Here is a 247,813-nt window from a genome sequence, read left to right as displayed (position 1 = left end):
CGAAACCTAGAATGCAATGCCTGCGCAGCCTGTACCCAAAGAAGATCATCCACAGATTGGGTTAATTGAGTCACCAGCAAGCAGCAATACTCACAGGACTCAGGGTTGAAAGTGTCACCAACCCAACAGGCTGCGTGTGACGGAGGCAAAAACGATGAGGGTCGCCCTGAGACAAGGGGGACCGAACAACCCTCAAACTCGCATGAAGTGAGGGGCGACCCCGGGGTCACATCCATCGGACACATGTGTCCCCTAGGGGATTCCCAGGGTCCTGAGCGTTTACTTGAAGAGTACTCGCACCCAGGTAAACCCAAGCAGAGTATTGCTAATCGGTGCCCAAAACTACCAAACAAACTGTCTAACGCTGAACCCCAGGGACGTGTACACTCACAGGGACCAAGCAGGGGGCACCACCAAGTATCAGGGTGAGGCCAAACACCAGTGGCAAATAGGGCAGAACTCCCCCACCAAGGCAAAAAGAAAAAGAAAACCTTGCAAGAGGACTACGTACCCCAAGGAACAGAGCCGGCCGCTGTGATAGGTGGCAACAAGCTGCGCAGCACCCTGCGCCCCTACCAGTGCAAAAACTGCCTCTTACCCTAAGGTAAACTAGGGAGACAAAACACCAAAGTACCCAAAGGACAGCCGAAAAACCGAGCAGTTAAACGGACCCACAGAGGCAAACCCCGAGGAACTTGGGGAAGGTAACCCCAAGCTCCAAGGGCAGTACTTATAAGGCACCTAGGGAAGGGAATCCTAGGTGCATGCAGACTGAGTACTGAGGAATAACTCCTGGCTCTCGCACCCCTGGAGAACAGCAGCCACACTCAAAGCATAGCACTGCAAAAAGACTGGAGCCAGAGCACACAACCGAGCCGATAGCATCAGCATCAAGAACTGGGGTGTGGATCGCCGGCGTGGTAGGTCTGGGACTACCCCTTCCCCCTTCCGGGGAAGGAGGGTGCTGCGCAGACAGCAGCGCGACAACGGGTGACATCATACTAGTTTGCTCGTTTTTGTTTGGGGAGTTCTATCCAATCGTTCGGCTTTCGGTTGCAATTTTCACCAGAATATGGGGCTTGTTTTGGGACGCCTACCTTTCTGGGTGCCTAACCTGATCGATGGCAGACATAGAATGCTTCCAATCACACGGAGGTTTCTATAGGCCATTGCTCCCCTGCCTCTCTAGAGGGGGCCAGGCTCTGGCTCGTGGTCCCCAGTAAGTAAGTAATTATCAAAAGAAGGCACCAAACCGGGAAGGCTATGTAGCACCATCAAATACGCAAAATAATCAGAGGGCGCTAAATATCACCAAGGATGCCAATACGAGAACAAAAACGCATAAGGCGAACGATATCAAAAGTATCCAAGTCACCAAGAATTCTATCGAGGGACAGGTGACCGCGAGGGGCGGTCGGAAAGCAAGACACACGCTCGTCCTGGAAGTCAGGACATTCAAGAAGGACATGCACGACCGTAAGAGGGACAATGCAACTAGGACAATAAGGAGCAGGGCGGCGCTCCATCAAGTGACCATGGGTTAAGCGAGTATGGCCAATACGCAACCTCGCCAGAGCCGTTTCCCACCGCCGGTTACGGTGGAAGGAGGACGGCCACGAGGAAACACAACATTTAAGAGTACGTAGCTTGTTACCAGTAACAGACAACCAAGAAGCCTGCCAACGGGTAAGGACTGAGGAATGGATAACCGGGTAAAAGTCGGAATACGGAATGCCTTTACGAAAGATGGGACAAGAGCGGACAGCTTCCTTGGCGTCAGCATCCGCACGCTCATTTAAAGACACACCAATATGGCTGGGAACCCAACAAAACTCAACCGACTTAAATTTACTGTGAACGAGAAACAGCCAATGCTGGATCTCGACAACTACTGGATGAACCGGATTAAAGGACCCGAGAGCCATGAGGGCACTACGAGAATCAACAACAGACACAAAGGAAGACTGACAACGAGAAAGCAGGAGACGAAGAGCATAGAGAATAGCATAAAGTTCTGCTGTAAAGATGCTAGTCTCCGGAGGCAAGCGACACATATAAGTGCGATCAGGAAAAACAACAGAGTAGCCAACACCGTCCGCTGACTTAGACCCATCGGTGAAGACAGAAACGGAGCGGGAGTGAGAAGAAAAGTGCTCGAGGAAAAGGCGTTTCAGAACCGTAGGAGGGGTAAAAGCTTTAGTGATACGGGTCAAGGATGTACAAAACCGCGGAAGAGGGACCCTCCACGGGGGCAAAGAAGGAACAACACGAGGAGAAACATCAGAAATACGAACGGAAAGAGAATCCTGTAGGCGAGATAACCGGACAGAAAGAGGGAGGTGGTGAAGAGGAACAGGAACCGCAGGAGGGGTAAAAGTTAAAGCACGACAGAGGCGAGAGGAAGGATGTTGCAAGGACCGCGCAAGATAGCGAAGACAGTAGCGATCACGACGGTCCTGGAGAGACAGGAAGCCAGTGTCAACATACAAGCTAAGGATGGGAGTCGAACGAAAGGCACCAGAACTGAGGCGCAGCCCAGTATGGTGCAAAGCATCAAGACGGCGAAGAGTAGAAGGAGAAGCAGACGAGTAAGCAGGGCAACCATAATCGAGCTTAGACAGGACGAGAGAGGAATGTAAAGCAAGGAGAGTGCGCCTATCTGCCCCCCAAGAAGTATGGGACAAGACCCGAAGGAGGGTAAGGGCCTTAGAGCACTCAACACGGAGGTAAGAGATATGGGGAGACCGAGACAAACGAGTGTCAAGGAATAACCCCAAAAGCTTCGTGGAATCTTTGTATTCAAGGGGATGACCATAAAGTGACAAAGAGGGACGAAGAACAACCCGTTTCCGCGTAAAAGTCATGGCACAAGTCTTAGAAGTAGAGAACTTGAAGCCATGACCTGTGGCCCAAGACGACACGGCATCAATTGCAAGTTGAAGCCGGCGTTGAAGGAGAGGCGAATCATCACCCTGACAACAAAGGGTAAGATCATCGACATAGAGAGCGGAGAAGACACCAGAAGGAAGAGAGGAAAGAAGACCATTGAGGGCAACCAGAAAAAGAGTAGTGCTCAGAACACTACCCTGGGGCACACCTTCGTATTGCTGAAAAGAGGGAGAGAGAGCAGTACCAAGGCACACCCGAAAGGAACGACGAGAGAGGAAGCTGCGGAGAAAGAGAGGGAGATGACCACGAAGGCCAAAAGAATGAAGTTGAGATAGGATATGATAACGCTAAGTGGTGTCGTAAGCCTTTTCTAGGTCAAAAAGGACGGCAACAACGGAGGTCTTCGCAGCAAAAGCAGTACGAATATAGACCTCCGAGTTCACCAGGACATCTGTCGTGCTGCGGCACTTGCGGAAACCAAATTGAGAAGGGGAGAGGAGGTGATGGTGTTCCAGGAACCACATCAGACGAACGTTAACCATACGTTCAAAGAGTTTGCAGACACAACTTGTGAGAGCAATAGGGCGAAAGTCCTTAGGGGAAGTACCCAGAGCCCCCGGTTTGCGAACAGGGAGGACAACGGCATCGAGCCAGTCCTCAGGGACTGACGACGACTCCCAGATCCGATTATACAGACTCAGTAAATACCGAGGCGTGCTCGGAGGGAGATGGCGAAGCATCTCATAATGAATACCATGGAAAGATTGGGGAAGATGAAGACCAGAGCTAACAGAAGAAAAGTGGGAACCCAGTTCGGAAGCGACCTGCAACAGGTCCGCCACAAGAGTATCATGGAGGTGAAGGACCGGTGAAACATCGGGAACGAACTTACCCGCTATCTTGCGGATACGCTTCCAGATCTGGGCCAGAGGGGTTTCGGACGTAATTGTTGAGACATAAGATGCCCAACATTCACGTTTAGCCGTACGGATGGCCCTACGGGCCACCGCACTCGCTTTCCGAAAGAAAAGAAAAGAATCGGTCGTCTGCCTACGGCGGTGCCTCTTCCAGGCTGCACGCTTACAGCGGACAGCCCGAGCACAGTCCGCATTCCACCAGGGAACGCACTTCCGTGGACCCCGAGAGGAAGAGCGAGGAATAGAGCGGAGGACAGCGTTGAAGACAGTGTCATGAAAAAGAAGGAGAGCGCGAGAGAGAGGCAGAAGGGAGAGGTCAGAGAGAGCAGCACTGAGGGTAAATAGGGTCCAGTCTGCCTTAGCAAACTGCCACCTAGGGAAAGAGAGGGAAGGGCAAAAAGAGAAAAAGGAAACAAGGATGGGGAAATGATCACTTCCATGGAGGTCATCAAGAACCTGCCACGTGAAATCTGAGTAAAGAGAAGAAGAGCAGAGAGAAAGATCAAGACAAGAAAGGGTGCGAGTCCGAGAGTCCAAATGAGTGGGCTCACCAGAATTCAGAAGAGACAGGGAAGAAGAGAGGAGAAACGGCTCAAGGAGGCGACCCCGGGTATTCGTCAGAACGTCACCCCAAAGAGAATGACGACAATTGAAGTCACCCAGCAGGAGCACAGGCTCCGGCAAGGAGTCTAGGAGGTGTTTCAAATCAGGAAGAGAGAGCGGGACACTCGGGGGGAGATAAATGGAACAAACTGTGTACCATTTCCCCACAAAGATACGAGCAGCAGAACAATGGAGAGGCGAAGGAAAAAGTAAAGGAACAAAGGGAACATCAGCCCGAATCAAGAGAGCAGAAGAATTAGAAGCCCCAGCAATGGCTGGGGGGGGGGGGAGAGAAAGGAATAGCCACGAAAACGACCAGGACGAGCACCAAGCATTGCCTCCTGGAGACAGACACAAAGGGGCGAAAACCGCGAAATCAGAAGTTGGAGTTCGAGGAAATTGGCGTAATAACCTCGAACGTTCCATTGAAGAATGGACAACGACGAGAAGAGAAAGGACAAAAACAGAGAACAAGGAAGAAACAAAGGCGAAAGAGCAACAGAGCACGTTAAAGAATATCAGGGTCGGGATCAGGGTCAGCAAAGTCAGGGTTAGGGGGCATGGGTAAACTGAGCAAAGACGGAGGGAAGGAAACGGGAGAACAGATCAGAGGTGGGCGGGCAGGGTCCGGAGGAGGAGGAGGAGGAGGAGGAGGAGGAGGAGGAGGAGGAAGAGGAGGAGACAACGGAGAGGAGCAGTCAAGGACAGCAGCAGGAAGAGGGGGAGTAGAAAGAGGGGAGCGCACCCCAGCAAGAGCAGCAACCGAAAGGGAAGCAGGGGCCAAAGAAACCTCCATAGCAGGAACAGGGGGCGCAAGCACTGAAACGGGAGGGGAAGGAGCAACAGAGCCAGAAAGAGGAGCTGAGGAAGAAAGCGAAGCCTTCTTACCCGCCGGGGAAGAGGAAGGAGAGGAGCCAGGCTTACGCTTCTGACTTAAAGAGACCGGTGTCCCAGCAACTACGTACCGGGCAACGGATTCCAGTGTCTCAACAGGAGAAGCCGAACGAGAGCACACACGACGGCCGTTAGGAGAGCGATGGACATCCGCCCGCACCGACAGGCGGTGGGGAGAGCCGATAGATGGAGGAAGAGGATGGGAAGGAGGATCGGAGGGGGACGAGGAAGAAGACACAGAAGACACGACAGACCGGGTAGAAGGAAGGGGAACCCCAGACAGAGGACCAGGAGGAGGATCCTTCGGGAGAGAACCCAAAGGAACAGAGGAGGGGGCAGTGGGCGCATCAGGGTCCAAGGCCCGGAAACGGTTGTGAGTCTGAGGAAGGCGGGAAGGACGAGGAGAGGAAGAGCGCAACACGCGAGCATAAGAGATATTAGCATAAGGCGGGAGCCGGTGAACCTGGCGCCTCGCCTCAGGAAAAGATAAACGCTCCCGGTACTTCAAGTTGAGGACGGCTGCCTCAAGCTTGTAATGGACACACGCACGGGAGAAGGTAGGATGGGCCTCACCGCAGTTGAGGCAACGAGCCTGGGGAGAAGTGCACTCCGACTTAGAGTGACCTTCGCCACCACACAAAGGACAGAGAGAGACAGTCCCGGAGCAGCGGAGGGCACCATGCCCAAACCTCCAGCACTTGTTGCAGAGCCGAGGAGAAGGAATGTACTCCTGGACAGAGCACCTGGCACCAGCAAGAATAACAGAGGGTGGAAGGGTCCTACCATCAAAGGTAATCTTCACAACCCGGAGGGGTTGACGGCGACTACCACGAGGGGGACGAGTAAACGTGTCCACCTGGAGAATAGAATGGCCCTGGGCAGCGAGGATATGACGAATATCATCGTGGCAGTCGCGCAGGTCCCGAACACCGGTCGCAGCATGGGGCGGGAGCAAAATAGTGCCAACACTGGCATTCAACTGAGCGTTCTTCGAGACCCGAACGGGGGTCTCGACAAGGCAGGATAAGGCAGCCAAGCGGGAAGCAGCATCCTGAGGAGCAGCAGCAACGACACGTGTACCGAGACGAGAGGGGTTGAAAGTAATGGAGGCATCCACGGAATCAATGAGATGTCGATGGAGGGAGAAATCGTCAGGAGGCGCAGAATCAAGAGGGAGGAGATCAAAATATTTGGCCCACGAAGCGGGACCAAACAAGGCTTGATAGGTAGCAGAACTGGAAGGAATCGAGCGAGGGCGGCCGTGACGAGGACGGCGGTGAGAACCCCCAGAGAGAGAGGGGTGAAAAGGCGCAGTAGTTACAACTAGAGAAGGAGCCGCGCCAGGGGACGAGGTAGTCACCACTGGGGGCTTGGGGCTCGACCCAACCACAGAGGAGGGAGGGGAGCCAGGGAAAGGAGTCAGAGAGGCTAAAGGAGGAGCAAGGTCGGGGCCCAATGCAGCGGAGGCTACAGAGCCCGGTCTTCCAATACGGACCGACTCGGGGGCTTGGTCGCCCACCCCACGAGCCTGAGAAGGTAAACCAGAAGAAGCCGAAACAGGGGTTTTCATCTTGACGAAAAGAAGAATTCATTCACGAATGTGCCCCCACACCCACCATGGAGCCACAATTAGAGGCAGGACACCCAACAAGAAGCTATCGCCGATCTTGTCGGGGCCTCCTAGGGGTGCGTCGTGAGTATACACCCCACAAACGCCACCTTAAGAAACCGACAGTCCGTCGAGATCGGGTTCAGTGACGAAAGGGAGATTGACAATAAAAGGTTCCCCTCGCTCTCGACGTTGGGTACTACAGTTCTACGGGTGCAAGAGTATGCCTCCTCAAGCACCCGGGCGTCAAAATAGAAGAAGTCCAAGGGAAGAACCAGAACGAGCAAAAGGTCGGCAGGAAACGGCAAGCAGATAGGAGAAGAGGGGGGAGAAAAACGAAACAGAAGGAAAAGGAAAAGATGCCCAGCAGAATTGGAGAGGACGGCAGCAGGAGCACAAGGCTAGAAAAGGACAGAAGACTGTCCCAAGGAGCATCACACTCCGGCAGCCGCCCACTAAGCCCCCACACGGCGACAACGAGCTGAGCGGGGAGGGGGGGTCCCCAGTAGGCCCATAAGAACTCCATACACATGACTGATGCCAAAGTCTGACATTAGCATATCAGCCTAGTAAGCTCCGGGGAGCAATAGGGGCTCCCCCAGAAAAATTATTAGGACAAATAGGAATAAATGAACATTATTGATAGCTTGCAAAATATGTAAAACTTTAATTTTAACATTTAAAAATATCAATGCACTTAATTTGTAAACCTTTTATCAATTGTTTACACTTATTTTCCTACCCACTTAAAGAAGTTGCACCGAGCATTTGGATCACCTTCCTTGCCTACACCTTTGGCACAAGCATAAAACTGCCGATTTATATTTGGTCCCTTCTTTTTAACTGTAAGCCTAACAGCTGGTTCATTGTGCCCTGGACAGAGTGGAGGCAGTTTTGGTCCTTTCATTAGGAAGTTCCATCCTAAATTTTCAGTTTTACTTTGGCTTGACTTTAAATTGGTTCCTGGGCAACTTCTAATACTTTCTGCTGATGAAGCCAAGTCATCTGAAAAAACATCTTTGCAGTCAAGGCTTGCACTTTCATCATTTTCTATCTGCCTTGAATTACTGAGTAATGTGTGTGTACTTTTTGCATCATTCAACTTTTGACTTGAACTCTGACTTCCGAATTCAGTATCTTCTATGTCTGGTGACACAATGGGGGTGCCTTGATCCCTTACTTTTGAAGTGAAGAACGAACTCAGTTTCCTTTGTTTTTCTATACAATTTTTTTTATTTGAAGACTTAGTTTTAGTGTTGTAATTTTTTCTTTTTACGCTACAGTGTGAATTTTCAAGATTTAAAACTCCTTCCTTCGAAGGCTTAGGAAGATTCTGACAATTCTGACTTCTTCTCATTTGACCATCAAGCAAGGGCACCTGTGACTGAAAATATGACAATAACTTTTGTTGCTGCCCTCGAAATTCTGGAAAGAATTTAGCACAATTGCAGGGAAGTCTATCTGAAGGAATTAATTTCCCTATAACCAATATAGCCACGGGACAATGATCACTTCCCATTATGTCTTGAAGAATTAAACTGTCTTTCACAAATGGAAGAAATTCTTCATTACAGAACACATAATCAATTCTTGTTCCATAATTTGTTGATCTGGAATTGGTAAGTGTATTCCAGCAAGTAAATGCATCTTTCTTGTCAGGGTAGAAGTAACGATATGTATCAACCACTTGAAAGTCTGTGTTTGACACAAGTAAATGGTTCTCAGATAGCTCATCATCTTCAAATTCATCCCTGATTACTGGCTTTCCTTTCTGTTTTGTACATCTGTCCTTTCCTTCTTTGATGTATTCTTTATCTAAGCTCATTTTAGTATTTATATGTATACAAATTTGTTCACTAACATTTTGGCTGGCAAGTTCCTGCTCTACATTACTAATGTTTCTTAGTTTATTTTCTGGTAATGAGAGAGATGAACCACTGCCAGTCACTTGATCATATGCATTAAGCTTATTTTTGTATACAGTATTATTACAGGTCTTATTAACTTTACAGTCTTCATATAAATTTCTTCCAGCATTTTCAATATCTTTCCTGCACAGTGGAACGAGAAAATTGCTCAGGTACAGTCTATCCAGTCGTTTCTCAAATATCTGTCGTAAGAGATAGCAAATTTTAGATCAGCCTCTGTATTCAAAATGAAATGTCTTTATATTCAATACAAGATAAACCATTCAGAATCAATTCAATACAAAATCAAGCTAAAATATGTACACTGGTATTCTCACACCATCCTTCTAATTGAACATGTATCCTCACGAATATTAAAAAAAAAAAAAACAGCGTTGAATGTAATGAAATGCCATTTTTTGGGTGAGTCCCGGAGGTTCCCTGGAGCTATCCAGGCTGGATGGAAATGTATATCTGTCTGGCATCAGTCAATGCATGGAGTTCTGCCTACCAGGGACCACGAGCTAGAACCTGGCCCCCCCCCCCTTTTGAGAGGCATGAGGAGCAATGACCTACAGAGACCCACCTGTGGTTGGGAGCATTCTATGTCTGCCATCGACCGGGACAGGCACCCAGAAAGGTAGGCACCCCAAAACAAACCCCCTATTCTTTTAAAATTATTGTGACCGAAAGCCGAACAGGTGGACAGAACTCCCCAAACGAAAATTAGCAAACTAGCATGACGTAATCATGTTGCTGCACTGTTGTCTGCGCAACCCCCCCCCCCTCCCCGGGAGGAGGGAAGGGGGAGCCCCAGACCCCATCCGTCAGCAACCCAACCTACAGTTCTTAGGCTGGATGTCAAAAGGCACGAAAAACACCACCGGCCGGAGGGAGGGCGAGATGCCGGGGAGGTTATCTTGAGATGATTTCGGGGCTTTTTTTTAGTGTCCTCGCGGCCCGGTCCTCGACCAGGCCTCCACCCCCAGGAAGCAGCCCGTGACAGCTGACTAACACCCAGGAACCTATTTTACTGCTAGGTAACAGGGGCATAGGATGAAAAAAACTCTGCCCATTGTTTCTCGCCGGTGCCTGGGATCGAACCCAGGACCACAGGATCACAAGTCCAGCGTGCTGTCCGCTCGGCCGGCTCCCAAGGCACCGGAGCCTCCAGGACTCGCCCAGAAAATGGCGTTTCATTTCATTTAACGCTGGTTTTCTGGGGGGAGCCCCGTCGGCTCCCCGGAGCTAGCTACCTAAAGATAAGGAAAAACAGGGACTTACCCGGGAGGCTCTTCACTCACTCCTTAATGCGAAGTTGAGACAACTGGCTGCAACCGCCGACCCAAAGCAACTCAGGCCCTACCTGGCCCTGGAACATTTACCAGATAGCGAGCAGCCAGGACCCTGTTGGACCTCCAAAAACCCCGCACCTGAATGTCAACCCAAGACATGTTGCCAAAAACGGCAGCCAAAGTCGCAAACGTACGAACGTTGTAGACACGGGAATAAACCATAGGCTGGCTAGACTTAACCCTTAGACCTCCTCGCAATACATATATAGATGATTTGAGAAACAAAACCGGAACTGTGCAATACATTAATAGCTGTTTTAGTGTCTAGCGCCTCAATTTAAACGTCCCGCGTGGGATAGGGGCAGCTATAGTGCAGCCACGACCGATAGTTGACAGACGCCACCTCGAAAAAAAATAGTGGCCAACATTCCTGGGTGTGACAGCTTCAGTATTGAGCGAGCCATCAAGGCTGATGCATGCACCATGAGCACACAGCACTGTTGTTCAGCTTGTGACCACAGCATCGCCTAAAAATGTCAAAATATATATATGTTCATGCTATTATTTAGTGATGATAGTATTACAGAAGACCCCCCTGACTGATAAAACTGACCAGGATTCTGATAATAGCAGAATTGTGGTGATATTTAGCGCTGTGCTCTATTGAAGGAGGAGTAATGCTGTGGGAGGGAGGGTGGTGGCATTGTCTTCTGACTGTGTGTGGCCACCTTTTATTGACTGCACTCACCATACCAGCTTAGTGGTTCACTATAGTGTACACAAATGTAGATACTTATATATAACGTGTGTATAGATTGTAATAACAGCAATAGGAGAAGGTTGGGAGCTGCCTTTTTGGTGAGGGAGGTGCGTCGTCTGCACGACTTGTCACGTTGTTTACTGGTGGTCACTATGGTCTTTGGGCACCATACCAGCTTATTTGTACAGGAATGGTGAAAAAAGAAGGTAGATACTTATATATAATGTATGTGTATATAGCGTAATAACACCACAAACAATATTGTTGGAGGAGAAATATTAGTGTGCCTGGCCTTGAGGGCGGCCGCCACCAGCTGACTGTGTGAGTAGTTACGTCTTATTGCCTTTACTCACCATACAAGCTTAGATGCACAGTTATGATGAATAAAACATGTAAATACTTATATATAACATCTGTGTATAGTGAATAAGTGCAAAAACAGTATCATGGAAGGAGAATGAAGGCGAGTGAGGTGTAGTTGAGGGAGTGGCAGCAAGTGGCTGGCAGGTGTGTGGCGTTCACTCCTCGTTGCATTTTGACTCACAATACGAACTTAGTGGTTCGTTATGGTGAGAAAACATGCAGATACTTATATATAACCTGTATATATAGTGTAATAACAGCAAAACTATTTGTTTATTGTATTGTCTCTGCCACCTGAAGCAGAGACAAGGAAGCGGTGCGAGCGTCCCAAACCAGACCCAGCCAAGACCGAACCTGAGAAGGAACCAGATGGGACTTCCTCCAGTTCACCAAGAACCCAAACCCGGCGAGCTGGGAAAGAACTAAATCCCTGGTGAGCAGACACGCGGACTGGCTGGGAGCCGAAACCAGTCAATTGTCGAGGTAGGCCAGAACCTGAACACCTAACAGACACAGGCGGGACACCACGACCCGAGTAAGGTGTGTGAAAACATGAGGCGCCTGATTCAACCCGAAGGAAAAACAACGAAACCGGTAAGCTTGATGCCCCACAACAAAACCGAGCCAGTCCCTGAACCTCGGGTGAACGAGGACATGCCAATACGCATCCTTGAGGTCCAGGGACACCATCAAAGCGCCTGGCTCCAACAGAAGACAGACCTGGGATAGAGTAGTCATCCTGTAGTTGGGGCAATAAACCCACGAGTTCAGACGGGACAAGTCCAGAATGAACCGGAGGTCCGCGCAATCTAGTTTCGGGACCAGAAACAGGCGGGAAACCTACCTGAGGGACGCTGTCATTTCGACCATACACAAGTGAACCCACTCCGAGATGACCTGACAGAGTGCAGAAAAAGAGGCCTGCCCCGCCAGCCCCGAACCCCCCAAGGCAGAAGGAGCCACCCAACACCACCACAGGCTGCACGAAACGACCCGAAAAGCCCACGAATCGTGGAACCAGGCGCGAGCAAACAGGGCGAGCCACCCCCCATCAATGGGACAAACCGCGAAAGGACCGATGCGCCTTGCGGGAACCCAAACGGCGAAGAGGGCGATCCCCGCGCCGACCAGAGGCTGCACCTGCCCCGAATCTGGCACCAATGGCCTACCACGATGAAAAGATCCCCGAGCCCTGGCACGACCCTTCCGGAAAGGCTCCCCACGAACCCCCGGGGGCAACAACAACAACTCAGAAAAAAGAAACCAAGGGCCGAAGCAAGCAGGCCACGAGTACGCAAATACTCCGCAATCAAGGCAGCCGAAAGGAAAGGAACCTGCACGTGAAGCTGCACGACACCAACATCCCACGGAAGGGCAGGGGCGAACAAACAAGCATTGAGATGCTCGAAGTCGCCCGCCAAGAAAACCTGAAAAGCCGAAAGAGTCTCTCGCCACTCAAGCGCGCGGGACCGAGAGAATGTGTGCCAAGCCTCCAACGAGAAAAGAGATGTCTGCCAACCAGGACGACTCCGGAACTTCATAATGAACCCAGTACGAACTAGAAGAGCTGTACACGAAGGAATGCAGATCCATCATGAAAGCATACTCCGGGTCGCGCAGGAGGTAAGCCGCCAAGGTCTCCCGCACCTCAGAAGACGAGACGCGGGAAGCCGGAAACCTCTGGAAAGACAGAACCGAAGAACCCGCAGGATCATGGAACCGAACCCGGGGAGGGCTGGACACCGAATCCAACTCGTATGCGGAGGGAGCGAAAGAGAACCCCTCTCCTTGGAACACCAAGCCCCGCTCAGAGGGCAGAAAAACCCAGGCGGGGTCCAACAGGGCCTAAGGCCCTCAAGCCAACCCCTCCCCAACTCCGGGACCCTCACCCTGAGGACCCGGGGCCAAGCCTGCCTCCAAACCCCCTACTTCCAAAGAAAAAGCAGGAACTGCCGAAAAAGAAGGAATGAAGGGGGCCTACTGGCTAGACCCAGAAGCTCCGGCAGAAGGACCAGGCTCGAATGCCTCCACCGCAACCTGAGAAGGGGACATCCCCAAGACCACCAGAGTCTCAACACCAACTAGACCCTGCCCCGACTCCGAAACCCTCAGACGCTTCGGAGCCGAAGCAAGGGGTGGGGGATGGGGGGATCGAATGAACGACAGACGGGGAAGGACTAGGAGGGGCGGACGGAACCAGAGCCGAAGCGACTCCCACCCCCCAGTCCGGGTCCCTATAACCAAAACGGGGCAGTCTTGGTGCATCCGGGGCCGCAACCAACCGAGCGCATTGCAGCAACCTAAATCTAGCATGCAACGCCTTAGCTGCCTGCACCCACATATCATCATCAGTAGCTTGGGTGAACTGGAGTACGAACAGACAACACATGTCTGTTCGTCTGACATTCGTCACCCCTGCAAGCACAATTAGGTAAGTACATGTTGCACGACTCCGGGTCAAAACAATCACCAACCCAATAGGCAGCATGATGGAGGCAAAACCAGTGAGTGTCACCCAGAGACAAGGGGAGCAGAGTAACCTTCAAACTCGCAAGACGCGAGAGGGGACTCGGTGGTCACAGCCATTGGACCACGTAGCCCCCGTAGGTGTTTCCCTGGGCCCTTAGCCTTGGTAACACGCTAAGTGAAGCCCAAGCAAGGTACTGCAAACTGGCAGCTAAGTCTACCAACAAAACTCCTAAAGCTGAACCCCCGGGACGTGTCCACTCACGTGGACATTCGGCGCGGCAGCAAAGTGTGATGTTTGCTTGTTTTCTTGTTTCCTTGGGATTGTAGGGAGTTTCTACCTCTCTGTTCGGTTTTTTGTTTTATTTTTTTACTATGTGGGGTTTGTTTTGTTATGCCTACCTTTTTGGGTGCCTAACCCCGGTTGATGGCAGATAAGGAAAACCCCAACCACAAGGGGTTTTCCAGGGCTATTGCTCCCTGAAACCTCTCTGAAGGGGCCAGGTTCTGGCACTGGTCTCTGGTTGGTCTGAACTCCTTAACTAATGTCCCGGTCTAATATACATTAGCCCGATAAGCTCCAGGGAGCCGTAGGGGCTCCCCACAGAAAAATCATTAAAAAAATAGAATTTCTTATAAGCATGATCATCACTAAGCGGGCGGCTCTAGTAAACTGAAGCAGGTTGGCTAGTGTGACCGTGAACAATGAGCTCGGTCAACCGGAACATGTATCAACGAATATCTTTTTAGTCGATGACACTATCATAAGTCAAGTCGCATTTTCCGATCAAATTTATATCGTAACTCGAAATTATCGTAAGTTGGGGCAATCGTAAGTCGAGGTGCCACTGTATTAGACTTTGGCATCAGTCAATGTGAATGGAGTTTTAGGCCTTCCAGGGACCACGAGCCAGAACCTGGCCCCCTCAGAGAGACACGAGGAGCAATAGCCAATAGAAATTGCACATGTGGTTACGGAGCATTCTGTCTGCCATCGACCGGGTCAGGCACCCAGAAAGGTAAGCATCCCAAAACAAACCCCTATCCTAGTTGAAAATACTACTGAAAGTCAAACGAGTGGACAGAACTCCTCAATTAAAATGAGCAAATGAGCATGACGTCACCACATACCGCGCCGCCGTCTGCTCAGCTTTCCCCTACCTGGGAGGGGGGAAAGGCGAGCCCCAGAACCCTCGTGCCAGCATCCTGCACTTCAGTTCTGAGGCTAGATGACAAAAATGCAAAAAAAATGCCAACTGGAGGAAAGGATGCCAGGGACCCTCTGGGTCTCACCCAGAAAATGGCGTTTCATTACATTCAACACAGATTTTCTGGGGGAAGCCCCTTTGGCTCCCCAGAGCTACTTACCCAAAGACAAAAAGAAAAAGAAAAAGGACTTACCCGGGAGGCGGTCAGCACTCGCTCCTCAACGCAAAGTCGAGACAACTGGCTGCAACCATGACCCAAAGCGACACAGGCCTTATGAGGCCCAGGAACACTGACCAGGTAGTGCGTAGCCAGAACCCTGTTCAACCGCCAGAAATCCCGCACCCGAATGTCAGCCCAAGACATGTTAACAAGGACAGCAGCAAGAGCAGCAAACTTACGAACGTCGTAGGCACAGGTATTCTCACACTTCCAGGAATTACGACAGACTGCAGGCTGGCTGGACAGAATAACCCCGCGGACGACCTGGGAGACCTGAACCCTAGAAAAGGGAATAAGGGAAACTGGGTCAACCCAAAGCACGTCCCCGGTCACTGAAGCCTGGTGAGCACTGGTCACAAAGCCCCAGCCAAGAGACGATGCATCCGTGGACACATCAAGCAAGGGCTTGGGTAGGTGTCAAGGCAATGAACCCCAAAAAACCTGAAGAGGAAGCTGGCGACGCAGCAGTTGATGCAAGACCCCTGGAAGACGAACCCAGCGATTGTGAGAGAGGCGAAAGGGACGGCCCCCGAAGGAACCAGAACAGCCAACGAAGACAAACCCGAAGCCAAACCCGACCCGGCGGGTAGACCAGCACAGCAAAGTTCAGGCTCCCGTACAAACCCTCGAGCAATCACAGAGTGAACAAATCCACAAGGGCCATGACGAGGATTCGAACTTGCATCCAAGAGCATCCCAGATGCTGCCTTAATCGACTGAGCTACAACATGGTCAAAAGAGTTGAAAACTGAAGTTCTACTGAACTTACTTACTATGTAATGAAGTAAGGGCGGAGAGGGAGACCGGCCTATTGACATAGCTCGAGTGCATGGGGGAGTTGTGTAAAACTCTGGTTTGTGTCTCGGAGAGACTGCAGGATCCAGTAAGTTCAGGATCCAGAATTCAGACGCGTTAGTCACTCGCCTTCCCGGAAGGGTCGTGCCAGGGCTTGGGTTCTTCCAGTTATGGTAGGCTTGTGGTGTCATATTCAAGGCAGGCGCAGCCTTCGGTTCCATCTTTTCTGGTTGGCGCGGGGATCACCCTGTGTATCGCTTAGGTGCACAGGTTTCGCGGTTCGTCCCATTGATGGGGCAATGGGGGGAGGGAATCTTGCTCTGTTTGCTCGTGCTTGGTCCCATGATTTGTGGGCCTTTTGGGTCATTTTGTGCAGCATGTGGTGGCATTAGGGGGGCCCCCTCCTCCTACGGGGGGTTCTGGGCTGATGGGGCAGGCCTCTTCTCCTGCGCTGTCAGGTCATCTCGGAGTGGATTTGCTTGGACGTGGTCAAAACGACTTCGTCCCTCGGGTGGGTTTCCCGCCTGTTTCCAGTCCCTGCTTGATACCTGCTTGATGGGGTTCTGGGAGTTCTTCTACTCCCCAAGCCTGGCCCAAGGCCAGGCTTGACTTGTAAGAGTTTCGTCCACTAGCCTGTTGCTTGCAGCAGCCCGCAGGCCCACATACCCACCACAGCCCGGTTGGTCCGGCACTCCTTGGAGAAAACTATCTAGTTTTCTCTTGAAGATGTTTACGGTTGTTCCGGCAATATTTCTTATGCTCGCTGGGAGGATGTTGAACAACCGTGGACCTCCGATGTTTATACAGTTCTCTCTGTGCCTATGGCACCCCTGCTCTTCACTGGTTCTATTCTGCATTTTCTTCCATATCGTTCACTCCAGTATGTTGTTATTTTACTGTGTAGATTTGGGACCTGGACCTCCAGTATTTACCACGTAAATATTATTTGGTATTTCTCCCGTCGTCTTTCTAGCGAGTACATTTGGAGAGCTTTGAGATGATCCCAATAATTTAGATACTTTATCGCGTCTATGTATGTATACATAGTTCAGTCCCGAAACCGGACTATGCGGACCTGCGGTTCATTCTGGACTTATCCCATCTGAACCCGTAGATTTATTGCCCCTCTTTTTGGATAACTACTTTTCCCAGGTTCGTCTTCTGTTGGAGTCAGGCGCTTGGATGGTATCCCTGAACCTCAAGGACACTTATTGGCACGTCCGAGGTTCAGGGACTGGCTATGTTTTGTTGTGGAGCACCAAGGTTACCACATTTGTTGCCTTCCATTCGGCTTGAATCTGGCGCCTCATGATTTCACACGCCTTACTCAAGTCGTGGTGATCCGCCAGCATTTGTTAGGTATTCGAGTTCTGGCCTACCTCGGCGACTGGCTGGTTTGGGCTCCCAGTCAGTCCGCATGCCTGCTCGCCAGGGATTTGGTTGTTTTCCAGCTCGCCGGGTTTGGGTTCCTGGTGAACTGGCAGAAGTCCCATTTGGTTCACTTTCAGGTTCAGTCTTGACTGGGTCTTGTGTGGGACACTAGGACCGTTTCCTAGTCTCTTCTTCTGGCGTCTCTACTTTGACTGTGTTCTTGCCTTCGTCTGCTCCAGAGAGGCTCCTGGGTCATGCGGCGGTTGCTCGAGAATTTGTGCAGGAGCCTGAACACTGCCATGATAGTCTACCCCCCGGGTCGGGTGTGGCTTCGTTGGCTGTTCTGATCCCTTCGGGGACGTCCCTTCCGCCTCTCTTGCGACCACTGGGTTCGGTCAGCGGGGGCTTTGCGTTGGTTGCTGCATCGCTGGCTTCCTCTTTCGGGTTTTTCAGGGTTCAGTGCCTTGGCGCCTACCCGAACCCTTGCCGATGTGTTCACGTACGCGTCATCTCTTGCCTGGGGCTTTGTGACCAGTGCTCACCAGGCCGGTAAAGGACGGTGGGGTCCGTCCTTCCGTCAGGCTCACAGCACAGTGCAGGAGTTCGCAGCTGTGTGGATGTCGCTTTGGAGGGTTCAGGTCGCTCACGGATCGACAATCCGGCTCCATTTGGACTGCTCCCTGGTGGGTCATTGCCTGTACTGAGGAGGTTCCATGCGGTACTTGGCTCTTTGGGGCTGGTCGCTTCGGGTGGCTCATCTGCTGAGTTCTCGGGGTTTGGCTCTCCTGGCGGTTCATATTCGGGGGGGTGTCCAGTGTCATGGCGGACAGCCTGTCCTAGTTCATTCCCCTGTCCACGGAATGAACGATCGTCGCCAACTCGTTCAGTTGACTCTGCCGTACGTTCAAGCCTCCAGAAGTGGATCTCTTCGTGTCGGAGTGGTCAAGGCATCTCCCGGTATATGTGGCGCCCTTCCCCAAATGCAATGCCTTCAGGAAGGACTGGGCGAGGTGGGGTTACTTGTAACCCTCTTTCCCCCGGTTCAGCCATTACTTCAGGTCGTAGCTCGCTTGGAGACTTACCAGGGAAGAGTTGTCCTTCTGGCTCCTTGGTGGCCGGCCCAGCCTTGGTTTCAGGCACTGCTTGCTCGGTGTCCAAACCCAAGGGGTTTCCCTGCGGCTCCGCCTCTTTCAGCAGATCGGTCCAGCCAGAAACAAGGCTGGTTTCTTCTTCTCCTCCAGTCTTCATGTCTGGAATTTCTGACTCAAGTCTATCATCACTTATATGGGGCACAGTTGGCTTCATTGTTGGTCTCCCACCTGCGAGCTTCGTCTCGGCGGCAGTATGAAGTTTCCTGGTGGTCCTTCTGGTTTTTCCTATCACTGTGTAGGTGTACTTTGTTCTCTGATAGGATTCGTTTGTCCTTCCTTTCATGGTTGTTCCAGGACTGTTATCTTACGCCGAATACTGTCGCCTCATATCATGCGGCGCTGGCAAAGCAGCTGCAGCTTCAGTATTGATGTTACTTCTGCAACCAATATTATATGTATATATTTATATTTATATGCTCAAACCTTATGTACAGGTACTTACTGTGATCTACCATAGAGGGAGGATACAAAAAATTATCCCCCTGCAACATGAGACTCTCCAAGAAGACCAAGAACCACGAAGGATTGAAAGGCTCCCAGGGCCACTCCTCGGGCTCCCCTCAGTCCCAAGGCAGAGCTAAATTCCTCATCCAACACCTGAGAAAGGAATGTGTCCTCCCCAAGAAGGCTTGGAGCAAGAGGGCAGTTGTGAAGGCAAATGCCCTGAGAGCTACAAATGCAGAGTTACATTCCAACCCAACTCCGTCTACCCTCAGACGCTTCAGAGCCGGAACCAGGATGGGGGATTACCAGAAGCAAGGTGCACCACACCAGCAGGGGAAGGAAGAGAGGGGGTGGACAGATTCTAAGTGGAGGTCACCAACACCTCCAATTCTGAGTCCCTTGCAGCACAGGGGCCAACTCTGGGGCATCCAGCTGATCAATATGCAGCGAATGCTTAACACGGAAAAACCAAGCCCATAAAGGCTGCCTGGAAAGTCTCCAACTCGGAAGCAAAATCCATTAAAGCAGAGACCCAGTGAGAACATACCTCAAAGGACTCGAGTCATAAACATCAGCAACCCATTAGGCAGCATGGCAGGGGCAGAAAGAATGATCATCCTCAGGTAGCAAAACATGATGAACACCCCCAAAACTCACAAACAGTGAGGTCAGGCTTGACTAGCTGCACCATATAGACGGTGACAATCCAGCAGGGAATTCCCAGGACTTGAAGGACACTAACCAAGGAGATAACCCAGGCACTGGGGCACTTCACCTAAACCACCAGGCTACAATAAGCAACCACAGCATGCATACAAGCCCTAGTGCACCCCAACACAACTAAAGAATGCTCCCAACCAAGAGTTCAAACAGAGAAACCCACAATTCCTGAATAGCCCAAGGTGAGGCCTCTCAGGGGTGAACCATTGAACCTTCTTTTCTCAAACACACCAGAGAAGGAAAGCTCTGGCTGTGGAAGGGCAGTATTAGTAGACACACAGGGAAAAGAACCATGAGTGCAAGAAGCCCAAACATCAAAGGAGCCACTCAAGCCCAGCAACAAGCTGAAATCAAAACATGTACATGATGTCTACAATGAAACTAGAAACATTACACAAAGCAAATAACCCCCAAAGGACAAGCAAAAGTCCAGGGATGACAGGAACTTAGCTTGATGCTTAGGAGCATGACAGTGAACTATCGTAACCGGAAGCACTACTATCGGGTGTGAAGACACCAGTATCAGAAACAGGACTGACTTGGCGAGCCAGCTGGAAACCTGGGCCAAGCTGTCTGGTGGAGGTAATCAGTACTAATGATTTTCTAGCTCATTTGACTGAATCCCTTTTGTGTGAATCATTTGCAAGGTTGTTTGGTAGGTTCGAGGCTTCATTTCCTGTGAACCACCAGTTATCTGTGAAGCTGCACCAACTTTTTGGAGGCTTTTTCTGGTGTGGTGATGGAGTGTCACCCACTCCCTGCACCAATGTGAGGGGGGGCCCCTGTTCTGGCTCTGGTGCCTAATAGGCAAACCAAACTTCAGCAACTAACGTAATCTCAGGAAGACAGTTTCAGGGAGTCACCGGGGCGCTCCCTTCAGAAACAAATTCATTCACAACACTGAATGATTAATAAAACATTATATCAACCTATTAGTCATATTCCATATTCATCACAATTATTGTCAGATTTCACACTTAAAAACCAGTAATAACTAACTTAATTCATATTCAACAATCAAATACAATCAAATAAGGAGACATACAATAGATTCTAGAGGAAATGGAAGAGGACAATAAACAAGAAAAAAATTAATCCTTAATAATTGATAATTAATGAGCAAAAATCCTCAACTCAACATTTATACCTCAGCTTTATCAGGATCACAATGATCAATTTGCTTATGTGATGTATTAATGTCTCCCACAATTACAACATGGCAGCCAGTTGATCGAATGACAGCAGCTCTTTGTCTCAGAAGCTCATAAAACCGTAATTTGAAAGCACGACGTTCAGGCTTCTCAGGATCCACACGAGGACAATACACATTAATAACAGCTAATTCCACTTCAGAACCATTCTTATCCTGGAAGTAATACATTTATTAGATAAAGTAAAAAGTAATCTTTGGTTATACAAATTTTCTCAAACAAAACAAAAATATTGAGTATTATTCTTTTAAAAATTTAATGTCATGACAGGTTTCTGAAAAGTGATATGGTAGCTGCCAGTAGCTAACTAGCTTAGATACCTCCAAACCTGAAGAAACTTCACTAACAGCTCAAATAGAGGTGATTGATAAAGGATTATCGTTTCACAGTGCAGTATTTTACGTTTCACGACCAAAGATCACATTCACTCCGAAAAATCTACCACTTATGGGCTATTCATGCCGGTGCCACCTCTTGGGTGGCTTAATCTTCATCAATCCATCAAAGGACTGGAAAAGTGCAAAGAAGAAAGAAAAGAAAAGGAAACATATGTGCAAGTTGTAAAAGAGAAAGAAACGATCAACGAAATATATTTAAAATTCAAAAACAGAAATGAGCAACAAGATGTAGACATTGGACAAGCATTTAGAAAAGAACTGGTTACCAACAGTAAATAGTACAAAACACTGCAGATAAAAGTAAGTCCATAATAATTTTTGGAGGTTTACATAAGGAAATACACCATCCAAGATAGACAAAGCAACATCAAAGTTAAAACTCATTGAGAAAATAGTAAGCTTAGGAGAAGAAGGCCTCACCTTAATCACAGCACTGCACACTGATTTTGGCAAAAACTTCATAGTGCAATTGTCAAGGATATATATTTTTATTTTTTATAAATGTTCAGGTAGAGTTAATGTCAAAATGTTTCCAAACTTTTCATTTCAAACCACAAAGAGTGATGAAAATGTTCAAAAACCAGCGTTGAATGTAATGAAACGCCATTTTCTGTGAGAGTCCCGGAGGCTCCCTGGAGCTATCCAGGCTAATATAGATATCCCTAACTTTGGCATCAGTCGATGTGGGTGGAGTTCTAGGCCTATTGGGGACCACGAGCCAGAACCTGGCCCCCTCACAGAGGCACGAGGAGCAATGGCCTATAGAAATGCATGTGACTTTGGAGCATTCTATATCTGCCATCGACCGGGACAGGCACCCAGCAAGGCGCCTCAAAACAAACCCCTATTCTGGTTAAAACAACAAAAATAGACAAACGAGTAGACAGAACTCCCCAAATGAAGACAACCAAAGGAATATGATGTCACACGAGCCATGCAGCATGTCTGCGCAGCTCCCTCCTCCCCCCCTCCCCCGGGAGGGGGGAGGGGAAGCTCCTGACCCCCCCGCACCAGCGATCCACACCCCAGTTCTGAGGCCGAATATCAAAATACAGGCATACCTCAGTTTAAGAGTTTAATTGGTTCCTGGAGACGCCTCGTATTCCGAAAACTCGCATTCCGAAGCTAATTTCCCCATAAGAAATAAAGGGAAATGAATTAATCCGTTCCTGACTACCCCAAAAAACCCACATCAAACTAAATTTTTATACCTAATTCATCTAAATAAACCTACAAAATTATGTTCAAGTTATTACTTACCTAATAAGATGGAAGATGGCGTATGGAAGATGGTGAGGAGGTGGGAGGAAGAGAGGAGTTACTGTTTGGAAGGGGAGTCCCCTTCCATTATCACATCAGGCAGTGAGGACTTCACTGGTATGCACACTCTGCCACATTTTGCCTGCATACCACTAGGACTTGCTTGTTTTACTAAGAATTTGTCTAATGACACTTGTTTTTCCCTACATTTTAACACTTGTCTGTAGTAAGACATCACATTATCATTTAAAAGGTCAATGCAACGGCCTGATATAGCTTTATCTGGGTGAGTTTTTTCAACAAAACTTTGCAGTTCTTCCCATACTTCTCACATTTTCTTAATCAAGAAGGGACATCCTCTACTGCCTCTACTCACAGCTATTTTCTTAGGTTGAACCTTATCAATGACTTTCTTGAGACCCATGGCAAGATATATAATGACAACTTTTATGCTCAAATGGCCAAAAAACCGATAAAAAACTGTAAATCCTTGTGAAGAATTCAGGTGGGATAGTCACTGGACACGAGACACTGGTAAACTGAGGCGCGATCGCCATGCCACCACGCGCCAGTCGGCCTGTACACGTATCAACAAACTCGCGTCCTGAGGTAACCCTCGCCTTCCGAGACATATTTTTGGAGTAAATCCTGCTCGTCTTCCGAAAAACTCGCATACAGGGACACTCGCATTCCGAGGTACCACTGTATGTGAAAACTGCCGACTGGAGGGAGGGAGGGTTGCTGGGTAGCCTCCAGGACTCTCCCATAAAATGGTGTTTCATTACATTCAACGCTGGTTTTCTGGGGGGAGCCCCTATGGCTCTCTGCAGATACTTCACTAAAGACGAAAACAGAGGGACTTATCCGGGAGGTGGTCGGTGTTCACATCCCAACACGAAGTTGAGACAACAGGCTGCAACCGCCAACCCAAAGCGATACAAGCCCGACTAGGCCCAGGCCCAGGAAAATCACAAGGTAGCATGCAGCCAGGACCCCTGTTCGACTGCCAAAAACCCCGTGCCCGAATGTCAGCCCAATACATGTTGCCAAAGACAGCAGCAAGCTCAGCAAACTTATGAACGTCATGGGCACGGGAATAGACTGCAGGCTGGCTAGACCGAATGACCCTGCGAACGACTGAAGAGACACTCAAACCAGAGAACAGGGGAAGAAGGAAAACCGGATCAACCCAAAGTGCATCCCTGGCCACAGAGGCTGTAGTGTGCAAATAACAGCAGAGAGCTGCAACCGGACACAAGAAGATGCACCCCCGGCCAACCAACCAAGCAGCAACAACACCCAGGGACCCCTCTGGAAAATAGCCGTCCCAACCCTACCAGAAAGAAAGAGATGCCACAAATAAACAAACTGATCACCAGAACTCAAGGAAGTAGAAACCGAGAAACAAACCTGAACTGAAGGGGCCACAACAACCCAAGAGGAATAGAGAAAAGAGCACCCTGTCCAAGAGCAGGATGGCAGGAGGCACATGAGTTGGCTGGAGGTGAACAATGCCCGAGACAGCCTGCGAACGGTGCAGAAGGAACAACAAAACCAGAGCAATCCGAAGTGGCTCTGCCAGTGACGCACGAGACAAGGCAACAGTATGCATCAAAATGACGGTCCTGATCCTCCACGAGAGAAGGACAAGACCACGTCAACAAAAAGCGCAGTACACCAATGAAGAGACAAAAAGAAAAGGAAGGACTGCCAGAAAACCCCATACCGCTGCCGAGACGAATCACGCAGGCGAGACACCATCAAAGAAGCCACCTGATCACCAAAATAGATGGTGAGAGACTCAAGTTAAAAAACACCTGACTTGAAGACCCGAGGAGAAGACCGAATCACCCCCCCGTCATGGATCGGACCGATCATTGAAAACAGGCGTAGCCGTGAGAAAAAACCCCTGGGTGCGGACATTGAGCAAGCAGCACCGGAACCAAGGCTTTCAAGGAACCAAAGGGAACATCTGCCAAGGAACCAGGAACCCAAACCCGGCGAGCTGGGAAAGAACCAACCCGGGCAAGCAGGCATGCCCTGTCCGGCACTCCCAGAGGACCCCTCTGAAGGAACAATAAGTCCGACAACGGATGACGAGAAAAAGCTGCTTGCAGAAACTGCTGAACCGCAAACTCCGCAAACAGCAAGAACAAAGTGGCAACGAAAACCCCAAGAACCAGGGGCCCAGACAAAGGCCAACAAGTGAGCACCACGTGCCAAAACATGAAGCAAAAAACAGTGACACTGCAACCCGCAGTAGCGGTACCACCAGCCCCAGCAGGGCAGAACGATGCACACATCATAGAGGAAGGAATGAGGAGAATTATGTAGGACATGTACTGCATTAAAACAAAAATGTACTGTCTGGAAAAGGAACACAAAGAAAAGGCTATAGCCAGGGCCAAAATCTTAGCTTCCCCCTGTCCCAACAAAAAAGGAACTGTAGGGTCAGGAGTGGGTGATCAGAAAGCTACCAAAAACTACTACAGAGCACCACTTGGTTCCCGAACCCCTCGGGGACGAGACCCGTCGCTTAACATGTAAGTTCGTAAACGAGAAATAAAGGGAAAAAATAAACTAGAAATGTAAAAAAATAAAAATATTACGAAAAAGTTATGAAAAAACTCTAGGGGAAAAAAGCGACAGGTTCATAGCATAAATGCGACCGTATTTTGTTTGTACTCACCAATAAGTGAAGTCCTGATCCGCTTTATAAAAGTCCTTAATTGTTCCTAGCTGATTATTATGATGTCTGGCAAACATCCTCTGGATGTTTCCGGCCAGCCTGCAGGAACATCTTGCCAGTCTGCCAGCCTGCCTGCCTGCATGCCAGCCAGTTTGCCAGTCAGCCTGCCAGCCAGTCTGCCAGCTAGCCTGCCAGCCTGCATGCCAGCCAGCCTGCATGCCAGCCAGTCTGCCAGTCAGCCTGCCAGCCAGTTTGCCAGCCAGTCTGCCAGCCAGTCTGCCAGCCAGCCAGCCTGCCTGCCTGCCTCCCTCCCTGCCATCCTGCTAACGGGTCGAGTGTGTTAGGCTTAAAATTCGGGAGTGAGCCGGTCTCTCCCCCATCACCCCCACCACCGACAACCCCCCCCCCTACATCCCACACTCTCTCTTAAAGGTCACACGGTTCAACCATGTGACTATCCCTGCCTCCCTGCTTGCCAGCCAGCCTGCCTGCCAGCCTGCCTGCCTGCCTCCCTCCCTGCCATCCTGCTAACGGGTCGAGTGTGTTAGGCTTAAAATTCGGGAGTGAGCCGGTCTCTCCCCCATCACCCCCACCACCGACAACCCCCCCCCCTACATCCCACACTCTCTCTTAAAGGTCACACGGTTCAACCATGTGACTATCCCTGCCTCCCTGCTTGCCAGCCAGCCTGCCTGCCTGCCTGCCTGCCTGCCTGCCTGCCTGCCTGCCTGCCTGCCTGCCTGCCTGCCTGCATGCCTGCCTGCCTGCATGCCTGCCTGCCTGCCAACCAGCCAGTCAGCCAGCCAGCCAGCCAGCTAGCCAGCCAGCCAGCCAGCCTGCCTGCCTACCAGCCAGCCAGCCAGCCTGCCTGCCTGCCTGCCAGCCTGCCAACCTGCCAGTCTGCCTGCCTGCCTGCCAGCCTGCCTGCCAGCCTGCCTGCCAGCCAGTCAGTCAGCCAGCCAGCCTGCCTGCCTGCCTGCCTGCCTGCCTGCCTGCCTGCCTGCCTTCCTTTCCCTCCCCTCCCTAATTCTCACTACTTCCCTCCCTTCCTGCCTACCTCCTAACATCTCTCCCTACCTCCCCCTCCCTCCTAGCATCTCTCCCTCCCTTTCTGACCAATTCTTTCCCTCTCTAACTGATTTTCCCCCCTCTCTCATAGTGCCTCCCACCTAAGCTCTCCCATCCATCCACCCCCAGTCAGCCATCACTGACGCAGTGCGTGCATTTGGAGCCGAAATGGTACAAAGAAGTTTCTTAATTGTGCAGATAAGTAAAACAAAAGCACAGAATGAACATTCCAACCTTATGACAATTCAAAATAATAGGAATAATAGGCTGTGAATCTGTGAAGTCAGTAGGCCAACTGAACCATCTCCCACCCACCACCACAGGCCGGCGCGACGCTTGGCAGACCCCTTCCTACCCGAACTTTGTTCGGGTAGCATGACTCCCCAACCCCAATCGGGAAACTGGAATTTTCGGATAACTAAAGTTCGAAAACCAAGTGGTGCTCTGTACCAAAGCCCACCAGAAGTGAAACACAATGTGGGAAATCATTCATATTTGCAAACATACAAGGCTTGAAATTAAAATCAAGAAATAAAGTTAAGTTCATAAATGGCCTCCTAATAGAATCGAACTCAATATTTGGGGCATTTACAGAAACCCACACAAAAGACCACATGGATAATGAAATCTGGATTCCGAATTATAATCTATATAGATGTGACAGAGTAATTTGGTCAAGTGGAGAAGGTCAGTATATTAAAGAGGAGCTGGCATGCAGAGAGCTCCTGAACTCATCCAATGAGGTGGTAGAGGTACTTGGAATCAAGGTAGAAAATATTAATCTACTTATTATTTAAATATACAAACCGCCAGATGCAACAGTTGAGGAATTCACTGAACAGATCCACAAAATAGAGAATATCCTTGATAACCTAACAAACCCAGTACCAGATATTATCTTCCTTGGAGACTTCAATCTACCCAGTTTAACCCTTAAACAGCGCAAATCATACATATATGATTTGAGTAACTATCACAAAACGGCGCAAATCGTATATATATGATTTGTGTAATTAAAATAGTTAAAATAGTCCTGCACATACATAGAGCTCACATCTGTTCCTCAGACCACCAGTAACCATCCCCCACCTTGAAAAAAAATCCAGAGTCCCTCACTTTCCTTCTACAGCCTTTGTAAGAAAATGATGACCATTGCTTGGCAACATCACCATCCAGTATCTGAATGTTTAGGGCAGCCATAGAGGAGACACTAAACTTTTAGTAACAGCAAATGAGTGATTACCATGTATATATTTGAGGCAAAATATGTTTTGTGTGCTATATGCAATTTTAAGATTTAGGCTTAAAATATATTTATACATGTATTATTATGAATAAGTATGTGGGTGTCTTTATATCTTTACTTGTATATCCATACATACTTATATTTTCAAAGTTTTACATAAGAGACAGTAACTTTGACTCACAAATACAACCTGTTAGCATGAAAAGACTAAATTAATAAATTGAGAAACAATGAAAATTAATCAACAAAGTTATTCCTATGCGGCACCTCAACTAAAAATATGCAACTTCTCCAAGCCACTACAGCTAAACCACAAGAGCTAGAGACTTTTTATTTGGATTTTTGTTCTTCCTGAAGGCTAATTAACAATGTCATAAGAAAAAATAATTTTTTCATAACAATTTTTTTCTTGAGCGCCCTGGGGATGTTTGCTATTTAACAGTTAGCGGTTTAAGGGTTAAAATGGAGAATAGTAAACAATAACATTATAGCAGGAAATCAACCTGGAAATAACCAACCACAGGTCAGAAAACTACTGAGATTCTGTGACAAATTCTCGCTCAGTCAACAGATTACAGAACCAACTAGGAACGAAAACACGCTGGACCTGATATTCACGAACAATAATGAGCTAATCAGAGACATTACTGTCTCAGACACTACATACTCAGACCACAAGCTCACTGAAGTGCAAACTAACATTAATAACGGTAGTAGGCCCAAGAGAAACAATTCAATAAATTGTTATTCAATAAATTATTCAATAAATTAAATTTTAATAATAAAGGATAGACTTGGAGAAAATAAACAGGGAACTTACAAACATTCAATGGGAAAATGTTCTAAGAAATAAAAATCCTACACAAGGAATAGAAAAACTGACTTCAGAAGCATATGAAGTCTGTCTGAAACATGTTCCTTTGAGGAAAGCCAGAAAGAGGTCAAATGTAGAAAGAGAACGCAGACGACATTACAAAAGAAGGAAGAAATTAACGAAAATGCTTAAGCAGACACGACTCTCCCTACAAAGAAGAAATAATTTAAACAGGGAGATTGAAGAAATTGAACAGAAACTGAAGCATTCCTATGAGATTGAAGAAAGGCAACTAGAACAGAAAGCACTTCAAGAAATAAAGAAAAACCCAAAATATTTCTTCACATATGCTAAATCAAAAGCAAAAACACTGCCATTAATGGACCTATTCGTATTGGTGAAGGTTCATACACTGAGGATGACAAAGAAATTAGTGAAATCCTTAAAAACCAGCGTTGAATGTAATGAAATGCCATTATCTGGGACGAGCCCCGGAGGCTCCCTGGAGCTTATCAGGCTAATGTATGTTATATTAGACCAGAACATTAGCTAAGGAGTTCAGACCTGCAATAGCCCTGGAAAACCCCCTTGTGGTTGGGGTTTTCCTTATCTGCCATCGACCGGGGTTAGGCACCCAGAAAGGTAGGCATACCAAAACAAACCCCACATGGTAAAAAACTAAAACAAAAAAAATGAACAGAGAGGTAGAAACTCCCTACAATCCCAAGGAAACAGGCAAATAATCAAACATCACACTTTACTGCCGCGCTGATCGTCCGCGCAGCCCTCCCCGCCCCGAGAGGGGGAGGGGGGGAGCCCGGACCTTCCACACCGACTGCCTAGCATTAGTTCGGAAGCTAAGCTTCAACCAACGGGAAAAAACTGCCGACCGGTGAGAGGGAGGGTTGCCAGGGAGCCTCCGGGGCTCACCCAAAAAATGGCATGGAGAACAGGTGAATTTGTGTGGGAGGACTGATATTTTTGTACCACACAAACCTCAATTTGATGATAGTGATGTCAGGGTTGCACCTATGTTCCTGTACACAAGGTGAAGACATGATGGAAATGGAATATTTTCTTGCATATTTTGATGAACAGTTCATGCAACATCTTGTTGCCGAAACCAACAGATATGCAGGGCAACTTATTGAAGGTGGCATATTACAGGCTTCACGTATGATACGTTGGAAGGACACCACCATGGCTGAGCTGTATGTGTTCTTTGCTCTATGTATGCTCCAGAAACATTCGGTGAAGCATGTCATACTTTGTTATTGGAACAAAGAAGCTGCTGTTCCATCACCTTTATTCAACAAATACATGTCACAAGACAGGTTCCTGATACTACTACGGTGCCTACACTTTGAAAACCTTGAAATTTTTTATAGAAATGATCGACTTTGGAGAGTGCAAAAAGTGTTCAATGATATCAGAGGTAAATTTCGTGATTATTTTGTACCTGGACAGAATGTTGTCACTGATGAATCCCTAGTTCAAGGGACTTCTCTTCAAACAGTACTATCTCATCGAAACGGCACCATTTTGGCCTCAAATTTTTTGTACTGTGCAACTGTGAAACCGGAATGGTGATCGATATGTTACATTCTGCTACAGACGTAGACATACCCGCAGAGGATCCTCACGGGTTTTCTGGCAGTGTAGTGAAGACGTTAATGAAACCACTGTTGAACAAGGGGCACATTCTGTACACTGACAATTATTATACGAGCCCCTTGCTAACAAAGTTCTTGCCTGAACATAACACAGGAGTGTTTGGCACTGTAAAGACTTTTTCTGTAAAGGCACAGAAAAGAAATGCCAGTTTTTGAAAATATTATTGGTGTAGGTGATTGTGAACTCAGAAAATGTGACAAAATATTAGCAGTGCGTTGGAAAGACAACGTGAAGTCAATATGTTGTCAACTATTCACACTGGTGACACGCTTGACAGTGGCAAAGTGAGGTATCGAGGTGATGGATCATTGTACAAGCCAGATTGTATCATTGACTACAATATAAATATGAGACTTGTAGATAAATGTGACATGATGGTTGGTGTCACCGTGTGTCCACAAAAGTGTAAAGTGGACAAGGAAATTCTTCTTTCATCTTGTGGACATGACAGTGCTCAACTATTTCAACATGTTTTTGATGAAAACGGGCAAAAAACCATCAATTCGAGTGTTTGGTCATGATCTGCTGTCGCAATTGCTTGTCAAGTATGGCCAGGAAGATAGGGTAAGGACAGTTTATCATGCCCCAACCAGAGCACATTTAGTTTCCAACAGACTGGTTGGTAAAGAGGCCTTTGCAATTCACAAGCCTGCCTACTTACCACCTACAGGAACTAAGGCCAAAGGCATACGTGAGTGCATTGTTTGCACGAACTCAGAACGAAAACCGAGAAGCGAAAATCTGTGTGTACCATATGCGTCGAGTGCAAAGTCCCGTTGTGTCTCATGGACTGCTTCTTTGAATATCACTCGCTTGCTAAGTACTAAGAGTGTAATACAGTGTGTTACTTTGTAAATAGTGTGTGAAGCTGTATATAATGTATTATTAGTGAATGTAGAACAAGTAATATTGCAACAATAAACATTTATTGAGGAAACATTTGTGGCACATGTATCACAGTTCCACGGAACATTATGAACGTTAAACTTTATATACATTGTCTGGACACATATATATACATCTGATACGATATGAAAAAAATATTACAAAGCATTGAAAACACATAGATATAATATTTGTAAATATAATTGTGGCAACTGACGGGTCTTGAATGGCTTGCGCGACCGTGTCTCGGCGAGTCCCGCATGGGCGACCAGCCCTTGATGACGTCATAGCGCACCTTGTCCCAGTCCTCACAGCCAAAATAATGGAATTTGACATTTATTTTTATATAAACTTGTTCGGGGAAGGGAATTCATTATTTTAATAAGATATTTTTTTTGGGGGGGGGGGGGGAACACTTGATTTCATGCGCATGGGGGAAATTTTTCAATAAACTCGGTGCAGCACGGTGGTTAAACATGCCAAAACTTTAAGATAAAAGAGAGGTAATATGAACACATACAAAATTCTAATAGGACTCTACCAAATTGACAAGGAGTAATTCCTTAAACCTGCAACATCACAAACAAGAAGACAAAGATTCAAGGAAACATTAGAGTTTTCTTTTGCAAACAGAGTGGTAGACGGTTGGAACAAGCTAAGTGAGAAAGTGATGGAAGCCAAAACCATCAGTAGATTTGAAGTGTTATATGACAAAGAGTACTGGGAAGACGGGACACCATAAGCATAGCTCTCATCCTGTAACTACATTCAGGTAATTGCATCAGCCTAAGGAGTACTCAATGGCCTATCAGAGACCAAATCCAGAACCTGGTCCCTTCACAGATTCTCAGGGAGGAGAGGTTTGTTATGATCACTCTCACCAAAGAAACATCCAGAAAGTAAGAAAAGCAAAAAAGACAGAGCAAGGTTAACACAGCAGAAATGAGCAGCAAACACAACTACAAACAATCCACTCAGAATTTAGGTTGAATCCCCAACCCGTTCTCGCACTTTCGTATAGTCAATATTGACTTATTAAATACGTGCATGCGAGACATACTAATTTATTGTGACTATTTTCGTTTACCTCGAAAAGCTTCATAGAAAACACTGACCTTACCTAATCTTCTTAGTATGTTAAGATAAGCATCTTATTGCTTTGTAATTACAATTATTACTTAACCTATTATAGGTATAGGTTAAGTAATAATTGTAATTACGAAGCAATAAGATGCTTATCTTAACATACTAAGAAGGTTAGGTAAGGTCGGTGTTTTCTATGAAGCTTTTCAAGGTAAACTAAAATATTCACAATAAATTAGTATGTCACATATGCACTTATTTAATAAGTCAATATTGACTGTAAGAAAGTGCGAGAATGGGTTGTAAATCCCATAGTTCCAGCTAGCCACAGCCAAGTAATAGAACCACCAGGAGCTCTGGTTTCCCAAGTCAACAGGGTTCAGTCCTATCACTGATGTTCCCAAGTGTGGACTACTCCTTGAGTCACTGGCTCTAGCAGACCCCAGTTTTTTCCAGATTATTGAGGTGCCATTTACTCAGTATCCACTCAATTTAACAGCCTCTTTTATACCGATCTGCCGGTAATAACGACCGGTATTTAGAGCCTTATATAATGGTCTGGCGGTCGACATTACCGAAGGTCGGTAATGAGTTTGTCTAGGCATCAGAGGGTCCTCACATGGCAAGCAGGCCGCCTACCCCTTTCATCCCCTCCCTCACCCTCACTGAATCTCTCCCCCTACACCCTCATTTTCTGCCTCCCCCTCCACCCAAGACCCTTCTGGGAAATGGCTCAGTAGATTGCCAGCCAGCCAGAAACAGCCTGGAGAATCTCCATCTAATACAATAAAGCATTCATGAAACAAGTATTTTATAACTTTTTATTATCCTAATAATATTACTAAACAAAATATGTAAGCAAAAATATATATGATGTACATCCAGAATTTAATTAAGAAACATCTGGTCAACTGGGTCAACTACTGTATGTTAGGCTTATCAGTGAGCCAGTCCCTTCCACACCACAGACACACCCCTCCTCCCCACCCCATACTTCCCATACACACGCTCTGTCTCTGCTTCACCTCAACAGCCATAGCTCCATCCCTCTCTCCCTCACTTCTTCCCTCCCTCCCTCCCGCCCTCTCCTCTTCCCTCCATCCAACCATCCCTCCCTCCTTCCCAGCTCCCTCCCTCCCTCTCTCCCTCCCTCCATCCCTCCTTCCCTTCCTCCATCCCTCCCTCCCTCCCTCCCTCCTTCCCTCCATCCCCCCCTCCTCCCTCCTTCCCTCCCTCCCTCCATCTCTTCTTCCTTCCCTCCCCTCCATCCCTTCCCCCCTCCATCCCTTCCTCCCTCCTTCCCTCCCTCCCTCCTTCCTTCCATCCATCCCTCCCTCCTTCCTTTCATCCCTCCCTCCCTCCTCAGCTCCCTCCCTCCATTCAACCATCCCTCCCTCCATCTCTCCCTCCCCCTCCATCCCTCCTTCCCTTCCTCCCTCCTTCCTCTCTTCTTCCCTTTCTCCCTCCCTCCCTCCTTCCTTCCATCCAAACATCTGGTTAACTGCGTCAAGTGTGTTAGGCGTATCAGCGAGCCGGTCCCTTCCCCACCACCGACACCCCCCTCCCCTCCATACTTCCCATACACATGCTCTCTCTGCTTCACCTCAAACCCAAAGCTCCATCCCTCTCTCCCTCCCTCCATCCATCCATCCCTCCATCCATCTCCATCCTACCATCCATCTCCATCCCTCCGTGCCTACCACCCAGCCTCTGCCTGCCTGCCTACCACCCAGCCTCTGCCTGCCTGCCTACCACCCAGCCTCTGCCTCCCTGTCTACCACCCAGCCTCTGCCTGCCTGCCTCCCTCCCTGCCTACCACCCAGCTTCTGCCTGCCTGCCTCCCTCCCTGCCTACCACCCAGCCTCTGCCTGCCTCCCTCCCTGCCTATCACCCAGCCTCTGCCTGCCTGCCTCCCTGCCTACCACCCAGCCTCTGCCTGCCTGCCTCCTTCCCTGCCTACCACCCAGCCTCTGCCTGCCTGCCTGCCTGCCTCCCTCCCAAGCTCTGCCTGCCTCCCTCCCTGCCTACCACCCAGCCTCTGCCTGCCTGTCTCCCTCACAAGCTCTGCCTGCCTCCCTCCCTGCCTACCACCCAGCCTCTGCCTGCCTGCCTCCCTCCCTCCCAAGCTCTGCCTGCCTGCCTCCCTCCCTTCCTCCTTGCCTCTCCCTTCCTGCCTACCTCCCAGCCTCTCCCTGCCTGCCTGTCTACATTTCAGCCTTGAGAATGGTCCAGGACGGACCGAAACGTTGTCGTCCCTTCACCTTCTAGTGTGTGGTCTGGTCAACATACTTTAGCCACGTTATTGTGACTCATCGCCTGCATCAGCCTCTCCATCCCTGCCTGCTTAGCCATCCACCCACCAGTCAGCAATCACTGACACAACGAGTGCATTTGGAGCCAACATGGTGCTCGGATGTTCCTTGATTGTGCAGATATGTCCAACAAAGTCACTGAATGAATACTCCAGCCTCGTGACAAAACAATGTGCCGTGAATCTGTGACGTCACAGGGTAGAAGGCACTAGAGTGGTGGACCCAGTGGCTGTCTGTATAAAATATATCTTACCTGAATGTTACTTGAAAAATTACCAACACTTAACTTCGAAAATGCCGGAGCTCCGGAAATAACGACCAGGGTACAGCCCTGTATGGGCCGTTAAATCGAGTGGATACTATATTGTTTCAAAGTTTAATTTTAACCCCTGCACTGCACACCTATTTATGGAAAAAACTTCAGAGTGCAATTGTTAAGGTCATATTTTTGCTGGTTTTTATAAATGTTCTGGTAAAATTAATGTCAAAATGTTTCCAAACTAAACTGTTTTCGTTTCAAAACACAAAGAGCAATGAAAACATTAAAAAACATTAAAATATAGCCTAATTAAAAAAAACAGACTATTCTCAACATGACATTTGTTGGCTGGTGCAGTTCAGGCATTAATGTCTGCTTTGCATGCATGCACTGTAATGCCATACTTGGTGTGCAAGCAAGACACAGAGGCCCAACCAAAAAGAAGCATTTCAATTGCATTCAATGCTGGGTTTTTTAGATGCATAGTACCTTAATGAGATGTTGTGTGATAACAGCACGGCCTTCGCTATCAAGATCCTTCAATTCCTCCCGTTCCCATTCAGCTGGCAGAGCCTCAACTGTTCCACTTCCATCACGTAGCTCACCATCATAAATGCCTGAAAAAATAATACAAAACAAATTAACCCTTAAACTGCACAATACACACGTATATGATGGGAGTATCTTTCCTGAAACCACTCAATACATACATACATACATACAGTGTATCCTGACATGAACGAACTATATGGGGCGAGGCCGATTCGTTTCAAAGTGGAATTCGTTCTACCCATCAGCCCCAGGCTGTCCCTCCCCTCCATGTGAAAATAACAGAGGTCCTACATCCACTATCAACAAAACAAAAATCACAGAAAATCTATTTAATATGTATTTCTGTGGAGAGCCCCTTCAGCTCCCCAGAGCTATACCAGGCTGATGTGTATATATTAGATCGTGGCAACAGTCAATCGAAGGAGTTCTAGGCCTACCAGGGACCAGAGCCAGAACCTGGCCCCCTCAAGAGAAGCACGAGGAGCAATGGCCTAAAGACACCCCCCGTGTAATTGGAAGCAGTCTTTGTCTGCCATCTACCAGGTCAGGCACCCTGAAAGGTAGGAATTCCAAAACAAACTACTGCTGGTCAAAAATTGCAAATCAAAAGCCGAACTAGCAAACAGAACTCCTCAATTAAAAACAAGGAAACAAACATGATGTCACCACAACCGCCGCGCATCCGTCTTCGCAACCCCCCCTCCTCGGGAGGGGGACGGGGGGGTCCCAGACCTCCATGCCGGCAACTCTCCTCAGTTCAAGAGACTGTTGTGTTGGTGACCGTCGATCGCACTGGCTCCACTATTTGTGCAGTGCTGCTTAGCGGTGTTATTACCATGTTGGTGGTGTGCAAGCCAGGAGTAACACAGGAGTACTGGGGCTGCATGGGCACCTAGGGCTACCTTCCCTAGGTGCCCAGTAAGTACAGTGGTACCTCGAATAACGAATTTAATCCATTCCGTGTTCGTCATGTGAAACGGACGTCATACAAAATGAATGTCCCCATTTAACCACTGTGATGCACTGTGTTTATTGTGAAATTCCCCTAGTGTGCATGACATCAAATGTACCCAAAAAAATCATTTTTCTTTGTAAAATGATAAATTACCTTCCTTGAACATGTCTATGTAAAAATAATTACCAAATTCCACTTACTTTGACTGTAAGGACGTGGACAAGGTGCCCTGTGACGTCATGAGGAGCTGGTCGCCCATGTGTGAGGCTCCCAGACACGGTCGTGCAGGCCATTCAAGCACTGCGTGTTGCCACACATATATTTTCAAATATTTTTTCTATGTATTTCCAATGCGGTTTTATTTGTTTCTTTTATCGTATATGATGCACATTTAAGACCTTTACAATATGTATACGGTAGAATGTTCAAAATTTTCCATGGAACTGTGATAGATGTGTCAGTAATGTGTCCACAATAAATGTTTATTGTCACAATATTAAGTGGTAAAAATTCACTAAAATTACAATATGTACAGATTCACATACTATTTACACAGTAACACACTCGGTATTTTGGAGGTGCGTAATAATCAACGAAGTAGTCCACGGTACACAGCACGACTTTGCTCGCGTTGCACCAGCTACAGATAAATTTTTGCTTCCTGTTTCATTGTTCTGCGTGCTTGCAAATAACACACTCGCGTGCACCCTTGGCTTTAGTATTTGTAGGTGGTATGTAGCCAAGCTTGTAAAGCATAAGGTAGTATTGAAAAGATTATAGGAAAATATCAATTTGTAAGGTAGTCTTGTAAAGATCACTTTGTAAGGTCCCACACAGGAAGAGATTTTGCTAACCTCAAAGAGTGTCCGTCAGTCAGGAAGAGATTCAGGTATTCTTGAAAATATCTGGAAAACACCACCATGGTAGCCGCTAACACTGTTCATCTATGCTACTTGTATCAGATGCATCATCACTGAACGCAGAAAACGATTCATCTATGTATCATCTATATAAATTGGAGATGGCATAGGTGGGGCTCAGAGCTACAACTGGATACGCTCGTTGTATCATGCTCATAGGTGCTGTATCACTTGCATCCGACCATTGTGTTACGTCCTTATTGCGCCTAACTTCACCAATATTATGACTCTTATGTTCTTCAAATAATAAGGTCTGAATTTCACCGACTGAGCGCAATCTTTCAACACCGTGTCGGACACGTGTTTGGGAGCCAGAGGTATGTGTGCCACAAATGGTTGCTCACGCAGTTCTAACCCAGCCAGCAGCCCTTGGCTTTCATATTAAAAGGTCCGTTAAGTGTTTGTCGGGTAGGCTGCTCCATTATGACAATCATTCATTGTTTCAAATGTGTTCCATTTGTTTTGTATTTGTCACTTACGTCTCAATAATGGAGCAGCCTACCCGACAAACACTGAACGAACCTTTATGGCATTTGTTCATTTTTCAAATTGTTTCAACAGTTCTTTTATTTTTCGTTTTTTTTTTTATTTAAGAAACATGGAGCAGCATACCTGTAGACCACCAAGCGAACCTTTTTGACATTTGTTCTGGTTTTCAAAATTCTTCATTTTTTTTATTATTTATGTTTTTTTTATGTAAGAAACATGGAGCAGCCTACCTGCCGACCACCGAATGAACCTTTTGCTATAAGACAAATGAAAAATAAATATTGAACACATTTGAAGAAAGGAAAATGTCATAAGGGTTTGTTCAGTGTATGTAAGGTAGGCTGCTCGATTATTGAGACGTAAATGACAAATGCAAAACAAATGGAACACATTTGAAACAAAGAAAAATTGTTATAATGGAGCAGCCTACCTGCCTAATGAACCTTTTTGACATTTGTTAATATAACATTTGTTAATATAACATATAACATAATTTATGTGCTTAGTCGGAGGCGTCTCAGAATGTAATTACCTAAGTGTAGTTACAGGATGAGAGCTATGCTCATGGTGTCACGTCTTCCCAGCACTCTTTGTCATATAACGCTTTGAAACTACTGACAGTCTTGGCCTCCACCACCTTCTCCCCTAACTTGTTCCAACCGTCAACTACTCTGTTTGCGAAAGTGAATTTTCTTATATTTCTTCGGCATCTGTATTTAGCTAGTTTATATCTATGACCTCTTGTTCTTAAAGTTCCAGGTCTCAGGAAATCTTCCCTATCGATTTTATCAATTCCTGTTACTATTTTGTATGTAGTGATCATATCACCTCTTTTTCTTCTGTCTTCTAGTTTTGGCATATTTAATGCCTCTAACCTCTCCTCGTAGCTCTTGCCCTTCAGTTCTGGGAGCCACTTAGTAGCATGTCTTTGAACCTTTTCCAGTTTGTTGATGTGTTTCTCAAGATATGGGCACCACACAACTGCTGCGTATTCTAGCTTTGGCCTGACAAAAGTCGTGAACAAATTTCTTTAGTATATCGCCATCCATGTATTTAAAAGCAATTCTGAAGTTAGAAAGCATGGCATAGGCTCCTCGCACAATATTCTTTATGTGGTCCTCAGGTGATAATTTTTTATCTAGAACTACCCCTAGATCTCTTTCTTTATCAGAATTCTTTAAAGATTTCTCACATAATATATAGGTTGTGTGGGGTCTATGTTCTCCTATTCCACATTCCATAGCATGGCATTTATTAACATTAAATTCCATTTGCCAAGTGGCGCTCCATGTACTTATTTTGTCCAGGTCTTCTTGAAGGGCATGACAATCATCTAAGTTTCTTATCCTTCCTATTATCTTAGCATCATCAGCAAACATGTTCATATAATTCTGTATACGAACATGTTTGCTGATGATGCTAAGATAATAGGAAGGATAAGAAACTTAAGATGATTGTCATGCCCTTCAAGATGACCTGGACAAAATAAGTATATGGAGCACCACTTGGCAAATGGAATCTAATGTTAATAAATGCCATGTTATGGAATGTGGAATAGGAGAACATAGACCCCACACAACCTATATATTATGTGAGAAATCTTTAAGGAATTCTGATAAAGAAAGAAATCTAGGAGTGGTTCTAGATAGAAAACTATCACCTGAGGACCACAAAGAATATTGTGTGAGGAGCCTATGCCATGCTTTCTAACTTCAGAATTGCTTTTAAATACATGGATGGCGATATATTAAAGAAATTGTTCACGACTTTTGTTAGGCCAAAGCTAGAATATGCAGCGGTTGTGTGGTGCAACCACACAACCGCTGCATCTTAAGAAGCACATTTTTTAAAGAGTAGCTACGTCTTTGTACCTTTACTCACCATACAAGCTTAGATGTACAGTTATGGTGAACAAAACATGTAAATATTTATATATAATGTCTGTTTATAGTGAATAAATACAAAAACAGTATTGTGGGAGGAGAATGAGGGCGAGTGAGGTGTTGTGGGAAGGAGTGGCAGCGAGTGGCTGGCTGGTGTGTGGCGGTCACTCCTCGTTGCATTTTGACTCACAAGACCAACCTAGTGGTTCGTTATGGTGAACAAAATATGCAAATACTTATATATAATTTGTGTATATAGTGTAATAACAGCAAAACTATTTGTTTATTGTTTTATGAACATAATTGAACACTTATATGCACACCATAATTTTGAGTACAGCGATAGTTCACACATTTTATTATATAAATATATCACAATTCACTGTATTGAATAATATTACTGCAAAAAACTAAGAAAAAATCAGCGACATTGAAATAATTAGGAAATAATATATTTGTGGCAACTGCTGCCTGGCAGCTCGAGCGGAGTAGACCTCGTCTGGCGAAGGCTCTGTCAATGCCCCTTTTTTGCCAGACTTCCCTACCATATTGCAGCTAAAATGTGCCACCTACGTTTTTTGTTATTTTTTCTGTGATCAGGGAACAAAAATTAACACTTTTATAAGACGAGAGATTTTTTTTTGCGTCTGTGGGTGTTAAAGCCATTTGGACCCGTAGCGGTTTGAGGGTTAAGGTGACAAAGTTGAAAAGAGTATACACTTCTCAGTATTACCGCGCGCTCTCTAATGGACAGCCCGGTGCTCCTCCCTGCTCTCATCACCTGCATTCATCACATCGGCAGGTGGAGCGCACCACGGTTTTTAAGAACATATGCATATACTCCTGTTAGGAATTTTATTGCGAACACAATGATACCAAAATGAAAGACCTAGGACGAAAATTGAGGTGACCAACGTGAAAGGAGAGAACTCATTTTATCGCTCTAGTGCGCTCCTGGGTAACTTTCTCTGCTTGCTGTGGGTGGTAAGCCGGGCTTTTTGAGTTTATTTGCATCGAGTTCTGTCGAGCATTCTATTGCGAACACATTGATATAAAATTGAAAAACCTAGGACGAGAATTAAGGTGACAAAGTTGAAAAAGAGTCCACACCTTTCACTATTACCGCACGCTCCCGCAAGCTCCCGCGGAATGTCCAAAACCACTAGATTAGGAGAAATGCTTGCTCGCCCAAAACGCAAAAGTGTTTTGTAGAGTCCTAAACCATCATGTGTGGTCCCTTATGCCAGTGGTCTTCTGAGGTGTGTGTTGGTGGGAAGGAACCTTCCCCCCCCCCCCCTTTATCTGTATCAATCCTGTTGTGGATCCAAGTACACCCCCTCTCCGGCTCTAATCAGTATGAGGAAATCTGGTATGTTTTAAATAAAAACTCTTTTGTAAAATTGTACCCAAGGTGTATTACTTGTCCCCTGTAGTTAGAACTGGTGATTATTGCTATATAGATCCCTGCACTTCCATTATTTATAAGAAAGTAAGAGCGGGTGTTGTTAGCGATACTCTAGGGTACGGCTTTTAATTCTGTACCTTACACAGCAGTTTACGGAATCCCATCTGGGTAAACCCATGCGAGCTTTGGCCGGTTGGGTCACATTACCACAAAATTTTTTACAGTTTAAAACTTACCTTAATAGTTTATAAGACATTGTTTATGACATTTCCTTACCTAACTCCCAGGCCCTTTTTGTGTTAGTGAACAACCTTAAGTACCTTTATAACAACTGCTGTTGATAATGTCAACTGGGAGTCTGAGTTAGGCAACATAAGGGACATCAACCTAGCAGTGCAATCTTTTCTTCAAAAAACTCTTAGCCTTTATAACACCCACTGTCCTATGCTTACAAAATAAGTCACAACCAAAAGGCTTAACAATCCTTGGCTTACAAAGGGAATACTTAAATCCATTAATAAAAAACATGACCTTGAGAAGAAGTATAGGTTAGGAACCGTCTCCAAAGAATTCTCAAAGAATTACTCGTTATTGCTATCTAAGATAATTAGACGAGCCAAAACTAAATACTACGAAGATAAATTTACCCAAATAAAGAGCAACATTAAAAAAACTTGGAGCATAATTTCACAAATATTGGCAAACCAACACTCCTGTCCAATAACGATGGTCAGCTTTCAGCCTCTGATTCTGCTATTGAGTTCAATAGGTTCTTCTCTTCCATTGGGTCATCCCTTGCAAATGATATTCCATCTTCCAGTACTGATGTTAAGGACTATCTTACAGGTAACTATCCACAGTATCTGTACCTAAAGCCTATTAATTCCACTGACGTCAATGAGATAATCCTTTCCCTTAAAACCAAGTCTAATGCCCTTGAGGAGATACCAATTTTATTTTACAAAAAAGCCTCCAGATCTTAAGCCCCTGCTATTGCATTGCTCTTCAACAAGTCACTTGAACTCCAAACCTTTCCAGATATTCTAAAAAAAGCGAGAGTAACCCCTGTCCACAAATGTGGTGATCTCACAGATGTTAACAACTACAGACCTCTATCAATCCTGCCTAACTTGTCAAAAAATTTTGAAAAACTAATCTACAAGCAGCTTTACTCTTATCTAGCCAAACACAATATACTTAGCTTTTGTCAATATGGCTTTAGACCCCCCAAAAAAGCACTAACGATGCACTTATTAGTATGATTAACTTGATTCATGCAGCTCTTGACAAAAATGAGTTCCCTGTTGGGTTATTTGTGGACCTGCGTAAGGCTTTTGACACTGTCATCCACCAAAACCTTCTTCTTAAATTACATCATTATGGGGTCAGAGGACACTCCATGCAATACCTCAAATCTTACCTTACTGACAGGCTCTAGTATGTTTCTGTGAATAATTCAATTTCTCCCACACTACCCATCAACATCGGTGTTCCTCAGGGCAGCATACTTGGCCCTCTCCTCTTTCTCATCTACATTAATGACCTTCCAAATGCCTCCCAACACCTCAAACCAATTCTATTTGCTGACGACACAACCTTCATTTACTCCAGTCCTGACCCCCATGCTCTAAATGCCACAGTAAATACTGAACTAAATAAAGTCCATCTTTGGCTAAGTGCCAACAAACTCACCCTTAACATTGACAAAAATTTTTATATTCTGTTTGGCAATAAATCCTCTAATCAAATAAATCTCAGAATAAACAATACCCAAATTTGTAACAAATTAGATGGCAAATTCCTTGGCGTTCTCATTGACCACAAGTGGAATTTCCAGGGACACATTCTAAATATATCAAAAAAAGTTTCAAAAACTGTTGGAATTCTTTCTAAGATCAGATATTATATACCCCACCCTGCCCTGGTGACTCTCTATTACTCCCTCATCTATCCATATCTCAACTATGGTATTTGTGCTTGGGGTTCTACTACCCAAAATCATTTACGTCCTCTAGTTACTCAACACAAAGCTGCTATTAGGACAATATCCAACTCTGGCCCCAGACATCACTCGGTACCCCTACTCAAATCTCTGAATATGTTAGATATTAAGTCATTGCACATTCTCTCATGTGTATTATACATATATAAAACGCTGAACTGTAATTCCAATCCTGACCTCAAAAGCTTCATGGAAGGTTGTAACTGAACCCATGAGCACAAGAAATAAATACAGTTTTGATATTCCAAGAGTACGACTTAATCAAACTAGAAATGCTCTACAAATCAAGGGACTCAGAATGTGGAATGACCTTCCCAACCATGTTAAAGACTGTACCTCTCTCAACCAGTTTAAGATAACAACGAAGCACTACCTAATAAATTCCCTGTAACCTACCATACCGCTCTATTGTCAACCCATGTCTGTTTTTTTTAACCCTCAAACCGCTAGGGGCCCAAATGGAATTCACACCCACAGGCGCAACAAAAAAAAAAAAATCCAAAAAATTCTTTCGTCTTATAGAAGTGTTCATTTTTGTTCCCTGATCACGGAAAAAATAACAAAAAAATTGTAGGTAGCATATTTTAGCCGCAATAGGGTAGGGAAGTGTGGCAAAAAGGGACGTTGGCAGAGCCTTCGCCAGACAAGGTCTACTCCACCCGAGCTGTCAAACGGCAGTTGCCACAAATACATTATTACCTAATTATTTCAATGTCTCTGATTGATTTTTCTTAGTTTTTTTTTGCAGTAATATTATTCCATACAGTGAATTGTGGTATATTTATATAATAAAATGTGTGAACCATCGCTGTACTCAAAATTATGGTGTGCATATTAGTGATTCAATTATTATGTTCATAAAACAATAAACAAATAGTTTTGCTGTTGTTACACTATATACACAGGTTATATATAAGTATCTGCATGTTTTGTTCACCATAACGAACTACTAAGTTGGTCTTGTGAGTCAAAAAGCAACGAGGAGTAACCGCCAAACACCAGCGAGCCACCCGCTGCCACTCCCTCCCTCAACACCACCTCACTCACCCTCATTCTCCTCCCACAATACTGTTTTTGCATTTATTCACTATACACAGATGTTATATATACGCATTTACATGTTTTGTTCACCATAACTGTACATCTAAGCTTGTATGGTGAGTAAAGGCACAAAAACGTAGCTACTCACACAGTCAGCTGATCGGCAGCCGCCCTCAAGGCCAGACGCACTAATATTTCTCCTCCAACAATATTTTTTGTGGTGTTATTACGCTATATACACACATTATATATAAGTATCTACTTGTTTTATTCACCATACCTGTACAAATAAGCTGGTATGGTGCCCAAAGACCATAGTGGCAATCAGTAAACAACATGCCAAGTCATGCAGACGACGCTCCTCCCTCACCAAAATGGCGGCTCCCAACCTACTCCTCTCGCTGTTATCTCACACTATACACACGTTATATATAAGTATCTACATTTGTGTTCACCATAGCGAACCACTAAGCTGGTATGGTGAGTGCAGTCAATAAATGGTGGCCACACACAGTCAGAAGACAATGCCACAACCCATCCTCCACAGCCTTACTCCTCCCTCCATGTAGCACAGCACTAAATATCACCACAATCCTGCTATTATCAGAATCTTGGTCAGTTTTATCATAGTCAGGGGGCTTCAGTAATACTATCACTGCAAAATAATAGCATGAACAAGTATATTATGGCATTTGTAAGTGATGCTGTGGTCACAAGCTGAACAGCGGTGCTGTGAGCTCGTGCTGGGTGCGCCAGCCTTGGTGGCTTGCTCAATACTGATGCTGTAACACCCAAGAATGTTGACCTGGATTTTTTTTCTAGGTGGCATCTGGCAACTATCGGTCATGGCTATACTATAGCTGCCCCTATCCCAGGCGGGGCGTTTAAATTATAGTGCTAGACACGAAATCATATATAAATGATGTGCGCGGTTTCGGTTTTGTCACTGATATCATTTATATATGATATTCGCGGTTTGAGGGTTAAACAACGCTGTTTGCCGACCTAATTGTATTTGTGCTGCTTTTTCAGCCGTGTTCCCCCCTTTTTTATCTCTATTTTTACTTGTTCTCAACACATTTTATTCTTTATACTCAATTAGTATTAAGCTTTAGTCATTTAAGTTTTTCATGCCCGAAACGCTTTGCGTAATAGTGGCTTTAGGCATTGTATGTACTAGCTCTATCTCTAAATCCATCATTCTTTGTAAAATCTCTTGTATGTATGTACCTTATCTAAATAAACATTTATTTATTTATTTATAAGTTTGAAGTTATAAGTTCATTGCCCAACTGAAGTTCAGGTATTCCACCATTTTGTCAGTTGGGAGTTAAACAAGATTATTTGTGTGCATAGGCACCTATCCCTATACTGGTAGCAGCTCATGTAGTGTCTAGCTTTACCATATATATATTCAGTCTAGGGAGTATTTTACCTATGCTACAACTGTGGCCAATTGCACTGTCTATTTTCAGGTTATTTTACTAGTATACGTCTCTAATTCTCGGGCCCTTATGTTGTTTTTAGAATTTAATTTATTTATATACATTGTGTGACCACTGTGAAGTGGTGACCAAATTTACTTATCTCAGGTGCCTTGTGATAACCACGTGCTTATATTTTAATGTGTGACATTCTTAAAGTTTATGTGTAGCCAAGGGGAATGAAAAGTTGTATTGAATGCTAGGATATCTACAGGTTTATTGTTGACAGCCACCTGCAAGGTAAAGTTTTGGTTTCGTGCTCTTTTGTTCATCCGGCAAGTGCAAGTTAAGGAAAAGTCAGTGTGTGGTTCTCACTTGTGTTTGGTTTCAAAGGTCTAAGCGCCCGTCCCCTATCCTCCCCCTTATCCTCTCTTTGTTTACCATGGCTACCCATGCTACCTCGATTGACATGAGTGAAGACACGTCGGGTACTCCCCTGGAGTATACTGGTGATGAGAGCGATTTGTCAGTGATAGCCCTTAGCCTGAGTGATTGGGATGAAAGACATAGTGTAACACGGGTTTGGGTCCTCTCTCTTATCTTCTCTACCTTCTACTCCCTCTACCCGTATTCTTACTTTTTATTCTCTACCAAGGGACTCCAAAACTTTTACCAAAGCCACCTCCACGCCACGTGGTCCTAAGACGATTGACCGACTTAGGATTCTACACCCAGTATGACGTGACCTAGGCTCTGAACAAAACTCTAGAGTCGCCTCTACGCTGCCACCACCAGACCAGTAAAAAGAAGAGCAATGATCGAGGTCTGGATCGATCACGCTAATTAATCAACCTAGGGGCTTGATCCCCACTATATACGATGACCTTGAGTGTGGAATAAATTACACGGTAATGATAATTCTGATTCGATGTTAGAATCGGCGCCCAATACAACTCTGCCTCGTGTGGACCACGTGACCAGGACAAGTATACACATAACCCAATGGAGACAATAAAAATGCAAATTATTAACTTAATTTATTAAAAGAAAACTAAAACAAAATCTAAATATGTTCACTCCCTGTCACTTTAACACTCCCTACTTGACCTGAATGGCAAATGAGACTATTTCTATACATAACCATAGCAACTATACCTCTATATTTTCCAGCTAAGATGTTGGGCTGGTCTCGGGGAGAGGTAAGATGTTTGACCTCTCCCAGCTGCTTCCGTGACCACACTGATCTCTTCCTTGTCTGGTCTACCCCAGACAAGAACATTGTAACCTTCCGCCTAGTCAAAGTTTCACCAAGTTACTAGCAAGGTTTAAGTTATAACAATTAAACTCTGTTGTACTTAATTGATCCAGACTGGTTGAATTATTTTACTGAAATAAATTACAAACATCTAACGGCAGAGCTGTTCCCGATCCCCAAAATGGTTAATTGAACTTTGAGAAATACTAGACATGTCAACCCTGCTGACCTATGACCGCCGGTCACTCCGCCTTAAAAGTTAGATCTGATTCGTGACGTCACTGATGGTGACTTAAACTCAATAATTAGAATACTCTTGATATTGTATCCAGTACTATTATACAATACAATTTTAATGCAAAATGAATAAAGGCTAATTTTCTCTAAATTACTGAATACTATAGGATGGTTCATTATACGCAGCTATGAACAAAGATGCCCGCCATTTGTGACTCAGACCTGCTAATTCCCAGGGGACTGGGCGTTGTTGAGAGGTCAGGTCCCTACTCGAACTTCTGGAACCTTCTGGAATAATTCTTACAACAGCCTAGTTTGTTACAACCCCCCCGCACAAGCACTTAGTAAACCTTGTTAATTTGTTAAAATTCACGAGGTTTAGTATCCAAACCCACAATTCAACTCATGCCACAAACAAAAGCTAACCTAACTAATAAAATTTGACAAATAATAGTCCAACATCATAATGAACATGTTCATATTTCATAAATTTCTCAGCTGTCAACTGACAGCAATCCTCCAATATCAGGAAACATACATCCTACCCTTACTGACATAGCTAAATAACATGTCCCTACTCTACCATCAAAAACTAGCTATTAAACTCTCTTGGCTCTTCACTAGCCAAGTCCATGTGTCCTCTAGAGCCGACCACACCGTGCTCAAACAAACATTAAAGTTATAAGTTCAGACTGAACTTTGTCATCCGGGAGCGTACTACGGAACTATCAAGTTCACGTCCGTGTACTAACCACTCCCCATCAATGTCAACCTTGACATGTTAAGGAACACACCTAATGTTTATTACATGTATCTAAAAATATAAAAAAAAATTCTATACTATATCACAGGTTTCAGCTGACTGTACAGCCAAGTGTTCTCACTCACTAGAAGTGTCAATGTTTATATTGGTCCGCCTCTCCTGTGTTCAAACATTCTGAAAAAAAATAGCACAACATAATTTTCCATAACCGTTTGTTCTGGGCTGAGACAATTACACAGGGGCTTCGATTTTGATTACTGACCAATTTATAGAGTAAAATTTTCATATATTATACCAGGATTATTTTAAATCTGTTTTTCAACATTTATAAAGAATTGATTCTAACTCTGTTTTTCAACATTTAAACAAAAGTGTCCAGATGTTCTTTACACAGATGTTCAGAGCCAACTTTGTTGTTTGTATCAATTGTTCATATTGAGTAATCGAGAAAAAAAATCGATGCTGCTGGATGCTGAATGTAGTCGCTGACGATGACGGTGTCGATCTTGCTTCTTCATGTGTAGACATCAATACCTGGTCCTCTTGTACTCCCATCCGGTACTCCTGAATGACGACAGAGTGTAGTAGAGCTGAGTGCCAAGTGACAGCTGTAGAATACTGTTACTTCGGCCATTAATCTTGCTCTCGACAGTCCACACGCCTTCATATCAATCACAGTTCACACGGCAGTCTTGATGTTAAACTTGACGTCGCAGATGACCACAGCAGAGCAGGACTGGATGTACCAACGGTGTCTCTTAGCAGGAGTGGTGTCAGAAGGTCGTAGAGGCGGGTTGCTTGTTTGCAGAACAGGTGAATCTCGTCTTCCATCATTGCTCACGTCATCTCAGGCGTTTCTTGATATCACCAGGTTACTAGGCCGTAAACACCAACTGTGTATACCCTCGTACCGCCGACTTTAGGCCAAAGGAAACAATTTTGCGACCTTCTATTGGCGAGTCCCGGTACTCTGTAGGGAAACCGTGCCTTCCACCTGTGACCGCCTTACTTCCGCTTTCTTGTTACTTCAGATGACGTAATCATTAATCTTCCGGCGAAATTCTTGAGTACTGCTACGTGCTTCCATTTCTTGACCTCTCCTCCAACACTGCTGGAATGGCTGCAGTCTTGATGACGCAGCAGGTGGGTAGTGGTGATCTCGAGACAGCTACCCCGGCGTTGTATGGCACCTCCGGTGACTGCTATAATGTGGACAGCTCGCTGGCCCTGACAACCTCGTTAGTGACGTGAGGCGTCGGCCGGGTGACTCTTGGACAGTCACTCATCCCCAAAGTAACTGATGTATGGGTTACTGGGTCTGGTGGGGGGAGGGCTTGTGTAACGTGCCTTCCCCCTCGGTCTTTACAGACAAGGGTTCACGTGTGGCTGGAACAACTGGGTCGGTGTACCAATCAGACCTGGGAACAGACAGACACAACACAGCGGAAGCATAGATATACTCTGGGTTTGGTGGAGGTGGAACCCCAGAGCACGGTAAAAGCTGCTACCTGAGTTAAGTATAGACATAGTACATCTCATTGCCTTTACAGGAAAATCTAATGAATACTAAATTATACTAACTAGGGAAGTTACTTTACTGTATAGCGCGAGATCTCGTCACCATAGGGTGGCGAGACTGCACCTGACTACTGATGAGCGATGACAGAGGGTCATCCTCATCTTCTGACTCGTCGGTGAAGCCATGAGTCAGCACTGCTGAGTCAGGAACTAGACCCGCTGAAGGCAGTTCTAATTCCTCTCTAGCATGATATTGTTTCAATTTATTTACGTGAATTGTCCTTTCCACCTGGTCCTCGAACACTCCTTTTATAACAAGATTAACCGGCCCCGCCCTTTTAATTACTCTATATGGTCCTCGCCACCTCGGAGCTAGTTTCCTGCTCTGATTGGCGGGCGCAGCCTCATTCACTCTCAATACGAGGCTTCCTTCCGTCAACTCAAGAGGGCGCACTTTCTTGTCATAAAAATGAGCATACCGAGTCCGTGCCTTCTTGGACGCTTCAGCTGCAATATTCCATGCATTTCTCATTTTTCCAAGGACCTCTGAAGGATAGTCCTCCCCGTATGCAACATTATGTCTGTTAAGCAGACCTGATGGGAAATTGCATGAATTACCAGTAAACAAATGAAGTGGTTGGGTGTTAATTGATTGGTGGATGGCAGTATTCAAGGCGAACTGAACATAGGGTAGGTGTTCATCCCAGGTGTTTGCATCATGTTCAGCAAGGATTGCAAGCATATCCTTGACTGAACGATTAGTCCGTTCCGTCATTCCGTTTGCTTGTGGGTGGTAGGCTGTTGTAAAAGCCGAAGTTGTCTCTAAAATCTTACAAACTTCTCTAAATATATTCCCATTGAATTCTTGACCCCGGTCAGAGACTAAGACTTTAGGAGGTCCGAATACAGTAACGAACCTACGCAAGAACGCATCTGCAACCGTACGAGAATCCTTCTGAGGTAATGCAACTAGTGTAGTGTATCTAGACAGATGGTCAACTAGCACCAACACGTATCTGTTACCCGCATGACTGTGGTGTAAATCAATCAGATCGGCCCCCACACGATCTAACGGTTCACGAATTTCAGGAAATTCCTGAAGTGGGGCTTGTACCTTAAGGGTACCTTTCCTCCTCTGGCAACGAGGGCACGACTTCACGAAATTGATTACCTCAGAAAGTAATCCTGGAAAGTAAAATAGAGACTTTGCTTTAAAGTGCGTTTTAAAGATCCCCGGATGCCCTGCAATTTTTGAAGCATGCGCAAGCTTTAACGCTGATGACCGCAACGCGTCCGGAATAACTAGCTGAAATACTGCCCTATCATTCTGGCTATTAACATAATACAAGACGCCCTGTTTCATCTCAAAATCATGTATAGGTACGTTCTTTTTCTTTTTCGGGTATTTTCCTCCTTCTAAATACTCAATAATCTCTTTCCATCTCGGCTCGTTCATCTGGTATTCTCTCATTTTATCCGATGGAATGGTTTCAATATTTTCATTAATCTGCATTGCCGCTATATTTCTACTTAGCGTATCTGGCACAACATGTGCTGGACCAGGCTTGTACAAGATCTGGAATGAGTGGGCCGAAAGTTCGTGAGACCAGCGTGACATTCGTGGGCATTTCGTTCGCTTTTTAAATATGTGTGTTAACGCTCGATGGTCTGTGTAGATTACAAAATGCCGCTGAAATAGGTAAGGCTCGAAATACCTAACTGATTCTACTACTGCCAGTGCCTCCCGATCCGTAGCTGAATAGCGAACTTCAGGTCCTTTGACCTTCCTACTGAAATAGGCTACTGGATGGGGTAAATTATCTGCGTCTCGCTGAATTAAGCACCCGCCAATAGCAATACCGCTGGCGTCAGTGTGCACTTCCCACTCTTTCTCAAAATCAGGAATAGCCAATACCGGTGTCGTGATTAGTTGGTCTTTCAGTTTGCGATAGGCCTCGTCATGTTCTGATTTCCACACAAACTTCGCATTTTTCTTTGTCAGATCAGTCAGGGGCGCTGAAATGCCAGCGAAACCTTCAATATGACGACGAAAATATCCGGCCGCCCCCAAAAACCTACGCACGTCCTTTGCTGTCCTTGGAGTAGGCATGTCAGCAATGGCGCGGCAAGAATCTGGGTCAGGTCGGATACCGTCTGGGCACACCTGGAACCCCAGAAATTTGAATTTCTGAGCCGCCAAGGTGCACTTCTGAACATTCAGCCTGAAACCTGCCTGATCTAACAACTTCAAAGTCTCAGTCAAGTCCTGCAGGTGTTCCTCAAACGTCCTGGAATATATCACAACATCATCCAGGTACGCTAAAGAATGCCTACCCAGTACCGGACTAAGGATAAAGTTGATGGCCCTCTGAAACGACGAAGGCGCTGTCTTCAAACCAAACGGCATCCTACGGAATTGATAAGTGTGCCTACCATCCGAGAATGCTGTTTTTTCCCTATCCTGTTCTGCCACCGGAATCGCCCAATACGCCGATTTTGCGTCAAGAGTTGAGAAATACTTAGCAGCACCAAATTGATCTATTATCTCCTGTATTCGGGGCAACGGATACACATCACCCTTAGTTAGTTCGTTCACCTTCCGGTAGTCAACACAGAAACGATAACTACCGTCCGGTTTCCGAACAAGCACAACAGGAGAGAGCCACGGTGACGTACTAGGCTCTATCACGCCCTGTCTCAACATTTTCTGGCACTCCTCCCTGATAATGTTCTTTGCCTGTTCCGGCAACCTCCACTGTCTTGTGTACACAGGCAAATGGTCACCAGTTGGAATGGTGTGCTCGATCTTATCAAGGAGACCAATCTGGTCATCCTCTGTCGCAAACAATTTCGGGAATTTTCGTAAAACTCCTCTCAGTGCCTTCCTATCCGCCTGTGCAACATGTTGCAAATCAAGTGCTGAAATTAATTTTTCCACTTCCTCTACATTCTGTGCAACATTTCTCGTCTGGTATTGTACTTTGGATGGTGTTTTAGTGTTCAACATATTCAGTGCACTACATTGTGCAGTGACGGCTGGCGTCTCAGCTGACTCATGGTGAAAGATTTCTGTGTCCTCCACCATGGTTCCCTGAGATACCCTATCACCTGCCCTGAAGCGAAAAGTCTTATGTGAAAGATTGACAACTGGAATGAGTGCACCTTTATCGAGCACTACAACTAAGTGATGAGGAATTAATAAACTATCACATCTCCCAGCCATCTGAAGGGTGGTACCTGGTTGTATGTGACGTCCCACGGCTACTTTAATAAATTTAACAGAATGTGGTGGGCAACTCTGTTTAGTCAATGCATGCAATGCGCATGACCTCTTAACTGTGTCTGGAAGAGACTTAAAAATCAATTTTGGATAGTGCGCATTATATTTCAGCTTCCTCTTAATTGAAGCTACAACTGGGGGATGGTCGATCATCTCCACTGGGTAGGAAGTCTGTCCCAACTGCAACCTGCAGTTCCTAGCCCCTTTTTGAGCAGACAAGGAATAATTAAATCGTGACAGAAAATCAGTTCCCATTAAGATGTGACCAGGAAAATCAAGGTTCTCTACGATCGTACATGTGTGAGGCTGCAATTCCCCATCAATCTCAAAATTAACTGTACCTTGACCTACGATCTCAATCTTTTCCCCATTGACTGCTGTTAATGTCTTTGCGCAACGTTGAAGACGTGCATACTTAAAATTGCTGAAGGCTGACTTTTTAATTACCGTCGCCTGGCTTCCTGTATCAACAAAAGCTGTCAATCTCACACCTTCCACTTTCACCTCAAAAGTAGGCCTACCATCACTAGGAGCCTGCTTTCATGCTTTCGTAGGAGTGACTTCGCAATCCCTCTGTATATGCCCGCGCTTCCAGCAGGAGTAACACCTCCGCGGATCTCTGTTGGTACCCCGCGCAGGGTGGCTCGAACTTGCAGCTGTGGGCTGCTTCCCGCCTGATGAACCCGCGCCACAGTTCCTCGGCTTGGCTCCCTCGCCTTTACTTAACGCCTCTACGTATGGCGACAACTGAGTGCCCGGCGTCTCCGTGCACATCTGCCTGTCTAAGGCTGTGGCGGCCTGGGGTTGGGGTTGAGGTATGGTGTGGGTGGCCTGGGGTTGGGGTGCGGATTGGGGTTGGGGTCGAGGTATGGTGTGGGTGGCCTCGGGTTGGGGTGTGGATGGAGGTTGGGGTTGAGGTATGGTGTGGGTGGCCTGGGGTTGGGGTGCGGATTGGGGTTGGGGTCGAGGTATGGTGTGGGTGGCCTCGGGTTGGGGTGTGGATTGAGGTTGGGGTTGAGGTATGGTGTGGGTGACCTCAGGCTGGGGTGTGGATTGAGGTTGGGGTGGGTATGGGGTGGCCTGGGGTTGGAATGGGTATGGGTATGGGGTGGCCTGGGGTTGGAATGGGTATGGAGTGGCCTGGGGTTGGGGGAAGGGTTGGTATGGGAACTGAGGATGGGGTTGGTATGGGAATTGAGGATGGGGTTGGTATGGGAATTGAGGATGGGGTTGGGGTTGTTGTAGTGACGGATGAGGTGTACCTAGGTGGTCCCCAGTGGTGTCGGAAGAGGTGCTGTCCTCTACATTTCCACTTCCACTCCCACTGGTCCCCACTGACTGGTAATTATCTGGGTTAAACATTTTCTGTGATTCCTGGTGTGCCACGTCTCTTCTAAACTACCCTATAGTACACCCTCGACCCGGACTCACTACAACCGTGATCTTACACAAATAAAAAAAAATCACAACTCTCTTCTAAGAGAAAACCACTAAATTCCCAAAATAGGAATTACACCGATTTATCGAGAGAATCGCTGAAGTGAATCCAATGAATGAGTGTCTGCCCCGCACTCGTGTCTGACCGTGAAATATCCCGCAGTTCTATTGCTGAAACCTAAGTCCTTTACGTTAAAAAAATTAAAGAATCTAATTTATATAAAACAATTTAAATGATAACGCAACTAACGCGCAGCACTCGTGATGGATTAATAAAGAATATTTACTGTACTTGAATACTAAACGCACTTGAAGTGAGCAGCGTGGCCACTGATGACTGATGGAGCGGGACCAGCTGCGCTGAAAAAAAAAACTAAGTCCCGCGCTTTTTCGCTTAAACGCTGAAAAATCAAAATTTTTGTTCTGAAGGAAAATAACTAGTTTTACGTTAATAAACCGCTCTAGCGATTAATATAGACACCCAGGACCTATAAATGCTTACTAAAAATTGAATTTTTATCAAAAATTGCGTTTTTACTCAATTGCTGGACTCTGCCAATTTTTCTGACTCCGAGGGAAAAAAATTTCTATCACCCCAAATATCACAAAACTCCTTTAATTCACAAAAATTTGGGTTTCTCGTTCCCAGATATAAATACGTTATTATTTACTACTGACGTTGTATGCAGAACAATACTAACACTTCGGGCGGTTTCAACACTCACTAATTCGAATTTTCGTCAAAATCAGAGATTTTCACCTCAAATGGACTCTTGACAAAATTACAACACGATTTTCTCGAAAAATAACTAAATTCGGCAAAAATGTAATTATCACTGTTTAATGCTTTACGAACAGAATTACGTCCCTTGCGCGCACTAGAGAGTAATACTGACCCCAGAATATACACGAAACATGAAAATTCGAATTTTCGTCAAAAAGTCAGATTCTAGCCCAAGCTGGACTTAGAAAATTTTCCACCTACGTGTCTACTGAAAACAGAATTCTAAGTCTATAAACACAATCCTACCGTCTTACTGGTAAAAACTAGAAAATATCACTCGCATCGACTGGGGAATCCTAATGACGCCCAGAACATACACGTGACCCACGAATACAAATTAATTACAGTTAACGACTTTCCGACATTGACTTAGCCGAAAACTTATCCCAAAATACTTAGAAATATTCCACGGACAAATAACATTTACACGCAACTTACTATCCCTTAAACTCCTTCACTTATCTATCGTGACCAACATATAGCCCTAAGTCCAGAGGATTAACTACACTCTAGCAACAACGCCTCTGACTTAGACTAATACAACAGGGAATAGCCAAACTTAATGTACGCACTTAGCCTAATATGCAAGAAAATGCTAAACACTTTGATAAAAAAAAATTTAACCGGGGATTGAATGTAAGGGAAAAAAAATTAATCTCTAGAACAATGAAAATAAACGGAAATTACTTTATAAATTGAAGTATACTTAATTCAAAAATGCACTCGACTTAATCTTATAATTGTTCCTACCGGCTCGCCGTACCACACCTAGCCTAGAGGCCACACCATCTAGGTTCCAACAGAGCGACACGCAGCTTTCAGCAACAATTATGACTAGGGACGACTCAACCTCCACTAAGTGTGCGATCACTTAGTTGTTGAATCGCTGCTAGGTAGGTTACTAGTCCGTCCCTCGGAGGCCACAACGCCCTTCACGGATTACGTTTTTCCTAGCGTTTTGGGTCGTCTAATAACGCCCTCGGACTATCTACTGGCGTCCCACAGATATATCCGCCCCCGACAGCCCTCAAGGAACTGCTGTTGAGAGTATGGCGGCTCCCAACACCTCTGAATTAATTGCAATGGGTCGAGTATGGTACCCAGTCCAATCAACTCGGAGCGGTCTCCTTTTCAATAAATCTAATTTTAACAGCCTAATCTTACTAACTAACCTTAATCATATCAGCCCGCATGACCCAAGATTCGCCAATCCCCACTCAAACGCACTTGTGGGGCGCACTGCTAATCCTGGCCCGCGGCTGTCTCCTTAGCATCCGCGCACGTGTTCGAACGGCTAGACGCGTGAGCCTTTCAACAATTTCAAACAAAATTGTTGAAACCACCGCTGTGCACCATTGTAACACGGGTTTGGGTCCTCTCTCTTATCTTCTCTACCTTCTACTCCCTCTACCCGTATTCTTACTTTTTATTCTCTACCAAGGGACTCCAAAACTTTTACCAAAGCCACCTCCACGCCACGTGGTCCTAAGACGATTGACCGACTTAGGATTCTACACCCAGTATGACGTGACCTAGGCTCTGAACAAAACTCTAGAGTCGCCTCTACGCTGCCACCACCAGACCAGTAAAAAGAAGAGCAATGATCGAGGTCTGGATCGATCACGCTAATTAATCAACCTAGGGGCTTGATCCCCACTATATACGATGACCTTGAGTGTGGAATAAATTACACGGTAATGATAATTCCGATTCGATGTTAGAATCGGCGCCCAATACAACTCTGCCTCGTGTGGACCACGTGACCAGGACAAGTATACACATAACCCAATGGAGACAATAAAAATGCAAATTATTAACTTAATTTATTAAAAGAAAACTAAAACAAAATCTAAATATGTTCACTCCCTGTCACTTTAACACTCCCTACTTGACCTGAATGGCAAATGAGACTATTTCTATACATAACCATAGCAACTATACCTCTATATTTTCCAGCTAAGATGTTGGGCTGGTCTCGGGGAGAGGTAAGATGTTTGACCTCTCCCAGCTGCTTCCGTGACCACACTGATCTCTTCCTTGTCTGGTCTACCCCAGACAAGAACATTGTAACCTTCCGCCTAGTCAAAGTTTCACCAAGTTACTAGCAAGGTTTAAGTTATAACAATTAAACTCTGTTGTACTTAATTGATCCAGACTGGTTGAATTATTTTACTGAAATAAATTACAAACATCTAACGGCAGAGCTGTTCCCGATCCCCAAAATGGTTAATTGAACTTTGAGAAATACTAGACATGTCAACCCTGCTGACCTATGACCGCCGGTCACTCCGCCTTAAAAGTTAGATCTGATTCGTGACGTCACTGATGGTGACTTAAACTCAATAATTAGAATACTCTTGATATTGTATCCAGTACTATTATACAATACAATTTTAATGCAAAATGAATAAAGGCTAATTTTCTCTAAATTACTGAATACTATAGGATGGTTCATTATACGCAGCTATGAACAAAGATGCCCGCCATTTGTGACTCAGACCTGCTAATTCCCAGGGGACTGGGCGTTGTTGAGAGGTCAGGTCCCTACTCGAACTTCTGGAACCTTCTGGAATAATTCTTACAACAGCCTAGTTTGTTACAATAGGTCATCTTCCCCTAGGGAGGTTAGCCATGTAGGGCAAAGCAGTGTAGGACCTGCACACAAGAGGGCCACCATGAAGATGTCAACTGGGAATCAAGCCAAGACAAGTGTCCGAACACCGGGGACCTTACCCACTAAGGAGGATAAGAGTACCCTGCCATCACTGCAAGGCAAGTAGTATACCAGCAAAAGTCCCTTGTAATATGAATCCTTCCATGGTACCGTGTGGTAACCATTATGGGCTACAGTTCGTAACCCACCCAGATGTTCCTAGGTTAAACACAGAAGAACTACCCAGAAACCCACTAGCACAAAAGAGAGATATATTGAAGACTGGATAATTGATGCACAAATTGCTCTCAGTATAGTAACAAGTGAGGAACTAAAAGTTAAATTTGCCCAAAAAGGCTCTCCTTGACCAAACAAAATCCATTAATTCCATGAGTAGTTTTCGGAATGACTTTACGTGGGAAGATTTTGAGAATGCAGCCAGAGGCCGGTTTAAGGTGGAAGTAATACTCTCAGAAGTTCATGAATATGTATTCAGTATGAAATTAAAACCAGCAAGCAGGAATTAAGGTATACCCCAGATAGGTTAGAATTGTTCAAAAAACAAACATTTTGTGATGGGTGATACGGAACTCAGTATTCCACTTCAACTGATTTTTCAGGCATCCCCAGCATACAGGAGTTGTAGCTAATGTATGGAAAAAGGCTAACATAGTTCCAATCAACAAAAATGGCAGCAGGGAAGACCCCCTCAATTATAGACCTGTATCATTGACAAGTGTAATAGTCAAAATATTGAAAAAAAATAATTAAAACTAAATGGGTAAAACACCTGGAGAAAAATGATATAATATCAGACAGTATGGTTTTCGATCTGAAAGATCCTGTGCAACGAATTTACTCATTTCTATGATTGAGCCACAGAGATTTTACAGGAAAAAGATGGTAGGGTTGACTGCATCTATCTGGACCTAAATAAAGCTTTTGACAGAGTTCGACATAAGAGGTTGTTTTGGAAACTGGAATATATTGGAGGGGTGACAGGTAAGCTTCTAAGATGGATGAAAAATTTCCTAAATTCGTAGAAAAATGACCACTGTAACCAGAGACAATATATCAGATTGGAGGAATGTCACAAGTGGAGTACCACATGGTTCAGTTCTTGCACCGGTAATTTTCATTGTCTACATAAACAATCTACCAGTCGGAATAAAGAATTATATGAACATGTTTGCTGATGATGCTAAGACAATAAGGAAGAAACTTAGATGATTGTCATGCCCTTCAAGAAGACCTGGACAAAATAAGTATATAGAGCACCACTTGGCAAATAGCATTTAACATGAATAAATGCCATGTTATGAAACGTGGAATTGGAAAACATAGACCCCACACAACCTATAAATTACATGAGAAATATTTAAAGAATTCTGACAAAGAAAGAGATCTAGGGGTGGTTCTAGATAGAAAACTGTCACCTGAGGACCACATTAAGAACATTGTGCACGGAGTATATGCTACTCTTACTAACTTCAGAATTGTTTTTAAATATACGGATGGAGAAATATTAAAGAAATTGTTCACGACTTTTGTTAGACCAAAGCTGGAATATGCAACTGGCAAACATATCAAAATGTCAACAAACTGGAAAAAGTGCCAAGACATACCACTATGTGGCTCCGAGAACTGAAGGACAAGAGCTATGAGGAGAGGTTAAAGGAATTAAATATGCAAAAACTAGAAGATAGAAGAAAAATAGGCGATATGATCACTACGTACAAAATAGTAACAGGAATCGATAAAATTGATAGGGAAGAATTCCTGAGACCCGGAACTTCCAGAACAAGAGGTCATAGATTTAAACTAACGAAACAAAGCTGCCGGAGAAATATAAGAAAATTCACTTTTGTAAACAGAGTGGTAGACGGTTGGCACAAGTTAGGGGAGAAGGTGGTGGAGGCCAAAATCATCAGTAATTTCAAAGTGTTATATGACTTTTTTTTTTATTATTATTATTATTTTCTACCACAGACGTGGCCACACATTAACAATGCTAACGAACATATATACATTTTCTTCTGTCCTCCATGGACAGGGTTAGAGATTTGATAAACATAGTTCAGGGATTTATTGAATAATCAACAATGAAGGTGATTGTAGTGCTTTTAAAATGCTAGGCTAAGCTACATACGTAAATACATAAATACACAGATTTACATATGCCCTACATAAAGTGTTCGATGTGTCTTTTACATAGTGTCATTAACGTGCATTTACAAAGGTGAAATGGAATTCTGATATGACAAAGAGTGCTGGGGAGACGGGACACCACGAGTGTAGCTCTCATCTTGTAGCTACACTTAGGTAATTACAAAACAGGAAAATTACCTGAAAGTCCTTCCTGTGATGCAAAGGGTGTGGCAGACTGTGAGCAAAATGTGGCTACACCTGAATATCCACTCCTGCAAGAAATAAATGAGGATATCAAAACCACTTGGAAATTTAAGAGCTAAAGAGTAATAGGTTATGCAATTCTTGTGTGTAACAAAATCATTAGAAAATTTAATTTACAGTGGTCTTTTAGTATAAAGCAAAAAACCAATTTCACAGAAAAAAAAAAAAAAAAGAGGGATGTGGGACCAAGTTCCAAAAGGATGAAATTCTTGGAACTCAATCCATAATTAGGTCCATGACCAGGAAATACAGTCATTTTTCCAGGAAAAACCAATATGGGGTCCAATGGTCCATTCTGAAGCCATTTTGGATGGTCACACATTCTTCAATTTTTTATTTTAATTTTGAAAACTAGAAGAGGACTTCATTTGTGTTACAGGTAATCACACTTTTCTGAAGAGTCAGGCCCAGGAGCTAATGAATAGCTCATTTTCTCATATGTAAATGCCCAAATCTTCAGAAAAAAAGCAGCATTGACTGTAATGAAACGCCAGTTTCTAGGCGAGCCCCGGAGGCTTCCTGAAGCTATTCCACTAATATTGTGCTATCCTATTTGGGGTCCTCAGAGTTCTTGTTGCCTACTGGGCACCAGAGCCAGAACCTGACCACCTCAGAGAGGCGCAGAGAGCAATGGCCTATCTTGAGGTTATCTTGAGATGATTACGGGGCTTAGCGTCCTCCACGGCCCGGTCATCAACCAGGCCTTTTTGTTACACACCCACAGGAAGCAGCCTGTAGCAGCTGTCTAACTCCCAGGTGCCTATTTACTGCTAGGTGAACAGGTGCATCAGGGTGAAAGAAACTCTGCCAATTTATTTCCGCCTCCACCGGTGATCGAACCTGGAACCTCAGGACTACGAATTCCGAGCGCTGTCCATTCAGCTGTCAGGTCCCTATGAGCACTTTGTATTTAAACTACTGTATTTGCCAGCATACAAGACACTTTATTTTTAAATGTATCAAAAAACCAGCATTTAATGTAATGAAACACCATTTTCTGGGTAGAGCCTCAGAGGCTCCCTAAAGCTATTGGACTGATATTAGCTAATATTAGTACAGAGCACCACTTGGTTTCCGAACCCCTTGGGGACGAGACCCGTCGGTTAACATGTAAGTTCGTATACGAGAAATGGAGGAAAAAATAAAAAAATAAATTGAAAAAAAATCTAGGGGAAAAAATCGACAGGTTCATAGCGTAAATGCGTGACCGTATTTTGTTTGTACTCGCCAATAATTGAAGTCCTGATCCGCTTATGTTGATGATCGATATTGATGAAGCATAGTTATTTACATGGAAGAGGTGGTGGTGGATGTTGATGGTGTTGGATTGACTGAAGTTGTTGGGTTGACTGGGTCAACATGCGATGAGTCAGGTGCTGGTGATGCAATGCGAGCTTTCTTGGAAGCCATTGCAAAAGACTCTGTAATTGACATTTGTTTCATTCCCTTGGCTCATGTTTTTAAAAACTTCATATACAAATTGTACTGAGTCATCATGTCCTTAGTTTCAAACTCGCTGTAACTCGTGTCCATAAATGCCAGAATGTATTCAAAATTTTGCTGAACTTTTTCCATATCACATTTTTCCTTTAACGTTTCTTCATCCTCTTCCTCTTCCTCTCCATCTTCTTCATTGCACTCGTCTGGCTTTTTTGCTGTACATACTAATTCTATAATTTCATCATTAGTCATGTTTCGATTGTTTGGGGCTTCATCAAAATCTATCCATCTATCTATGTCATCTTCGATTGTTTCAGTCACCAGTTCTACTCTAATCTCAGGGGACTTAATCCCCTTGACATAGGCTAGGAGTTCCTCTCTTAATTTTTTCTTCTCGCTAACTTTCTTCACCGCAAATCCTTCAAAATCTGCCTCGTCATCTTCCTCAGGAAACAGACTTGACGCGGGTCAAAGTTTTTTCCAACCATTTCTTAGTGTTGTGTGCTTTACCTCATCCCACGCACTAGCAATAGTCCAGATAGCTGACTTTATTGTGAAGACTTTATAAAAGTCCTTAAGTGTTCCAAGCTGATTGTTAAGACGTCTGGCAAACATCCTCTTGTAGTGGTATTTAAGGTTCTTAATTATTTCTTGATCCATGGGTTGATCACTGAGGTTGTATTGGGTGGCAAGAACGTTCCAATAATATTGCCATTTATAAGCTCATCACCTCGTGGATGCGTTGAACTGTTATCTAGCAGCAGCACAACTTTGCTGTTTTGCGGGAGACCAACACTTTTCAGGTGCTCCTTCACCTCGGGTACAAAGTTCTTATTAAACCACTCGACAAATATTACTCGAGACATCCACGCACTTGGCTGGTCCTTATAAATCACAGGGAGGCACCTGGCTGACTTTAAAGCCCTGGGGTTTTTACTAATTCCAATCACAAGTAACTTTAATTTGTGCGTGCCAGCTGCATTTGCACAGCACAACAAAGAAATTCTCTGTTTGTTCTGTTTATAACCACCTGAAGGATCGTCCTCACCACTATGAGCCATCGTTTCTGTGGGAAGCATACGCCAGTACAAACCTGTCTCATCTGCATTATAAATTTGCTCTGGAGATAAATTTTGTTCCTGCACCATCTCCGCAAATTTACTCACATACTCATCAGCACCAACAATATCAGCAGATTGTCTTTCACCATGCACTTTAATAAACCTAATGCCATGACGGGTTTTAAAACTTCTGAGCCAACCATCACTGTATACACACTTTTGAGTAATTTTCATTGCTTGGTGAAATTCACGCGCCTTTTCCAAGAGGAGCCAGCCTGCCACTGGCTTCTTCGTCACTTCACGTCTCTGTTTGTACCACTCCCACACTGCGTTATCAACACTCCACTTTTGCTTTACTTACTACCTTTCTATTTCGTATTGCTTTATCACTTTCACTTCTAGAGAAATAGTAAAAAATGATAGGTTTAGCCTTAAGAAGATCAAAAACAGTACTTTTACTAATGCCATACTCAGCGCACACGACACTTCTCGGGACACCACTTTCCACCTTCTTAATTATTTCAACTTTCTTTACAAATGTCATCACTGACCTCTTTCTTTTACGTAACCCGCTTGTAGATGCTTTCACTGACACAATGCGTGCATTTGGAGCCGACATGGTGCACGGATGTTCCTTGATTGTGCTGATGTGTAAAACAAAGTCACGGAATGAACACTCCAGTCTCGTGACAAATTCAAACAATGGGAACAATAGGCCGTGAGTCTGTGACGTCACAGGGTAGCAGGCGGCGCCCGACACGGTCAGTGAGCAAACTAAACCATCACCCACCCCCCCACCCACCCACCACGGGCCGGCACGACGCTTGGCTGACCGCTTCCTTACCCGAGCCTGCCTGCCTGCCTCCTTCCCAGCCAGCCTGCCTGCCTCCTTACCCGAGCCTGCCTGCCTGCCTCCTTCCCAGCCTGCCTGCCTGCCTCCTTCCCAGCCTGCCTGCCTGCCTGTCTGCCTGTGCCTGTCTGCCTGTGCCTGCCAGCCTGTGCCTGCCAGCTTGCCTTTCCCTCCCTAATTCTCACTACTTCCGTCCCTTCCTGCCTACCTCCTAGCATCTCTCCCTACCTCCCCCTCCCTCTTAGCATCTCTCCCTACCTCCTAACATCTCTCCCTACCTCCCCCTCCCTCTTAGCATATCTCCCTACCTCCTAACATCTCTCCCTACCTCCCCCTCCCTCTTAGCATATCTCCCTACCTCTTAGCATATCTCCCTACCTCCTAACATCTCTCCCTACCTCCCCCTCCCTCTTAGCATCTCTCCCTACCTCCTAACATCTCTCCCTACCTTCCCCTCCCTCTTAGCATCTCTCCCTACCTCCTAACATCTCTCCCTACCTCCCCCTTCCTCTTAGCATCTCTCCCTACCTCCTAACATCTCTCTACCTCCCCCTCCCTCTTAGCATCTCTCCCTACCTCCTAACATCTCTCCCCCTCTTTCTTAGCATCTCTCCCTACCTCCTAACATCTCTCCCTACCTCCCCCTCCCTCTTAGCATCTCTCCCTACCTCCTAACATCTCTCCCTACCTCCCCCTCCCTCTTAGCATCTCTCCCTACCTCCTAACATCTCTCCCTCCCTCCCCCTCCCTCCTAGCATCTCTCTCTCCCTCCCTTTCTGACTAATTATCCCCCTCTCTCACTGATTCTCCCCCCCCCCTCTCATACTGCCTCCCACCTAAGCTCCATCGTCCATCCACCCACCAGTCAGCCATCAATGACGCAATGCGTCCATTTGGAGCCAACATGGTGCACAGATGTTTCTTGATTGTGCAGATATGTAAAACAAAAGCACAGAATGAACATTCCAGCCTTATGGCAATTCAAAATACTGTAATAGGAATAATAGGCCGTGAATCTGTGAAGTCACAGTGGGCACCCTGGACCATCTCCCACCCACCACCACAAGCCGGCGTGACGCTTGGTGGACCCTTCCTACCCGAACTTTGTTCGGGTAGCATGACTCCCCAACCCCAATCGGGAAACTGGAAGTTTCGGATAACTAAAGTTCGGAAACCAAGTGGTGCTCTGTATGAGGCTTCAGTCATATGGAGTTGTCATGCCTACTGGAGACTACTAGCCAGAACATGGTCCCCTCAGAGAGGTGCAGGGAGGAATGGCCTATGAAACTCCCTCTGCCATCGACCAGGGTTTGACACCCAGAAAGGAAGGCCCTCCTAAAACAGACCCCAACTGGTAGGAAAATTGCAACCAGAGACCAAACAAAGGCTAGAAACTCCCTCAAAACAAAAATGAAAACATGCAACACATCATACACTGCTCACCATTCATTTGCACCGACCCCTCCACCCCACAGCAACACAAGACCGCTTAGGGGCCCCAGCACATAAACCCCTGTGCGTTTAAAATTATGCGTGCGAAAATGTACGTGTGAAATTAAGTGTTCCGAAAAAATTCTGTTTTGTTTGTAAAATGAAATTTCCTTCCCCGAACGTGTTTTTGTAAAAATAAATACAAAATTGCTCTTATTTTGCCTGTGGGGATATGGACAAGGTGCGCTGTGAAATCATCACGGCTGGTTGTCCGTGGATGTAGCTCCGAGAAGTAGTCATGCGGGCCATTCAAGCACCGCGAGTTGCCACAAATATATTTTCAATTATTTGTTCTATGTATTTCCAATGCAGTTTTATTTTATTTTTTTATCGTATATGATACATATTTGTGTTCTTTACAATATGTAAAGAATATGTACAGTAGAATGTTCATAATATTCCATGGAACTATGATACATGTGTCAGAATGTAGAATGTTCATAATATTCCATGGAACTATGATACATGTGTCAGAATGTAGAATGTTCATAATATTCCATGGAACTATGATACATGTGTCAGAATGTAGAATGTTCATAATATTCCATGGAACTATGATACATGTGTCAGTAATGTGTCCACAATAAATGTTTATTGTCGCTATATTACATGTTAAAAATTCACTAAAATTACAATATGTACAGTTTCACACACTATTTACACAGTAACACACTGTATTACACACTCAGTATTTCGGAAGTGAGTAATAATCAACGAAGTAGTCCATGGTACACAGTGCGACTTTGCTCTCTGTACCCCAGATACAGATAGATTTTCACTTCCTTTTTCTTTGTTCTGTGTGAGTGCAAATAATGCACTCACATACAGCCTTGGCTTTAGTTCTTGTAGATGTTATGTAGCCAAGCTTGTAAGGCATAATGTAGTCTTGAAAGATCTCTTTGTAAGGTCACTGACTGGAAGAGATTGTCATTTTCGGAGTCAGTCAATCTAGAAGAGCTTCAGCCATTCTGCAAGAGATTCAGCTATTCTTGAAAACATCTATGGAAAACACCACCCTGGGAGCCCCTAACACTGTTCATCAATGCTACTTGTATCAGATGCATCATCACTGAACCCAGAAAATGATTCATCTATGTATCATCAATAGAAATTGGAGATGGCATAGGTGGGCAAGAGTGGCACTCAGAGTTACAACTGGATGCGCGTGCTGTATCATCTTAATAGGTGCTGTATCACTTGCATCCGACCTTTGTGTTAGATCCTTATTGCGCCTAGCTTCATTAATATCATGACCCTTATGTTCTTCAAACAATAAGGTCTGAATTTCACCGACAGAGAGCGATCTTTCAACACCGCGTCGACAGGTGTTTGGGAGCCAGAGGTACATGCACCATCCATGGTTGCTCACACAGTACTAACCCAGCCAGCAGCCCTAGGACATTCTGGGAATTTTTTCCAAGATGGCTGCCTCTTACAGGCGGTCCCAAGAGTCAATTTCGTACCCAACCTACCGCGAGAGCATATTGACTATGCACAAAAAAAAAAAAACTTTTTCCAGTTGGTGCAATAATTGGCAAATGACATTTGTCATTTGGCACAGTGCTGTGCAGGCGATGAGTCACAATAACGTGGCTGAAGTATGTTGACCAGACCACACACTAGAAATTGAAGGGACGAAGACGTTTCGGTCCGTCCTGGACCATTCTCAAGTCGATTGTGATGAGGACAGGTAGGGACAGGCATTAAATAGGCAAGAGAGAGCTGAGGAGGAAAGTCAGGTGTAGGGGATAGTAGTAATGAGAACTGCAGCAGGCCTATTGGCCCATACGAGGCAGCTCCTATTATAACCACCGAAGGAGATAGTAATAGGAAAAAGAAGAGGATAGCAAGGGAGCGTAGAAGACAATGAACAGAAAAAGGGAGAAGAGAGAAAGAAAGGGAAAGAGAAAGAAAGAAATGGAAGGGGGAAAGCTTATGTTAAGTCACGTTTGTTAGAAAGATTAGAGCATTTGAGTATATACTGTGAAAGGGAAGAGTCCACAGCAACAAAGCCAGGACTCAAGTTCATGTTGGGTACATTGTTAATAAGAGCCGATTCTACAAGACGGCGTCTGTGTAGAGTAGAGGCAGGAAAGATTATTTTGAAGGGATTATTAAAGATTATTATTGAAGGGACGACGACGAAACGTCGTCGTCCCTTCAATTTCTAGTGTGTGGTCTGGTCAACAGTGCTGTGGTTCACCACTACGCTGCTTGCCCTCCAAATACAGCAACCTCACCCCCCCACCCCCACCCCATGCGCAAAAAATAAATTCTCAGATATTTTTGTTTTGCTTTTAATGTGTTAACCACTGGACTGCGCCAACTGAGAAAACTCTCTGATTTTTTCGGACCCATTCAAAATGTGTGCGCGCAACTGGTTGTGTACGAAATGGACTCTTAGGCTCTCCAGTGAGAGGCAGCCATCTTGGAAAAAATTCCCAGAATGCCCTAGGGCTGCTTGCTGTATTAGTACTGAGTGAGCAACCATGGGTAGTGCATGCACCTCTGGCTCCCAAACACCTGTCTGACGTGGTGTTGAAAGATCGCACTCTGTGAAATTCAAACCTCATTGTTTGAAGAACATAAGGGTCATGATATTGGTGAACCAAGGCGCAATAAGGACCTAACACAAAGGTTGGATGCAAGTGATACAGCACCTACGAGGACGATACAGTGAGAGTATCCAGTTGTAGCTCTGAGCGCCACCCTTGCCCACCAATGCCATCTCCAATTTATATAGATGATAAATGGATGAATCGTTTTCTGCGTTCAGTGATGAAGCATCTGATACAGGTAGCATAGATGAATAGTGTTAGTGGCTTCCATGGTGGTGTTTTCCCATAGGTATTTTCAAGAATAGCTGAATCTCTTTCAGATTGACTGACACTCTTTTAGATTGACGGACACTCTTCGAGGGTGGCTGAATCTCTCCCTGTGTGGGACCTTACAAAGCGATCTTTTCAAGACTCCCTTACAAATTGATCTTTTCCTATAATCTTTTCAGCCTGGCTACATACCACCTACAAGTACTAAAGCCAAGGGTGTACGTGAGTGCATTATTTGCAAGCACACAGAACGAAGAAACAATAAGCGAAAATCTATCTGTACCTGGTGCAAAAAGACTGAAGTCGTGCTGTGTACCATGGACTACTTTATTGATTATTGCTCACTTCCAAAGTACTGAGTGTAATTACCTAAGTGTAGTTACAGGACGAGAGCTACACTCGTGGTATCCTGTCTACCCAGCACTCTTTGTCATATAACGCTTTGAAGCTACGGACGATTTTTGCCTCCACCACCTTCTCACCTAACTTGTTCCGTCTACCACTCTGTTTACAAAAAGAGAATTTTCTTATATTTCTCCGGCAGCTTTGTTTTGTTAGTTTAAATCTATGACCTCTTGGTTCTTGAAGTTCCGGGTCTCAGGAATTCTTCCCTATCAATTTTATCGATTCCTGTTACTATTTTTTTTAACATAGTAATCATATTGCCTCTGTTTCTTCTATCTTCTTGTTTTTGCATATTTAATGCCTCTAACCTCTCCTCGTAGCTCTTGTCCTTCAGTTCTGGGAGCCACTTGGTGGCATGTCTTTGCACCTTATCCAGTTTGTTTATGTGCTTCTTAAGATATGGGCACCATACAACTGCTGCATATTCCAGCTTTGGTCTAACAAAAGTCGTGAACAATTTTTTTATTATTTCGCCATCCATGTATTTAAAAGCAATTCTGAAGTAGAAAGTGTAGCATAGGCTCCTCGCACAATGTTCTTAATGTGGTTCTCAGGTGACAGTTTTCTATCTAGAACCACCCCTAGCTCCCTTTTTTTTGTCAGAATTCTTTAAAGATTTCTCACATAATTTATAAGTTGTGTGGGGTCTATGTTCTCCTATTCCACATTCCATAACATGGTATTTATTCACATCAAATTCCATTTGCCAAGTGGTGCTCCATATACTTATTTTGTCCAGGTCATCTTGAAGGGCATGACAATCATCTAAGTTTCTTATCCTTCCTATTATCTTAGCATCATCAGCAAACATGTTCATATAATTCTGTATACCAACTGGTAGATCATTTACATAGACAATAAACATCACTGGTGCAAGAACTGAACCCTGTGGTACTCCAATTGTGACATTTCTCCAGTCCGATACATTGCCTCTGATCACTGCCCTCATTTTTCTATCAGTCAGAAAATTTTTCATCCATGTTAGAAGCTTACCTGCCACCCCTCCAATATTTTCCAGTTTCCAGAACAACTTCTTATGTGGAACTCTGCCAAAAGCCTTTTTTTGGTCCAGATAGATTCAGTCAACTCAATCATCTCTTTCCTGTAATATCTCTGTTGCTCGATCATAGAAACTGAGTAAATTCAATACACAGGATCTTCCAGATTGAAAACCATGCTGTCTGTCTGATATTATATAATTTCTCTCCAGGTGTTCTATCCATTTAGTTTTAATTATATTTTCCAATATTTTGACTATAACACTTGTCAATGATACAGATCTATAATTAAGGGGGTCTTCTCTGCTTCCACTTTTGTAGATTGGAACCATGTTAGCCTTTTTCCACACATCAGCTAAAACTCCTGTAAACAGGGATGCCTGAAAAATCAGTTAAGTGGGGAGCCCCTACAGCTCTCTAGAGCTTCATACCCAAAGAAAGGAAAGGAAAGGAAAAGAAAGGGCTGACCCGGCCGCCACAAACTCCGAAACACGAAGCCAAGACAACAGGCTGCAACCTGCGACCCAAGGCAACAAGAACGCACAGGAGCAGACACGCGCATAAAGAACGGGCGGCCAGGAACCTGTGCGACCCTCAAATCCTCACGCCCGAAATGAGCCCTAGATGTCACCAACACAGCAGCGAAAGCTGCAAACGTCCAAATAGCACAGGCACAAGGATAGACCGCAGGCTGGAAGACTTAAAAACTCTGCGGACGACCTGGGAGACCCGAGCCCTGAAACAGGGAACGAGGGGAACCGGATCAACCCAAAGCGCATCCCCAGACACGGTACGCAGGTAACGGCAAAGAGGCTCAACCTGACAACATAGGACACACCCCCAGCCGAACCAATCAAGCATCAATAACCCAAAGACCCCTCTGGAAAGCAGCCGTCTTGACCGTCGCCAGAAGGACGAAGAAAGACTGCAAACGTACAAACCTACCACCAGTACCCCCTGCACCGGAAGAGCTGGAAGCTCCCCGACCCGACCCGCAGACGCCCATACCAACAAAATATGGCCTATGAAAACCAAACTTGAACCGAAGGGGCTACCACAAACTGTGGAGAAGAAGGTAGGAGGGCACCCTGATCAAGGACCAGGACGGCTCAGGCGACGCATGATCAGGCCGGAGGTGAAACAAAACACGAGAAAGCGTACGGAATGGGGCAGATGTGTCGTCCACCCTGAACGCAAGCCGGAGCAGCCCTGCCAGCGCCGCACAACATGAGGCAACAGTAAGAAACATCAAATAACTGTAGTCCAAAAAACCCAAGAAAGGACAAGACAACCCGATGCGAAAGAGACAACCTACAAAAAGCAAGAAAAAGGTGCATAAAAACACCAGGAACGTCATATTGTCGCCGAGACGAAGCTCGCAGGTGGGACACCATCAATGAAGATACCTAATCACCATAGAGATGATGATACCCGCGTCAAAACACCAGACGCGAAGAGCCGAGGAGAAGGCCGAACCAGTCACGTACAGGTACAGGACCGGTCCGACCTGCCGAAAGAGACAGAGCCGTGGGAAAACGCCCCGGGTTCAGACACCTATCAAGCAGCGTCTGGAAATATAGCTAGGCCGGCCACCAAGGGACCATGAGGACTACTCTCCTTGGGAATGGACTCCAACCGAGCCAGAACCCGAAGCAACAGCTGGACCTGGAGAAGAGGAACAGGTACCCCCACCTCGACCAGTCCTGCCGAAAGGCATCCACTGTGAACGCCTTGCAGGCGGGTAAGGGCGCCACATAGAATGGGCAACATCTAGACCACGCTGACGCAAAGATGTCCATGGCCAGGAGTCCATATGTCCGGCTGAGCCAACGAAACGAGTCGGTGATGACTGGCAAATCCGCGAAGAGAGAATTTAACCGAGACAGGCTGTCCGCCAAGACGCAGGACACGCCCCGGACATGAACCTCACGGCTAGCCAAACCTCGAGAATCCAGCAAACGAGCCACATGAAGGGACCAACCCCAAAGGTTAAACACCTAAGAGAAACCCTGTGGTTCCGGCAAAGAACCACCAGAGACCAGTACGAATGGAGCTGGACAGTAGAGCACCGAGTGACCCGAACCCTCCGAAGTGCAAACCAAACAGCCACGAACTCCCGAACCGTGCTGTGAACCCGACGAACGGACAGACCCTACCATCCCTGGCCAACCTGGTGAGCACTGGTCACAAAGCCCCAGCCGAGAGATGACCTGTCCATGAACACATCGAGCGAAGGCTCGATCCTGTCACATCTCCAAACTGAATAGCCTCTTGGGAATATGACTTCATTTATTATATTTCCTTCAAGTTTCGTCTCTGATAATGCAACAATATCTGGGACCCTAAGCTGGATTATATCTTGCAACTCCAAAGTTTTTGACCTCACTCCATCTATGTTGGTATATACAATTTTCAGGAACATGTTCCCTTTTCCTTTGCTCTTTACTCCCCCTTCCACTACTGAAATTGTTGCTTTGTTTTTATGTAACATTTCACAAGCTTTCCAGTCCCTGTCACTTTGTAGAAAAAAGATTTTCTGTCTTCTTCATTTCTATCTCCATTTAGACGTTTTGCCTCAATTAGGTTTATTTTCAGCTTTTCTCTGTCTTCCTTGGAAAGGTCTTGTCTTATTGACCAAAGTTTGCCAACCTCATCACTCTGCAATTTCCTGGCATTTCTAAGCACTTCCATCATGTTTTTCACTCCATTAAACGTCACCCTTAAGGGGCAGTTCTTGTTTTTCTCATATTTTCCTATTCTTCTAAAATCACTGACATTTTCCTTTGAGCCTTCTCCTAAACCTACTATTTTCTCTATGATTTTCATCTCTTCTGCTGCTTGGTCCACCCTAGATGAAATTTCCTTCTCTAAACATCCAAAAATTATTATGGACTTAGTTGTATCTGCAGTGTTTTGTACTAGTTTACTGTTGGTAACCAGTTCTTTCCTAATTGCTTGCCTAATTTCTGCTTCTTGTTGGTCATTTCTGGTTTTGACTTCCGAACACACTTCTTTGATAGTCTCTTTCTCTTTTACCACTTGAGCATATGTCGCTTTTATTTCTTCTTTATACTTTTCTAGTTCTTTATTCACCTCCTCTATGTGAGTTGTCAGTGAAGTTTCCAGTTGGAGATCCTTGCCTAACTCTATATATTAGCATATGACAACTTGACAAACAGTTAACAATTGGTCATAGTCAGAGAAGATATGTCAGGCTGGAGTGGAGTGGAAAGTGGTGTTCCACAGGGCTTTTCTCAATGACAATTGCTGTTTTTAACCCCTGGGCTATGCAACTGTTAAATTAATAGCTGACATTACCTTGATTCACAAAAAATAAATTCTAAAAAAATCTCTTTTCTTTTGACATTGTTAATTAGCATCTAGAAAGCACAAAAATCCAAATAAAAAGTCTCTCTTTCCTGTGGTTTATTCGTAGTGGCTCAGAGAACTTGTACTGTACTCGACTCGAGTGGTTGTTCGAGCAGTTGTGCTGGAGTCTGAACTTTGCTATACTAGTTTACCCACTGGATCTGGTTTGACTTCGGCGTCTTATCTGCTGCCTTCGGAAATGCCCCTTCCGTGTCTCTCTCTCACAATCACTGGGTTCAGCCTCTGGGGGCCTTGCATCGGTTGCTGCGTAGCAGACTTCCTCTTCTTGTTTTTCGGGGATCAGTGCCTTGACGCCTACCCAAGCCCTCACTCCATATGTTCACAGACGCGTCATCTCAGCTGTGGCTTTGTGACCAGTGCTCACCAGGCCGGCTGGCAGGATCACAGCATGGTGCGGTAGTTTGCGGTAGTATGGCTGTCACTTCGGAGGGTTCGGTTCCATTTGTACTGTTCTTTGGTGGTTCATTGCCTGAACCGTGGGGGTTTCTTTGGTCCTTGCCTCTTTGGGGCTGGTCACTTCGAGTGGCTCATCTGCTGGATTCTCTGGGTTTGGTTTTATGTACAGTTCATATTCGGGGAGTGTGCAACGTCGGCCGAGCGGACAGCACGCTGGACTTGTGATCCTGTGGTCCTGGGTTTGATCCCAGGCGCCGGCGAGAAACATTAGGCAGAGTTTCTTTCACCTTATGCCCGTTACTTAGCAGTAAAATAGGTACCTGGGTGTTAGTCAGCTGTCACAGGCTGCTTCCTGGGGGTGGAGGCCTGGTCGAGGACCGGGCCGCGGGGACACTAAAAAAAAAAGCCCCGAAATCATCTCAAGAAGATAGCTCTCAGGCTACCTAGGAGTTGTTCACCATATGAGTCTATTTTCTTGTTTATTTCTTCAACGTCACCACACTTCACTTTCCACACCTCATTTTCTTTCACTAGTTCCTTGATTTGCTCCTTCTGATTTGTTACCTTGTCTGTTAATGCAGTAATAATCTTACCTTGCTGAAGCATACTCCCTTTTAGAGTGCAAAGCTCACTCCTAAGAGCTCCATTGTCCTCTTCCAATTTAAGCACTTTTTCTTCATACTTTTGCATATCCTCAGTTACCTGTAACCTGCCAAGAACACCTCCTTTCCTTATATCTTGGGGTGAGAATCCTTTGAAACAATCATCTATTGGTGTGTCTACATTCCCAGTGGTGGTGGTGGCGGCCATCTTTGTTTTTGTACTAGAACCAAAACAAACTTTTCCACAGCTATTTTCACTCACTTTTACTTGTTTATTGTATTTTATTTGCTTAAACACTTCCCTGAACCTTTATGTAACCTGGGACACCACTGTAACCCTCAACCTGTTCCCAATACTTAGGTAATTCGATATTTCCAGGAGCTTGCTGCAGTGTGACTCCTGCCTCCTCCAGCTCACAGTCACCCTTCAGAGTCCCTGTATACGAGTTTTTCGGAATACGAGCCGGATTTCCTCGGAAAATGCGACTCGGAAGGCGAGGGTTACCTTGGAACGCGAGTTTGTTGATACGCGTACAGGCCGACCTAGCGTGTGGTGGTACGGCGATCGTCGCCCCTCAGTTTCCCAGTGCCTCGTGCCCACTGACTATCCCACGTCAAGTCTTCACCCGAATTTTCAGTGTTTTGTTGGATTTTTGGTCATTTGAGCATAAAAGTTGTTATTATATATCTCACCATGGGTCCCAAGAAAGCCAGTGGTAAGGATCAAGGCAAGAAAGCCCATGAGAGGATCTATCTTGAGGTTATCTTGAGATGATTTCGGGGCTTTTTAGTGTCCCCGCGGCCCGGTCTTCGACCAGGCCTCCACCCCCAGGAAGCAGCCCATGACAGCTGAATAACACCCAGGTACCTATTTTATTGCTAGGTAACAGGGGCATAGGGTGAAAGAAACTCTGCCCTTTGTTTCTCGCCGGGGCCCGGGATCGAACCTGGCACCACAGGATCACAAGTCCAGTGTGCTGTCTGCTCGGCCGACCGGCTCCCTGGATGGATAACAATGACAATAGAGGAGAAACAAGAGATCATTCGGAAGCATAAAAATGGTACACGTGTTATTGAACTTTGTACGCAGTACAACAAAGCGACATCAACAATATGCACTATACTTAAGAAGAAAAATGAGATTACGAGTGCTAAATTGGCAAAGGGCGTAGGAACAATCACGAAACAAAGACCAAAAATACTTGAAGAAGTGGAAAAGTTTTTATTAATTTGGATACACGACAAGGAATTAAGGGGTGATAGTGTTTTGGAGGCCATCATTTGTTAGAAAGCCAGGGTATTGCACGAAGACCTTGTAAAGAAAACCCCTGGAACGAGTGATGCAGATACCTTGGTTACCTTGAGGTTACCTTGAGGTGCTTCCGGGGCTTAGCATCTCCGCGGCCCGGTCGTCGACCAGGCCTCCTGGTTGCTGGACTGATCAGCCAGGCTGTTGGACGTGGCTGCTCGCAGCCTGACGTATGAGTCACAGCCTGGTTGATCAGGTAGATCAAGGCAGGACTGGCTGGTTTGAAAAATTTAGAAAAAGAAGTGGTATCCATAGTGTTGCGAGGCATGGGGAGGCAGCCAGCTCAGACAAACCAGCCGTTGAACGATTTATTGAAGAATTTAAGGAGTTTGCAGAGGCTGAGGGATACCTACCGCAACAAGTGTTTAATTGTGACGAAACAGGATTGTTTTGGAAAAGAATGCCTAAGAGGACATATATTACCAAGGAGGAAAAATCCTTGCCCGGACACAAGCCTATGAAAGATAGGTTTATGCTTATGCTGTGTTCATATGCGAGTGGCGATTTGAAAATTAAACCCTTGCTAGTGCATCATTTTGAAAATCCCAGGGTTTTCAAACAGTATAAAGTGCAGAAAACCCAAATGTGTGTGATGTCGAAGTCTAATAAAAAAGCATGGGCGACTAGGCTTATTTTTTCGGAGTGGGTGAATGAAGTGCTGTGCCCGACCATAGAAAAATATCTGCAGGAGAAAAATTTGCCACTCAAGACCATGCTTCTCCTCAACAACGCTCCTGCTCATCCTCCAGGATTGGAAGATGAATTGATGCACAGACACAGTAAATTTCTCACAATAAAGTTCCTTCCTCCCAACACCACTCCTCTAATTCAGCCTATGGATCAGAAAATCATAGCGAATTTTAAGAAAGTGTATGAAAGGGCACTTTTCCAGAATTGTTTTGAAGTGACTGAAGCCACAAACCTCACTCTCAAAGAGTTCTGGAAACACCATTTTAACATTTGTAGTGCTTTAAAACTCATTGACAAAGCCTGGCAAGAAGTGACTCAAAGAACCCTGATCTCTGGCTGGAGAAAATTGTGGCCTGAATGTGTGAAAGAACTGGACTTTGAGGGGTTTGAGCCTGTAAATGATGCGCCTATTGTTGAGGAAATTGTTACTCTGGGCCGGCAAATGGGCTTGGAATTGGATGGTGATGATATAGAGGAGTTGGTGGAAGAACACAACGAAGAACTGACCACAGGAACTCCAAGCCCTTCAAAAGGAACAGCAAGACGACGCAGCTGATGATTCTGCAGTGGAGGAGGATGCGGCAGTAGCGAATGTCCTTTCTTCAGAAATTAAGGTGGTGTGTCAGATGTGGGAAGAGATTCAAACAATTATTGAAAAGACTCACCCACAGAAAGCTGTAGTAGGCCGTTGCCTTAATCTTTTTAATGACAATGTGGTGCCTTACTACAGAGACAGCTTGCGAAGAAGGGAAAAACAAGCCTCCATGGACAGATTTGTTGTGAGAAAATCGAGCAGTGAGCCACAACCAGGACCTAGTGGTACTCAGGCAAAACGTGCCAGGGAGTGCACACCAGAAAGGTCCTCACTGCCTGATGTGATAATGGAAGGGGACTCCCCTTCCAAACAGTAACACCTCTCCTCCAATTCAGACGAGACAAGTTCAGAATGTTCCAAAGAGCCACACAGTCCCATTACGAAACTGGGAAAAAGGCAGGAAACCCACCGGAGATGACCTGACTGATGGAAGGGGAGGAGGCCAACACCCAACAGACCCTACATGCTGAAAAGAGGAAGGGCCATCAGCATCACTGAAGGCCGGAAGAAACGACCTGAAAAGACCACGAGTCGTGGGACCAGGTGTTGGCAAAAAGAGTGAGTCTTCCCCTTCATTGCCACATCAACGGGGCGACCTACGAAAGGGCCGAAGTGAACCCCAAGATGCCAACCTACATATAGAGCGAACACCGTGACAACCAGACAAAAAAGGCATCAGGGAGCTCACCGATTCAGAAACTGGCACCAGAGGCCTACTCAACCAAACGAGGCCCGAGCCCTAGCATGACCCTTCCGGGAGGGCATAGAGAAACCTCCTCCTGGAGAACCAACAATTCCAAAATAGGCCAGCAACTAGCACAAGCAGCCGACAGAAACTGAGCAACACAGTGCTCTGGGAACAACAGAGGATAAAACGGCGATGAAGACTGAAGAGCCAGAGCCCAAGCTGAACCCAACAACAGAGCTAGCACAACCTGCTGACACGCAAGACGAGAGGTGAAAAATATAGTAACTGCCTCCTGGTTTCTATCCGTAGGCGCAAACAGTGTCAGCAAGGCAGATGACACTGAAGCAGCAGAGACCAAGGCCCCAGCTGAGGGCTCCTCCACTCCCACATCCTCTGAAAGCCAATCCGAAGACAGCTCCCGAAGACTAAAGAGGCGCTAAATGACCACAAGTCAAAAGTCAATCAACCACGAAAGCAGTCGAAACAGTGGGGACCTGAGCATGCAGCTGCACCAGACCAACATCGCGATACTAAAGTTCAACTTGGAAAGTGTAAAGTAATGAAATTAGGCAAAGGGAGGAGAAGGCTGAACACAAGGTCCCATCTGGGAAGTGAAATCCTGCAAGAGTCAAATAGGGAGAAAGATCTGGGGGTTTGATATCACACCGAACCTGTCCCCAGAAGCCCACATCAAAAGGATATCATCAGTGGCATATGCTGGATTGGCCAACATAAGAACTGACCTTAAAAACTAGTGTGTTCAGGACCTTGTATACCACTTATGTCAGACCAATCCTGGAGTATGCAGCGCCAGCCTACTGTCCATACCTAGTTTAACAAGGCAAAGTTAGAGAAGATTCAGACGTATGCCAACAGACTAGTCCCAGAACTGAGAGGTATAAGCTATGAGGAAAAGCTACAAGAGCTAAACTCGGCCCCGGGGCAGAGCCCTAATCCACACCCACCGCCCCTGAATGAAAGTCCAGGGAAAAGGCTTTGAAGAAGGAAGTCTGCTGGATCGACTCAGAAGCCTTGGTGGGAACGAGGGGCCCAACCACCTCCGCATCCCCCATCGGAAGGGGCAGCCACCGAAGCCACCCGAGTCTCGTCCTGAGCGAAACCCCACCTCGACTCCAAATCCCTCAGATGTTCAGTAGCCGGAAGCAGGGAGGGAAGAGCAGGGAGAACCATATGTTCAGTAGCCGGAAGCAGGGAGGGAAGAGCAGGGAGAACCATACCCACCTGGGAAGGAAAAGGCAGCATGGACAGAACCCAAATCCAAGTAGAGCAGCTCTAGGGGCCTCCAAATAGGCAACCAACTAGGCCAGTTGCAAGTAAAAAGAATTGATACTACAATGAGGCTGCCGCCTGATCCCTGAGACCATTAACACTTTCGCTCGGGGATGACGCAGCATTGCGTCATCCATTTACTGGCGGTAATGCCGGGGATGACGCAGCATTGCGTCATCCACTTTAAAAATTCGCCAAAAATCAGGTTTTTATCCGATTTTTTGGGGACTGGTTTTAAAATGTGCGCCGATGTCTTCCCATTTTCTTTGTTGAGCCTCGTCGCCCTCAGGCTGCTTGGCACACGCCGTGGGCCCATTGTCTTTGCTCCACTGTTGTGACCAATGTCGCTTCCCCTCGCATCTCAAACGTGTGAACATTTCGGCTATTTTCCGTGGCTATATTTCTTACTGCGGCTTTAGAAACTATCTACGCTTACTCCACGATGGATAGTAATCATGAACAAGGCCCTTCCAGGAAGAAAATTGCGAAAGAAAGGCTTGAAAAGGGTAGGAATTGGGAGTGTAGCAGGAAGGCCTCTGAGCACTCACTCACGGCTAACACGTGGCCCGTCTTCAACTCGTCGGCGGTTGGAGCGTGACCAGGTTTTTTTTTTTATAGGCTAATGTTCCTCTAGAGAATTTTATTACGAACCCATTGAGACCAAAATGAAAGACCTAGGACAAAAATTGAGGTGACCAGAGTGAAAATAGTGAAAAAAATTTATCCCGTTTGCGCGCTCCCGGGTAACTCGTTCGCACTTTCTCTGTTTGCTGCGGGTAATTAGCCGGGCTTTTGGAGTTTATATGCATTTAGTGCTGTAGAGAATTTTATTGCGAACACAATGATACCAAATTTAATCTCGTAGAAGGAGAATTGAGGTGACAAAGTTGAAGAGAGTATACACTTTTCGGAATTAACGCGCGCTTCCGTGACACTCTGGGGCCCATATCGCCCTGTCGAGGGGTGGCGCGCGGGGTGAGCGAAAGTGTTAAATAAGAGATGAGTAAAGGTGAGCACAAGCAGGGAACAAGTCCAACAAGACTTGTAGGTTGGGTTGTAGGTGTCCCTGACCTAACAGGCAGCATGATGGAGGCAGGATGGATGACTGCCTCCAAGAGGCAGGGAACAATCTGCAATGTCACACAAGGCGAGAGCGAGCTCGGAAGAAGTAACCATGGTACAACCAAACCCACAAGAGGGTTTTCCAGGGCCTGCAGGGTAAATAAGCCCCACAGAAAACTAAGACACTGGGACCAGCTATGCCAGTAAAACTTGTCTTAACCCTTTAACAGCACAAATTTTGTGTATAAAAAATTTTGGTCTAACTGGCTGAATGGCACACATCGTATACTGTATAAGCATTTTAAAGTACCTGTACCGCATAAGATTTAAAAGTGATTTTTACATCAGGCTCACGCTTCTGGCTCTCACACCACCTGTAGAGACAGACCACGCTACAAGGCACAGAAACTGAAAACAAAAACTGGAGCCAGAGGCACCCGACCAGCCAGTATCACATTAGCCAAGAACTGCCGGGGGGAAGGGGGTGCGCAGACAGCGGCACGACGTGATGACGTCATGCTCGATGGCTAATTTTCGTTGGAGAGTTGTAGTATCCACTCGTTCGGCTTTCAGTAGCAATATTTTCACCAGAATAGGGGTTTGTTTTGGTGTGCCTTTCTGGGTGCCAGACCAGGTCAATGGCAGACAGAATGCTTCCAACCACATGTGGGTTTCTATAGGCCATTGCTCCTCGTGTCTCTCTGAGGGGGCCAGGTTCTGGCTCGTGGTTCATGGTAGGCAAGAATTCCATGCACTTTGATGCCAGAAAGCTAATAGTTACATATCAGCCAGGATAGTTCTGGGGAGCCGATGGGGCTCCCCCTAGAAAATGTACAAATATATATGTAACTGGTATTATTTAGCGATGATTAGTGACCAGGGTTCTGATAATAGCAGAATTGTTGTGATAATTTGCAGTGTGCATAGTATTGTGGGAGGAGAAATGTTGAGGGGAGGGAGGACGGTAGCATTGTTTGCCGAATCTGTGTGTCCACCTGTTATTGTCTGCACTCACTGTACTAGCTTAGTGGATCACTATGGTAAACACAAATGTAGATACTTATATATAACGTGTATATATAGTGTAATATCAGCAAAATGAGTATGTTGGGGGGAAGCCATTTTCGTAAGGGAGGTGGCATCATCTGCATGACTTGTCGTGCTGTGTAAGGGTGACCACTATGCTCTTTGGGCACCATACCAGCTTAATTAAACAGTCATGGTGAACAAAACATGCAGATAATTATATATAATGTGTGTATATAGTGTAATAACACCACAAACAGTATACAGCACTAGTTGGAGGAGAAATGTTAGTGCCTCTGGCCTTGAACGAGTGAGGGAGAGGAGGCAGCATCAGCTGATGCTGTGGCATGTGGGGACCTCTGTTGCTTTCTGAACTCACAATACCAGCTTAGTTGTACAGCTATGGTGAAAAAAACATTAAGAAACTTATATATAACTTGTGTATACAGTGTAATAACTGCAAAACTATTTGTTTATTATTTTATGAACATAATTGAATCACTAATATGCTCACAATAATTTTGATCATAGCGATGGTTCACACATTTTATTATAAAAATATATCACACTACACACTATTGAATAATATTACCACAAAAAAAAATTGAAAATAAATCAAAGACACTGAAATAATTAGGTAATATCATCTTTGTGGCAACTCCCGCTTGGCAGCTCGGGCGGAGCTGACCGCCTCCGACGATTACTCTGTCAATGCCTCACTTTTGCCAGATTTCCTCGCCCGATTGAGGCCAAAATATGTCACCTACAATTTTTTTGTTTTTCCCGCAATTAAGGAACACAAATGAACACTTATATAATTTTATAAGACATAATTTTATAAGACAAAAAAAATTTGGGATTTTTTTTTTATTTCTTGCACCTGCGTGTGTTGCAGGCTAAAATCACAAGAGAAGCCCAGGGGTTAATGTTAGCAGTCTCCGTGGTGTAGTGGTAAGACACTCGCCTGGCGTTCCGCGAGCGCTATGTCATGGGTTCGTATCCTGGCCGGGGAGGATTTACTGGGCGCAAATCCTTAACTGTAGCCTCTGTTTAACGCAACAGTAAAATGTGTACTTGGATGAAAAAACGATTCTTCGCGGCACGGGGATCGTATTCCAGGGACCATAGGATTAAGGACTTGCCCGAAACGCTACGCGTACTAGTGGCTGTACAAGAATGCAACAACTCTTGTATATATCTCAAAAAAAAAAAAAAAAAAAAAAAATGCAATATAAATAATAATGAAAATTCTCTCGCTCTAAATTTAGTATAAAAGCATTTACCTTTTTCTTGAAAAACTAAAATAAGATGTGTAATCCTCCACAATGGCCTGAGGTTCCTCAAGCATGTCCCCTGAAAAAATTATTAGTTTAATAATTTAAGCTCTTTATTATTTGTAGCTATAATATATGTTATAGAGTGATACAAGTCAAAGGGACCTGTAACTAATAATTAACACTCACAATATTATTGATTGTATTACTATACAGGTATACTATACATCGCGACTTCATGATGTATAGTATAATATACTGTATAGCATACAGTATAACACTATAATATCACTATATTAATAATATATTAATGATTTTAACCACCCAGTAGTATACAGATATGATGTGCATATTTTCTCATTGAAACCTTGCTTCTTTCATAAAATGCCATTTGAAAACAGGTTTTCTGGGGAAGCCCCTACGGCTCCCCGGAGCTTACTAGGCTGATATGCTAATGTCAGAATTTGGCATCAGTCATGTGTATGGAGTTCTTATGGGCCTACCGGGGACCATGAGCCAGAACCTGGGCCCCTCTAGAGAGGCAAGGGGAGCAATGGCCGATAGAAACCCCCGTGTAATTGGGAGCATTCTATGTCTGCCATCGACCGGGTTAGGCACCCAGAAAGATAGGCGTCTGTCAAAACAAACCCCTATTCTGGTGAAAATTGCAACCAAAAGCCGAACGAGTGGATAGAACTCCCCAAACAAAAACGAGCAAACTAGTATGATGTCATTCGTTGTCGCATCGCTGTCTGCATAGCCCCCCCCCTCCCTGAGAGGGGGGAAGGGGGATCCCCAGACCTACCACGCCGGCGATCCACACCCCAGTTCTTGTGGCTGATGCTATCGGCTTGGTTGTGTCCTCTGGCTCCGTTTTTTTTTTGCGGCGCTCTGCTTTGAGTGTGGCTGCTGTTCTCCAGGGGTGCAAGAGCCAGGCGTTATTCCTCAGTATTAGGGCTGCATGCGCCTAGGGTTCCCTTCCCTAGGTGCCCTGTAAGTACTGCCCTTGGGGCTTGGGGTTACCTTCCACAAGTTCCTCGGGGGTCTGTCTCTGTGTGTCCGTTTTACTGCTCAATTTCTCGGCCGCTCTTTGGGTGCTTGGGGGTTTTGTCTTCCCTAGTTTACCTTAGGGTAAGAGGCAGTTTTTGCATTGGTAGGGGCGCAGGGTGCTGTACAGCTAGTTGTCACCTATCACAGCGGCCGGCTCTGTTCCTTGGGGTACGTTGTCCTCTTGCGGAGTTTTGATTTTCTTTTTCTTTTTGCCTTGGAGGGGGGTTCTGCCCTAATTGCCACTGGTGTTTGGCCTCACCCTGATACTTATTGGTACCCCCTGCTTGGTCCCCGTGAGTGCACACGTCCCTGGGGGTTCAGCTTTAGACAGCTTGTTGGTAGTTTTGGGCGCTGGTTAGCAGTACCCTGCCTGGGTTTACCTGAGCGCAAGTCCTCTTCAAGTAAACACTCAGGACCCTGGGAATCCCCTATGGGATGCATGGGTCCGATGGCTGTGACCCTAGGGGCTCCCCCTCGCTTCGTGAGAGTTTGAGGGTTGTTCGGTCCCCTTGTCTCACGGCGACCCTCACTGTTTTTGCCTCCGTCATGCAGCCTGTTGGGTCGGTGACACTTTCGACCCTGAGTCCTGTGAGTACTGTTGCTTGCTGGTGACTCAATTTACCCAGTCTTTGGATGATGATCTTCGGGTACAGGCTGCACAGGCGTTGCATTCTAGGTTTCGTGTTGCAACGCGCTAGGTTTGCTGTTCATCCCGGATGTCCCGCGGCTGCCCTGTTTTGCTTATAGGGACCCGGACTTGGGGGTGGGGGTCGCTTCGACCCTGGTTCAGTCCGCACCTCCCGGTCCTTCCCCTTCTGTTGTGCGTTCTGGTCCCCCTCCCCTGCTTCCGGCCCCGAAACGTCTGAGGGTTTCGGAGTCGGGGCAGGGGTTAGTTGGTCTTGAGACTTGGGCAGCCTCGGGGGATGCCCCTTCCAGTGTGGCGATGGAAGCATTCAAGTCTCCTTCCCTGTCCATAGCCTCTGGGTCTGACCAGTGGGCCTCATTCTTTCCGGCTTCTACGACTGCGCCGGCCTTGTCTAGTGGGGTCGGTGCTTAGGGGGGGAGGACTCGGCCACGGGTCCTGCTGGGGAGGACCCTGGGGCTGGGGAGGGGGGCCTTGGGCCCCGCTGGACCCTGCCTGGGTGTTTGTAGCCTCTGAGCGGGGCTTACTGTTGCAAGGAGTGGGGTTTTCTTTTCCCCCCCTCTGCGTGCAAGTTGGATTTGGTGTCTGCCCCTCCCCTGGTTCGGTTCCGTGTTCCCCCGGGGGCTTCGGTTCCGTCTTTCCGGAGGTTTTCAGCTTATCGCATCCAATCTGCTGCAGTGCGGGCGGCCCTTACGGCGAACCTCCTGTGTGACCCGGATTATGCCTCGGCAATGGATCCCTCGGCTTTCAGGTTTGGGACTTCATTCCCTTTCTGGCTCCGTTGAGAGGTTCCGTAGTCGTCCTGGCTGGCGGACTGTCCTATCTTTGCTTTGGAGGCTTGGCACTCTTTCTGCTGTTCCCGCGCGCTTTAGTGGCGGGAGACTTTGACGGTGCTTCAGATTTTCCTAGGGGGCGACCTTGAGCACCTCAATGAGTGCTTGTTTGCTTCTGCCCTTCCCCGGGATGTCGGTGTCGTTTAGCTCCATGTGCAGGTTCCCCTCCTTTCGGCGGCGCAGGTGGCGGAAGACTTGCATGCTCGGGGCCTTTTGGTTGCAGCCTTGAGCTTCTTTTCCCTCCTGGAGCTGTCTTCTGACTGGCTCAAGGAGGATGTGGGGGCGCTTGGGGCTGTTCCGGGGTCTGGCGTCTTGGCCTCGGCGGCTCGCTCATCGGCTGCCATGCTGAAGCTTTTCGCGCCGATCTTGCCGGATGTGGTGGCTCTGTTTTATGCCTACTGGCTCGTGTGTCGGCAGGCGGTGCTTGCCTCCTCTGTGGAATCCGCTTGTGCCTTGGCTCTTAGGCTTTCGTCCCCTTTTTGCCCCCCTCTTGTTTGAGGCTTCAGTCATTGCGCAGTTTATTCAGGCTACTTCGGCTTCTTGCCGTCCTATGTCGGACTTGCTGGTTCTCCGGGGGTCCCGTGGTGGGCCTTCCCGGAAGAGTCGTGCCAAGGCTCGGGGTTCCTCTCGTCATGGTAGGCCACTGGTGTCAAGTTCGGGTTCGGCACCTCCTTCGGACCCGCCTTCGTCTGGTCGGCGCGGTGTTCGCTCTGTGCAAGGTTCTGGGTCTCGTAAGAGGTGCCGGCCCTTTCGCGGTTTGCCCCATTGACGGGGCGATGGGGGAGGAGGCTTACGCTGTTCGCTCACGCCTGGTCTTACGATTTGTAGGCATTTCAGGTCGTTTCACATGGCCTCTGGTGGTGTTGGGTGGCCCCTCCCCCCTGCGGGGGGTTCGAGGCTGGCAGGGCAGGCTTCTTCCCCTACGCTCTGTCAGGTCATCTTGGAGTGGGCTCGCTTGGGCGTGGTCGAAACGAAGACGTCCCTCAGAAGGGTTTCCTGTCTGTTTCCGGTCCCGAATCGGGACTGCGCAGACCTGCGGTTCATTCTAGACTTGTCCCGTCTGAACCCCTGGGTTCATTGCCCCTCCTTTCGGATGAACACGCTGTCCCAGGTTCTTTGTGACCAGTGCTCACCAGGCCGGTCGGGGTCGGTGGGGTCCGTCCTTCCGTTGAGCCCACAGCACTGTGTGGGAGTTCGCGGCGGTGTTATTTGCTCTTCGGAGGATTCGAGTCACCTGCGGGCCGACGATCCGACTCCATTCGGACTGCTCCCCGGTGGTTCATTGTCTGAACCGAGGGGGTTCAATGCGGTCCTTGGCTCTTTGGCACTGGTCGCTTCGGGTGACTCGTCTGCTGAGTTCTCAGGGTTTGGCTCTCCTGGCAGTTCATGTGTGGGGTGTGTCCAACATCTTGGCCGATGGCGTGTCTCGTTTCGTTCCCCTCTCCACGGAATGGACGGTCAACGCCGACTCCTTCCATTGGCTTTGCCAGATGTTCGGACGCCCCGAGGTGGACCTCTTCGCGTCAGCATGGTCGCGGCGCCTTCCCCTGTATGTGGCGCCCTTTCCCGACTGCGAGGCCGTCGGGTCAACGCCTTTCAGCAGGACTGGTCGAGGTGGGGGTTCCTGTACCTCTTTCCCCCAGTTCAGCTGTTGCTCCAGGTCCTGACTCGCTTAGAGACTTACCAGGGAAGAGTTGTCCTCTTGGCCCCTTGGTGGCCGGCCCAGCCGTGGTTTCAGGCGCTGCTTGCTCAGTGACTGAACCCGGAAGTTTTTCCGCGGCTTCGCCTCTTCCAACATATCAGCCCAGTACGTCACCTGGCTGGTTTGATCTTTTTCTTGAGTCTTTGCGTATGGTCTTTTTGACTCGAGTGTATCATCATCTCTATACTGTCGCCTCATGTCGTGCGGCGCTGGCGGAGCTGCTTCAGCTTGCTTTTGGTATTGATGTCACGTCTGCACCGTTTTGCAAGCTGTTTAGGGCGTTCTTTCACCTCCGGCCTGCTCATGCGCCGCCTGAGCCGTCCTGGTCTTTGGACAGAGTGCTCTCTATTCTTTCTTCTCCTCGTTTTGTTGTGGCCCTCTCGGTTCCAAATTGTTTTTCGAAGGCTCTTTTCCTGTTGGCATTGGCCTCTGGGGGTCGGGTAGGTGAGCTTCATGCTCTCCTCCGGCGCAGAGGTTTCTGCTCCTTCGGTCAGGGTGATCGTTTTGTTCGTCTGCAGCCTTCTCCATTTTTTCTGGCGAAGAATGAGACTGCTGCGTTCCAGAGGGGCCCTTAGATTGTTGATGCTTGGTTGATTCGGCTAGGGGTGCATCATGTTTTGTGTCCGGTTGCGGCTCTCCGCTGTTATTTGCGCTCCACGGCTTCTGTGTCCGAGGATGCGCTTTGGGTTGATCCAGTTTCCCTGCTTCCCTGTTTGTGGGTGCGGGTCTCCCAGGTCGTCCACAGGGTTATTAAGGCTAGCCAGCCTGCTGTCTATCCCCGTGCCCATGACGTCCGCAAGTTCGCGGCTCTTGCTGCTGTCTTTAGCAATATGTCCTGGGCTGACATTCGGGCGCAGGGATTTTGGTGGTTGAACAGGGTCCTGGCTGCTAGTTACCTTGTAAACGGTCGGGCCTGTGTTGCTTTGGGTCGGTGGATGTAGCCAGTAGTCTTGACTTTGGATTGAGGAGTGAGCAGCAACCGACTCCCGAGAAAGTCCCTATTCTTTCCTCTGTGGGTAGTTAGCTCCGGGGAGCCATAAGGGCTCCTCCCAGAAAACCAGCTTTGAATGTAATGAAACGCCATTTTTTGGGTGAGTCCTGGAGGCTCCCCGGCATCCCTCCCTCCCTCCGGTCGGCGTTTTTTTTCGCATGTTTTTGACATCCAGCCTCAGAACTGGGGTGTGGATCGCCGGTGCGGTAGGTCTGGGGCTCCCCCCTCTTGGGAAGGGGGGGGGCTGCACAGACAGCGGTGCAACAACGAATGACGTCATACTAGTTTGCTCGTTTTTGTTTGGGGAGTTCTATCCACTCGTTCGGCTTTTGGTTGCAATTTTCACCAGAATAGAGGTTTGCTTTGGGACGCCTACCTTTCTGGGTGCCTAACCCGGTCGATGGCAGACATAGAATGCTTCCAATTACACGGGGGTTTCTATAGGCCATTGCTCCCCTTGCCTCTCTAGAGGGGGGCCAGGTTCTGGCTCGTGGTCCCCGGTAGGGCCATAAGAACTCCATACACATGACTGATGCCAAATTCTGACATTAGCATATCAGCCTAGTAAGCTCCGGGGAGCCTCCGGGACTCACCCAGAAAATGGCATTTCATTACATTCAACGCTCGTTTTTTAATTTATCTTACATCATTGACACTGCACTGTAGGATAGCTTATTACTTTCCTCTTTGCCAAACATTTATATACAAGAAGATACATTGGGTTGTAAAAGTACATACACTGGTTATTGAGTGGTACATTCTTGCAATGCCAATAACTTGCGTTTCGTAAGCGCTTTGTCCTGGGTTCGTATCCTGGCCGGGGAGGATTTACTGAGCACAAATCTTTAGCTCTGATTAACTCAACAGTAAAATGGGTACCTGGTTGTTAGAAGATTTTTCGCTGGGTCATATTCCAGGGAACATAGGATTAATTTCTTGCCCGAAATGCTACGCTTACTAGTGGGTGTACAAAAATGTAAGAACTCTTGTATATACTGTATAAATAAATAAATAAATAAATAAATAAATAAATAAATAAATAAATAAAAAACATGCATAGTATTTTGGCCATGTCCTTAAGGGGAAGCAAGGCAGTACAAGGAGCAAGTTAGATATGAGAAGATTTATTTATTTATATACAAGAAGGTACATTAGGTTTATGAGAGTACATTGATGTTTTTATTTTCAAATCAAATCAAATATTTATTCAGGTAAAGTATATACATACAAGGTGAGAAACGAAACATTGATGGATTTATAGATAGAGCTAGTACATACAATGCCTAAAGCCACTATTACACAAAGCGTTTCGGGCAGGAAAAACACTAAGACTAAAACTTAATACTAATTGAGATTAAAGTATAAATTGTGTTAAAAAAAAAACCAGCGTTGAATGTAATGAAACGCCATTTTCTGGGTGAGTCCCGGAGGCTCCCCGGAGCTATCCCAGGCTGATATGCTAATGTCAGACTTTGGCATCAGTCATGTGTATGGAGTTCTTAGGCCTACCGGGGACCACGGCCAGAACCGGGCCCCCTCAGAGAGGCACGGGGAGCAATGGCCTATAGAAGCCCCCGTGTAGTTGGAAGCATTCTATGTCTGCCATCGACCGGAACAGGCACCCAGAAAGGTAAGCGCCCCAAAACAAACCCCTATTCTGGTTAAAATTGCTACCAAAAACCGAACTAGTGGATAGAACTCCCCAACCGAAAACAAGCAAACTAGTGTGACGTCACACACTGCCGCGCCGCTGTCTGCGCAGCTCCCCCTCCCCGGGAGGGGGAAGGGGGAGCTCCAGACCCCCCGTGCCGGCTACCCACACCTCAGTTCTTGAGGCTGGATGTCAAAAACGCGAAAAACCGCCGACCGGAGGGAGGGTGGGATGCCGGGGAGCCTCCGGGACTCACCCAGAAAATGGCGTTTCATTACATTCAACGCTGGTTTTCTGGGGGGAGCCCCGTCGGCTCCCCGGAGCTAACTACCCACAGACAGAAAAAGAGGGACTTACCCGGGAGGCGGTCGTCGCTCACCCCTCAACGCGAAGCCGAGACAACTGGCTGCAACCGCCGACCCAAAGCAACACAGGCCCGACGAGGCCCAGGGACAATCACAAGGTAACGAGCAGCCAGGACCCTGTTTGACCGCCAAAATCCCAGCGCCCGAATATCAGACCAAGACATATTCCCAAAGGCGGCAGCAAGACCCGCGAACTTACGAACGTCATGGGCACGGGCATAGACCGAAGGCTGGCTGGACCTAATAACCCTGCGGACGACCTGAGAGACCCGAACCCGCGAACAGGGAAGAAGGGAAACCGGATCAACCCACAGCGCGTCCCCGGACACAGAAGCTGTGGCGCGCAAATAACGGCGAAGCGCCGCAACCGGACACAAAACATGATGCACCCCCGGCCTGACCAACCAAGCATCAACCACCCATGGACCCCTCCGGAACGCAGCAGTCTCATTCTTCGCCAGAAAAGAAGGAGACGGCTGCAAACGAACAAAACAATCACCACGACCAAAAGAGCAGAAACCCCTGCGCCGGAGGAGGGCATGAAGCTTCCCTACCCGACCCCCAGAGGCCAAAGCCAACAAGAAAAGTGCCTTGGAAAAACAATCCTGGACCGAAGGGGCCACAACGAAACGAGGAGATGAAAGAAAAGCGAGCACTCTGTCCATAGACCAGGACGGCTCAGGCGACGCATGAGCAGGCCGGAGGTGAAACAATGCACGAGACAGCTTGCGAAACGGCGCAGACGAAACATTGATACCGAAAGCAAGCTGAAGCGGCTCCGCCAGCGCCGCACGATATGAAGCGACAGTGTTAGGCATAAGATGACGGTCCTGAAACAACCACAAGAGGAAGGACAAGACCACCCGAACAGACAAGGAGCTAACACGACGAAGACGCAAAAAGAAACGGAAGGACCGCCAGGAAACTCCATACTGCCGCCGAGAAGAAGCCCTCAGGTGGGACACCAACAACGAGGCCACCTGATCACCATAGAAATGATGATAGACTCGAGTCAAAAAAACCATACGCGAAGACTCGAGGAGAAGATCGAACCAGCTACGTGACGTACCGGCCCGATCTACTGAAAGAGGCGGAGCCGCGGGACAACCCTCGGGTTCGGACACCGAGCAACCAGCGCCTGAAACCAAGGCTGGGCCGGCCACCAAGGGGCCAGAAGGACAACTCTCCCCCGGTAAGTCTCTAAGCGAGTCAGGACCTGGAGCAACAGCCGAACCGGGGAAAAGAGGTACAGGAACCCCCACCTCGACCAGTCTAGCCGAAAGGCATCGACCCCGACGGCCTCGCAATCGGGGAAGGGCGCCGCATAAACGGGAAGACGCTGCGACCACGCCGACGCGAAGAGGTCCACTTCGGGGCGCCCGAACGTCTGGCAAAGCCAACGGAAGGACTTGTCATCGACCGTCCACTCCGTGGAGAGGGGAACGAAGCGAGACAGGGCGTCGGCCAAGACGTTGGACACGCCCCGTACGTGAACCACCAGGAGAGCCAAACCCCGAGAACTCAGCAGACGAGTCACCCGAAGCAACCAACCCCAAAGAGACAAGGACCGCATCGAACCCCCGCGGTTCAGGCAATGAACCACCGGAGAGCAGTCCGAATGGAGCCGAATCGTCGATCCGCGGGCCACCCGAATCCTCCCCAGAGCAAACCACACTGCCGCGAACTCCCGCACCGTGCTGTGAGCTCGACGGAAGGACGGATCCCAACGCCCCTGGCCGGCCTGGTGAGCACTGGTCACAAAACCCCAGCCGAGAGACGACGCATCCGTGTACACATCGAGCGAGGGCTTGGGTAGGCGCCAAGGCACTGAACCCCGAAAAACCCGAAGAGGAAGCCGGTGACGCAGCAACCGACGCAAGGCCCCCGGGGGTCGAACTCTGCGATCGCGAGAGAGGCGGAAGGGGGAACCCCGAAGGAACCAGAACAGCCGTCGAAGCCAAACCCGACCCGCCGGGTAGACCACCATCGCGAAGTTCAGGCTCCCACACAACCCCTCGAGCAACCGCTGGGTGACCCGAGGGCCCTCCAGAAACAGACGAAGGCGGGACCGCAGCTGCAGGAGAGACTCCGGAGGGAGAGACAAGGAGGCGGTTCGAGAGTCCCACACGAGACCCAGCCAAGTCCGAACCTGAGAGGGAACCAGATGGGACTTCCTCCAGTTCACCAAGAACCTGAACTCGGCGAGCTGGAAAGAACCAAATCCCTGGCTAGCAAGCAAGCTGACCGGCTGGGAGCCCAAACCAGCCAGTCGTCGAGGTAGGCCAACACCCGAACACCTAGGAGACGCAAACGAGCCACCACAACCCGTGTAAGGCGCGTGAACACGCGAGGTGCCAGGTTCAACCCGAACGGGAGACAACGAAAGCGGTAACTCAGACGCCCCACAACAAAACCGAGCCAGTCCCTGAACCGCGGATGAATCGGGACATGCCAATAAGCGTCCCGGAGGTCCAGGGACACCATCCAAGCTCCTGGCTCCAAGAGGAGCCGAACCTGAGACAGCGTAGTCATCCAAAAGGAGGGGCAATGAACCCAGGGGTTCAGACGGGACAAGTCCAGAATGAACCGCAGGTCCGCGCAGTCCCGTTTCGGAACCGGAAACAGACGGGAAACCCATCTGAGGGACGACGTCGTTTCGACGACGCCCAAGCGTACCCACTCCAAGACGACTCGACAGAGCGCAGGGGAAGAAACCTGCCCTGCCAGCCCCGACCCCCCAAAGGGGGGAGGGGCCACCCAACGCCACCGCAGGCCGCGAGACACGACCCGAAAGGCCCACGAATCGTGGGACCAGGCGCGGGCGAACAGCGCAAGCCGCCCCCCCCCCCATCGCCCCGTCAAGGGGGCAAACCGCGAAAGGGCCGGCGACCCTTACGAGACCCAGAACCCCGCACAGCGTGAACACCGCGCCGACCAGACGAGGGAGGGTCCGCAGGAGGAGCCAACCCCAAACCTGACACCAGAGGCCTACCACGACGAGAGGAACCCCGAGCCCTGGCATGACCTTTCCGGGAAGACCCACCCCGGGACCCCCGGAAAACCAACAAGTCCGACATCGGACGACAAGCCGCCGACGCAGCCTGAATAAACTGCGCCACGGCCGACTCCCCAAACAGGAGAGGACAAAAAGGTGAAGAACGCCTAAGAGCCAGAGCCCAAGCAGATTCCACGGAGGAACCCAGCACCGCCTGCCGCCACGCGAGACGGGAAGCATAGAACAGGGAAACCGCATTCCTCAAAATCGGCGTGAACAGCTTCAACAAGGCAGCCGACGAACGCGCAGCCGAGGACAAGGTGCCGGACCCCGGGACGGACCCAAGCGTCCCCACATCCTCCATGAGCCAATCCGAAGACAGCTCTAGGAGGGAAAAGAACCGCAAGGCCGAACACAAAAGGCCCCGGGCGCGCAAGTTCTCCGCAACGAGCGCCGCCGAAAGGGAGGGAACCTGCACATGGAGCTGAATAACGCCCACATCGCGGGGAAGGGCAGGGGCAAACAAGCACTCATTCAGGTACTCAAGTTCACCCCCCAGGAAAACCTGAAGCACCGTGGAAGTTTCCCGCCACTCCAGCGTGCGGGAACGACAGAAGGAATGCCAGGAATCCAGACCAAACAAGGGGCAGTCTGCTAGCCAGGACGACTCCGGAACCTCGTAACGGAGCCAGAAAGGGAACGAAGTCCCAAACCTGAACGTGGACGGATCCATTTCCGAGGCATAATCCGGGTCACGCAGGAGGTAAGCTGCAAAGGCCGCTCGCTCCACACCAGGTTGGATGCGATAAGCCGAAAACCTCCGGAAGGACGGAACCGACGTACCCGGGGGAACACGGAACCGAACCCGGGGAGGGGCTGACACCAAATCCAACTCGTACGCAGAGGGGGGAAAAGAAAACCCCACTCCTTGTAACAATAAGCCCCGCTCAGTGGGAAGAAAAACCCAGGCGGGGTCCAGCGGGGCCCAAGGCCCCCAAGTCAGCCTCTCCCCAGCCTCGAGGTCCGTCACCACAGGACCCGAGGCCGAGTCCTCTCCCCAAGCCCCAACCCCACAAGACAAGGACGGAGCAGCCGGAAAAGCTGGAGGAAGGGGGGCCCACTGGTCAGACCCTGAAGCTTCGGCCGGGAGACAAGACTCGAATGCCTCTGCCGCCCCCCTGGAAGGGGCAACCCCCGAAGCTGCCGAGTCTCAAGATCAAGTAACCCCTGCTCCGACCCCGAAACCCTCAGACGCTTTGGGGCCGGAAGCAGGGGCGGGGGACCAGAAAGAACAGAAGGGGAAGGACGAGGAGGTGCGGACTGAACCAGGATCAAAGCGACCCCCACCCCCAAGTCCGGGTCTCGAAAAGCAAAGCGGGGCAGCCCCGGGGCATCCGGGGAAGCAACCAACCGAACGCGTTGCAACAGACGAAACCAAGACTGCAACGCACATGCCGCCTGTACCCGAATAGAATCATCAGAGGATTGGGTAAATTGAGTCACAAGCAAGCAGCAACACTCACAGGACTCAGGGTCGAAAGTATCACCGACCCAACAGGCAGCGTGGCAGAGGCAAAAACAATGAGGGTCACCCTGAGACAAGGGGACCGAGCAACCCTCAAACTCGCACACAGCGAGTGGGGACTCCGGGGTCACATCCATCGGACCCACGCGCCCCCTAGGGGATTCCCAGGGTCCTGAGCGTTTACTTTAAGAGGACTTGCTCTCAGGTAGTCCCAGGCAGGGTGCTGCAAACCAGCGCCCAAAACTACCAAGCAAACTTCTAAAGCTGAACCCCAGGGACGTGTACACTCACGGGGACCTAGCAGGGGGCGCCACCGAGGAGAACAGTGGAAGGGCAAAAACAAACTGAATAAAATGACAGAACTCCCCACCAGGCAAAAACAAAAAGAAAAACAAAACCCCGCAAGAGGACAGCGAACCCCAAGGAACAGAGCCGGCCGCGATGTCGGGAAATACAAGCTGAGCAGCACCCTGCGCCGCTACCAGTGCAAACTGCCTCTTACCTGCCGGTAACAAGGGAGAACAGAACACCCAAGAGCCCAACAGGCGGCCGAAAAACCGAAAGGTAAAACGGACCAGCAGAGGCAGACCCCGAGGAGCCTGTGGAAGGTGGCCCCAAGCCCCAAGGGCAGTACTTACAGGGCACCTAGGGAAGGCAGCCCTAGGCGCATGCAGCCCGAGTACTGAAGATAACTCCTGGCTCTCGCACCCACAAAACTAACACCACACGCAAAGCACAGTGCAGTAACGACACCGGAGCCAGAGCACACGACCATCGCCTATAGCATCAGCCTCAAGAACTGAGGTGTGGGTAGCCGGCGCGGGGGGTCTGGGGCTCCCCCTTCCCCCTCCCGGGGAGGGGGAGCTGCGCAGACAGCGGCGCGGCAGTGTGTGACGTCACACTAGTTTGCTTGTTTTCGGTTGGGGAGTTCTATCCACTAGTTCGGTTTTTGGTAGCAATTTTAACCAGAATAGGGGTTTGTTTTGGGGCGCTTACCTTTCTGGGTGCCTGTTCCGGTCGATGGCAGACATAGAATGCTTCCAACTACACGGGGGCTTCTATAGGCCATTGCTCCCCGTGCCTCTCTGAGGGGGGCCCGGTTCTGACCGTGGTCCCCGGTAGGCCTAAGAACTCCATACACATGACTGATGCCAAAGTCTGACATTAGCATATCAGCCTGGGATAGCTCCGGGGAGCCGACGGGGCTCCCCCCAGAAAAATAAATAAAAAAAGGGGAGGAACATTGCAGAAAAAATAGCAAAAATACAATTTGGTTAACAGACAGCATTGTTTAAAATAGACGACATGGGTTGACATTTTGGGGGTGAGGAAGGTTACATGCAATTAATTAGGTAGTACTTAGTTTTTATCTTAAATCTGGTTGGGAGAGGTACAGTTTTTAACATAATTGGGAAGGTCATTCCACATTCTGGGTCCCTTGATCTGTAAAGCATTTCTAGTTTGATTAAGTCGTACTCTTGGAATATCAAAACGGTATTTGTTTCTGGTGTGGTGCTCTTGGGATCTGTTACAACCTTCTAGGAAGCTTTTAAGGTCAGGATTGACATTACAGTTCAGCATTTTATGTATATAAAATACACATGAGAGGATGTGCAGTGACTTAATATAAATAAATAAATAAATGTTTATTTAGGTAAGGTACATACATACAAGAGGTTTTACAAAAATTGATAGATTTATAGATAGAGCTAGTACATACAATGCCTAAAGCCACTATTACGCAAAGCGTTTCAGGCAGGAAAAACATTAAAGACTAAAATGTAAAATGTAAGAACTATGCATGTTTTTTATTTATTTATTTATTTATTTATTTATATATACAAGAGTTCTTACATTTTACATTTTATTTTTTACATTTTTTTACAAAGCGTTTCAGGCAGGAAAAACATTAAAGACTAAAATGTAAAATGTAAGAACTATGCATGTTTTTTACTTATTTATTTATTTATTTATTTATATATACAAGAGTTCGTACATTTTATATTTTATATCTAACATTACCAGTCTCCGTGGTGTAGTGGTAAGACACTCGCCTGGCGTTCTGCGAGCGCTTTGTCATGGGTTCGTATCCTGGCCAGGGAGGATTTACTTGGCCCAAATCCTTAACTGTAGCCTCCGTTTAGCTCAACAGTAAAATGGGTACTTGGTTGTAACGATTCTTCGTCTGGGTCGTATTCCAGGGACCTGCCCGAAATGCTACGCATACTAGTTGCTGTACAAAAATGTAACAACTCTTGTATATATCTATAAAAAAAAAAAAAAAAAAAAAAAAAAAAAAAAAAAAAAAAAAAAAAAACATTCAGAGATTTGAGTAAGGGTACCAAGTGATATCTGGGGCCATAGTTAGATATTGTTCTAATAACATCTTTGTGTTGAGTAATTAGAGGATGTAAATGATTTTGGGTAGTAGAACCCCAAGCACAAATACCATAGTTGAGATAAGGATAGATGAGAGAGTCATGATAGGATAGTGTCTCTCAGGATAGATGAGAGAGTGGCTGTACATTCTTGTACAGCCACTAGCACACCTTGCATTTCGGGCAAATCTTTAATGCTAATATTCCACGGAATACGACCCGCCAAATCATTTAACACTATCGGTAACTTTGGACCAGACTCGCGTCCATTATTTTTCTCCCGAGTCCTAACTTTGGACCGGACTTGCGTCCACTACAAAAAATATTTACCTCGGGATAGTATCAAAATAAGCGGCTTTAGAATGCGCACAATTTGATAACAAAATGAAGATGTAACATGAAACTTGATGTCCGAACACTTATATGATTATAAATAGGCTTTTCGTCAAAATTTTAAAATATTTGTTAAAATTCTATTTATTATGCTATTATGTTGGGACTAGTTTTAAAATGCGTGCCTTTACGTCGCGAACAATTTGATACCAAAATGAAAGATGTAACAAAAATTTATCAGAACACTGGAAAGATATAAATAATTTTGTGATGATGAGCTTCCAGAATTAAAATATTTGTTAAAATTCCAGTTATTGCTCTATTATTATGGGACTAGTTTTAAAATACGCGCCTTTTTATTGCGAACAATTTGATACCAAAATGAAAGACATAACACGAAAATTGATGTTATCAAACTGAACGAGCATACACATTAGGGTGCAGTGTAAAAATTGGTGCTCGTTCACGGGTAACTTTAGGCTTTTCTGCGGGGAGGCACTCCAAACTTTTGTACATTATATTCATACACATCTATAGAGAATTTAATTGTGAACACAATGATACCAAAACGAGCAACGTAGCACGAGAATTAAGGTGAGAAAAATGGAATGAGTATGCACATTTTACTGATTTTGTGTGCTCACGGGTAATTTTTGCCGACTTTAGGCTTTGCTGTTTGGAGTCATGCCAGGCTTTTGGACATTATATTTATACACACCTGTAGGGAATTTAATTGCGAACACAATGATATCAAAACGAGCGACATAGCACGAGAATTAAGGTGAGAAAGCTGAAACGAGTATACACATTTAGGTGTCACCTCGCGCTCGCCCGCACGTCGGGTGCATGACCCCTAAGTTGACTGCGCGCCTGTCCAGTGACCAATAGTGTTAACAACCAGGTACCCCTTTTATTGTTGGGTTATAAGAGGCTACAGTTAAGGGTTGGTGCCCAGTAAATTCTCCCCGGCCAGGGTACGATCCCAGGCCAAAGTGCTCTCAAAACACCAGGCGAGTGTCTTACCACTACACCACAGGGATTGCAAAGATAATTTTAGGTAGGTAATTTCTAGGAAAATTTAAAAATGTTAACAGGTACATTGTAAAAACACGGTCCGTCTAATTACCAAAAACTACCACATACTACACACGCTTCAGAAAACTTCCTGGCAATACGTTAGTAATGAATAAATATGATATATTTACTCATTACAATGTTGGTGCTGAACATACAACATGAAAAAACATAATTTTAATCCGAAAAAGTATCTTTTTATAAAGAAATTAGACGAAAATAAAAAGCTGGTGACGCCAAATCAAGTCGACGATCCAAGCTTCGGTTAGGTTAGGTTAGGTTTGGTTATGTTAGGTTAGGTTAGGTTAGGATAGGTTAGGTTAGGTTAGGTCAGCCTAACTTAATATATCATATTTATTCATTACTAACGTATTGCCAGGAAGTTTTCTGAAGCGTGTGTAGTATGTGGTAGTTTTTGGTAATTAGACGGACCCTAAAAACATTTAGAGACATTTAGTATATATATTATAGTTCCCTAAATTATAAATTCACAGCTCCTCCTCCCTAAAAAAAAAAAATCCCTCACAGCACTACAGTATTCTATACTTACGTGTAACTTTGGTCTCCTGGAAGCATATGATCTCTGCCTCCAAGCCCAACAAAAATTCCTTCATACCCTTCTTAAAGGAACGGAGACCATTTATATTCCAGCTTAGTATACGAAAAGACATTATTATTCTTGTTGTTGTTGTTCATTTAAAGGGATGAAGAAACGACGTATGCACCCTGCCGAACCGAATTCCAGCCTAATTTCCAGGTGTGAAGACAAAACGGCAACACAAAAACCTAGTGGCACTGAGCACCTGGCGACACCCGACCACCCCCAGCGGGGCAGGCACCAGTAACCCACACCACACACACAGGGGTCACAACCCCAGTAGAGTGACAGTCAAACACCCTCCACGTCCAAAGGGAACGCAAGAGATTCAAGGGCCTCCTAAACGGGGATTGGTTGATTCGTATATAACCGTTTGTTGTTGTGTTGATTCGTTACAAAACAAATCAGTTCGTTCACTGACAATTTTGTATCCACGAGTCCTTTCGTAAATATATATGCGCTGGTATGTGTTCGCTGCTGTTCTTGTTTTCCATGACAATTCAATGAACAAAAACGAGACAATAGAAGTTGATACTAAATTAAGAATATGATTAAATAGATGGCACATCATAATTCTATAACAGATGTTCCTAAGATAGGACCCATTATCACCACACCAGAAATAAATATCTCTTTGATATCCCCAGGGTCAAACTTAATCTGTGTAAACACTCTATGCAAATAAAGGGACCTGTCAATTCAATTCAATTTCTTTATTATGCACCCCATACCCATCCCGTGGGCGGTGGTGTAAAGGATTACAGAGGCACATAATCGGTTCAGGAACTGAACCCTCTAGTTCGTTTAGCTAAGCAAATAACAATTTGTGACGCTAGTTACAAAATTATTAATGTTGTATATACATGTACACACCCTCATACATACATGTACATATATATACGTATACATATATACATACACATACATATCTAATCACCCGGGGGCGCGCCCGAAGGTCGGCCATCTTGGTGCCCGGATTGAACACTCCTGGCTAGACGTTCTTTCCACACCTTACCTGGAACTCATCTTTGAATTCAGCTGGCTTCTTTGGGCCAGTGTGTGGTCACTGCAGCTACCCAGGGGTTCACAGGACCGGGGGAGGCCGGAGCCTCCCTAATGGACGCCTCCCCGAGCGGGGGCGCCATGGATGTTGACAGCAAGTCCCAGAGAGGAAAACGTCTGTTGGAAAATGAGTCGGCTGATGCTGCCCCAGAGCGAGATGCTAAGAGGATGTCTTCCCCTTCAGAAGACCTTAGTCTTGTGGTACCCCGTTCCTCGTTTGTGGTAGTCCTAATCCAGTCAGAATCAGGTCAGTGCGTCTTTGCAAATCCTCGTACCTTAGGTGCAGCAATCGAGGCTTCCGTATTGTGGCCACATTGCCTGCCTGAGACCATACGTACCCTGGGTAGGGGTGCAGCACTGAAGCTACATATCAGAAAGGAGACTCTATCACACATCTGTGTATCCGACATTATTAAGTTGGGGGACTGGCCTGTCAGGTGCCGACAGGTATTGTCACAGGAGGAGTCTCGGGCCCGGTATGGGAAGATTGGCCCAATTGACCAGAGTGTAGATGTAGATGACATCCAGGCCGCTCTGCAGGTATTAGGGGGTGCATCAGCGAGATTATTGGAAGTTACCAAGATTCGCGGAGCAGCAGGGCCGACATCCATGGTCCGTGTAAAGTTCGATGGGCACCTCCCTGACCGAGTGGCACTACACAGGATCTCGTATCAGGTTCAGCCCTACAATTTCCCTGTTTTACGATGTTACGCTTGTCATCTATTGGGCCACAGTCGCCTGACCTGCCGTAATGCAGCACGTTGTGCAAACTGCGGCAAAACAGGCCATTCAGACAGAGATAACGGTGGGTGCTCTGCTGCACCTCGCTGCTTTTTATGCCATGGCCATCATAAGGTTACGTCTAAGAGTTGCCCTGTATATCTTGAGGCCCTCCAGTTGGACATCGATCATAAAACAGCGGGGACACCTCGACATGAGCTGTTCCAGAAGTTGCGCACCCTCAATCAGCCTATCGCTTCTCGCCTCCAGGTTCCCCCTAGTCGGGTCTCTTCACAAGTAGGAACTAGCAGACGCTCTTGCCTGTCCCAGTCACATGCCTCATACGCCCAGGTTGCTAATCGATTTTCCCTCCTGGGTAGCCTTGACACTGACGGAAACTCATCCACGGATACAGACATGGACGCTCAGTCTCGGCCGGAGCCTAGCACTCGTCACCCTCCTGCCTCTCCTCAAAGAAGCCAACACCGGCGTCGTCGACACACCCATCGATCAGGAGGTACTGCTCCAACAGACAGTCCTGATGATCCTCTGGTCCCCCAGGCACTTTCCCAAGGGATTGTGACACCGGGGGAACATGAGGCCCAGAGTGAGGCTCCCACCAGTCGCAGACGCCGTCAAGAGAGTTCGCGAGCCGACCACCGCTTCCGTCAGGCAGAGAGAAGCATAGATCAACATCCTCTGGACTGGAAGTCATTGATACCACACATTTTACTTACTTTGTATCTGGGTTTTATGTTTTTTTTCTAGTGGTTCCCCCTTTGGAGACGTCTGTGCACTGGTGGTCAAAAAGTTAGCTGTTGTATTTCAGGGATAATGGCGCCCCATCCTGAGAATACTGTGGTGTTTTGGAATGCCCACTCCCTTTTAAGAAGACGCAATTTCTACGCAATTTTGATTCCACCCCGCGTCCATGGACTCGTCATCATTCTCGACTCCTCGACACTGCCATCACTCGTCTCCGGATTGGGCACACTTGCCTGGCCGCACATCTCCATCGTCTACGGCTGGTAGATTCCCCATACTGCCAGTGATGTCCGACCCAGGAGGATACAGTCGAGCACCTTCTTCACTGCCCTCGATTTCATAGCGCTCGCGTCAGACTACAGAGTTCCGTTCGTAGGCTGAATATTCCCCGCCTCACAGTTCCCGTTCTCCTTGACGGGGCAGGTGCGAGAGACGAAGACGTCCGTCATGACATCCTTCGCCATACCTTCCGCTTCATCCGTCATGTCCGCGGCCTGAAGAGACTGTAAAATTTGTCGCCTGAGGAGATTGTAGGGTCTATGGCCTGAAGAGACTATAGGGACCCCATCCCTTCGCTATTTCCCGGTATCGGGCAGCCGGGGCGCATCCGATCCCACGATCGTCGTCGCCCCTAAATCAACACAACAACAACAACAACATATCTAATCACCCACACAAATACACACATCAATAATCTTTGTGTCACAAGTGTTCAACAAAAGGCTCACAACAGTCACTATACAAGGCACTTTACATCTGTGATGAGTCACACAGTTACTAGTCTTGCTCCACACCCACCCAACTGGGCGGCAGCTTTACAGTCATGTACATGCATTACCTACAGTAAGCAAATTTTGGATACTTCGCTAAGATTTCGAGCAACACATCATTATGAATGAAGTACTTATACATTTCTTGGACACTATTGATGGTGTTATCTCTAAATTCCGCGATTTTTTCACATTTCATTATATAATGACGCAAAGTATGCAAATTGTTCTGTTGACAGAGTTTACATTTAGTCAAATCTACATCAGCAGATGTTACAAACTCCCAGAGGTACTTGTACCCGAGCCTAAGCGAACACGAACCAGCGCATTTACGACCGAAATGGTTTGTATGTACAAACTTCTCAGTGAGCGAAGTTGTTTCTAGTGCGGTGTTCGAAACTGCAGTAGACGACTTGACCAGTCTCCTTGTGGCCCACCGCGCACACCTGAGACGAGGTTGGCCTATACATAGACAACCTCGTTGTAACGAGGTTATTATAACATGATACGAGGAAAAACAGAATGGGAGGCATAACAAGATTCTCCAGGGTTGTGTTGGGAATGTCCGGGGGAGTTGATAGTGCAGTCTCTGCACTACTTCTAAAGAGAAAAGGTTAGTTTTTTTTGTTTAACATTGCTATTAATTTAACAAAATACAAGAGATTATTAACACTTATAGACATTCATAACGTACATAAACCCAATAGGCATGATCAATGTTCGAAGTAGTTCGAACCTGTAATGTGGGTCCATCTAATTACCACAAGCTACCACAAGCTTCACAAAGCTTCCTGGCAATACGTTAGTAATAAATAAATATGATAGGTTAGGCTGACCTAACCTAACCTAACCTATCCTATCCTATCCTAACCTAACCTAACCTAACCTAACCTAACCTAACCATGTGAGGCATTGTTAGTAATGAATAAATATGATATATTTACTCATTATAATGTTGGTGCAGAATGTACAACACGAAAAAACATAATTTTAATCTGAAAAAGTATCAAACCTAACCTAACCGAAGCTTGGATCGTCGACTTGATTTGGCGTTACCAACTTTTTATTTTCGTTCAATTTCTTTATGAAAAGATACTTTTTTCAGATTAAAATTATGTTTTTTCGTGTTGTACATTCAGCACCAATATTTTAATGAGTAAATATATCATATTTATTCATTACTAACGTATTGCCAGGAAGCTTTATGAAGCTTGTGTAGCTTGTGGTAGCTTGTGATAATTAGATGGACGGTATAATGTCAACCCATGTCTGTTATTTTTAAACAATGCTGTTTTGTATATATCTCAAAAAAAAAAAAAAAGAGTTGTTACATTCTTGTACAGCCACTAGTACGCGTAGCGTTTTGGGCAGGTCCCTGAAATACGATCCCCACCGCGAAGAATCGTTTTTACAACTAAGTACACATTTTACTGTTGAGTTAAAACAGAATGGGAAAGTTTGTCGACCAAATTGTATATTTGCTGTTTTTCTTTTCTTTTTTTCATTTTTTATTTTCTCAACACATTTTATACTTTAATCTCAATTAGTGTTAAGTTTTAGTCTTTAGTGTTTTCCTGCCCAAAACGCTTTGTGTAATAGTGGCTTTAGGCATTGTATGTACTAGCTCTATCTATAAATTCATCAATATTTGATGCCGACATGGTGCACAGATGTTTCTTGATTGTGCAGATATGTAAAACAAAAGCACAGAATGAACATTCCAGCCTTATGGCAATTCAAAATAATAGGTATAATAGGCAGTGAATCTGTGAAGTCACAGTGGGCAAACTGGACCATCTCCCACCCACCACCACAAGCCGGCGTGACGCTTGGCGGACCCCTTCCTACCCGAACTTTGTTCGAGCAGCATGACTCCCCAACCCCAATTGGGAAACTGGAAGTTTCGGATAACTAAAGTTCGGAAACCAAGTGGTGCTCTGTACCCCAAAAACCCCACATCAAACTAAATTTTTATACCTAATTCATTAAAATAAACCTACAAAACTATGTTCAAGTTGTTACTTACCCTTGTTGATGAATGCTGTAGGCCTATGGAAGATGGTGAGGAGGGGGAGGAGGAGAGGAGTTACTGTTTGGAAGGGGAGTCCCCTTCCATTATCACATCAGGCAGTGAGGACCTTTCTGGTGTGCACTCCCTGGCACGTTTTATCTGAGTACCACTAGGTCCTGGTTGTGGCTCACTGCTTGATTTTCTCACCACAAATCTATCAATGGAAGCTTGCTTTTCCCTTCTTTGCAAGCTGTCTCTGTAGTAAGGCATCACATTGTCATTGAAAAGATTAAGGCAACGGCCTACTACAGCTTTCTCTGGGTGAGTCTTTTCAATAATTGTTTGAATCTCTTCCCACATCTGACACACCTTCCTAATTTCTGCAGAAGGGACATTTGCTACTGCCTCATCCTCCTCCACTGGAGAATCATCAACTGTGTTGTCTTGCTGTTCCTGTTGAAGGGCTTGGAGTTTGTCGGTGGTCAGTTCTTCGTTGTGTTCTTCCACCAACTCCTCCACATCAACATCCAAATCCAAGCCCATTTGCCGGCCCAGAGTAACAATTTCCTCAACAATAGGCGCATCATTTACAGGCTCAAACCCCTCAAAGTCTAGTTCTCTCACACATTCAGGCCACAATTTTCTCCAGCCAGAGATCAGGGTTCTTTGAGTCACTTCTTGCAAGGCTTTGTCAACGAGTTTTAAAGCACTACAAATGTTAAAATGGTGTTTCCAGAACTCTTTGAGGGTGAGGTTTGTGGCTTCAGTCACTTCAAAACATTTCCGGAAAAGTGCCCTTTCATAAAGTTTCTTAAAATTTGCTATGATTTTCTGGTCCATAGGCTGAATTAGAGGAGTGGTGTTAGAAGGAAGGAATTTAACTGTGAGGAATTTATTGTATCTGGGCAACAAATCATCTTCCAAGCCTGGAGGATGAGCAGGAGCATTGTCGAGGAGAAGCAGGGCCTTGAGTGGCAAATGTTTCTCCTGCAGATATTTTTCTATGGCAGGGCACAGCACTTCATTCACCCACTCCGAAAAAATAAGCCTAGTCACCCATGCTCTTTTATTAGACTTCCACATCACACACATTTGAGTTTTCAGCACTTTATACTGTTTAAAAACCCTTGGATTTTCAGAATGATACACTAGCAAGGGTTTAATTTTCAAATCGCCATTCGCATTTGAACACAGCACAAGTGTAAACCTATCTTTCATAGGCTCGTGTCCGGGCAAGGATTTTTCCTCCTTGGTGATGTATGTCCTCTTAGGCATTCTTTTCCAAAACAGTCCTGTTTCGTCACAATTAAACACTTGTTGCGGTAGGTATCCCTCAGCCTCTGCAAACTCTTTATATTCGTCAATAAATCGTTCAGCGGCTGGTTTGTCTGAGCTGGCTGCCTCCCCATGCCTCGCAACACTATGGATACCACTTCTTTTTCTAAATTTTTCAAACCGGCCCCTGCTTGCCTTAAACTCTCTCGTATCTGCATCACTCGTTGCAGGGGTTTTCTTTACAAAGTCTTCGTGCAATACCCTGGCTATCTAACAAATGATGGCCTCCGAAACACTATCACCCCTTAATTCCTTGTCGTGTATCCAAATTAATAACAACTTTTTCACTTCTTCAAGTATTTGTGGTCTTTGTTTCATCATTGTTCTTACTCCTTTTGCCACTTTAGCACTCATAATCTCATTTTTCTTCTTAAGTATAGTGCATATTGTTGATGTGGCTTTGTTATACTGGCTAGAAAGTTCAACAACACGTGTACCATTCTCATGCTTCCGAATGATCTCTTGTTTCTTCTCTATTGTCATCCTCACATGGGCTTTCTTGCCTTGATCCTTACCACTGGCGTTCTTGGGACCCATGGTGAGATATATAACAAATTGTATAGTCAAATGACCAAAAATTCAACAAATCACTGAAAATCCGGGTGAAGAGTTGATGTGGGATAGTCACTGGGCGTGAGACACTGGTAAACTGAGGGGCGGAGGGGCGACGATCGCCGTACCACCACGCGCTAGGTCAGCCTGAACGTGTATCAATAAACTCGCATTCCGAGGTAACCCTCACCTTCCGAGACACATTTTCCGAGGAAATCCTGCTCGTGTTCCGAAAAACTCGTATACAGGGACACTCGTATTCCGAGGTACCACTGTGTATGTATGTATGTATGTATATTATATATATAGTATATATATATACAGTGGTACCTCGCATAACGAATTTAATCCGTTCCATGTTCGTCATGTGAAACGGACGTCATACAAAACGAGTGTCCCCCCATGTAACCAGTGTGATGCACTGTGTTTATTGTGAAATTTCCCCAGAGTGCATGACATCAAATGTTCCCCAAAATAAAATTTTTCTTTGCAAAATGATAAATTACCGTCCCTGAACATGTCTATGTAAAAATAATTACCAAATTCCACTTACTTTGGCTGTGAGGGCGTGGACAAGGTGCGCTGTGACGTCATCAGGGCCTGGTCGCCCGTGTGTGAAGCTCCCAGACACGGTCGCGCAGGCCATTCAAGCACCGCGTGTTGCCACAAATATATTTTCAAATATGTTTTCTATGCATTTCCAATGCGGTTTTATTTGTTTCATTTATCGTATATGATGCATATTTGTGACCTTTACAATATGTATACAGTAGAATGTTCATAATTTTCCATGAAACTGTGATACATGTGTCAGTAATGTGTCCACAATAAATGTTTATTGTCACAATATTACGTGGTAAAAATTCACTAATATTACAATATGTACAGTTTCACATACTATTTACACAGTAACACACTGTATTACACACTCAGTACTTTGGAGGTGCATAATAGTCAACGAAGTAGTCCATGGTACACAGCGCGACTTTGCTCTCCTTGCACCAGCTACAGATAGATTTTTGCTTCCTGTTTCATAGTTATGTGTGCTTGCAAATAACGCACTTGCGTGCACCCTTGGCTTTAGTACTTGTAGGTGGTATGTAGCCAAGCTTGTAAAGTATAAAGTAGTATTGAAACGATTATAGGAAAAGCTCAATTTGTAAGGTAGTCTTGAAAAGATCGCTTTGTAAGGTCCCACACAGGAAGAGATTCAGCTAGCCTCAAAGAGTGTCCATCAGTCAGGAAAAGATTCAGGTATTCTTGAAAATATCAATGAACACCACCACCATGGAAGCCGCTAACACTGTTAATCTATGCTACTTGTATCAGATGCATCATCACTGAACGCAGAAAACGATTCATCTATGTATCATCTATATACATTAGAGATGGCAAGGGTGGGGCTCAGAGCTACACCTGGATACGCTTGCTGTATCATCCTCATAGGTGCTGTATCACTGGCATCCGACCGTTGTGTTAAGCCCTTATTGCGCCTAGCTTCACCAATGTTATGACCCTTATGTTCTTCAAACAAAAGGGTCTGAATTTCACCGACTGAGCAGTCTTTCAACACCGTGTGGGACAGGTGTTTGAGAGCCAGAGGCGCGTGTGCCACAAATGGTTGCTCACGCAGTACTAACCCAGCCAGCAGCCCTTGTCTTTCATATTCGTTATGGCAAAAGGTTCGTTCAGTTTTTGTTGGGTAGGCTGCTCCATTATGACAATCTTTCTTTGTTTCAAATGTGTTCCATTTGTTTTGTATTTGTCACTTACGTCTCAATAATGGAGCAGCCTACCCGACAAACACTGAATGAACCTTTATGACATTTGTCCATTTTTCAAATTGTTTCAACAGTTCTTTTATTTTTATTTTTTTTTTTTTTTTTTTTTAAGAAACATGGAGCAGCCGACCTGTAGACCACCGAACGAACCTTTTTGACATTTGTACTGGTTTTCAAAATTCATCATTTTGTTTATTATTTACGTTTTTTGTATGTAAGAAACATGGAGCAGCCTACCTGCCGACCACCGAACGCACCTTTTGCTATAAGGCAAATGAAAAATAAATATTGAACACATTTGAAGAAAGGAAAATGTCATAATGGTTTATTCAGTGTATGTAAGGTAGGCTTCTCCATTATTGAGACGCAAATGACAAATACAAAACAAATGGAACACATTTGAAACAAAGAAAGATTGTTATAATGGAGCAGCCTACCTGCCGAACACCGAACGAACCTTTTTGACATTTGTTGTATATCAGACATTTCATTTCTTTTTTCCTACAAAAACGTCAATGCTTTGCAACATCTCAGTAGTCACCCTTTTATATCCCAGCATCATTAGCATCTTTAAACAAGAACAACATAATTTATGTGCATCGTCGGAGGCGTCTAAGAATGTGCAAGAAGCAGCGCGACCCCACCATGTGGTGTTGACGTTACTCAAACCGGCGTTCGTCATAAGGGACGATTTGACACCGATCGGGCCGTTCGTTACCCAAAATATTCGTCTTTTGGGGCAATCGTTATGCGAGGTACCACTGTATATATATATATATATATATATATATATATATATATATATATATATATATATATATATATATATATATATATATATGTGTGTGTGTATATCACGAAAATAAACACGTGATTAAGAATGTGACAATGTCAGACCACGGAGGAAAAATGAAACAGGAAATTTCCTTAAGTACTTTCGTATATTAAATACATCTTCAGAAGGTCATTTTACAGATCGAGTGATGGGTATAAATAGGCAGGAGAGAGTGGTGAAGTAAGGTGAGGTACAATACTTGGACAACGCAGAAGGCCCATTGGCCCATCAGATGCACCCAATTGGCCCATCCGATGTAGCCCAATGGCCCATCTGATACAGCAGACATACAAGCATAATACATAGGAAATTATAACATAAAGAGGTAAATATATACAATAAATTAGTGAGACAAATGTTTTTCAATGATTCTACTTAAATCGCCCTTTAGCTGATCTATTAGAAATGGATCTAAGTTATATAGACCACTGCTAATATTCAAATTACTTTCTTTGGTGATCTGTATCAAAGCGGATTCAATTATGTTTCTGTTATAGGTGCTTTTACAATTTGTTATTGAAGACGCACACTCCCAATCAATTTGGTGAGCTTTTTCTGACAAATGCACAAACAAAGCATTAGATAATTGGCCATGTCTTACAGAGTATTTATGTTGCGATATTCTACATTTTAAATCTTTAGATGTTTGCCCGACATAGAACTTATTACATTCCTTACAAGGTATTTTATAAATGACGCAATTATCACTACGAGGGCTGTTCCTTACTAATAGCTTACCAACAGTGTTTTCGTAGCTAAACATTACATCTATATTAAAAAGTTTCAAGGCCTTGACAATATTCTCAAACCCAGAGAAATATGGTAAACATAACACATTCTTTGGGCGAGTCCTTTCACTGCATACATTATTATAATATGTACGACGAGCTTTGTTACGACAAACTTCCAAAAAATTCAGTGGGTAACAAAGCTTAAGACCAATCGCATCAATATTCTTAAATTCTTCATCTAAGAATTCTGGACTCACAACTCGAAGAGCTCTTAGATACATTGAAGAAAAAATTGACTTTTTTACATTGTATTTATGCCCTGAAAAATAATGAACATAAGATAAATTGTTCGTAGGTTTTCTGTAAACACTAAACTTTAATGAAGAGTTTTCCCTATGAATAAGCACATCTAAGAATGGCAAACATTTATCAATTTCAGTCTCCATAGTAAATTTTATGGAGGTGACTTGATCATTAAGTTTGGCTACAAATTCGTCTGTGTTTACATCTGAAGGCCAAATACACAAGATATCATCAACATATCTAAACCAAGGAATGATTCCAGGAGTTATTTTTGAAACAAATTTCTTTTCAAAGAATTCCATGTACAGGTTTGAGAGCAATGGCGATAGAGGATTCCCCATTGCCATTCCAAAAGTCTGTAAATAATACTCATTATTAAAGGTAAATTTACATTCTTTAATGCACAACTTAACAAGACTGACAATAATATCAGCAGAAAGAGGTAAGTCATGGCTCATTAGTTCACGAGCAAGATAATCGAGAATATCATCGACCGGTACCTTTGTGAACAAGGAACAAACGTCAAAACTGATTAACTTTACATCAGGAGTGACAGGAACACTATTCAATTTGTTAACTAAATCAAGAGAATTTGTCAAATGAGAAGAGGAGATAGTTCCTAACAAAGGGGACAAGATTTTGGTAAGCCATTTGGAGAGTTTGTAAGAAATGGATCCCACAGAACTGATGATAGGTCTCATGGGATTGTTAGGCTTATGCGTCTTGACAAGACCATATAGATATGGTAATGAAGGTGATGAAGTAGTAAATTGATTAAGAAGATCTTTATGTTTACTTAACAACTTCCTCAAGCTACTATTGAAGAACTTGATGATGTCCTCAAGAGGATTTTTCCTAAGCTTAGTGTACGTTGAAGAATCTAGGAGGAGATCATTCATTTTCGAAATATATTCCTCCTTGTTTAAAATAACAATAGTGCTGGATTTATCAGCCTTTGTTATATGAATGGAAGGATCGGCTCTTAACTCCTGTAAGCTTCGTCTGAATCTTTCGGGAAAATTGTTTGTTTGGGGCGTCAACATTGAACCATAAACAATACCTTTAACCAGGTTTAGGTTTTGTGAAGACAGAGAGTTATGTTTTTCAAGCTGTAACAATGAACTAGCAATTTTAACTGCAGAAGGTTGATTTGAAATGGCAAAAGACATACCATAACCCAAAGCAGTAACCACATTTTCACATATCGTTTTGGACGACAGATTCAACACGTTGTTAGGATTAGATTTCTTGTTCCAATCACTATTTTTAATCAAACTTTCTAACTTGCGCTTAAGAATTTTCTGTAACTGATTAATTTTTCCGCGTAAGTCACTATATATTTCATCCATCAGAAGATTTTTCCAGTCCAAAGGTATTGCGTGATGAAAGTTTCTTTTTGCTGTATCCAGGCTTTTGAAAACAGAACGTTCCTTTGATTTTGTAACTTCAATGTGTTTTTTCAAAATGGTAGCACAGAAATCACTAAACGGTTCATCACCTAATTTGAGCAGACGGGCAGGTAGCAGAGACTTGGGTACAACTTGCTCACCAAGACATTGTTTCAGGAATTTGAGGCGGATGCGGGAACAGTGCGCTTTCACTAGTAGAGAAGCGAAGGTGGTCACGAAGGAAGCAGTCTGAGGGAACAGCAAAGCAAAAGAGCGCGTGGTTCTCATTATGTGTGTATATCACGAAAATAAACACGTGATTAAGAATGTGACAATGTCAGACCACGGAGGAAAAATGAAACAGGAAATTTCCTTAAGTACTTTCGTATATTAAATACATCTTCAGAAGGTCATTTTACAGATCGAGTGATGGGTATAAATAGGCAGGAGAGAGTGGTGAAGTAAGGTGAGGTACAATACTTGGACAATGCAGAAGGCCCATTGGCCCATCAGATGCACCCAATAGTGAATAGTGTTCCTGTCACTCCTGATGTAAAGTTAATCAGTTTTGACGTTTGTTCCTTGTTCACAAAGGTACCGGTCGATGATATTCTCGATTATCTTGCTCGTGAACTAATGAGCCATGACTTACCTCTTTCTGCTGATATTATTGTCAGTCTTGTTAAGTTGTGCATTAAAGAATGTAAATTTACCTTTAATAATGAGTATTATTTACAGACTTTTGGAATGGCAATGGGGAATCCTCTATCGCCATTGCTCTCAAACCTGTACATGGAATTCTTTGAAAAGAAATTTGTTTCAAAAATAACTCCTGGAATCATTCCTTGGTTTAGATATGTTGATGATATCTTGTGTATTTGGCCTTCAGATGTAAACACAGACGAATTTGTAGCCAAACTTAATGATCAAGTCACCTCCATAAAATTTACTATGGAGACTGAAATTGATAAATGTTTGCCATTCTTAGATGTGCTTATTCATAGGGAAAACTCTTCATTAAAGTTTAGTGTTTACAGAAAACCTACGAACAATTTATCTTATGTTCATTATTTTTCAGGGCATAAATACAATGTAAAAAAGTCAATTTTTTCTTCAATGTATCTAAGAGCTCTTCGAGTTGTGAGTTCAGAATTCTTAGATGAAGAATTTAAGAATATTGATGCGATTGGTCTTAAGCTTTGTTACCCACTGAATTTTTTGGAAGTTTGTCGTAACAAAGCTCGTCGTACATATTATAATAATGTATGCAGTGAAAGGACTCGCCCAAAGAATGTGTTATGTTTACCATATTTCTCTGGGTTTGAGAATATTGTCAAGGCCTTGAAACTTTTTAATATAGATGTAATGTTTAGCTACGAAAACACTGTTGGTAAGCTATTAGTAAGGAACAGCCCTCGTAGTGATAATTGCGTCATTTATAAAATACCTTGTAAGGAATGTAATAAGTTCTATGTCGGGCAAACATCTAAAGATTTAAAATGTAGAATATCGCAACATAAATACTCTGTAAGACATGGCCAATTATCTAATGCTTTGTTTGTGCATTTGTCAGAAAAAGCTCACCAAATTGATTGGGAGAGTGCGTCTTCAATAACAAATTGTAAAAGCACCTATAACAGAAACATAATTGAATCCGCTTTGATACAGATCACCAAAGAAAGTAATTTGAATATTAGCAGTGGTCTATATAACTTAGATCCATTTCTAATAGATCAGCTAAAGGGCGATTTAAGTAGAATCATTGAAAAACATTTGTCTCACTAATTTATTGTATATATTTACCTCTTTATGTTATAATTTCCTATGTATTATGCTTGTATGTCTGCTGTATCAGATGGGCCATTGGGCTACATCGGATGGGCCAATTGGGTGCATCTGATGGGCCAATGGGCCTTCTGCGTTGTCCAAGTATTGTACCTCACCTTACTTCACCACTCTCTCCTGCCTATTTATACCCATCACTCGATCTGTAAAATGACCTTCTGAAGATGTATTTAATATACGAAAGTACTTAAGGAAATTTCCTGTTTCATTTTTCCTCCGTGGTCTGACATTGTCATATATATATATATATATATATATATATATATATATATATATATATATATATATATATATATATATATATATATATATATATATAACTGAAAACTCACACCCCAGAAGTGACTCGAACCCATACTCCCAGGAGCCACGCAACTGGTATGTACAAGACGCCTTAATCCACTTGACCATCACGACCGGACATAATGAGGTGATAGCCGAGGCTATTTGAACCACCCCACCGCCGGCACTCGGATAGTAATCTTGGGCATAGCATTTTACCAAATCACCTCATTCTTTGGGGCACACGTGAGGAACACAAATGCGAACAAGCCTGAATGGTCCCCAGGACAATATGCAACTGAAAACTCACACCCCAGAAGTGACTCGAACCCATACTCCCAGGAGCCACGCAACTGGTATGTACAAGACGCCTTAATCCACTTGACTATCACGACCGGACATAATCAGTTGCATATTGTCCTGGGGACCATTCAGGCTTGTTCGCATTTGTGTTCCTCACGTGTGCCCCAAAGAATGAGGTGATTTGGTAAAATGCTATGCCCAAGATTACTATCCGAGTGCCGGCGGTGGGGTGGTTCAAATAGCCTCGGCTATCACCTCATTATGTCCGGTCGTGATGGTCAAGTGGATTAAGGCGTCTTGTACATACCAGTTGCGTGGCTCCTGAGAGTATGGGTTCGAGTCACTTCTGGGGTGTGAGTTTTCAGTTGCATATTGTCCTGGGGATCATTCAGGCTTGTTCGCATTTGTGTTCCTCACGTGTGCCCCAAAGAATGAGGTGATTTGGTAAAATGCTATGCCCAAGATTACTATCCGAGTGCCGGCGGTGGGGTGGTTCAAATAGCCTCGGCTATCACCTCATTATGTCCGGTCGTGATGGTCAAGTGGATTAAGGCGTCTTGTACATACCAGTTGCGTGGCTCCTGGGAGTATGGGTTCGAGTCACTTCTGGGGTGTGAGTTTTCAGTTGCATATTGTCCTGGGGACCATTCAGGCTTGTTCGCATTTGTGTTCCTCACGTGTGCCCCAAAGAATGAGGTGATTTGGTAAAATGCTATGCCCAAGATTACTATCCGAGTGCCGGCGGTGGGGTGGTTCAAATAGCCTCGGCTATCACCTCATTATGTCCGGTCGTGATGTTCAAGTGGATTAAGGCGTCTTGTACATACCAGTTGCGTGGCTCCTGGGAGTATGGGTTCGAGTCACTTCTGGGGTGTGAGTTTTCAGTTGCATATTGTCCTGGGGACCATTCAGGCTTGTTCGCATTTGTGTTCCTCACGTGTGCCCCAAAGAATGAGGTGATTTGGTAAAATGCTATGCCCAAGATTACTATCCGAGTGCCGGCGGTGGGGTGGTTCAAATAGCCTCGGCTATCACCTCATTATGTCCGGTCGTGATGGTCAAGTGGATTAAGGCGTCTTGTACATACCAGTTGCGTGGCTCCTGGGAGTATGGGTTCGAGTCACTTCTGGGGTGTGAGTTTTCAGTTGCATATTGTCCTGGGGACCATTCAGGCTTGTTCGCATTTGTGTTCCTCACGTGTGCCCCAAAGAATGAGGTGATTTGGTAAAATGCTATGCCCAAGATTACTATCAGAGTGCCGGCGGTGGGGTGGTTCAAATAGCCTCGGCTATCACCTCATTATGTCCGGTCGTGATGGTCAAGTGGATTAAGGCGTCTTGTACATACCAGTTGCGTGGCTCCTGGGAGTATGGGTTCGAGTCACTTCTGGGGTGTGAGTTTTCAGTTGCATATTGTCCTGGGGACCATTCAGGCTTGTTCGCATATATATATATATATATATATATATATATATATATATATATATATATATATATATATATATATATATATATATATATATATATACCACAGGGAAACAGCAAAATCACTCAAGTACAGGCGACTGGCAGGTCAATACCTCTTTATTCCCATAGCGTCTGAGACGCATGGCCCCTGGGGCAAGAGTGCCTTGGGATTTCTCAAGGAATTGGGTTCCAAGCTCATTGACGTCACCAGAGACCCAAGGGCTTCCAGTTTTTTGTTTCAGCGTCTCAGTGTGGCGATCCAGAGGGGGAAATGCTTGCTGCGTCCTCGGTTCTTGTCCAGAAGCGGAGGAGCTTCAAGAGATCCATAACCTTTAGGCATTTGTCTTATATGTTTTGTAACCTTTAAATACACTATATATATATATATATATATATATATATATATATATATATATATATATGACAATGTCAGACCACGGAGGAAAAATGAAACAGGAAATTTCCTTAAGTACTTTCGTATATTAAATACATCTTAATATACGAAAGTACTTAAGGAAATTTCCTGTTTCATTTTTCCTCCGTGGTCTGACATTGTCACATTCTTAATCACGTGTTTATTTTCGTGATATACACACATATATATATATATATATATATATATATATATATATATATATATATATATGTCGTACCTAGTAGCCAGAACGCACTTCTCAGCCTACTATGCAAGGCCCGATTTACCTAATAAGCCAAGTTTTCATGAATTAATGTGTTTTCGACTACCTAACCTACCTAACCTAACTTTTTCGGCAACCTAACTTAACCTAACCTATAAAGATAGGTTAGGTTAGGTTAGGTAGGGTTGGTTAGGTTCGGTCATATATCTACGTTAATTTTAACTCCAATGAAAAAATTGACCTCATGCATAATGAAATGGGTAGCTTTATCATTTCATAAGAAAAAAATTAGAGAAAATATATTATTTCAGGAAAACTTGGCATATTAGGCAAATCGGGCCTTGCATAGTAGGCTGAGAAGTGCGTTCTGGCTACTAGGTACGACATATATATATATATATATATATATATATATATATATATATATATATATATATATATATATATATATATATGTCGTACCTAGTAGCCAGAACGCACTTCTCAGCCTACTATGCAAGGCCCGATTTGCCTAATATGCCAAGTTTTCCTGAAATAATATATTTTCTCTAATTTTTTTCTTATGAAATGATAAAGCTACCCATTTCATTATGCATGAGGTCAATTTTTTCATTGGAGTTAAAATTAACGTAGATATATGACCGAACCTAACCAACCCTACCTAACCTAACCTAACCTATCTTTATAGGTTAGGTTAAGTTAGGTTGCCGAAAAAGTTAGGTTAGGTAGGTTAGGTAGTCGAAAACACATTAATTCATGAAAACTTGGCTTATTAGGTAAATCGGGCCTTGCATAGTAGGCTGAGAAGTGCGTTCTGGCTACTAGGTACGACATATATATATATATATGTCGTACCTAGTAGCCAGAACGCACTTGTCAGCCTACTATGCAAGGCCCGATTTGCCTAATAAGCCAATATTTCATGAATTGTTTTTCGACTACCTAACCTAACTTTTTCGGCTACCTAACCTAACCTAACCTATAAAGATAGGTTAGGTTAGGTAGGGTTGGTTATGTTCGGTCATATATCTACATTAATTTTAACTCCAATAAAAAAAATTGACCTCATACATAATGAAATGGGTAGCTTTATCATTTCATAAGAAAAAAATTAGAGAAACTGGACCATCTCCCACCCACCACCACAAGCCGGCGTGACGCTTGGCGGACCCCTTCCTACCCGGTAGGTTAGGTAGGTTATATATATATATATATATATATATATATATATATATATATATATATATATTATATATATATATATATGCAATTGATGATCACAAAACACTGATCATTTTATGCGGAAAATCCACAGAGAAATATGAAATGAGGTGAACGTTTCGGCTTGTTAAAGCCTTTGTCAACACCAGACTGACTGTTGTACCTAGTAGCCAGAACGTCGTACTCGGCCTGCTATGCAAGGCTCGATTTGCCTAATAAGCCAAGTTTTCCTGAATTAATATATTTTCTCAGTCAGTCTGGTGTTGACAAAGGCTTTAACAAGCCGAAACGTTCACCTCATTTCATATTTCTCTGTGGATTTTCCGCATATATATATATATATATATATATATATATATATATATATATATATATATATATATATATATATATATATAATATAACTCGGCAATGGTCTGTATTGGCTCACTTTCTGTCTATATGCCTTTTCCAGTGAGGTGGCAGTGTCACTTGCGCATCTATGAGGAGGCAAAGTTCTGGCTCTGGTTCCCGATAGGGTGAACAGATTTCCATGGTTGATGTGATCTAATAATTCAAATGATCAAGATAGTTTCAGGGAGCCACTGGGGCTAACCCAGAAATTGGCATTTCATTATATTCAACGCTTGTTTTTAAACCTCCTGTGTCTAACAGCCAGCAGCCTTCTGAATACTTTTTATATTTTACTACTAAGTTTTGATTTGCAAAACTGAATTTTGAATATTCTCTGGTCTTTTATGAATATTTTGACATCAAAATCAATAAGTGATTGGTCTTCATCATACTAAAAAAAAAATGAATAGTAAAAGGATATGATGATATTTTGAATCAGAAGATGCACTGGCACACCCTTGAAATACAAGTGTTGAGATACTGGACTTCCTCAATAATGTTCTTTGTACAGCATATTACTGTACTGTGCTTTAGCCCAATACTAAAATACGCACACATGTTGAAATAAATATTTGGAGAAATGTAGGTACAACAGTATTGTTTAGTTTATTCAAGTAAATTTACCAATTTAGTATTAGAGGTGTACATGTATGTGATAAAAGCTAAGCTTGATATAACACTTTAGGTTATGAAGTTATTGGTGTATTTATGCGCAACTGGGACGAAAAAGATGAAAAGGGTCAGTGCACCGGAGATGTGGATGCAGAAGATGCAGAATGGGTCTGCCGGAGACTGGATATTCCCTTTCGTGAAGTCAACTTTGTTAAGGAGTACTGGAATGATGTGTTTATGTAAGTAATTTTCTTTTTACTTTTTTCATTTAGCATATTCTGTATTGTATTTATTAGTAGAATTTTACCCTTAACCCTTAAACTGCGCAACACATCATGTGACCTGTTGAGTAAAATTACGCAACACCGCATATGACGATGTGATGGAGTACCGCGCAAGATTTGAATGGCCAGTGGGGTAGGGGGCCCCCCCATATGCTGCCCAGGTGCTATAGTAAACAGCTGCCATTTTGTAAAAAAAATCTTGCTCTCGTCACCAACGCGTGGGGGCCTCAGTTACCCAGCAGTCACCATGGCAAGCGCACGGCCAAACGCCTCCTGGGCACGCAGCACGCAGTCACTTACTCAAGTGCATATAACCAGTGAATTAATTTTTGATGGAGAGGAAAGTGATTTTGATGACTGACATTGATAAGGACTTCGCACAATTGACCGATGATAGTAGCACAGACTGTGAATATGAGATGCAGCCTGCTCCCATGGCGAGGCCTACACACTCACCAGACCCGCCTCGCCCAGTGTCTACTCCAATTCACCCACGACCACACAGTTCTTGTACTTATTTAGAGTATAATGACATTTTGGGCGATGAGTCTGAGAAAGGTGACTCCTTTTCTGGTTTTAGTGAAGTGGATTCAGAGCATAGTACTGTACAGGCGTACCTCGATTTAAAAGTTTAATCTGTTCCAGGAGACAGCTCGTAATCCGAAAACTCGTAAACCGAAGCTAATTTCCCCATAAGAAATAATGTGAAATGAATTAATCCGTTCCTGACTACCCAAAAACCTCACCTCAAACTAAATTTTATACCTAATTCATCTAAATTTACACTACAAAAGTATGTTCAAGTTATTACTTACCCTTGCTAATGACTGCTGTTGGTGTATGGAAGATGGTGAGGAGGGAGGAGGAGAGGTGTTACTGTTTGGAAGGGGCATCCCCTTCCAAACACCAGGCAGTGAGGACTTCACTGGTGTGCACTCTCTAGCACGTTTTGCCTGCATACCACTAGGACCTGCTTGTGGCTCATTGCTTGCTTGTCTTACTAAGAATCTGTCTAAAGACACTTGTTTTTCCCTACATTTTAACATATGTCTGTAGTAAGACATCACATTGTCATTTAAAAGGTCAATGCAATGGCCTGCTACAGCTTTATCTGGGTGAGTTTTTTCAACAAAACTTTGCTTCCCATACTTCCCATACTTCACACATTTTCTTAATGAAGAAGGGACATCCTCTATTGCCTCTACTCACAACTATTTTCTTAGGTTGAACCTTACCACTGGCTCTCTTGGGACCCATGACGAGATATATAATAACAACTTTTATGCTCAAATGGCCAAAATCCGACAAAAAACTGTAAATCCTTGTGAAGAATTCAGGCGGGATAGTCACTGGGTGCAAGGCACTGGTAATCTGAGGCACGATCGCTGTACCATCATGCACTAGTCGGCCTGTACACGTATCAACACCCTCTTCTTCTGAGACAACACTCGTTTTCCGATGTAAATTTTCTGAGCAAATCCTACTCGTTTTCCGAAAAACTCGTATACAGGGACACTCGTATTCCGAGGTAACACTGTATTACCATGCCTGTCCCTAGTGCAGTGGTGTTACCAAGCAAGATTTTGTCGTGTCAGCAGCGCCCAGCCAAGTGCCGTCGCATGGCACCACATGAGGAGCCAAGACCCTCATGTTCACATGATTTTACCTCATGTTCACGTAGCACCCATACTTTGGGTAGACGGGCTGTAGATTTCCTCGAACTCCTCCAACGCCGGGCAGGAACCGAGGATGCAGCGAGCATTCCCCCTCTGGATCGCGACACTGAGAAGCTGAAAGAGAAAACTTGCCGCTCTAGGGTCTCTTGTGGTGTCAATGAGCTTGGAACCAAGATCCTTAAGAAACCTTCTTGCACTCTCTCCCCATGGGCCTAGGGTCTCAGACCCTATTGGAACAAAGTTGTACCGATGATCTAATTGCCTGTACTTGGCTGACTTGTCTCTTTCTCTGTGTGTCGCTGTGGCTTCTGCTATGCCAGCAGAGAGGTTGATGTGTGTGGTTGCCCGGGTGGATACGCAAGTATAGTCCCATGCCAACTGTCTGCCACCCTTCCACGGACACAGTGTGATTCCGTCTGGTCAGCCAGCAAAGCTAACAGAGTCATATATATATATATATATATATATATATATATATATATATATATATATATATATATATATATATATATATATATATATATATATATATATATATATATATATAATGTATATATATATATATATATAATATATATATATATTATATATATATAATGCACAACTTGCCTAAACACGCAAGAGAAGTTATACAATATTAGAACACTTTCCCACCAGGAGATTCGAACATTGGTGCAGTGGGTTAAAGGCGTACCAGTTATGCCAGTTGCTGTAAGGCTTCTGTGCTGTCTAGTGTTCGAATCTCCTGGTGGGAAAGTGTTGTGTGTATATATATATATATATATATATATAGGGTGGATATATATATATATATATATATATATATAATATATATATATATATATATATATATATATATATATATATATATATATATATATATATATATATATATATATATATATACTGTAACCCCGCGATTATCCGGGATTCGAACATCCGAAAAACGCCCTTATACGGCCAAAATCGTGAATGGATAAAGTTATCACAATATCCGGCCAAAATAGCCACAGGGACCGGATTAAAGCAGGTTTTCTGCAGAAATTACACTATCCGGTCAGGCCCCCAGATAATCGTGCCTTTGTCCGTATATGAAAACATGAGGCAGGCCATACGGTATTAATCCCGTCTGCCCGAGACTCGAGGCGCATGGTGTAGGTGGGGGTGGGGTGGGTGGGTGGTTTTGGGAGGGTGGGAGGGGTGCGTCAGGAGGGACTACCTGGGTACAGGAATTACCATTAATTTTAGAACAATTAATCATAGCCAAAAACAAATAAAATAACTACTAGTAATTATGTAATAACAAATAAATAAGTTTCCTAAAAGCATTGTGCACAGGCTGAAGTTTCCTTAAAAAATATTGTGAATTTTTTTCCTCCTGGCGGCCTACATAACGCGTTATGGCTGCCCCAAGTGGACCTGTCCAACACTGGTCAACCCATGTGCGTCCGTCCCTCGTGTTATACACAGTGCTGCGCCATTAGTGAAATATTTTTTTAAATAACTTTTTTATTTTCATAGTAACTTTGAACATTTTTGGCCAAGACTATGTCTGGTAGCAGCATCAATCGTTCTGGAGGTGTTAAGAGGAAGAAAGTTGTCCTAACAATTAAAGACAAGTCACAGTTATACTCCTCAACCAGTGCGGCCTCACAGTGTTGCGCCATTAGTGAAATATATTTTTAAATAACTTTCTTAATTTTCATAGTAATTTTGAACATTTTTGGCCAAGAATATGTCTGGTAGCAGCATCAATCGTTCTGGAAGTGTTAAGAGGAAGAAGATTGTCCTAGCAATTAAAGACAAGTTACGTGTTGTTCAAACAGTGAGGCGTCACAGGCAGCCAAGCGCCTTCAACAAGTGAGGCGCCACAGGCAAGCCAAGCTCCTTCAACAAGTGAGGCGCCACAGGCAAGCCAAGCGCTTTCAACAAGTGAGGCGCCACAGGCAAGCCAAGCGCTTTCAACAAGTGAGGCGCAAGCAAGCGCCTTTAACAAGTGAGGCGTCACAGGCAAGCCAAGCGCCTTCAACAAGTGAGGGCATGCAAGCGCTTCAACAAGTGAGGTGCAAGCAAGCACCTTCAACAAGTGAGGCCTCACAGGCAACCCAAATGCCCTCAACCAGTGAGGCTTCAGCAGCTGGCAGTCAAAACTAACTTAGCTTAATGAACTGTACAGTAATTTTAAGTGTTAATTTTAGTGTTGTGTTAGTATAGGTTACGTAAATTGTTAAGAATTTTTAACTTCAAGATGTGTGGCATCAATCAAGAAGACGAACACCAACAAGGTAAGTTGAGGTTTCTAGTTGAATATTTAATAATTGTATGTGGCAAGGCAATTCAAATTATGTTGTTTGTAGTATAAAAATAGTTGGAAATGGTCACTTTTGGACTCGTAGGTGAAAAAGTACCATTATCCGAAAAATGTGATAATCCGGCTGGGGGTCCTTCCCATATAGTCCGGATGATCGAGTGGAGACAGTATATATACAGTGGTACCTCGGAACACGAGTGTCCCTGTATGTGAGTTTTTCGGAATACGAGCAGGATTTCCTTGGAAAATATGTCTCGGAAGGCGAGGGTTACCTCGGAACGCGAGTTTGTTGATACGCGTTCAGGGCGACCTAGCGAGTGGTGGTACGGCGATCGTCGCCCCTCCGCCCCTCAGTTTACCATTGTCTCCCGCTCAGTGACTATCCCTCCTGAATTCTTCACAAGGATTTACAGTTTTATGTCTTTTTTTTGGCCATTTGAGCATAAAAGTTGTTTTTATATATCTCGCCATGGTCTCAAGAAAGCCGTTGATAAGGTTCAACCTAAGAAAATAGCTGTGAGTAGAGGTAGTAGAGGATGTCCCTTTTTGATTAAGAAAATGTGTGAAGTATGGGAAGAACTACAAAGTTGAAAATCGAGTAGTGAGCCTCAACCAGGACCTAGTGGCACTCAGATAAAACGTGCCAGGGAGAGCACACCAGAAAGGTCCTCACTGCCTGATGTGATAATGGAAGGGGACTTCCCTTCCAAACAGTAAGTCCTCTCCTCCTCCCCCCCTCCTCACCATCTTCCATATGCCTACAGCATTCAACAGCAAGGTAAGTAATAACTTGAACATAGTTTTGTAGGTTTATTTAGATGAATTAGGTATAAAAATTTAGTTTGATGTGGGGTTTTTGGGGTAGTCAGGAACGGATTAATTCATTTCCCATTATTTCTTATGGGGAAATTAGCTTCGGAATACGAGTTTTCGAAATACAAGCCGTCTCCAGGAACGAATTAAACTCTTAAACTGAGGTACCCCTGTATATACTGTGGTACCTCGCATAACGATCGCCCCAAAAGACGAACATTTTGGGTAACGAACGGCCTGATCGGCGTCAAATCGTCCTGTATGGTGAATGCTGGTTTGAGTAACGTCAACACCACATGGTGGGGTCGCGCTGCTTCTTGCACATTCTTAGACGCCTCTGACGATGCACATAAATTATGTTGTTCTTGTTTAAAGATGCTAATGATGCTGGGATATAAAAGGGTGACTGCTGAGATGTTGCAAAGCATTGACGTTTTTGTAGGAAAAAAGAAATGAAATGTCTGATATACAACAAATGTCAAAAAGGTTCATTCGGTGTTCGGCAGGTAGGCTGCTCCATTATAACAATCTTTCTTTGTTTCAAATGTGTTCCATTTGTTTTTTATTTGTCATTTACGTCTCAATAATGGAGAAGCCTACCTTACATACACTGAATAAACCATTATGACATTTTCCTTTCTTCAAATGTGTTCAATATTTATTTTTCATTTGTCTTATAGCAAAAGGTTCGTTCGGTGGTCGGCAGGTAGGCTGCTCCATGTTTCTTACATACAAAAAACGTAAATAATAAAAAAAATGAAGAATTTTGAAAACCAGTACAAATGTCGAAAAGGTTCGTTCGGTGGTCTACAGGTCGGCTGCTCCATGTTTCTTAAATAATAAAAAAAAAAAAAACGAAAAATAAAAGAACTGTTGAAACAATTTGAAAAATGGACAAATGCCATAAAGGTTCGTTCAGTGTTTGTCGGGTTGGCTGCTCCATTATTGAGACGTAAGTGACAAATACAAAACAAATGGAACACATTTGAAACAAAGAAAGATTGTCATAATGGAGCAGCCTACCCAACAAACACTGAACGAACCTTTTGCTATAACGAATATGAAAGACAAGGGCTGCTGGCTGGGTTAGTACTGCATGAGCAACCATTTGTAGCACACGTGCCTCTGGCTCTCAAACACCTGTCCCACACGGTGTTGAAAGACTGCGCTCAGTCGGTGCAATTCAGACCCTATTGTTTGAAGAACATAAGGGTCATAACATTGGTGAAGCTAGGCGCAATAAGGGCTAAACACAACGGTCGGATGCCAGTGATACTGCACCTATGAGGATGATACAGCGAGCGTATCTAGTTGTAGCTCTGAGCCCCACCCTTGCCATCTCAAATTTATAAAGATTATACATAGATGAATCGTTTTCTGCGTTCAGTGATGATGCATCTGATACAAGTAGCATAGATGAACAGTGTTAGCGGCTTCCATGGTGGTGTTGTTCATTGATATTTTCAAGAATACCTGAATCTCTTCCTGACTGATGGACACTCTTTGAGGCTAGCTGAATCTCTTCCTGACTGATGGACACTCTTTGAGGCTAGCTGAATCTCTTCCTGTGTGGGACCTTACAAAGCCATCTTTTCAAGACTACCTTACAAATTGAGCTTTTCCTATAATCGTTTTAATACTACCTTATGCTTTACAAGCTTGGCTACATACCACCTACAAGTACTAAAGCCAAGGGTGCACGTGAGTGCGTGATTTGCAAGCACACAGAACAATGAAACAGGAAACGAAAATCTATCTGTAGCTGGTGCAAGGAGAGCAAAGTCGTGCTGTGTACCATGGACTACTTCGTTGACTATTACGCACCTCCAAAGTACTGAGTTTGTAATACAGTGTGTTACTGTGTAAATAGTATGTGAAACTGTATATATTGTAATTTTAGTGAATTTTTACCACGAAATATTGTGACAATACACATTTATTGTGGACACATTACTGACACATGTATCACAGTTTCATGGAAAATTATGAACATTCTACTGTATACATATTGTAAAGGTCACAAATATGCATCATATACGATAAAAGAAACAAATAAAACCGCATTGGAAATGCATAGAAAAAATATTTGAAAATATATTTGTGGCAACACGCGGTGCTTGAATGGCCTGCGCGACCGTGTCTGGGAGCTTCACACACGGGCGACCAGGCCCTGATGACGTCACAGCGCACCTTGTCCACGCCCGCACAGCCAAAGTAAGTGGAATTTGGTAATTATTTTTACATAGACATGTTTAGGGACGGTAATTTATCATTTTGCAAAGAAAAATGATATTTTGGTGAACATTTGATGTCATGCACACTGGGGGAATTTCACAATAAACACAGTGCATCACACTGGTTACATGGGGGACACTCGTTTTGTATGACGTCCGTTTCACATAACGAACATGGAACGGATTAAATTCGTTATGCGAGGTACCACTGTACTTGTTTATGCTATTATGTAGCGATGATATTATTAAAGAAGACCCCTGACTGTGATAAAACTGACCAGGTTCTGACAATAGCAGGATTGTGGTGATATTTAGCGCTGTGCTCCATGGAGGGAGGGTGGTGGCATTGTCTTCTGACTGTGTGGCCACCTTTTATTGACTACACTCACCATACCAGCTTAGTGGTTCGCTATGGTGAACACAAATGTAGATACTTATATATAACGTGTGTATAGAGGGTATAAAAAGCAAGAGGAGTAGGTTGGGAGCCGCCATTTTGGTGAGGGCGGTGGCATCGTCTGCACGATTTATCATGTTGTTTACTGGTGACCACGATGGTCTTTGGGCACCATACCAGTTTACTTGTACAAGTATGGTGAATAAAACAGGTAGATATTTATATATAATGTGTGTATATAGCGTAATAACACCACAAACAGTATTGATGGAGGAAAAATATTAGTGTGTCTCGCCTTGAGGGTGGCAGCCATCAGCTGACTGTGTGAGGTCCTACGTCTTTGTGCCTTTACTCACCATACAAGCTTAGATGTACAGTTATGGTGAACAAAACATGTAAATACTTATATATAACATCTGTATATAAAAGCAAAAACAGTATGGTGGGAGGAGAATGGTGGCAAGTCAGGTGAGGTGAGGGAGGGAGGGAGTGGCGGGCTGCCACTGGCTGTCACTGGCACTGCCACTCAGCATGCCAACTTAGTGATTCGTTATGGTGAACACGAATGTAGATACTTATATATAACGTCTGTATATAGTGAATAAAAGCAAAAACAGTATGGTGGGAGGAGAATGTGGGCAAGTGAGGTGTCGAGGGAGGGAGGGAGTGAGTGGCTGGCTGCATGGTACACGGTGGTCACGCCTCGTTACTTTTTGACTCATAATAGCAACTTAGTGGTTCGTTATGGTGAACAAAACATGCAGATACTTATATATAACTTGAGTATATAGTGTAATAACTGACAAAGTATTTGTTCACTGTTTGATGAACATAATTGAATCAGCAATATGCACACCATATTTTTGAGTACAGTGATGATTCACTCATTTTATTATATAAATATATCACACTACACACTATTGAATAATATTACAGCAAAAAAAAAAATACGAAAAATCAGTCAGAGACAGCAGTCCCCGTGGCGCAGTGGTAAGATACTCGCCTGGCGTTTCGCAAGCGCCTCGCCTTGGGTTCGAATCCTGGCCGGGGAGGATTGACCGGGCGCCAGTCCTTAACTGTAGCCTCTGTTCACCCAGCAGTGAATGGGTACCTGGTTGTTAAACGATTCGGCGGGGTCGTATTCCAGGGAAATTAGGGTTAAGGACCTGCCCAAAACGCTACGCGTACTAGTGGCTTTACAAGAATATATAAATAATTAGGCAATTATCTCTTTGTGGCAACTCCGGCCTAACAGCTGGTGAGCAATGGGACGCACACTGAGTCAGCGCCTGTTTTTTGCCAGACTTCCCCGCCCTATAGCGGGCAATATATGCCACTTATGATTTTTTTATTATTTTTCCCATGATCAGTGAACACAAATTAACAGGTTAGGAACAAAAAAATATTTCTTTTTTTTTATGCGCCTGTGGATGTCAAATGGTATATAGCCATGTGCCATTTAACCCTTAACATGCTCGGGGTTTAATATCCTGTCATCCCCACAGGCGCATGTCATTTTGAAAAAAATAAAATTATTTTTCCTTCCTAACCTGTTAATTTGTGTTCACTGATCACAGGAAAAATAATAAAAAAATCGTAAGTGGCATATATTGCCCGCTATAGGGTGGGGAAGTCTGGCAAATTATAGGCGCTGACTCAGCATGCGTCCCAGGCGGTCTGTTGCTCGCCAGCTGTCAGGCCGGAGTTGCCACAAAGAGATAATTACCTAATTATTTCAATGTCTCTGATTGATCTTTCATAGTTTTTTTGCTGTAATATTATTCAATAGTGTGTAGTTTGATATATTTATATAATAAAATGAGTGAATCATTGCTGTACTCAAAAATATGGGGTGCATATTGTTGATTCAATTATGTTCATCAATCAGTGAACAAATACTTTGTCGGTTATTACACTATAAGCACAGGTTATATATAAATATCTGCATGTTTTGTTCACTATAACGAACCACTAAGTAGCTATTATGAGTCAAAAAGTAATGAGAAGTGACCGCTATGTACCAGCCAGCCACTCCCGCCCTCCCACCAGTCATCTGACTCACCCACATTCTCCTCCCACAATACTGTTTTTTCTAAAATTCACTATATACAGACGTTATATATATAAGTATCTACATGTTTTGTTCACCATAACTGTACATCTAAGCTTGTATGGTGAGTAAAGGCACAAAGAGTAGGACCTCACACAGTCAGCTGATGGCTGCCGCCCTCAAGGTCAGACGCACTAATATTTCTCCTCCAACAATACTGTGTGGTGTTATTACGCTATATACACACATTATATATAAATATCTACCCGTTTTATTCACCATACTTGTACAAATAAACTGGTATGGTGCCCAAAGACCATCGTGGTAACCAGTAAACAACACCGTCGTCTGCACGGTCCCGTCGTGCAGCATGCAGACGACGCCACCGCCCTCACTAAAATGACGGCTCCAAACCTTCTCTTGCTGTTTATACCCTCTATACACACGTTATATATAAGTTTCAACATTTGTGTTCAACATAGCGAACCACTAAGTTGGTATGGTGAGTGCAGTCAATAAAAGGTGGCCACACACAGAAGACATCGCCACCACCCTCCCTCCCACAGCATTACTCCTCCCTTCATGGCGCACAGCACTAAATATCACCACAATCCTGCTATTATCAGAACCCTGGTCAGTTTTATCACAGTCAGGGGTCTTCTGTAATAATATCATCGCTACATAATAGCATGAACAAGTATATTTTGGCATTTTTAGGCGATGCTGTGGTCACAAGCTGAACAGCAGTGCTGTTAGCTCATGCTGCGTGCATCAGGCTTGGTTGCTCACTCAATACTGAGGCCAATAACACCCGAGAGTTTGGCCCACAATTTAAAAAAAAAATGGCGTCTGTTTACAAGAGCCCTGATGAAGGTGTGGTGAACCCCGTGTATCCGCGGGCCGTTTAAATTTTGCGTAGTACTCCAACACATCATATGACGTGATGCGCAGTTGACTGGAACAACGTCCAACACGTCATATGACGTGATGCGCACTTTAAGGGTTAAGGATTAATAAATGGTTACGTAATTAAAAGAAAACTGTCTTTCAGACACAATTAATCTACCTTTATACAAGAGACATAAATACTCAACTTATGTAACCCAGACGAGGTCTCGCAGCTGTCTGACTAGCGTGGTGTCAGGACGCCCCGCATTCACTCACAAAATATGACGAATGTTAAATAAGGACTTCTTAATAATTACAATTATATGAACAACCACTTGTTCTCAAAACACATAATAGTGTAATTAAAATATAACAGGTATATATATAAATATAAATTACAATGCCACATGAATAATTATAGTAAATTAACAAAGATATGAATATTAAAGAGTGACATCTGGAACTCCCATAATTGAACAGGTCCAGGAATTCTACTTTCCAGAATCTAACAGGTATTAGACGTGTACAGAGTAACCCCGCTCCTGTCTCCTGATATTGCCAACTCATTATCATGAATTTATATACATATCCGACTAGAGATACGTAACACCTGGCTTCCTGGCTTACCTTGCCATTTGGCATTTTCCGGATCTCGCGGTGTCACTTCTCACGAGTCTCGTATCAGAACCACAGTGTCTCCGATCTCCTGGCGAGCTCGCTATCATTGGGAAGTTGTCTGTACGGTCCTTCTCATTCCATGCCAACTTGGGTTCCGGCTCTGCTTGCTCGGTGGTCACACCCAAGGTTTTCCCGCGGCTCTGCCTCTTCCTACGCTTGATCGGTTCATGGCGGGGCTGGTTCGGTTCTGTCTCGAGTATCTCACCATCTATTGGTGGTCAGGTGGCTTCGTTGACGGTGTCCCACCTGCGTGCTTCATGAATGGCATGGTTCACCTCCGGCCTGCTCTTGCGCTGCTTGAGCCGTCCTGGTTCTTGGATTGCGTGGTCTTTTCTCTTCTCGGTTTGTGGTGGCCCCTTCAGTTCTGATTTGTTTTCCGAGGCTCTTTTCTTGTTGGCGTTGGCCTCTGGGGGTCGGTTTGGAGTGATTCTTGCCCTCCTCCACCGCCTGGGTTTCGGCTCTTTTTAGTTCTCCTGATAGGTTTGTTCGCTTGCGGCCGTCTCCTTCTTTCTTGCGAAGACTGGCACGGCTGCTTTCTGGAGGGATTCTTGGGCTGTTTGATGCTTGGTTGGTTTGGCCGGGGATGCATTGTGTGTTGTGTTCAGTTGCGCACTGAGCCGTGCTTGGCGTGCCACGGCTGCCGTGACCAGGGTCACGCTTTGGGTTGTTCCAAGTTCCCCCTCTTCCCTGTTTCAGGGTGTAGTTTTCTTGGGTTGTCCGCGGGGTGGTTCGATCCTGCCAGCCTGCTGTCTGTCCCCGTGCCCATGTCGTTTGTTAGTTGGCTCAGCTTTCCTTCGTTGATGTTCCTGGGACTTGTCAGGCCTGTGTGGCCTTGGGTTAGCAGTTGTCGTTTTTGTCTCCGCTTCGCTTTGGAGGTGTGCGTCTTCCGCCTCCCGGGTTTGGTCCCTCTTGTTTTCGACTTTGGGTAAGTAGCTCTGGCGAGCCAACGGGGCTTCCCCCAGAAAACCAGTGTTGAAAGTAATGAAATGCCATTTTCTGGGCGAGACCCGGAGGCTCCCCCGGCAACCCTTCCTCCACCCGGTCGGCGGTTTTTCGCGTGTTTTGATGTCCAGCCTCAGAACTGAGAGGTGGATTCCCGGCACTGGGGTCTGAGGCTCCCCCTTCCCTCTACTGGGGAGGGGGAGCTGGGCAGACAGTGGCGCTGTGACGTGTGACATCATACTCATTTGCCCGTTTCTGTTTGGGGAGTTCTATTCACTTGTTCGGCTTTTTGTCGCAATTTTCACCAGAATAAGGGTTTGTTTTGGAACGCTTACCTCTCTGGGTGTCTGACCCCCGGCCAGGTTCTGGCTCGTGGTTCCCGGTAGGCCCACAGAACTCCATACACATGACTGATGCCGAAGTTTGACATTAGCATATCATCCTGGAAAGTTCCGGGAAGCCTCCGGGTCTCCCAGAAAATGGCGTTTCATTACATATAACACTGGTTTTTTGGGCGCCTATCTTTCTGGGTGCCAGATCCAGTTGATGGCAGACAGAGAATGCTCCCAACTCACAGTGGTTTCTATAGGCCATTGCTCCTCGTGCCTCTCTGAGGGAGCCAGGTTCTGGCTCGTGGTGCCCAGTAGGCAAGAACTTCATGCACTTTGATGCCAGTAAGCTAATAGTTACATATCAGCCTGGATAACTCTGGGAAGCAAACAGGGCTCCTCTCAGAAATATTAAATTAGTGTATCTTTTAAGTTATATCTTAAGGTATATAAGGTTTAGTTTTTATAATCTATATTTTCCCCATGACAGGTACATGATAGAAGAATATAAAGCCGGTTTTACACCTAATCCTGACATCATGTGCAATAAGAAGATTAAGTTCTCTCCCTTTCTCCAGTATGCAAAAGACAATTTTAACAGTGAAGTTATTGCAACTGGACATTACGCACGAACATCCTATGATGATGACCTCAAGAACTATGATCCCAAGAAAGGTGAGAATATGTAAGGTAATTTTATTAGTATTCTTCTGGGAGGGCTCCAGTACTGTATCTAGATAGCTCCACCTAAGTTGATTTGCACTAGGCCATTGGAAATCTTAAAAATCTTTCTGGAGACCAGAGGCCAAAACCTTTTCCTCTCATTAAAGTGCAAGGAGCAGAGGATTTAAGATCACTAACCAAAAGAAATAATCACCAGAAAGGTAGAATGAATCAAAACAGACAACAGCAAGGTAAAATAAAAATAAACCCCAGCAAAATATAAGGTGGGAAATAAACAAAAAGTATAGTTCAGTATAGGGTATAGTACAGTACAGTACAACCTCGATTCAACGTACCCCCAATTCAACGAATCTCCGGCTAGTATTGCTAACAACACCTGCTCGTATTTTCTTATAAATAATGGGAGTGCAGGTGTCTATATATCAATAATAAACAGTTTTAACTACATGAGACAAGAAATACACCTTGGGGTACAATTTTACAAAAGGGATTTTTATTTAACAATACCAGATTATCTCACACTGATTAGAACAGGGGGAGGTGTACGTAAACCTACATCAGGATTGATACAAAGTAAGTGGGGGGAGGAGGTTCCTTCCCACCAACACACACCTCAGTAGGCAACTGGCACAAGGGTCCACACACAACAGTTTAGGCCTCTACAAATTGGGGCTTAACGTCATTACTATATTCCACTCTTCTTGGGTAACTACAAGGGGCATAGGTTTTTAACAATGTACTGTTCTGACCACAATACACAAAGGGATGGACAAAGTAAATGTGGGTAACACCATGTGACACAGAGCTGAGCACATGCACATGAATTAATAACATACCACTCAACCTACACACAGGGTTCTAAAATCATTATTTCTACAAATTCCTATCTCTAAATCATACAAAAGGGGAAGCACCATTATAAAACCATCTAATACTGCACATATCATATTGTTGGAGACCATCCAAGACACACAAGTCACTGGTCCTGCTCTCACTGCTTCTCTCCCCCAAGTGAACAAGAGGGCTTGCAAATGTTTTTGCCTGCCTGGTTCCAATAATGTCTCATCCCTATACATGTCATCCACATTTCCCAATAGTTCATTTATATGTCTTATAATGTTCCAGGCTGTTTTTCTACATTTCTCATCCCTATACATGTCATCCACATTTCCCAATAGTTCATTTATATGTCTTATAATGTTCCAGGCTGTTTTTCTACATTTCTCATCCCTATACATGTCATCCACATTTCCCAATAGTTCATTTATATGTCTTATAATGTTCCAGGCTGTTTTTCTACATTTAACACTGTTGTTTCTCTAAATTTTCTTCCATTGAATCTGTTCTTCAGCCATTTTATTACTTTTGTTTACATTGGTTTTAGGGGATGACATTTTCCTGTTAAGTTGATGCTCTGTATATCTGCAGGGGCGGGGGTAAAAGTACCAGACTGTTTTTCAACATTTAACACTGCTATTTCTCCCTACACAAGGGTCTCTCTCTCTCAAATAATATTCACGTGGAAGATACTGGAGGGCCAAGTACCAAATCTACACAGTAAAATAACATCGTACTGGAGTGAACGATATGGAAGAAAATGCAGAATAGAACCAGTGAAGAGCAGGGGTGCCATAGGCACAATCAGAGAACACTGTACAGTATAAACATCAGAGGTCCACGGTTGTTCAACACCCTCCCAGCAAGCATAAGGAATATTGCTGGAACAACCATGGATATCTTCAAGAGGAAACTAGATTTATTCCTCCAAGGAATGCCGGACCAACCGGGCTGTGGTGGGTATGTGGGCCTGCGGGCCGCTCCAAACAGCAGCCTAATGGACCAAACTCTCACAAGTCAAGCCTGGCCTTGGGCCAGGCTTGGGGAGTAGAAGAACTCCCAGAACCCTATCAACCAGGTATCTCTTGCAGTACTCACCCGGTTCAATGAACAATGGTTCGCCAAAGCGGGGGATGTTTGGATTTGCTTACGATGTCGAAACAGAGTTTACAGACTGGTGGAAAACTTTCCCATTCTATCACAGATTACAATTAATAATTCCCTCATATGACAAGTTCGATCACACAAGTGAAGCGCACAAGTGGACCGCACAAGTGGACTGCACAAGTGGTCCACAAGCTTACGATGTTGGGACTTAGTTCACAGAGTTGTGGAAAACTTTCTCATTCTATCACAGATTACATTTAATAATTCCTTCATTAGACAAGTTGGATCACACAATTAAGTGGACCACACAACAAGTGAACCATATGAACCAAACACCAGCCAGAATGGTTTACACTAAAAGTGAACCATATGAACCAAACACCAGCCAGAGTGATCCACCCAAATGAACGACTGAGTTTCCATGATTTTCGTTCACTGATTTGTGGCACACGTATCTTTGTAAATTAATTTAAAGACTGAAGCGTGATTAACTAGCTACATGTGGTAAAATCTCCCTATAGACATTTTCTGTGATGACACAAGGTGAGTGAGGGTGGACAGATATGGGAATAATGCAACCCGTTCTCACACAAGACAGCACATATATGACTTAATGCTTAAAGTCAATATGTTGAATATGAATTAGTATATATGTGATATATTCCCAGTTACTTTTTTTTACCAAGGCCCAAACTCTTCCTCACGTACCAATTTACGTGTCACAGTACCCGTCCGTCAACATAGATAGCAGAATATTCGTGATTGGCTCAATTATAAGGAAAATTGTAGTTTTCAGGTCCCACATGGGTTGTGAAATTTACCTACTATTGTCCATGCTCTTAGAATATTACAGATCAGCTACTTCCTATTGAAGGCTCGTAGTTTTGTTTTGAGAAATATTAGTTGTTCTTAGTAAATTATAATAAGCACTAAAAATTATTACATAGAATAACAGTCCTTCACCAATCAATATTATATACCATAGTTTGTGCTTTACAAATCTTTAAAGGATGTTTTGTAGGAACGCTAACAGAAAACGATGTTACGTTGGAATGTCTATGGGGTAAACTACTACAAACAGGACGGTATTGTGTCTACTATACCAACTATAGCTAGGATGGGTATATTGTCACCTACCGCCTGTTAGGTGGGAAAGGGATCTAATACCACCCACAGGATGGGTATGAGGGGTCACATCCACCCACAGGATGAGTATGGGGATCACATCCACCCACAGGAAGGGTATGGGGTCCAATACCACCCACAGGATGAGTATGGCGTCCACTACAACCCACAGGATGGGTATGGGGCTCCAACCACCCATAGAATGGGTATGGGGCTCCAACCACCCATAGAATGGGTATGGGGCTCCAACCACAAATAAAATGGGTATAGGGTCCAATAACACCCACTGGATGTGTATTGCGTCCATTGCCGCGCGTCGAGCTCGAAAACCGCAGCATTCATCTCAGAACCATGCCTATTTCACACAGATTCCTTAATAAACGTAAGAGTTTTATATGTCACAAGAAAGATAGAAATATAAGCTTCATTCTAAATACCTTACCATGGGCATATTTAAATTTAAAGCGAAGATACGTGTACTTTTATAATAGCCAAGCTTTAACCCCGGACAGATTGATCGACCGAGCAACTCTCTCTCAGAACAATGTTTATTTCACGTGAATTCGTTAATAAACATATATGTTTTATATGTCTCAAGAAAGGCAGACATATAAGCTTCACTTTAAACACTTTACCATGGACAGATTTAAAGTTCTAATGAAGATACATGTATTTTAAAAATTACGGAGCTCCCACCCCGTACAGACTGAACGCAGAGCAACTCTCTCAGATCAATGTTTATTTCACGTAAATTCGTTAATAAACACAAATGTTTTATGTCTTAAGCAAGATAGAAATAAGAGCTTCATTTTAAATACATTACAATAGACATATTTATAGCTCAAGTGAAGATACATATGTTTTTATAGTAGCGCTCAGTAGCTTGTCGGGCATGGAGTGCAGACGCCTACGCACTTGCCGATATATTGTATAATTAACAAAGATACGCTAATAAAGCCTAAAATCTTATATGCCTCCAGAAAGATCGAGATATGAACATTATTATGATTTCACCAAATGAAATATATCATGTTCGAGAACAAAGATATATCAATTTTAAATTAAGTTTCGACTCTTGCTCAGGCGAGAGAGAGGGAGCGACTCTCGCCCCATCTATTGGAGATTCTGTCCACTAAAGACCCAAAGCAACTCAAACCCTCCTAGCATTATTTAAGTAATGAAGTAATATGGTATATTTACTATAATGTGGGTGCTGAATGCAGAACATGAGAAAACATATATTTACTCCAAACTAATATAATTTCATTATGAAATAAGTAAATAAGTAGCATCAAAGGAAGTCGACGGTCCAAGCGTCAATGTTGTGGAGCGACTTATCCAAGATATATCGTTGTTTGGAAAGTGTTTGTTGGCATATCCAGTTGTCGCACTTCTCTGCACAAATTATCACAAGTTTAAATTATAATGTTAACAAGTAGAATACGTATTTTTAATAAAATCTAACATAACTAGCCAGAAAACATTTAACATTTATTAAAAAAATATATGTTTGGAAGTTAAATTGACTTCATAGGACAATTGTTTTGTTATATCAACCAATATATCTTTGTTATATTGTTTTTGTTATATCAACCAATCCTTGTAAAAATTTATTGTATGTATGTACCTTACCTAAATAAAATTGTATTGTATTGTATTGTATATATACTCGTTATTCGTTGACATGCGTTCGCTACTTAAACTACCATGTACTGTACTTATGTAAAATCTCCCATGTCTCTTCGCTCATCTCACCGAACCCTACAGGCTCTTTGATATATTGTTTAATTAATTGAGCTTCACAAATAAAGCTTATAATTGTATATGTTATCAAAAAGGCAGAGCTTATTTTAGTTCATTTATTATGCACCCCATACCCATCCTATGAGCGATAGTGGAGTGTTACAGAGGCACTTAATGGGCTCAGGGACTGAGCCCCACAATTCATATAGCCAAGCAAGTTATAATCTTGATAAGCTAGTTACAAAAGTCAATGCACATTGTCACATCAACAATGGGCTCGAGTCCGACCACAAGTACAGTTTATAATTTAAGCAACTGACATATATGGAGGGCTAGTGTCACAATTGATATGTTTATCCTACACATAACCCCCTCTCCCCCATCCAATGGGCAGCGGTGGATAGGTTACAATCAAGTCGTTTTTTGCGTTTTATTCAGAGATTAGATCTTATTGGGAGAGGAAAGATATTCATATTTTAAAGAAGGCTTCTTGGCTGATGCTCTCCATTGATGGAAAATATACAACCTTTTGAAAATCAATGTTAGTTTGATCTAGATATTGTAATTAACAAAAGTATTTATGTCATCTGAAAGGTAGAAATATAGACTACATTTAAAATCCTTTGTCATAAATATAACTGAAGTGAAAACGAAGATATATGCGTTTTGATAGTTACTTGATGGCTTGCTCTGAGAGTGTGAAGCCCTGCACACCAGCCAATAAATTGTATAATTAGTTTCCATATATTTTAATTAATCTTAAAAATCTATATGTCAGAAGAAAGGAAGATGTAGCCGTTAATGTGACAACATTTAAAAATATATATATATCTTAAGTTAAATAAATAATACCACCTTATTGCCGGTGTCCGGACACATGAAAACTACCTAGGTATCAGTATCCAGCCAGGCGGGGATCACAGGCTGCTCAATACTGATAAATTATGTAATGCACTACTTGTGGTCCATCTCGAACCCATTTATGATGTGACGACTTATAGTGAATTTTGTAACTAGCTCATCAAGATTGTAACTTGCTTAGCTAAATGAATTGTGGGGTTCGGTCCATTCATTTTCTTTCTTTATTATGCACCCCATAATACACATCCCGTGGGCGGTGGTGTAAAGGATTACAGAGGCACATAATCGGTTCAGGAACTGAACCCTCTAGTTCGTTTAGCTAAGCAAATAACAATCTTTTGACGCTAGTTACAAAATTATTAATGTACACATACTTATGCATACATGTACATATTCATACGTATACATATATACATACACATACATATTTAATCACCACCACAAATACACACATCAGTAATCTTTTGTGTCACAAGTGATTCAACAAGAGGCTCACAACAGTCACTATACAAGGCACTTTACATTTATGGTGAGTCACACAGTTACTAGTCTTGCTGCACACCCACCCAACTGGGCGGCAGCTTTACAGTCATGTGCTCCACACCCACCCAACTGGGCGGCAGCTTTACAGTCATGTGCTCCACACCCACCCAACTGGGCGGCTGCTTTACAGTCATGTGCTCCACACCCACCCAACTGGGCGGCAGCTTTACAGTCATGTGCTCCACACCCACCCAACTGGGCGGCAGCTTTACAGTCATGTGTATGCATTACCTACAGTAAGCAAATTTTGGATACTTCGCTAAGATTTCGGGCAGCACATCATTATGAATGAAGTACTTACACATTTCATGGACACTATTGATGTTGTTATCTTTAAATTCCGCGATTTTTCACATTCCATTATATAATGACGCAAAGTATGCGAATAGTTCTGCTGACAGAGTTTACATTTAGTCAAATCTACATCATCAGATGTTACAAATTCCCAGAGGTACTTGTAGCTGAGCCTAAACCTAGCAGTGGTAACATCTAGAAGTCTGCTAACATTATTGGATGACCCATAGACGAGCGATTCATCAAAGTTTATACAATATTGTGAAATTGAGAGTCAGTGTAGTAACATAAATTGGTAAATCATAAATATTGTAAGTTAAGAATCTGATGCATGTGTGTGTGTTGGGGGGGGGGGGGCGGGGGTTATTCCCTTGGTAAGCGAGAGTGGAAAGTAACCTTAGACGTACTGCGGTCAATGTGGGGGGAAGGGGGGAGTTGTAGGGAGGGTGGGAGAGTCAAATCCACCCTCCAACATCTGGACATAGTACCAGCAGCCTCCACAACACTCCATCAGCCTCCAACTGAAGCTTGTAGATGCTTCATCTAACCTCACCTATGTCACACATTAACCTACAGTTCCTGTGATATTTAAACTCCTCATCACAGTGGCGTCTCACCAATATAAACTGTATTGGATTTTGTCCCGAAATAGCTATATGTTGACTGAACGTGTATGTATGTATGTATGTATGTATGTATGTATGTATGTATGCATGCATGCATGCATGCATGTATGTATGTATGTATGTATGTATGTATGTATGTGTCATGTTCACAGAAAATGGTACCATCCGTTTTCTATGTGCGGCGGCTGAGACGCCAGAGAGAGGAGGTAAACAGAGCGTACAGGACGCCCGCCAAGCTTGATAGCTACTAGTCATGTAACATCTCAAGTATTAAAGTCAGTAACCAAGCAATGGCTTTACATCAACCCTACAACCAAGACTTCCTCAGTAACACACAAACACCACATTGGCGACGAGGATGAACTGTGAACGCAGGTATTTGTTCAGTTTCAAACACAAGGGAGAAGCATGCTGCCTGGAGGAGGAAGAGAAGCTGTGAGCGCCATACCCGATGCTGTATGCTAACCGATGCTGTGTGCTAACCAATGCTGTGTGCTAAACGATGCTGTGTGCTAACCAATGCTGTGTGCTACCCAAGCTGTGTGCTACCCAAGCTATGCTGAAGAAACTGTGTACTGAGGAATCTGCCGACGTTGTGTACGAAACGACGCTTTGATGTGTACAAAACCTGATGTTTTGGTTACGAAACGACGCTTCGTGCTACAAAATTCATCACACTGAACTGACTGCTGTACCGACTGCTGTACCAACTGCTGCACCAACTGCTGTACCAACTGCTGCTGTACCAACTGCTGCTGTACCAACTGCTGTGCCAACTGCTGTGCTGCTGCTGTGAGTAGGAACAACACATGTACACAAGGGCTAGGTAAGAAGTCAGTTGCTGCTATATTGTGCACTGTTGTGAACTTTTGCATTAAAATGCTTGTGTGCTTTGCAAAATTAAAGTAATTACTGTGAATTCTTGACTAACATATACAGTGCAGTAAGTGTTTAATATTCTGAGGAACATTTAAGTGATAAGTTACATTTATTCAGTAAAAAATGGCAAATATACCTCAGTTTCCTGCATTTGATCCTGACTGTGACCAGACAAACCTGTCACAGAGGTGGGTCAAATGGCTTAAAAGGTTTGAAAATTTGTTGATTGTTTCTGACATCAAAAGTGCTGAAAGAAAGCGTGCCTTTCTACTTCATTATGCAGGTGATAGAGTTTGTGACATCTTTGACACACTGAAAGACACTGGTGGTGCCAAAGATTATGACATTGCCAAAGCCAAACTAACAGAGCATTTCAAACCAAGGCAAAATACTGCTATGGAAATTATGCATTTCAGGAGAGCAAAACAACTCTCTAATGAAACTGTGGATCAATACCACACACGTCTGCAGGGTTTAGCAGCCCATTGTGAGTTTGCTGCTGTTGACAAAGAAATCAAACAGCAAATAATTGAAACATGCACATCTACACGTCTCCGTCGAAGAGCTCTAGAACTTGTTGATGATGAAAGTTCTCTTACCAAGATACTGGATATTGCTCGTCGAATGGAAGATGCTGCACGTGATGCTCGTGTCATGGAGTGCAGTGCCAATAACGGTGCTGCCACTGTTACTAACAGTGATGAGGTACGTAAGGTTCAGGGAGGACACCGTGATCAAAGAAGATATCATGGCAAACCTAACAGTAAATTTAGCCGAGAACCACGTCACAACTGGGGTCAAGGAACAAGACTCAAGCAGTCACAACGACCCACATCAGAGGGTGTCAACAATAAATGTTACAATTGTGGAGGAGACTACCCGCACCAAGGTAATGTTTGTCCTGCTCAAGGTAAGAAGTGCTATGAGTGTGGAAAACTAGGTCATTTTGGTGCTATGTGTCGTTCCGCACTAAAGAAACCACAGTCAATGAATAAAAGCACTGTACGAGGATCAGGTCATAGGGGTCGAGGTGGTAAACACAATATTGCACCTCATAACCAGAATGTTAATAATATACAAGACAACATTTCATTACAACCAGTCTCAGATGACAGTGAATGTGATTATACTTATGGAGTACAAGCAATCACAGAATGGAATGATCTTCCAAACAACCCAGAGACATGTGTATACATTGCTGGTATTTGTCTCAAAGTTCTCATTGACACTGTATCAAACATTGATACCATTGCTGAGTGCCACTATGAGAAATTTAGAAAACAGTTCCCAAAGCTAGAAAAATACAATGGTAAAGCCACTGCCTATGCTTCGAAGTTAGCCTTGCCAGTGATTGGAACTTTCACTGCAGAGATTAAGTCAAAGAATGCAATGCTCATTACTACATTCCATGTTGTTAGGAATGCAAAGGAGTCTTTACTCAGTTACAAGACTTCAACCAAATTGGGGCTACTTCAGCTTTCTAATGCTGTAGCAGTGGAATCTGCAAACAATGTTGATGGTATTGTTGCTGAATTTTCTGATCGATTTAAATCCATAGGTTGTTATACTGATAGCAAAGTACATCTGCATATCAACCCAGATGTAATTCCAGTTGCCCAACCACATCGCCGACAACCATTCCATACTCGCAAGAAAGTCGATGCTGAACTGGATAGGCTGATGGAACTAGATATCATTGAACCAGTAACAGGCCCAACACCATGGGTAAGCCCAATTGTCACTCCACCAAAGCCGAAGAATCCAGATGAGATACGCATTTGTGTGGACATACGTGTTCCCAACAAGGCAATAATGCGTGAACGCCATCCTACACCGACTGTAGATGATATGATCTACCGCTTGAATGGTGCAACTGTATTCAGCAAGTTAGATTTAAACAAGGGCTATCATCAGCTTGAACTTGATGAGGAGAGTCGATTCATCACAATGTTTACGACACATCGAGGTCTGTATAGGTACAAGCGCCTGAGTTTTGGTATTAACAGTGCTGCCGAGGTATTCCAGCACACCATCAGCCAGGTATTGCAAGATATACCTAATGCTGACAACATGTCTGATGACATCATTGTTTATGGCCGTACCCAAGCTGAACACGACAAAGCTCTTCGTGCAACATTGCAACGCTTACGAGAAAAGAATTTGACGCTAAGCCGAGCAAAGTGTGAGTTCAATCAACATAAAATTGAATTCTTTGGACATGTACTTAGTGACAAAGGTCTGTCTCCAGATCCTAAGAAAGTTGCAGATATCAAGAATGCTGCACCTCCTTCAACGTCCACTGAAGTACATAGTTTTCTGGGAATGGCAAACTACTGTTCTCGCTTCATTCCAGATTTTGCTACCATTACAAAGCCTCTACGTGAGCTCCTGAAGAAAAACGCATCATGGTACTGGAGCGAGATCGAGCAAAATGCATTTGATGCTGTGAAAGATGCACTAGTAGAGAATGCGACTGCTGCATACTTTGATCCATCAATGGACACTGAGTTAACGGTGGATGCTAGTCCTGTTGGTTTAGGTGCTGTGTTAGCCCAACACAAACCTGGTCAACCAGATTCCAGAGTAGTAATTGCCTACTCCAGCCGTTCTCTCACAGATGTTGAGCAACGATACAGTCAGACAGAGAAGGAAGCTCTTGCTCTTGTATGGGGCTGTGAACACTTCAATGTGTATCTGCTTGGTGCACCCTTCACCACGATAGTCACTGACCACAAACCGTTGGAGACCATCTTCAATAATCCAAAGTCCAAACCACCAGCTCGCATTGAGAGATGGGCTCTTCGTCTGCAACCATACAACTTTACGGTGAAATACAAGCCGGGTGCAGGCAATCCCGCTGATTACATCAGTCGACATCCTGCAAACAGTTTCACCATCACCAAGCATCAGCAAGTTGCCGAGGAATATGTACACTCTGTAACCTGTGATGCAGTCCCTAAGGCTCTTACTGTTGATGAAATCCGTACTGCAACCCTAGAGGACCCAACTCTGCAAGCAACAGTGGATGCATTGACTAAGAAAAAGTTTCCACGCATCCCACCCTCAGGAGTTGACCAAGATGCATTCAAAGCACTTGAACGCATCCAGACAGAATTAAGTGTTACGCAACAACGCGACACTGTGCTGCGAGGTACTCGTATCGTCATTCCAGCTGTTCTCCAGCAACGTGCTCTGAAGCTTGCACATCAAGGACACCAAGGTCTTGTTAGGACCAAACAGCTGCTACGAGAAAAGGTGTGGTTTCCTGGTATTGATCGTCAAGCAAAGGATATGCATGATGCCTGTGTCCCTTGCCAAGCTGCAGTGGATACTTCAAGACCAACACCTCTACAACCTTCACCACTACCTGCTGCACCATGGACGGAAGTATCGATGGACTTCTGCGGACCGCTACCAACTGGAGAGTACTTGATGGTAGTCATTGATGATCACTCACGTTATCCAGAAGTAGAAATCATCAATTCCACATCTGCAAAAGCCGTCATCCCGAAACTTGACAAGATCTTTTCAAACTTTGGCATTCCTGAAGTTGTCAAGACAGACAATGGACCGCCATTCAATGGACAAGACTTCGTCAACTTTGCTGAGCATATTGGATTCAAACACCGCCGTGTGATGCCACTACATCCTCAAGCAAATGGAGAAGTTGAGAGATTCATGCAACCTCTCATGAAAGCGGTATGCTGTGCTCATGCCGAAGGATGATCCTGGAAACAAGCTATGTATGCTTTTCTCAGGAACTACCGTGCAACACCACATGGAACACTGGGCAAGTCGCCTGGCGAACTTTTATTTGGACGTCCTATGAGAATCGCACTACCCGTCATGCCAGCCGAGGTAACGGATAAACGTCTCGCTCAGAAGGATGCACTAGCCAAGGGCAAAATGAAAATTGCTCATGATCAACGTGCAAAGGAACAGTTCATAAAGGTTGGAGACACTGTTCTCGTTAAAAAGAAAAAAGAGGGAAAGTTAGATATGCCGTATGATACAAAACCATATAAAGTGATTAGTGTAAAAGGAACTATGGTAACAGCTAGTAATAGAGATCATAGTATAACACGTAATATGGCTTATTTCAAAGTGATTCCAACTAGTGTAGAAAATGATGAAGTGCAAAGTCGTGCAAAAGAAAAAGAAAAAAATAGTTATAACCCGACAAACAATTCATCAAGGGATGTTATTGCATTTAAGGACTCTCGTCCTAAACGTCATGTTAAACGCCCTACACGATTTGATGATTAATTGTGTTCCTATGTAATGAAAAGTATTTACTTATTATGCTAAACTAAATTTAATATTGTTTGAATAATGCAGATATCTCATTCAATATTTTGTAACTTTGTAGTACAGTTTCTTTCATGTTTGTTTAACATTGCATATGTATTTTTAACATTGAAATCCTTTGTGGAAAAGATTAAGTTGTTTAAATTCTTTGTGTGCTTAATTAATGTTAAATGTATGCAGTATCTCTTGATATGGTAATAACTTACTTTGTGTCAATAACTTTGCTTTGTGCTACAAGCATGGTAGACATCCTGTATTCATTCTTTTTAAAGAAAAGGAGGGATGTCATGTTCACAGAAAATGGTACCATCCGTTTTCTATGTGCGGCGGCTGAGACGCCAGAGAGAGGAGGTAAACAGAGCGTACAGGACGCCCGCCAAGCTTGATAGCTACTAGTCATGTAACATCTCAAGTATTAAAGTCAGTAACCAAGCAATGGCTTTACATCAACCCTACAACCAAGACTTCCTCAGTAACACACAAACACCACAGTATGTATGTATGGATGTATGTATGTATGTATGCATGTATGTATGTATGTATGTATGTATGTATGTATGTATGTATGTATGCATGTATGTATGTATGTATGTATGTATGCATGTATGTATGTATGTATGTATGTATGTATGTATGTATGTGTGTATGTATGCATGTATGCATGCATGTATGTATGTATGTATGCATGCATGTATGTATGTATGTATGTATGTATGTATGGATAGATGGATGGATGTATGTATGCATGTATGTATGTATGCACGTATGTATGTATGTATGTATGTATGTATGTATGTATGTATGTATGTATGTATGTATGTATGGATGGATGTATGTATGTACGCATGCATGTATGTATGTATGTAATGTATGTATGTATGTATGTATTTATATACGCATGTATATACGCATGTATTTATATACGCATGTATGTATGTATGTACTCACCTAATTGTACTCACCTAATTGTGCTTGCGGGGTTGAGCTTTGGCTCTTTGGTCCCGCCTCTCAACTGTCAATCAACTGGTGTACAGATTCCTGAGCCTACTGGGCTCTATCATATCTACATTTGAAACTGTGTATGGAGTCAGCCTCCACCACATCACTTCCTAGTGCATTCCATTTATTAACTACTCTGACACTGAAAAAATTCTTTCTAACGTCTCTGTGACTCATCTGGGTACTAAGTTTCCACCTGTGTCCCCTTGTTCGTGTCCCACCCGTGCTGAAGAGTTTGTCTTTGTCCACCCTGTCAATTCCCCTGAGAATTTTGTAGGTGGTTATCATGTCTCCCCTTACTCTTCTGTTTTCCAGGGATGTGAGGTTCAGCTCCTTTAGCCTTTCCTTGTAGCTCAATCCTCTCAGTTCCGGGACGAGCCTGGTGGCATACCGCTGAATCTTCTCTAACTTTGTCTTGTGTTTAACTAGGTATGGACTCCAGGCTGGAGCTGCATACTCCAGGATTGGTCTTACATAAGTGGTATACAGGGTTCTGAAAGATTCCTTACACAAGTTTCTGAAGGCAGTTCTTATGTTGGCCAGTCTAGCATATGCCGCTGATGATATTCTTTTGATGTGGGCCTCTGGGGACAGGTTCGGTGTGATATCAACCCCCAGATCCTTCTCTCTATTTGATTCTTGCAGGATTTCCCCTCCCAGATGATACCTTGTGTTCAGCCTCCTGCTCCCTTCGCCTAATTTCATCACCTTACACTTTCCAGAGTTGAACTTCAGCAGCCATTTTCTAGACCATTCCTCCAGTTTATCCAGGTCATCCTGTAGTCTCTGTCTATCTTCATCCGTCTTGATTCTTCTCATAATTTTTGCATCATCAGCAAACATCGAGAGGAATGAGTCTATACCCTCTGGAAGATCGTTCACATATATTAGAAACAGGATGGGTCCAAGTACTGAGCCCTGTGGGACTCCGCTGGTGACATCTCGCCACTCTGATGTCTTCCCCCTCACAGTTACTCACTGTTTCCTGTTGCTTAAGTACTCCCTTATCCACTGGAGCACCTTCCCTTTTACTCCTGCCTGTTGCTCCAACTTTTTTAACAGCCTTTTATGGGGTACTGTGTCAAAGGCTTTTTGGCAATCCAGGAAAATGCTGTCGGCCCACCCTTCTCTTTCCTGCCTAATTTTCGTTGCCTGGTCATAAAATTTTATTAAACCTGTGAGGCACGATCTACCATCTCTGAACCCATGTTGGTGGTGCGTTACAAAGTTATTTCCCTCCAGATGCTCTACGAGCCTTTTCCTCACGATCTTCTCCAGCACCTTGCATGGTATACAAGTTAAGGAAACTGGCCTGTAATTCAGTGCCTCTTGCCTGTCACCCTTTTTGTATATTGGGACCACGTTAGCTGTCTTCCAACTTTCTGGTAAGTCTCCTGTTTCCAGTGACCTGTTATACACCATAGAGAGTGGCACACTTAGTGCTTCTGCACCTTCCTTTAGTATCCATGGTGAGATTCTATCAGGCCCAACAGCCTTTGTCACATCTAGCTCCAGCAGACACCTTTTGACCTCATCACTGGTGAGGTCAAATTCCTCCAAGGTTGCTTGGTTTGCCGCCTCCTCATTTAGTGCAGGGGCTTCTCCTTGTTCTATTGTGAAGACCTCCTGGAATCTCTTGTTGAGTTCTTCACACACCTCCTTGTCATTCTCTGTGTATCTGTTCTCCCCTTTCCGCAGCTTCATCACTTGTTCCTTCACTGCTGTTTTCCTCCTGATATGGCTGTGGAGCAGCTTTGGTTGGGTCTTGGCTTTACTCGCGATGTCATTTTCAAACTGTCTCTCTGCTTCCCTCCTCACTCTGATGTACTCATTTCTGGCCCTCTGGTATCTCTCCCTGCTCTCTGGTGTTCTGTTATTTCTGTAGTTTCTCCATGTTCTTTTGCTCAGTTGTTTCGCTACCTTACATTCCTGGTTGAACCATGGGTTTTTCTGTTGTTTTTCGTTTTTCTCCTTTTGGACGAGGATAAACCTGTCTGCAGCTTCCGGGCACTTTTGGGTGACAATATCCATCATGACCTGCACATTCTTGTCTCTAAGTTCTGTTTCCCATGGTATTCCCCTGAGGAAGTTCCTCATCTCGTCATATTTTCCTCTTCGGTAATTCAGTCTTTTCCCCACCACTCCCATCCTTGGATAGGTTATCCCTACCTCCACCAAGTACTCAAAGGTCAGTACACTGTGGTCACTCATTCCTATGGGGGCTTCAACTTTGACTTCCCTTATTTCTGACTCATTCAGGGTGAATATTAAGTCGAGTCTAGCTGGTTCATCATTGCCTCTCATTCTTGTGGGTTCCTTGACATGCTGGCTCAGAAAATTCCTTGTTGCCACTTCCAAGAGTTTAGCTCGCCACATATCTGCACCACCATGTGGGTCCCCATTCTCCCATGTATGTATGTATGTATGCATGCATGTATGCATGTATGTATGTATGTATGTATGTATGTATGTATGTATGTATGCATGCATGTATGTATGTATGTATGTATGTATGTATGTATGTATGTATGTATGTATGTATGTACGCATGCATGTATGTATGTATGTATGTATGTATGTATGTATGTATGTATGGATGTATGTATGTATGTACGCATGTATGTATGTATGTATGTATGTATGTACGAATGTATGTATGTATGTATGTATGTATGTATGTATGTATGTATGTATGTATGTATGTATGTATGTATTCCCAATCACGTTAAAGACTCCCCCTCTATCATCCAGTTTAAGAGAAAAACAACTATGTACTAAATAATCGACTCCTTGTAACTTTAATTATGCTGACCTTCCTATCTGTATTCAGACTGAGCCTACCATCATTAGAGGTGATTATAACGCTAGACATAGGAATATTGGTAATTCGCAGTTCAGTAATCGTAACGGCAACCAACTGGTGTCACTATTAGGTAGTCACGATGATGCACAGATTGTGGGTGACCTTGAACCGACGCATATCTACGGAGGTATTCTTGATCTATGTCTCGGTTTCAACGTCTCTCACACCGTGTGCGCCTCGTCAATAGTGCCAGATATGGCGTCTGATCATCTGGCCATATTAGCCACTGTAAACATTGGCAGCTCTATCCTCCCTGGTGGAGTGTTCAAGCGGAAGAGGCTGGCTGTACCCATCGATCAACGAGACAATCTTGTTGCTCATGTGTCAGATTGGTGCAGTTCATCTGAGCCTTCATCAGTTGAAGATTTTAACAATGAGCTCACAGGTACTATCGAACAGTTTATAGAATCACTTGATTCATCGTCCAGGCCACGTAACCCAAATTACACTGGTCATAGCACTTATGTTTATTATAATGATTCTAAATTGCAGACACTAAAACGCACTGCCAGAATAATTGGACTAGCTTGTAGAAGGACCCGCACTGCTGAAATGCTTCGGCTCTTTCAAGCGGCTCTGGCTAAGGCCAGGGAACGTATGGTGGAGCTGAGGCAGACAGACTGGGAAACTTTTGTCCGTGGTCTCAATTCTCACACGCCACTAAGTCGGGCATGGAAGGATATCAACAAGATCAAAGGGAAAAATGCTGCAGAGATCTCGTACCCTAATCCTCTGCACAGAGCAAATGAGCTTGTTGATGCTTGGGCCACGACTTCCAGCTTTGACAGTCTTCCTCTACCCTCACAGAATGAATTAAATGATAGATATACTGATAGGGCAAGGTTCCTTGACTTCATGCTTCATCAAGAGGATGACTGTGACATGCTTTTACTGAATACGAACTAGATTCTGCTCTACATAAAGGCAAAGCTACATCACCCGGGGAGGATGGAGTTACTGACGGCATACTGCGTATGCTTCTCCTAGTTCCAGGGAATACCTTTCTTCAATTGTATAATATGTGCTATGTAACTGGGGAGCTTCCTAAGTCATGGACCAACAGTGTTATTATTCCCATTCCTAAACCTCACCAGCCGAGTGTTTTTCGCCCAATCTCCCTCACTAGTTGTCTCTATAAGTGTCTTGAGAGGATGGTTCTCAACCGTCTCCTTTACAAAATTATTAATATGTTGTCTCCCCAGATATATGGCTTTATGCATGGAAAGAGTGTACATCACTGTATTACCACATTCCTCACCCTGCATACTGATAGGTCATATACCACTTTCCTAGATCTTAAGTCAGCCTTTGACATTGCTAACCCACACGTCATTCTGAGAGAACTTGCTAAAATGAATGTTGGAATGTTTATGTTAAAAATTGTTCAAACTGAAATAAATATATAACACTGTACAGTACAGTTGTGTTTAATTATGTTTTGCGATTCCTTTGCAAAAGGTATTTGTGCACCAAGTACTACTAGGTCATTATGAGATATGCTGAATGTTGTCAATATACCATGTGAATACGCTTCACTTTGTGTTAATCATTGGACGTCCTAATGATTAAGGTCCCCAAAAGGACTTAATCAGACCTCAGTGGATAATTTTACTCTCCCTCTCTCTCTCTCTCTCTCTCAGAGCATCCCCTTATGTGTTGTATGTGGGTGCTGAAGTTCAGTCTCTTGTCTATGTATAGGTGAAGGAACTTTCCATAATTGTTATTGCTAATGTATACTTGTAATACTGGGTATACATCCGGTGTTCTTACCCTCGGTAAGCCGTGGTCGTATGGTCTGAAACCCACAAATATTTACAATGGGGGGGGGGATAACATTTCCTCTTCAAGCACGCGCACACAAATGAACTATGTTACTTAACTGGAAGCACTCGTACAACATAATTTACACGATTTCTCAGGATAATTATACTTCTTACCAGCATATATACACTATAGTACCTAGGAGGTTCTCTTCAATGGTATCTAAGATAATTAAAAGAACCCAAGCAAACCACTGTGGAAATGTGCAGGACAATCATATCAATTGTGATACTAGCTCTCCACATATGGCATTTGCTTAATTTAGAAACTGTATTTGTGGTCGATCTCGAACCCACGTTGTTGATGTGACGATGTGTTATGAATTTTGTGGCTAGCTCCTCAAGATTGTAACTTGCTTAGATAAAGCTATTGTGTTTTCAGTCCCTGAACCCATTATGTGATAAATTAACTAAACTAAAAACTATAGTCTGGCGACGAAACCTGAACTGCATAATGTAAATAGGGATTAACCAGAAAAAGATATAGGTGAAGAATAACACAAGGTAACTGCGTTAATTACAATATCTAGATCAAACTAACATTGATTTTCAAAGGTTGTATATTTTCCATCAATGGAGTGCATCAGCCAAGAAGCCTTCTTTAAAATATGAATATCTTTCCGCACTCAATAAGATCTAATCTCTAAATAAAAAGCAAAAAACGACTTGATTGTAACCTATCCACCGCTGCCCATTGGATGGGGGAGAGGGGGTTATGTGTAGGATAAACATATCAATTGTGACACTAGCCCTCCATATATGTCAGTTGCTTAAATTATAAACTGTACTTGTGGTCGGTCTCGAGCCCATTGTTGATGTGACAATGTGCATTGACTTTTGGAACTAGCTTATCAAGATTATAACTTCCTTGGCTATATGAATTGTGGGGCTCAGTCCCTGAGCCCATTATGTGCCTCTGTAACACTCCACTATCGCCCATAGGATGGGTATGGGGTGCATAATAAATGAACTAAACTAAGCTCTGCCTTTTTGTTAACAGATACAATTATCAGCTTTATTTGTGAATCTCAATTAATTAAACAATATATCACAGAGCCTGTAGGGTTCGGTGAGATGAGCGAAGAGACATGGGAGATTAAATGGGATTCTTGTAATGTTATTTGTCTATTTGTACTCACTGAATTTGTGCGCCCCTTGAGGGACTTGAAGTAGAGGGGGGGTAGAAATAGCCTAAGCTACTCTATCCCTTTGAGATGTATTTATTGCTTATCTCAATAAACATACTTGAACTTGAACTTGACATGGGAGATTTTACACAAGTACAGTACATGGTAGTTTAAGTAGCGAACGCATGTCAACGAATAACGAGTATATATACAATACAATACAATACAATTTTATTTAGGTAAGGTACATACATACAATAAATTTTTACAAGGATTGGTTGATATAACAAAAACAATATAACAAAGATATATTGGTTGATATAACAAAACAATTGTCCTATGAAGTCGATTTAACTTCCAAACATATATTTTTTTAATAAATGTTAAATGTTTTCTGGCTAGTTATGTTAGATTTTATTAAAAATACGTATTCTACTTGTTAACATTATAATTTAAATTTGTGATAATTTGTGCAGAGAAGTGCGACAACTGGATATGCCAACAAACACTTTCCAAACAACGATATATCTTGGATAAGTCGCTCCACAACATTGACGCTTGGACCGTCGACTTCCTTTGATGCTACTTATTTACTTATTTCATAATGAAATTATATTAGTTTGGAGTAAATATATGTTTTCTCATGTTCTGCATTCAGCACCCACATTATAGTAAATATACCATATTACTTCATTACTTAAATAATGCTAGGAGGGTTTGAGTTGCTTTGGGTCTTTAGTGGACAGAATCTCCAATAGATGGGGCGAGAGTCGCTCCCTCTCTCTCGCCCGAGCAAGAGTCGAAACTTAATTTAAAATTGATATATCTTTGTTCTCGAACATGATATATTTCATTTGGTGAAATCATAATAATGTTCATATCTCGATCTTTCTGGAGGCATATAAGATTTTAGGCTTTATTAGCGTATCTTTGTTAATTATACAATATATCGGCAAGTGCGTAGGCGTCTGCACTCCATGCCCGACAAGCTACTGAGCGCTACTATAAAAACATATGTATCTTCACTTGAGCTATAAATATGTCTATTGTAATGTATTTAAAATGAAGCTCTTATTTCTATCTTGCTTAAGACATAAAACATTTGTGTTTATTAACGAATTTACGTGAAATAAACATTGATCTGATAGAGTTGCTCTGTCGTTCAGTCTGTACGGGGTGGGAGCTCCGTAATTTTTAAAATACATGTATCTTCATTAGAACTTTAAATCTGTCCATGGTAAAGTGTTTAAAGTGAAGCTTATATGTCTGCCTTTCTTGAGACATATAAAACATATATGTTTATTAACGAATTCACGTGAAATAAACATTGTTCTGAGAGAGAGTTGCTCGGTCGATCAATCTGTCCGGGGTTAAAGCTCGGCTATTATAAAAGTACACGTATCTTCGCTTTAAATTTAAATATGCCCATGGTAAGGTATTTAGAATGAAGCTTATATTTCTATCTTTCTTGTGACATATAAAACTCTTACGTTTATTAAGGAATCTGTGTGAAATAGGCATGGTTCTGAGATGAATGCTGCGGTTTTCGAGCTCGACGCGCGGCAATGGACGCAATACACATCCAGTGGGTGTTATTGGACCCTATACCCATTTTATTTGTGGTTGGAGCCCCATACCCATTCTATGGGTGGTTGGAGCCCCATACCCATCCTGTGGGTTGTAGTGGACGCCATACTCATCCTGTGGGTGGTATTGGACCCCATACCCTTCCTGTGGGTGGATGTGATCCCCATACTCATCCTGTGGGTGGATGTGACCCTCATACCCATCCTGTGGGTGGTATTGGACCCCTTTCCCACCTAACAGGCGGTAGGTGACAATATACCCATCCTAGCTATAGTTGGTATAGTAGACACAATACCGTCCTGTTTGCAGTAGTTTACCCCATAGACATTCCAACGTAACATCGTTTTCTGTTAGCGTTCCTACAAAACATCCTTTAAAGATTTGTAAAGCACAAACTATGGTATATAATATTGATTGGTGAAGGATTGTTATTCTATGTAATAATTTTTAGTGCTTATTATAATTTACTAAGAACAACTAATATTTCTCAAAACAAAACTACGAGCCTTCAATAGGAAGTAGCTGATCTGTAATATTCTAAGAGCATGGACAATAGTAGGTAAATTTCACAACCCATGTGGGACCTGAAAACTACAATTTTCCTTATAATTGAGCCAATCACGAATATTCTGCTATCTATGTTGATGGACGGGTACTGTGACACGTAAATTGGTACGTGAGGAAGAGTTTGGGCCTTGGTAAAAAAAGTAACTGGGAATATATCACATATTTACTAATTCATATTCAACATATTGACTTTAAGCATTAAGTCATATATGTGCTGTCTTGTGTGAGAACGGGTTGAATAATGTACTGTAAACCTCACTTGGTTTTCCTTCATCTGTGTCGTTATAGTTTAGTGACCCTTGACTTTGAAAGTTTCAGATTAATAAATCATTTCTAAAACCAGTGTTTTAATAGCTTTTTATTGTCCTAAGTAAACTAAACGAAAATATACTGTAATATGATAGACATCTGCTATTTGAGAAATTACTAATGTTATTGGAACAACAACTCCAGCGTGAGGGGGACAGGTCTAATCCTTGTACACACAGCACCCTGCGTGTTTCGTTCGATTTCATCGCCACAGTTCAGTGACCTACGGCTTCGAAATAATAAAATTAATAAATCAGTTCTAAAGTTTTTTATATCTTATTATCCTAATAATGTTACTAAACTAAATATATAACCTAAATATATATAATTTGATGTAAATCCATTATTTGAGAGAAATTTATTTTACTGGATCTGGCTTAAACACCAGCCTACTGCAGGGTGGATGAACACAGACCTAGTCTGCGTTCATACAGTAGGCACCCAGTGCTGTTAGCTTTGTCTGCAAGTGACGTGTTTGTCCGCCGGTGGAAGAATAATCGTGGAATTTGCCTTTTTTTGACTAGAGCACTATTATTATACAACAAGATGTCTCAAGGGCTTTCTAATCATGCTGTATCTACAAAGAGGAAGAGGAGTTTTTTATCCACTGAGCAGAAATTAGACATAATAGAGAAACATGAACGTGGCTGCTCTTGTTACTAGGCTGGCAGCAGAATTTAATGGCGGGAAAAGTACGGTGTGTGATGAATAAATCCACAAGGGCCGTGACGAGGATTCGAAACGACGTCCGAGAGAATTCCAGACGCTGCCTTAACCCTCAAACTACTAGGAGTCCAAATGGCTTTAACACCCACAGGCGCAACAACAAAAAAATTCAAAAAAATTCTTTCGTCTTATAAAAGTGTTCATTTTTGTTCCCTGATCGCGGAAAAAATAACAAAAAAATCGTAGGTGGCATATTTTAGCCGCAATAAGGTAGGGAAGTTTGGCAAAAAAGGGGCATTGACAGAGCCTTTGCTAGACGAGGTCTACTCTGCTCGAGCCGTCAGGCGACAATTGCCACAAATATATTATTACCTAATTATTTCAATGTCTCTGATTGAATTTTTCTTAGTTCTTTGTAGTAATATTATTCAATACAGTGAATTGTGATATATTTATATAATAAAATGTGTGAACCATCGCTGTACTCAAAATTATGGTGTGCATATTAGTGATTCAATTATTATGTTCATAAAACAATAAACAAATAGTTTTGCTGTTATTACACTATATACATAGGTTATATATAATTATCTGCATGTTTTGCTCACCATAACCAACCATAAGTTGGTATTGTGAGTCAAAATACAAGAAGGAGTGACCGCCACACACCAGCCAGCCACTCGCTGCCACTCCCTCCTTCAACAACACCTCACTCGCACTCATCCTCCTCCCACAATACTGTTTTTGCATTTATTCACTATACACAGATGTTATATATAAGTATTTACATGTTTTGTTCACCATAACTGTATATCTAAGCTTGTATGGTGAGTAAAGGCACAAAGCCGTAGCTACTCACACAGTCAGCTGGTAACGGCCGCCCTCAAGGCCAGACACACTAATATTTCTCCTCCAACAATATTGTTTGTGGTGTTATTATGCTATATACACATATTATATATAAGTATCTACCTGTTTTATTCACCATACCTGTACAAATAAACTGGTATGGTGGCCAAAGACCATAGTGGCCACCAGTAAACAATATAAGTCGTGCAGACGATGCACCTCCCTCACCAAAAATAGGAGTAGCTCCCAACCTACTCCTATTGCTGTTATTACACTCTATACACACGTTATATATAAGTATCTACATTTGTGTCGACCATAGCGAACCACTAAGCTGTTATGGTGAGTGCAGTCAATAAAAGGTGACCACACGAGATCTTTCAAAAGAAGATAGGGTGAAGCTGAAACTGAACCTCGCCGAGGCAAAACGTTTAAATGAGAGCAGGAATGAAGAAAAAATCAATTCTTTTTTCTACAAAGTGTTAGGGGTAGGCAGACCAGTAAAGTGGTACATAAAGGCAAACCAACAAAATCAATAGAGAGAGGGGTGAGTGAAGAATAAGGAGAGGGGGGAACAAGTTCCTGAAGATTGCATACACCAACATAGATGGAGTGAGATCGAAGATACTGGAGTTAAGTGATGTAATACAGCTGCAGACACCAGACATTGTTGCACTCATGGAGACAAAACTTGAAGATGTTATTTTAAACGAGGTCATATTCCCAAGGGGCTACTCAATTTGGAGATGGGACAGAAAAATTAGGAAAGGCGGTGGCGTTGCTGTGCTGGTGAAAGAAACCTAAAAGTGAATGAAATAATGACTGCCAATCCACAAGAAGTTGACATAATAGCACTAGAGATCTGCCATGAAGATGATAAACTAATGATCATAAATGCATATAGTCCACCGCCAAGCAGCATATGGTCAAAGGAGGAGCTAGACAGTAAACGAGACGGTCTTATAACAATAATGAGAGAAATTATAGCGAGAGCGGATAACGATAGATCACGACTGTTGATAGTCGGTGACTTCAACTTGAAAGCCATAGACTGGGAAGCATATGAAGCTAAAACAGAAGATTTTTGGACCTGTAGATTTGTAGACCTCTTCCTGGAAACATTCTTGTATCAACATGTTAAACAAGCTACGAGGATGAGGGAAGGGGACATTCCCTCCATGCTTGATTTGATATTTACCAGGAAGGAGGAAGAGATATTTGACATTCAGTACCTTCTTCCCTTGAGTAAAAGTGACCATGTCTTTTTGGGAATAAAGTATGCAATGTTTATGTACCACTTTACTGGTCTGCCTACCCCTATCACTTTGTAGAAAAAAAAAATTGATTTCTTCATTCCTGCTCTCATTTAAACGTTTTGCCTCGGCGAGGTTCAGTTTCAGCTTCACCCTATCTTCTTTTGAAAGATCTCGTCTTAACGATCACGCTTTCCCATCCTCATCACTTTGTAATTTGCTAGCATCCCTTTGTACTTCTTCCATCTGTTTGGCACCATTTAGGGTGATCCTCAAAGGTCGATATTTCCATTTTACATATCTGCCTATTCCCCTGTAGTCGCACACATTCTCTATGGTTGTAAGACCTTCCACGAGGCCAACAATTTTATCTACTACTTTTGCTTCTTCTACAGCTCTTTCTGACCTAGATGTTATCTCCTTTTCTTTGCAGCCAAAAATTATCAGGGACTTACTCCGATCAACTGTGTTTTGCACCAACTTCGGGTTAGATGCCAATTCTTTCCTCACTTCCAGCCTAATGTTTGTTTTATCTTGGTTGCTACAGTGTTTGACTTCCTTTACTGCTTCTTCAATTTTTTTCCTTCTCCTTGGCCACTTGTGCATTGGTGAGTTGCATATCTTTCTTGCACTATTCTATTCCCTGTGTAACTTCCTCCATCTGTGCTGACAAAAGCTGTTTCTCCTGTTGAATTTCCTTACCTAACCTATTGTAGTCATTTAAGTTTAAATTTACTTTAACTTCTTCCATAGCTATTTTTAAAAGTTTATTTTCTTCTTCCATGGCTTTGCCATTTGTTTCCAATTGATTCTTATCCTTGCACAAGTCTTTCACTAAAACCTCAAGACATACAACTTTGCTATTTAAATTGGTCATTACTTTCTTTCAATTTACTAATTATTTCTACATGAGAGTTCACTATAGTATCTAATTTTACCAACTTGTTGTATAGACTGGTTATATCAATGCTTTCTTCATTGAATCCAGCAAAATCAAGGTCTGTTTTGTATTGTGACATTCCCCATAGGCATGAAATCAAGTGTTCGCAAAAATTTTGTTGATCTTTTGTAAATTGATAAATTCCCTTCTCTGAACATGTTCAGAGGGTACCTCGGTTTAAGAATTTAATCCGTTCCTGGAGATGGTTCGTAACCCGAAAATTTGTAAAACGAAGTGAATTTCCCCATAAGAAATAATGGGAAATGAATTAATCCGTTCCCGACTCCCCAAAAACTTCACTTCAAAGTAAATTTTATACCTAATTCACCCAAATCTTCACTACAAAAATACGTTCAAGTTATTACTTACCCCTTGCTGATGACTTCTGTTGGCGTATGGAAGATGGTGAGGAGAGGTGTTACGGTTTGGAAGGGGAGTCCCCTTCCATTATAACATCAGGCAGTGAAGATTTCTCTGTAGTGCACTCTGGCACGTTTTGCCTGCATACCACTAGGTTCTGGTTGTGGCTCACTGCTTGATTTTCTCACTTTTCTCACCAGGAAACGTTCCATTGAAGATTGTTTTTCCCTTCTTTGCAACACTTGTCTGTAGTTAGGCATTGTCATTGAAAAAATAAATGCAACGGCCTACTACAACTTTCTCTGGGCAATTCTTTTCAGCAAAACTTTGCAGTCCTTCCCATTCTGCACACATTTTCTTAATTAATAAAGAAGGGACATTCTCTACTGCCTCCTCTTCCTACCCTGAAGATTTCTTGTACTGCCTAGCTAGATCAACAACACGAGTACCATTTTCATGTTTCTGAATGATCTCTTGTTTTTCCTCTATGGTCATTCACATATGTGATTTCTTGCCTTGAACCTTACCATTGGCTTTCTTGGGACCCATAGCAAGATATATAATAACAACCTTTATGCTCAAATGGCCAAAAATCTGACAAAAAACTGTAAATCCTTGTGAAGAATTCAGGCGGGATAGTCACTGGGCGGGAGGCACTGGTAAACTGAGGCGCGATCGCCGTGCCACCATACGCTAGGTCAGCTGTCCGTGTATCAACAAACTTGTATTCTGATGTAGAACTTTGTATCCCGATTCAAATTTTCCCAAACAAATCGGGCTCGTAACCCAAAAGTTTCTAAACAGGGACATTCGTAACCCGAGGTACCAGTGTACATGTAAAAAAAAAAAAAAAAAAAAAATCCTCTTATTTTGGCTGTTGCGCGGTCCTTTCAAGCACTGCAAGTTGCCACAAATATATTTTCAATAACAGTGGCACCTCGACTTACGATTGCCCCGACTTACGGTAATTTCGAGTTACGATGTAAATTTGATAGAAAAATGCAACTCAACTTACGATAGTGTTGTCGACTAACGATATTTGTTGGTACACATTTGGGTTGACCGAGCGTGTGGTACCCGGTCACGCAGGCCGACCTGCCTCAGTTTGCTAGAGCTGCCCATTTAGTGACGATCACGCCTATAAGAAATTCTGTTTTTGTGGTGATTTTTTGTTTTTTGAACATAAAACTGATTATTATATATCATGCCATGGGTCCTAAGAAAGTCAGTGGTAAGGTTCAACCTAAGATAATAGTTATGAGTAGAGGATGTCCTTCCTCATTAAGAAAATGTGTCAAGTATGGGAAGAACTGCAAAGTTTTGTTGAAAAAACTCACCCAAATAAAGTTGTAGCAGGCCATTGCATTGACCTTTAAATGACAATGTGATGTCTTACTACAGACAAGTGTTAAAATATTGGGAAAAACAAGTGTCTTTAGACAGATTCTTACTAAGACAAGCAAGCAGTAATCCACAAGCAGGTCCAAGTGGTATGTAGGCAAAACATACCAGTGTGTGTATCCCAGAAAAATCATCACTGCCTGATGTTATAATGGAAGGGTACTCCCCTTCCAAACAGTAACACCTTTCCTCCTTTCCTCTCATCACCATCTTCCATACACCATCAAGAGCCTTCCATAAAGGTGAGATAAACATATGTACTGTATTGTAGTTAGAGAAAATAATTGTATTCAGTATAAAATGTATTTGTAAGTTAATATTTTGGAGGGTGGGGAACGGATCAATTCAATTTCCTTTATATCTTATGGGAAAAATTGCTTCGACTTACGATATGTCTCTGGGAACGGATTACCATCATAAATCGAGGCCCCACTTTATTTGTTCTATGTATTTCCAATGCAGTTTTATTTTTTGTTATCGTATATGATGCATATTTGTGTCCTTTAAAATATGTATACAGTAGAACGTTCATAATGTTACATGGAACTGTGATACCAGTGTCAGTAATGTATCCTCAATAAATGTTTATTGTCGGAATATTACTTGTTAAAAATTCATTAAACTTACAATAAGTACAGTTTCACACACTATTTACACAGTAACACACTCAGAAGTTTCAAAGAGTTATATGACAAAGAGTCCTGGGTAGACGGGACACCACGAGCGCAGCTCTCATCCTGTAACTACACTTAAGTAATTACTCAGTAATTCAGAAGTGAGTAATAATCAATGAAGCAGTCCATGGTACACAGTGCGACTTCACTCTCGTTGCACCAGGTACAGATAGATTTTTGCTTCCATTTTCTTTGTGCTTGCAAATAACGCACTAATGTACACCCTTGGCTTTAGTACCTGTAGGTGGTATGTAGCCAAGCTTGTGAAGCATAAGGTAGTCTTGAAAAGATTATAGGAAAAGATCAATTTGAAAGGTAATCATGAAAAGATTGCTTTGTAAAGTCCCTCACTGGAAGAGATTCAGTCATTCTGGAAGAGCTTTAGCTATTCTTGAAAATATCTATGGAAAACACCACGATGGAAGCCGCTAACACTGTTCATCTATGCTACTTGTATCAGATGCATCATCACTGAACTCAGAAAACGATTCATCTATGTATCATCTATAAAAATTGGAGATGGCATAGGTGGGCAAGGGTGGCGCTCAGAGCTACAACTGGATTCGCTCGCTGTATCGTCCTCATTGGTGCTGTATCACTTGCATCCGACCTTTGTGTTGGGTCCTTATTGCGCCTATCTTCATCAATATCATGACCCTTATATTCTTCAAACAATAAGGTCTGAATTTCACCAACAGAGAGCGATCTTTCAACACCGCGTCGGACAGGTGTTTGCTAGCCAGAGGCTAGCAAACCACCTGAGCAACCTGTGAGTGGTTGAGTGGGTGGTTGCCCACCTGTGAGCAACCACCCATGGTTGCTCACTCAGTACTAACTCAGCCAGCAGCCCTAGGGCATTCAGGAATTTTTTTCCAAGATGGCTGCCTCTCACTGGAGGTCCCATGAGTCCATTTCGTACACAACCTACCGCGCACACATTTTGAATGGGTACAAAATATTCAAAAGGTGTTTTTCTCGGTTGGCAGAGTCTTCCACTGACTGAGTTTTCTCAGTTGGTGCAGCACAGTGGTTAAGGGAGACTCCGGAGATACCGCCAGAAAATAGCATTTCATTACACTCAACGCTGGCTTTTTACATACATCATAGGAACTTTGAACAACTCAGATGGAAGTCTGCCCCATCTAATACAAATTAGATAACAATTATTGTACTGTATATTAGAGTAAATATTGATTGAAGAATGTAAATTGAAAGATTAATTTTCTAGTTATTTGTTCAGATATACATGTAATCAATGTAAAAAGTGGTTGAAGGTAAATGATTGACTGGTAAATAGTAAGATCATATATATTTACTCCAAGCTATGACTTGACATTTACAGATGTGATATATCCAGAGTGATATATCTTAAGAGCCGTAAAAATTTTTTTTTGTTATAACAGGTGCCAGACTGTTGCAGGGTATAGATCGTCTGAAGGATCAAACTTTCTTCCTAAGTCAGATTTCGCAGAATTCCTTGCAGCACACGATGTTTCCTTTGGGCAAGTAAATGATTTTAACTTTACTAACATGAATCTTTTCAATATTTCTTACGTTTTTCTTCACTATCAAGGGAAGTTGAAAAATTAACTCTCCAAAGTTAATTTTTACACTTTATTATAGTCTGACACTTGGGGATGCATATTGCGAGGTACACCTTGCATTCTCAAAGACAATTTGACAGTGTTTACATTGGATTATATACTCTTTTGGTGAGGTGGTGGATGAATGCCATAACAAGGGGGGCAGTAAATATATCAATGAATAAGTGGATCAAGGGGTCTCAATGAATAAATGGATCAGTAGGGTCATTGGATACTGTGTCTGCATTGGCTCTGGGTCTTGAAGTGGGTAAAATGTAATTATGTGTTGGTTGCTGGTTTGGACTTCTTAATATGTAGTGCCTCGCTGATGTCCAGTCTCCTGCTGTTATTATATTTGCCCATTATTTCAGAGTTGTTTTGTATATATTATATTATATATATACAGGCATACCTCAGAATAAGAGTTTAATCCGTTCCTGGAGACGCCTCGCCTTCCGAAAACTCGCATTCCGAAGTTAATTTCCCCATAAGAAATAAAGGGAAATGAATTAATCCGTTCCTGACTACCCCAAAAACTCCACATCAAACTAAATTTTTATACCTAATTCATCTAAATAAACCTACAAAACTGTGTTCCAGTTATTACTTACCTTGCTGTCGAGTGCTGTAGGTGTATGGAAGATGGTGAGGAGGGGGGAGGAGGAGAGGAGTTACTGTTTGGAAGGGGAGTCCCCTTCCATAATCACATCACATAACCCCATGCCTTGTAACACTATGGATACCACTTCTCTTTCTAAATTTTTCAAACCAGCCCCTGCTTGCCTTAAACTCTTTCTTATCTGCATCACTTGTTGCAGGGGTATTCTTTAGAAGGTCTTCGTGCAACACCCTGGCTTTCTCACAAATAATGGCCTCCGAAACACTATCACCCCTCAACTCCTTGTCGTGTATCCAAATTAATAACAACTTTTCCACTTCTTCAAGTATTTGTGGTCTTTGTGCCGTTAATGTTCTTACTCCTTTTGCCACTTTAGCACCCATAATCTTATTTTTCTTCTTAAGTATAGTGCATATTGTTGATGTGGCTTTGTTGTACTGCCTACAAAGTTCAACAACACGTGTACCGTTCTCATGCTTCCGAATGATCTCTTGTTTCTCCTCTATTGTCATCCTCACATGAGCTTTCTGGCCTTTATCCTTACCACTGGCTTTCCTGGGACCCATGGTGAGATATATAATAACAAATTGTATAGACAAATCACCAAAAATCCAACAAAACACTGAAAATCCGCGAGAAGAATTGATGTGGGGGTAGTCACTGAGCGCGAGACAATAATAAACTGAGGGGCGGTGGGGCGGAGGGGCGACGAACGCGCTAGGTCGGCTGTACGCGTATCAACAAACTCGCGTCCAAACTCGCCTCCCGAAGTAACCATCGCCTTCCGAGACAAATTTTTGGAGTAAATACACCTCGCCTTCCGAAAACCTCGCATACAGGGACAATCGCATTCCGAGGTACCACTGTAATATAATATTATATATATATATATATATATATATATATATATATATATATATATATATATATATATATATATATATATATATATATATATATATATATATATATATATATATATATATATATGCAATTGACGATCACAAAACACTGATCATTTTATGCGGAAAATCCACAGAGAAATATGAAATGAGGTGAACGTTTCGGCTTTGTTAAAGCCTTTGTCAACACCAGACTGACTAAGGAGAAGGGAGAAGGAGGGAAGATATATAGGCCGACACCTGACCACCCCATCCCAAGGGTTGGTCAGGTGTAATTAACCAAAAACAGGTATAGCTTTAGCTTAGAATGGTCAAAGAGGATTAAGCGGTCAGAGAATAAGGATGAAAGATTAAAGAAAAGCCTCATGAACACACAATATATGAATATACAATTATAATGAGACATTGTAAGCCTCTCTATCAGAGTTGTTTCTTAAACTGTTGTGCAATATTATAACTTAAAAATGGATCAAGTTTGTACATTCCAGTACTAACATTAAGAAGATTTGGACACTGACTGATTAGAGCAGACTCAATCAAATTCCGTTCCACGAAATCCCCACAATTGGTAATGCTTTTTGCCCCATTCCAGTTAATATTGTGATCGCATAAACTCGTATGTAGATACAATGCATTAGACGTTTGGGCAGTTCTAATACTATAAGCATGTTGTGACAACCGCAATTGTAAGGACTTTCCTGTTTGTCCAAGGTACACAGAATCACAATCATTGCAGGGAATCGAATACACACAACCTGCTGTATCAGGGGAGTTTTTTATTAAATTGGATTTGATCGTACTATTAGTGAACACCAAATTTATATTAAGTTTCTTAAAAATCAGAGACAATTTTTCAAGTCCACTCGCATAAGGTACCACCAATGAGTTAATAATTTTTGGTTTCGCTTTAGGGACGTGATTATAAAACGTACGCTTGGCTTGTACAAACGAGAAATCCAAAAACCTCTTAGGATATTGTAAACTCTTCCCAATTTCATATATCAACACAAGACAGAACAAGAGGCTTGACGTTTGCGAGGCACTACACATCAAGAAGTCAACACCAGCAATCAACAGCCAATTATTGCACAACTATATTCTACCCACCTCAAGACTCCGCTCCAATATAGAAGCATCAAGAAATATGGACCAATAGGCTTTCTACAAACACTTCTATTCAATATCCATTGCTTCGTGTTCTGTCTTGTGTTGATGAAATTAATACCCTATTAATATTCTTGTTCTGTCTTGTGTTGATGAAATTAATACCCTATTAATACCACATTTTGTTCTGTCTTGTGTTAATGCCACATCACCCCTTCCACCTCACTCAAATGTAGATATAAAATCGGAGATACGTAAGTTCTATTTAGTTGTGTATTTGTGAACTAAAGTCTTTGAAAATGTAATAAGTTTTACGAAACGCGCCCGTGTCGTGTCAGACTAGAAATAAAAATGAATTTTGGAGAATTGATTTTTGATTTACCTCCAACAGTGAAGCGTAATGTAATAAAGATTGAGAAAATTCGTGTTAGAATTATTAATCTTACTTTTTCGGTCATATTTAATAATATATGTCTACAGGAAAGACTGCTACCAAAATATATATATATATATATATATATATATATATATATATATATATATATATATAAGTTAACTAAATTTAAGTACCTTGTACTATAAACTATAAATAATTTTAGAGTGAATTGTGTATATATATATATATATATATATATATATGCGAACAAGCCTGAATGGTCCCCAGGACATATGCAACTGAAAACTCACACCCCAGAAGTGACTCGAACCCATACTCCCAGAAGCAACGCATCTGGTATGTACAAGACGCCTTAATCCACTTGACCATCACGACCGGACAAAATGAGGTGATAGCCGAGGCTATTTGAACCACCCCACCGCCGGCACTCGGATAGTTATCTTGGGCATAGCATTTTACCAAATCACCTCATTCTTTGGGGCAACACGTGAGGAACACAAATGCGAACAAGCCTGAATGGTCCCCAGGACATATGCAACTGAAAACTCACACCCCAGAAGTGACTCGAACCCATACTCCCAGAAGCAACGCATCTGGTATGTACAAGACGCCTTAATCCACTTGACCATCACGACCGGACAAAATGAGGTGATAGCCGAGGCTATTTGAACCACCCCACCGCCGGCACTCGGATAGTTATCTTGGGCATAGCATTTTACCAAATCACCTCATTCTTTGGGGCAACACGTGAGGAACACAAATGCGAACAAGCCTGAATGGTCCCCAGGACATATGCAACTGAAAACTCACACCCCAGAAGTGACTCGAACCCATACTCCCAGAAGCAACGCATCTGGTATGTACAAGACGCCTTAATCCACTTGACCATCACGACCGGACAAAATGAGGTGATAGCCGAGGCTATTTGAACCACCCCACCGCCGGCACTCGGATAGTTATCTTGGGCATAGCATTTTACCAAATCACCTCATTCTTTGGGGCAACACGTGAGGAACACAAATGCGAACAAGCCTGAATGGTCCCCAGGACATATGCAACTGAAAACTCACACCCCAGAAGTGACTCGAACCCATACTCCCAGAAGCAACGCATCTGGTATGTACAAGACGCCTTAATCCACTTGACCATCACGACCGGACAAAATGAGGTGATAGCCGAGGCTATTTGAACCACCCCACCGCCGGCACTCGGATAGTTATCTTGGGCATAGCATTTTACCAAATCACCTCATTCTTTGGTAAAGAATGAGGTGATTTTCATTCTTTGGCACCTCATGCTATGCCCAAGATAACTATCCGAGTGCCGGCGGTGGGGTGGTTCAAATAGCCTCGGCTATCACCTCATTTTGTCCGGTCGTGATGGTCAAGTGGATTAAGGCGTCTTGTACATACCAGATGCGTTGCTTCTGGGAGTATGGGTTCGAGTCACTTCTGGGGTGTGAGTTTTCAGTTGCATATGTCCTGGGGACCATTCAGGCTTGTTCGCATTTGTGTTCCTCACGTGTTGCCCCAAAGAATGAGGTGATTTGGTAAAATGCTATGCCCAAGATAACTATCCGAGTGCCGGCGGTGGGGTGGTTCAAATAGCCTCGGCTATCACCTCATTTTGTCCGGTCGTGATGGTCAAGTGGATTAAGGCGTCTTGTACATACCAGATGCGTTGCTTCTGGGAGTATGGGTTCGAGTCACTTCTGGGGTGTGAGTTTTAAGTTATATATATATATATATATATGTCGTACCTAGTAGCCAGAACGCACTTCTCAGCCTACTATGCAAGGCCAGATTTGCCTAATAAGCCAAGTTTTCCTGAATTAATATATTTTCTCTAATTTTTTTCTTATGAAATGATAAAGCTACCCATTTCATTATGTATGAGGTCAATTTTTTTTATTGGAGCTAAAATTAACGAAGATACATGACCGAACCTAACCTAACCTATCTTTATAGGTTAGGTTATGTCAGGTAGCCGAAAAAGTTATGTTAGGTTAGGTTAGGTAGGTTAGGTAGTCGAGAAAATATTAATTCATGAAAACTTGGCTTATTAGGCAAATCGGGCCTTGCATAGTAGGCTGAGAAGTGCGTTCTGGCTACTAGGTACAACATATATATATATATATATATATATATATATATATATATATATATATATATATATATATATATATATATATATATATATATATATATATATATATGTATATATATATATATATATATATATATATATATATATATATATATATATATATATATATATATATATATATATATATATATATATATATATGTGGAAAATAAGAAACATTTTATTGATGTATAGACTGGAAAGATGTGTTGATGTATAAAAAAAAATTAAGCTTCAACACGAAAGAATCCTGTAAACTAATAGAAAATAAATAGCATCCAATACTTTTTAATATTACAATTCACTCTAAAATTATTTATAGTTTATAGTACAAGGTACTTAAATTTAGTTAACTTCATATATATGAGAATTGTCAATATTAGGTTCACTTTTCTACTATTTCCTTTGAATTTTTATAAAATATGTTTCTTATAGGTGATTATAATAAAGATGTGGTGCGCAAGATAGCAGAGAGTGCCAACCTAGATCGGGTTGCCAAGAAAAGAGACTCTACTGGAATCTGCTTCATTGGTTCCAGGAACTTCCAAGAATTTATATCACAAGTTAGTTCATTATATATGTTTATATTTTTGTTGAACCCTTCCCTTTAAAATAGTTGTCTCTGGAGATCCCCCTTCGGCTCCCCGGAGCTATACTGGGCTGATGTGTATATATTAGACCGTGGCAACAGTCAATCGAAGGAGTTCTAGGCCTACCAGGGACCAGAGCCAGAACCTGGCCCCCTCAAGAGAGGCACGAGGAGCAATGGCCTAAAGACACCCCCGTGTAATTGGAAGCAGTCTTTGTCTGCCATCTACCAGGTCAGACACCCAGAAAGGTAGGAATTTCAAAACAAACTACTGCTGGCCAAAAAATTGCAAACCAAAAGCCGAAAAAGCAAACGGAACTCCCCACTCAAAAACCGGGAAACAAACATGTCACCACAACCGCCGTGCATCCGTCTACGCAACCGCCCCTCCACGGTCCCAGAGGTCCAGAGTGTGGAGGTCCCAGACCTCCATGCCAGCAACTCTTCCCAGTTCAAAGGCTGTTGTGATGGTGAAAGGTCTATTGCTCTGGCTCCACTCTTTGCACAGTGCTGCAGTGCGGTGTTGTTGCTCTGTATTGGTGGTGTGTGAGCCAGGAGTAACCCAAGAGTACTGGGGCTGCATGCACCTAGACCGTCTGTCTCCACCTTGCTGCCTGTTGGGATCAGTGACACCTATGACCCAGAGTCCTGTGAGTGGTGTTCTTTGCTTGTACTCCAACTCACCCAATCCACTGAGACTGATATTTGGGTGCAGGCAGCTTTAGCATTGCATGCTAGGTTAAAGTTGCAACAACGTGCGAGGTTGGTTGCCTTTCCGGTTGCCCCGCAGCTGCCCCTCTGAATTATACTGGTAGTGAGACTCGGGCGGCTTCGGGGATTGCCCCTTCCGGATTGGCAGAGGAGGCATTCGGGCCTTGTCCTCCTGTGGAGCTTTTGGGCCATGCCAGCGGGCCCCCCCTTCATCCCTGCTTTTCTAGTGGACTCTGCTTTTTCTCCAAAGGCAGAGGGTTTTGAGGACGGCTCGGTCCCAGGTCCTGACGTGGAGGATTCCGGGGCTGGGGAGAAGTTGACTTTGGGGGGGCCTGGGCCCCACTGGTCCCTGCTTGGGTGTTTGGTACCTTCAGTGCGGGGCTTGTTACAGAGGGAGAGGTTTTCCTATCCCCTCCCTGTACGATTTTGTTATGAGTTCGACTCCTCCCCGGGTTCGGTTCCGAGGAGTTCTTCTGAACACCCGTACATCCGGCAAACCCGAACTTGGGTTCTTCAGTTCCCTCCTTCTGGAGGTTTTTGGCTTCCCGCATCCCACCGAGGAAGGTGTGTGATGCTGCTTACCTCCTGCGAGACCCGGATTACGCCTTGATGTTGAAGCCTTCTTCTTTTTTAGTTTGGCTCCTCTTTTCCCTATTGTGTGTATTACAAGGTGCCAGAGTCTTCCTGGCTGGCAGACTGCTTTTTCTTCGTTGGGGGCTTGGCATTCGTCCTGTCGGACTGCGCACTTGAATACCGAGAGTTGCCTACGGTCATTCAGGTTTTCCTGGGGGGCGAACTGGAGCACCTCAAGGTGTGATTGTTCACCCCCGTCCTTCCTTATGATGTTGGCCAGGTGCGGCTTCACTTGCAGGTTCCCTCCCTTTTGGCATCCCTGGTGGCCGAGGATTGTGCGCCCGTAGACACTTGGCTTCGATCTTGTGCTTCTTTTCCCTGCTGGAGCTGTCTTTTGACTGGCTCATGCTGGGTGTGGAGGAGTTGGGTTCCGGGCCAGGGTTCGGTGGGCTTGCTTCGGCAGCTCAGCTGCTTTGGTGAAGTTGTATGTGCCGTTTCTGAGGAAGGCGGTGTCTGTTCTTCGCTTCTCGCCTCGCATGCTGACAGGCGATGCTCGTCCAAATTTTGGAATCGTCTTGGGCCCTGGCTCTTAGATTTTCATCCTCTTTTTGTCCGTTGCTGTTTGCAGAGTCTGTGGTGGTACATTTTCTGCAGGCGGCTTCGTCTAGTTGACGGCCTTTGTTGAACTTGTAGATTCTCCAGGGAGGCAATGGAGGTCCTGCCCAGAAGGGTCGTGCCAGGTCTTGGGGTTCCTTCGGTCGTCGTAAGCCAGTAGTGCCAGATTCAGGGCCGACACTTCCTCTGGAGCCGTCGGCGTCTGATCAGCGCAGTGATCACTCTCGATATTGGTTGGGCTCTCGTTGGGGTTGTCAGCCCTTTCGCAAGTTGCCCCGTTGACGGGGCGATAGAGGGGAAGGTAGCGCTGTTTGCTCTTGCCTGGTCCCTCGATTCGTGGGCATTTCAGGTCGTTTCCTTCGGCCTGCAGTGGCGTTGGGTTGCTCCTCCTCCTTCGGGGGGATCGGGGCTGGCAGGGCAGGACTCTTCTCCTGTGCTCTGTCAGGTCATCTGGGAGTGGGTTCGCTTGGGTGTGGTCGAAACGACAACGTCCCTCAGGTGGGTTTTCCCGTCTGTTTTCAGTTCCGAAATGGGACTGTGCAGATCTGCGATTCATACTGGACTTGTTTAGTCTGAATCCCTGGGTCTTTTGTTTCTCCTTTCGGATGACCACTCTGTCTCAGGTCCAGCTGCTTTTGGCGTCTGGATAGTGTCTCTGGACCTCCGGGATGCGTATTGGCACGTCCCGATTCATCCAAGGTTCAGGGACTGGCTCGGTTTTGTCTTGGGGCAACAAGCTTATTGCTTTTGTTGCCTTCCTTTCGGCTTGAATCTGCACCTTGAGTGTTCACACACCTTACCCGGGTTGTGGTGACCTGTTTGCGTCTGTTAGGGGTTCGGGTTCTGGCTTACCTCGACAACTGGCTGGTGTGGTCTCCCAGCCAATCTGTGATGTCTGCTCGCCAGGGGTAGGGCTCTTTCCCAGCTTGCCAGGTTCAGGTTCTTGGTGAACTGGAGGAAGTCCCATTTGGTTCCCTCTCAGGTTCGGACTTGGCTGGGTCTTGTGTGAGACTCTCGGACCTCTTCCTTGTCTCTCCCTCCTGCGACGCTGTTGCGGCTGCGGTCCCGCTTCCGGCTGTTTTTGGAGGGCACCCGGGTCACACTTCGGTTGTTCGAGCGGCTGTGCTGGAGCCTGAGCTTCGCCGTGCTGGTCTACCCATCGGGTCGGATCTGGTTTCGGCGGATGTTCTGGTTTCTTCGGGGTCGTCCCTTCCGCCGCTCTCGTGATCGATAGGTTCGGATCCCGGGAACCTTGCATCAGCTGCTGCGTCGTTGGCTTCCTCTGCGCGGGTTTTTCGGGGTGCCTCCCCCGCCCTCATTTGATGTGTTCATGGATGCCTCATCTCTTGGCTGGGGTTTTGTGACAAGTGCTCACCAGGCCGGCCAGGGTCAGTGGGGTCCTTCCTTCCATCAAGCTCACAGCACGGCGCGGGAGTTTATGGTGGTGTGGCATTCGCTTCAGAGGATTCGGGTCACTCAAGGAGCAACAATTCGGCTCCATTCGGACTGCTTCCTGGTGATTCATTGCCTGAACCGCGGGGGTTTGATGCGGTCCTTGGTTCTTTGGGTCTGGTCGCATCTGGTGACTCGTCTGCTGAGTTCTCTGGGTTTGGCTCTCCTGGTGGTTCATGTTCAGGGGGGTGTCAAACGTTCTGGCTAGAACGTTTGACAACCCCCAGATCATCCGCAGGGTTATTAAGGCTAGCCAGCCTGCAGTCTATCCCCATGCCCATGACGTTCCCCAGTTCGCTGCTCTTGCTGTCGTCTTTAGCGACATGTCCTGGGCTGACATTCAAGCGCGGGGTTTTTGGCGGTCGAACAGGGTTATGGTTGCGCGCTACCTCGTGAACGTTCATGGGCCTAGTCAGGCCTGTGTCGCCTTGGGTCAGCGGTTGCAGCTAGTTGCCTTGACTTCGGGTTGAGGAGTGAGCAGCGACCGCCTCCCGGGTATGTCCCTTTCCTTTTCCTCTGTGGGTAGTTAACTCCGGGGAGACGACAGGGCTCTCCCCAGAAGACCAGTGTTGAATGTAATGAAATGCCATTTTCTGGGTGAGACCTGGAGGCTCCCCAGCATCCCTCCTTCCCCCCGGTCGGTGGTTTTTCATGTGTTTTGATATCCAGCCTCAGAACTGATGGGTGGATGGCTGGCGTGTGGGTCTGGGGCTCCCCTCCCGGGGAGGGGGGGAGCTGCGCAAACAGCGGTGCGGCGACATGTGACGTCAAGCTCGTTTTGTTTGAGGAGTTCTATCCACTTGTTCGGCTTTTTGGTAGCAATTTTCACCAGAATAGGGGGTTTGTTTTGGGATGCTTACCTTTCTGGGTGCCTGACCTGGTCGGTCGGCAGACATAGAATGCCTCCAACCACAAGGGGGTTTCTATAGACCACTGCTCCCCATGCTTCTCTGAGAGGGCCATGTTCTGGCTCATGGTCCCTGGTAGGCTCACAGAACTCCATACACATAACTGATGCCAAAGTCTGACATTAGCATATCGGCCTGGAAAGCTCTGGGGAGCCTCCGGGGTCTCGCCCAGAAAATGGCATTTCATTACATTCAACGCTGGTTTTTTGTATGCCATTCTCAAAGTTTCTTGCATATCATCTAATATATTTTTCTAATTATTTGCAGTACATTGAGGATAAACCTGGTAATTTCATTGACCTAGACAGCCGAGAAGTGGTTGGTACTCACCGAGGCATTCACCAATGGACTGTAGGTCAAAGATGTAATATTGGACCATTTCCTCAGCCATATTTTGTTGCTGAAAAACACCCAGAAGCTAATAATATTTATGTGGTGAGTTAATTCAGTAGTTATATTAAATATATGCAGTGGCTGTTATTTCAAACAGTTTGCATTTTAACATTTAATGATTTGAAGTTTATATGGTACTAAAAGCAGTTTACTGCATATGTACAGCATTTGTAATCCTCTTTAGTTGTATAGCATCATTGCTTTAGGACAGATTTTAAAAATTTTCTTGCATCTAATAATCTATATTTGTTTTTTTGTTGTAAGACAGAAAGAGCTTTGTAAAGGGAGAAATAGCAGTGTTAAATGTTGAAAAAAAGTCTGGAACTCTTACAGTTGAAAACCCCACCAGTACAAAAAAGCAGATTTGCACATGTGCAGAGCATTATCTTAACAGGAAAGCATCATCCCCAGAACAGGGTAACAACAAAGGAAATAATGTTTAAATTGAAACATTCAGAGTGGGAAAATATATAGGAACAACAGTGTTAAATGTAGAAAAACAGTCTGGAACATTATAAAACATAAATAAACTGTTGGGAAATGTGGACGAAACACTTGTTTGAGCATTATTGGACTGGGTGGTAGAGAGAGAGAGAGAGAGATGTGGGAGCTCTCTCGGTCACTTGGTGTAGAACTGGAGTAAGGGAGAGTCCCAGTGTCACATGTGTGACTTGTGCTGATCTCCTACAATAATGATAAGTGCAGTGTATCATGTTCCTATAGCGGTGCATCCCTCTTTTTATAAGTTAGGGATAGGAAGTTGCATAAAACCAGTGTTGACTGTAATGCAATACTATTTTCTGGGGGAGATCTGGAGGCTCCCTGGAGCTATCCAGGCTGATATGTAATATATTAGACTTTGACATCAGTGTCAATAGAGCTCATAAGCCTACCAGGGACCACGAGCCAGAACCTGGCCCCTCAGAGAGGCACAAGGAGCAATGGCTTGTAGAATAGCACATGTGATTTGGAGTATTCTATGTCTGCCATCGACCGGGTCTGGCACCCAGAAAGGTAAGCATCCCAAAACAAACCCCTATTCTGGTTGAATCTACTACTGAAAGTCAAACGAGTGGATAAAACTCCCCAAAGGAAAACAAGCAAACGAGCATGACATCACCACTTTTTGCGCCGCCGTCTACACAGCTCTCCCCTTCCTGGGAGGGGGGAAGGGAGAACCCCAGACTCCTCGCGCCGGCAACCCACACCTTCAGTTCTGAGGCCGGATGGCAAAAACAGGCGAACAAGCGGCCGACCGGAGGGAGGGAGGGATGCCGGGGAGCCTCCCTCTTTAGAATACTATCATCGCTAAATATTAGCATGTACATATATATGTTGAAATTTTTAGGTGATGCTGTGGTCACAAGCTGAACACAATTTGTAGATACAAAAAAGTATCTACATTTGTACAAAAGTATCTACATTTGTGTTCACCATAGCGAACCACTAAGCTGGTATGGTGAGTGCAGTCAATAAAAGGTGGGCACACACAGTCAGAAGACAACGCCACCACCCTCCCTCCCACAGCCTTACTCCTCCCTCCATGGAGCACAGAGCTACATATCACCACAATCCTGCTACAGAGCACCACTTGGTTTCCGAACCCCTTGGGGACGAGACCCGTCGGTTAACATGTAAGTTCGTATACGAGAAATAGAGGGGAAAAAATAAACTAGAAATGTAAAAAGAAATTTTTCCGAAAAATTTATGAATAACTCTAGGGGAAAAAATCGACAGGTTCATGGCGTAAATGCGACCGTGTTTTGTTTGTACTCACCAATAAGTGAAGTCCTGATCCGCTTTATAAAAGTCCTTAATTGTTCCTAACTGATTATTAAGACGTCTGGCAAACATCCTCTGGATGTTTCCTGCCAGCCTGCAGGAACATCCTGCCAGCCTGCAGAAACATCCTGCCAGCCTGCAGGCACATCCTGCCAGCCTGCAGGCACATCCTGCCAGCCTGCCTGCCAGCTTGCCTGCCAGCTTGCCTGCCAGCCTGCAGGCACATCCTGCCTGCCAGCCTGCAGGCACATCCTGCCTGCCAGCCTGCAGGCACATCCTGCCTGCCAGCCTGCAGGCACATCCTGCCTGCCAGCCTGCAGGCACATCCTGCCTGCCAGCCTGCAGGCACATCCTGCCTGCCAGCCTGCAGGCACATCCTGCCTGCCAGCCTGCAGGCACATCCTGCCTGCCAGCCTGCAGGCACATCCTGCCTGCCAGCCTGCAGGCACATCCTGCCTGCCAGCCTGCAGGCACATCCTGCCTGCCAGCCTGCAGGCACATCCTGCCAGCCTGCAGGCACATCCTGCCAGCCTGCAGGCACATCCTGCCTAAAATATACGATGATGTACTGTACATTTAAGAAACAAATCTGGGTCACAGGTCTGTGGAGTGTGGTTAGGCTTATGGAGTCAGCCGGTCCCTCCCCCACCACCGACACACCTCCCCCTCTCCCCCCACCCCAAACCCATACACACACACACACTCTCAAAGGTCACGTGGTTCACGATTCACTTCAACACCCATATATCGCTTCCTGCCTGCCTGCCTCCTTCCCAGCCTGCCTGCCTCCTTCCCAGCCTGCCTCCTTCCCAGCCTGCCTGCCTGCCTCCTTCCCAGCCTGCCTGCCTGCCTCCTTCCCAGCCTGCCTGCCTGCCTCCTTCCCAGCCTGCCTGCCTGCCTGCCTCCTTCCCAGCCTGCCTGCCTGCCTCCTTCCCAGCCTGCCAGCCTGCCTCCTTCCCAGCCTGCCAGCCTGCCTCCTTCCCAGCCTGCCTCCTTCCCAGCCTGCCTGCCTGCCTCCTTCCCAGCCTGCCTGCCTGCCTGCCTCCTTCCCAGCCTGCCTGCCTGCCTCCTTCCCAGCCTGCCTGCCTGCCTCCTTCCCAGCCTGCCTGCCTGCCTCCTTCCCAGCCTGCCTGCCTGCCTCCTTCCCAGCCTGCCTGCCTGCCTCCTTCCCAGCCAGCCTGCCTGCCTCCTTCCCAGCCTGCTTCCTTCCCAGCCTGCCTGCCTGCCTCCTTCCCAGCCTGCCTGCCTGCCTCCTTCCCAGCCTGCCTGCCTGCCTCCTTCCCAGCCAGCCTGCCTGCCTCCTTCCCAGCCAGCCTGCCTGCCTCCTTCCCAGCCTGCCTGCCTGCCTCCTTCCCAGCCTGCCTGCCTGCCTCCTTCCCAGCCTGCCTGCCTGCCTCCTTCCCAGCCTGCCTGCCTGCCTCCTTCCCAGCCTGCCTGCCTCCTTCCCAGCCTGCCTCCTTCCCAGCCTGCCTGCCTGCCTCCTTCCCAGCCTGCCTGCCTGCCTGCCTCCTTCCCAGCCTGCCAGCCTCCTTCCCAGCCTGCCAGCCTGCTTCCTTCCCAGCCAGCCTGCCTGCCTCCTTCCCAGCCAGCCTGCCTGCCTCCTTCCCAGCCTGCCAGCCTGCTTCCTTTCCAGCCAGCCTGCCTCCCTCCCTGCCATCATGCTAACGGGTAGTGTGTGTTAGGCTTATCTTCGGGAATGAGCCGGTCTCACCCCCACCACCAACAAACCACCCGCCCCCCTACATCCCATCTCTCAAGGTCACGCGGTTCAACCGCGTGACTACCACTCACTCCCTGCCTGCCTGCAAGCTAGCCTGCCTGCCTGCCTGCCTGCCTGCCTGTGCCTGCCTGCCAGCCTGCCTTTCCCTCCCTAATTCTCACTACTTCCATCCCTTCCTGCCTACCTCCTAGCATCTCTCCCTACCTCCCCCTCCCTCTTAGCATCTCTCCCTACCTCCCCCTCCCTCCTAGCATCTCTCTCTCCCCCTCTCTCACTGATTCTCCCCCCCCCCCCCCTCATTCATACTGCCTCCCACCTAAGCTCCATCGTCCATCCACCCACCAGTCAGCCATCACTGACGCAATGCGTGCATTTGGAGCCAACATGGTGCACAGATGTTTCTTGATTGTGCAGATATGTAAAACAAAAGCACAGAATGAACATTCCAGCCTTATGGCAATTCAAAATAATAGGAATAATAGGCCATGAATCTGTGAAGTCACAGTGGGCAAACTGGACCATCGCCCACCCACCACCACAAGCCGGCGTGACGCTTGGCGGACCCCTTCCTACCCGAACTTTGTTCGGGTAGCATGACTCCCCAACCCCAATCGGGAAACTGGAAGTTTCGGATAACTAAAGTTCGGAAACCAAGTGGTCTATTATCAGAACCCTGGTCAGTTTTATCACAGTCAGGGGTCTTCTGTAATAATATCATCGCTACATAATAGCATGAACAGGCATATTATGGCTTTTTAGGTGATGCTGTGGTCACAAGCTGAACAGCAGTGCTGGGAGCTCATGCTGTGTGCGCCAGCCTTGGTGGCTCACTCAGTACTTAGGCCCTCACACCCGGGAATATTGCTCACGATTTAAAAAAAAAAATGGCGTCTGTTTTACAAGAGCCCTGATAAAGGTGAGGTGAACCCAGTGTATTTGAACTCGTTTAAATCTTGCATAGTACTCCAACACATCATATGATGTTTTGTGCAGTTTTGGGTAAGTTACTCAATACATCATATGACGTGTTGTGCAATTTAAGGGTTAAATATAGTCCAAGTGCTGGTATCTAGGGACAAGAGAGTATAATCAATATGATGAACTAATATGACCTAGGGAGAAATTGGTAACTTAATGTATATGATAAAAAAGATATACAGAGAGATTCCAATGTATATAAAAGAGTGCAGCCAGGCACTGAATGATGGTCAAGGAATGAGCATCCAGAGGCAAGAAAAAAGAACTTGTACGTCATTACACACTCAGAAATTCGAACTTCAAATTACACACAGAGGGTTCAAACCCTCGTCACGGCCCTTGTGAATTTGTTCATTTGATGCATCATGCTGTTGTGATTTCTGTGTGTAATGAAGTAAGGGCAAAGAGGTAGAACAGCTTATTGATAGAGCTTGAGTGCATGGGGAATTGTGTAAAACCCTGGTTTGTGTCTCAGAGAGGCTGTAGGATCTAAGTAAGTTCAGTAGAACTTCTGGTTGCAGTTCTTTTGACCATGTCGTAGCTCGGTCGATTAAGGCAGTGTCTGTAATGTATGTCTCGAACCTTCGAGATCTTTGATAATCAAGGACAAAATCACGTAGGCTCATATGGGCCCATTAGCATATGGGACCAATGGTCATGCAGGATCCAGAAATGTTTAACATAAATGTGACATGATGTAGAAAGTATACATATCCTAGATAATAATGCTGAGAAAGTGGTTAAAATTTACCCACAGGAAGGATGGATCCGAAAGGACATGGAACCAAACCCAGGGTGGGGCCTACACCAAAACAAACTTGTACGTAGAGAGGGGCGGGGAAAAGAAAACCCATATCCATGTAACAGTAAGCCCCACTTGGAGGGTAGGAAAACCCAGGCGGGGTTCAATGGGGCCTAAGGCCACCAAGTCAGCCCCTTCCCAACCCCGGGAACCTCCACAATAGGACCCAGGGCTAAATCGTCCTCCAAAGCCCCGGCCTCAAAAGAAAAAGCCGGGGCAGCCGTAAAAACATTAGGGATGGGGGCCTACTAGTCAGACCCATACGCAACGGCTGGAGGAACCAACTTGAATGCCTCCGTCACCACCCCGGAAGGAGCATCCCTCGAGACTGCCAAGTCTCAAAACTAGCTAAACCCCACCCCGACCCCAAAGTCGTCAGATGCTTCGGAACCGGAAGCAGGAGGGAGACCAGAATGCACCACAGCAAGGGAAGAACAGGGGGGTGTAGACTGAGCCAAGGCCGAAGCATCCAACGCCCCCAAGTCCGGATCCCTAAAGCAAAGCGGGCAGCCTCGGGGCACCTGGGATAGCAAGCAACCTACCACGTTGCAGCAACCTAAACCTAGCATGCAACACTGGAGCCACCTGTAGCCGGATAATGTCATCAGTTGAATGGCCGAATTGAGTCACAAACAAGCAACAATGCTCGCAAAACTCTGGGTCGGTGTCACCGACCCAACAGGCAGCATGATGGAGGCAAAAAAAATGAGCGTCGCCCTGAGACAAGAGGACAGAGCAACCCTCAAACTTGCACAAAGCAAGAGGGAGACCCATGGGTCGCATTCATGGGACCCCTTGTGCCTCTCGCAGGTTTTCCCAGAGCCCCTTAGACTGTTATCGCTAAGGGTAAGCCCAAGGGTACTGCTAACTGGTGCCCAAGTCTACCAACAAACCGCTAAAAGCTGAACCCCTGGGATGTGCCCACTCACGGGGGCCAAGCAGGGGGTACCACCCAGAAACACAGATACAGAGAGAAACCTAAAGGACAGATAGTGGGCAATGAACCGAAGGCAGACCCCCCAGCAGGCAGGAAAACAAAAACAAATGAAAACCCCACAAGAGGACAACGTACCCAGGCAGAACAGAGCCGACCGGCATTATAGGTGATAACTAGCTGCGCAGTACCCTGCGTCCCTACCAGTGCAAACTATCCCTTACCCTAAGGTTATGAGAAAGTGGGTGCATCTATAAAAATTGGAGATGACATGGGTGGGCATGGGTGGAGCTCGGCTGCTACTGGATACGCTCGCTGTATCGTTCTCATCGGTGCTGTATGACTTGTTTCCGACCCTTGTAGCTTCATCAATATCATGACCCTTATGTTCTTCAAACAATAAGTTCTGAATTTCACTAACAGAGTGATTTTTCAACACCACGTCAAACGGGTTGGGAGCCAGAGGCACGAGCTCCACCCCGTGGTTGCTCACTCAGAACTGATTCAGCCAGCAGTCCTAAAGTATTCTGGGAATTTTTTCCAAGATGGCTGCCTCTCACTGGAGATCCCAGGAGTTCATTTTGTACCCAACCAACCTCGCTCGCATTTTGAATGGGTACGAAATCTTACACTGGTGTTTCCTCGGCCGGCGCAGTTTTAGGCGAACAAGTTTTCTCGGCCAGCGCAGCACAGTGGTTAATGGAGGCAAAACAGATTCTGTCCGCCCCCTCCCCCCTAAAAATACATATATATACAGGAGTACCTGTCAAACAGCAATCAGTCAGAGAATTTGTCAGCTTGGTTAGGAATGGAAAATGGGGTTTCCAAGACCTATGTCTTAGGACCACTGCTCTATATCTACTGTATAATGTAAATGCCCTAGCAGAGGGAGTGAGGTTTGCACATGTTGCAATATTACTAAAATACTGTATATTAACTAAACAAAATTTTTATATTTTTTCCAGGTTGCTGGTACAAATCATCCTGCACTCTTTACTTCCATAGTGTTTACTGAACCAATCTACTGGATACACAGTCCCCCATCTCATCTGTTCACAATGGGCCAGTTAGAGTGTCATTTTCGTTTCCAGAATACGTCACCATTGGTGTCGTGTGTCTTGACTCCACACACTCGCAACCCCTGGCACCACTCTCCAACACAAAACATGGTGGTGAGCTTAGCACACCCCCTCCGTGCAGTCACTCCTGGACAGGTATGGAAATTTAAAAGTTTTCTGTAGAGAGCCCCTTCAGCTCCTCGAAGCTATACCAGGCTGATGTGTATATATTAGACCGTGGCAACAGTCAATTGAAGGAGTTCTAAGCCTACCGGGGGACCAGAGCCAGAACCTGGCCCCCCTCAAGAGAGGCACGAGGAGCAATGGTCTGAAGACATCCCCGTGTAATTGGAAGCAGTCTTTGTCTGCTATCAACTAGGTCAGGCACCCAGAAAGGTAGGAATTTCAAAACAAACTACTGTTGGCCAAAAATTGCAAACTGAAAGCCGAACTACCATACAGAACTCCCCAATAAAAAACAAGGAAACAAACATGACGTCACCACAACCGCCACGCATCCGTCTGCGCAACCCCTCCCCCTCCTGGGGGGGAGGGAGGTCCCAAATCTCCACGCCGGCAACTTTTCCCAGTTCAAGAGACTGTTGTATTGGTGACGATCGATCGCTCTGGCTCCACTCTTTGCGCAGTGCTGCAGTGCGGTATTGTTGCTGTTTTGGTGGCATGTGAGCCAGAAGTAACACAAGAGTACTGGGGCAGCATGCACCTAGGGCTACCTTCCTTAGGTGCCCCATAAGTACAGTACTTCCTTTGCGGCCTCAGGGTTATCTTCCATGAGCCGTTCAGGAGCCGGTACCTCTGTGTGGTTCTGTCGCTGCTTGGCAATTGCCCGCCCTTGGGGGTTCAGCTGGGGAGGTTCTTACTTTTGTTTGCCCTTGGGTAGGAGGTAGTTTCGTCGCTGGCTGGGGCGCGAAGTACTGTGCAGCTGTCTGATATATGCATAGCGACCGGTTCTGTTCACCTGGAGACGTACTTTTGCGGGGTTTTCCTTTTGTTTTTGTTTTGATTTTTCTTGGGGGGGGGGGGGGGGCTGCCTGTTGTGGCAGTAGGACCACTTGTAGGATTTGGGTGGCCATCCACTAGGTCCCCCGTGCTTGTACACGTCGCAGGGGTTCAGCTATTAGTTAGTTTGCTTGGTAGCTCTGGGATAACCTGTTATCAGTACCTCCCCTGGGCTTCCCTTAGCAGTCAGCCTAAGGGCCCTGGAAACCCCCTTTGGGGCTCAGTGGTCCAGTGTAGAAGACCTCTGAGTCCCACCTCGCCTTGTGCGAGATTGAAGGTTGCTCTGTCCCCTTGTCTCAGAGTGACACTCGCCGTCTGCCTCCGCCTTGCTACTTGTTGGGGTCAGTGACACCTATGACCCGGAGTCCTGCGAATGGTGTTCTTTGCTTTTACTCCATTCACCCAGTCCATTGCGTCTGATATTCGGGTGCAGGCAGCTTTAGCGTTGCATGCGAGGTTCAGGTTGCGGCAATGTGCGAGGTTGATTGCCTTTCCGGATGCCCCGCAGCTGCCTCACTGAATTATACTGGTAGTGAGACTCGGGCGGCTTCGGGGATTGCCCCCTTCCGGATCGACGGCAAAGGCATTCGAGCCTGGTCTTCCTGCTGGAGCTTTTGGGCCACACCAGCAGGCCCCCTTCATTCATGCCTGCTTTTCCGGTGGACTTGCTTTTTCTCCACAGGCAGAGGGTTTGGAGGACGGCTCAGCTCTGGGTCCTGACATGAAGGATTCCGGGGCGGGAGAAGAGTTGACTTTTGGGGTCCTGGGCCCCACTTGTCCCTGTTTGGGTGTTTGGTACCCTCGGCACGGGGCTTGTTGTTACAGGGGGAGGGGTTTTCCTATCCTCCTCCTGTACGATTTTGTTACGAGTTCAACTCCTCCCCGGGTTCGGTTCCGAGTTCCCTGGGGTTCTTCAGTTCCCTTCTTCTGGAGGTTTTTGGCTTCCTGTATCCAACCGAGGAAGGTGTGGGAGGCCCTTGCGGCTTACCCCCTGCGAGACCTGGATTAAGTCTCGATAATGAAGCCTTCTTCTTTTGAGTTTGGCTCCTCTTTTCCTTATTTAGTACGTTACAAGGTGCCGGAGTCTTCCTGGCTGGCAGAAAGCCTTTTCTTTCGTTGCGGGCTTGGCATTCGTCCTGTTGAACTGTGCACTTGAATGCCGAGAGTTGACTACGGTCGTTCAGGTTTTCCTGGAGGGCGAGTTGGAGCACCTCAATGCATGCTTGTTTGCCCCCGTCTTTCCTTATGATGTTGGCCAGGTGCGGCTTCATGTGCAGGTTCCCTCCCTTTCGGCATCCCTGGTGGCCGAGGATTTGTGCGCCCGTGGGCACTTGGCTTCTGTCTTGTGCTTCTTTTCCCTGCTGGAGCTGTCTTCGTACTGGCTCGTGATGGGTATGGAAGAGCTGGGTTCTGGGCCAGTGTCCGGTGTGCTTGCTTCGGCAGCTCGGGTGCCGGCTGCTCTGTTGAAGTTGTATGCGCCGTTTCTGAGGGAGGTGGTGTCTGTTCTTTGCTTCTCGTCTCGCGTGCTGACAGGCGGTGCTCGTCCAATTTTTTTAATCATCTTGGGCCCTGGGTCTTAGATTTTCATCCCGTTTTTTGTCTGTTGCTGTTTGCAGAGTCTGCGGTGGTGCATTTTCTGCAGGCGACTTCATCTAGTTGACGGCCTATGTAGGACTTGTAGGTTCTCCAGGAGGGGGCCATGGAGGTCCTGCCCGGAAGGGTCGCACTAGGTTTCTGGGCTCCTTCGTTCGTCGTAAGCCAGTAGTGCCAGATTCGGGACAGGCCTTTCTGCGAAGTCATTGGCTCAGTGATCGCTCTGAGCGTCAGTCGGGCTCTCATAGGGGTCATTGTCCCTTTCACGGTTCATCCTGTTGGCGGGGCGATAGGGGGGAGGCTCACCCCATTTGTTCTCCCCTGGTCCCACGATTCGTGGGCAATTCAGGTCATTTTCCTCCGGCCTTCAGTGGAGTTGCTTCTTTCCTTCTCCTTTGGGGGGATTGGGGCTTGCAGGACGGGCCTCTTCCCCTGCGCTCTGTCAGGTCATCCTGGAGTGGGTTTCCCGCCTGTTTTCAGTTCTGAAACGGGACTGGGCAGATCTGCGATTCATACAGGACTTGTCCCGTCTGATTTCCTGGGTCTTTTGCTCCTCCTTTCAGATGACCACTCTGTCTTGGGTCCGGCTACTTTTGGCGCCGGGTGCCTGGATGGTGTCTCCGGACCTCCAGGACACGTATTAGCATGTCCCAATTCATCCGGTATTCAGGGACTGGCTCGGTTTTGTTGTGGAGTGACAGACTTACCGCTTTTGTTGCCTTCCTTCCAGTTTGGATCTGGCATCTCGCGTGTCCACATGCCTCAACCCGGCTTACCTCGATGATTGGCTGGTGTGGGCTCCCAGCCAATTCACGTGTCTGCTCACCAGGGATTTAGTTCCTCACCAGCTCACGTAGTTCGGGTTCTTGGTGCACTGGAAGAAGTCCCATTTGGTTCCCTCTCTGATTCGGACTGGGATGGGTCTTGTGTGGGACTCTCGACTGCTTCCTTGTCTCTCCCTCTGGCAGCATTGTTGCAGCTGCGGTCCCGCTTACGACTGTTTTTGGAGGACACCCGGGTCACACGTCGGTTGTTTGAGTGGTGGTGTGGGAGCCTGATCTTGGCAGTGCTGGTTTACTCATCAGGTCGGATCTTTGACGGATGTTCTGGTTTCTTCGGGGGCGTCCCTTCCGCCGCTCTCGTAATCACTGTGTTTGGATCACAGGAGCCTTGCGTTGGCTGCTGCGTCGCCGGCTTCCTCTGAGGGTTTTTTCGGGGTTTCTATGCCCTGATGCTTCCCTGAGCCCTCGCTCGATGTGTTCACGGATGCCTTGTCTCTCAGCTGGGATTTTGTGACCAGTGTTCACCAGCCTGGCCAGAGTCAGTGGGGTCTGTCCTTCCATCAGGCTCACAGCACAGCGCAGGAGTTCGCGGTGGTGTGACATTCGCTTCAGAGGGTTCGTGTTGCTCGTGGAGCAATGATCCAGCTCCATTCGGATAGCTCCCCAGTGGTTCATTGTCTGAACTGCGGGGGTTTGATGAGGTCTTTGGCTCTGTGGGGCTGGTTGCTTCAGGTGACTCATTTGCTGAGTTCTCAGGGGTTTGGCTCTCCTGGCAGTTCACGTTCAGGGGGTGTCAAACGTCCCGGCAAATGGCCTGTCTCGGTTCATTCCCCTATTCATGGAATGGACGGTCGACACACACTCGTTCAGTTGGCTCTGCCGGATGTATGGGCACCTAGAGGTGGACCTCTTCGCATCGACTTGGTCGAGGCGTCTTCCAGTGTATGTGGCGCCCTTCCCAGACTGCAAGGCCGTCGGAGTCGATGCCTTTCGGCTGGACTGATCGAGTTGGGGTTACCTGTGCCTCTTCCCACCGGTTCGGTTGTTGTTCCGGGTCTTGCTTAGCTTAGAGAGACTTACCAGGGATGAGTAGTCCTGTTGGCTCTTAGGTGGCCGGCCCAGTCCTGGTTTCAGGTGCTTCTTGCTCGATGTCCGAACCCGAGGGTCTTCCTGCGACTCTGCCTCTTTCAGCAGATCGATCCATTCCGGTACGTGGCTTGTTCGATCTTCTCTGTTTCTCGTGTCTGGTCTTTTTAACGCGGGTTTATCACCACTTGTATGGTGATCAGGTGGCTTAGTTGATGTCCCACCTGCGAGTTTCGTCTCGACGGCAGTATGAAATTCCTGGCGGTCTTTTCGGCACTTGTCTCTTCATAGGTTGTTTGGTCCTTTCTTTCTTAGTTGTTTCAGGACCATCTTCTTATGCCAGATACTGCCGTCTCATTTTGGGTGGCACTGGCAGAGCCGCTGCAGCTTGCATTTGGGGTGGATGTCACTTCTGCTCTGTTTTGCAAGCTTTCTCGGGCGTTGTTTTCACCTTCCCTGCTCATGAACCACCTGAGCTGTCCTGGTCGTTGCACCGGGTGCTCTCTTCTCCCTTCTCCTCGGTTTGGGGTGGCCTCCTTGATTCTGGACTGTTATTCTTCGGCTCTTGTCTTGTTAGCATTGGCCTCTGGGGGTCGGGTCGGAGAGTTTCATGCTCTCCGGCGCACGGGTTTCTGCTCTTTCGGTCCTAGTGGTCTTTTCTTTGTTTGCAGCAGTCTTTTCTTTTCTGGCAAAGAATGAGACTGCTGCTTTCTGAAAGGGTCCTTGGTTTGTTGATGCTTGGTTGGTTTGGCCAGAGGTGCATCATGTTTTGTGTTTAATTCTTCGCCGTCCTTTGCGCGTTACGGCCTCTGTGGCAGAGTATGCTCTTTGGGTTGACCCAGTTTCCCTTCTTCCCTATTCCAGGGCGCGGGTCTCCCAGGTTGTCCGCAGGATTATTCGGTCCTGCCAGCCTGCAGTTTTTCTCTGTGCCCACGCCGTTCGTAAGTTCGGCATTCGGCTGCTTTTTTGGTAATGTCCTGGCGTTTCTTTTGGTCACTGGGCTATTGGAGGTCGAACAGGGTCCTGGCTGCACGTTACCTTCTTAATGTTCCTAGTCCATCTCGGGCATGTATAGCCTTGGGTCGCAGGTTGCGGCCTGTTGTCTCGACTTAGAGTTGAGGAGCAAGTGACGGCCGCCTCCCTAGTGAGTCCCTTTTCTTCTTATCTTTGGTTAGGTAGCTCCAGAAGCTGAAGGGGCTCTCCACAGAAAACAAGCGTTGAATGTAATGAAACGCCATTTTCTGGGTTAGACCCAGAGGCTCCCCGGCATCCCTCCCTCCCTCCAGTCGGCGGTTTATCAATTTTTTGATACTCGGCCTCTGAACTGAGGAGAGTTGCTGGCATGGAAGTCTGGGACCCCCCTGTCTCCCTTCTGGGGTGGGGGGATTGCGCAGACAGATGCGCAGCGGTTGTGGTGACGTCATGTTTCTTTCCTTGTTTTAGATTTGGGAGTTCTGTTTGCTAGTTCGGCTTTCGGTTTGCAATTTTTGACCAGCAGCAGTTTTTGAAATTCCTTCCTTTCTGGGTGCCTGACCTGGTAGATGGCAGACAAAGACTGCTTCCAATTACACAGGGGTGTCTTTGGAAGCACGAGGAGCATGGGTGCTCCTCGTGCCTCTCATGAGGGGACCAGGTTCTGGCTCTGGTCCCCGGTAGGCTTAGAACTCCTTCGACTGACTTGCCACAATCTAATATATACACATCACCCCGGTATAGCTCCGAGGAACCTCCAAGTCTCGCCCAGAAAATGACGTTTCATTAGATTCAACGCTGGTTTTGGGGGAATTAGTTATTGCTTGTGTGTATATCAACCAGTATTGGCCCATTACTTATTGATGGCTCCCAGTTTCCCAGTATTAAATGCCTGAAAACTCTTTTAAATCAAATATTTTTCTAGTAGAATGGCAGTTTTCAATCTTTAAAACCATTTCTAGGTCTAGTGATAATCTTTAATTTCCACTTATTGTGAAGAAGATAGCTTAAAAGTGTCAAACTTTTGAGTTTTAGCCAACCCTCTCCTCTTAGTACCTGTGCTGCACACACATTTTCATGCTTAATTTATGTAATTAAATTTAAATTATCCAGAAATGCCAAATGAAAGGGACAGATTTCTATGGTAGTTTTGAATAAATAAGTATACAATAGGTATTCCAACCTATTTTGGCAATTTGATTTTTTTTTTTACATCAATCCACTTTTCTGAGGGGGAGCCCCTTCGGCTTCCCTGGAGCTTACTAGGTTGATATGCTAATGTCAGACATTGGCATCAGTCATGTGTATGGAGTTCTGTGGGTCTACTGGGGACCACGAGCCAGAACCTGGGTCCCCTCAGAGAGGCATGGGGAGCAATGGCCTATAGAAACCCCCGTGTGGTTGGAAGCATTCTGTGTCTGCAATCGACCAGGTCAGACACCCAGAAAGGTAAGCATCCCAAAACAAACCCCTATTCTGGTGAAATTATTGCTACCAAAATCTGAACAAGTGGATAGAACTCCCCTAAAAGAAACAAGCAAATGATCATGACGTCACATGTCGCCGCGCTGCTGTTTGTGCAGCTCCCCCCCTCCCCGGGTGGGGGAAGGAGGAGCCCCAGACCCCTAACGCCGGTTATTCACCAGTCAGTTCTAAGGCTGATGCTAAAGGCTGAGGTTGTGTGCTCTGGCTCTGGTGGTTGTTTCAGCACTGTACCGAGTGTTTGGTGACTGTCTTCTAGGTGGTGCGTGAGCCGGGAGTGATTCTCCAGTACGCGGGCTGCATGCACCTAGGGTTTCCTTCCCTAGGTGCCCTGTAAGTACTGCGCTTGGGGCTCCCTTCCACAAGTTCCTTGGGTTCTGCCCCTGCTTGGCCATTTACTGCTTGGTTTTCGGCCACCCTTTGTGTGGTCGGGTGTTCTGTCTCCCTTGTTCGCCTTGGGGTAGGGAGCAGTTTGCACTGATAGGGGCGCAGGGCACTGCTCAGCTTGTTTTCACCAATCATAGCGGCCGGCTCTGGGTACGTTGTCCTCTTGCGGGGTTTTCTTTTTCTTTTTGTCTGTCTGCTTGGTGGGGGTCTGCCTTGGTTCTTTCCCCCTGTGTACTGGCTACTCTTCTCTCTTCCGGTGGTTTCTCTTGCTAGGTCCCTGTGAGTGTACACGTCCCGGGAGTTCAGTTCTTAGAATGTTGTTTGGTATTTGTGGGCGCCTGTTAGCAGTACCCTGCCTGGGATTACCTGGGCTTGAGTGTAATTACCTAAGTAATTACCTAAGTATAGTTACAGGATGAGAGCTACGCTCGTGGTGTCCCGTCTTCCCAGCACTCTTTGTCATATAACGCTTTGAAACTACTGACGGTCTTGGCCTCCACCACCACCTCCCCTAACTTGTTCCAACCGTCTACCACTCTGTTTGCGAAAGTGAATTTTCCTATATTTCTTCGGCATCTGTGTTTAGCTAGTTTATATCTATGACCTCTTGTTCTTAAAGTACCAGGTCTCAGGAAATCTTCCCTATCAATTTTATCAATTCCTGTTACTATTTTGTATGTAGTGATCATATCACCTCTTTTTCTTCTGTCTTCTTGTTTTGGCACATTTAATGCCTCTAACCTCTCCTCGTAGCTCTTGCCCTTCAGTTCTGGGAGCCACTTAGTAGCATGTCTTTGCACCTTTTCCAGTTTGTTGATGTGCTTCTTAAGATTTGGGCACCACACAACTGCTGTATATTCTAGCTTTGGCCTAACAAAAGTCGTGAACAATTTCTTTAGTATATCGCCATTCATGTATTTAAAAGCAATTCTGAAGTTAGAAAGCGTGGCATAGGCTCCTCGCACAATATTCTTTATGTGGTCCTCAGGTGATAGTTTTCTATCTAGAACCACCCCTAGATCTCTTTCTTTATCAGAATTCTTTAAAGATTTCTCACATAATATATAGGTTGTGTGGGGTCTATGTTCTCCTATTCCACATTCCATAACATGGCATTTATTAACATTAAATTCCATTTGCCAAGTGGCGCTCCATGTACTTATTTTGTCCAGGTCTTCTTGAAGGGCATGACAATCATCTAAGTTTCATATCCTTCCTATTATCTTAGCATCATCAGCAAACATGTTCATATAATTCTGTATACCAACTGGTAGATCATTTATGTAGACAATAAACATCACTGGTGCAAGAACTGAACCCTGTGGTACTCCACTTGTGACATTTCTCCAGTCCGATACATTGCCTCTGATCACAGCCCTCATTTTTCAATCGGTCAGAAAATTTTTCAGCCATGTTAGAAGCGTACCTGTCACTCCTCCAATATTTTCCAGTTTCCAGAACAACCTCTTATGTGGAACTCTGTCGAAAGCCTTTTTTAGGTATACTTTGTACACGTTCCTGGGCCCAGTCGGGACTGTGTCACTTTGGGTCGGTGGATGCGACCTGTTGTCTCGACTTTGGGTTGAGTAGTGTGCGGCGACCGCCTCCCGGGTCTATCCCTATTCTTTTCCTCTGTGGGTAGTTAGCTCCGGGGAGTCATAGGGGCTCCCCTCAGAAAACCAGCGTTGAATGTAATGAAACGCCATTTTCTCGGTGAGTCCCGGAAGTTCCCCGGATTCCTTCCCTCCCTCCCTCCCTCCGGTCGGAGGGAGATGTCAAAACACGCAGTTTTTCGCGTGTTTTGACATCCAGCCTCAGAACTGGGGTGTGGATCGCCGGTGTGGTAGGTCTGGGGCTACCCCTTCCCTCTCCCAGGGAGGGGGGAGCTGCGCAGACAGCGGCGTGATGACGGGTGATGTCATACAGTGGTACTTCGGAATGCAAGTGTCCCTGTATGCGAGTTTTTCGGAATACGAGCAGGATTTCCTCGAAAAATATGTCTCGGAACGCGAGGGTTACCTCGGGACACGAGTTTGTTGATACGCGTACAGGCCGACCCAGCGCGTGGTGGTTCGGCGATCGTCGCCCCTCCACCCCTCAGTTTACCATTGTCTCGCGCCCAGTGACTACCCCACATCAATTCTTCTCGCAGATTTTCAGTGTTTTGTTGGATTTTTGGTGATTGGACTATACAATTTGTTATTATATATCTCACCATGGGTCCCAAGAAAGCCAGTGGTAAGGACAAAGGCCAGAAAGCCCATGTGAGGATGACAATAGAGGAGAAACAAGAGATCATTCGGAAGCATGAGAACGGTACACGTGTTGTTGAACTTTGTAGGCAGTACAACAAAGCCACATCAACAATATGCACTATACTTAAGAAGAAAAATGAGATTATGAGTGCTAAAGTGGCAAAAGGAGTCAGAACAATAACGAAACAAAGACCACAAATACTTGAAGAAGTGGAAAAGTTGTTATTAATTTGGATACACGACAAGGAGTTAAGGGGTGACAGTGTTTCGGAGGCCATTATTTGTGAGAAAGCCAGGGTTTGGACAGATTTGTGGTGAGGAAATCGAGCAGTGAACCTCAACCAGGACCTAGTGGCACTCAGATAAAACGTCCTAGGGAGAGCACACCAGAAAGGTCTTCACTGCCTGATGTGATAATGGAAGGGGACTCCCCTTCCAAACAGTAACTCCTCTCCTCCTCCCCGCTCCTCACCATCTTCCATACGTCTACAGCATTCAACAGCAAGGTAAGTAATAACTTGAACATAGTTTTGTTGGTTTATTTAGATGAATTAGGTATAAAAATTTAGTTTGATGTGGGGTTTTTGGGGTAGTCAGGAACGGATTAATTCATTTCCCTTTATTTCTTATGGGGAAATTAGCTTCGGAATACGAGTTTTCGGAATACGAGGCGTCTCCAGGAACCAATTAAACTCTTAAACTGAGGTATGCCTGTACTAGTTTGCTCGTTTTTGTTTGGGGAGTTCTATCCACTCGTTCGGTTTTTGGTTGCAATTTTCACCAGAATAGAGGTTTGTTTTGGTATGCCTACCTTTCTGGGTGCCTAACCCGGTCGATGGCAGACAATGAATGCTTCCAACCCCACGGGGGTTTCTATAGGACATTGCTCCCCTTGCCTCTCTAGAGAGGGGCCAGGTTCAGGCTTGTGGTCCCCGGTAGGCCTATAAGAACTCCGTACACATGACTGATGCCAAAGTTTGACATTAGCATATCAGCCTGGTAAGCTCCGGGAAGCCTCTGGGACTCACCCAGAAAATGGCGTTTCATTACATTCAATGCTGGTTTTTTGGATTTTTTTTTTTTTTTTTTTGTTGTGCCTGTGGGTGTTGAAGACAAAAAGGCCCTTAGCAGTTTGAGGGTTAAAGTGTGTACATAGTGTTAAAATTAAAGTTGCAGTAATTTTAGTGTACAATAGTTTTCATAAACGGTATTGTAATACTCAACATACAGCAGAACTACTTACCCACTTAACTGTGCCAACCGAGTATTCTTGATCGGCAGGAAACTGCACCAACTGAGAAAACTCTTTTTGATTTTTCGGTACCAATTCTAAATGTGTACGAGGTTGGTTGTGTGCGAAATGGACTCTTCAGACCTCCAGTGAGAGGCAGCCATCTTGGAAAAAAATCCCAGAATGCTCTAGGGCTGCTGGCTGGGTTAGTACTGAATGAGTAACCATGGTTGGCGCACGCGCCTCTGGCTCCCAAACACCTGTTCGACGCGGTGTTGAAAGATAACGCCCTGTCGGTGAAATTCAAACCTTATTGTTTGAAGAACATAAGGGTCATAATATTGGTGAAGCTAGGCGCAATAAGGACCTAACACAAAGGTCGGATGCAAGTGATACAGCACCTATGAGGACGATACAGCGAACGTATCCAGTTGTAGTTCTGAGCGTCACCCTTGCAATCCTATGCTATCTCCAATTTATTTAGACGATGCATAGATGAATCATTTTCTGCGTTCAGTGATGATGCATCTGATACAAGTAGCATAAATGAATAGTGTTAGTGGCTTCCATGGTGGTGTTTTCCATAGATATTTTCAAGAATTCCTGAATCTCTTCCTAACTGACGGACATTCTTTGAGGCTAGCTGAATCTCTTTCTGACTAACGGGCACTCTTTGAGGCAAGCTGAATCTCTTCCTGTGTGGGACCATACAAAGCGATCTTTTCAAGACTACCTTATAAATTTATCTTTTCCTATAATCTTTTCAATACTACCTTATGCTTTTCAAGCATGGCTACATACAACCTACAAGTACTAAAGCCAAGGGTGTACATGAGTGCGTTATTTGCAAGCACACAGAATGAAGAAACAGGAAGCAAAAATTTATCTGTACCTGGTGCACTGGGAGCGAAGTCATGCTGTGTACCATGGACTACTTCGTTGATTATTACTCGCTTCCGAAGTACTGAGTGTGTAATACAGTGTGTTACTGTGTAAATAGTGTGTGAAACTATACATATTGTAATTTTAGTGAATTTTTAACAGGTAATATTGCAACAATAAACATTTATTGTGGACACATTACTGACACATTTATCACGGTTCCATGGAACCGTGACGTTCTACTGTATACATATTGCAAAGGACACAAATATACATCATATACATAAATACATAAAACAAATAATTGAAAATATATTTGTGGCAACACCCGGTGCTTGAATGGCCCGCGCGACCGTATCTGGGCGAGTCACACACGGGCGACCAGGCCCTGATGACATCACAGCGCACCTTGTCCACGTCCCCACAGCCAAAGTAAGTGGAATTTGGTATTTATTTTTACATAGACATGTTCAGGGAAGGGAATTTATCATTTTACGAAGAAAATTTTTTTTTGGGGGGAACACTTTATTTCATGCGCACCGGGGGAATTTCACAATAAACTCAGCGCAGCACGGTGGTTAATCAACACAATGCTAACGGCATAATACACTACAGTACGTATTTACTGTACAGCATTCACAACCCCATGAGACTTCAAGATGGATATAACTCCAACAAGGTAAACTACAAATGTAACACGGTATTTTATTAGTAGAGTAGTAATATATAGGTACAGTATATAGGGGTACAGTGGTACCTCGGAATGCGATTGTCCCTGTATGCGAGGTTTTCGGAAGGCGAGCAGTATTTACTCCAAAAATTTGTCTCAGAAGGCAAGGGTTACTTCGGGACGCGAGTTTGTTGATACGCGTACAGGCCGACCTAGCGCGTGGTGGTTCTGCGATCGTCGCCCCTCCGCCCCTCAGTTTACCATTGTCTCGCGCTCAGTGACTACCCCCACATCAATTCTTCTCGCGGATTTTCAGTGTTTTGTTGGATTTTTGGTGATTTGTCTATACAATTTGTTATTATATATCTCACCATGGGTCCCAAGAAAGCCAGTGGTAAGGATAAAGGCCAGAAAGCTCATGTGAGGATGACAATAGAGGAGAAACAAGAGATCATTCGGAAGCATGAGAACGGTACACGTGTTGTTGAACTTTGTAGGCAGTACAACAAAGCCACATCAACAATATGCACTATACTGTACTTAAGAAGAAAAATAAGATTATGGGTGCTAAAGTGGCAAAAGGAGTAAGAACATTAACGGCACAAAGACCACAAATACTTGAAGAAGTGGAAAAGTTGTTATTAATTTGGATACACGACAAGGAGTTGAGGGGTGATAGTGTTTCGGAGGCCATTATTTGTGAGAAAGCCAGGGTGTTGCACGAAGACCTTCTAAAGAATACCCCTGCAACGAGTGATGCAGATAAGAAAGAGTTTAAGGCAAGCAGGGGCTGGTTTGAAAAATTTAGAAAGAGAAGTGGTATCCATAGTGTTACAAGGCATGGGGTTATGTGATGTGATTATGGAAGGGGACTCCCCTTCCAAACAGTAACTCCTCTCCTCCTCCCCCCTCCTCACCATCTTCCATACGCCTACAGCACTCGACAGCAAGGTAAGTAATAACTGGAACACAGTTTTGTAGGTTTATTTAGATGAATTAGGTAAATTAGGTATAAAAATTTAGTTTGATGTGGGGTTTTTGGGGTAGTCAGGAACGGATTAATTCATTTCCCTTTATTTCTTGTGGGGAAATTAACTTCGGAATGCGAGTTTTCGGAAGGCGAGGCGTCTCCAGGAACGGATTAAACTCTTATTCTGAGGTATGCCTGTACCTCGGTTTAAGAGTTTAATCCGTTCCTGGAGACAGCTCGTAATCTGAAAACTCGTAAACCGAAGCTAATTTCCCCATAAGAAATAATGGGAAATGAATTAATTCGTTCCTGACTACCCAAAAACCTCACTTCAAACTAAATTTTATACCTAATTCATCTAAATCTACACTATATAAGTATGTTCAAGTTATTACTTACCCTTGCTGATGACTGCTGTTGGCGTATGGAAGATGGTGAGGAGGAGGGAGGAGGAGAGGTGTTACTGTTTGGAAGGGGAGACCCCTTCAATTATAACATCAGGCAGTGAGGACTTCACTGGTGTGCACACTCTGGCACGTTTTGCCTGCATACCACTAGGACCTGCTTGTGGCTCATTGCTTGCTTGTTTTACTGAGAATGTCTAAAGACACGTGCTTTTCCCTACATTTTAACACTTGTCTGTAGTAAGACATCACATTGTCATTTAAAAGGTCAATGCAACGGGCTGCTACAGCTTTATCTGGGTGAGTTTTTTCAACAAAACTTTGCAGTTCTTCCCATACTTCACACATTTTCTTAATCAAGAAGGGACATCCTCTACTGCCTCTACTCACAACTATTTTCTTAGGTTGAACCTTACCATTGGCTTTCTTGGAACCCATGGCAAGATATATAATAACAACTTTTATGCTCAAATGGCTAAAAATCTGACAAAAAACTGTAAATCCTTGTGAAGAATTCAGGCGGGATAGTCACTGGGTGGTAAACTGAGGCGCGATCGCCGTGCCACCATGCGCTAGTCGGCCTGTACATGTATCAACACCCTCGTATTCCGAGGCAACGCTCGTATTCCGATGTAAATTTTCCAAGCACATCCTGCTCGTAATCCGAAAAACTTGTAAACAGGGATGCTCATGTTCCGAGGTACCACTGTATAATATGATAATGCATTTTTATTGTGTACAAGACAAAGAGAGACACTGACGCAAACGCCTCTTGAAAGTCACCTCTTGCAACGAATCCAACGCTTCAACACACTGGTGGTTGGTCCAGTATAGTGCGTTGAATCAAGGTTGTACTGTAATTCAATGTAAATAAATGCCATGTTATAGAATGTGGAATTGAAGAAAATATACCACAGAACTTACAAATTATGTGGAATGACATTACAGAACTCTAATAAAGAACAAGACCTAGGAGTGTTGTATCTTTCCTCTGCAGAAGACACTGAAAAACTGTAGGCAGATATTAATAAAGTCTTCGATTGGGCAACTGAAAGTAACATGATGTTTAATGGTAACACGTTCCAGGTACTTAGGTATTGTGGAAACAAGGAACTTAAATGAAACACAGGGCACAGGACACAATCAGACCTACTCACAGAAGGGAAGCAACATGTAAAAGATCTGGGAATTATGATGTCTGATGATCTGACATTTAGTTAACATAACCAAGCAAATATAGTGGCGGCCTGAAAAATGATGGGATGGATTATGAAAGCGTTCAAATCCAGAGACCCCACAGAAATGCTAATATTATTTAACCACTGTGCTGCGCCAACCGAGAAAACTCTGTTGCTTTTGGTGCCAGGTGCATGAATGGTGTTTTTTGACTTCCGGGACACGTATTGGCACGTCCTGATTCATCCGGGGTTCAGGGTCAGGCTCGGTTTTGTCATGTGGTCGACAGACTTACAGCTTTTGTTGCTTTCTATTCGGTTTGAATCTGGCACCTCATGTGTTCACACGCCTTACCCTGATCGTGGTGACCCATTAGCGTCTGTTAGGGGTTCGGGTTCTGACTTATCTAGAGGAATGGCTGGTCTGGGCTCCCAGCCAGTCCGCATTTCTGCTCACCAGGAATTTGGTTCTTTCCCAGCTCACCGGGATTGGGTTCTTGGTGAACTGATGGAAGTCCCATTTGCTTCCCTCTCAGGTTCAGACTTGGCTGGGTCTTGTGTGGGATTCTCGGACTGCTTCCTTGTATCTCCCTCCTGCAGCATTGTTGCGGCAGCAGTCCCGCTTATGACTGTTTTTGGAGGGCACCCGGGTCAAACGTTGGTTGTTCAAGCAGCTGTGCGGGAGTCTGAATGTCTCTGTGCTGGTCTACCCATCGGGTCAGATCTGGCTTAAGCAGCCATTCTGGTTTCTTCGGGGACGTCCCTTCCGCTGCTCTCGTGATCACTGGGTTCAGGTCCTGGGAGCTTTGCTTTGGCTACTGCGTCACCAGCTTCCTCTGCGGGTTTTTTCAGGGTTCTGTGCCGCGGCGCCTCCCCAAGCCCTCACTCGATGTGTTCACGGATGCCTCGTCTCCCGGCTGAGGTTTTGTGACCAGTGCTCACCAGGCTGGCCAGGGTTGGTGGGGTCCGCCCTTTCGTCGGGCTCTCAGCACGCGCGGGAGTTTGTGGTGGTGTGGCATTCGCTTCAGAGGGTTCGTGTCGCTCGCAGAGCAATGATCCGGCTTCATTGAGACTGCTTCCCTGTGGTTCATTGTCTGAACTGCGGGAGCTCGGTGCAGTCCTTGGCTCTTTGGTGCTGGTCGCTACGGGTGACTCATTTGCTGAGTTCTCAGGTTCTGGCTTTCCTGGCGGTTCACATTCATGGGGTGTCAAACGTCATGGCAGATGGCCTGTCTCGGTTCATTCCCCTATCCATGGAATGGACGGTCGACGCTGACTCGTTCAGTTGGCTCTGCTGGATGTACGAGTGCCCGGAGGTGGACCTCTTCACATCGGTGTGGTCAAGGCGTCTTCCAGTGTATGTGGCGCCCTTCCCCAACTGCAAGGCCGTGGGGGTCGATGCCTTTCGGCTGGACTGGAGGTGAGGTTACCTGTACCACCTTCCACCGGTTTGGTTGTTGCTCCTGGTCCTGGCTTTGCTTGGAGACTTACCAGGGGAGAGTAGTCCTGTTGGCCCTTTGGTGCCGGTCTAGCCCTGGTTTCAGGCTCTTCTTACTCAATGTCTGAACTCGAGGGTCTTCCATAGCTCCACCTTTTTCAGCAGATCAGTCCAGTATGGTACGTGGCTGATTCGATCTTCTCCACTCTTTGTGTCTGGTCTTTTTGACGTGGGTTTAACACCACTTGTATGGTGCTCATTGATGGTGTCCCACCTGCAATTTTTGTCTTGACAGCAGTATGAAATTTCCTGGCTGTCCTTTCGGTGCTTTTTGTCTCTTTGTAGGTTGTATCCGATTTCTGATCGGGTTGTTTTGTCCTTTCTCTCTTGGTTGTTTCAGGACCGTCATATTATGCCAAATACAGTCGCCTCGTATCGTGCAGCACTGGCAGAGCCGCTTCAGCTTGCGTTCAGGGTGGATGTCACTTCTGCTCCGTTCCGTAAGCTTTCTCGGGCATTGTTTCACCTCCGGCCTGCTCATGCACCCCCTGTGCCATCCTGGTCGTTGGACTGGGTGCTCTTTTTTTTTCTCTTCTCCTCGGTTTGTGGTGACCCCCTCGGTTGAGGACTGCTTTTTAACCACTTAACTGCGCCAGGCGAGTATTCTCGGTCGGCGGGAAACTGCGCAAACCGAGAAAACTCTCTTTGATTTTTCCGTACCCATTCTAAATGTGTGTGAGGTTGGTTGTGTATGAAATGGACTCCTAGGACCTCCAGTGAGAGGCAGTCATTTTGGAAAAAAATCCCAGAATGCCCTAGGGCAGCTAGCTGGGTTAGTACTGAATGAGCAACCATGGGTAGGGCATGCGCCTCTGGCTCCCAAAATACCTGTTTGACGCGTTGTTGAAAGATAACGCTCTGTCGGTGAAATTCAAACCTTATTGTTTGAAGAACATAAGGGTCATAATATCGGTGAAGCTAGGCGCAATAAGGACCTAACACAAAGGTCAGATGCAAGTGATGCAGCACCTATGAGGACGATACAGTGAGCGTATCCAGTTGTAGCTCTGAGCATCACCCTTGCAATCCTATGCTATCACCAGTTTATTTAGATGATACATAGATGAATCATTTTCTGGGTTCAGTGATGATGCATCTGACACAAGTAGCATAGATGAACAGTGTTAGCGGCTTCCATGGTGGTTTTTTCCATAGATACTGTATTTTCAAGAATACCTGAATCTCTTCCTAACTGACGGACACTCTTTGAGGCTAGCTGAATCTCTTTCTGACTGATGGACACTCTTTAAGGCAAGCTGAATCTCTTCCTGTGTGGGACCATACAAAGCGATCTTTTCAAGACTACCTTACAAATTGAACTTTTCCTATAATCTTTTCAATACTACCTTATGCTTTACAAGCTGGGCTACATACAACCTACAAGTACTAAAGCCAAGGGTGTACGTGAGTGCGTTATTTGCAAGCACAAAATGAAGAAACAGAAAGGAAAATTTATCTGTACCAGGTGCAACGAGAGTGAAGTTGCGCTGTGCACCATGGACTACTTCGTTGATTATTACTCACTTCCAAAGAACTGAGTGTGTAATACAGTGTGAAACTGTACATATTGTAATTTTAGTGAATTTTTAACAAGTAATATTGCGACAATAAACATTTATTGTGGACACATTACTGACACATGTATCACAGTTCCATGGAACATTATGAACATTCTACTGTATGCATATTGTAAAATACACAAATATGCATCATATACGATAAAAAACAAATAAAACCGCATTGGAAATACATAGAACAAATAATTGAAAATATGTTTGTGGCAACACCCGGTGCTTGAATGGCCCGCGCGATCGTGTCTGGGCGATTCATGCACAGGCGACCAGGCCCTTATGAAGTCACAGCGCACCTTGTCCACGTTTCCACAGCCAAAGTAAGTGGAATTTGGTATTTATTTTTACATAGACATGTTCAGGGAAAAGAATTTATCATTTTACAAAGAAAAAATGAATTTTTTGGGAACACTTTATTTCATGCGCACAGGGGGAATTTCACAATAAACTCGGCGCAGCATGGTGGTGAAGGCTTTTTTCTCGTTGACATTGGCCTCTGGGGGTCAGGTCAGGAAGCTTCATGCTCTCCTCCAGCGCAGGGGTTTCTGCTCTTTCAGTGGTCGTTTCGATCATTTGCAGCCGTCTCCTTTTTTTCTGATGAAGATTGAGTCTGCTGCTTTTTGAAGGGGTCCTTGGGTTGTAGCTCTTCGCCGTTATTTGTGCATCATGGCTTCCATAGCAGGGGACGTGCTTTGGGTGGACCCAGTTTTCCTTCTTCCCTGTTCCAGGGCGCGGGTCTCCCATGTCGTCCGCAGGATTTTTCGGTGCAGCCAGCCTGAGGTCTGTCTCTATGCCCCATGACATTTGTAAGTTCGCGCCTTTGGCTGCTGTTTTTGGTAATATGTCCTGGGCTGACATTTTGGCAAGGGGCTTTTGGAGGTCGAATATTGGTCCGGGCCGCACGGTACCTCGTTAAAGTTCCTGGCCTTTCTCAGGTATGTGTAGTCGTGAGTAGCAGGTTGCAGCCAGTTGTCTCGACTTTGAGTATAGGAGTGAGTGACTGCCGTCTCCCGGGTAAGTCCTTGTTCTCCTTTATCTTTGGTTAAGTAACTTTAGGGAGCCGAAGGGGCTCTCCACAGAAAACCAGCGTTGAATGCAATGAAACGCCATTTTCTGGGTGAGACCCAGAGGCTTGCCGGCATCCCTCCCTCCCTCTGCTTGGCGTTTTTTTCACGTTTTTTATATTTTTAGCCTCTGAACTGAGGAGAGTAGCCGGTGTTGAGGATTGGGACCCCCCATCCCCCTCCCAGGGAGGGAGTGGGGTTGCGCAGATGGATGCACAGAGGTTGTGGTGAAGTTATTCTTGTTTGCTTGATTTTGATTGGGGAGTTCTGCTTGCTAGTTCAGCTTTCGGTTTGCAATTTTTGACCAGCATTAGTTTGTTTTGGAATTCCTACCTTAATGGGTGCCTGACCTAGTAGATGGCAGACATAGACTACTACCAATTACACTGGGGTGTCTATAGGCCATTGCTCCTCGTGCCTCTTTTTGAGGGGGCCAGTGACTCTGGTCCCCAGTAGGCCTAGAACTCCAGTGATTGACTGTTGCCACGGTCTAATATATGCACATCAGCACGGTATAGCTCCGGGGAGCCTCTGGGTCTCGCCCAGAAAATGGCCTTTCATTACATTCAATGCTGTTTTTTTTTTTTATATTATGTATGTATCCCAAAAATATTGGTTTTGTTTTAATTTTTGATGGTCCGGGAATGCAATCCCTATTAATAGCATTGTGCCTATGGGAAAACTTGTTACACGTTCTCAACATATGCTTTACTAAAAGCTTTTCAAAACGTAACCCGCTTGTAGTTGAAGGGGACTCCCTGTACATACATGCATAAATCTTTGAATTCCTATCAGTTACATGCTGTTTAAATTAAATTTCTTTGCACTATTTCATGTTTGTATTATTTCTGAATTAACCAGTTTTTTTTATTCATAATTCACTTTCTTCCAACAGTATGCTGTCTTCTATCTTGGTGATGAATGTATAGGATCTGCCCGAATCTTGCGCCCTGGACCTTCATTATATGCACTAAATATAAATGACTGTAGAACTTTTATTCTGAAGGAAAGAGAGAGACAGTCTTCCCACTCATACATTGACAAAAATCGTGGCAGAAATGTAAAAAAACAAGAATCTACAGAAGATTAAAAGAAATTTGTATCTTCTCATAATTTTGTCTACCATAGTGAAGTAGATAACTTCATTTGTATGGATATTGTTACATTTTATTAAAAGTTTAGCATTTGTTAAAATGGCAGAAAATTTGTATCAGTATTAATAATATTGGTATTAATACTGGTAATATTGTAAATTAAAATGATCAAATTTATTCATTTGTTTGGTACCCTTGTCCTATGTGAATGCATCTTTCAAATTGATAAAAAGGGTCTATTAGGCCATAGTCTTTTCCTCTTCAATTTTTGAGTGGTGTTTAAAGTCACGTGGCACACTTGCCAAATTCACATGTTAGTTTACAAGTATCATGTACAGTATAATGTACAGAAACTTTGGATTGATTCTGAATTGATAAAAAAAAAGAAAACTGGTAGGCAACCATTATTTTGTTTTATCCTATAGTAATTTGAAAGCTTTTCTATGGAGAGCCCCTCTGGCTCCCCGGAGCTATACCCGGCTGATATGTATATATTAGACCATGGCATCAGTCAATTCGATTGGAATTCTAGCCTACCAGAGACCACGAGCCAGAATTTGACCCTCCCTCAGAGAGGCATAAGGAGCAATGGCCTATAGAAACCCCCATGTGGTTGGAAGCATTCTGTGTCTGCCATCTAATGGGTTAGGCACCCAGAGAGGTAGGTATCACAAAACAGACTCCATCTGTTTAAAATTGCTGCTGAAAACTGAACTATCCAGCAGAACTCCAGCAGCATTTTAAAAACTGCAGGGGGGTTTGGGCAAAATATGACCCATCACCGTTTTGAGTAATTGGCATATTTTCGATATTAAACGTTGTAATTTGAAACTGAAAATAGGTGCAGAGAGTCAGAATTCGGATAAAAAATCACGCTCAGGAGTCAAATTTCAGACATTTTGAAAACTGCAGGGGGGTTTGGGCAAAATATGACCCATCGCTGTTTTCAGTAATTGGCATATTTTCGGTATAAAAAGTCGTAATTTGAAACTGAAAATAGGTGCAGAGAGTCAGAATTCGGATAAAAAATCACGCTCAGGAGTCAAATTTCCGACATTTATGACATTTTGAAAACTGCAGGGGGGTTTGGGCAAAATATGACCCATTGCCGTTTACAGTAATTGGCATATTTTCGGTATGAAACGTCGTAATTTGAAACTGAAAATAGGTGCAGAGAGTCAGAATTCGGCTCAAAAATCACGCTCAGGAGTCAAATTTCCGACATTTCAGACATTTTAAAAACTGCAGGGGGGTTTGGGCAAAATATGACCCATTGCCGTTTTCAGTAATTGGCATATTTTCGGTATGAAACGTCGTAATTTGAAACTGAAAATAGGTGCAGAGTCAGAATTCGGCTCAAAAATCACGCTCAGGAGTCAAATTTCAGACATTTTAAAAATTGCAGGGGGGTTTGGGCAAAATATGACCCATCGCCGTTTTCAGTAATTGGCATATTTTCGGTATAAAAAGTCGTAATTTGAAACTGAAAATAGGTGCAGAGAGTCAGAATTCAGCTCAAAAATCACGCTCAGGAGTCAAATTTCCTACATTTCAGACATTTTGAAAACTGCAGGGGGGTTTGGGCAAAATATGACCCATCGGCGTTTTCAGTAATTGGCATATTTTCGGTATGAAACGTCGTAATTTGAAACTGAAAATAGGTGCATAGAGTCAGAATTCGGCTCAAAAATCACACTCAGGAGTCAAATTTCCGACATTTCAGATATTTTGAAAACTGCAGGGGGGTTTGGGCAAAATATGACCCATCGCCGTTTTCAGTAATTGGCATATTTTCGGTATAAAAAGTAGTAATTTGAAACTGAAAATAGGTGCAGAGAGTCAGAATTCGGATAAAAAATCACGCTCATGAGTCAAATTTACGACATTTCAGACATTTTGAAAACTGCAGGGGGGTTTGGGCAAAATATGACCCATCGCCGTTTACAGTAATTGGCATATTTTCGGTATGAAATGTCGTAATTTGAAACTGAAAATAGGTGCAGAGAGTCAGAATTCGGCTCAAAAATCACGCTCAGGAGTCAAATTTCCGACATTTTAAAAACTGCAGGGGGGTTTGGGCAAAATATGACCCATCGCCGTTTTCAGTAATTGGCATATTTTCGGTATGAAACGTCGTAATATGAAACTGAAAATAGGTGCAGAGAGTCAGAATTCGGCTCAAAAATCACGCTCAGGAGTCAAATTTCCGACATTTCAGACATTTTGAAAACAGGGGTTTGGGCAAAATATGACCCATCGCCGTTTTCAGTAATTGGCATATTTTCGGTATAAAAAGTCGTAATTTGAAACTGAAAATAGGTGCAGAGAGTCAGAATTCGGCTCAAAAATCACGCTCAGGAGTCAAATTTCCGACATTTCAGACATTTTGAAAACTGCAGGGGGGTTTGGGCAAAATATGACCCATCGCTGTTTTCAGTAATTGGCATATTTTCGGTATAAAAAGTCGTAATTTGAAACTGAAAATAGGTGCAGAGAGTCAGAATTCGGCTAAAAAATCACGCTCAGGAGTCAAATTTCCGACATTTCAGACATTTTAAAAACTGCAGGGGGGTTTGGGCAAAATATGACCCATCGCCGTTTTCAGTAATTGGCATATTTTCGGTATGAAACGTCGTAATTTGAAACTGAAAATAGGTGCAGAGTCAGAATTCAGCTCAAAAATCACGCTCAGGAGTCAAATTTCCGACATTTCAGACATTTTAAAAATTGCAGGGGGTTTGGGCAAAATATGACCCATCGCCGTTTTCAGTAATTGGCATATTTTCAGTATAAAAAGTCGTAATTTGAAACTGAAAATAGGTGCAGAGAGTCAGAATTCGGCACAAAAATCACGCTCAGGAGTAAAATTTCCGACATTTCAAACATTTTGAAAACTGCAGGGGGGTTTGGGCAAAATATGACCCATCGGCGTTTTCAGTAATTGGCATATTTTCGGTATGAAACGTCGTAATTTAAAACTGAAAATAGGTGCATAGAGTCAGAATTCGACTCAAAAATCACACTAAGGAGTCAAATTTCCGACATTTCAGATATTTTGAAAACTGCAGGGGGGTTTGGGCAAAATATGACCCATCGCCGTTTTCAGTAATTGGCATATTTTCGGTATAAAAAGTCGTAATTTGAAACTGAAAATAGGTGCAGAGAGTCAAAATTCGGATAAAAAATCACGCTCATGAGTCAAATTTCCGACATTTCAGACATTTTGAAAACTGCAGGGGGGGTTTGGGCAAAATATGACCCATCGCCGTTTACAGTAATTGGCATATTTTCGGTATGAAACGTCGTAATTTGAAACTGAAAATAGGTGCAGAGAGTCAGTATTCGCCTCAAAAATCACGCTCAGGAATCAAATTTCCGACATTTCAGACATTTTGAAAACTGCAGGGGGGTTTGGGCTAAATATGACCCATGGCCTTTTACAGTAATTGGCATATTTTCGGTATAAAAAGTCGTAATTTGAAACTGAAAATAGGTGCAGAGAGTCAGAATTCGGATAAAAAATCACGCTCAGGAGTCAAATTTCCGACATTTCAGACATTTTGAAAACTGCAGGGGGGGTTTGGGCAAAATATGACCCATCGCCGTTTACAGTAATTGGCATATTTTCGGTATGAAACGTCGTAATTTGAAACTGAAAATAGGTGCAGAGAGTCAGAATTCGGATAAAAAATCACGCTCAGGAGTCAAATTTCCGACATTTCAGACATTTTAAAAACTGCAGGGGGGTTTGGGCAAAATATGACCTATCGCCGTTTACAGTAATTGGCATATTTTCGGTATGAAACGTCGTAATTTGAAACTGAAAATAGTTGCAGAGAGTCAGTATTCGGCTCAAAAATCACGCTCAGGAGTCAAATTTCCGACATTTCAGACATTTTGAAAACTGCAGGGGGGTTTGGGCAAAATATGACCCATCGCTGTTTTCAGTAATTGGCATATTTTCGGTATAAAAAGTCGTAATTTGAAACTGAAAATAGGTGCAGAGAGTCAGAATTCGGGTAAAAAATCACGCTCAGGAGTCAAATTTCCGACATTTCAGACATTTTGAAAACTGCAGGGGGGGTTTGGGCAAAATATGACCCATTGCCGTTTACAGTAATTGGCATATTTTCGGTATGAAACATCGTACTTTGAAACTGAAAATAGGTGAAGAGAGTCAGAATTCGGCTCAAAAATCACGCTCAGGAGTAAAATTTCCGACATTTCAGACATTTTAAAAACTGCAGGGGGGTTTGGGCAAAATATGACCCATATCGCCGTTTTCAGTAATTGGCATATTTTCGGTATGAAACGTCGTAATTTGAAACTGAAAATAGGTGCAGAGAGTCAGAATTCGGCTCAAAAATTACGCTCAGGAGTCAAATTTCCGACATTTCAGACATTTTGAAAACTCCAGGGGGGTTTGGGCAAAATATGACCCATCGCTGTTTTCAGTAATTGGCTTGTTTTCGGTATAAAAAGTCGTAATTTGAAACTGAAAATAGGTACAGAGAGTCAGAATTCGGATAAAAAATCACGCTCAGGAGTCAAATTTCCGACATTTCAGACATTTTGAAAACTGCAGGGGGGTTTGGGCAAAATATGACCCATCGCCGTTTGCAGTAATTGGCATATTTTCGATATGAAACGTCGTAATTTGAAACTGAAAATAGGTGCAGAGAGTCAGAATTCGGCTCAAAAATCACGCTCAAGAGTCAAATTTCCGACATTTCAGACATTTTAAAAACTGCAGGGGGGTTTGGGCAAAATATGACCCATCGCCGTTTTCAGTAATTGGCATATTTTCGGTATGAAACGTCGTAATATGAAACTGAAAATAGGTGCAGAGAGTCAGAATTCGGATAAAAAATCACGCTCAGGAGTCAAATTTCCGACGTTTCAGACATTTTGAAAACTGCAGGGGGGTTTGGGCAAAATATGACCCATCGCCGTTTACAGTAATTGGCATATTTCCGGTATGAAACGTCGTAATTTGAAACTGAAAATAGGTGCAGAGAGTCAGAATTCGGACAAAAAATCACGCTCAGGAGTCAAATTTCCGACATTTCAGTCATTTTAAAAATTGCAGGGGGGGTTTGGGCAAAATATGACCCATCGCCGTATTCAGTAATTGTCATATTTTCGGTATAAAAAGTCGTAATTTGAAACTGAAAATAGGTGCAGAGAGTCAGAATTCGGATAAAAAATCACGCTCAGGAGTCAAATTTCCGACATTTCAGACATTTTAAAAACTGCAGGGGGGTTTGGGAAAAATATGACCCATCGCCGTTTTCAGTAATTGGCATGTTTTCGGTATGAAACGTCGTAATTTGAAACTGAAAATAGGTGCAGAGAGTCAGAATTCGGCTCAAAAATCACGCTCAAGAGTAAAATATCCGACATTTCAGACATTTTGAAAACTGCAGGGGGGTTTGGGCAAAATATGACCCATCGCCGTTTACAGTAATTGGCATATTTTCAGTATGAAACGTCGTAATTTGAAACTGAAAATAGGTGCAGAGAGTCAGAATTTGGCTCAAAAATCACGCTCAGGAGTCAAATTTCCGACATTTCAGATATTTTGAAAACTGCAGGGGGGTTTTGGACAAAATATGACCCATCGCCGTTTTCAGTTATTGGCATATTTTCGGTATAAAAAGTCGTAATTTGAAACTGAAAATAGGTGCAGAGAGTCAGAATTCGGATAAAAAATCACGCTCAGGAATCAAATTTCCGACATTTCAGACATTTTGAAAACTGCAGGGGGGTTTGGGCAAAATATGACCCATCGCCGTTTACAGTAATTGGCATATTTTCGGTATGAAACGTCGTAATTTGAAACTGAAAATAATTGCAGAGAGTCAGAATTCGGTTAAAAAATCACGCTCAGGAGTCAAATTTCGGACATTTCAGACATTTTAAAAACTGCAGGGGGGGTTTGGGCAAAATATGACCCATCGCCGTTTTCAGTAATTGGCATATTTTCGGTATGAAACGTCGTAATTTGAAACTGAAAATAGGTGCAGAGAGTCAGAATTCGCCTAAAATCACGCTCAGGAGTCAAATTTCCGACATTTCAGACATTTTGAAAACTGCAGGGGGTTTTGGGCAAAATATGACCCATCGCCGTTTTCAGTAATTGGCATATTTTCGGTATAAAAAGTCGTAATTTGAAACTGAAAATAGGTGCAGAGAGTCAGAATTCGGATAAAAAATCACGCTCAGGAGTCAAATTTCCGACATTTCAGACATTTTGAAAACTGCAGGGGGGTTTGGGCAAAATATGACCCATCGCTGTTTTCAGTAATTGGCATATTTTCGGTATAAAAAGTCGTAATTTGAAACTGAAAATAGGTGCAGAGAGTCAGAATTCGGCTAAAAAATCACGCTCAGGAGTCAAATTTTCGACATTTCAGACATTTTAAAAACTGCAGGGGGGTTTGGGCAAAATATGACCCATCGCCGTTTACAGTAATTGGCATATTTTCGGTATGAAACGTCGTAATTTGAAACTGAAAATAGGTGCAGAGAGTCAGAATTCGGACAAAAAATCACGCTCAGGAGTCAAGTTTCCGACATTTCAGTCATTTTAAAAACTGCAGGGGGGTTTGGGCAAAATATGACCCATCGCCGTTTACAGTAATTGGCATATTTTCGGTATGAAAAGTCGTAATTTGAAACTGAAAATAGGTGCAGAGAGTCAGAATTCGGCTCAAAAATAACGCTCAGGCGTCAAATTTCCGACATTTCAGACATTTTAAAAACTGCAGGGGGGGTTTGGGCAAATTATGACACATCGCGTTTTCAGTAATTGGCATTTTTCGGTATGAAACGTCGTAATTTGAAACTGTAAATAGGTGCAGAGAGTCAGAATTGGGCTCAAAAATCACGCTCAGGAGTCAAATTTCCGACATTTCAGACATTTTTAAAACTGCAGGGGGGTTTTGGGCAAAATATGACCCATCGCCGTTTACAGTAATTGGCATATTTTCGGTATGAAACATCATAATTTGAAACTGAAAATAGGTGCAGAGAGTCAGAATTCGGCTCAAAAATCACGCTCAGGAGTCAAATTTCCGACATTTCAGACATTTTAAAAACTGCAGGGGGGTTTGGGCAAAATACGAACCATTGCCGTTTACAGTAATTGGCATATTTTCGGTATGAAACGTCGTAATTTGAAACTGAAAATAGGTGCAGAGAGTCAGAATTTGGCTCAAAAATCACGCTCAGGAGTCAAATTTCCGAAATTTCAGACATTTTAAAAACTGCAGGGGGGTTTGGGCAAAATATGACCCATCGCCGTTTTCAGTAATTGGCATATTTTCGGTATGAAACGTCGTAATTTGAAACTGAAAATAGGTGCAGAGAGTCAGAATTCGCCTCAAAAATCACGCTCAGGAGTCAAATTTCCGACATTTCAGACATTTTGAAAACTGCAGGGGGGTTTGGGCAAAATATGACCCATCGCTGTTTTCAGTAATTGGCATATTTTCGGTATAAAAAGTCGTAATTTGAAACTGAAAATAGGTGCAGAGAGACAGAATTCGGATAAAAAATCACGCTCAGGAGTCAAATTTCCGACATTTCAGACATTTTGAAAACTGCAGGGGGGTTTTGGACAAAATATGACCCATCGCCGTTTTCAGTTATTGGCATATTTTCGGTATAAAAAGTCGTAATTTGAAACTGAAAATAGGTGCAGAGAGTCAGAATTCGGATAAAAAATTACGCTCAGGAATCAAATTTCCGACATTTCAGACATTTTGAAAACTGCAGGGGGGTTTGGGCAAAATATGACCCATCGCCGTTTACAGTAATTGGCATATTTTCGGTATGAAACGTCGTAATTTGAAACTGAAAATAATTGCAGAGAGTCAGAATTCGGTTAAAAAATCACGCTCAGGAGTCAAATTTCGGACATTTCAGACATTTTAAAAACTGCAGGGGGGGTTTGGGCAAAATATGACCCATCGCCGTTTTCAGTAATTGGCATATTTTCGGTATGAAACGTCGTAATTTGAAACTGAAAATAGGTGCAGAGAGTCAGAATTCGCCTAAAATCACGCTCAGGAGTCAAATTTCCGACATTTCAGACATTTTGAAAACTGCAGGGGGTTTTGGGCAAAATATGACCCATCGCCGTTTTCAGTAATTGGCATATTTTCGGTATAAAAAGTCGTAATTTGAAACTGAAAATAGGTGCAGAGAGTCAGGATTCGGATAAAAAATCACGCTCAGGAGTCAAATTTCCGACATTTCAGACATTTTGAAAACTGCAGGGGGGTTTGGGCAAAATATGACCCATCGCTGTTTTCAGTAATTGGCATATTTTCGGTATAAAAAGTCGTAATTTGAAACTGAAAATAGGTGCAGAGAGTCAGAATTCGGCTAAAAAATCACGCTCAGGAGTCAAATTTTCGACATTTCAGACATTTTAAAAACTGCAGGGGGGTTTGGGCAAAATATGACCCATCGCCGTTTACAGTAATTGGCATATTTTCGGTATGAAACGTCGTAATTTGAAACTGAAAATAGGTGCAGAGAGTCAGAATTCGGACAAAAAATCACGCTCAGGAGTCAAGTTTCCGACATTTCAGTCATTTTAAAAACTGCAGGGGGGTTTGGGCAAAATATGACCCATCGCCGTTTACAGTAATTGGCATATTTTCGGTATGAAAAGTCGTAATTTGAAACTGAAAATAGGTGCAGAGAGTCAGAATTCGGCTCAAAAATAACGCTCAGGCGTCAAATTTCCGACATTTCAGACATTTTAAAAACTGCAGGGGGGGTTTGGGCAAATTATGACACATCGCGTTTTCAGTAATTGGCATTTTTCGGTATGAAACGTCGTAATTTGAAACTGTAAATAGGTGCAGAGAGTCAGAATTGGGCTCAAAAATCACGCTCAGGAGTCAAATTTCCGACATTTCAGACATTTTTAAAACTGCAGGGGGGTTTTGGGCAAAATATGACCCATCGCCGTTTACAGTAATTGGCATATTTTCGGTATGAAACATCATAATTTGAAACTGAAAATAGGTGCAGAGAGTCAGAATTCGGCTCAAAAATCACGCTCAGGAGTCAAATTTCCGACATTTCAGACATTTTAAAAACTGCAGGGGGGTTTGGGCAAAATACGAACCATTGCCGTTTACAGTAATTGGCATATTTTCGGTATGAAACGTCGTAATTTGAAACTGAAAATAGGTGCAGAGAGTCAGAATTTGGCTCAAAAATCACGCTCAGGAGTCAAATTTCCGAAATTTCAGACATTTTAAAAACTGCAGGGGGGTTTGGGCAAAATATGACCCATCGCCGTTTTCAGTAATTGGCATATTTTCGGTATGAAACGTCGTAATTTGAAACTGAAAATGGGTGCAGAGAGTCAGAATTCGCCTCAAAAATCACGCTCAGGAGTCAAATTTCCGACATTTCAGACATTTTGAAAACTGCAGGGGGGTTTGGGCAAAATATGACCCATCGCTGTTTTCAGTAATTGGCATATTTTCGGTATAAAAAGTCGTAATTTGAAACTGAAAATAGGTGCAGAGAGACAGAATTCGGATAAAAAATCACGCTCAGGAGTCAAATTTCCGACATTTCAGACATTTTGAAAACTGCAGGGGGTTTGGGCAAAATATGACCCATTGCCGTTTACAGTAATTGGCATATTTTCGGTATGAAACGTCGTAATTTGAAAATGAAAATAGGTGCAGAGAGTCAGAATTCGGCTCAAAAATCACGCTCAGGAGTCAAATTTCCGACATTTCAGACATTTTAAAAACTGCAGGGGGGTTTGGGCAAAATATGACCCATCGCCGTTTTCACTAATTGGCATATTTTCGGTATGAAACGTCGTAATTTGAAACTGAAAATAGGTGCAGAGTCAGAATTCAGCTCAAAAATCACGCTCAGGAGTCAAATTTCCGACATTTCAGACGTTTTAAAAATTGCAGGGGGTTTGGGCAAAATATGATCCATTGCCGTTTTCAGTAATTGGCATATTTTCGGTATAAAAATCGTAATTTGAAACTGAAAATAGGTGCAGAGAGTCAGAATTGGGCTAAAAAATCACGCTCAGGAGTAAAATTTCCGACATTTCAGACATTTTTAAAACTGCAGGGGGGTTTGGGCAAAATATGACCCATCGCCGTTTACAGTAATTGGCAGATTTTCGGTATGAAACGTCGTAATTTGAAACTGAAAATAAGTGCAGAGAGTCAGAATTCGGCTCAAAAATCACGCTCAGGAGTCAAATTTAGGACATTTCAGACATTTTAAAAAGTGCAGGGGGGTTAGGGCAAAATATGACCCATCGCTGTTTTCAGTAATTGGCATATTTTCGGTATGAAACGTCGTAATTTGAAACTGAAAATAGGTGCAGAGAGTCAGAATTCCGCTCAAAAATCACGCTCAGGAGTCAAGTTTCCGACATTTCAGACATTTTGAAAACTGCAGGGGGGTTTGGGCAAAATATGACCCATCGTTGTTTTCATTAATCGGCATATTTTCGGTATAAAAAGTCGTAATTTGAAACTGAAAATAGGTGCAGAGAGTCAGAATTCGGATAAAAAATCACGCTCAGGAGTCAAATTTCCGACATTTCAGACATTTTGAAAACTGCAGGGGGGTTTGGGCAAAATATGGCCCATCGCCGTTTACAGTAATTGACATATTTTCGGTATGAAACATCATAATTTGAAACTGAAAATAGGTGCAGAGAGTCAGAATTCGGCTAAAAAATCACGCTCAGGCGTCAAATTTCCGACATTTCAGACATTTTAAAAACTGCAGGGGGGTTTGGGCAAAATACGAACCATCGCCGTTTACAGTAATTGGCATATTTTCTGTATGAAACGTCGTAATTTGAAACTGAAAATAGGTGCAGAGAGTCAGAATTTGGCTCAAAAATCACGCTCAGGAGTCAAATTTCCAAAATTTCAGACATTTTAAAAACTGCAGGGGGGTTTGGGCAAAATATGACCAATCGCTGTTTTCAGTAATTGGCATATTTTCGGTATGAAACATCGTAATTTGAAACTGAAATAGGTGCAGAGAGTCAGAATTCGCCTCAAAAATCACGCTCAGGAGTCAAATTTCCGACATTTCAGACATTTTGAAACCTGCAGGGGGGTTTGGGCAAAATATGACCCATCGCTGTTTTCAGTAATTGGCATATTTTCGGTATAAAAAGTCGTAATTTGAACTGAAAATAGGTGCAGAGAGTCAGAATTCGGATAAAAAATCACGCTCAGGAGTCAAATTTCCGACATTTCAGACATTTTGAAAACTGCAGGGGGGTTTGGGCAAAATATGACCCATTGCCGTTTACAGTAATTGGCATATTTTCGGTATGAAACGTCGTAATTTGAAAATGAAAATAGGTGCAGAGAGTCAGAATTCGGCTCAAAAATCACGCTCAGGAGTCAAATTTCCGACATTTCAGACATTTTGAAAACTGCAGGGGGGTTTGGGCAAAATATGACCCATCGCCGTTTTCAGTAATTGGCATATTTTCGGTATGAAACGTCGTAATTTGAAACTGAAAATAGGTGCAGAGTCAGAATTCAGCTCAAAAATCACGCTCAGGAGTCAAATTTCCGACATTTCAGACATTTTTAAAATTGCAGGGGGTTTGGGCAAAATATGACCCATCGCCGTTATCAGTAATTGGCATATTTTCGGTATAAAAAGTCGTAATTTGAAACTGAAAATAGGTGCAGAGAGTCAGAATTCGGCTCAAAAATCACGCTCAGGAGTCAAATTTCCGACATTTCAAACATTTTGAAAACTGCAGGGGGTTTGGGCAAAATATGACCCATTGCCGTTTACAGTAATTGGCATATTTTCGGTATGAAACGTCGTAATTTGAAAATGAAAATAGGTGCAGAGAGTCAGAATTCGCCTCAAAAATCACGCTCAGGAGTCAAATTTCCGACATTTCAGACATTTTAAAAACTGCAGGGGGGTTTGGGCAAAATATGACCAATCGCTGTTTTCAGTAATTGGCATATTTTCGGTATGAAACATCGTAATTTGAAACTGAAAATAGGTGCAGAGAGTCAGAATTCGCCTCAAAAATCACGCTCAGGAGTCAAATTTCCGACATTTCAGACATTTTGAAACCTGCAGGGGGGTTTGGGCAAAATATGACCCATCGCTGTTTTCAGTAATTGGCATATTTTCGGTATAAAAAGTCGTAATTTGAACTGAAAATAGGTGCAGAGAGTCAGAATTCGGATAAAAAATCACGCTCAGGAGTCAAATTTCCGACATTTCAGACATTTTGAAAACTGCAGGGGGGTTTGGGCAAAATATGACCCATTGCCGTTTACAGTAATTGGCATATTTTCGGTATGAAACGTCGTAATTTGAAAATGAAAATAGGTGCAGAGAGTCAGAATTCGGCTCAAAAATCACGCTCAGGAGTCAAATTTCCGACATTTCAGACATTTTGAAAACTGCAGGGGGGTTTGGGCAAAATATGACCCATCGCCGTTTTCAGTAATTGGCATATTTTCGGTATGAAACGTCGTAATTTGAAACTGAAAATAGGTGCAGAGTCAGAATTCAGCTCAAAAATCACGCTCAGGAGTCAAATTTCCGACATTTCAGACATTTTTAAAATTGCAGGGGGTTTGGGCAAAATATGACCCATCGCCGTTATCAGTAATTGGCATATTTTCGGTATAAAAAGTCGTAATTTGAAACTGAAAATAGGTGCAGAGAGTCAGAATTCGGCTCAAAAATCACGCTCAGGAGTCAAATTTCCGACATTTCAAACATTTTGAAAACTGAAGGGGGGTTTGGGCAAAATATGACCCATCGCCGTTTTCAGTAATTGGCATATTTTCGGTATGAAACGTCGTAATTTGAAACTGAAAATAGGTGCAGAGAGTCAGAATTCGCCTCAAAAATCACGCTCAGGAGTCAAATTTCCGACATTTCAGACATTTTGAAAACTGCAGGGGGGTTTGGGCAAAATATGACCCATCGCTGTTTTCAGTAATTGGCATATTTTCGGTATAAAAAGTCGTAATTTGAAACTGAAAATAGGTGCAGAGAGACAGAATTCGGATAAAAAATCACGCTCAGGAGTCAAATTTCCGACATTTCAGACATTTTGAAAACTGCAGGGGGGTTTGGGCAAAATATGACCCATTGCCGTTTACAGTAATTGGCATATTTTCGGTATGAAACGTCGTAATTTGAAAATGAAAATAGGTGCAGAGAGTCAGAATTCGGCTCAAAAATCACGCTCAGGAGTCAAATTTCCGACATTTCAGACATTTTAAAAACTACAGGGGGGTTTGGGCAAAATATGACCCATCGCCGTTTTCACTAATTGGCATATTTTCGGTATGAAACGTCGTAATTTGAAACTGAAAATAGGTGCAGAGTCAGAATTCAGCTCAAAAATCACGCTCAGGAGTCAAATTTCCGACATTTCAGACATTTTTAAAATTGCAGGGGGTTTGGGCAAAATATGACCCATCGCCGTTTTCAGTAATTGGCATATTTTCGGTATAAAAAGTCGTAATTTGAAACTGAAAATAGGTGCAGAGAGTCAGAATTCGGCTCAAAAATCACGCTCAGGAGTCAAATTTCCGACATTTCAAACATTTTGAAAACTGAAGGGGGGTTTGGGCAAAATATGACCCATTGCCGTTTACAGTAATTGGCATATTTTCGGTATGAAACGTCGTAATTTGAAAATGAAAATAGGTGCAGAGAGTCAGAATTCGGCTCAAAAATCACGCTCAGGAGTAAAATTTCCGACATTTCAGACATTTTAAAAACTGCAGGGGGGTTTGGGCAAAATATGACCCATATCGCCGTTTTCAGTAATTGGCATATTTTCGGTATGAAACGTCGTAATTTGAAACTGAAAATAGGTGAAGAGAGTCAGAATTCGGCTCAAAAATTACGCTCAGGAGTCAAATTTCCGACATTTCAGACATTTTGAAAACTCCAGGGGGGTTTGGGCAAAATATGACCCATCGCGGTTTTCAGTAATTGGCTTGTTTTCGGTATAAAAAGTCGTAATTTGAAACTGAAAATAGGTACAGAGAGTCAGAATTCGGATAAAAAATCACGCTCAGGAGTCAAATTTCCGACATTTCAGACATTTTGAAAACTGCAGGGGGGTTTGGTCAAAATATGACCCATCGCCGTTTGCAGTAATTGGCATATTTTCGATATGAAACGTCGTAATTTGAAACTGAAAATAGGTGCAGAGAGTCAGAATTCGGCTCAAAAATCACGCTCAAGAGTCAAATTTCCGACATTTCAGACATTTTAAAAACTGCAGGGGGGTTTGGGCAAAATATGACCCATCGCCGTTTTCAGTAATTGGCATATTTTCGGTATGAAACGTCGTAATATGAAACTGAAAATAGGTGCAGAGAGTCAGAATTCGGATAAAAAATCACGCTCAGGAGTCAAATTTCCGACATTTCAGACATTTTGAAAACTGCAGGGGGGTTTGGGCAAAATATGACCCATTGCCGTTTTCAGTAATTGGCATATTTTCGGTATAAAAATCGTAATTTGAAACTGAAAATAGGTGCAGAGAGTCAGAATTGGGCTCAAAAATCACGCTCAGGAGTAAAATTTCCGACATTTCAGACATTTTTAAAACTGCAGGGGGGTTTGGGCAAAATATGACCCATCGCCGTTTACAGTAATTGGCAGATTTTCGGTATGAAACGTCGTAATTTGAAACTGAAAATAAGTGCAGAGAGTCAGAATTCGGCTCAAAAATCACGCTCAGGAGTCAAATTTAGGACATTTCAGACATTTTAAAAAGTGCAGGGGGGTTAGGGCAAAATATGACCCATTGCTGTTTTCAGTAATTGGCATATTTTCGGTATGAAACGTCGTAATTTGAAACTGAAAATAGGTGCAGAGAGTCAGAATTCAGCTCAAAAATCACGCTCAGGAGTCAAGTTTCCGACATTTCAGACATTTTGAAAACTGCAGGGGGGTTTGGGCAAAATATGACCCATCGTTGTTTTCAGTAATCGGCATATTTTCGGTATAAAAAGTCGTAATTTGAAACTGAAAATAGGTGCAGAGAGTCAGAATTCGGATAAAAAATCACGCTCAGGAGTCAAATTTCCGACACTTCAGACATTTTGAAAACTGCAGAGGGGTTTGGGCAAAATATGGCCCATCGCCGTTTTCAGTAATTGGTATATTTTCAGTATAAAAAGTCGTAATTTGAAACTGAAAATAGGTGCAGAGAGTCAGAATTCGCCAAAAAATAACGCTCAGGAGTCAAATTTCCGACATTTCAGACATTTTGAAAACTGCAGGGGGGTTTGGGCAAAATATGGCCCATCGCCGTTTACAGTAATTGGCATATTTTCGGTATGAAACGTCGTAATTTGAAACTGAAAATAATTGCAGAGAGTCAGAATTCGGTTAAAAAATCACGCTCAGGAGTCAAATTTCGGACATTTCAGACATTTTAAAAACTGCAGGGGGGGTTTGGGCAAAATATGACCCATCGCCGTTTTCAGTAATTGGCATATTTTCGGTATGAAACGTCGTAATTTGAAACTGAAAATAGGTGCAGAGAGTCAGAATTCGCCTAAAATCACGCTCAGGAGTCAAATTTCCGACATTTCAGACATTTTGAAAACTGCAGGGGGTTTTGGGCAAAATATGACCCATCGCCGTTTTCAGTAATTGGCATATTTTCGGTATAAAAAGTCGTAATTTGAAACTGAAAATAGGTGCAGAGAGTCAGAATTCGGATAAAAAATCACGCTCAGGAGTCAAATTTCCGACATTTCAGACATTTTGAAAACTGCAGGGGGGTTTGGGCAAAATATGACCCATCGCTGTTTTCAGTAATTGGCATATTTTCGGTATAAATTCGTAATTTGAAACTGAAAATAGGTGCAGAGAGTCAGAATTCGGCTAAAAAATCACGCTCAGGAGTCAAATTTTCGACATTTCAGACATTTTAAAAACTGCAGGGGGGTTTGGGCAAAATATGACCCATCGCCGTTTACAGTAATTGGCATATTTTCGGTATGAAACGTCGTAATTTGAAACTGAAAATAGGTGCAGAGAGTCAGAATTCGGACAAAAAATCACGCTCAGGAGTCAAGTTTCCGACATTTCAGTCATTTTAAAAACTGCAATGGGGTTTGGGCAAAATATGACCCATCGCTGTTTACAGTAATTGGCATATTTTCGGTATGAAAAGTCGTAATTTGAAACTGAAAATAGGTGCAGAGAGTCAGAATTCGGCTCAAAAATCACGCTCAGGCGTCAAATTTCCGACATTTCAGACATTTTAAAAACTGCAGGGGGGTTTGGGCAAATTATGACACATCGCCGTTTTCAGTAATTGGCATTTTTCGGTATGAAACGTCGTAATTTGAAACTGTAAATAGGTGCAGAGAGTCAGAATTGGGCTCAAAAATCACGCTCAGGAGTCAAATTTCCGACATTTCAGACATTTTTAAAACTGCAGGGGGGTTTTGGGCAAAATATGACCCATCGCCGTTTACAGTAATTGGCATATTTTCGGTATGAAACATCATAATTTGAAACTGAAAATAGGTGCAGAGAGTCAGAATTCGGCTCAAAAATCACGCTCAGGAGTCAAATTTCCGACATTTCAGACATTTTAAAAACTGCAGGGGGGTTTGGGCAAAATACGAACCATTGCCGTTTACAGTAATTGACATATTTTCGGTATGAAACGTCGTAATTTGAAACTGAAAATAGGTGCAGAGAGTCAGAATTTGGCTCGAAAATCACGCTCAGGAGTGAAATTTCCGAAATTTCAGACATTTTAAAAACTGCAGGGGGGTTTGGGCAAAATATGACCCATCGCCGTTTTCAGTAATTGGCATATTTTCGGTATGAAACGTCGTAATTTGAAACTGAAAATAGGTGCAGAGAGTCAGAATTCGCCTCAAAAATCACGCTCAGGAGTCAAATTTCCGACATTTCAGACATTTTGAAAACTGCAGGGGGGTTTGGGCAAAATATGACCCATCGCTGTTTTCAGTAATTGGCATATTTTCGTTATAAAAAGTCGTAATTTGAAACTGAAAATAGGTGCAGAGAGACAGAATTCGGATAAAAAATCACGCTCAGGAGTCAAATTTCCGACATTTCAGACATTTTGAAAACTGCAGGGGGGTTTGGGCAAAATATGACCCATTGCCGTTTACAGTAATTGGCATATTTTCGGTATGAAACGTCGTAATTTGAAAATGAAAATAGGTGCAGAGAGTCAGAATTCGGCTCAAAAATCACGCTCAGGAGTCAAATTTCCGACATTTCAGACATTTTAAAAACTGCAGGGGGGTTTGGGCAAAATATGACCCATCGCCGTTTTCACTAATTGGCATATTTTCGGTATGAAACGTCGTAATTTGAAACTGAAAATAGGTGCAGAGTCAGAATTCAGCTCAAAAATCACGCTCAGGAGTCAAATTTCCGACATTTCAGACGTTTTAAAAATTGCAGGGGGTTTGGGCAAAATATGACCCATCGCCGTTTTCAGTAATTGGCATATTTTCGGTATAAAAATCGTAATTTGAAACTGAAAATAGGTGCAGAGAGTCAGAATTGGGCTCAAAAATCACGCTCAGGAGTAAAATTTCCGACATTTCAGACATTTTTAAAACTGCAGGGGGGTTTGGGCAAAATATGACCCATCGCCGTTTACAGTAATTGGCAGATTTTCGGTATGAAACGTCGTAATTTGAAACTGAAAATAAGTGCAGAGAGTCAGAATTCGGCTCAAAAATCACGCTCAGGAGTCAAATTTAGGACATTTCAGACATTTTAAAAAGTGCAGGGGGGTTAGGGCAAAATATGACCCATCGCTGTTTTCAGTAATTGGCATATTTTCGGTATGAAACGTCGTAATTTGAAACTGAAAATAGGTGCAGAGAGTCAGAATTCCGCTCAAAAATCACGCTCAGGAGTCAAGTTTCCGACATTTCAGACATTTTGAAAACTGCAGGGGGGTTTGGGCAAAATATGACCCATCGTTGTTTTCAGTAATCGGCATATTTTCGGTATAAAAAGTCGTAATTTGAAACTGAAAATAGGTGCAGAGAGTCAGAATTCGGATAAAAAATCACGCTCAGGAGTCAAATTTCCGACACTTCAGACATTTTGAAAACTGCAGAGGGGTTTGGGCAAAATATGGCCCATCGCCGTTTTCAGTAATTGGCATATTTTCAGTATAAAAAGTCGTAATTTGAAACTGAAAATAGGTGCAGAGAGTCAGAATTCGCCAAAAAAATAACGCTCAGGAGTCAAATTTCCGACATTTCAGACATTTTGAAAACTGCAGGGGGGTTTGGGCAAAATATGGCCCATCGCCGTTTACAGTAATTGGCATATTTTCGGTATGAAACGTCGTAATTTGAAACTGAAAATAGGTGCAGAGAGTCAGAATTTGGCTCAAAAATCACGCTCAGGAGTCAAATTTCCAAAATTTCAGACATTTTAAAAACTGCAGGGGGGTTTGGGCAAAATATGACCAATCGCTGTTTTCAGTAATTGGCATATTTTCGGTATGAAACATCGTAATTTGAAACTGAAAATAGGTGCAGAGAGTCAGAATTCGCCTCAAAAATCACGCTCAGGAGTCAAATTTCCGACATTTCAGACATTTTGAAACCTGCAGGGGGGTTTGGGCAAAATATGACCCATCGCTGTTTTCAGTAATTGGCATATTTTCGGTATAAAAAGTCGTAATTTGAACTGAAAATAGGTGCAGAGAGTCAGAATTCGGATAAAAAATCACGCTCAGGAGTCAAATTTCCGACATTTCAGACATTTTGAAAACTGCAGGGGGGTTTGGGCAAAATATGACCCATTGCCGTTTACAGTAATTGGCATATTTTCGGTATGAAACGTCGTAATTTGAAAATGAAAATAGGTGCAGAGAGTCAGAATTCGGCTCAAAAATCACGCTCAGGAGTCAAATTTCCGACATTTCAGACATTTTGAAAACTGCAGGGGGGTTTGGGCAAAATATGACCCATCGCCGTTTTCAGTAATTGGCATATTTTCGGTATGAAACGTCGTAATTTGAAACTGAAAATAGGTGCAGAGTCAGAATTCAGCTCAAAAATCACGCTCAGGAGTCAAATTTCCGATATTTCAGACATTTTTAAAATTGCAGGGGGTTTGGGCAAAATATGACCCATCGCCGTTTTCAGTAATTGGCATATTTTCGGTATAAAAAGTCGTAATTTGAAACTGAAAATAGGTGCAGAGAGTCAGAATTCGGCTCAAAAATCACGCTCAGGAGTCAAATTTCCGACATTTCAAACATTTTGAAAACTGAAGGGGGGTTTGGGCAAAATATGACCCATTGCCGTTTACAGTAATTGGCATATTTTCGGTATGAAACGTCGTAATTTGAAAATGAAAAAAGGTGCAGAGAGTCAGAATTCGGATAAAAAATCACGCTAAGGAGTCAAATTTCCGACATTTCAGACATTTTAAAAACTGCAGGGGGGTTTGGGCAAAATATGACCCATCGCCGTTTTCACTAATTGGCATATTTTCGGTATGAAACGTCGTAATTTGAAACTGAAAATAGGTGCAGAGTCAGAATTCAGCTCAAAAATCACGCTCAGGAGTCAAATTTCCGACATTTCAGACGTTTTAAAAATTGCAGGGGGTTTGGGTAAAATATGACCCATTGCCGTTTTCAGTAATTGGCATATTTTCGGTATAAAAAGTCGTAATTTGAAACTGAAAATAGGTGCAGAGAGTCAGAATTGGGCTCAAAAATCACGCTCAGGAGTAAAATTTCCGACATTTCAGACATTTTTAAAACTGCAGGGGGGTTTTGGGCAAAATATGACCCATCGCCGTTTACAGTAATTGGCATATTTTCGGTATGAAACATCATAATTTGAAACTGAAAATAGGTGCAGAGAGTCAGAATTCGGCTCAAAAATCACGCTCAGGAGTCAAATTTCCGACATTTCAGACATTTTAAAAACTGCAGGGGGGTTTGGGCAAAATACGAACCATTGCCGTTTACAGTAATTGGCATATTTTCGGTATGAAACGTCGTAATTTGAAACTGAAAATAGGTGCAGAGAGTCAGAATTTGGCTCAAAAATCACGCTCAGGAGTGAAATTTCCGAAATTTCAGACATTTTAAAAACTGCAGGGGGGTTTGGGCAAAATATGACCCATCGCCGTTTTCAGTAATTGGCATATTTTCGGTATGAAACGTCGTAATTTGAAACTGAAAATAGGTGCAGAGAGTCAGAATTCGCCTCAAAAATCACGCTCAGGAGTCAAATTTCCGACATTTCAGACATTTTGAAAACTGCAGGGGGGTTTGGGCAAAATATGACCCATCGCTGTTTTCAGTAATTGGCATATTTTCGGTATAAAAAGTCGTAATTTGAAACTGAAAATAGGTGCAGAGAGACAGAATTCGGATAAAAAATCACGCTCTGGAGTCAAATTTCCGACATTTCAGACATTTTGAAAACTGCAGGGGGGTTTGGGCAAAATATGACCCATTGCCGTTTACAGTAATTGGCATATTTTCGGTATGAAACGTCGTAATTTGAAAATGAAAATAGGTGCAGAGAGTCAGAATTCGGCTCAAAAATCACGCTCAGGAGTCAAATTTCCGACATTTCAGACATTTTAAAAACTGCAGGGGGGTTTGGGCAAAATATGACCCATCGCCGTTTTCACTAATTGGCATATTTTCGGTATGAAACGTCGTAATTTGAAACTGAAAATAGGTGCAGAGTCAGAATTCAGCTCAAAAATCACGCTCAGGAGTCAAATTTCCGACATTTCAGACGTTTTAAAAATTGCAGGGGGTTTGGGCAAAATATGACCCATTGCCGTTTTCAGTAATTGGCATATTTTCGGTATAAAAATCGTAATTTGAAACTGAAAATAGGTGCAGAGAGTCAGAATTGGGCTCAAAAATCACGCTCAGGAGTAAAATTTCCGACATTTCAGACATTTTTAAAACTGCAGGGGGGTTTGGGCAAAATATGACCCATCGCCGTTTACAGTAATTGGCAGATTTTCGGTATGAAACGTCGTAATTTGAAACTGAAAATAAGTGCAGAGAGTCAGAATTCGGCTCAAAAATCACGCTCAGGAGTCAAATTTAGGACATTTCAGACATTTTAAAAAGTGCAGGGGGGTTAGGGCAAAATATGACCCATCGCTGTTTTCAGTAATTGGCATATTTTCGGTATGAAACGTCGTAATTTGAAACTGAAAATAGGTGCAGAGAGTCAGAATTCCGCTCAAAAATCACGCTCAGGAGTCAAGTTTCCGACATTTCAGACATTTTGAAAACTGCAGGGGGGTTTGGGCAAAATATGACCCATCGTTGTTTTCAGTAATCGGCATATTTTCGGTATAAAAAGTCGTAATTTGAAACTGAAAATAGGTGCAGAGAGTCAGAATTCGGATAAAAAATCACGCTCAGGAGTCAAATTTCCGACACTTCAGACATTTTGAAAACTGCAGAGGGGTTTGGGCAAAATATGGCCCATCGCCGTTTTCAGTAATTGGCATATTTTCAGTATAAAAAGTCGTAATTTGAAACTGAAAATAGGTGCAGAGAGTCAGAATTCGCCAAAAAAATAACGCTCAGGAGTCAAATTTCCGACATTTCAGACATTTTGAAAACTGCAGGGGGGTTTGGGCAAAATATGGCCCATCGCCGTTTACAGTAATTGGCATATTTTCGGTATGAAACATCATAATTTGAAACTGAAAATAGGTGCAGAGAGTCAGAATTCGGCTAAAAAATCACGCTCAGGCGTCAAATTTCCGACATTTCAGACATTTTAAAAACTGCAGGGGGGTTTGGGCAAAATACGAACCATCGCCGTTTACAGTAATTGGCATATTTTCGGTATGAAACGTCGTAATTTGAAACTGAAAATAGGTGCAGAGAGTCAGAATTTGGCTCAAAAATCACGCTCAGGAGTCAAATTTCCAAAATTTCAGACATTTTAAAAACTGCAGGGGGGTTTGGGCAAAATATGACCAATCGCTGTTTTCAGTAATTGGCATATTTTCGGTATGAAACATCGTAATTTGAAACTGAAAATAGGTGCAGAGAGTCAGAATTCGCCTCAAAAATCACGCTCAGGAGTCAAATTTCCGACATTTCAGACATTTTGAAACCTGCAGGGGGGTTTGGGCAAAATATGACCCATCGCTGTTTTCAGTAATTGGCATATTTTCGGTATAAAAAGTCGTAATTTGAACTGAAAATAGGTGCAGAGAGTCAGAATTCGGATAAAAAATCACGCTCAGGAGTCAAATTTCCGACACTTCAGACATTTTGAAAACTGCAGAGGGGTTTGGGCAAAATATGGCCCATCGCCGTTTTCAGTAATTGGCATATTTTCAGTATAAAAAGTCGTAATTTGAAACTGAAAATAGGTGCATAGAGTCAGAATTCGCCAAAAAAATAACGCTCAGGAGTCAAATTTCCGACATTTCAGACATTTTGAAAACTGCAGGGGGGTTTGGGCAAAATATGGCCCATCGCCGTTTACAGTAATTGGCATATTTTCGGTATGAAACATCATAATTTGAAACTGAAAATAGGTGCAGAGAGTCAGAATTCGGCTAAAAAATCACGCTCAGGCGTCAAATTTCCGACATTTCAGACATTTTAAAAACTGCAGGGGGGTTTGGGCAAAATACGAACCATCGCCGTTTACAGTAATTGGCATATTTTCGGTATGAAACGTCGTAATTTGAAACTGAAAATAGGTGCAGAGAGTCAGAATTTGGCTCAAAAATCACGCTCAGGAGTCAAATTTCCAAAATTTCAGACATTTTAAAAACTGCCGGGGGGTTTGGGCAAAATATGACCAATCGCTGTTTTCAGTAATTGGCATATTTTCGGTATGAAACATCGTAATTTGAAACTGAAAATAGGTGCAGAGAGTCAGAATTCGCCTCAAAAATCACGCTCAGGAGTCAAATTTCCGACATTTCAGACATTTTGAAACCTGCAGGGGGGTTTGGGCAAAATATGACCCATCGCTGTTTTCAGTAATTGGCATATTTTCGGTATAAAAAGTCGTAATTTGATCTGAAAATAGGTGCAGAGAGTCAGAATTCGGATAAAAAATCACGCTCAGGAGTCAAATTTCCGACATTTCAGACATTTTGAAAACTGCAGGGGGGTTTGGGCAAAATATGACCCATTGCCGTTTACAGTAATTGGCATATTTTCGGTATGAAACGTCGTAATTTGAAAATGAAAATAGGTGCAGAGAGTCAGAATTCGGCTCAAAAATCACGCTCAGGAGTCAAATTTCCGACATTTCAGACATTTTGAAAACTGCAGGGGGGTTTGGGCAAAATATGACCCATCGCCGTTTTCAGTAATTGGCATATTTTCGGTATGAAACGTCGTAATTTGAAACTGAAAATAGGTGCAGAGTCAGAATTCAGCTCAAAAATCACGATCAGGAGTCAAATTTCCGACATTTCAGACATTTTTAAAATTGCAGGGGGTTTGGGCAAAATATGACCCATCGCCGTTTTCAGTAATTGGCATATTTTCGGTATAAAAAGTCGTAATTTGAAACTGAAAATAGGTGCAGAGAGTCAGAATTCGGCTCAAAAATCACGCTCAGGAGTCAAATTTCCGACATTTCAAACATTTTGAAAACTGAAGGGGGGTTTGGGCAAAATATGACCCATTGCCGTTTACAGTAATTGGCATATTTTCGGTATGAAACGTCGTAATTTGAAAATGAAAATAGGTGCAGAGAGTCAGAATTCGGATAAAAAATCACGCTCAGGAGTCAAATTTCCGACATTTCAGACATTTTAAAAACTGCAGGGGGGTTTGGGCAAAATATGACCCATCGCCGTTTTCACTAATTGGCATATTTTCGGTATGAAACGTCGTAATTTGAAACTGAAAATAGGTGCAGAGTCAGAATTCAGCTCAAAAATCACGCTCAGGAGTCAAATTTCCGACATTTCAGACGTTTTAAAAATTGCAGGGGGTTTGGGTAAAATATGACCCATTGCCGTTTTCAGTAATTGGCATATTTTCGGTATAAAAAGTCGTAATTTGAAACTGAAAATAGGTGCAGAGAGTCAGAATTGGGCTCAAAAATCACGCTCAGGAGTAAAATTTCCGACATTTCAGACATTTTTAAAACTGCAGGGGGGTTTGGGCAAAATATGACCCATCGCCGTTTACAGTAATTGGCAGATTTTCGGTATGAAACGTCGTAATTTGAAACTGAAAATAGGTGCAGAGAGTCAGAATTCGGCTCAAAAATCACGCTCAGGAGTCAAATTTAGGACATTTCAGACATTTTAAAAAGTGCAGGGGGGTTAGGGCAAAATATGACCCATCGCTGTTTTCAGTAATTGGCATATTTTCGGTATGAAACGTCGTAATTTGAAACTGAAAATAGGTGCAGAGAGTCAGAATTCCGCTCAAAAAACACGCTCAGGAGTCAAATTTCCGACATTTCAGACATTTTGAAAACTGCAGGGGGGTTTGGGCAAAATATGACCCATCGTTGTTTTCAGTAATTGGCATATTTTCGGTATAAAAAGTCGTAATTTGAAACTGAAAATAGGTGCAGAGAGTCAGAATTCGGATAAAAAATCACGCTCAGGAGTCAAATTTCCGACACTTCAGACATTTTGAAAACTGCAGAGGGGTTTGGGCAAAATATGGCCCATCGCCGTTTTCAGTAATTGGCATATTTTCAGTATAAAAAGTCGTAATTTGAAACTGAAAATAGGTGCAGAGAGTCAGAATTCGCCAAAAAAATAACGCTCAGGAGTCAAATTTCCGACATTTCAGACATTTTGAAAACTGCAGGGGGGTTTGGGCAAAATATGGCCCATCGCCGTTTACAGTAATTGGCATATTTTCGGTATGAAACATCATATATTGAAACTGAAAATAGGTGCAGAGAGTCGGAATTCGGCTAAAAAATCACGCTCAGGCGTCAAATTTCCGACATTTCAGACATTTTAAAAACTGCAGGGGGGTTTGGGCAAAATACGAACCATCGCCGTTTACAGTAATTGGCATATTTTCGGTATGAAACGTCGTAATTTGAAACTGAAAATAGGTGCAGAGAGTCAGAATTTGGCTCAAAAATCACGCTCAGGAGTCAAATTTCCAAAATTTCAGACATTTTAAAAACTGCAGGGGGGTTTGGGCAAAATATGACCAATCGCTGTTTTCAGTAATTGGCATATTTTCGGTATGAAACATCGTAATTTGAAACTGAAAATTGGTGCAGAGAGTCAGAATTCGCCTCAAAAATCACGCTCAGGAGTCAAATTTCCGACATTTCAGACATTTTGAAAACTGCAGGGGGGTTTGGGCAAAATATGACCCATCGCTGTTTTCAGTAATTGACATATTTTCGGTATAAAAAGTCGTAATTTGAACTGAAAATAGGTGCAGAGAGTCAGAATTCGGATAAAAAATCACGCTCAGGAGTCAAATTTCCGACATTTCAGACATTTTGAAAACTGTAGGGGGGTTTGGGCAAAATATGACCCATTGCCGTTTACAGTAATTGGCATATTTTCGGTATGAAACGTCGTAATTTGAAAATTAAAATAGGTGCAGAGAGTCAGAATTCGGCTCAAAAATCACGCTCAGGAGTCAAATTTCCGACATTTCAGACATTTTGAAAACTGCAGGGGGGTTTGGGCAAAATATGACCCATCGCCGTTTTCAGTAATTGGCATATTTTCGGTATGAAACGTCGTAATTTGAAACTGAAAATAGGTGCAGAGTCAGAATTCAGCTCAAAAATCACGCTCAGGAGTCAAATTTCCGACATTTCAGACATTTTTAAAATTGCAGGGGGTTTGGGCAAAATATGACCCATCGCCGTTTTCAGTAATTAACATATTTTCGGTATAAAAAGTCGTAATTTGAAACTGAAAATAGGTGCAGAGAGTCAGAATTCGGCTCAAAAATCACGCTCAGGAGTCAAATTTCCGACATTTCAAACATTTTGAAAACTGAAGGGGGGTTTGGGCAAAATATGACTCATCGGCGTTTTCAGTAATTGGCATATTTTCGGTATGAAACGTCGTAATTTGAAACTGAAAATAGGTGCATAAAGTCAGAATTCGACTCAAAAATCACGCTCAGGAGTCAAATTTCCGACATTTCAGACATTTTGAAAACTGCAGGGGGCTTTGGGCAAAATATGACCCATTGCCGTTTACAGTAATTGGCATATTTTCGGTATAAAAAGTCGTAATTTGAAAATGAAAATAGGTGCAGAGAGTCAGAATTCGGCTCAAAAATCACGCTCAGGAGTCAAATTTCCGACATTTCAGACATTTTGAAAACTGCAGGGGGGTTTGGGCAAAATATGACCCATCGCCGTTTTCAGTAATTGGCATATTTTCGGTATGAAACGTCGTAATTTGAAACTGAAAATAGGTGCAGAGTTAGATTTCAGCTCAAAAATCACGCTCAGGAGTCAAATTTCCGACATTTCAGACATTTTTAAAATTGCAGGGGGTTTGGGCAAAATATGACCCATCGCCGTTTTCAGTAATTGGCATATTTTCGGTATAAAAAGTCGTAATTTGAAACTGAAAATAGGTGCAGAGAGTCAGAATTCGGCTCAAAAATCACGCTCAGGAGTCAAATTTCCGACATTTCAAACATTTTGAAAACTGAAGGGGGGTTTGGGCAAAATATGACCCATTGCCGTTTACAGTAATTGGCATATTTTCGGTATGAAACGTCGTAATTTGAAAATGAAAATAGGTGCATAGAGTCAGAATTCGGATAAAAAATCACGCTCAGGAGTCAAATTTCCGACATTTCAGACATTTTAAAAACTGCAGGGGGGTTTGGGCAAAATATGACCCATCGCCGTTTTCAGTAATTGGCATATTTTCGGTATGAAACGTCGTAATTTGAAACTGAAAATAGGTGCAGAGTCAGAATTCAGCTCAAAAATCACGCTCAGGAGTCAAATTTCCGACATTTCAGACATTTTTAAAATTGCAGGGGGTTTGGACAAAATATGACCCATCGCCGTTTTCAGTAATTGGCATATTTTCGGTATAAAAAGTCGTAATTTGAAACTGAAAATAGGTGCAGAGAGTCAGAATTCGGCTCAAAAATCACGCTCAGGAGTCAAATTTCCGACATTTCAAACATTTTGAAAACTGAAGGGGGGTTTGGGCAAAATATGACCCATTGCCGTTTACAGTAATTGGCATATTTTCGGTATGAAACGTCGTAATTTGAAAATGAAAATAGGTGCAGAGAGTCAGAATTCGGATAAAAAATCACGCTCAGGAGTCAAATTTCCGACATTTCAGACATTTTAAAAACTGCAGGGGGGTTTGGGCAAAATATGACCCATCGCCGTTTTCACTAATTGGTATATTTTCGGTATGAAACGTCGTAATTTGAAACTGAAAATAGGTGCAGAGTCAGAATTCAGCTCAAAAATCACGCTCAGGAGTCAAATTTCCGACATTTCAGACGTTTTAAAAATTGCAGGGGGTTTGGGTAAAATATGACCCATTGCCGTTTTCAGTAATTGGCATATTTTCGGTATAAAAAGTCGTAATTTGAAACTGAAAATAGGTGCAGAGAGTCAGAATTGGGCTCAAAAATCACGCTCAGGAGTAAAATTTCCGACATTTCAGACATTTTTAAAACTGCAGGGGGGTTTGGGCAAAATATGACCCATCGCCGTTTACAGTAATTGGCAGATTTTCGGTATGAAACGTCGTAATTTGAAACTGAAAATAGGTGCAGAGAGTCAGAATTCGGCTCAAAAATCACGCTCAGGAGTCAAATTTAGGACATTTCAGACATTTTAAAAAGTGCAGGGGGGTTAGGGCAAAATATGACCCATCGCTGTTTTCAGTAATTGGCATATTTTCGGTATGAAACGTCGTAATTTGAAACTGAAAATAGGTGCAGAGAGTCAGAATTCCGCTCAAAAATCACGCTCAGGAGTCAAATTTCCGACATTTCAGACATTTTGAAAACTGCAGGGGGGTTTGGGCAAAATATGACCCATCGTTGTTTTCAGTAATTGGCATATTTTCGGTATAAAAAGTCGTAATTTGAAACTGAAAATAGGTGCAGAGAGTCAGAATTCGGATAAAAAATCACGCTCAGGAGTCAAATTTCCGACACTTCAGACATTTTGAAAACTGCAGAGGGGTTTGGGCAAAATATGGCCCATCGCCGTTTTCAGTAATTGGCATATTTTCAGTATAAAAAGTCGTAATTTGAAACTGAAAATAGGTGCAGAGAGTCAGAATTCGCCAAAAAAATAACGCTCAGGAGTCAAATTTCCGACATTTCAGACATTTTGAAAACTGCAGGGGGGTTAGGGCAAAATATGGCCCATCGCCGTTTACAGTAATTGGCATATTTTCGGTATGAAACATCATAATATGAAACTGAAAATAGGTGCAGAGAGTCGGAATTCGGCTAAAAAATCACGCTCAGGCGTCAAATTTCCGACATTTCAGACATTTTAAAAACTGCAGGGGGGTTTGGGCAAAATACGAACCATCGCCGTTTACAGTAATTGGCATATTTTCGGTATGAAACGTCGTAATTTGAAACTGAAAATAGGTGCAGAGAGTCAGAATTTGGCTCAAAAATCACGCTCAGGAGTCAAATTTCCAAAATTTCAGACATTTTAAAAACTGCAGGGGGGTTTGGGCAAAATATGACCAATCGCTGTTTTCAGTAATTGGCATATTTTCGGTATGAAACATCGTAATTTGAAACTGAAAATAGGTGCAGAGAGTCAGAATTCGCCTCAAAAATCACGCTCAGGAGTCAAATTTCCGACATTTCAGACATTTTGAAAACTGCAGGGGGGTTTGGGCAAAATATGACCCATCGCTGTTTTCAGTAATTGACATATTTTCGGTATAAAAAGTCGTAATTTGAACTGAAAATAGGTGCAGAGAGTCAGAATTCGGATAAAAAATCACGCTCAGGAGTCAAATTTCCGACATTTCAGACATTTTGAAAACTGTAGGGGGGTTTGGGCAAAATATGACCCATTGCCGTTTACAGTAATTGGCATATTTTCGGTATGAAACGTCGTAATTTGAAAATGAAAATAGGTGCAGAGAGTCAGAATTCGGCTCAAAAATCACGCTCAGGAGTCAAATTTCCGACATTTCAGACATTTTGAAAACTGCAGGGGGGTTTGGGCAAAATATGACCCATCGCCGTTTTCAGTAATTGGCATATTTTCGGTATGAAACGTCGTAATTTGAAACTGAAAATAGGTGCAGAGTCAGAATTCAGCTCAAAAATCACGCTCAGGAGTCAAATTTCCGACATTTCAGACATTTTTAAAATTGCAGGGGGTTTGGGCAAAATATGACCCATCGCCGTTTTCAGTAATTAGCATATTTTCGGTATAAAAAGTCGTAATTTGAAACTGAAAATAGGTGCAGAGAGTCAGAATTCGGCTCAAAAATCACGCTTAGGAGTCAAATTTCCGACATTTCAAACATTTTGAAAACTGAAGGGGGGTTTGGGCAAAATATGACTCATCGGCGTTTTCAGTAATTGGCATATTTTCGGTATGAAACGTCGTAATTTGAAACTGAAAATAGGTGCATAAAGTCAGAATTCGACTCAAAAATCACGCTCAGGAGTCAAATTTCCAACATTTCAGACATTTTGAAAACTGCAGGGGGCTTTGGGCAAAATATGACCCATTGCCGTTTACAGTAATTGGCATATTTTCTGTATAAAAAGTCGTAATTTGAAAATGAAAATAGGTGCAGAGAGTCAGAATTCGGCTCAAAAATCACGCTCAGGAGTCAAATTTCCGACATTTCAGACATTTTGAAAACTGCAGGGGGGTTTGGGCAAAATATGACCCATCGCCGTTTTCAGTAATTGGCATATTTTCGGTATGAAACGTCGTAATTTGAAACTGAAAATAGGTGCAGAGTTAGATTTCAGCTCAAAAATCACGCTCAGGAGTCAAATTTCCGACATTTCAGACATTTTTAAAATTGCAGGGGGTTTGGGCAAAATATGACCCATCGCCGTTTTCAGTAATTGGCATATTTTCGGTATAAAAAGTCGTAATTTGAAACTGAAAATAGGTGCAGAGAGTCAGAATTCGGCTCAAAAATCACGCTCAGGAGTCAAATTTCCGACATTTCAAACATTTTGAAAACTGAAGGGGGGTTTGGGCAAAATATGACAAATTGCCGTTTACAGTAATTGGCATATTTTCGGTATGAAACGTCGTAATTTGAAAATGAAAATAGGTGCAGAGAGTCAGAATTCGGATAAAAAATCACGCTCAGGAGTCAAATTTCCGACATTTCAGACATTTTAAAAACTGCAGGGGGGTTTGGGCAAAATATGACCCATCGCCGTTTTCACTAATTGGCATATTTTCGGTATGAAACGTCGTAATTTGAAACTGAAAATAGGTGCAGAGTCAGAATTCAGCTCAAAAATCACGCTCAGGAGTCAAATTTCCGACATTTCAGACATTTTTAAAATTGCAGGGGGTTTGGGCAAAATATGACCCATCGCCGTTTTCAGTAATTGGCATATTTTCGGTATAAAAAGTCGTAATTTGAAACTGAAAATAGGTGCAGAGAGTCAGAATTCGGCTCAAAAATCACGCTCAGGAGTCAAATTTCCGACATTTCAAACATTTTGAAAACTGAAGGGGGGTTTGGGCAAAATATGACCCATTGCCGTTTACAGTAATTGGCATATTTTCGGTATGAAACGTCGTAATTTGAAAATGAAAATAGGTGCAGAGAGTCAGAATTCGGATAAAAAATCACGCTCAGGAGTCAAATTTCCGACATTTCAGACATTTTAAAAACTGCAGGGGGGTTTGGGCAAAATATGACCCATCGCCGTTTTCACTAATTGGTATATTTTCGGTATGAAACGTCGTAATTTGAAACTGAAAATAGGTGCAGAGTCAGAATTCAGCTCAAAAATCACGCTCAGGAGTCAAATTTCCGACATTTCAGACGTTTTAAAAATTGCAGGGGGTTTGGGTAAAATATGACCCATTGCCGTTTTCAGTAATTGGCATATTTTCGGTATAAAAAGTCGTAATTTGAAACTGAAAATAGGTGCAGAGAGTCAGAATTGGGCTCAAAAATCACGCTCAGGAGTAAAATTTCCGACATTTCAGACATTTTTAAAACTGCAGGGGGGTTTGGGCAAAATATGACCCATCGCCGTTTACAGTAATTGGCAGATTTTCGGTATGAAACGTCGTAATTTGAAACTGAAAATAGGTGCAGAGAGTCAGAATTCGGCTCAAAAATCACGCTCAGGAGTCAAATTTAGGACATTTCAGACATTTTAAAAAGTGCAGGGGGGTTAGGGTAAAATATGACCCATCGCTGTTTTCAGTAATTGGCATATTTTCGGTATGAAACGTCGTAATTTGAAACTGAAAATAGGTGCAGAGAGTCAGAATTCCGCTCAAAAATCACGCTCAGGAGTCAAATTTCCGACATTTCAGACATTTTGAAAACTGCAGGGGGGTTTGGGCAAAATATGACCCATCGTTGTTTTCAGTAATTGGCATATTTTCGGTATAAAAAGTCGTAATTTGAAACTGAAAATAGGTGCAGAGAGTCAGAATTCGGATAAAAAATCACGCTCAGGAGTCAAATTTCCGACACTTCAGACATTTTGAAAACTGCAGAGGGGTTTGGGCAAAATATGGCCCATCGCCGTTTTCAGTAATTGGCATATTTTCAGTATAAAAAGTCGTAATTTGAAACTGAAAATAGGTGCAGAGAGTCAGAATTCGCCAAAAAAATAACGCTCAGGAGTCAAATTTCCGACATTTCAGACATTTTGAAAACTGCAGGGGGGTTTGGGCAAAATATGGCCCATCGCCGTTTACAGTAATTGGCATATTTTCGGTATGAAACATCATAATTTGAAACTGAAAATAGGTGCAGAGAGTCGGAATTCGGCTAAAAAATCACGCTCAGGCGTCAAATTTCCGACATTTCAGACATTTTAAAAACTGCAGGGGGGTTTGGGCAAAATACGAACCATCGCCGTTTACAGTAATTGGCATATTTTCGGTATGAAACGTCGTAATTTGAAACTGAAAATAGGTGCAGAGAGTCAGAATTTGGCTCAAAAATCACGCTCAGGAGTCAAATTTCCAAAATTTCAGACATTTTAAAAACTGCAGGGGGGTTTGGGCAAAATATGACCAATCGCTGTTTTCAGTAATTGGCATATTTTCGGTATGAAACATCGTAATTTGAAACTGAAAATAGGTGCAGAGAGTCAGAATTCGCCTCAAAAATCACGCTCAGGAGTCAAATTTCCGACATTTCAGACATTTTGAAAACTGCAGGGGGGTTTGGGCAAAATATGACCCATCGCTGTTTTCAGTAATTGACATATTTTCGGTATAAAAAGTCGTAATTTGAACTGAAAATAGGTGCAGAGAGTCAGAATTCGGATAAAAAATCACGCTCAGGAGTCAAATTTCCGACATTTCAGACATTTTGAAAACTGTAGGGGGGTTTGGGCAAAATATGACCCATTGCCGTTTACAGTAATTGGCATATTTTCGGTATGAAACGTCGTAATTTGAAAATGAAAATAGGTGCAGAGAGTCAGAATTCGGCTCAAAAATCACGCTCAGGAGTCAAATTTCCGACATTTCAGACATTTTGAAAACTGCAGGGGGGTTTGGGCAAAATATGACCCATCGCCGTTTTCAGTAATTGGCATATTTTCGGTATGAAACGTCGTAATTTGAAACTGAAAATAGGTGCAGAGTCAGAATTCAGCTCAAAAATCACGCTCAGGAGTCAAATTTCCGACATTTCAGACATTTTTAAAATTGCAGGGGGTTTGGGCAAAATATGACCCATCGCCGTTTTCAGTAATTAGCATATTTTCGGTATAAAAAGTCGTAATTTGAAACTGAAAATAGGTGCAGAGAGTCAGAATTCGGCTCAAAAATCACGCTCAGGAGTCAAATTTCCGACATTTCAAACATTTTGAAAACTGAAGGGGGGTTTGGGCAAAATATGACTCATCGGCGTTTTCAGTAATTGGCATATTTTCGGTATGAAACGTCGTAATTTGAAACTGAAAATAGGTGCATAAAGTCAGAATTCGACTCAAAAATCACGCTCAGGAGTCAAATTTCCGACATTTCAGACATTTTGAAAACTGCAGGGGGATTTGGGCAAAATATGACCCATTGCCGTTTACAGTAATTGGCATATTTTCGGTATAAAAAGTCGTAATTTGAAAATGAAAATAGGTGCAGAGAGTCAGAATTCGGCTCAAAAATCACGCTCAGGAGTCAAATTTCCGACATTTCAGACATTTTGAAAACTGCAGGGGGGTTTGGGCAAAATATGACCCATCGCCGTTTTCAGTAATTGGCATATTTTCGGTATGAAACGTCGTAATTTGAAACTGAAAATAGGTGCAGAGTTAGATTTCAGCTCAAAAATCACGCTCAGGATTCAAATTTCCGACATTTCAGACATTTTTAAAATTGCAGGGGGTTTGGGCAAAATATGACCCATCGCCGTTTTCAGTAATTGGCATATTTTCGGTATAAAAAGTCGTAATTTGAAACTGAAAATAGGTGCAGAGAGTCAGAATTCGGCTCAAAAATCACGCTCAGGAGTCAAATTTCCGACATTTCAAACATTTTGAAAACTGAAGGGGGGTTTGGGCAAAATATGACCCATTGCCGTTTACAGTAATTGGCATATTTTCGGTATGAAACGTCGTAATTTGAAAATGAAAATAGGTGCAGAGAGTCAGAATTCGGATAAAAAATCACGCTCAGGAGTCAAATTTCCGACATTTCAGACATTTTAAAAACTGCAGGGGGGTTTGGGCAAAATATGACCCATCGCCGTTTTCACTAATTGGCATATTTTCGGTATGAAACGTCGTAATTTGAAACTGAAAATAGGTGCAGAGTCAGAATTCAGTTCAAAAATCACGCTCAGGAGTCAAATTTCCGACATTTCAGACGTTTTAAAAATTGCAGGGGGTTTGGGCAAAATATGATCCATTGCCGTTTTCAGTAATTGGCATATTTTCGGTATAAAAAGTCGTAATTTGAAACTGAAAATAGGTGCAGAGAGTCAGAATTGGGCTCAAAAATCACGCTCAGGAGTCAAATTTCCGACATTTCAGACATTTTGAAAACTGCAGGGGGGTTTAGGCAAAATACGACCCATCGCCGTTTATAGAAATTGGCATATTTTCGGTATGAAACGTCGTAATTTAAACTGAAAATAGGTGCAGAGAGTCAGAATTCGGCTCAAAAATCACGCTCAGGAGTCAAATTTCCGACATTTCAGACACTTTAAAAACTGCAGGGGGGTTTGGGTAAAATATGACCCATCGCCGTTTTCAGTAATTGGCATATTTTCGGTATAAAAAGTCGTAATTTGAAACTGAAAATAGGTGCAGAGAGTCAGAATTCGGCTCAAAAATCACGCTCAGGAGTCAAATTTCCGACATTTCAGACATTTTGAAAACTGCAGGGGGGTTTGTGCAAAATATGACCCATCGCTGTTTTCAGTAATTGGCATATTTTCGGTATAAAAAGTCGTAATTTGAAACTGAAAATAGGTGCAGAGAGTCAGAATTCGGACGAAAAATCACGCTCAGGAGTCAAGTTTCCGAAATTTCAGTCATTTTAAAAACTGCAAGGGGGTTTGGGCAAAATATGACCCATCGCCGTTTTCAGTAATTGGCATATTTTCGGTATGAAACGTCGTAATTTGAAACTGAAAATAGGTGCAGAGAGTTAGAATTCGGCTCAAAAATCACGCTCAGGAGTCAAATTTTTGACATTTCAGACATTTTGAAAACTGCAGGGGGGTTTGGGCAAAATATGACCCATCGCCGTTTATAGTAATTGGCATTATTTCGGTATAAAAAGTCGTAATTTGAAACTGAAAATAGGTGCAGAGAGTCAGAATTCGGATAAAAAATCACGCTCAGGCGTCAAATTTCCGACATTTCAGACATTTTAAAAACTGCAGTGGGGTTTGGGCAAATTACGAACCATCGCCGTTTACAGTAATTGGCATATTTTCGGTATGAAACGTCGTAATTTGAAACTGAAAATAGGTGCAGAGAGTCAGTATTTGGCTCAAAAATCACGCTCAGGAGTCAAATTTCCGAAATTTCAGACATTTTAAAAACTGCAGGGGGGTTTGGGCAAAATATGACCCATCGCCGTTTTCAGTAATTGGCATATTTTCGGTATGAAACGTCGTAATTTGAAACTGAAAATAGGTGCAGAGAGTCAGTATTTGGCTCAAAAATCACGCTCAGGAGTCAAACTTCCGACATTTCAGACATTTTGAAAACTGCAGGGGAGTTTGGGCAAAATATGACCCATCGCTGTTTTCAGTAATTGGCATATTTTCTTTATAAAAAGTGGTAATTTGAAACTGAAAATAGGTGCAGAGAGTCAGAATTCGGATAAAAAATCACGCTCAGGAGTCAAATTTCCGATATTTCAGACATTTTGAAAACTGCAGGGTGGTTTGGCCAAAATATGACCCATCGCCGTTTACAGTAATTGACATATTTTCGGTATGAAACGTCGTAATTTGAAACTGAAAATAGGTGCAGAGAGTCAGAATTCGGATAAAAAATCAAGCTCAGGAGTCAAATTTCCGACATTTCAGACATTTTAAAAACTGCAGGGGGGTTTGGGCAAAATATGACCCATCGCCGTTTTCAGTAATTGGCATATTTTCGGTATGAAACGTCGTAATTTGAAACTGAAAATAGGTGCAGAGAGTCAGTATTTGGCTCAAAAATCACGCTCAGGAGTCAAACTTCCGACATTTCAGACATTTTGAAAACTGCAGGGGAGTTTGGGCAAAATATGACCCATCGCTGTTTTCAGTAATTGGCATATTTTCTTTATAAAAAGTGGTAATTTGAAACTGAAAATAGGTGCAGAGAGTCAGAATTCGGATAAAAAATCACGCTCAGGAGTCAAATTTCCGATATTTCAGACATTTTGAAAACTGCAGGGTGGTTTGGCCAAAATATGACCCATCGCCGTTTACAGTAATTGACATATTTTCGGTATGAAACGTCGTAATTTGAAACTGAAAATAGGTGCAGAGAGTCAGAATTCGGATAAAAAATCAAGCTCAGGAGTCAAATTTCCGACATTTCAGACATTTTAAAAACTGCAGGGGGGTTTGGGCAAAATATGACCCATCGCCGTTTTCAGTAATTGGCATATTTTCGGTATGAAACGTCGTAATTTGAAACTGAAAATAGGTGCAGAGAGTCAGAATTCGCCTCAAAAATCACGCTCGGGAGTCAAATTTCCGACATTTCAGACATTTTGAAAACTGCAGGGGGGGTTTGGGCAAAATATGACCCATCGCCGTTTACAGTAATTGGCATATTTTCGGTATGAAACGTCGTAATTTGAAACTGAAAATAGGTGCAGAGAGTCAGTATTTGCCTCAAAAATCACGCTCAGGAATCAAATTTCCGACATTTCAGACATTTTGAAAACTGCAGGGGGGGGGGTTTGGGCAAAATATGACGCATCGCCTTTTACAGTAATTGGCATATTTTCGGTATAAAAAGTCGTAATTTGAAACTGAAAATAGGTGCAGAGAGTCAGAATTCGGATAAAAAATCACGCTCAGGAGTCAAATTTCCGACATTTCAAACATTTTGAAAACTGCAGGGGGGTTTGGGCAAAATATGACCCATCGCGGTTTACAGTAATTGGCATATTTTCGGTATGAAACGTCGTAATTTGAAACTGAAAATAGGTGCAGAGAGTCAGAATTCGCCTCAAAAATCACGCTCAGGAGTCAAATTTCCGACATTTCAGACATTTTAAAAACTGCAGGGGGGTTTGGGCAAAATATGACCTATCGCCGTTTACAGTAATTGGCATATTTTCGGTATGAAACGTCGTAATTTGAAACTGAAAATAGTTGCAGAGAGTCAGTATTCGGCTCAAAAATCACGCTCAGGAGTCAAATTTCCGACATATCAGACATTTTGAAAACTGCAGGGGGGTTTGGGCAAAATATGACCCATCGCTGTTTTCAGTAATTGGCATATTTTCGGTATAAAAAGTCGTAATTTGAAACTGAAAGTAGGTGCAGAGAGTCAGAATTCGCCTCAAAAATCACGCTCAGGAGTCAAATTTCCGACATTTCAGACATTTTGAAAACTGCAGGGGGTTTGGGCAGAATATGACCCGTCAGCGTTTTCAGTAATTGGCATATTTTCGGTATAAAAAGTCGTAATTTGAAACTGAAAATAGGTGCAGAGAGTCAGAATTCGGGTAAAAAATCACGCTCAGGAGTCAAATTTCCTACATTTCAGACATTTTGAAAACTGCAGGGGGGGTTTGGGCAAAATATGACCCATTGCCGTTTACAGTAATTGGCATATTTTCGGTATGAAACGTCGTACTTTGAAACTGAAATTAGGTGAAGAGAGTCAGAATTCGGCTCAAAAATCACGCTCAGGAGTAAAATTTCCGACATTTCAGACATTTTAAACACTGCAGGGGGGTTTGGGCAAAATATGACCCATCGCCGTTTTCAGTAATTGGCATATTTTCGGTATGAAACGTCGTAATATGAAACTGAAAATAGGTGCAGAGAGTCAGAATTCGCCTCAAAAATCACGCCCAGGGGTCAAATTTCCGACATTTCAGACATTTTGAAAACTCCAAAGGGGTTTGGGCAAAATATGACCCATCGCTGTTTTCAGTAATTGGCTTGTTTTCGGTATAAAAAGTCGTAATTTGAAACTGAAAATAGGTACAGAGAGTCAGAATTCGGATAAAAAATCACGCTCAGGAGTAAAATTTCCGACATTTCAGACATTTTAAAAACTGCAGGGGGGTTTGGGCAAAATATGACCCATCGCCGTTTTCAGTAATTGGCATATTTTCGGTATGAAACGTCGTAATTTGAAACTGAAAATAGGTGCAGAGAGTCAGTATTCGGATAAAAAATCACGCTCAGGAGTCAAATTTCCGACATTTCAAACATTTTGAAAACTGCAGGGGGGTTTGGGCAAAATATGACCCATCGCCGTTTACAGTAATTGGCATATTTTCGGTATGAAACGTCGTAATTTGAAACTGAAAATAGGTGCAGAGAGTCAGATTTCGGACAAAAAATCATGCTCAGGAGTCAAATTTCCGACATTTCAGTCTTTTTAAAAATTGCAGGGGGGGTTTGGGCAAAATATGACCCATCGCCGTTTTCAGTAATTGGCATATTTTCGGTATAAAAAGTCGTAATTTGAAACTGAAAATAGGTGCAGAGAGTCAGAATTCGGCTCAAAAATCACGCTCAGGAGTCAAATTTCCGACATTTCAGACATTTTAAAAACTGCAGGGGGGTTTGGGCAAAATATGACCCATCGCCGTTTACAGTAATTGGCATATTTTCGGTATGAAACGTCGTAATTTGAAACTGAAAATAGGTGCAGAGAGTCAGAATTCGACTCAAAAATCACGCTCAGGAGTCAAATTTCCGACATTTCAGACATTTTGAAAACTGCAGGGGGGTTTGGGCAAATTATGACCCATCACCGTTTTCAGTAATTGGCATATTTTCGGTATGAAACGTCGTAATTTGAAACTGTAAATAGGTGCAAAGAGACAGAATTCGGCTCAAAAATCACGCTCAGGAGTCAAATTTCCGACATTTCAGACATTTTGAAAACTGCAGGGGGGTTTGGCCAAAATATGACCCATCGCTGTTTTCAGTAATTGGCATATTTTCGGTATAAAAAGTCGTAATTTGAAACTGAAAATAGGTGCAGAGAGTCAAAATCCGGGAAAAAATCCACGCTCAGGAGTCACATTTCCGACATTTCAGACATTTTGAAAACTGCAGGGGGGTTTGGGCAAAATACGACCCATCGCCGTTTAAAGAAATTGGCATATTTTCGGAATGAAACGTCGTAATTTGCAACTGAAAATAGGTGCAGAGAGTCAGAATTCGGCTCAAAAATCACGCTCAGGAGTCAAATTTCAGACATTTCAGACATTTTAAAAACTGCAGGGGGGTTTGGGAAAAATATGACCCATCGCCGTTTTCAGTAATTGGCATGTATTCGGTATGAAACGTCGTAATTTGAAACTGAAAATAGGTGCAGAGAGTCAGAATTCGGCTCAAAAATCACGCTCAAGAGTCAAATATCCGACATTTCAGACATTTTGAAAACTGCAGGGGGGTTTGGGCAAAATATGACCCATCGCCGTTTTCAGTTATTGGCATATTTTCGGTATAAAAAGTCGTAATTTGAAACTGAAAATAGGTGCAGAGAGTCAGAATTCGGATAAAAAATCACTCTCAGGAATCAAATTTCCGACATTTCAGACATTTTGAAAACTGCAGGGGGGTTTGGGCAAAATATGACCCATCGCCGTTTACAGTAATTGGCATATTTTCGGTATGAAACGTCGTAATTTGAAACTGAAAATAGGTGCAGAGAGTCAGAATTCGGCTAAAAAATCACGCTCAGGAGTCAAATTTCCGACATTTCAGACATTTTAAAAACTGCAGGGGGGTTTGGGCAAAATATGACCCATCGCCGTTTTCAGTAATTTGCATATTTTCGGAATGAAACGTCGTAATTTGAAACTGAAAATAGGTGCAGATAGTCAGAATTCGCCTCAAAAATCACGCTCAGGAGTCAAATTTCCGACATTTCAGATATTTTGAAAACTGCAGGGGGGTTTGGGCAAAATATGACCCATCGCCGTTTTCAGTAATTGGCATATTTTCGGTATAAAAAGTCGTAATTTGAAACTGAAAATAGGTGCAGAGAGTGAGAATTCGGCTCAAAAATCACGCTCAGGAGTCAAATTTCCGACATTTCAGACATTTTGAAAACTGCAGGGGGGTTTGGGCAAAATATGACCCATCGTTGTTTTCAGTAATTGGCATATTTTCGGTATAAAAAGTCGTAATTTGAAACTGAAAATAGGTGCAGAGAGTCAGAATTCGGGTAAAAAATCACGCTCAGGAGTCAAATTTTCGACATTTCAGACATTTTGAAAACTGCAGGGGGGTTTGGGCAAAATATGACCCATCGCCGTTTACAGTAATTGGCATATTTTCGGTATGAAACGTCGTAATTTGAAACTGAAAATAGGCGCAGAGAGTCAGAATTCGGACAAAAAATCACGCTCAGGAGTCAAGTTTCCGACATTTCAGTCATTTTAAAAACTGCAGGGGGGTTTGGGCAAAATATGACCCATCGCCGTTTTCAGTAATTGGCATATTTTCGGTATGAAACGTCGTAATTTGAAACTGAAAATAGGTGCAGAGAGTTAGAATTCGGCTCAAAAATCACGCTCAGGAGTCAAATTTTTGACATTTCAGATATTTTGAAAACTGCAGGGGGGTTTGGTCAAAATATGACCCATCGCCGTTTACAGTAATTGGCATATTTTCGGTATGAAAAGTCGTAATTTGAAACTGAAAATAGGTGCAGAGAGTCAGAATTCGGATAAAAAATCACGCTCAGGAGTCAAATTTCCGACATTTCAGACATTTTAAAAACTGCAGGGGGGTTTGGGCAAATTATGACACATCGCCGTTTTCAGTAATTGGCATTTTTCGGTATGAAACGTCGTAATTTGAAACTGTAAATAGGTGCAGAGAGTCAGAATTGGGCTCAAAAATAACGCTCAGGAGTCAAATTTCCGACATTTCAGACATTTTGAAAACTGCAGGGGGGTTTGGGCAAAATATGACCCATCGTTGTTTTCAGTAATTGGCATATTTTCGGTATAAAAAGTCGTAATTTGAAACTGAAAATAGGTGCAGAGAGTCAGAATTCGGATAAAAAATCACGCTCAGGAGTCAAATTTCCGACACTTCAGACATATTGAAAACTGCAGGGGGGTTTGGGCAGAATATGACCCATCGCCGTTTTCAGTAATTGGCATATTTTCGGTATAAAAAGTCGTAATTTGAAACTGAAAATAGGTGCAGAGAGTTAGATTTCGGGTAAAAAATCACGCTCAGGAGTCAAATTTCCTACATTTCAGACATTTTGAAAACTTCAGGGGGGGTTTGGGCAAAATATGACCCATTGCCGTTTACAGTAATTGGCATATTTTCGGTATGAAACGTCGTACTTTGAAACTGAAAATAGGTGAAGAGAGTCAGAATTCGGCTCAAAAATCACGCTCAGGAGTAAAATTTCCGACATTTCAGACATTTTAAAAACTGCAGGGGGGTTTGGGCAAAATATGACCCATCGCCGTTTTCAGTAATTGGCATATTTTCGGTATGAAACGTCGTAATATGAAACTGAAAATAGGTGCAGAGAGTCAGAATTCGCCTCAAAAATCACGCTCAGGAGTCAAATTTCCTACATTTCAGACATTTTGAAAACTCCAGAGGGGTTTGGGCAAAATATGACCCATCGCTGTTTTCAGTAATTGGCTTGTTTTCGGTATAAAAAGTCGTAATTTGAAACTGAAAATAGGTACAGAGAGTCAGAATTCGGATAAAAAATCACGCTCAGGAGTCAAATTTCCGACGTTTCAGACATTTTGAAAACTTCAGGGGGGGTTTGGGCAAAATATGACCCATCGCCGTTTTCAGTAATTGGCATATTTTCGGTATGAAACGTCGTAATTTGAAACTGAAAATAGGTGCAGAGAGTCAGAATTCGCCTCAAAAATCACGCTCAGGAGTCAAATTTCCGACATTTCAGACATTTTGAAAACTGCAGGGGGGTTTGGGCAAAATACGACCCATCGCCGTTTACAGTAATTGGCATATTTTCGGTATGAAACGTCGTAATTTGAAACTGAAAATAGGCGCAGAGAGTCAGGATTCGGATAAAATATCACGCTCAGGAGTCAAATTTCCGACATTTCAGACATTTTAAAAACTGCAGGGGGGTTTGGGAAAAATATGACCCATCGCCGTTTTCAGTAATTGGCATGTTTTCGGTATGAAACGTCGTAATTTGAAACTGAAAATAGGTGCAGAGAGTCAGAATTCGGCTCAAAAAACACGCTCAGGAGTCAAATATCCGACATTTCAGACATTTTGAAAACTGCAGGGGGGTTTGGGCAAAATATGACCCATCGCCGTTTACAGTAATTGGCATATTTTCAGTATGAAACGTCGTAATTTGAAACTGAAAATAGGTGCAGAGAGTCAGAATTCAGCTCAAAAATCACGCTCAGGAGTCAAATTTCCGACATTTCAGATATTTTGAAAACTGCAGGGGGGTTTGGGCAAAATATGACCCATCGCCGTTTTCAGTAATTGGCATATTTTCGGTATAAAAAGTCGTAATTTGAAACTGAAAATAGGTGCAGAGAGTCAGTATTCGGCTCAAAAATCACGCTCAGGCGTCAAATTTCCGATATTTCAGACATTTTAAAAACTGCAGGGGGGTTTGGGCAAAATACGAACCATCGCCGTTTTCAGTAATTGGCATATTTTCGGTATGAAACGTCATAATTTGAAACTGAAAATAGGTGCAGAGAGTCAGAATTCGCCTCAAAAATCACGCTCAGGGGTCAAATTTCCGACATTTCAGACATTTTGAAAACTCCAAAGGGGTTTGGGCAAAATATGACCCATCGCTGTTTTCAGTAATTGGCTTGTTTTCGGTATAAAAAGTCGTAATTTGAAACTGAAAATAGGTACAGAGAGTCAGAATTCGGATAAAAAATCACGCTCAGGAGTAAAATTTCCGACATTTCAGACATTTTAAAAACTGCAGGGGGGTTTGGGCAAAATATGACCCATCGCCGTTTTCAGTAATTGGCATATTTTCGGTATGAAACGTCGTAATTTGAAACTGAAAATAGGTGCAGAGAGTCAGAATTCGGCTCAAAAATCACGCTCAGGAGTCAAATTTCCGACATTTCAAACATTTTGAAAACTGCAGGGGGGTTTGGGCAAAATATAACCCATCGGCGTTTTCAGTAATTGGCATATTTTCGGTATGAAACGTCGTAATTTGAAACTGAAAATAGGTGCAGAGAGTCAGATTTCGGACAAAAAATCATGCTCAGGAGTCAAATTTCCGACATTTCAGTCTTTTTAAAAATTGCAGGGGGGGTTTGGGCAAAATATGACCCATCGCCGTTTTCAGTAATTGGCATATTTTCGGTATAAAAAGTCGTAATTTGAAACTGAAAATAGGTGCAGAGAGTCAGAATTCGGCTCAAAAATCACGCTCAGGAGTCAAATTTCCGACATTTCAGACATTTTAAAAACTGCAGGGGGGTTTGGGCAAAATATGACCCATCGCCGTTTACAGTAATTGGCATATTTTCGGTATGAAACGTCGTAATTTGAAACTGAAAATAGGTGCAGAGAGTCAGAATTCGACTCAAAAATCACGCTCAGGAGTCAAATTTCCGACATTTCAGACATTTTGAAAACTGCAGGGGGGTTTGGGCAAATTATGACCCATCACCGTTTTCAGTAATTGGCATATTTTCGGTATGAAACTTCGTAATTTGAAACTGTAAATAGGTGCAAAGAGACAGAATTCGGCTCAAAAATCACAGTCAGGAGTCAAATTTCCGACATTTCAGACATTTTGAAAACTGCAGGGGGGTTTGGCCAAAATATGACCCATCGCCGTTTTCAGTAATTGGCATATTTTCGGTATAAAAAGTCGTAATTTGAAACTGAAAATAGGTGCAGAGAGTCAAAATCCGGGAAAAAATCCACGCTCAGGAGTCACATTTCCGACATTTCAGACATTTTGAAAACTGCAGGGGGGTTTGGGCAAAATACGACCCATCGCCGTTTATAGAAATTGGCATATTTTCGGAATGAAACGTCGTAATTTGCAACTGAAAATAGGTGCAGAGAGTCAGAATTCGGCTCAAAAATCACGCTCAGGAGTCAAATTTCAGACATTTCAGACATTTTAAAAACTGCAGGGGGGTTTGGGAAAAATATGACCCATCGCCGTTTTCAGTAATTGGCATGTTTTCGGTATGAAACGTCGTAATTTGAAACTGAAAATAGGTGCAGAGAGTCAGAATTCGGCTCAAAAATCACGCTCAAGAGTCAAATATCCGACATTTCAGACATTTTGAAAACTGCAGGGGGGTTTGGGCAAAATATGACCCATCGCCGTTTTCAGTTATTGGCATATTTTGGTATAAAAAGTCGTAATTTGAAACTGAAAATAGGTGCAGAGAGTCAGAATTCAGATAAAAAATCACTCTCAGGAATCAAATTTCCGACATTTCAGACATTTTGAAAACTGCAGGGGGGTTTGGGCAAAATATGACCCATCGCCGTTTACAGTAATTGGCATATTTTCGGTATGAAACGTCGTAATTTGAAACTGAAAATAGGTGCAGAGAGTCAGAATTCGGCTAAAAAATCACGCTCAGGAGTCAAATTTCCGACATTTCAGACATTTTAAAAACTGCAGGGGGGTTTGGGCAAAATATGACCCATCGCCGTTTTCAGTAATTGGCATATTTTCGGAATGAAACGTCGTAATTTGAAACTGAAAATAGGTGCAGATAGTCAGAATTCGCCTCAAAAATCACGCTCAGGAGTCAAATTTCCGACATTTCAGATATTTTGAAAACTGCAGGGGGGTATGGGCAAAATATGACCCATCGCCGTTTTCAGTAATTGGCATATTTTCGGTATAAAAAGTCGTAATTTGAAACTGAAAATAGGTGCAGAGAGTGAGAATTCGGCTCAAAAATCACGCTCAGGAGTCAAATTTCCGACATTTCAGACATTTTGAAAACTGCAGGGGGGTTTGGGCAAAATATGACCCATCGTTGTTTTCAGTAATTGGCATATTTTCGGTATAAAAAGTCGTAATTTGAAACTGAAAATAGGTGCAGAGAGTCAGAATTCGGGTAAAAAATCACGCTCAGGAGTCAAATTTTCGACATTTCAGACATTTTGAAAACTGCAGGGGGGTTTGGGCAAAATATGACCCATCGCCGTTTACAGTAATTGGCATATTTTCGGTATGAAACGTCGTAATTTGAAACTGAAAATAGGCGCAGAGAGTCAGAATTCGGACAAAAAATCACGCTCAGGAGTCAAGTTTCCGACATTTCAGTCATTTTAAAAACTGCAGGGGGGTTTGGGCAAAATATGACCCATCGCCGTTTTCAGTAATTGGCATATTTTCGGTATGAAACGTCGTAATTTGAAACTGAAAATAGGTGCAGAGAGTTAGAATTCGGCTCAAAAATCACGCTCAGGAGTCAAATTTTTGACATTTCAGACATTTTGAAAACTGCAGGGGGGTTTGGGCAAAATATGACCCATCGCCGTTTACAGTAATTGGCATATTTTCGGTATGAAAATTCGTAATTTGAAACTGAAAATAGGTGCAGAGAGTCAGAATTCGGATAAAAAATCACGCTCAGGAGTCAAATTTCCGACATTTCAGACATTTTAAAAACTGCAGGGGGGTTTGGGCAAATTATGACACATCGCCGTTTTCAGTAATTGGCATTTTTCGGTATGAAACGTCGTAATTTGAAACTGTAAATAGGTGCAGAGAGTCAGAATTGGGCTCAAAAATAACGCTCAGGAGTCAAATTTCCGACATTTCAGACATTTTGAAAACTGCAGGGGGGTTTGGGCAAAATATGACCCATCGTTGTTTTCAGTAATTGGCATATTTTCGGTATAAAAAGTCGTAATTTGAAACTGAAAATAGGTGCAGAGAGTCAGAATTCGGATAAAAAATCACGCTCAGGAGTCAAATTTCCGACACTTCAGACATTTTGAAAACTGCAGGGGGGTTTGGGCAGAATATGACCCATCGCCGTTTTCAGTAATTGGCATATTTTCGGTATAAAAAGTCGTAATTTGAAACTGAAAATAGGTGCAGAGAGTTAGATTTCGGGTAAAAAATCACGCTCAGGAGTCAAATTTCCTACATTTCAGACATTTTGAAAACTTCAGGGGGGGTTTGGGCAAAATATGACCCATTGCCGTTTACAGTAATTGGCATATTTTCGGTATGAAACGTCGTACTTTGAAACTGAAAATAGGTGAAGAGAGTCAGAATTCGGCTCAAAAATCACGCTCAGGAGTAAAATTTCCGACATTTCAGACATTTTAAAAACTGCAGGGGGGTTTGGGCAAAATATGACCCATCGCCGTTTTCAGTAATTGGCATATTTTCGGTATGAAACGTCGTAATATGAAACTGAAAATAGGTGCAGAGAGTCAGAATTCGCCTCAAAAATCACGCTCAGGAGTCAAATTTCCTACATTTCAGACATTTTGAAAACTCCAGAGGGGTTTGGGCAAAATATGACCCATCGCTGTTTTCAGTAATTGGCTTGTTTTCGGTATAAAAAGTCGTAATTTGAAACTGAAAATAGGTACAGAGAGTCAGAATTCGGATAAAAAATCACGCTCAGGAGTCAAATTTCCGACGTTTCAGACATTTTGAAAACTTCAGGGGGGGTTTGGGCAAAATATGACCCATCGCCGTTTTCAGTAATTGGCATATTTTCGGTATGAAACGTCGTAATTTGAAACTGAAAATAGGTGCAGAGAGTCAGAATTCGCCTCAAAAATCACGCTCAGGAGTCAAATTTCCGACATTTCAGACATTTTGAAAACTGCAGGGGGGTTTGGGCAAAATACGACCCATCGCCGTTTACAGTAATTGGCATATTTTCGGTATGAAACGTCGTAATTTGAAACTGAAAATAGGTGCAGAGAGTCAGGATTCGGATAAAATATCACGCTCAGGAGTCAAATTTCCGACATTTCAGACATTTTAAAAACTGCAGGGGGGTTTGGGAAAAATATGACCCATCGCCGTTTTCAGTAATTGGCATGTTTTCGGTATGAAACGTCGTAATTTGAAACTGAAAATAGGTGCAGAGAGTCAGAATTCGGCTCAAAAAACACGCTCAGGAGTCAAATATCCGACATTTCAGACATTTTGAAAACTGCAGGGGGGTTTGGGCAAAATATGACCCATCGCCGTTTACAGTAATTGGCATATTTTCAGTATGAAACGTCGTAATTTGAAACTGAAAATAGGTGCAGAGAGTCAGAATTCAGCTCAAAAATCACGCTCAGGAGTCAAATTTCCGACATTTCAGATATTTTGAAAACTGCAGGGGGGTTTGGGCAAAATATGACCCATCGCCGTTTTCAGTAATTGGCATATTTTCGGTATAAAAAGTCGTAATTTGAAACTGAAAATAGGTGCAGAGAGTCAGTATTCGGATAAAAAATCACGCTCAGGCGTCAAATTTCCGATATTTCAGACATTTTAAAAACTGCAGGGGGGTTTGGGCAAAATACGAACCATCGCCGTTTTCAGTAATTGGCATATTTTCGGTATGAAACGTCATAATTTGAAACTGAAAATAGGTGCAGAGAGTCAGAATTCGCCTCAAAAATCACGCTCAGGAGTCAAATTTCCGACATTTCAGATATTTTGAAAACTGCAGGGGGGTTTGGGCAAAATATGACCCATCGCCGTTTTCAGCACTTGGCATATTTTCGGTATGAAACGTCGTAATTTGAAACTGAAAATAGGTGCAGAGAGTGAGAATTCGGCTCAAAAATCACGCTCAAGAGTCAAATTTCCGACATTTCAGACATTTTGAAAACTGCAGGGGGGTTTGGGCAAAATATGACCCATCGTTGTTTTCAGTAATTGGCATATTTTCGGTATAAAAAGTCGTAATTTGAAACTGAAAATAGGTGCAGAGAGTCAGAATTCGGCTGAAAAATCACGCTCAGGAGTCAAATTTTCGACATTTCAGACATTTTGAAAATTGCAGGGGAGTTTGGGCAAAATATGACCCATCGCCGTTTACAGTAATTGGCATATTTTCTGTATGAAACGTCGTAATTTGAAACTGAAAATAGGCGCAGAGAGTCAGAATTCGGACAAAAAATCACGCTCAGGAGTCAAGTTTCCGACATTTCAGTCATTTTAAAAACTGCAGGGGGGTTTGGGCAAAATATGACCCATCGCCGTTTTCAGTAATTGGCATATTTTCGGTATGAAACGTCGTAATATGAAACTGAAAATAGGTGCAGAGAGTCAGAATTCGCCTCAAAAATCACGCTCAGGAGTCAAATTTCCTACATTTCAGACATTTTGAAAACTCCAGAGGGGTTTGGGCAAAATATGACCCATCGCTGTTTTCAGTAATTGGCTTGTTTTCGGTATAAAAAGTCGTAATTTGAAACTGAAAATAGGTACAGAGAGTCAGAATTCGGATAAAAAATCACGCTCAGGAGTCAAATTTCCGACGTTTCAGACATTTTGAAAACTTCAGGGGGGGTTTGGGCAAAATATGACCCATCGCCGTTTTCAGTAATTGGCATATTTTCGGTATGAAACGTCGTAATTTGAAACTGAAAATAGGTGCAGAGAGTCAGAATTCGCCTCAAAAATCACGCTCAGGAGTCAAATTTCCGACATTTCAGACATTTTGAAAACTGCAGGGGGGTTTGGGCAAAATACGACCCATCGCCGTTTACAGTAATTGGCATATTTTCGGTATGAAACGTCGTAATTTGAAACTGAAAATAGGTGCAGAGAGTCAGGATTCGGATAAAATATCACGCTCAGGAGTCAAATTTCCGACATTTCAGACATTTTAAAAACTGCAGGGGGGTTTGGGAAAAATATGACCCATCGCCGTTTTCAGTAATTGGCATGTTTTCGGTATGAAACGTCGTAATTTGAAACTGAAAATAGGTGCAGAGAGTCAGAATTCGGCTCAAAAAACACGCTCAGGAGTCAAATATCCGACATTTCAGACATTTTGAAAACTGCAGGGGGGTTTGGGCAAAATATGACCCATCGCCGTTTACAGTAATTGGCATATTTTCAGTATGAAACGTCGTAATTTGAAACTGAAAATAGGTGCAGAGAGTCAGAATTCAGCTCAAAAATCACGCTCAGGAGTCAAATTTCCGACATTTCAGATATTTTGAAAACTGCAGGGGGGTTTGGGCAAAATATGACCCATCGCCGTTTTCAGTAATTGGCATATTTTCGGTATAAAAAGTCGTAATTTGAAACTGAAAATAGGTGCAGAGAGTCAGTATTCGGATAAAAAATCACGCTCAGGCGTCAAATTTCCGATATTTCAGACATTTTAAAAACTGCAGGGGGGTTTGGGCAAAATACGAACCATCGCCGTTTTCAGTAATTGGCATATTTTCGGTATGAAACGTCATAATTTGAAACTGAAAATAGGTGCAGAGAGTCAGAATTCGCCTCAAAAATCACGCTCAGGAGTCAAATTTCCGACATTTCAGATATTTTGAAAACTGCAGGGGGGTTTGGGCAAAATATGACCCATCGCCGTTTTCAGCACTTGGCATATTTTCGGTATGAAACGTCGTAATTTGAAACTGAAAATAGGTGCAGAGAGTGAGAATTCGGCTCAAAAATCACGCTCAAGAGTCAAATTTCCGACATTTCAGACATTTTGAAAACTGCAGGGGGGTTTGGGCAAAATATGACCCATCGTTGTTTTCAGTAATTGGCATATTTTCGGTATAAAAAGTCGTAATTTGAAACTGAAAATAGGTGCAGAGAGTCAGAATTCGGCTGAAAAATCACGCTCAGGAGTCAAATTTTCGACATTTCAGACATTTTGAAAATTGCAGGGGAGTTTGGGCAAAATATGACCCATCGCCGTTTACAGTAATTGGCATATTTTCTGTATGAAACGTCGTAATTTGAAACTGAAAATAGGCGCAGAGAGTCAGAATTCGGACAAAAAATCACGCTCAGGAGTCAAGTTTCCGACATTTCAGTCATTTTAAAAACTGCAGGGGGGTTTGGGCAAAATATGACCCATCGCCGTTTTCAGTAATTGGCATATTTTCGGTATGAAACGTCGTAATTTGAAACTGAAAATAGGTGCAGAGAGTTAGAATTCGGCTCAAAAATCACGCTCAGGAGTCAAATTTTTGACATTTCAGACATTTTGAAAACTGCAGGGGGGTTTTGTTGGATAATTCCAACATCGAATACAGCATTGTTGTATTCTCATTACTTATTACTAATCATATTAATATTGTAGTAAGTAAAATTAACAACTCGTAGAATTCTCCTGTACTAATAATTCATCTGTGCATTAGGCTAGAATTCTCACGTCATCTGACGCTAGTATTACGTCAGATTTCTTTACAGTAAAACACATTATATACAATTTGTGTGAGAATTAAATACGATTCTCCATAATTAAAGCATTCTGTATGACAACTGATTGCAGACGAATTGTTTTCTAACTAAAAGCCGAATAGAGCGTTAGAATTATACCGTCTACCTCGCGATAGTGTTAACGTCATCAATGAATGCTATGGGGAGACATTAATTCCTCTCCCTTGTATCTTTACTATTCTTAAATAGTTAAATAATAATATTTCGTTCCTCTAAATAATAAACCCGTCCAGTCTTTAGAGTTTCAAGCGCGAATGCGAGAAATATTAATGTTCATGCCAATAATTTGTGTAATGAACGTCGACTCGGCGTGGGGGGAGGGACGCGACGCCATGCTCAGTCGGTGACGGTGTCGGGAAGCGGACACGTGCAAGGCCAGAAGGAGGCAAAGCCACGCTTACCGTACTCACAAAAGACGCCATTGCCCAGCAAATAGGACACGTGTGTCTATCTACAGATGAAAGCCGCCACTGTGAGGCGTGAACGACCTTGCAGATAATATCTTCAACTAGTGCTGGTGTTAAATAAGGGACCCCTAGACTTGGTTCCTGACGACACGTGATCAGCCAGCTTGAAACGCATCAATCCAGGATAGGCTCACCGGAGCCTGGGATGCGAAATTACGGCAATCTTAATACTTACACAGTGCCCACAGCTAAGTACCTTTTATTTGATGCATCATTTACAGGTTTAATAATAGCGGGGTGATTGCGCGTCACGCGGCACGACAACACCTAATAACAGGTGATTAGAAATTTCTCTGTAGATATCAATAATCTTGAATATGTATTGAGTAGTTAAATCAATTGCTACTGGTAGTTATTTATTTTGCAGCTCGAGAGACGAATTCCTCATGCTGTCTTCTCCATGTTAACCGTGTCTGACTTCGGTGTACCAGACTTGGAGATTAAGAGGACTGCCAGGGTTATCTAAAGGAATCTATTACCAGCTAAGGCTTATTTCTTTTACTCGTAACATTGCAATTTGATACATTCAGAATGTTTTCAACATAATGTGTGATTTACTGTAATTCATTATTGTGCTCATATTCATGT

The 247,813-nt window shown here is 43.7% G+C and overlaps 3 protein-coding genes across 7 annotated transcripts; 2 read left to right on the top strand and 1 right to left on the bottom strand.

Moving 5' to 3' along the window:
* Nucleotides 1-7,564: 7,564 nt before the first annotated feature.
* LOC123745079 (DNA-(apurinic or apyrimidinic site) endonuclease 2) lies at nucleotides 7,565-97,455 on the bottom strand. Of its 3 annotated transcripts, XM_069306259.1 has the most exons (6): nucleotides 97,007-97,452; nucleotides 80,926-80,995; nucleotides 59,456-59,529; nucleotides 35,001-35,128; nucleotides 20,760-20,978; nucleotides 7,565-9,022 (listed from the first exon to the last, which is right to left on the bottom strand). In XM_069306259.1, exons 1-6 carry the CDS (start codon nucleotides 97,125-97,127, stop codon nucleotides 7,643-7,645), a joined length of 1,992 nt encoding a protein of 663 aa, XP_069162360.1. In that variant the 5' UTR covers nucleotides 97,128-97,452; the 3' UTR covers nucleotides 7,565-7,642. The 3 variants fall into 3 exon arrangements, with proteins under 3 accessions (XP_069162360.1, XP_069162361.1, XP_045581341.1); XM_069306260.1 differs by lacking the exon at nucleotides 20,760-20,978 and having other exon boundaries at nucleotides 97,007-97,455; XM_045725385.2 differs by lacking the exon at nucleotides 80,926-80,995.
* A 414-nt stretch (nucleotides 97,456-97,869) lies between these two features.
* On the top strand, nucleotides 97,870-100,758 carry LOC138353343 (uncharacterized). Its single transcript, XM_069306255.1, has 2 exons — nucleotides 97,870-100,444; nucleotides 100,639-100,758. The coding sequence occupies exon 1, from the start codon at nucleotides 98,171-98,173 to the stop codon at nucleotides 99,602-99,604; it is 1,434 nt and encodes a 477-aa protein (XP_069162356.1). The 5' UTR covers nucleotides 97,870-98,170; the 3' UTR covers nucleotides 99,605-100,444; nucleotides 100,639-100,758.
* On the top strand, nucleotides 100,744-196,669 carry LOC123745083 (mitochondrial tRNA-specific 2-thiouridylase 1). 3 transcript variants are annotated; one of them, XM_069306258.1, is made up of 8 exons: nucleotides 100,744-100,984; nucleotides 116,141-116,306; nucleotides 129,160-129,344; nucleotides 158,495-158,593; nucleotides 164,277-164,404; nucleotides 168,957-169,124; nucleotides 176,390-176,512; nucleotides 196,294-196,669. In XM_069306258.1, exons 1-8 carry the CDS (start codon nucleotides 100,894-100,896, stop codon nucleotides 196,486-196,488), a joined length of 1,155 nt encoding a protein of 384 aa, XP_069162359.1. In that variant the 5' UTR covers nucleotides 100,744-100,893; the 3' UTR covers nucleotides 196,489-196,669. The 3 variants fall into 3 exon arrangements, with proteins under 3 accessions (XP_069162359.1, XP_069162357.1, XP_069162358.1); XM_069306256.1 differs by having other exon boundaries at nucleotides 176,264-176,512; XM_069306257.1 differs by lacking the exon at nucleotides 158,495-158,593 and having other exon boundaries at nucleotides 176,264-176,512.
* Nucleotides 196,670-247,813: the final 51,144 nt, after the last annotated feature.

Source organism: Procambarus clarkii, chromosome 57, assembly GCF_040958095.1.
Source record: "Procambarus clarkii isolate CNS0578487 chromosome 57, FALCON_Pclarkii_2.0, whole genome shotgun sequence".
In the NCBI taxonomy this organism is placed as follows: Eukaryota; Metazoa; Arthropoda; class Malacostraca; order Decapoda; family Cambaridae; genus Procambarus; species Procambarus clarkii.
This window is presented reverse-complemented; position numbering and strand designations above follow the sequence as displayed.

Excerpts from the sequence above, each read along its gene's own strand:
- LOC123745079 (XM_069306259.1), bottom strand. The coding sequence starts at position 97,127 with ATGTCTTTTCGTATACTAAGCTGGAATATAAATGGTCTCCGTTCCTTT. Across the intron at positions 80,996-97,006 it reads CCAGGAGACCAAAGTTACAC|GGGACATGCTTGAGGAACCT; the intron begins GTAAGTATAGAA and ends TAATTTTTTCAG. Across the intron at positions 59,530-80,925 it reads TTTAGTTTTTCAAGAAAAAG|GAGTGGATATTCAGGTGTAG; the intron begins GTAAATGCTTTT and ends TATTTCTTGCAG.
- LOC138353343 (XM_069306255.1), top strand. The coding sequence starts at position 98,171 with ATGGACGCCTCCCCGAGCGGGGGCGCCATGGATGTTGACAGCAAGTCC.
- LOC123745083 (XM_069306256.1), top strand. The coding sequence starts at position 100,894 with ATGGGAGGCATAACAAGATTCTCCAGGGTTGTGTTGGGAATGTCCGGG. Across the intron at positions 129,345-158,494 it reads GAACTATGATCCCAAGAAAG|GTGCCAGACTGTTGCAGGGT; the intron begins GTGAGAATATGT and ends TTGTTATAACAG. Across the intron at positions 176,513-196,293 it reads GTGCAGTCACTCCTGGACAG|TATGCTGTCTTCTATCTTGG; the intron begins GTATGGAAATTT and ends TTCTTCCAACAG.